Raw genomic sequence first — 214,829 nt, forward strand, 5'->3', positions numbered from 1 at the left:
GAACCTAAGTTGATTTATTGCACAACTATGATAAATCTATTTTTGTTTCTTATCTTTCCTACATCTGTTTTTTTAAAATTCAGTAGGTGTTAATGACCAGTAGAATTCAATACAATCTCTTTTGATGCAATCATGTTTACTCTATAATCCTTTTTATAATTTTTTTAACTATGGTATTTAGTTGGATTAAAAATATGAATACATATATTTATATTATTCACTTGTTTATTTTTTTCATTTGCTTTTTAAAGATACGTCTTTTTTCTTGTTTTCCTTTTTCAAATACAAGTTCTTCAAAGCACAGACTGTGAGTTCATTTTTCTTGATTACCCCTCCAAAATACCAAGCCCAACGATTCACACATGGGTGCTGAATTTAAGTATAGGAATGATTATGATAGTGGGTCTTAACCTTTTTCTTTCTGTGGCATGCTGTCAAATAGTAGAATTTTTGGTGACAGACTTGAGGGTATTAGAAACCTGAGAACTTGAAACAAGTCAACAATAATTACAGAATAATCATGACTATAGTTAATAATAATGTCTTTCAGTAACTGTGCCAGCATCCAGTTACTTTAGTGTTTGGGTATACTTGTCTACTGTCCTGAAGGTGTTCTGTTAAAAGTTCATCGAGCAAAATATTCTCATGTTCTCTTTTATTAGATTGATGTAAAGATATGCTTTTTATTTTGTACTGGTCACTAGCTATACCACTGCTAGACTGAGAAGGGCAGAATTCTTGGCATATAACAAGTCCGTCCAAACGTCTGCACTAAGAGACCGAATTAGTGTGGCTCTAGCAGCTTAAGGCCATGTCCCTAGAATGACCCCAACCCCCTTTAAATGCCTGCTTAAGAATCAGTTCAACACTGCCAGGAGAATTTACCGTTTGTTCCGGCCAGAACCTGGTGTTAGACAGACCCCTGAACTCCCTCTTAGAGCGGATACTTTAGAAAGTTTGCAATTAATTATAAATCCCCTTTTCTTCCCTTTGAGATGTAAATCTATCAACCCAAACTGTTTCCTCAAGGACTTGAGACCTATCTCTTTGAAATATAAGCGTTCAGGGAGATAACGCTCCCTGCTCCCTCACTCTCTGTCCCTGTGTCTGCATAAATAAGCAATTTCCTAAAACACAGCATCGTCATTGCTAAGTGAAGGAGGGCCTAACTTCAGTGGCTTCCTTGCCTCCACTTGCACCACCGCTTCCTGTGATGAAGATAGAAGTTTATTTCTCTTCTAGATAAGCTCCAATTAACAAACCCAGGTGTCCTGGGGCAGCGCCCTTCCCTAAGCAGCCCACCCAAAGGACGCCAGCCCTTTGTTCCAGGGAGGTTGAGTTCAGTTTACACTAGACCCTCTTCTCTATTGCAATATAGCGTTATTGAGCAAAATCTGTCCTCATTGTTTTAACTAAAGTCCAGCTTAGCCATTGACAATATTATGGTGCATTACCTGCTTACCTCAATATTGCCAGTGGCTGCAGAAATAAATTGTACATGTTGGTCACAGTTTGGTAGCATTTCTCCTCGAGGGAGAAAGCACGTGCCCGCGGCACGTTAGACCTGTGTTGGGAGACAATGTGCCAATCGTTCTTCCCTGTTTCTGCCTATCTTGTTTGCAGAGGCACTGACGGCCTTCTTCTTCTGACGGTCTTTTCTAAGCTGTTTGGGCAGTGAACAATTTTGGAAGATAAAGATAGTGTCTTCCTCTGGAGAAATGGGAGATTTGTTTATTGTCCAGTGTAATGAAGATGTTCCACTCAGGGCTTTGGCTCAGGCTTCCTGCCCGTTATAAAAGGCTCGGGCTTCCAAGCTGTGCTTGAGATTTCTGTCCTGTAATGTAATTGCTGTGTGTGTAGTGACTATCTGGCTCTCTCTGCACGATCTTATGGGAAGTGGGATCAGGGAGCCAGTGGCCCAGAGGTCACAGAAGAATCTAGATGATTCAACCTGGAAGTGTGGGCATTAATTCCAATGCCCAGGATGGACCAATGGGCACGGGGAGACAGGCAGGAGCTGCAGAAATAGATTTCCCTTTTCTCCTTCTCCCTCCGAAATAAGTTTCCCCTCCCTCCCATGAACTACTCTGGGTCATAAGTTGTCCTTGCAGCCCAGGGGTCGGGAACCTATGGCTTGCGAGCCAGATGTGGCTCTTTTGATGGCTGAATCTGGCTCGCAGACAAATTTTTAATTAAAAGAAATAACATTAAAAATATAAAACATTCTCATGTATTACAATCCATTCATTTCCTACCGCTCATGTTCACGGTTGCAGGTGGCTGGAGCCAATCACAGCTGTCCTCCGGGACGACACCAAATTTTGATTGGATAATGCATAACGTACACTGGTCGTTGTGAGGTCAGGAAGTAAATTTCCCTCCTTTTAATCAAGTAGTCAGCTAGCTAATTGCAGAAACCCTTTTGATGAAGAAGATGGCTAAAAGAAAAAAAGATGAGGGGTATTGTACTTTTCAGCAGGAATGGACAGAGGAATTCACCTTTGTGGAGAGAGCAGGTTCTGTAGTATGTCTAATATGCAATGATAAAATTGCATCCATGAAACAGTCAAATATAAAGCAGCACTTCAACACACGCCATACTACATTTACATCGAAATATCCAGCAGGGGACAGCAGGAAGAAAGCATGTCAAGAGCTACTGTGCAGAGTGCAAGCTAGTCAGCAGCAGCTCCGTGTTTGGACCCAACAAGGTGACTGGAATTCAGCTAGCTTTGCTGGTGCTTTAGCAATTATGAGAAACGGAAAGCCCTTCACAGATGGGGAGTATGCCAAAACATTCATGCTTGATGTTGCCAATGAACTTTTTGATGACTTTTCGGATAAAGACAAGATAAATGAATTAAAGACATGCCTCTGTCGGCAAGAACTGTTCACGATCGTACCATCATGATGACAAATCAAATTGAGGTAACACAAGTGAAGGACATAAATGCAGCACCATTCTTTTCTCTCGCTTTGGATGAGTCAACAGACGTAAGCCATTTATCCCAGTTCAGCATGATTGCAAGGTATGCTGTCGGTGACACACTACGTGAGGAAAGTCTTGTTGTTTTGCCTATGAAAGAGACAACAAGAGGGGAGGATTTATTCAAGTCTTTCACTGAGTTCGCTAAAGAAAAAAAATCTATCAATGGATAAACTTATTTCGGTGTGTACTGATGGTGCTCCATGCATGGTGGGGAAAACAGAGGATTCGTAGAGCTTCTTCATGAATATGAAAAGAGACTCATCCTAAGTTTTCACTGCATCCTACATTAGGAGGCACTTTGTGCTCAGATGTGTTGCGAGCAGCTTGGTGAGGTGATGTCGCTGGTCATTCGGGTGGTCAACTTTATTGTTCCCCAAGCTTTAAATGATTGCCAGTTTAAAACACTGCTGGATGAAGTTGGGAATAATTATCCTGGTCTGCTTCTGCACAGTAGTGTGCATTGGTTGTCAAGAGGGAAGGTGCTCAGCCGTTTCACGGCTTGTCTGAGTGAAATCCGGACTTTTCTTGAAATGAAAAACGTTGAGCATCCCAAGTTAGCTAACACTGAGTGGCTCCTGAAGTTCTATCTAGTGGACATAACTAAACATCTGAACCAGCTCAATGTGAAAATGCAAGGCGTTGGAAATACAATCTTATCCCTTCAACAAGCAGTGTTTGCATTTGAAAACAAGCTGGAACTCTTCATCGCTGACATTGAAACAGGTCATTTACTACATTTTTAAAAACTGGGAGAGTTTAAAGTTGCATGCACAGCAAGTGACCCTGCTCAACATCTTGATCTCCAGCAGCTAGTGGGCTTCACATCTAATCTCCTGCAGTCATTCAAAGCGCGCTTTGGAGAATTTCGTGAGCGCACTCATCTTTTTAAGTTCATCACCCACCGACACGAATGTGCAGTGGACAGCACCGACCTGAGTTACATTCCTGGTGTCTCCGTCAGAGATTCTGAGCTACAAGCTGCTGACCTGAAGGCCTGTAATTCTCGTCCCATGAGGAATTCTTGGAAATAAAGTTTCATTATCTCATTACAGATATTTTAAAAGAACTTATGGCCTAACCTGTGGGTGAATAAGTTCAAGTCACTGAATGAAGAATTGGAAAGACTTGCATGACAGCAAGCAGAGTTGGCGAACAAACACAAGTGGGGAGAAATAAAAAACTTCAACTCCCAGACCAGCTGATTGTCAAAACTTGGAACGTGCTTCCCATCACATACCACACACTGTAGCGTGTCAGTATTGCTGTACTGACAATGTTTGGCTCTACGTATGCATGTGAGCAGTCTTTCTCACATCTAAAGAACGTCAAGACCAACCTATGATCACATTTAATGGATAGAAGTCTCAACGCCTGCATGAAGCTTAACCTCACCACGTATCAACCAGACTACAAAGCCATCAGCAAAACCATGCAGCACCAGAAGTCGCATTAATGGTAAGAAGTACTTTATTCATCATTGGTTAGCAACAGCATTACAACGTTATTAAAAAGAATTCAGAGACTTATTGTTCTTTAAAAGTGTTGGTCTTACATAAAATGCACACATTTACTTGTATTTAGCCATATTGTATGGCTCTCCCGGAATGACATTTTAAAATATGTGGCGTTCATGGCTCTCTCAGCCAAAAAGGTTCCCGACCCCTGTTGCAGCCCATTGAGGGAAGTTTCTTCTTGGGGTATTCCTTCCTGCTACATCAGTCTAGAAACCCCGTTTCTCTCTTTTCCATTAAAAAAAAAAACGACGAGCTAACATTTCTTTTTTCTTTTTTTTTTTTTTCTGAAGCTGGAAATGGGAGGCAGACAGACTCCCGCATGCGCCTGACCAGGATCCACCTGGCATGCCCACCAGGGGGCGATGCTCCACCCATCTGGAGCGTAGCTCTGTTGCGACCAGAGCCACTCTAGCGCCTGGGGCAGAGGCCAAGGAGCCATCCCCAGCGCTTGGGCCATCTTTTGCTCCAATGGAGCCTTGGCTGCGGGAGGGGAAGAGAGAGACAGAGAGGAAGGAGAGGGGGAGGGGTGGAGAAGCAGATGGGCGCTTCTCCTGTGTGCCCTGGCCGGGAATCGAACCCGGGACTCCTGCACGCCAGGCCGACACTCCGCCACTGAGCCAACCGGCCAGGGCCGAGCTAACATTTCATGAGTATAGAAACGTGAATATTTGAGGCATTTTGGAGAGACTTGCATGGCAAAATTGCAGCTTTGTCACCTTACGAACTTATTTTCTCCCTCATCTTTAAGGAGCAACAAATTCCATCTTAATCTTCATGCAGAATGGTTCTGTCTACTTTTAGCTCCTCAGGGTCTTATTTTCTATGCCAAACACCCATTTGGACATTTCCCCCAAAAACAAATGTAATTCTCGTCCTATGAGGAATTCTTGGAAATAAAGTTTCATTATCTCATTACAGATATTTTAAAAGAACTTATGGCCTAACCTGTGGTGGCGCAGTGGATAAAACGTCAATCTGGGAACACTGAGGTCACTGGTTTGAAGCCCTGGGCTTGCCTGGTCAAGGCACATATGAGAGTTGATGCTGCCCTCTCCTCCACCCTTCTCTCTCTCTCTCTAAAAAAATGAATAAAATAAAAAATCAAATAAATACAGAACTTAAAAACATATATACCAATAACAGGGTAAAATTCCCCATCATATTAGAAAGCTGTTAACATTAGTTTCTTTTGTTTCAGTCTCTTATATACTGTATAACTAAGCTCATTCTGTGCATACATTTTTATCCTGATTTAAAAAAAAAAAATTAAAGGCTTCATTTATTCATTTTAGAGAGTGGAGAGAGAGAGAGAAAGAGAGAAGGGGGGAGAAGCAGGAAGCATCAACTCCCATATGTGCCTTGACCGGGCAAGCCGAGAATTTCAAACTGGCGATATCCCAATTTTTTAAAAAAATGATTAAATTCTGGCCCTGGCCGGTTGGCTCAGTGGTAGAGCATCGGCCTGGCATGCAGAAGTCCCGGGTTCGATTCCCGGCCAGGGCACACAGGAGAGGCGCCCATCTGCTTCTCCACCCCTCCCCCTCTCCTTCCTCTCTGTCTCTCTCTTCCCCTCCTGCAGCAAGGCTCCATTGGAGCAAAGATGACCCGGGCACTGGGGATGGCTCCTTGGCCTCTGCCCCAGGCGCTAGAGTGGCTCTGGTAGTGACAGAGCGAAGCCCCGGAGGGGCAGAGCGTCGCCCCCTGGTGGGCATGCCGGGTGGATCCCGGTCGGGCGCATGTGGGAGTCTGTCTGACTGTCTATCCCCGTTTCCAGATTCAGAAAAATACAAAAAAAAAAAAAAAAAAGATTAAATTCTATTCTGGGAAATTTCCAATGAGCTAACATTTATTCAAAAACCTAATTTTCAATGGTTTTATAATATTTTTCATATAGGCTAAGTCAATGTACTTAAAGTTTTCCCTATGGTTGGACAGTTTGGTTTTCTTACTTTTATTTTTATTGTCCTGAATTATGCCATGATAAATATTTTGGTGCATTAATATTGATCTGCATATTTATTTTTACATTGTAGCAGGTAACTACATAAATAAGAAATTAGTGAGTGAGAGGACAACATTTCAAGGTTCAAGATGCCTATTGCTAAATTGTTTCTAGTCAAGTTTCTTGAAGAGGAGATGATTTTCACAGATACATGATTTTCATAGATACTTCAGATTGCAAGGTCTATGGAAAAGATAATTAGAACTTGAACTATGGCCATCAGAATTGGGAGGGTGTGGATATAAGAGATGCAGGTGAAGTTAGGGATATTCCTAAAATAAAGTCAAAAGGAGTTAGTAACTGGATATTGGGAGGTAAGAAATAGTAAAGGACCCCAAAACAACTGTCTAGCTTTCCAACCTGCTTAAATGGGATAGGTTAGTTAGTATAGAAACAGAAGATCATAGAGCGTATAGAAGATACTTTGGTTTGTGATTTCTTTGTTTGGGCTGCCTGACATCTGGGGCTGGCTTTAGAATTTTTGTCAGAGGAAGGTCTTTGGGTGGCAATCTCTAGTTAGAAGAAATCTTGTCTTAAAGCTGACTTAGTTAGGAGACTCTTGTTTTGTTTTAATTTAGATTTCATGTGTATTCGGTTATATATATTGAGGGATGATAAAACATCAAAGTCAGCCCTAGGTAGCCACTGCTGGTGCCCATTCCTTCTTATTCTTTTATTCCCACTCCAATTTTCCTTGGGCGGTTTACCCCTCCCCACCCCCCCTTCCTGTAGTTTTTACTACCCGAAGTGCTGCTCTGTGGATCTGAGGATGCGCACATAATTCAAGTCGGCCAGTCAGAGCCAATGGGGCTGATGTCTGAGAGTTTCCAGAGGAACTGCTGAAAAATGTTTCTTCCACGTGACTGCAGAGAGGAAAGGATGTAGACTTGGAGGGATGGGCAGTTGTTTTGCTTGTTTGGCAATGGAGTCAACCCAAAGGAAAGCAGAAGTGAATTGACCTCACTAACCTGGTGCTGATGGCATCACTTGAGCGCTAAGATCCAGTGCGCTGATGCCAGTTCTAGGACGCATTTAAATTCTCTTTTTATCTTCAGCCTTTTTGAGTGAGTCTGTCACGTAAAACCAAGTAAGTCCTGGCTAATACAGTATTGGAGATCAGAAAAAGGCTCGAGTTTTCAGAAGTTTCTGCTATTTAAGATAAAACTAAAGGAAATCCTATCACAACTACACAAGTATTCCCTTTTATATTTAATGGCTGACAAAAATGTATGGAGTGTCTACTGTACTGTCAGGCACTGTGTTAGATTCGGGACACAAAACAGGTTAATTAAAGGGATGGTTGCAAAATTATTTTTATGGATAGCTTATTAAAATATCATTACAGTTCCTAAGTTGGCTGAACTAGCTAGCTTGAATTTAGTAGTGTGAATTTTGGCTTTTAGGTGTTTGTTTGTTTGTTGCAAGAGAGAGTGACAGGCCCTGGCCGGTTGGCTCGGTGGTGGAGCGTCGGCCTGGTGTGCGAGAGTCCCAGGTTCGATTCCTGGCCAGGGCACACAGGAGAGGCGCCCATCTGCTTCTCCACTCCTCCCCCTATCCTTCCTCTCTGTCTCTCTCTTCCCCTCCCACAGCCAAGGCTCCATTGGAGCAAAGTTGGCCTGGGTGCTGAGGATGGCTCTATGGCCTCTGCCTCAGGCGCTAGAATGGCTCTGGTTGCATCAGAGCGAGGCCCCAGATGGGCATGCCAGGTGGATCCCGGTCGGGCGCATGCGGGACTCTGTCTGACTGCCTCCCCCATTTCCAACTTCAGAAAAATACAAAATAAATAAATAAAGAGAGAGAGAGAGAGAGAGACAGGAAGGGAGAGAGATGAGATGCATCAATTTTATGTTGTGGCACCTTAGTCATTCATTGATTGCTTTCTCACATGTGCCTTGACTGAAGGGCTACAGCAGAGTGAGTGACCCTTTGCTCAAGCCAGTGACCTTGGGCTCAAGCCAGTGACCATGAGGTCATGCTATGATCCTACGCTCAAGCCAGTTACCCTGCGCTCAAGCTGGTGAGCCTGCACTCAAGCTGGCAACCTTGAAGTTTCGAACCTGGGTCCTCTACATCCCAGGCCAACACTCTACCCACTTCGCAACCCCCTGGTCAGTCTGGCTTTTAAGTTTTATGTATTTTGCCTTATGTTTCTTTGTAGACATGGAAGTACCTAAAATTAGTAGCCAGCAAATAATTTATTTGCTTTAATTTAAGAAATATTTCAAATGTCCAGAATAGAAAACTCCATACTGGGCACTAAAGTTTCATAATATAGATTAGCAAATGCCTACACCCATTGAGGCATAGAATTTGGGGGTCTTCTCCCTCATTTCCATTACTTTTGAATGGTACAGATGACGAAACCTCATTTAGCAATAAAAGCTTAATTAAGCTTTCTGATATGACATTAGTAATAGATTATATAAAATTGTTGAGGACGGTGGGATTCAAATAACTCAACAACTGGTTCTCTACCCTTTTTAAGTATAAAAAAAGATATACTGAAATGTAGTTTATTATTTTATGCATTTAATACTTAAATAAGAACAATAAAAGTATGCAAAACTAGATTCCAAGAATTTTAAAATATTAATAAAAAATATTAAATAATACCTGACAAAACCAAAAAAACTGTTATTTAAGTTATTTTTATATTGCTTCTTGATCGGCATCCTCACTTGCAATTTTTTTCACATATCGACGGAATGAACATTACTATGGGCACTTAGAATATGCTGTTGTGCAGATGAACTTTAAAAAAGAGTAAGGAGCCTGACCAGGTGGTGGCACAGTGGATAGAGCGTAGGACTGGGATGCGGAGGACCCAGGTTCGAGACTCCCAGGTTGCCAGCTTGAGCATGGGTTCATCTGGTGTGAGCAAAAAGCTCACCGGCTTGGACCCAAGGTTGCTGACTTGAGCAAGGGGTTACTCAGTCTGCTGAAGGCCCACGGTCAAGGCACATATGAGAAAGCAATCAATGAAGAACGAAGGTGTTGCAACGCGCAATGAAAAACTAATGATTGATGCTTCTCATCTCTCTCCGTTCCTGTCTGTCCCTATCTATCCCTCTCTCTGACTCTCGCTGTCTCTGTAAAAAAAAAAAAAGAGTAAGGAGTGTAAACTTGTGATGTCCACACTGTGCAGCTGCCCAGGTGCCAACCTTAGAGAGAACCCTGATTACAAGTACCATTTTAACAATTGCTTCACCAAACTCAACAAAAAATTACATGTTGGTTCTGCCGAACCGGTGTCAACTGTCTGAATCCCACCACTGGTTGTAGGAATAAGAACTAATCAGTTTTTTCTCCCTCTAATATTCATGAATTTTCATTTTTTAGCTACCTTTGTACCTCAGCTGTCTCTTTTGGTCTCGAGTTGTCAGTTGAGGATGTTTAATTAATAATGTTTTTGTTTCATACTTCACCCTTGGGTCATTAAAAATTGTAATGAAAATATGATAATGGAAAAAATATTTAAATCTGTTATTAATATGAATACTTAAATATGTATCATGGGATCCAGAACACATTGTATTGAAAAATCTAAATTCTTCACCATTCTACATCTCATAAAAATTACATGTAACTAGCAGTTAATGTAGCAGAAATATATAACAACAAAGTACTTCATCTTTTTCTAAGTTCACTGCTTAAATTTAGTAATCAACAACTTTATTTTTTCTCGCTAGGGGTGTTCAAGGAACTCACTAGTTGAGTTAGTAAATATATTCTTACTAAACAAACAAAAAAAATCCAGAAAAAACAAATATAGGCAACAAAGACCAGGGAACCCTGATCTTAGGGCTTCAGAGCCACAGCTCAGGCCTGAGTTTATTTTCTTTCCAACAGATGCCAGAAACCCAATCTGCAATTTTCTTCCCTTTCTGCTAAGATTCTTGTTATCTCTAGCCAGAGACAAGCTGTCGAGTGGGGCACATTCCACCCAATCTTGCCACTACCTGCTTATAATTATTGGCTGCTCCTGGAAATTAGAACAGGGGCCCTTTCCATTACAAGAGTATTATAGCTAATCACTCCGGGAATTGCAAAACTAATAAACTTGAGAATATCTGAAAGCTTGGAAATTTTATGAAGTTCTTACTCTTAGATAATAAGGTGAACTACAGTGGATTGGATTTCTATTTTCATCCTTTCTAGCAGAGTTCACCAAATCTGCTCATTTCTTTCGAGTCTGCTTTGCATGACATTCACGCAAATTCCTTCCTCTGAAATGGCCCTTTCTCTCTGCATGTAGTAGTCACAACCAAAACTGAAAAGGTATCCTTTTGTCTGAAATTGGGAACTTGCATCTTTGAGGAAGTAGAAACTGTGCAATGACCATTCCAAGGTATGGGTATCATGTAGAGATCATCACCTTTGAGCAGTCTTGAAAGGATGCTACTTTATTCTTGCTTTTTTTAAGATTTCCAAGGTTTAGTATTTCTCGAGGCAAACAAAACAGTGATTTTTAGACACGAAGGCTTCTTATTAGTATTTTATTAGTATTTCTTGTTGTAAACCTTGTGGCTATCACCCTGCACTTAAAACCTGTTAAAATATGGATTTCAAATTGTTTTTTGAAATCCATGGGCGTGTGTGTGTGTGTGTGTGTGTGTGTGTGTGTGCAGGTATTGGTTAACTTTGGCCATACAGGTACTATTTCCGTGAGAACGGAGCCACTTTAAAAACAGAGTAGCAGTGGAACTGACACAGCCAGGAACTCATGGCTCCCAGCACTTTTGTTACTGGTGCATTCTCCAGGATCACATTTAAGCCACTGCTACAATGCAAGAGGTATCAAGAGTTTATTGGTGTTCAAAATGGTAATTTTTAAAAATTCAGATAACATTGTATTTATTAATAAATCGTATCTGGAATGTCATTTTACGATCTAAATTCGTTCAGCGTTGAGGTCACCTACACAAATGAGGAAATGTAGTTAGGAAGTCAGATATGTTAACCCCACTCAATGTCAGGTGTAGTGAGCACTATGAAGCAGCAAGAAATACACACGGTCAGAAAAAAAAAAATAAGGTTGGCATCCTAGTGTTGATCCTCCCAGTTAGAAATGTAACCCTGGCCGGGCACCGGGGCCTGCGAGGCTGGCAGGCGCTTCCCCGGCGCGGACTCCCAGCCGCAGGGGGCGGGGGTCGCCGGGGCCCTGGCGGCTCCGTGGGGGCTTGGCTGCCCGCGCGCGCGCGGACTGGACGCGGTCACGGCGCCGGGGCCGCTCGTCATGGCTGCGGGTGGCGGGATAGAGGCTGGGGGCGCGGGGCCGGGGTCTCGCCGCGTTCTCACGGCCCCCGCTGGCAGAGGGAAAGGGGAGGGGAGCTGGACAAGCGCGCGCGCGGCGGGGCGGCGAGGGGCGGGGCCGCGCGAGGTCGCTGTGCGCTGCGCGGGGGCGCGCTGCGCGGGCCCGCGGGGCAGCGGGCGAGGCCGCGGCGGGGCGCGGACGCCGCAGGTGACGGGCTGGGAGCGGGCGCGCGGGCGGCGGGAGCGGAGGCGGCGGCGGGCCCCCGCTCGGCCGCGCGCACCGCCGGGGCGCTGCGGGCTGCACAGGCGATCGCGGCGGGCGCAGGGCGCGCGGCACCCACTTGACGGCCGGCGGCGCCCGCGGCCCCCATCATGTTCCGCGAGGCCGGGGTCTTCCTCCCGCCCGTGGGCTGAGGCAGCGGCGGCCAGAAGGAGCGACATGCACCTGCCGGGCGCGGCTTAGAGGACGCGGCAGGCGGCGAGTCCCGGCCGCCCGCCGGAGGGCTTTCTTCGGCCGGCCGCCGCCGCGGGCCCGCGCCGGAGCGGCGCGGTGGGCGCCCCGACATGGCGGCCCGGAGCGCCCCGAGTTGCCACCTGCGGCTCGAGTGGGTGTACGGCTACCGGGGCCACCAGTGCCGCAACAACCTCTACTACACGGCGGCCAAGGAGATCGTGTACTTCGTGGCGGGCGTCGGCGTGGTGTACAGCCCGCGGGAGCACCGGCAGAAGTTCTACCGCGGCCACAGCGACGACATCATCAGGTAGCCGGGCCGGGCGGGGGCGGGGGCGGTCGCTGTCACCGCCGCGGCCGTCCTCGGAGTTTGCACTTGCCCGACCTTCTGGGTGCGGTGACCCGGTCCTGCAGGTGCGTCGCCCCGGGGAGAGCCCCGCAAGTGTCTTGTCCCGAACCCACGCCTTTCCCGGTCTTCGTGTGCTCGAGTCTCCCTCGGGGCCGCGCGGTGACACCAAGTCCACGGGTCCACTGGGTATTCGGTTTTACGGATCTGTTATCCTTCGCCCACCATCAAATTTATGAAACTGCAAAAGAGTTATTTGTGTAACAATGTACCCCTTTCAATCCCTCCCGAGATTTCTCTATAAAGGAATGCTGAAAGCTCCAGGGGAACGAACTCCTTTACCCGACAAGGAACTGATTAAAACCAGGTACCGCAAAGTATAGGCTGGCCCTGGGGAGCGCGCCCAGGTGGCATCCTGGAGGGCATTCGCCTCTAGGCTATAATAATTAGTTCAGGTTTCACTGCCTGCCGTTCTCAGCAGATAGAAAAGAAACCCCGGCAACCTTCAGGGAATTGCTTTGGACTTGAAAAGTTGCACACACACCTCAAGGCAGTTTGAGGGTAGGTTTCTTTCAAAAGAAGCTGTTAAAAACAGTTCTGCCTTTTCTAATTCTCTTGTTTCCTTTTCTTTAAAGTACTGCTCAATACGTTTATTTTCGCATTTTTTTACTTAAATCTCCCCCCCCCTTTTTAGTTTTAATTCTACTTCGGGTGGTATCTTAAAGTCGGTCCTAGTGCTTGTTGACATTTCTTGCGTGAACGCTGTAATTGAAATGTAATTTGCAATCAGTGTCTCAGCAAAACTTTTGTGGCAAATAAAGTTACAAGCTGCAGAAATTATTCTAGGCCATTGATTACCACCTCAGGCACAGCATACTTGTCCTTGAAAGCAGCAGCATATACTTAAAATATTTTGAGAATGTGTTTGTGGGCTGCTTCTGGGTTTTTAACAGAAAATCTGATTGGATTTCTCCATTTTATTCTATATTTATGTTTCACAGGATTTAAATTGGGCATTTCAGATTCAGTCTCTGGAATTGGTGTCTTATAGGCAAGACATCTAAATTCCATAAATAACAAAGTTCTTTTCATTTTGTGTGTCTGTAACATCTCCGATCTTTAAGAGGAAAAAAGAGGCCTAGGACAAACACAAGCTAGGGTAAGATGGAGTCAAGATAAGCAGAACAAAAATTGAGGCTGTGGAATAGGGAATAGGGGTGTTTGTGGTTCATTTGTTTGTTTGCTGTTATTAACCCCGAAGTTGGACTTTACCTCAGTTCTCTTTTTCACTAGTCCTTTCCAGTTTCTTTTCTGTGTGTTAGGTCGCCCATAGTACAGAAGATGGTAGCTTTACCTAGCTGAAGCAGCACTCCTCCAGGAATTCAATCTATTAGGTTGAATTCAGTAGGTGGGGGAGATGTGAAGGATTTTGAGGTCATCTTAGGGTGTACTTCTGTTGTCCATACTCCTTGGGATTTGAGAGCAGTATGGTAGGAGGGCCTTTTAAATCTAGATATGGTTTATTTGATGGGTACTATGTTTTTGTTCCTTCAGCAGTAATTAAATGCTATGTCATATGCCACGCTGCTTGAATTTTTATAATTGTGTTTCAGTAAACTAAGGAAGGTAATACTTCTGCCTTCCTTTCATTTATTATGATATATATATATCATATATGCGCAACCTATACATTGTCTCAGAATATTTCAAAATGGCAGATTACTCTGATTTTTTCATAATTGGATACTTACTTATGATTTTATACAAAGGATTTATCCTTAAAACAATTTATAACTATAAAAAAAGTTTCCTGGAAAATTGCAATGGGATAGTAAAAGCTGAATCGTATAGCATCTTGAAATTAATGGCACGGATTTAATAAGATACTAAAACTGTAGCTTAGAAATCAGTCAAAGGACTCTAGAAATCTTACTTCGAACAATGACAGATCATTGTTGTTTGTGAAATAGATCAGGCAAGTGTTCAAACCTTTTCATTTTCTTTAAGTTCAGTGTATGAAATATAAGGATAGAGAGTACTTCAGTAATTTTTCAGTTATTTCACAGCAGACAATGAAATATTCATCAATGTGGTGCGTAGTGGGAAACAGCATTGTTGAAATGTTAGCCTTAGTAATAAAAAGTCATGGTGGTTTTTACCGTTTTATTTCCATATTTGCTTGAAACTTCAGTAAAACTTACTGGTCAAATATGACTTCGCCAGGGGTTCGCCTGAACGAGCAGGGCGTTTCCTTTAGGGTTTGAAAATGTAAATGCTGTATTACTTGTTAGGAACGAATCACAGCCAGTCTGTCCTTCGCTTACCAGTTCTTCTGTCCTCTTGCTACATCTAGTATTGCTAATGATGGCGCCAGCATTTTGTCCTTGTTGCTTGTCATTTTATTGCTTTTTACCATGTATGTCTCTACTTCCCTAGTAATTTATCCTTTAGTTGTATTTGTCAGTACAGATTTATATAGAATTTAGTTTCACTGTCAGAAATAATACAGGAATTTTTCTTGTTTTTACAAGGGGACCAAAAGTAGTTTTATAGTTTGTATAGGAAATAATACAATAATTAATAAATAATGCAAGAATAAACTCTGTGTTTTGCATACTCACAGCTGTAAACCTACTTTTTCCCCACCTATATTCTATTGTAAGTTATTATGATAAACTTCCCTAATTTTTCAGTGTTTATTATCGGCTTAAGACCAGGTTATAAAACATGCTAAACTACTACCAATTTTACATCTATAGCTTGGTCTATATTGCCAGTTGTTTTCCCCAAAAATGCAACAGCTTTTAAAGTTTATTTTTCTAGTTACTGCCATCAACACATTTCTGACAAGTTTGTTCTTGAAGTTGTGGATATTACTGATAGTTTTCAAATCACCAGTGGAGACCATTGACTGAATCTAGTTGGTCTCTTATGCTAGTGGACTTCCACATCGAACTACTTGAGCCTCTTCTTATGTATTATATAGGTATAGAATTGTAAGGGCTTTTTTTCTAGACATGGTGAAAATATCTCACAAGATAGTGATGAACTTAAATAGCATAATGTACCTGAGGTATGTCAAAAAGTCTACCTTATTATATAGTTGGTTGCAGGTTAGAATAATATTCATTGCTTCTAGAGGAGACTGTTTTACTTTAGACAAAATGAAAGGTGTAGTAGCTCTTTTCTTCAATTGTAGTAGATGGTATTCTTAAGAAAACTGTACATACTATATATATATACATGGTGCATAAATACATACTATATACACAAATTTATATACAAATATAAAATCCATAGCTATAAGTTCCATGCTAGTTAGGAGCTTCATGTTTGGTTCACAGCTGCATCTCTCGTGCTAAGAACAGTCCCTGGCAAATAATAGGCGCTCCTTAAATATTTGCTGAAAAAGTAAGTAAACCAAGAAATGCCTACTTCTACACTAAAAAGAGGTCTTAAGATGATGAGAATGACCAACTATGACAAATGATGATAAAAAATTTTAAAGATGGGAATAGAGAACTGACCACTGGATATGTGGAGGGCGTTGGTGACTTTGAGGAAGAGCGCCGTGTGGAATAGAGGGGAGCCACGACTGAAGGGAGACAAAGCTCAAGAGGGCACGCAGCTCTTGCTAATATTCTCTCTTAACCAGAGACCACAGCATATGATGCTGCCTCTCCCCAGAATGCTATACTTTCACTCATTTATTCTGATGACTATTTCTCTCTTTCTTTCTTTTCTTTTTTTTTTTTTTTTTTAATTTTTCTGAAGTTAGAAGCGGGGAGGCAGTTGCTGCATTGCAGCTGGAGCCATTCTAGCACCCGAGGCGGAGACCATGGAGCCATCTTCAGCGCTGGGGCCAACCCTGCTCCAATGGAGCCTTGGCTTTGGGAGGGGAAGAGAGAGAGAGACAGAGAGGAAGGAGAGGGGGAGGGGTGGAGAAGCAGATGGGCGCTTCTCCTGTGTGCCCTGACCAGGAATCAAACCCTGGATTTCCACACGCTGGGCCAACACTTTACCGCCGAGCCAACTGGCCAGGACCTCTCTCTCTATTTCTTTCCTCTTTTCTTTTTTTAGCAAGAGAGAGAAAGGTAGAGAGAGGGGCAGATAGGAACAGACAGACAGGAAGGGAGAGAGATAAGAAACATCAACTTATAGTTGCGTCACTTTAGTTGGTCATAGATTGCCTTCTCATATATGCCTTGACTGGAGGGCTCCAGTTTAGCCAGTGACCCCTTGCTCAAGCCTGTGACCTTGGGATCAAGCCAGCGACCCCAAGTTGGGCTTCAAGCCAGCGACCATGGGGTCATGTCTATGAACCCATGCCCAAGCCGGCAGCCCCGCATTCAAGCTGGTGAGCCCACGCTCAAGCCAGTGACCTCAGGGTTTCAAACCTGGTCTTCATTGTCCCAGGTTGACTCTCTATCCACTGCACCATCTGGCCAGGCATCTGTATTTCTTGAAGATCCAGATTAGGTATTCTGTTCAGTGGGAAACATCATTGTGAACTGTATATCCCATGTACATACCATATCACAGGTAAGCTAGTGCTAATCCCTAGTACAGATAGTATTCTAAGTGAATCTTTGCCTGACCAGTTGTATCTTTAAACTGTGAATACTTTAAGGCAGGGGCCCTTGCACAAAGCAGATGCTCACTTAGTATTTCTTTGATTAAGGAAAAGGCCTTGAAAGAACAGTAAGTTGTTAATAACTTCTAAGAATCTATTATTCCATACTTTTTCTTAATTAATATTCAAAATATTATTTTATTATCTGCATATTCAACATGAAACAAAATAATAAAGGGAAATAGTTATTATAATGCAAATTTAATAATTTCTTTCCCATAAGTAAATTATAAATACAATGTGTCCGTAAAGTCATGGTGCACTTTTGACCGGTCACAGGAAAGGCAACAAAACACAATAGAAATGTGAAATCTGCACCAAATTAAAGGAAACCTCTCCCAGTTTCATACCTATTCAGTGCAGTTCATGTGGGCTCATGCACAGATTTTTTAGGGCTCCTTAGGTAGCTATCCCGTATAGCCTCTACAGCAGCGGTTCTCAACCTGTGGGTCGTGACCGCTGCTCTACAGACTCGTGATGGCCTACCAGAACGGGGTTTCTCCACCAAACTGCCAGTTTCCTTCAACTGCTTATCCCACCCAGTAATGTTATTCCTATGTGGTGGCGCTTCGTTATAAACGCGCCGATATTCACGTTGCACTTTGGTCACGGATTCGAATTTAACAAGCCACAGAACACACAAGTTTTCTCTATACTGTCCACATCTCGACTGGCATAGCAGTGGGCCGCTCTGCTGTATACATGGTGTTACGTCATCATCTGTACATGCGCACATGCTGCCACATCATCCTACAGAAACTGGGAGGGTTTTCCTTTTATTTGGTGCAGATTTCACATTTCTACCATCTTTTGTTGCTCTCCGGTCAAAAGTGCACCATGGTCCTGGCTGGTTGGCTCAGCGGTAGAGCGTCGGCCTGGTGTGCGGGGGACCCGGGTTCGATTCTCGGCCAGGGCACATAGGAGAAGCGCCCATTTGCTTCTCCATCCCCCCTCCTTCCTCTCTGTCTCTCTCTTCCCCTCCCGCAGCCAAGGCTCCATTGGAGCAAAGATGGCCCGGGCACTGGGGATGGCTCCTTGGCCTCTGCCCCAGGCGCTAGAGTGGCTCTGGTCTCGGCAGAGCGATGCCCCGGAGGGGCAGAGCATCGCCCCCTGGTGGGCAGAGCGTCGCCCCTGGTGGGCGTGCTGGGTGGATCCCGGTTGGGCGCATGCAGGAGTCTGTCTGACTGTCTCTCCCCGTTTCCAGCTTCAGAAAAATACACACACACAAAAAAAGTGCACCATGACTTTATGGACACACTGTATACATTTAATGTACATTTATAATCATTTGAGCTATTCTAGATAATACCTACCTTTTCCTGAAAACATATCTTAATTTTATTCCTTAAACTATGCAGTATTTTAAAATCAAGTAACAACAAATATTGTTATATGTAGACACAAAGTGAAATCTTACAGAATAGAATCATTACATAGTCTAAAATTTAAGCTCACCTAATTCTAGTTACTTGAACACCGGGACATTTTTCTGAATCTGAATATATTCTAATACTTTCTGAAGTGCTGTTTTTACATATTACACAGTGCTTAAGGAAATTCTGGTAACAGGTTTGAGGGCAGGGTTTATACCCAGTTTCAGACTGCTTATGTGAAGAATCTAGGGGTGCACATTTTGGAATATAGATTACCAGTGTGCTTCCCAACAAGAATTATCTGGGGCACTTTTTTAAAAACAGATTTTTGCACACTGGCTCTTGAGGTTCCTGACGTAGTGAATCTGAGGAAATGCCTAGAATTGGCAAAAAGTTCCTTAAATGATTCTGATTGTCAGCCAGATTTGGGAAACAGTGACCATATATCTGGCAACAATGAGGAGATAAGTAGGTTCCCGCCAGACCTTAGGAAGGTGTTGCCCTGAACTCACAGAAAAACAGAAATGTTGATCCAGCATGGAAACATCACACATTCTGAATTGCTTTTCCAGCTGCAACTTTCACTTGTGTTGAATAAATAAAGTTTCTGTGCCATAAACAGAGCTGTTAAAAAAAAACAAAAACAGTTTTTACTAGATTATGGTGAGGCTTGGTTGATTTTCTTTTTTAAGAATACCACCTACCACAATTGAAGAAAAGAGCTACTACACTATACTATTTTGGAGGCCAGAGACAGACTCAATTGATCATAACACCACAAAATTTGTAGTTTTTTTCCTTGTGAGATAAGCAGCTCATAACGCTGAATTGGCAAACAAGAGGTGGTGATTGTAGGTGTTAGCTCAGATTTCACTGTAAAGGTTACCTGGTCTTCACCATCAGAGTGAGAATATATGATTTACTTCAATCCAGAGGCTGGGGAATATAGGGCTAAAGCAAAGAGATAGGTTGGATGTGAGGTGAGAATTCTGGATTGTATCATAGCCAACGTATGGATGGTTCAACTTCTTGATGGAGCCCTAGAAGAATAGAGATTATTGTCATTGGTACTAGAAACTTGGAACGTGTGGTAGACAGGGAAGCATCTAATTGAAATTAAAGGCCCAGAAATAAACTGATGGCAAGAGGAGGGTACATAGCCTGTTCCCCAAATGAGAACTGAGGTGCACAGTTGCCACAGGTCTCCCTGTCAGGGAAGTCCCACTGCCCTTCCTGTTCCCGGGAATCACGGACCTACTTTGCCTCCCAAAGAGGACGTTCATTCTTTGCCCCAATCCATTTGAATCTCTTTTCATCACTGTGAGAGCGCTTTCTTCCTTGGTCAGGAGATAGGGTACGATGCACGCTGCCTCTGGTGTGGAAGCTCACCTTGCATATTCGTTTCAGTCTGTGGAGTGTAATGACAATTGTCTCAGGCAATTACTCTTAAGAATTTTGAAGTTTTTACTTGGTATGATGCTCCTTGTGGTACTATTTAAGTCAGTCACATGATGATGATGTAACCAGATCTAACCACTTCAGTTTCCATATCTTTACAGGTACTAAGTTTGATCAGGGAGCGGGGCACAGGTAATTCCCAGCTGGGAGTGGAAAGTATGTAGATGGCCATTGCAAGTCTTGCCACATAGGCTGTAACTAAACTAACCAGAGAGGCCACAGATTGGCCGTTATCAGTTGGTCGCAGTGTGACTTTTCTACTTATTAGGTAACATGTGGACAATGTATTTAACAACATAAAATACTACACCCAAGTGGCACTGCTAACAAGAAAAGACATTTTACTTGCAACCTGGATGTCAGGGGCAGATGACATGTACTTGCAAATAGCAATTTTTGCAGCCATATAAAGACTGTAGGAGTCTGAGGTTGACATATTAGGCATATGAGAGGCTTGGTAATCCCCCTCTTAGAAGGTGGTTATTATTATATTTTAAAATTAGTATTGCGTATTTATTATAGAAAATTGAAAGGTATTGAAAAGTAGAACAATGTTTGCCCATAATCTTGCAATCTAGAGATAATACTATGGTGTTTTAGACTGTACAGAGCATTTTCATGCCCTAAAGATCTCCTGTGCTCTGCCTGTTTACTCTCCTCCCGACCACTGATGTTTTTACTGTCTCCATAGTTTTATCTTTTGCAGAATATGATATAGTTGGAATCATATGGTATGTAGTATTATCAGATGGACTTTTACTTAGTAATTTGCATTTAAGGTTCACTCATGTCTTTTCGTGGCTTGATAGCTCATTTTTTTTAGTGCTGAAAAGTATTCCATAGTCTGGATATACCGAGTGCATTTATCCATTCACCTACTGATAGACATCTTGGCTGCTTCCAAGTTTTGGCATTTATGAATGAGGCTGCTCTAGACACCCACATACAGGTTTTTGTGTGGACATAAGTTTACAATTCCTTTGGGTACATACCAGAGAACACAATTGCTGTATTATATGGTAAGAGTATGTTTAGTTTCATAAGAAACTGTCACATTGTCTTTCAAAATGTCTATACCATTTTGTGTTTCCTCCAGCAATGTATTGTATTTCTGTTGTTCTGTGTCCTTGTCAGCATTTATTGTTATCAGTGCTTCGGATTTTGGCCCTTCTAATAGGCATATAATAGATCTCATTGTTTTGATTTGTATTTCCCTGATGACATATTGATATGGAGCATCTTTTTATATGCTTATTTTCTATTTGTATATCTTCTTTGATGAGGTGTCTATTAAGGTCTAATTTTTTTTTTTTTTTTTTTTTGTATTTTTCTGAAGCTAGAAACGGGGAGAGACAGTCAGACAGACTCCCGTATGCGCCCGACCGGGATCCACCCGGCACGCCCACCAGGGCTCGACGCTCTGCCCACCAGGGGGCGATGCTCTGCCCCTCCGGGGCGTCGCTCTGCCGCGACCAGAGCCACTCTAGCACCTGGGGCCCGAGGCCAAGGAGCCATCCCCAGCGCCCAGGCCATCTTTGCTCCTTAGAGCCTTGGCTGCGGGAGGGGAAGAGAGAGACAGAGAGGAAGGAGAGGGGGAGGTGTGGAGAAGCAGATGGGCGCTTCTCCTGTGTGCCCTGGCCGGGAATTGAACTCGGGACTTCTGCACACCAGGCCGATGCTCTACCACTGAGCCAACTGGCCAGGGCCAAGGTCTAATTTTTTTTTTTTTTTTAATTTTTTTTTTTTAAATTTTTATTTATTTATTCATTTTACAGAGGAGAGGGAGGATAGAGAGAGAGAGAGAGGAGAGACAGAGAGAGAGAGAAGAGGGGGAGGAACTGGAAGCATCAACTCCCATATGTGCCTTGACCAGGCAAGCCCAGGGTTTTGAACCGGCGACCTCAGCATTTCCAGGTCGACGCTTTATCCACTGCGCCACCACAGGTCAGGCCAAGGTCTAATTTTTAATTGGGTTGTTTGTTCTCTTATTGTTGAGTTTTAAGAATTCTTTGTATATTTTGGATAACAGTCTTGTATCAGATGTATCTTTTGCAAATATTTTATCCCAGTCTGTGACTTGTCTTCTAAAGCTCTCAACATTGTCTTCACAGAGCAGAAGTTTGTATTTAAATGAAGTCCAGCTTATCAGTTCTTTCTTTCATGGATTGTGTATTTGGTGTTGTATCTAAAAAGGCATCATTAAACCCAAGGATATCTAGGTTTTTCCTAGGAATTTTATAGTTTTTATGTCTTACATTCAGGTTATGATTCATTTTGAGTTAATTTTTGTGAAAAGTATAAGGTTTGTGTCTAGATTCACTTTTTCGCATGTTTCTGTCCAGTTGTTCCAGCACTATTTGTTGGAGAGACTGCCTTTGCTCTGTTGTGTTGTCTTTGCTCTTTTGTCAAAGACCAGTTGATTATATGTATGGGAGTCTGTTTGCGGTTCTCTATTCTTTTTCATTGACTTATTTGTTCTTTTGCCAGGGCCATACTATCTTTATTACTATAGCTTTAGAGTATTTCTTGAAATTAGGTAGTATCAGTCCTCCAGCTGTGTGCTTCCTCTTTAATATTATGTTGGCTATTCTGGGTCTTTTGCTTCTATGTATAAACTTTAGAATCAGTTTATTGATATTCATAAAATAACTTGCTGGAAATTTTGATTTGGATTACATTGTTGGTTTGTAACCTTGAGAGTTCTCTCAGTAAAATTTGAACTGGCCCCCATACATTGAGGGAAAGGGGAGACTGAAGGGTCAGAACACTCTGGATTGGTATGTGGCAGTTTTAATAATCAACTGAATTTACCTACAAGTCTTGAATTGGTCCATCACAAGATGAGTAGACCTCTGCACCTGCCTGCCAGAATCTTAAGAATTTACATAGAGGCCTTATTGGGATTCAGTCATGTATACAATCCAGATGGTCTTAGTATATTACTCTTCCAAGGCTGTGTCCTTGATATGGCTCCTTGTATAGGAACAGTGGACAGGGGAGGGGATAAGAAGCCTCTGATTGCCTGGGTCCAGTTCTTAGGTCACCCAGTGGTTATGTTCTCTCAGTGACCTCTAACATGCATTGAATCTATAGGTCAAGGGAAAGAACTGACCTCTTTACAGTATTGAGTCTTGCTATCCATGAACATAGACTATCTCTTCATTTATTTAATTTTTCTATTTCATTCACCAGTTTTATAGTTTTCTTCATGTAGATTTTTAATCTTTTTTGTTAAATTTGTGCCTAAATATTTTGGGGTTTTGATGCCAATGTAAATAATACTGCATTTAAAATTTTGAATTCCACTTGGTCATTGTCAGTATATAGGAAAGCAATTAACTTTTGTATATTAATCTTGATTACTGCATCTTGCTATAATTGTTTATTAGTTCCGGAAGGTTTTTGCCGATTCTTTCAGATTTTCTGCATAGAGGATTGTGTTATCTGATCTGCCAACAAAGACAGTTTTATGTTTCCCTTCCAATCTGTATTTCTTCCTCTTGCCTTGTTTCTTTAGCAAGGATTTCAGTATGCTACTGGAAAGGAGTGTGAGAGGAAACGGTACTGCCTTGAACCTGCCCTGTGTGGGAAAGCTTAGAGTTTCTCATCATGAAATATGATATTAGCTGTAGGTTTTTTTGTAGATACTCTTTATCAGGTTGACAAAGGTCCACTGTATTCTTGGTTTCCTAAGAATTTTTTTTATCATGAATGGATGTTAAAATTTGGCAGCTGCTTCTTTTGCATGTGATTTTCTTTTTTAGTCTGTTGATGTGATGGATTATATTAATTAATTTTCAGATCACACCTGGGATAAATCCCACCTGATTGTGGTATATACTTCTTTTTATATTTTTTAAAATTCTACTTGCTAATATTTTGTTGAATATTTTTGCATCTCTGTTTATGAAAGTTATTGGTCTATAGTTGTCTTTTCTTGTAATGTTTTTGTCTGTTTTTCATATTAGGGTAATTTTGGCCTCATAATATGAACTAGGAAGCATTTCCTCTGCTTTTATCATCTGAAAGAGGTTGTAGAGGATTATCATTTATATAATTTCTTCCTTAAATGTTTGGTAAAATTAACCAGTGAACCCATCTGGGCCTGATGCTTTCTGTTTTGGAAGATGATGCATAGAAATTAAACTTATTTAATAGGTATAATGCTATGCATGTAATCTATGTCTTGTGTGAGTTTTGGTAGATTGTCTCAATCTACCAAATTTGGTAGATTTGGTCTGATACATGTAGTCTTAAGTAATTGAGGTTATAGTATATATAAAATTTTGGGTCCTGTGCTTTTTATTTAGTATTATAACACAAGTTTTCTCCAGTATTGTAGAAAAATCTCCATACATATTTTTAAAGCCTGCATGAGAGGCCATCCTGTGAGTGTACCGTAATTATTTAACTGTTTCTTAAATGTTGGACATTTAGATGGTTTTCAGGTTTTTACAGTTATAAAGAATGATGCAAGGGCAAAGCCATATGTAAGAATTTTTCTGTATTGAGGATTATTTCATTTAAGAAATTTAACATTAGTAGCTTCTTTAGGAATCCAGTTAATAAATATTGATTGAATACCTGCTGTGTGCAAGTCAGTCGTAGGGGTTTAGAGTATAGTAATATAAAAAAAAGAAGTTTCTGTCTTAGTGGAGTAAACAGTCTAGTTCAAGAGAGTGAGATAAAAAAAAAGCACAGTAGGCCCTGACCGGTTGGCTCAGTGGTAGAGCGTTGGCCTGGCGTGCGGAAGTCCCGCGTTCGATTCCCGGCTAGGGCACACAGGAGAGGCGCCCATCTGCTTCTCCACCCCTCCCCCTCTCCTTCCTCTCTGTCTCTCTCTTCCCCTCCCGCAGCCGAGGCTCCATTGGAGCAAAAGATGGCTCGGGCGCTGGGGATGGCTCCTTGGCCTCTGCCCCAGGTGCTAGAGTGACTCTGGTCACGACAGAGCGATGCCCCAGTTGGGCAGAGCATCGCCCCCTGGTGGGCGTGCCGGGTGGATCCTGGTCGGGCGCATGCGGGAGTCTGTCTGACTGCCTCCCCGTTTCCAGCTTCAGAAAAATACAAAAAAAAAAAAAAAAAAAAAAGGCACAGTAGTAATCTAGGATAGTGATAATTACTACAATAAAATTAGGTAATGGAATAAAATATGTTGTGGTGACTTGGGGTAGTTAGGAAAGGTTTCTCTAAGCAAGTTGCATTTAACCTGAAGCATGAATAGTTTGAATGAGGCAAGATTTGGAGACCATTGTAGACAAAGACTTTGAGAGCATGATTAGCTTGGCCTTTTCAGGAGACAGAAAGGCTTGTGTGGCTGGAGTGTCCTATACAAGAGGCAAAATAGGAAGAGTTGAGGTTTAAGAAGTAAATGAGGGCATATTTCATAGTTTGGATTTTATTCTCATTGTAATAGAAGGCTGTTGGAGCATTTTAACCTGGTAAATGATGTCCAATTTACGTTATTTTAACAGGTCACTTTGGCTATGTTAAGAAGGCCCTAAGAAGGAAGAAGGGTGGGTGGCGTGATTAGGGTTGTAGCAGAGAAGGTGGGGTGAGGATAGAACTCATAGGATAGGCTCATGGAATGTAGAGTGGGGAAAAAGTAGGTTTACCGTTGTGAGGACGCAAAACACAGAGTTTACTCTTGTGTTATTTTCCATATGAACAACTGTAAGCCTTTTGCCCCACCCTGTATGTAATAAATAAGGAAAAGAGAAGTGGTGAGAATAACATTAGGATTCTTGGTCTGAGCAACTGAGGGGATAGTGATGCCATTTACTAAGATAAGGAAGAGCTGATTGGGGGGTGAGTGAGGAGCAAAAAAATTCTAGTGTGTTAAATGTGCTTTGCCCATAATACATCCATTGCTCTATCCTAGAGATATAAATGTGGGGGTTATCAGTGTATATATGCATCTAAAATCATGGGATTTGATGTAGTCACCAAAGGAAGGGAATACAGCCAAGACAAAGCCATTAGACACCTTTACATTGAGTCCTCATTGAGGACTTGGGCATGGGAGCTTGGGTCTAGCAAAGTAGAGAGGAAGGGCTAGTAGATTATGGACTCAGGAAAGCCTAGAGAGGAAGGTCTCCTAAAAGGAAAGAGTGGTCATTTGTATCAAAAGTGTCGGAAAATAAGGTTCTATAGTTGACCATTAGATTTGACAGGGTTACACATAACCTTGAAAAGAACTGTTTCCGCAAAGAATGGGTGGAAGCCTAATTGGAATATTATTAAGAAAATATTAAGCTTGACCAGGCAGTGGTGCAGTGGATAGAGCATCAGACTGGGATGTGGAGGACCCAGGTTCGAGACCCTGAGGTAGCTGGCTTGAGCGCGGGCTCATCTGGTTTGAGCAAGGTTCACCAGCTTGGACCCAAGGTCGCTGGCTTGAGCAAGGGATTACTCACTCTGCTGTAACCCCATGGTTAAGGCACATATGAGAAAGCAATCAGTGAACAACTAAGGAGCCACAAAGAAGAATTGATGCTTCTCATCTCTCTCCCTTCCTGTCTGTCTGTCCCTATGTCCCTCTCTCTGACTCTGTCACCACAAAAAAAAAAATTAAGACAGCTCTTTTGAGGAATTTTGCTATGAATGGAGAGCAGAGAAAATAGGGTATTAGGGAGGGGGCAAAGGTAATGTTTTTATAAAATAGAAATTTTAGAATGTTATTGGGAGTGACTTTGTAATGAGGAAGCAGTAATTCTAGAACACATACCGGTAGTTCTAGGAATAAAGCCCTTGAAAGTCGGGGGAGTGGGGCCCAGAGCACAGGTAAAGAGTGAGGAGTAGAGACATTTCTTGCATTCTATAATAGCGAAGTCAGAGTCTGCTGGGACAGTTGCAGTTGGGTTCGTGAATTTGTTGGGGGCAAAGTGTCTACTCTGATTCCATCCGTGTTATTCATTGAGCACAAGGCAGGCTTTTCAGCCATGAAGCAGAGGTTGATGTTGGGGGCTGTGGTCATGAAGGAGTTTGGAGGTTGTGAAAAAGGTATGCAAAATTGATCAACTAATAGGATTGTGCGTACAGTGTAAAATACTCATTTGAGATTTGTAAGAATAAATTGATATACAGTGATGAACACAGTAATATATAGAAGAAATCTATGAAGATGCCTACCTTGAGGGAGACAGCTCCCTTCATGCTTGTTTAATGTGTTACTATTTTATAAGTTATGATAATTTAGAGATTAAATGCTTAAAATAACAGTATCTAATTATGGGATTTGATGACAGTGCTCTTAATTAATTTCTATTATTCAGGAATAGTAATAGGACAAAAAAACTTAATCTGTTATTTTCACGTATTTAAAATGATGGTGTCACAATATGGATGAGTAATCACCTTGTTAAATGTTTTAGAACAGGAGTACACTTTGAAATGGTTACTTCCCTCATCTTTCTCCCAAATCAATCCATAAATGTTTTCAGTGATATACTAGGCAATATGTGGAATAACATTTATTATATTAAGTTTTATTATATATTAATTATATATGAATATATTATAAGGTATATGTAGTTAACTTTGTGAATACTAGAGAAACACTCATGCTTTCCTTCTCATTAAGAAAACTAGAACTAAAAAAAAAAAAAAGAAAACTAGAACTCCCGGCCCTGGCCGGTTGGCTCAGTGGTAGAGCGTCAGCCCAGTGTGTAGGAGTCCCAGGTTCTATTCCTAGCCAGGGCACACAGGAGAAGCACCCATTTGCTTCTCCACCCTTCCCCTTCTCCTTTCTCTCTGTCTCTCTCTTCCCCTCCCGCAGCCAAGGCTTCATTGGAGCAAAGTTGGCCCCAGTGCTGAGGGTGGTTCCATGGCCTCTGCCTCAGGCACTAGAATGGCTCTGGTTACAACGAAGCAACGCCCCAGATGGGCAGAGCATCGCCCCCTAGTGGGCATGCCGGGTGGATCCTGGTTGGTCGGGTGCATGCGGGAGTCTGTCTGACTGCCTCCCAGCTTCTCACTTCAGAAAAACACACACAAAAAAAAAAAAAAAAAAAGGAAGGAAAGAAAACTGGAGCTCCCTCAACATGCACTTCAAACACTATCCCAAGCCCAGCTTTGTCCCTGGGCCCTCCATCTGCTCTAAGTGCAGGAAAGCATTCACCTGCCGGAATATCATGGCAAGACTCTAGGTTGATGCATTTTGTACTTAGCTGTACTGTGTGGTATTTTTCATTACTTTAGAGCACCAACATGAGACCTGTAATAAAATATGTAATGGGATGGAAAGCTGAGCTGGGGAGGAGTATCTACTGCTCCACAGCTATTAAGTCATAATGGATTAATAAGTGAGAAAGAATGAAAAGAGAACTGTGCTGTCAGAGGAGAGCTTTCAGGTTCTGCCCACCCATGCGCAGTACATTCAGCTCCTATCGCGTGTTACCCCTTCCACCTGTGAACGATATCCTGCCCTTTTTTATTTGCCCCAGAAATTCTTCCCTTCCCATATATCAATATTTTTTATTTTTTTTTATATTATATTTTAAATCATTTTTAATTTTTCAAATACAGTTGGCATACGCTATTATATTAGTTTTAGGTGTACACCCCAGTGATTAGACATTATATAACTTACTAAATGATCACCCTGATGAATTTCATACCCATCTGACACCATACATAGTTACTAGAATATTATTGACTATATTCCCAGGCTGTACTTCACATCCCCGTGACCATTCTGTTACTACCAATGTGTACTTCTTAGTCCCTTCACCTCTTCACCCATCCCCCGGAACTCCCCTTCCGTCTGGCGGCCATCAGAATATTCTGTGTCTATGAGTCTGTTTCTGTTCTGCTTGTTCCTTTATTTTGTTTATTTTTAGACTCAATTGTTGATAGAATTTATTACCATTTTATTCTTATTTCTTATCTTTTTTCCTCTCCTTTTTCAAGAAGACCCTTTAACATTTCTCATAATACTGGTTTAGTGGTAATGAATTCCTTTAGCTTTTTTTGGTCTGGGGAGCTCTTTATTTGTCCTTTAATTCTAAATTATAGCTTTGCTGGGTAGAGTAATCTTGGTTGCAGGTCGTTGCTTTTCATCACTGTAAGTACAATATTTCTTGCCACTCTCTTCTGGCCCACAGAGTTTCTGCTGAGAAATCAGCTGACAGTCTTATGGGAGCTCCCTTGTAGCTAACTAACTGCTTTTCTCTTGCAGCTTTTAAGATTCTCTCTTTGTCTTTAACTTTTTGCATTTTAATTACTTTGTGTCTTGGTCTGGGCCTCCTTAGTACATCTTGTTTGGAACTCTTTGTGCTGCCTTGTGTGTCCATATCTTTCAACAAGTTAGGGAAGTTTTCCGTCATTCTTTTTTTAAACAAGTTTTCAATTTCTTGCTCTCTTCTTCCAGCACCCACATGATGAGAATGTTGGTACGCTTGAAGTTTTCTGAGCACATTCCCCACTAGCCTCATATTTTTTATTCTTTCCTTCTCTTTGCTGTTCTGATTGGGTATTTTTTTATTTTCTTTATTTAATTTTTTTTTTCTGAAGTTGGAATCGGGGAGGCAGTCAGACAGACTCCCACATGCTCCTGACTGGAATCCACCTGGCATGTCCACCAGGGGGCGATTCTCTGCCCATCCAGGGCGCTGCTGTGCTGCAACCAGAGCCATTCTAGTGCCTGAGGCAGAGGCCACAGAGCCATCCTCAGTGCCCGGGCAAACTTTGCTCCAGTGGAGCCTTGGCTGTGGGAGGGGAAGAAAGAGACAGAGAAGAAGGAGAGGGGGAGGGGTGGAGAAGCAGATGGTTGCTTCTCCTGTGTGCCTTGGCCGGGAATTGAACCCGGGACTACTGCACGCCAGGCCGATGCTCTACCACTGAGCCAACCGGCCAGGGCCTGATTGGGTATTTTTTGCTTCCTTATATTCCAAATCACTGATTTGATTCTCAGCTTCATCTACACTACTGTTGATTCACTGTTAATTATTCATTTCAGTTAGTGTATCCTTCATTTGACTGCTCATTTCTGAAACGTTATACTGTTGAGGTTCTCACTAAGTTTTCCGAATATCCTTATCACCAGTGTTTTGAACTCTGTGTCTAGCAGACAGCTTATCTCCACTTTGTTTAGTTCTTTTTCTGGAACTTTATTGTGTTCTTTCATTTGGGACTGACTTCTTTGTCTTCTTATTTTGGCTCCCTCCCAGGTTTGTCTCTATGTGTCAGGGAGAGCTGCTCTGTCTTCCAGGCTTGGTCGAGTGGCCTAATGTAGCAGGTGTGCTTTAGGGTCCAGTGGCACAGCCTCTCCAGTCACCCACACTGGGCACTTGAGGTGTACCCCCTACTGCCTTTGGGCTGTGTACACCCTCCTCTTATAGTTGAGCCTCAATTGCTATTGGCACATCGCTGGGAAAATCTGAAGCATAAGCCAAGACAGGCCATTTGTATGGAAAAGCCACTGGAAACAGCTTTGGTGGGCCCCAAAGTTGGGTGGGGCAGGGCCTCAGGGAATCACTAGGGCAGGGCAGACAGTGTGCACCAGGTTGATGGGGTCTCGGATATGGTGCCCTGCTGGTTCTGTGGTGGGAGGGATCATCAAAGGAACCATGGCCTCTGCTGGCACTTCTGTCTGGGATAAAGCTACCCCCACCTCTTGAACTGATGCTGGTCAATTCAGTTCCTCCCTGTATGTCCTTGGTGCCTTTTGGGCTACTGACCCAGTCCTGGAGCTCAGAGCAAGTGAGTTCAAGTAAGTCTGTTTATGGGCCCTTTAAAGGGTACTGCCTGGGACTCCAACAGCCTCCATCTCCCTCTGCCTCAACCCCTGCTGGTTTTTACATCCAGAAGTTAAGGGGACTTCTCTTCCCGACACTGGAACCCTGGGCTGGGGCACCTGGTCTGGGGTTGAGACCCTTCGCTCTTCAGGGGGGACCTCCAGAGCCAGATATCTCTCCTGATCTTTATCTGCCCCCCCCCCGGGTGTGGAACCATCCTGCTGTGTCTCTGCCCTCCCACCCGCTCAGTGTGGCTGTTTCAGTTCCCTAGCTGGAGGACTTCTGTTCCGCTGGTTGTTTCTGAATGATGGTTGTTCTTTAGTTTAGTTGTAGTTTTGATGTGGTTGTGAGAGGAGGAGGTGAGTACCTTCCTTCTTTCCTTCCATCTTTCCTTCTTTCTTTCCCTCTTTCTTCCTTACTTCCTCCCTGCCTCCCTCCTTCCCTCCCTCTCTGCGGCCCCCTCTCTTTCCTTCTTTCTTCTCAATGCTACATATTTACGATTCTTCTGATGATTCCTGTGAGCATATAAAATATGCTCGAAAGATATTTTTTCAACAAATGATGATAAAAATAACTGAATATCCATATGGGGGAAAAATGAACCACAGTTGTACCTCAGCAAATGTAAAATTTCACTCAAATTGGGTTATACATCCTGAGTGTGAAAGCTAACACTGTAAAATTTCTAGAAAATGTCTAGGAAATAGGACATAAAAAGCAGGACTTGGCCCTGGCCGGTTGGCTCAGTGGTAGAGCGTCGGCCTGGCGTGCAGAAGTCCCAGGTTCGATTCCCGGCCAGGGCACACAGGAGAAGCGCCCATCTGCTTCTCCACCCCTCCCCTTCTCCTTTCTGTCTCTCTCTTCCCCTCCCGCAGCTGAGGCTCCATTGGAGCAAAGATGGCCTGGGCACTGGGGATGGCTCCTTGGCCTCTGCCCCAGGCACTGGAGTGGCTCTGGTCGCAACAGAGCGACGCCCCGGAGGGGCAGAGCATCGCCCCCTGGTGGGCGTGCCGGGTGGATCCCGATCCGGCGCATGCGGGAGTCTGTCTGACTGTCTCTCCTCGTTTCCAGCTTCAGAAAAATACAAAAAAAAAAAAAAAAAAAAAAAAAGCATGATTTATCAAAAGGAGAGTTATAAACTGAACCTAATTAAAATTAAAACTTTTCAGACTTCCAGTAACTGAAGACCTTGGCAAATATGCATTAAGTTACCTCCAAAATATCTTTCCCAAACAACACAAAATCCTACAACAGTGAAATTTCTCTGCAAAACCCTAGCCTCAGTTACTTAGACTCTAAGTCTTAGAGCATATCAAAACTGTAAAAGAACTGAAGTAAATAGAAAAACAAATTCCAATTACAGTTTCACAAGCTCTCTCCCCTCCACTGCTGAACTTTGCAGGTAGCAGTTGAACCTAAGAAACTGAAAACAGTATCTTGACTGGGTACTGTAAGGGTAAAGACAAAAATAACCATAGATAATGCTATGATCGGGTTAGTAAAATTGTTTCTCTCAGAACTAACAATTCTGAACTGTCTTTGTAGATACTAAAATTAAATTAAGTGAATAGTCTTTAGATTTTGAGAGTCCAATTTTTCACTCTTGGGGGGAGAAGTGACAAATAAGAAAAGGGAGAAGTCTTAAAGGAACTTGTTTTGGATTAGAATCATAGTATCAATACGAACTCAGTTTTTATACATATATACAGATAGATACAGAAAACAAGTGTGTGTGTATCCATGGGGTTAGTATCATGCATATATTTCTTACTCTGTTCTCAGAGACATCCTAGAAGCAATAACAGTTCAGTAACAATGAGTACTTCCCCTGCCCAGATCTTGTTCTCTAAACACCGTTCTTCCATAAAAGGACCTGGGATTTCCTGGAGAAGTTGTTATTTGTGAATTCCTTAGGATTTTCTAGACACAAGATCATGTCATCTATAAGTAGAGATGGTTTTACTTCTCTTCTTTTCTTTCTTTCCTTCCTTCCTCCTTCCTTCCTTCCTTCCTTCCTTCCTTCCTTCCTTCCTTCCTTCCTTCCTTCCTTCCCATCCTTCTTTCCTATTTTCTTTTCTTCCTCCCCTCCTTTCCCTTCTCTCCCCTCCCCTCCCCTCCTTCCATCCCTCCCTCCCTCCCTTCCTCCTTCCCTCCTTCCTTCTTTCCTTTCTTCCTTTTTTTCTTTCCTTTCCCCTTCCCCTTCCCCTTCCCCTTTCCTTTGTTAGCCTAATTGTTCCAGCTAGAAGACCTAGTCTGGGGAATGGAGATGGCAAGGGCTAGTAGCATCCTTGTCGTGGTCTTGTACTTAAAGGGAGAACTTCCAGGCTTTCATTATTAGATACGTTATAGCAGTGGGTTGTGTTAGAATGCAAAAGTTCTCTCTCTAAAACTCCTAGTTTGTTGTGTACTTTTATCATTAAAGGGGTTGGATTTTTGTCAAAAGCTTTTTCTACATCTGTTGAGACAAATGTGTGGGGTTTTGTTGTTCTTTATTCTACTAATACGATGTTTTGGTTGATTTTAATATGTTGAACCAGGCTTTCATTCCCACTTATCTTCCCTCTTGCTGCTCACCCAGTCTGCCCTGAATTGTTGGATACTACCCCAAGTTATCCAGATGCCCAAACCAGACTCAGGGCCACTGTACAGCACCTCCTTTCCCTTGCTCCCGGTGTCCAATCCGTTGATTCTCTTTTAATACCTTCTGTCTTTCCCCTATTTCAGTATATCACCCACCCTGGTGCCAGGAGTGATTTTTTTTTTCAAAGGTGAATCTAAATCTAATTGTAGAAAAATTTATCAAGGGGAAATTTATATTTATTTCCTGCCTTCTGCTGATGCATATAACCAATACCAACTGTTAGGTCTTTGTCTTGTTTTAAAGACTCCTAGATTATTTCCTATGACGATGACTTTTCTGTTTTTTAAACTGTGACTTATACTTCAATGTCAATGTTATTGTAGGAGTGGTACTAAATACTATTTTTGGACACTAAGATCTGGTCTAATTTTATCTAATAAAAGAGTAAAATGGGAAAGAGGGCTTAAAATAGAGGAACACCAAATGAAGAAATGGAACATTGTATGTTTGCTACTATTTGTTGCTGTGGTTCAGTCCGTGGTTGTGAGATTTATTTTTTTTGGGGGGTGGGGGTTTACACACTATTGTATTACAAGGATTAAAAGTCTGTCATGGGCCCTGGCCGGTTGGCTCAGCGGTAGAGCGTCGGCCTGGCGTGCGGGGGACCCGGATTCGATTCCCGGCCAGGGCACATAGGAGAGGCACCCATTTGCTTCTCCACCCCTCCCCCTCTCCTTCCTCTCTGTCTCTCTCTTCCCCTCCCACAGCGAGGCTCCATTGGAGCAAAGATGGCCCGGGCGCTGGGGATGGCTCCTTGGCCTCTGCCCCAGGCGCTAGAGTGGCTCTGGTCGTGGCAGAGCGACGCCCCGGATGGGCAGAGCATCGCCCCCTGGTGGGCAGAGCGTCGCCCCTGGTGGGCGTGCCGGGTGGATCCCAGTCGGGCGCATGCGGGAGTCTGTCTGACTGTCTCTCCCCGTTTCCAGCTTCAGAAAAATACAAAAAAAAAAAAAAAGAAGAAAACTCTGTCATGAACTGTTTATCACATACTATTGAAGCAATAACTCAGCATATATTTTTATAGGAGTTCTTTTATAAAATCCAAATTATTTTAAATGGATAAAGTCTAATTGTCATAGTGGCATATGTTATATATACCAAACACTATAAAAGCTCTATAAGCAATTTTAAGTCTATTATTTTTTTTGCAGCCTTGCATTGCATCCTGAGCGAATATTGGTAGCGACAGGACAAGTTGGAAAAGAGCCTTATATCTGTGTTTGGGATTCATACACTGTACAGACCATATCAATTCTGAAGGATGTTCACACACATGGTGTGGCTTGCTTAGCATTCGACTTAGATGGACAGGTATGTGATCATTTTTTTAAAACTTTTAAAATGTACTAAAAAAGATTATTATAAATCTATAAATATCAAATCAGAAAGCAATTGATGAAAAGTGTTCAAGGGTAGAGTTGAGGTGAGTGGTTGGTATATATATGAGAAAAATAAAACAATAAGAGGGTTTTTAAATTTTATTGAGAATTCTCAATTGAATTAATTACTACCATGAAAGCCAAAGGCATTCTGATTCAATGGAATATGACCTGTTTTAGAAAATTTTACATATAACTAACTCTTCCAGGTTATGTAAATTGATAAGACAGATGGAAGACATTTTAGGAAAATTAAATTTTGTTAAGTAGAGTTGTATACATTTTAATTTTTAATTATTTTAAAGATTTCTATTGAAATTACATTTTTATTGAAGATAATGAGGCAGTTCCTGTATGACCTATTTTTATAGAAAATCAAAGTTCAAAACAAAGGACATAATTATTTTTCTACTTACTTTACTAACCAGTTCCAAACTATTATTTACTTCTAGTCCATGATTTTTTGAAAATTAAGAAAAACAAAAGCTTTTTTTGTGGTCCTTTCATGGACATTGTTATACCTAAAAGATCTTTAAGAAGTGGTAAGAAGTAGGATTCTGCAGGTGTGTTTAATTCATAGTCTTTAAACATTTTTATGTTACAATTAGACTTTAAAAAGCATTTTAACTTTAAGAAAAATTTTAGTTATCTGCTTTTCAATTTATAAAACTAATTCATAGGTCTAGATTTAGCAGGAACAGATTACATTGTGTTCTCTTCCCTTGAAATAATAGCCAGTAGATGTTTTATTTATAACCGAGGAATAGCGCTTTCCAGTAGCAAAGCTACATATGTCTTTCTGAAAGGAGTCTGGTAAGAGATCTATGAACACTTACCTGGAACCTCTCATTTGGGGGAAAATGTGCTTCTAGGTGTATCAGTGATTGGCAATTAAAGAACCTTAATGTATGTGCCATTTTTGCTATTATTTTTCAAGTCCCTCATGTCCTCATATCAGATTTTATTTTTAAAGAAGAGAATAATACTCTTTACCTACTTTATAGGTGATTATATTTTACGAAACAAATCTACAAAAAAATTATTTTTAAAAATCATTTACTAAAGGTGTTATGAAATCCAAGATATTATAACTATGTGACTGTATACTTTAAATACAGGTGATTTCTTCTTAATTTTAAAATTGTATTTTCTAAATGTGTAATATATTGCATTGTTGAGAAAGTTCTCTTATATGTACCAGGAGAAATGATGTGCATAGCTTTTCTTAGTTGAAAGCCCTCATTTCACTTATTTTAAGCAACTCATCAGAAAAGTCTTAGATACATGTACTTATTATCACAGATTTTCATGAGAACATGTTACTTAAAAATTTAAGTTTATAAAAAACATAATAGCTAAAGTTAATTGAGTACATACTAAGTGTAAGGCATTATGCTAAGCCTACATGATCTCATTTAATCCTCACAACCCTATGAAATAGATACTATTATTATCTTATTTTACAGTTAAAGAAACTGAGACTTAGAAAGGTTAAGTAACTTGCCCCAGGTTACACAGCTAGTAAATGGAACCAGAGCGGAACCCAGGGCAGTCACACTCCAAACCTCATATTTTTGACTGAGGTGCTCGACTGCCTCCCAAACGTGGAACTTAGGAGGTGGCTATTTCTATTTCAAAAGGAATCGATCCATCTTACGTACAGTTGAAATGATTAGAAACGGCTAGCAACTGAAGATGGAAGGTTAAGAGAGTATCTCTGAAATTATGTTGATGAGAAAATGCTTTAGTGAGATATATTTTAGAACTATCTTTCCAATATCTTTAAACTATTTATGAGATACCAGCTAGGAAATACTGTGTAATTTTTACATTTTCTACTGTAATTGAAACTATAAATGACCAGTAAGGTTTATCCAGTGAATGAGTTTCCTTGTTGTTGGTAATGCTGAATGTTCTTTCCCCAGTGAGGTTCTGAATGGATTGACTATCAATGCTAACTACCACTGGAAGTCTGCCTTACTGAGAATAATTAAGGCCTAAAAAGGCTATGTATATACATTCACATAAAACAGGGACTAACATTTTATAGTAAATGGGGGAGGAGTAAGAGGAAGGAAAATTTGTTACTTAATGTCGAAAATATAACCATAATTTAAAATAATAAAAGCACATATCCCATATTTAACAAAATCTAAGTTATAGTTACAACTCTGCTAGTTTGTAGAATGAACCAAGAGTAACGTGTTCACATTTTTAACCTAATATGTCAATTATATGCTGGAACAAAATAAAAATGCTTTTGTTTACCTTTGACCTTTGGCACATGGTTATGAAGAGGGTCATTTTTACAAAAATATTAGAGGAGTTCAATGGTTTTGTTCCAAGAGCCTTTCAGTAATCTCTTGATATCTAGACATATCTCAAGTGCCTATTGCATTATTTTTTAATTTTCTTCTATTGCTGTTCCAGATCCTAACTTATAATGGCATTCTGTATGATTTGACCAATATTTGCTCATTAAGTTCTGCTTCGTTTGCAAATTAATGTTTTTTACTTTGGAACATTGTAACAGTTAGTTCTTATATAATAATGAACACTGAGATCACAAGGATCACCACACTAGAATCTTTTTAGTTTAATTGCCCATTATTTGAATATGTTTCACAATTACAGGAACACGTCAGCTACCTAGTTGTGGCTAACGGAATATTTTTCTTATTTGATTGTTTAGTGTGCTAGAACTTCTACTAAATAACTGCCAGTTATTTCGTAGGCACAAGTAAGATTTTGCTTGGGAACAGGATCAGGAAGGAATTCGGGGAGTTGGATAGAGACTTTTTAAATCTGGTTTTCTTTTTTCCTTTCTGACAGTTACTTCTTAGTTATTTTTAAAGGAGCCTTTCCTTCTGTCTGCTTCTTAAATGTCAGTGTTCTTGAGCAGTCTGCAAGCCTTCTTTTGTTTTCACTTTACTTATTCTCCGTAGGTGATTATCTCGCCCCCTGACTTCAACCCCCATTTCAGTTAAGGGTGACCCCAGCGTCTCTCTCCACTCAAGATACTCTCCTTGAGTGTCATGTGGCTCTGCGGTACTTGACACACTTAAAACTCCTCTCTTTATCCCAACTCTCTTAACAGAGGCAGATTAAGGTCGGTTGAGGCCCTGGACACAGAAGAAAATATTGGGCCCCTTACTTTAGAAAAACGTGTAAAGTTGGGGTTTTGCAGGGTCCTTCAGAAGTTGGGGCCCAGGGCACGTGCCTGTGTGCCCCCCGTTAAATCTGCCTCGGCCTATTAACATTTTTTTAGAAAGCTCTTTCTCCTGAAGCCTCTGGGCTGCCTCTCTGGCCTTGTCTCCTGCCACTTCCCAGCTCGCATTCTCCCCTCCGTCACGCTGACTCAGTGGCTCTTTCCTGAAAGCACCATGATATGTCTAATCTTGGTGTCCTCTGGCCAGGAATGCACTTTTTCTTACCTTTCTACCCTGCTGTGTCTTACTTTGCCTTGCAAGATATGGTTCAAGCACTGCTTTTACTGGAAAACTTTCTTTATTTGCTTCCTCACCTACATACGCTGGATTAAATGTGGGAACAAATGATAAAGTAAAAAATGATGAACAGCTAGGAGAGGAGGTGGTATCTGCTTGGTTATTTCTACCTTTTATTTTCTGTCGTTGCCTCTCTTACGCTTAGGAAGGTGGATGTTAGAGAACGTGCTCCCACGACTACTTGGTCACTGCCTGTACAGAGCCTCATATACACAGGCGCTCTGAGGCTCTGTGGAGACACGTGGAGTTCTAGAGCTGTGGCCATTTGTGGTTCACTGTGTGTATGATGAACTGAGCCAGAGCAAAGAGGCCACGGGAGAAAGGACAGAGCCCCTCCATTACTCACTTTACAGTTGTCTTGTGAAATTCTAATCTCTACACCAGTGTTTCGCAACCACCAGTGGGTCTATAACCTTCATACAACATCAGGGTGGTTAACTCCTGCGCCCACCGGCATGAAATTTCTGGCGGACCAGCACCAGTCAGCTGACTGGCGGTTGAAAACCACTGCTCTACACAATTCCTTGTAGCAAGAGGTAGGTAGCTTTGTTTTAGCTAGGCATTTGCTGGTGCCACCAGTTTCCAAATAGTAAAGGTTCTTAGGAGAAGTGGATCATGTCCTCTTGTCCCTTGGGGCTTTGTATTAGTGTGATTTGTGGAGGGGTTGCAAACCGCAGCTCCCAGGCCAGAACCTGCTTGCAGCCTGGTGTTTGTAAATGAAGTTTACTGGGGCACAGCCACGCCTGTTCTTTTACACGCTGCTCTCACACTGCCACGCAGAGCTGAGTAGTTAGTTGTCACTGAGCCCACCTGGCCCACAAAGCTAAACTGTTCACTGTCTGGCCTGTTACCGAAGGTTTACCATCTCCGGTTTAGAGCACAGATTCTGGTAGCTGGCGTGCCTGGATCTGAACGCCAGTCCATCTCTCACTAACTGCATGCCTCCGGACAGTGGTTGGCCTCGCTGTACCTTAGTTTCCTTGCCGATTCAGTGGAGATAATACAAGTACCTCACCGGATCAATGAGAATTAACATTTGTTTCAGCTATTGTGGAGTTTCCCAGTTGTTTATGGCAGAAGTTCATCTTCCTGCTGCTTAACCTCTCTGCCACTTTCCATCTCACTGTCTTCTTTTTGCAGCTCTGACTCTTCACCTTCCTCTAACTGCTTGTGGAACTCTTCTACTGAGTTATTAATTTCATTTATTACTTTTTAGTTTTTTAAATTAATTTTTCCATGGATTTGAGAGAGAGAAGCATCAACTTGCTGCTTCACTTAGTTGTTCCATTTAGTCGTGTGCTCATTGATTGCTTCTCTTCTCTGCCTTGTCCAGGCGTCAGACCTGGGACCTCTGGCCGGCGTGCCAGGTCAACACTGGGTCCACTGAGCCACCCATCCAGGACAATTTCATTTGTTTGTTCATGTATAGAACTTCTGCTTGGATACTTTTTATAGTCTGTGATTCTTTGCTCATATGAAGATATTTTGGTCTTAAACTTATTTTATATAATCAGATAATTCCAATGTCTTTTGTTTTGCAGGACAGATTTTACTTTTTGTCATGACTTTCTGATTCTCATGCAGGTCCCTTATTTCCTGTGGTTATTGGGAGGCGGTTGTTTGTTTAGTTTATATTTTGTTTTTATTGATTGGCTGCCTTTAGGAATTCTTTGAGGGGTGGAAGGTTTAGACCTCCACATAGGATTTCCATCTGCCTATGCAACATTGTTGAAGGTGCTTGAAGGTTCTACAATCCTTAGGCCCACTCTGAATGAACATCTACTTGAGGGATCCAGGACCGCTGTGGGCTGAGGCCTCACAGCCACATGAAGGCTGCTGTGGCTTCAAATTTTCCAGAGTGGTTTTTCTCCCCTTCGTGCACTGCCAGTCTTCTCTAAGAAGGATCGTCTGGTCTTTCGCCTTACTCCGAGGAGTTGAGTACTTTGGTTAGAGGTGTGCGGTTCAGATCTCACTGTGAGCATGCCCTAAACTTTATTGCCTGTTCCCGTTTAGCCAGCAGAACAAAAGCAGGTTTGCCACGATTTAGCTGATACTTTTCGAGGGAATTGGACGTAGGCCCTCTTACTATTCAAGATTCCCATAGGAAACTGCTTGGGTTTTTTTCTCAGATTTCTTAATTTTTGACAGCTCAGCAGTGTGTTTAAAAGATGTTTTTACATTTAATCTAGGTTTTTTAGTTTTTGACGGGAAAGATGTTTCAGGTTTTTTTGTTAATCCTACTGTTAAACATGGAAGTCGGTCTTCTGTTTCTTAATGTGAAGAAGTACACAGTGTACAGATATTAACAAGATGAACTATATCCAGCCTTTCTTTATGAAGTCTACAAAATATAACTGTGTAAGTTTGATGTTTATAATACCCATGAGTAGAATTTGCCATTTATAATTTGGTTCCTTTTTATTTGCCTGTTTTATTCCCTCTGGACTTCGTGGACATAATTTAGCGCTTGGTCTCAGTTGGACTCGATTCAAAAAATGCAGTTTGCGTTTGGGACTGGAAGAGGGGGAAAATGTTATCTATGGCTCCTGGCCACACAGACAGAGTAAGTATCCCCTGTGGGCTCTCTAACGGTGCTGGGGGAAGAGGCCAGAGGGCACCAGGGGGTTAAAGTTCAATTGTAATTAGAATGCATATGTTTTATAGACTCAATAGCGTTAACACAAGACTTTTAACCTGGTTACTTCAGCAAAGATGATGAATTTTATGTTATTAAAACCTCAATTTAAAAATTGAATGATTTATGTTTAGGGTCTATTTAGCTTGGTTTACCACTTATTTGTAACATATATTTCATAGTTTTGGTGAGAAAGATATTTTGTGTGTGAATTTAAAATTATGTATTAGAATTAAATTTTTTAGAGACCTAATACTTTTATTTTTGAAACTTGTTAAAAATATATTTATCCCATGTTGTTTAAAATTAATGTAAAGAATATGTTGTAGGTTTTTGATTAACTATTTTACTACTTTTTATAAACATACATCATAATTTTATTATAAACTCTTTAAAAATGCCTGAGTTGTTTTGTGTATAGTAAAATCCTAACCTAAACCAGTACAGGAAGTGTAGTCATTGAATCTATTTTGGGGGAATCTATAAAAGTTGCAAAAAAATATATGTGTGAATTTGTGTTTTGGAAAACAAACTTAATTTTTAGCAAATTCCCAAAGGGTCTTGTTACACACACACAAACGCAGTTTAGATTATTAAAGTGTTAAGTATATTTTATTGAACAGTCGTGTATATTGACTTAGAAGAAAGCATTTCACACATCGGCATTTTGGATTTAGTAAATGGACTGATTAGTATGGAAAATGATACTGTCATTGGAACTTCTATAAGTATTTGTATGGTTGGCATTTTAAAGTTGCCTCAGTATGTTTTCCATATAATCCGTATTATGATGAGTTGTTGAATATTAATGATGAGTATTTTGTGAGATGTGTTGTTCCTTCGTCATCTCTGAAGCACATCGCTTTGTGCATTTTTAGAGGTGGTGAGCATTTTGCACAGTTCTGCTGGTAGTTGGCAAAGAAACATGGTGAGGATTACCAGGGAGCAGAGTTCTTTTCAACTATGAAATTATTTTTTAACACTAGTTTTCATTTTATTTATCATTAAAGTACATGTTTCTAATGCATATTTTATTTCATCTGGATTTTCTTTCTTGTTTGCTTTTGTAACAAAAACGGTTTGTACGCATTTAGAATTTATGGAATCTTAGAAAAGAACAAAGCCTGGGCATCTCCAAACTTTAAGTTAATTTTGTTTAACCCGCAAACAATAAAGAAAGAAAAAACAATTTTTACTGGGAAATAAATGTTTGGATTCTTTATGTAAGTAGGTCTGCATGATGGAAGGCTATAGAAAAGTCCTCTGGCCCTGGCCGGTTGGCTCAGCGGTAGAGCGTCGGCCTAGCATGCGGAGGACCCAGGTTCGATTCTCGGCCAGGGCACACAGGAGAAGCGCCCATTTGCTTCTCCACCCCTCCGCCACGCCTTCCTCTCTGTCTCTCTCTTCCCCTCCCGCAGCCAAGGCTCCATTGGAGCAAAGATGGCCCGGCCGCTGGGGATGGCTCTGTGGCCTCTGCCTCAGGCGCTAGAATGGCTCTGGTCGCAACATGGCAACGCCCAGGATGGGCAGAGCATCGCCCCATGGTGGGCGTGCCAGGTGGATCCCGGTCGGGCGCATGCGGGAGTCTGTCTGACTGTCTCTCCCTGTTTCCAGCTTCAGAAAAATGCAAAAAAAAAAAAAAAAAAAGAAAAAAAAAAAGAAAAGTCCTCTGTTCCTAGCTATATGTGTTAAGTATACGTTCCACTCAGATTTTTCTGTTGTACAGTTTTGCAGTGTCCTGCCTGACGCCCTAGTTGCATCGACCCATTCTTATTATTTATGAACCTACTTTTTTAAAGTTAAAAATAAAGTTGTTAATTTTCATTTCATTAGTTGCTTCATAAGTTCATAGTTCATATTTCTTAGTTCATTATTTTGTTCCTTATCATTTATGAATTTATTTCTCATAAGATTTTGAAGTGTAGGATTCTGATTATTTGTTGAGGAATATTAATTTTTGAAAGGTAGGGTTTGGGGGATATTTGGTTATTTGGATAGCATTCTTAAATGATTCTGAAGATAAGTATTTTAACCATGAGCCCTATTTATTTACAGATATTTGATATTTCTTGGGATTTGTACCAGCCAAATAAACTTGTCAGCTGCGGTGTGAAACATATCAAGGTACTAGAAGGGGCTTGCTTTATAATCGTCATGTTTACATGTTCTTTGCCTCTGAGTTACCTCATACTATATGGTAGTTTTCGGATTTTGACAGTGCTTATTTTTAAATGTCAACATTTTTAATGTTTTTATGTTCAGTCTGACATATTTATTGTGTAGTTACAGGGGTGTGAGGAAGCTAAGGGAGGAACATAGGTATGAATAGAGAATTAATAAAACACTTTCCATAAGAAATTGATAGTCTAACGAAGAAGATTTTACTGTATTCATCTTGCTTCTTTGTGTTTCACTTAGAAAGTAAAACACGAGAACAGGAAACCAAGTAGACTGACTTGTCGTTTGCAAAGAGACTGTGTGGTAGAAGCATCTGGGTGGGTTTGGCCTTGCCACCTACCTGCTGTTTGACCTGAGGCGTCATTTAACCTCTTTGAGCTTTTTTTTTCACATCTTAAAACTGTGGCTGCTGTAACCACCCTCCCAGCAGTGATGATTCAATAAGGCAGTATGTGTGCCGCAGTGCCTGGCGCGTGGTCAGCTTTCTGAGAGCCGTATCTGTTCTTCTCTGTCTGCTCTCTTATTTGACCTTGGCCTTTGACAGCCACTGTGTACTTTGCATATGGAAGCTCTGAGTTTTGTATTATAATTGTAGTTCAGAGTTTGAAGCCCGGGGAGTCAGTGGTGATACTCTTACGTTTGTAATTACTTTTAAATCCTTGATGCAAATTGGAAATAGTTACTTTCCCCCAGTATATGACAGGCAGTGCCTGTAGCAGTTCATTCCTTGTAGGGAGGGTTTCGTGCACATTCTTTTGATGCTCTCACTTCCGTCCACATCTTCTCCAAAGCATCTTCAGCTGCTGCTGCAAATCTGGTTTTCATATTCTGGTACTGATTTGACAGTGGATAGTACTAAATCTTTATTTTTTCAGTAAAATTTAGTAGCAAAAGGCTCTGTGCTAGGTTTTAAAGTATGTGGTAATAGCACTATGAAGGTAGAAGAAATTTTTGTCTTGTTCATCTATTTTTTTTTTTTTTCTAAAGGTTGGGAACGAGGAGGCAGTCAGACAGACTCCCGCATGGGCCCGACCGGGATCCACCCGGCATGCCCACCAGGGGGCGATGCTCTGCCCATCTGGAGCATCACTCTGCCACCACCAGAGCCACTCTAGCGCCTGAGGCAGAGGCCACAGAGCCATCCTCAGTGCCCAGGCCAACTTTGCTCCAGTGGAGCCTTGGCTGTGGGGGGGGGGGGGAGACAGAGAGGAAGGAGAGGGGGAGGGGTGGAGAAGCAGATGGGCGCTTCTCCTGTGTGCCCTGGCCGGGAATCGAACCCGGGACTCCTGCATGCCAGGCCGACGCTCTACCACTGAGCCAACCGGCCAGGGCTTGTTCATCTTTTTTGATGAACAAGATGTTTGACACAGTACCTGATATATATTAAGTTCTTAATACATTGTTGGCCAATTAATAAATAAAGAGACCTTCCTGCTTTTTTATATTGTAAATCTGATATTTCCTTCCATTTTCAGGTTTTAAAAAACATCTCAATTAAACCAAAACTTTATTTTTTACTATGAGTGTATTTCTCTACCCTTGGTAGAGGCAGTGCTTACATGGCAGCTCTCTGCAGGCAAATACATGTGAGGAACTAAGTCCCAGAGATGATCTATTGAATAGATTGGCAGTGGCCAGTGCAGGAGCAAGTACCCACATGGAGCTACTTAAATTAAAGTAATTAGGCCCTGGCCGGTTGGCTCAGTGGTAGAGCGTCGGCCTGGTGTGCAGGAGTCCCGGGTTCAATTCCCGGCCAGGGCACACAGGAGAAGCGCCCATCTGCCTCTCCACCCCTCCCCCTCTCCTTCCTCTCTGTCTCTCTCTTCCCCTCCCGCAGCCAAGGCTCCATTGGAGCAAAGATGGCCTGGGCGCTGGGGATGGCTCCTTGGCCTCTGCCCCAGGCGCTAGAGTGGCTCTGGTCGCAACAGAACGACGCCCCAGAGGGGCAGAGCATCGCCCCCTGGTGGGCAGAGCGTCGCCCCCTGGTGGGCGTGCCAGGTGGATCCCGGTCAGGCGCATGCGGGAGTCTGTCTGACTGTCTCTCCCCGTTTCCAGCTTCAGAAAAAAAAAAAAAATTTAAAGTAATTAAAAGTAATTAATGTAATTTAACTGAGCCACGTAGCTCAGTTGGTTAGAATGTTGTCCCGATATACCAGAGTTGCAGGTTTGATCCTGGCCAGGGCACATACAAGAGACAATCAAGTAAGTGGAATGTACAGATCAGTGTCTCTCCCTCTCTCCCTTCCTCTCTCTTCCTCTCTTCCTCCCTCTCTCTCCCTCCCTCTCTCTCTGCCTCTCTCCCTCCCTCTCTCTCTGCCTCTCTCCCTCCCTCTCTCTCTTCCTCTCTCCCTCCCCCTCTCTCCCTCTCTCTCTCCCTGCCTCTCTCCCTCCCTCTCTCTCTTCCTCTCTCCCTCCCTCTCTTCCTTCTTCTCTCCCTACCTCCCTTCTTCTCTCCCTCTCTCTGTCCCTCCCTTTTTCCCTCCCTCTCTCCCTCCTTTCTCTCTGCTTCTCTCCCCCCTCTCTCCCTCCCTCTCTCCCTCTCTCCCTCTCTCTCCCTCCCCCTCTCCCTCCCCCTCTCTCCCTCCCTCTCTCCCTCCCCCTCTCCCTCCCCCTCTCCCTCCCCCTCTCTCTGCCTCTCTCCCTCCCTCTCTCTCTGCCTCTCTCCCTCCCTCTCTCCCTCCCTCTCTCCCTCTCTCTCTCTCCCCCTCTCCCTCCCTCTCTCTCTGCCTCTCTCCCTCTCTCTCTCCCTCTCTCTCCCTCCCCCTCCCTCCCTCTCTCTCTGCCTCTCTCCCTGCCTCTCTCCCTCCCTCTCTCTCTTCCTCTCTCCCTTCCTCTCTCCCTTCTTTTCTCTCTACCTCTGTCCCTTCTTCTCTCCCTCTCTCTGTCCCTCCCTTTTTCCCTTCCTCTTTCCCTCCGTTTTTCCCTCCCTCTCTCCCTCCCTCTCTCCCTCCCTCTCTCTCTCCCTCCTTTCCCTCCCTCTCTCCCTTCCTCTCTCCCTCTAGGATCAATAAGTAAGTTTTTTTAATTAAGTAAAATGTAATAGTCATTTCTTCAGTCATGCTGGCAGTGTGCTCAGAAGCCACATGTATCTCGTGATTAATACACACACACGTTTTCATCGTCACAGAGTTGCGTTGCACAGCACTGATCTGGATTCTAGAACAGTGGCTCTTAACTCTCGCTGATACCTGGGCTTCGCTCTCCAGAGGTTCTCTCTCAGTTTATCTCAGTGGGGAGCCAGGCAGACCACATTTTATAACTTCTCCCAGTGATTCTAAGATGGAGCCAAAATTGAGAATCATTTAATCTGAAAGAAGATAATAGATTGAAAGTGGAACTTGCTGAAAGGAGGAAAACCAGCTATCCTTATGCACAAAATTGTGGAACTTTCAAATTTAAAAATAATAAAGTTTCTTTGATTAAAACATCCATTAGTTATTTGAGTGGGTCAGCATCATAATTTTTAGTTCTTTGAGGCTTCATGTTTTAAACTAATATCTTTAGGTCTTGAAATAAGATCTTGAAGATCAGGTAAGATTTTTAAGTATGCAATACAGGTATTAACGAGCTATATTATTTTAAGTAGTAATTTACTTATTATACAGTTGAATTTACTCTCAAGTTCTAATTTCTTTATGGATAGCTGTTTAATATATATATCCCCGCCCTGCCCTGCCCCCCTCTTTTTTTAGTTCACTCTGCAAACTATTACAATTTACCTGAATCCACATAAAAGAACAAACACCCTGGTCATGAAGATTTATGTTTGATTTCCCAATGTTTTCCTAGAAATGAACCTGTCATTCCAAATGTGTATCTCTTAAGCTTTGCAAGTAAAGGAATTGCTCAACTTTGAAAATATCAGTGAAAGCAACATTCTCATCTTTGTCTTTTCCCCCATCCTTGCTGTCCCTATCGGAGATTGAACATTAGGTTTGGTCCTTTTTCCTATGGCTATATATTGTGTCTTACCTTCGTATGCAATGCTAACCCATTTCTAACGTTTCACCCTGTTTCATGTAGATTTCTCCCCCCAGAAACCTAAGGAAGCTAGCATATTTTGAGAGTAATATAATTCACCCCCACCCCCACCCTTATTCTTACAAATAAGGATTGAAACCAGTGACTTATCTGCTACAATGTCACTAGCTGTTGACAAGACTAGGGTGAGGAGGGGAACCTTGAATGCTAGGGTATCATCATGGAATTTCTTAGGTACTTTCTAGTCCGCTGCTGTAATATAGCATAGAGGTATTAGGAATGTTTTACTCTACTTCATAAGCATTCTTTTGTGATTTGATTATACTATGTTCCTTTTAGTTCTGGAGTTTATGTGGAAATGCTCTGACCCCGAAACGAGGGGTGTTTGGAAAGACGGGGGACCTCCAGACCATCCTGTGCCTGGCCTGTGCGAGGGACGAGTTAACGTACTCTGGTGCACTCAACGGGGACATCTATGTTTGGAAAGGAGTCAATCTGATACGGACAATACAAGGAGCCCATACTGTAAGTATGTTTAAATATTTCAAACAGTTTTAGATGTTAACTGCTTATCTTCTTGTCTTAGAGTAAAAGATTATATAACGTAACAGACTTTCTGATCATTTTGGTTACTTGGAAAATGCTACAGCTGAATCAATTTGTCTATTTTCAAGAGTTTGATGAGGAAACTTGCAATTAGACACATGAATATTTATTAAATTAGAATAATTAGTATCTTGTTCAGACCATTTCCTTGGTATAGTGTCTTTCTCAGAATAGGATTGAAAAAGCTTGTTAAATTCAACTGAAAAATATTCTTGATTAACCACATTAGAATAAAGCTAGTGCTCTTGTGGCTAATTTACCAGAGGGAAATTTGGGGAAAAATATAATTTTTTAAATTTAGTATAATTAGATCATTAAGTGAGTGGCAAAGGAATTTAATTTTTGTGCTTCATGAGATTGTCATATAAACAAATGATCAAATCAGGAAAAAAAACTTGTTGTTAAAACCTTGTGGTGTTGTCTGACCAGGCAGTGGCACAGTGGATAGAGCATCAGACTGGGATGCAGAGTACCTAGGTTCAAAACCCTGAGGTTGCAGGCTCATGGGCTCATCTGGCTTGAGCATGGGCTAACCAGCTTGAGTACAAGGTTGCTGGCTTGGGTGTGGGATCATAGATATGACCCCATGGTCTCTGACTTGAGCTCAGAGGTCGCTGGATTAAAACCCAAGGTCACTGGCTTGAGCAAGGGGTCAGTCGTCCTGTAGCCCCCCCCCCCCATCAAGGCACATACGAGAAGCAATCAATAAGCAACTAAGGTGCCACAACAAAGAATTGATGTTTCTCATCTTTGTCCTTTCCTGTCTGTCTGTCTCTCCCTCTGTCTCTCTGTATCTGCCGCACACACAGACAACAACAACAACAAAAACCTTGTACTGTTTTTTTTTTTGTATTTTTCTGAAATTGGAAACGAGGAGGCAGTCAGACAGACTCCCGCATGCGCCTGACCGGGATCCATCCGGCATGCCCACCAGGGGGCGATGCTCTGCCCATCTGGAGCATTGCTCTGTTGCAACCAGAGCCATTCTAGTGCCTGAAGCAGAGGCCATGGAGCCATCCTCAGTGACGGGGCCAACTTTGCTCCAATGGAGCCTTGGCTGCGGGAGGGGAAGAGAGAGACAGAGAGGAAGGAGAGGGGGAGGTGGAGAAGCAGATGGGCGCTTCTCCTGTGTGCCCTAGCCAGGAATCGAACCCGGGACTCCTGCATGCCAGGCCGACGCTCTACCACTGAGCCAACCGGCCAGTGCTTGTAGCGTATTTTGATTTGGACTTTTGAGCAGTTGGGTCTTTCACATAGTGAGGGGAGCTAGACTGGCCCTGGCCAGTTGGCTCAGCAGTAGAGTGTTGGCCTGGCGTTTGGAAGTCCCAGGTTTGATTCCCACCAGGGCACACAGGAGAAGTGCCCATCTGCTTCTCCACCCTTCCTCCCTCTTCTCGATCTCTCTCTTCCCCTCCTGCAGCCGAGGCTCCATTGGAGCAAAGTTGGCCCGGGCGCTGAGGATGGCTCTGTGGCCTCCGCCTCGGGCTAGAATGGCTCTGGCAGCAACAGAGCAATGCCCTAGATGGGCAGAGCATCACCCCCTGGTGGGCATGCCGGGTAGATCCCAGTCGGGCGCATGCAGAAGTCTCTGACTGCCTCCCCGCTTCTAACTTTGGAAAAATACCAAAAAAAAAAAATTGTGAAGGGAGCTAGAGAGCACAGAGCTACTACTGCCTTGTTAGCAGTAAAAGCTCAAGTAGAAAAGTAAATGAATATGTTAACATGAACCACTATGAAGTATATATTACATATTAAATATATTAAAGACTCATTTACACAGAACTTGCATTAAGCAAAATGCCTAAAGACCAGAATTACCAGGTTCTTTTCCATAAAGGTTATGGCAGCTCACAAGTTCACCATTAGTATGTGAAAACAGCCTTTCCTCCTCTCAGACTCATCAGCACAGGGTGTGTCTGCTATTGTAAACTTTTGCTTGTCTACCAGGTAAATAATAGTAACTTTTGTTTTAATTTTTTTCCCTTTTTGTGAAATTTCATATATTTATCAACTACTTGAATTTCCTTTTCTGTTAATTGGCTTTTCATATACTTTGCTCTTTTTTGTTGAATTTTCTTATTCATTTTTTAATAGGTATGTTAACCTCTTGACAGTCATATACTTTGTAGATGTTTCCCCAGTCAGTTTATTTTTGCTTATGATAGCTTTTCTTCTATGATAAATTTTAAATTTTCCTTTCTAGTTTGTGGATTTACCTGCCGTGCATAAAAAGGTCTCTTACAGCCCAGAGTTACATAAGTGTTCTTCTGACTCTCTTCTAACATAGTTATTTCCTATTTTACATTTAGAACTTTATGCCTACCTATAGTTCATTTCTTATATGCTATAAGGTTTGACTTTATTTTCCTTTATGTTATGCCCATATCATTAAATACCTCCGTGGTCATATACTGAGCTCCTGTATATACACAGACATATTTCTAGATTTTCCTTGGTGTTTGCTGATGTATTTGTTTATTCTTACCTCACATGAGAATCTTTTAAAGTGGGCTTCTTCCTTCATATAGCAGATTTTCTTTTTTAAAGTATGTGTTAAATTATTTCCTCTTCTAGGCAGGAATTTTCAGCATGAATGCTTGTGAAGAAGGCTTTGCTACTGGTGGCAGAGATGGCTGTGTTCGTCTTTGGGATTTAACTTTTAAACCAATTACTGTGATTGATCTCAGGGAAACCGACCAGGGATACAAAGGTAACAACAAAACAAATATCTATCTCATTACTAGGAGAAGTCTAACCAGACCAAGGTTTGTCTGTTTATTTCAGTAAACATAAGTGTATGTTTTGTAAATAGAAATGAGACTTACATTGGTCCCTTTACACTGTAAACATTCAATTGAAATTCTTCTACTGAAGAGAAATTTTACCTAAAGGTAGTCTGGGTTTACTGTTATAGCAGATTCTTTCAAATGTCTGATGACTATTATAATGGAACGTACAGAGAGACGGGTTAGATTACCTGGCAGCCTTGGCTCTTGAAAATATTTTACTATCAGAATGCTAAATGTAACTTCAGCAAATAGACTGTTGAAAATAAAGTGTGTACCTTTGTACACAGCACCTCTACATGTGTCACTTTGTATAGATAAGAAACCTGAGAGAAACACAAACTTTCCCAAGGTTATGAAAGGGATTGTGGTATATATAGAAAAAGTGGAAGTCTCTCTTAAAGATTTTATGAGCAGATTGAAGAAAGGAGAAATAGACACGTGAAAAGTCAGATTATTCTAAGAGAAAAGCAGTACAATTCTATAAAGGGAGTTTCTGAACACGTACTAGGTTTGGGCTGAGCGAAGTGGTCTGTCTATGACTGAAGTTGTCTAATAAGGAGGAAGAGTCTGCATCCTGACGGCCAGGTAGAAATTAGGTCTACAGAAAGAGAGAAGTATCAATCCACGTAGAAAACAGTACAAAGAATTGAAAAAGATGTGTGGATTATTGACTTGCAGGTTTCTTTTTATTAGAGCACGGCTCTTAAATACAATCCACTTTTGACTAGGTTTGTCTGTGAGGAGTGTTTGTTGGCGAGGTGACCACATTCTAGTCGGAACACAGGACAGTGAAATTTTTGAAATTGTGGTGCATGAAAGAAAGAAACCTTTCCTGATTATGCAAGGGCATTGTGAAGGTGAACTCTGGGCACTCGCCACCCACCCCACGAAACCTCTGGCCGTGACCGGAAGTGATGACCGTTCAGTCCGGTAAGTAGATTGTGAAATAATTGCATAGGCTGGATTTGTCCTTAGATCAGCATAAGAAAACTTAAAAAGTACTTAGATTTAAATTTTATCAACTTGTAGTATAACACATGAGCTTAATTAATGAACTGTTTGTATGGTTTGGTTTTTCCTATTGAAAACATAAATTGGCGTTTTTTCCATATCAAAATGTATCTCCACCTTTTTAACATCCTATAATATTCCACTGTGTAGATATACTGTAATTTATTCAACTAACTCATTATTAATGGGCACTTACGTTCCTCCGGTTTTGTGCTGTTATACTTTCAGTGAGTGTCCTTCTACCTATGTCTTCTTCTACATGTGCAAATATGAATATCTATATGATAAATTCCTAGCAGTGTTGAAAATATATGTACTTAAAATTTTGATCAATAATGCCTTGCACAGAGGCGACAATTTATATACCTATGAGCAATGCATGAGTGTGTTTTCCCACACTCTTGCCAACATTAATTATTACCCCCAGTGGTAAAAAGTGCCTTGGTGTGCTTTGAAAAATGAGCCTTTTTCTTGTATTGAGGGGTGTTGAGTATGGTTTCCTATGTTTAAAGAACACTCGTACCAGCAGCAGCAGCATTACCAGGGAACTTGCAGGCAGTGCAAATTCTCATGCTGTATCCAGGACCTACTATCAGAAATCCATCAGCTTGTGGTTTAACAAGCCTTCCAGATGGCTATGATGTGCACTAAAGTTTGAGATCCACTGGTCAGTGACACGAGTTGAGATATTTTTCCACCTTGTTGCCATCTTTTCTCCCCATTTCATCGTAATTACTTCCAGCCAGGTTCCTCCTAAGTACTATTCAGCTATATCCTACAAGCTTTGATATAAAACAAGTTCAGCTTACTTCAGAATATTAACTAATTTTTATAAGGGTTTGTCTTTGGTATTTCTTAATTTTCAAACAATGGGTATTTTCTTTTTTACCTTTTTGTTGTAGACTTAATATTAGAGTCTGAAACAGACTCTGAATTTGCATAGTCTTGATTTGAAGGACTGTACACATAATATACTCTAGCTAGATCTCCCCTTTGGTCATGGTAGACATCATTTACCTAAAATGAATGATAGGAAAAATTAATGTTATTACATGGTTTTAAAAATAAAAGAGCCTATCAACCCTTGTCACTTTAAGCATGAACAGTATTTCTGTTTTCGTAGATAAGAATTCCTTGCCACAAAGCATACAGTTAAAAATCTAGATGTATCGGCCTTGTCCTGGTGTCTCACTGGTCATAGTGTCTGTCCTCCTGGTGCACTGAGGTCATGGGATCAGTCCCTGGTCAGAGCACGTACAGGAGGCAGCCAATGAGTGCACAACTAAAATGGAACAATAAATGAAACAATGAGTCGATGCTTCTCTCTCTCTCTTTCTTCCTTCCCCCCACATCCCTCAAATCAATGGAAAAAAGATTTTTAAATCTAGATTTATCTTAAAATGAGTCTTAAAATGAGTCATTTTTAAGCATGCACTAGTTAACTATTCTTTTATTTTAATTAAATGTTACAGGATATGGAGCCTAGTAGACCATGCATTAATAGCAAGGTGTAATATGGAAGAACCAATTCGTTGTGCAGCTATCAATGTAGATGGAATCCATCTTGCCCTTGGAATGAAGGATGGCTCATTCACTGTACTTAGAGTAAGGTATGGAATTAGGGAAGGAACAGAAACAGATAGTAATTTTCTAAGTGAGACAGAATATATAATAATACTTATGGTCTTGCCCATCTCCTTTATTATTAATATATATTTCAGATATTAGTTTCACTAAATATAAAAACATATTTATAAAAATGGCTTTGTCAAAAAATTAAGTTAACTCAGTAACCTTGTTTGGGGGGTAAGAATGTGTAGTAGATTAATGGCTAACATTTGAACTGTGAATTTGGGTCCTGACTTTCATTCCATGGTAGTACTGATTTTTCAGTAATGATCCTCTGCCTCTGAAGGAGGAGGGCTGGGGGGACATTGAGGCTTCAAAAATGGTGAATAATTTTGTTTGCAGTTTTATGCTTTGAAAAAAATCCTACTTCCTCTGTTTTGGATCATTAGAAAAGTTTGAAAATTTGTTAAAGCAATTAATATCTAATGTTGAATTAGAGATACAATACATTCAATTGAATTTTATACACCTGTTAAAAATTTGCTACAGATCTACCTGTGTGTTTGCAAAGATAAATTTATGAACTCTTTCTTCTCTGGATTAGAGATTGGTAGGACCATCTGCCCACTTGCCCAGTCTAGAAACCATGACTGCATTTCTGCCTTTGCCCCACCCCCTTGTCTAGTTAACCACAGAGTTCTGGAGAATCTCCTTCCTAAACTGCTCTCACATTAATCTACTTTCTTGTATGCTCACAATTGTACTTTGGGGTAGGCTTCTGCTGTCTTCTGAATGGGTTGGTGAAATAGCATCTCAGCTGATCTCCCTACCTCCTGATTTACTGCCCTCAAAACCTTTTTCACTCTACAGCTATAGCGATGCCTTTTAAAACCCATTTGTTTTCATTCCTCCTCTTTCTGAAGTATGAGAAACACTTTGTGCTGTCCTTAGGGTGAAGTTCACAATCCTTAATTAACAGCCTGTAGTGCCCATCTCCAGCCTGTTTCTTTCTGCCTCAGTCTCTCTCTCCAATGCGTGTACACTCTTTTCCTTTTGTGGAACGTCGTATTCTCTTGTGCTTCTGAGTTTCTGTTGATGCTGACTCCTCTTTCTGGGACAAGTGTTTACAATAAGATATGCTGAGATTTTTCTCTTCAACTAATTTTTATTGTGATAAAATATAAATTTTACCATTTTAAGTGTAAAACTTAGTGGCATGTTGTTTTGCGATCAAGAATTTAGTACACATATAAAACACCTAAGAGTTCCTATCATATAGCTCATTGCATTAAAAATGGTCATTATTATTTTTTTTCAAGACTTACCCTTTTAGTTATTGTATGCTAAAACGGAACAGCGAGAAACAGATGTTTTGCCACACAATTAAGTAGCCAAATTAAGGAGTCTTTATTTTAAAGCCAGTGACCACACAGAGACCTACATCATTCAAATCACGCAGCCCTGAACACAGTTTGAAGTTAGCTTTTAAAGACAAAATCATACACTGATTAGGGAATGGGAGGAGGGAAGCCTAGCAGTAGAACAAAGCAATGAAACAAGCTCTCTTACAATGCTTATCTATAGGACTAATTCAGGGAGAAACATTCTGGGAACACCTGCAGCCTCGCAGAACTAGCCAAGGCCACAGCCTGGGAAACTAGCCTCAGGGCCAGGGGTAGGGAGTCTTTTAGAAAAAGTAAGTTCTGCTGAAAGTCTCTTTGTTTTTAGAGAAAGTAAGTTCTGCTAAAAATTATTTATGCTAAGAGCCTTTCTATTCTACATTTCAGTATACAGGAAACTGGCTGAATAAGTTCTTACCTCTCACAAATCATTGTTTTAGCAACTGGGTCCCAAATTGCTGACAGGATTATTGGAACAGTTATTATAACTGTTAAATGCCTTTGTAGTTTAACCACAAAATTCTAATTCACAAAATATTCTCAATCCTTTTCAATTTACCTGGTCACTATTTCTTCTTGTTTTGCTTGCATACAGTCTACTTATCATAAAGCATGGTTCTTATGTATAGCAGCACTAAAGCACCCTCACAGGAGAGGATGCGTTATGGTGGGAGGAACATAAAATAGATTAGACTCTAACACACTGATTCTTAAACCTGGGCACAGGGTGATATGTCAGGGCAAAGTCATGAAACTTCTTAGAGCATCTTTTCCTTATGATAAAAAATGTTAAAAATTTTATGTTAAAAGAAACACTAATATTGGCCCAGGCTGCATAGCTCAGGTGGTTAGAGCGTCATCCCAGTACACTAAAGTTGCAGGTTTGATTCCCAGTCAGGGCACATACGAGAGTCAACCAATGAGTGCATTTAAATAAGTGGAACAGCAGAGCGGTGTCTCTCTCTCTCTCTCCCTCTCTCTCTCTCCTCCTTCTCCCATCTTCTTCCCTCCTCCTTTCCTTTCTATAATCAGTAAATAAAATAAAGAAACACTAATATCATGGAGTCAAATTAAAAAATTGCATTTTTTTTTCAAATTAGAAGATACACACATGACTCTTTGACTTGTGGTGAGCTGCATTTTCAACATCAAATGCCTCAGAGGCATTCATTTATTCGCCTAAATATTATAGTTAGGGAGATGTCCCTGGTGGACTAGCTGTAAAAATGTTAATATTCCCATTTTAGACTCTACCAGTGGCTAGCCATTTGTCTGTTTGGGACAGTGTCATTATCGTGTTAGATCAAATTTAAAAGGATTGGGATCATTTCCCCTAATTCAGAGGTCCCCAAACTACAGCCTGCGGGCCACATGCGGCCCCCTGAGGCCATTTATCCGGCCCCCGCCGCACTTCCAGAAGGGGCACCTCTTTCAATGGTGGTCAGTGAGAGGAGCATAGTTCCCATTGAAATACTGATCAGTTTGTTGATTTAAATTTACTTGTTCTTTTTTTTTCTTTTCTTTTCTTTTTTCATTTTTCTGAAGCTGGAAACAGGGAGAGACAGTCAGACAGACTCCCGCATGCGCCCGACCGGGATCCACCTGGCATGCTCTGCCCACCAGGGGGCGATGCTCTGCCCATCCTGGGCATCGCCATGTTGTGACCAGAGCCACTCTAGCGCCTGAGGCAGAGGCCACAGAGCCATCCCCAGCGCCCAGGCCATCTTTGCTCCAATGGAGCCTTGGCTGCGGGAGGGGAAGAGAGAGACAGAGAGGAAAGTGCGGCGGAGGGGTGGAGAAGCAAATGTGCGCTTTGCCCATGTGGGCCGTTGCACCATTGTGGCCAGAGCCATTCTAGCACCTGAGGCGAAGGCTGTGGAGCCGTCCTCAGTGGCTGGGCCAACCTTCCTCCAATGGAGCCTTGGCTGCAGGAGGGGAAGAGAGAGACAGAGAGGAAGGAGAGGGGGAGGGGTGGAGAAGCAAATGGGCACTTCTCCTGTGTGCCCTGGCCGGGAATCAAACCCAGGACTTCTACATGCTAGGCCGATGCTCGACCACTGAGCCAACTGGCCAGGGCCTAAAATATTTTTTAACCTATTTATTTTTACCCCTGTTTCTTAGGAATAATAAGTTTCAAAAGTTGTTTGCTAGCTTTAAAAAAGTAATGCTATATATGTCTATTATTTTTTGACATCAAAGTTTTTTGTCCCTCTTCCCCCCAAAACACATATTCAAAGAAGTCCTATCTTAAAATTTCTACCTAAAATTTAATCCCTCTCTAGTTATGTCACATTTTTCTTTTCCCAGTAAACCTGCCTACTTTACTCTCTCAAAGACTGCCTAATTACTCTCTTTTCTTCCAGTTACGAACTTTCTACCTCCATTCTAATAGTTTCACCTTCATCTTTACATTGAAAAGCCCTCACTAATAGTCCCCTGTCACTAGCGCAGGGGACAGTTTTCAGTTGTCATCCACACTGATCCTCAGCAGTGTTTGAGCTCCTTAACCACTCGCTCCTTCTCAGAACATTCTCTTCCCTGGCTTTGGGCATTCATTCTCTTTTTTTTCTGCCTACTCTTCTGGCTCCATTTTCTTTGTAAACTAATTGTCTTCTTCCTCCCTAGGAAATATTGGAGTGCCTCAAAGCTCAGACCTAGGCTTTCTGCTGTCATTCACTCTGTGTTTGGTCCCTGGGTAATCTCATCCTTCCCCAGCTAAAGGGCTGATTTCCATCTCTTTATACGAGTAACAGCAGGGGAGAGCCCAAACTCCTTGGCAGTTTATCAGATCTGTCATACTTCCTCAATTTTACTTTCTAACCCCAGCAGTCGCTACCTTTCCCATGTGTTGTGTCCACGTTATATTATCTGCTGTGTGCCATAGACCTTCAGACTTCTGTGTCTTTGCTAGTGCTGTGTCCTCTTCCTGGAAAACCTCCTCTCCTCTCTCAGACTTGGCCGACTCCTCAGGTTTTATGCATAAGATATACCGAATATCACTCTTCCTTGTCCCTTCCTACCTCTAATCTAGCCTTTAGCCCTTTTTCAGTATTTCTAATAGAACTTCACATATGCCTTTTGAGTACAAACCACACCTTACCAGTTACAAAGCAGAACTGCCTTATCTCTGCCTCTCACAGAAGATGAGTCTACCTTTATATTCCATACGCCTAAAATGAAGTAAGTACTTAGTGTTACTGGAAGGAATTTGAGATTGATTGCTTTAAATTGTCCATTTAGAAACTTTACAAATTGTAAAATGTCCATTCAAACTTCTGCCTCTGAAATTATCTGCTTGGTGCATTTCATATTGGTAATGCAAAATGTATATGGAAAGAAGACTCTGGCATTAACTGGGACTAGGAATTCTCACTTCCTCCCGCCCACCCTCCCCGCTGCCTCTCTCCTCTCCACCTCCCACAAGTTCTGCAACTTTGGAAGTTCATTGGTGTCAAACTGTGTGTTTATTCCTTGGGGTTTTTTTTTGGGTTTTTTTTGTATTTTTCTGAAGTTGGAAACAGGGAGGCAGTCAGACAGACTCCTGCATGCACCCAACTGGGATCCACCCGGCATGCCCACCAGGGGGCGATGCTCTGCCCATCTGGGGCATCGCTCTGTTGCAACCAGAGCCATTCTAGCTCCTGAGGCAGAGGCCACAGAGCCATCCTCAGCGCCCGAGCCAACTTTGCTCCAGTGGAGCCTTGGCTGCAGGAGGGGAAGAGAGAGACAGAGAGGAAGGAGAAGGGGAGGGGTGGAGAAGCAGATGGGCGCTTCTCCTGTGTGCCCTGGCCAGAATCAAACCTGGGACTCCTGCACGCCAGGCCGACGCTCTACCACTGAGCCAACTGGCCAGGGCCTATGTTTATTCCTTTTTATGGCTGTTACCAATACCTAAATTATTTTCAAAACCCACTTGTAAGGCATCATTGAAAAAATATTTAACTTCACAAGTCAGCATGTGCCTAATTGGGAAGTAGTATATTTGCATTCTGTTTTAAAAAGTGAGAGAGGTTCAAATGAAAATGACTGGTGGTAGTTAAATGAAGATATTCAAACATGTTACTGAATAAATGCAAATCAATTTCTCCTTTTTTTATTTCCTCAATGTAATTTTGCATATTTGGCTCATTATAAATACTGGTGCTTATTTGAAAACCATGGTGTTAGTAATGAAGCAGTTTTTATGAACTCAATATTTACAAGGAACTTCATCATAAAAACTTGAGACTTTATTTCCTTATTGTATGGCTCCATAAGCTTCATCTGAATCTCTAAACTACTTGAAGTCATTTTGGAACTGAAATGTAGCATTTTTCTCTAGTTCCAGCATATCTTGTCATATTTTTCTGTTCAGCAAAATAATTATTCCTTAATTAATACAGCTAGTCTCATTTACATTTGTTTTATGGTTTATAAATACTTGATACAACCTCACTGTCATTGAGACACATTTGGAAACTGAACTAATTCTGTAGTGACTTCTTTCATGTGGTCTAATTTTTTTTTTTCTTTACAGAGATATGACGGAAGTAGTACATATTAAAGATAGGAAGGAGGCGATTCATGAGTTAAAGTACTCACCGGATGGAAGCTGCCTTGCTGTTGGATGCAACGACAGCTCAGTGGATATCTATGGAGTTGCTCAGCGTTATAAGAAAATGGGGGGATGTGTGGGCTCACTTAGTTTCATCACTCACATGGACTGGTCCTCCGACGGCAGATATTTACAGACAAACGATGGAAATGGTAAAAGACTTTTTTATAGGATGCCAGGTAAAAGTTTCTAATAAAGTATTTATAATTTGTGGATTTCTAGTGCCCATAAAATATTTCAGGATTTCACTAGAAGCAGAGTAAGTAACATTTGATTATAGGCAATCAGAAAAGATCTGAGCTAATATTTTGGGCATTGTGATCTTTCTTGTAAGGCTGCCTTATTATATTGAGTCCTTTTGGTTCTTAATTAAAACTTCCTTGTTTGGAGGACCTAAAACCTTCTTTATGTTGAATTCCATACTGTGTGAAGTCCCTGGTAAAGTCCTTGTGTGAGAAAGTAAAAAATGCCATTTTTAGGGGTGGGACTAATTAAACAATTCCTACGGATGTCTACCCATGAGTTGTTTGGGTTTTTGTGGTGACCTCAGATAAACTTTGCAAATATTAATAATCTGTAGCTAACAAATTAAATTTGAAAAAGTTTTCATCAAAGATTTAAGAAGAAAATAAAAGAGCAGGATATTCCTAATACTTTATTATGATGCTTAGTGAATTAGTTCTCCAGTCATGTCTTGATAAAAATAGAGACATAATTAAATGACTGCATCTCCTCAAGAGTGCCTTGCTGGCAGTCTGTGTGTAGTGAGATGGACTCAGTCCTGCAGTCCGGTTTCCTCAAGTCCATGCGTGCTCCCCTCTCGTCTCTCCTTCTCGGTCCTTCTCAAAACCTCTCTCAGCCATGCAGCTTCTGAAGTTTCTTTTCTGATACTTGAGTTGCCCCTTTCTTATAGCGTTTACTTTTTCTTCTAACTTACCCCGGGTGACTAATCTGTACCCTGATTTTAATAAGAGTTCAGTTTTATTCTTTCTTTGGTACCAGTCCACAGAGAAAGAATAAATAACTTACATTATTTCCATTTTATTTATATTTAAGTCTGAACGATGTTTTATATTTTTAAAATGACCAGATTCCCTCTGTTACATCCGTCTAAGACTCACTCTTGATATTTGTCTCAGTCACGTGATACATTTATCCATCCCACCCTAAAGGCCGGTCTGTGACAATATTTTCTGACATTAAAACAGTCCATGGCCCAAAAAAGGTTAGGGACCACTGCTTTATATGGTGAATCTGCTAAATTACATCATAATCAAATAAATCAGTGTAATTTTGGCTTTTTAAAAATTTTTTTTGCATTTAATTTTCTCCTCCCCTTATCAGATATACTGACCTATTCATGCATTCTCTTTTAACTGGAGTGGGAAGCTATTTAAAATTTGGAGGTTACCATGTTATCAGTACAATTTATGCTTCAGTAAAAGTCAAATGAAATAACATGAAGATGGCGTTTTATTTTTAGGAGGAAAAGAGGTGACAGATAAAGAAGAAATGAAAGGTGTTCACTGGGCATCGTGGACGTGCGTTTCAGGCCTTGAAGTGAATGGCATTTGGCCCAAGTATTCAGATGTCAGTGATATAAATTCAGTAGATGGAAACTATGTTGGCCAAGTGTTAGTTACAGCTGATGACTATGGAATTGTAAAATTATTTCGATATCCTTGTTTCAGAAAAGGTACTTTTTCTTTTCATAATACCATTTATAAAGCATATTTAAGGTCTTGCTAAAAATTAGTCTTGAGAAAGGTTAGAGGGTTTATATTTTTGAATATACATATGTTATTTGGTGAAGAGTTTCATGAAAATGAACAATTAGCTACTTATTTTGCTAATGAAATTATTATCATATGTTACATTTATTTTCAACATGAAATTTTTATTAGAAAATTATTTTTTAATTCATGTATTGGAGTGGACTAATACTTGACTGCTTTCTCTTTTTTTTTTTTCCTCCTTTGTATCTTTCTGAAGTTGGAAATGGGGAGGCAGTCAGACTCCCGCAGTCAGCGTCCACCTGGCATGCCCACCAGGGGGCGATGCTCTGCCCATCTGGGGTGTTGCTATGTTGAGACCAGAGCCATTCTAGCGCCTGAGACGGAGGCCATGGAGCCATCCTCAGTGCCTGGGCCAACCTTGCTCCAATGGAGCCTTGGCTGCAGGAGGGGAAGAGAGAGCCAGAAAGGAAGGAGAGGGGGAGGGGTGGAGAAGCAGACGGGCGCTTGTCTTATGTGCCCTGGCTGGGAATTGAACCCGGGACTCCTGCACGCCAGGCCAACGCTCTACCACTGAGCCAACCGGCCAGGGCCTTGACTACTTTCTTTTTAAAGAATCATTTTTCTCCCCACTTCCAGAATTGCTTCATATAGTCAGACTGTACAATGGTCGTTAGACTTTTATTTAGCTTGTTGAACATACATCTTTTAGGTGACGTTTTTCTTCTGTCTTTTCCTCAAGAATTCTGATGAAGTTGTAAGCTGTACAAGTTCAGGTCATAGTTTAGAATCTATTTATTTTTTGGTTAGTTTTCAAATGCAAGTGTGTTTTTGCTTAAATCCCTAGTATATGTTGTTTGACATTTATTTTCTATAACCGTGGAGTTAAGAAAAATAAGGGGTTATTTTCTTTTTTTTAACTTTTGAATATGTTAATTTATTCATTGATTGAGTCGTTAAAATCTTTTCTTTTCAATTACAGTTTGCATGTAATATTACTTTGTATTAGTTTCAGGTGTATAGCATTGTGGTTAGACAACTATATTTCAAGTACCCACCTGGCCTCACACATAGTTATTACAGTATTATCGATTATATTCCCTACGCTGTACTTTACATTCCTCTATTTTGTGATTACCAATTTGAATTTCTTAATCTCTCCACCTTTTTCACCCAACCCCGCAGCCCTCTTCCCTCTGGCAACCCTCAGTCTGGTCTCAGAGTCTATGAGTCTGTTCTTGTTCTGTTTGTTTATTATGCTCTTAATATTCCAGGGGTTATTTTTCTATACATTTTATGTATTGCCCTTTTTTTTTTTTTGGATCTCTTCTAAAATGGTGGTATTAATCATTCTGTTCATAGTCCTAGGGAATAAATGAAATGCTGTAGTAGTCATTTATTTCATGCCTTGTTCTATTTGAGTCAGCTTATAATAGGTCCATAAGTACTAAAATAATTGTATGGAGAGAGATTTAGTACCAGGGGAAATACCATAGTATTAAAACCAGTTAAAGAAAACAGTAATCAAACATTAAAATTAAATTTGAGCTTTCTGGAAACCGAAAATAAAGCACAGAGTAATTTTAACTTTAGCTATTATTATTATTATTTGAGCAAGAGGGAGAGAGGGGCAGACAACAGGAAGGGAGAGAGATGAGAAGCATCAACTCATGGTTGTGGTGTCTTGGTTGTTCCTTGATTGCTTTCTTATACGTGACTTGATCAGGGGGCTCCAGCCAAGCCAGTGATCCCTTGCTCAAGCCAGAAACCTTGGGCTTTAAACCAGTGACCTTTGTGCTCAAGCCAGTGACCACGGGGTCATGTCTGTGATCCCACACTCAAGCCAGAATAGCCCGTGCTCAAGCTGGTGAGGCCATGCTCAAGCTGCAAACCTTGGGGTTTAAAACCTGGGTCCACAGTGTCCCAGGCTGACGCTCCATTCACTGTGCCACCACCTGGTCAGGCAGCTTTTTTTTTTTTTTTTTAAGAATACTTGCTACTCAAGGAAAGCAAAATTTCTTCACAGATTTAATGTTCAAAGAGCTCTCTTGTAGTATGGGACTTTATATTAGGTACAGCGAGTTTATTTTAGAGTAGGGGTCTGGAAACTATGGCTCACAAGCCTGATGTGGCTCTTTTGATGGCTGCATCTGGCTTGCAGACAAATCTTTAGTAAAAAAAATAATGTTAAAAATAAAAAACATTCTCATGTATTACAATCTATTCATTTCCTACCGCTCATGTTTATGGTTGCGAGTGGTTGGAGCCAATCACAGCTGTCCTCCGGGACAACACCAAATTTTTATTGGATAATGCGTAACATACATGGGTCGTTGTGAGGTCAGGAAGTAAACTTCCCTCCTTTTAATCAAGTAGTCAGCTAGCGAATTGTAGAAACCCTTTTGATGAAGAAGATGGCTAAAAGAAAAAAAGATGAGTATCGTACTTTTCAGCAGGAACGGACAGAGGAATTCACCTTTGTGGAGAGAGCAGGTTCTGCAGTGTGTCTAATATGCAATGATAAAATTGCATCCATGAAACGGTCAAATATAAAGCCGCACTTCGACACACGCCATACTACATTTGCATCGAAATACCCAGCAGGGGACAGCAGGAAATAAGCATGTCAAGAGCTACTGTGCAGAGTGCAAGCTAGTCAGCAGCAACTCCATGTTTGGACCCAACAAGATGACTGGAATTCGGCTAGCTTTGCAGGTGATTTAGCAATTGTGAGAAATGGAAAGCCCTTCACAGATGGGGAGTATGCCAAAGCATTCATGATTGATGTTGCCAGTGAACTTTTTGACGACTTTTCTGATAAAGACAAGATAATCAAACGAATAAAAGACATGCCTCTGTCGGCAAGAACTGTTCACGATCGTACCATCATGATAGCAAATCAAATTGAGGCAACACAAGTGAAGGACATAAATGCAGCACCATTCTTTTCTCTCACTTTGGATGAGTCAACAGATGTAAGCCATTTATCTCAATTCATTGTGATTGCAAGGTATGCTGTTGGTGACACACTATATGAGGAAAGTCTTGCTGTTTTTCCTATGAAAGAGACAACAAGAGGGGAGGATTTATTCAAGTCTTTCACTGAGTTTGCTAAAGAAAAAAAATCTACCGATGGATAAACATCTCGGTGTATACTGATGGTGCTCCATGCATGGTGGGGAAAAACAGAGGATTCGTTGTGCTTCTTCATGAACATGAAAAGAAACCCATCCTAAGTTTTCACTGCATCCTACATTAGGAGGCACTTTGTGCTCAGATGTGTGGTAAGCAGCTTGGTGAGGTGATGTCGCTGGTCATTTTGGTGGTCAACTTTATTGTTGCCCGAGCTTTAAATGATCGCCAGTTTAAAACACTGCTGGATGAAGTTGGGAATAATTATCCTGGTCTGCTTCTGCACAGCAATGTGCGTTGGTTGTCAAGAGGGAAGGTGCTCAGCCATATCGCAGCTTGTCTGAGCAAAATCCAACTTTTCTTGAAATGAAAAACATTGAGCACCCTGAGTTAGCTAACACTGAGTGGCTTCTGAACTTCTACTATCTCGTGGACATGACTGAACATCTGAACCAGCTCAATGTGAAAATGCAAGGCATTGGAAATACAGTCTTATCCCTTCAACAAGCAGTGTTTGCATTTGAAAACAAGCTGGAACTCTTCATTGCTGACACTGAAACAAGTCGTTTACTACACTTTGAAAAACTGGGAGAGTTTAAAGATGCATGCACAGCAAGTGACCCTGCTCAACATCTTGATCTCCAGCAGCTAGCAGGCTTCACATCTAATCTCCTGCAGTCATTCAAAGCGCGCTTTGGAGAATTTCGTGAGCGCACTCGTCTTTTTAAGTTCATCACCCATCCACACGAGTGCGCAGTGGACAGCACTGACCTGAGTTACGTCCCCGGTGTCTCCGTCAGAGATTTTGAGCTACAAGCTGCTGACCTGAAGGCCTCAGACATGTGGGTGAATAAGTTCAAGTCACTGAATGAAGATTTGGAGAGACTTGCACGACAGCGAGCAGAGTTGGTGAGCAAACACAAGTGGGAAGAAATGAAAAAACTTCAACCCGTGGACCAGCTGTTTGTCAAAACTTGGAACGCGCTTCCCGTCACATACCACACACTGCAGCTTGTGAGTATTGCTGTACTGACAATGTTTGGCTCTACGTATGCATGTGAGCAGTCTTTCTCACATCTAAAGAATGTTAAGACCAACCTACGATCATGTTGAGTGGATGGAAGTCTCCGCCTGCATGAAGCTCAACCTCACCACGTATCAACCAGACTACAAAGCCATCAGCAAAACCATGCAGCACCTGAAGCCACATTAATGGTAAGAAGTACTTTATTCATCACTAGTTAGCAACAGCATAACAACGTTATTAAAAAGAATTCGGAGACTTACTGTACTTCAAAAGTGTTGGTCTTACATCAAATGCACACATTTACTTGTATTTAGTGTTAAACATATTGTGTGGCTCTCATGGAATGACATTTTAAAATATGTGGCGTTCATGGCTCTCTCAGCCAGAAAGGTTCCCGACCCCTGTTTTAGAGCACCCAGCACCTATAGTAGATTCAGGAATAACTTTCATCTGGTTATTGATGAAAGCTTTGGGCTAGTGTTGAAATGCAGTTTAGCCTGGTCCTGGCCGGCTGGCTCAGTGGTAGAGCGTCGGCCTAGTGTGTGAAAGTCTCGGTTTGATTCCTGGCCAGGGCACACAGGAGAAGCACCCATCTGCTTCTGCACCCTCCCCCTCTCCTTCCTCTCTGTCTCTCTCTTCCCCTCCCGCAGCCAAGGCTCCATTGGAGCAAAACAAAAGTTGGCCCTGGACGTTGAGGATGGCTCCATGGCCTCCGCCTCAGGTTGCAACAGAGCAACACCCTAGATGGCAGAGCATCGCCCCCTAGTGGGTATGCCGGGTGGATCTCGGTCGGGCTCATGCCAGAGTCCGTCTCTCTGCTTCCCTGCTTTTCACTTCACGAAAAAAAAAATGCTGTTTAGCCTGACCAGGAGGTGGCGCAGTGGATAGAACATCGGACTGGGATGTGGAGGACCCAGGTTCAAAACCCCACGGTTGCAGGCTTGAGCGTGGGCTCATCTGACTTAAGACAGGCTCACCCGCTTGAGCACAGGGTTGCTGGCTTAAACATGGGATCATAGACGTCATGACCTCACTGTCTCTGGCTTGAGCCCAAGGTCGCTGGCTTGAGCAAGGGGTCACTCGCTCTGCTGTTTACCCCTGGTCAAGGCACATATGAGAAGGCAACCAACAAAGAACTAAGATGCCACAACAAAGAATTGATGCTTCTCATCTCTCTCTGTTTTTGCCTGTCTCTATCTGTCCCTTTCTCTGTCTCTGTCAAAAAAAAAATGCAGTTTAATAAAAGGTGATTTGGGGAACAGTTTTATTCAAACAAGCAATCCACTGATGTCAAACTTAAGGGCTCAGTTTTTCCAGAAGCCTAAGCTGGTTGTTTCTGTTGTGCCTTTAAAGTGGTAAGTTCCAGAGACTGCCAGCTGTGCCTAAGAGGCGTGAGCTTCCAGGGCCCTGTGGAAGGGCAGAGACAAGTAATGCTGTGTGCTAATCAAGGCAAGCCGAGTCTAGCAGCAAGAGCCCCCTGTTTCTGGCTCGCACCACATAGGACATGGGAGGCACCAGGCACAGCAGATTTCATTGTGACTCAGGATGCTACTTGCCTAGTTTGAAGCTGTGGGATTCAGTAGGATAATCATGATGATCTTAATCTTAGACACTGCTTGTCACTGTTTCACATGCTGACCTCGATGCAAAGACAAAAATACTTTCATTTTCCTAGTTTTCTTAGGTGAATGAGTTTCACTGACACTTTTAATCTTTTGCAACGAGGAAGGCCGTTTTTTTATTGCACAGTAATTTCTTTTCATTTATAAAATGTGTAATAGTTTTCTGAATTGCCGTGGGAATATTTTACCAGAGTCTTGAAGAATTAGTCTTGGTCAATCACTGCTTCAATATATAAGTATGAACTGTTTCTTTTTATTCCTGTGTTAGAAATTCTTTTTATGGTAAGAGTTTTTATTTCTAGGCACTTGTGAATCAGCTTGAGATTATGGAGAGGTAATTAGGAATGCAGAAGACAGGCTGCCACTACTGCATATTTTTAAAGGAAGGGATTACTGGAGGCATTTTAAGATTCTCTGTTCAGTGAATTTACATACTTGTATAAAGTTAGCAGTATTACTAGAAAACCGTCCTTTGGATTAGTTATGAAGATGTGCATTATTTCATACATTAAGTTGCGCTACTGAAGTTCTTACCAGGGTCAGAAAGATATCTAGAAAGGAAGAATTAGAAGTTGTTTGTTTGTTTTTCACCTTTAAATGGTGGGCTTTATTTTTATTTATTTTTATCTCCATTTCTTCTTTTTTTTTAATTGAATTTATTACAGTGAGACTGGCTTTATTCCTAAGACTCTCTGGTGCCTAAGAGTACTGACAGGGCCCCATCAAAGGAAGTAGGAGCCAGAGTTCTCTTGACAAGAAATAGACATTCTCAGATGTGAGTGGTGGATGAAATCTTGCCTCATCAGACTTTGCTTGGTGAACAATCACAAGTTATTCATCTAGAAAGTTATTGACTTCTATTAAGCTACAAAAAAAATTATTCCAAAAACAGTAGCATTACTATTCAGCAGCAGTAAATTGTAATTTTAGATGTTTTGGTTAAATCTTTTATGTTTTGTTTAAGATGGCTAGCCCTAAATTCATGGCCAATGTGAAGGATTTTCCTCTAGGTTTTAAGTGAGGGGGCTTTATCATCCTAACATGTAAGCCTTCTATAACTGAATATAAAACTTTTAAAATGTCGTCAAAATGACACCAAAGATTATGTATCCAGTGCACTTTAACAGGATATGCATGTGTTGCCAAATATCAGGTTTATCTAAGCAGGATGCAGACAACATTGTGAACTTAGAACCACCGAAATGGTTTCTGTCACAGATTTTTAGAAAACTAACCTCAAAGTAACCCAGTTTCTTTTTTTTTTTTTTTTTTTTTTCCATTTTTCTGAAGCTGGAAACAGGGAGAGACAGTCAGACAGACTCCCGCATGCGCCCGACCGGGATCCACCCGGCACGCCCACCAGGGACGACGCTCTGCCCACCAGGGGGCGATGCTCTGCCCATCCTGGGCATCGCCATATTGCGACCAGAGCCACTCTAGCGCCTGAGGCAGTGGCCACAGAGCCATCCCCAGCGCCCGGGCCATCTTTGCTCCAATGGAGCCTTGGCTGCGGGAGGGGAAGAGAGAGACAGAGAGGAAAGCGCGGCGGAGGGGTGGAGAAGCAAATGGGCGCTTCTCCTGTGTGCCTTGGCCGGGAATCGAACCCGGGTCCTCCGCATGCTTGGCCGACGCTCTACCGCTGAGCCAACCGGCCAGGGCCCGTAACCCAGTTTCTTTACAGTTGACAGGGTCTGGTGCATGGTACCTTAACCAGATGATATAACCTCGCATCATTAGTGATAGAAGGTGCCCCTTGAAATGATGCATCCAGAAGAAAACATGACATCGCCCATGCCAAAAACACAGCGTCTGAATCTAACCATGAAGAAACATCAAAGGACATTACACGAAATGTGTAGAGGTTTAAAAATGAGTATAAAGGACAGTTGTTAGACAATTGGACATATTTTATTTTCATTGATATGATTATTACATTGACTGATTTTTGTATGCTGAATCAACCATTGTTTTCCTGGCAGAAATCCCATTTGGTCATGTTGTGTAATCCTTTTTAGATGCTGCTGCTGTATTATGTGTGCTAGTATTTTGTTGGTGACTGAAGTTTTAAAAGGATCCTGTGGCCTGCCTGACCAGGCAGTGGCGCAGTGGATAGAGCGTTGGACTGGGATGTGGAAGGACCCAGATTCGAGACCCCGAGGTCGCTAGCTTGAATGTGGGCTCATCTGGCTTGAGCAAAAGCTCACCAGCTTGGACCCAGGGTCGCTGGCTCCAGCAAGGGGTTACTCAGTCTGCTGAAGGCCCACGGTCAAGGCACATATGAGAAAGCAATCAATGAACAACTAAGAAGTCGCAACGCGCAACGAAAAAATAATGATTGATGCTTCTCATCTCTCTCCGTTCCTGTCTGTCCCTGTCTATCCCTCTCTCTGACTTTCTCTCTGTCTCTGTAAAAAAAAAAAAAAAAGGATCCTGTGGCCTCTGGAACAGAATCGTGGGGATGGAGTAGACTGGTTGAATGTTACTCAAGGCCAAAAGCCTGAAATCAAAACATTAAAATACTTAATATGAAATCAGTTGATCCCATCTGGCTACAGGCTTTTTCCAAAGCAGTGAGATCATGCCTCACAGCCCTGTGGTCCTGTTGAATTATATTGTGGATCATCAGGACAAAGATTTATATCCCTTGATATAGATTCAGTCATTTCTTTATCCAGCAAATTCTTATTTTAACCTTTTTTTCCTTTGATCATAATTAAGATAATGGAAAGAGGATATATTGGTTCAGGTAGATAAATTGGTTTTTGAAGTGGTATTTTTGTGTGTTGGCATTTGTTTATCAATTTAAAGGTTTATTTTTGTTATAGGAGCCAAGTTTAAAAAATATATTGGCCATTCAGCTCACGTAACTAATGTCAGATGGTCACATGATTATCAGTGGGTTATTTCTATTGGTGGAGCAGATCACTCTGTCTTTCAGTGGAAATTTATTCCTGAGAGAAAACTGAAAGATGCTCTTCACATAGCACCCCAAGGTGAGTAGTAGTACACACTGCTTAAACGATTTCTCTGTCAACTAACTTTTTAATAACCCTATAATAAATTTTACTATTGAAAATTAATTTAGCCTCATAAGTTAACGGTATAGTTTATTAGTAGAAATTTTTAATTAAAATATCAGGTCCATATGTTTAACGTTAGATGTCACAGAGAATGAAGTATGAAGTACTTTGGGTTGCATTTTGATCTATCAAATGATGAATGAAGAAACCGCTACATTAGCAGAACAAACGTTTCATGCATTCTATGAAAGACAGGTATCTAGGTTTCATATATGGTTCTTTTTGACAAAAATGATAATCATGGTATTGTCTAGCTATTTTGCATGTTAATTCTAGGTTATCTTCACTTATATTTGCACAGAGGTTGAAATTTGACATAGCAGTCATTGGGGAGCCAGTTGAGACTTACAGGAGCTGTGAGTTTGCAGTGACGAAGATCAGCTGTAGGGCAGTTTACTGACATCTGTGTCACTTGTCATTTCATTTGATTGTCTTACGCCTGTCTCCATGTCAGTTAGCACAGTCAGCTCTTAATCATTAATTTTACCACACTGCTTTGAAAACAGATCTTCTCTAAACAAATAATGTTTCATTTTTTTAAAATTACAGAAAGTCTGGCTGACTCGAATAGTGATGAATCAGATTCGGATCTGTCTGACGTCCCGGAACTGGACTCTGAAATTGAACAAGAGACACAGCTCACTTACCGTCGGCAGGTAATTTTTATTATCAGGCCATGTTTCCCTGAAAAAGTCTGGTTTCTTCTTCATCTTGCTCCCTGTTTTTTCCTCATCTATTAATATTATCTTTTGTGGTTTTTAATTTTCCAAGAACTATGTGGCCATTTGTGTTTCCTCGTTAAGAGTTAAAGTACGCTTTGGGAAATGTCCTTTAACAAGAAGTGCTTGAGGCCCTGGCTGGTTGGCTCAGCGGTAGAGCGTTGGCCTAGCGTGCGGAGGACCCGGGTTCGATTTCCGGCCAGGGCACATAGGAGAAGCGCCCATTTGCTTCTCCACCCCTCCGCCGCGCTTTCCTCTCTGTCTCTCTCTTCCCCTCCTGCAGCCAAGGCTCCATTGGAGCAAAGATGGCCCGGGCGCTGGGGATGGCTCTGTGGCCTCTGCCCCAGGCGCTAGAGTGGCTCTGGTCGCAACATGGCGACGCCCAGGATGGGCAGAGCATCACCCCATGGTGGGCGTGCGGGTGGATCCCGGTTGGGCGCATGCGGGAGTCTGTCTGACTGTCTCTCCCTGTTTCCAGCTTCAGAAAAATGAAAAAAAAAAGAAAAGAAAAAAAAAGAAGTGCTTGATATATTAAGTGTGCCCATATTGGATTTGCCTGTAGGCTCTTATCACACTACAATTATATTTATTCCCTTTAAAATATTTTTTAAGAAGGACAAAAATATCCTAGAACACTAAATATGTATTTGTCATTGTGATACATAGAAAATGTAAATTAGTTCTTTCCAAGAAAGTAAATTTCATAAAGTACCTTCCTATTTACAACATGTTAAAACCTGAGTGATCAGTAGTAACCACAGTATCTGAAAGTTACATTAGGAATCTATGAAAACCTCTGTTAATATATATTGTAAAAATATTTCTGCGTTATTTCAAGGTTTACAAAGAAGATCTACCTCAGCTTAAAGAACAGTACAAGGAGAGACGGAAAAGTGGGACTTCGAAAAGAAGAGAGCGGGCTCCCGGAAACAGTATTCGGTTACACTTTATTCACGGGTATAAAACAACGATTTTCCATTCCTGTGTTGAATTGTGGCTTACATTTATTAGCTGTGTGACTCTAAGCCAGTCGCATAACCTCAGTGCCTCTGTCCCCATCTGGACATGGAACAGTAGTGCCCACTCTGTAGTGCCCCTAGCGTTCTGAGGAGTACTAAGTAAACAGTTGTAGTGACTTAGACTGTCGTCTGCCACACAGTAGGCTCTATGTAAGTGTTTATTAAATTAACAATTAATTTGTCTTACAAAATTTTTATATGTATAGAAATGGATCTCTTGTCTTTAAACAAATGACTATATAAGAAATTATCATCTCCCGTAAATATGTTTAATTTGGAATGATACTGGGCATTCATTTGGCCTGAGTATTTTGGTCTTCATATTTTAATTTCAATAAAATACAGTTTCTAGATTCTTAGAACATTTGACAATACAGGTCTCACAATTCATCCTGAAACAACAGATTCACCAGTCTGATCTTTTTTCCTCCTTACCCAGTAATCATTTTCTTACCTGACTGATAATGCTTCCAAGCATTTCATAAAGGATTTATTTAGCAAAAATATTTTTTCTCCCATGTTAATAGGCAGTATTTCTATGCAGTTTTATTTTATGAATTGGTTTTCTTTAAAGTGCAAAGAAAGGTTGCTATAAATGAGATAGTAGTAACCATTTAAAAAAGATTTGGCTACTTTTTTCTGGATTAGTATATTTTTAAATCGTTATTTGAACTTATTTTTGAGGCCCTGGCCAGTTTCCCCAGTGTTGGCCTGGCATATGGACATTCGGGTTTGATTCCTAGTCAGAACACGCAGGAGAAGCACCCATCAACTTCTCTCTCCCTTCCTCTCCCCTTTTCTCTCTCTCTTCCCCTCCCACAGCCAGTGGCTCCATTGGTTTGAGCATGGCCCCAGGTGCTGAGGATGGCTTGGTTGGTCCTAGCATCAGCCTCAGGCACTGAAGATAGCTTGGTTATTTGAGCATCAGCCCCAGATGGGAGTTGCTGGGTGAATCCCAGTCCAGGAGCATGCGGGAATCTGTCTATATCCCCTCCTCTCATTAAAAAAAAAAAAAAGGAAAAAGAAAACATTTTTGGAAAATATATTGTATTCTCATTGTTTAACGATGTATATAAAAGGGTACACTTTGAAACCCTTCTTCCTGCCTCTGCCCCCTAGCCATCATTTCCCCTGTACCAAGGATAATCACTATTACTTAGTGCCAGAAATATTTATGCATATGCAGACAAATAAAAATACATTTTTTTCTATAACCTTTTACTTATGAAAAGCATATATTTGTATTTTATAGAATACAAATTTAGTACTGTCCTTATATGCAAATAGTAGTGTACTGTATACATTCATCTGTACCTTGATTTTTTTCATTTAATATTATAGCTATTTGCAATCAGAACAATTCATGAAAGTTTATGTGATCTGAGATTTTGTATTTTGTTTTATTGGCTTTGTATCTTGTAAAACTAGAAATTGAGTAACCCAAAAGGTACCACCTACTTCTCCACTATAGAGTCCATATTTGTCAGATAAAAGGCCAAAGTTCATATTATATATGTTTTCTATATTTAGCTATAGAGGTTATGACTGTCGAAGTAATCTGTTTTATACTCAAATTGGTGAAATTGTGTACCACGTGGCAGCAGTGGGTGTCATTTATAATCGACAACAGAACACACAGCGCTTTTACCTGGGGCACGATGATGAGATTCTCTGCCTGGCTCTTCATCCTTTGAAAGACTACGTGGCAACAGGCCAGGTAGGTCCTTTGACAGACTATGTTATTTTTTTTTTTTATTTTTTTTTTCTGAAGCTGGAAACAGGGAGAGACAGTCAGACAGACTCCCGCATGCGCCCGACCGGGATCCACCCGGCACGCCCACCAGGGGCGAAGCTCTGCCCACCAGGGGGCGATGCTCTGCCCATCCTGGGCGTCGCCATGTTGCGACCAGAGCCACTCCAGCGCCTGAGGCAGAGGCCACAGAGCCATCCCCAGCGCCCGGGCCATCTTTGCTCCAATGGAGCCTTGGCTGCGGGAGGGAAAGAGAGAGACAGAGAGGAAAGCGCGGCGGAGGGGTGGAGAGGCAAATGGGCACCTCTCCTGTGTGCCCTGGCCGGGAATCGAACCCGGGTCCTCCGCACGCTAGGCCGACGCTCTACCGCTGAGCCAACCAGCCAGGGCTGACAGACTATGTTATACAAAAGAATGGTGGCCTTAAGAACACATTAGACCAGCTGTATTTAATTGATACCTTCAGAGCATTTTACCCAAAAGCAGCAGAATATACATCCTTTTTAAGTGCACATGGGCTATTTTCTAGGATAGAACACATGGTAGGAAACAAAACAAGTCTTAATGAATTTAAGAAGATTGAAATCATGTCAAGGATCTTCTCGGACCATAATGGGGTGAAACTAAAAATCAGTCACAGGATAAAAACTGAAAAGCACACAAAGACATGAAAGCTAAATAACATATTACTAAAAACTGAATGGGTTAACAATGAGATCAAGGAATAAATCATTTGTTTCATGTTGAGACAAATGAAAATGAGAACACAACACCCAAAATCTATGAGACATAGCAAAAGCAATCCTAAGAGGGAAACTTATAATATCACATGCCAACTTTGAGAAACAAGAAAAATCTCAAATGAACAATCTGACCTTAAACTTAAAGAAACTTGGAAAAGAACAAGACACAAAGCCCAAGTGAGTAGAAAGAGGGAAATAATAGAAGAGCAGAAATAAACAAAATAGAGACTGAAAAAAAAAAAATACATAAGATCAGTGAACCCAACAGGTGTTTTTTTGAAAAAATAAACAAGATTGACAAACTTTCAACCAGACTCATCAAGAAAAAAAGAGGACCCACCCAAATAAATAAAATCAGAAATGAAAGAAGATATGTAACAAAAGACACCAACAAAATACAAAGCATTGTAAGAAAATATTACATACAGCTTTATGCTAACATATTGGACAATCTGTATGAAATGGGTAAATTCCTAGAAACATACAATCTTCCTAAATGAATCAGGAAGAATCAGAATCTGAATAGACATATAACAGCCAGTGAAATTGAAGCAAATAAATAAACTCCCAGCAAACAAAAATCCTGGGCTGGATGATGTCACAAATAAATTTTACCAAACATTCAAAAAAGAGTAACACTTATCCTTCTCAAATTATTCCAGAAAATTCAAGAGGAAGGAAGACTCACAAGCTCATTTATGAGGCCGGCATTATCTTAACTCCAAAACTAGATAAAGACTACAAAGAAAAAAAATTATAGACCAATATCCTTGGTGAACATAGATGCTGAAATCCTCAACAGAATATTAGCATACCAGATTCAGCAATACATTAAAAAGGTTATACACCATGATCACGTGGGATTTGTTCTGGAGATGCAGTATTGGTACAACATCCACAAATCAATAAATATAATACACCACATAAACAAAATGAAGGATAAAAATCACGTGACCACATCAATAGATCCAAAAAAAAGGCATTTGATAAAATTCAGCACCTATTTTTTTTTTTGTATTTTTCTGAAGCTGGAAACAGGGAGAGACAGTCAGACAGACTCCCGCATGCGCCCGACCGGGATCCACCAGGCACGCCCACCAGGGGCGATGCTCTGCCCCTTTGGGGCGTCGCTCTGCCGTGACCAGAGCCACTCTAGCGCCTGGGGCAGAGGCCAAGGAGCCATCCCCAGCGCCCGGGCCATCTTTGCTCCAATGGAGCCTCGCTGCGGGAGGGGAAGAGAGAGACAGAGAGGAAGGGGGGGGTGAAGAAGCAAATGAGCGCTTCTCCTATGTGCCCTGGCTGGGAATCGAACCCGGGTCCCCCACACGCCAGGCCGATGCTCTACCACTGAGCCAACCGGCCAGGGCCAGCACCTATTTTTGTTAAAAACTCTCAGCAAAGTGAGAATGGAGGAACATACCTCAACGTAATAAAAGGCATGTATGACAAACCCAAAGTCAGTATCATACTCATTGGACAAAAACTATTACTGTTGGCCCTGGCCGGTTGGCTCAGCGGTAGAGCGTGGGCCTGGCGTACAGGAGTGCCAGGTTTGATTCCCGGCCAGGGCACACAGGAGAAGCTCCCATCTGCTTCTCCACCCCTCCCCCTCTCCTTCCTCTCTGTCTCTCTCTTTCCCTCCCGCAGCCAAGACTCCATTGGAGCAAAGTTAGCCCGGGCGCTGAGGATAGCTCCATGGCCTATACTCAGGCGCTAGAATGGCTCTGGTTGCAATAGAGCAACGCCCCAGATGGGCAGAGCATCGCCCCCTGGTGGGTATGCCGGGTGGATCCCAGTCGGGCAGTCTGTCTGACTGCCTCCCCGTTTCCAGCTTCGGAAAAACACAAAAAAAACCCAAACAAACAAACAAAAAAAACTATTAGTGTTTCCCTTAAGATCAGGGACAAGACAGGGATACCTGCTCTCATCAGTCTTATTCAATATAATACTGGAATTCCTAGCCACAGCAATCAGATGAGAAGAAGAAATAAAAGATATCCAAAATGGAAAGATATAAACTATCATTATTTGCAGGTGACATGGTATTGTACAATATATAGAGAACCCTAAGGTTTACTGAATTCAGTAAAGTAACAGGATACAAAAAAAATATGTAGAAATCAGTTACATTTTTTTTTTTGTATTTTTCTGAAGTTGGAAACGGGTAGGCAGTCAGACAGACTCCCGCGTGCGCCCGACCGGAATCCACCCGGCATGCCCACCAGGGGGTGATGCTCTGCCCATTTGGGGCATTACTCTGTTGCAACCAGAGCCATTCTAGCACCTGAGGCAGAGGCCACAGAGCCATCCTCAGCACCTGGGCCAACTTTGCTCCAATGGAGCCTTGGCTGTGGGAGGGGAAGAGAGAGACAGAGAGGAAGAGAGGGGGAGGGGTGGAGAAGCAGATGGGCGCTTCTCCTGTGTGCCCTGGCTGGGAATCAAACCCGGGACTCCTGCACACCAGGCCGACGCTCTACCACTGAGCCAACTGGCCAGGGCCAACATTTTTTTTAATGTCAGAAGGGTTTGTTTATTTTTTATTTATTTTTGGTGTGTGTGACAGAGACAGAGAGAGGAATAGATAGAGACAGACAGGAAGGAAGAGAGATGAGAAGCATCAATTGTTTGTTGTGGCACCATAGTTGTTCATTGATTGCTTTCTCATATGTGCCTTGACTGAGCGGCTACAGCAGACCAAGTGACCCCTTGCTCAAGTCAGTGACCTTGGGCTCAAGCTAGTGAGCCTTGCTCAAACCAGATGAGCCCATCCTCAAGCTGGCGACCTCGGGGTTTCGAACCTGGGTCCTCCACATCCCAGTCCAATGCTCTATCCACTGTGCCACCGCCTGGTCAGGTTCATTTTTATACATCAATAACAATCTATCAGAAAGGGAAACCAAGAAAACAATACCATTCACAATTGCTTCAAAAAGAATAAAATACCTAGGAGTAAATTTAACCAAGGATGTGAAAGACCTGTACTTAGAAAATTATGACACTGAAGAAAGAAATTGAAGAAGATACAAACAAATGGAAGCATACTATGTTCATGAATAGGAAGAATTCATATCATTAAAATACAGATGGCCAGTAGACATGACAGGATGCTCAAGGTCACTAATGATCAGAGAATGCAAATTAAAATCACAATGAGATATCACCTTGCACCTGTCAGAATGGCTATCATCAGTAAATTAACAAACAAGTGCTGGTGAGTGTGGAGAAAAGCCAACCCTTGTGCACCACGTTGGTGGGAATGCAGACTGGTACAGCCATGGGAGAAAACAGTGTGGAGTTATCTCAGAAAAATTAGATATGGAGTTGCCTTTTGACCCAGAAATCCCATTTCTAGGAATATATCAGAAGAATCCTAAAACACTAATACAGAATAATTTAATCACCCCTATGTTCATTGCAGCATTATTTATAATATCCAGGATTTGGAAGCAGCCCAGGTGCCCATCAGTAAATGAGTGGATAAAAAGCTATGGTACATTTACATAGTGGAATGCTACCTGGCCATAAAAAAGGAGGGCAGTCTTACCTTTTGCAACAGTATGGATGGACCTGGAGATCATTATGCTGAATGAAATAAGTTAGACAGAGAAAGACAAGTACCATATGATTCCACTCATATGTGGACTCTAATGAACTAAGAAGCTAACTAGAAACAGACTCATACACAGAGAGCAGACTGACAGTTGTTGGGTGAGGGGATTCAGATAAGAAAGTAAAGGAATAGAGCAAAAAAGGACAAAAAAAACCCATCATAGACATGGACAACAGTGTGGTGATGACTGGGGAGGGGAGAGAGGGAGGGTAGAAGAGGAATAAATGGTGATGGATGAAGACTTGACTTGGGGTAGTGACACACAGTTCAGTGTGCAGAGAGATGTGTTGAAGGGTTGGGCACCTGCAACCTGTATAATTATACTAACCAGTGTGACCCCAATAAAGTCCAGTTTAAAAAATACAACTATGTTATAACAGACTGGATAGGTTAGATCTTCTTTCACTTTAAAGTTAGATAAGTACTCTTTTTTTAAAAAAATCTATCTTTTGTATTCTAGGAAATAAAGAATTCTTTAGAATGGAATTTTATTTTCATTTTACTATCCCAACTTTTTTCCTAGTTTTTCTTAGAGTTGTAATTAATATTATTTTAATTTCAATTTGGAATTAAAGAACTCTGGCTTCTTTCTGTGAGGACAAAATATTTTTTAAAATTTGTGAGTAAAAACTACAGAAAACAAAGACGCGAAATATGATTTCTTTGTTATCTAAAATGATAAATTATCTAACAAATGTTCTATGACAAACAGGATGGCTGTGCTTTTGTTTTACAACCATGGTAGAAACCTATTCAGGTTTGCCAAAGTACAAAGCAGAAATACTGAAATAAAAGACACTGAGAAGAGTCTTAACTGATACTTCTCTATCTGGGTATTCTTAGGTAAATTTATTAGAACTTAATGTCTAAATTCATTAGCATGCAATTCTAACTCTCCAAATTCCTTTTACCTCTTTGCATTTACTTCCTTGTAACCTATGCTCCTGCCTTCTGAGCTATTTAAAATTTGTCCAAATGCTTTCCTTCCTTTTGGAAAGTTCTTCCTCTTCACCTCCATTCAACCTGCAACATTGTCTAATTCTAAACTTAGGTTCGAAGTAACATACCTGAGAACTTGCCCTCCCCTCCCTTTTCCCCCCTCTCCTCTCCCCTGACTGACATGTGTGCTCTGATAATACACTATTACTACTTCATCCAGCACTGAGTGTGGTGTTTAAATTCAAGTTTCTCCACTAATAGCTGTGGGAAAATTACCTAACCTCTCTATGCCTCAGTTTCCACATCTTTTAAGATATGATACCATCGGTTTCTATCCATTGAGTTGTAAAATGTTAAATGAGTCAATCCTTGTAAAGTGTTTAGACCAGTTTCTAGTATATAAGTCAGTTCTCAGTAAATGTTAGTATTTATCATCATCATTGTCATCGTCATCATCTCCATCTCCAAATAAGATGTCAAGTAGGCAATTGAGCCTGACCAGGTGGTGGCGCAGTGTATGGAGAATCAGACTGGGAAGTGGAGGACCCAGGTTCAAAACTCTGAGAATACCAGCTTGAGCGTGGGCACATCTGGTTTAAGCAAGGCTCACCAACTTGAGTCCAAGGTCACTGGCTTGAGAAAGGGGTCACTCTGCTGTAGCCCCACGGTCAAGGCACATATGAGCAATCAGTGAACAACTAAGGTGCCGCCATGAAGAGTTGATGCTTCTCATTTCTCTCCCTTCCTGTCTGTCTGTCCCTCTCTCTTTCTCTCTCTGTCTCTCTGTCTCTCTCTCTCTCTCTCTCTCACACACACACACACACACACACGTAGGCAATGGAAAGTGTAAGTCTTGAATTCAGAAGAAAAGTTTAACAGCAGAGTTTAGGAGTCATTTGTTGATGTAACTATTGAAACTGGGAGTTTCGGGGCAAAAATATAGACTGAAAAGACCAGAGATTAAAGCCAGGAGTTTATAGTTAGGAACAATTGATGAACTTTTGAAGGAAACTCAGTAGAAGAGTCAGGAGACCGTAGAATCAGGAGAGTGTTTCTCTGAAGCCATCGAAAGTCTCAGACTTTGCAGAAGTTACGCAGAAAGAAAACTGTCACTGGTAGCATTTGGCTGAAGAACTTAGTGAAGTATTGGTTTATTGCAGTGTTGTTTCTATTGTCTTTATATTAAACCAATCTCAAAATTAACAAGAACTGGCCGTCATATTATTTCAGGATTTGCCTTTACAGGCAAAGCTTTAAAAATTTCTTTATCCTTATAGTCAAAGAAAATGATTTTTTGAGTCTAAAGGGATAATTAAGAATCGATAGTTTGGGTGCTGTTCTGTGCTCTGCGCTCACAGAAGGCAGTGACAGGAAAATGAAAATGCTCTGACATCAGGGAAGTGCCCCAGGCAGGAGTCAGTGAGACTGAAGGAAAGGTGGACGCTCCTCTTGGCTGCTGAGCACCTATGGGTCACGGCAGGAAAGTGAAGTGGTTGCTGATACCGAGAAGTCATGCTGAGAAATAATTTTGAAAACGGAAGATGATCCCGGTGACAGAAAAGAGGATTGGAATTTTACTGGACGAGGGTGCAGACCATCCGAATGTCTTTAGTGTCGAAACTGGCTGTTGGCTCTCTGACGATCAGACAGCCAACCATTCTCCAAACCACTGTGAAGGGACCAGGAAGAATCTTATGGTGAAGAATATTAAAAGATATAGGAAAGAGCTGGAGAAAGAAGGGAATCTTCTGGCAGATACAGATGAGAATGGAAAACCCCTCTATGTGGACTTTTGTCCCGGTCATCTACACGCTGCCCAGTGACTACAATGTGTTCGTGGAGTTCAGGAGAAGCCCTCCAGCATCTGGACCATGAAACCCTGTGGCAAAGCCCAGGGCAAGGATGTCGCATCTTTCTGATCAACAAGCTGTCGCAAGTCAAAATGTGGTCCTGGGACAGCGAAACCTCTTTTGTGTCTCAGTCTAAGGAATCCTACATAGTCTCTCTCTTTGTCAACAACTCATTACTAATTGGCGCTGGGGCCGAAGCGCCAGTGATGAGCAGCAGCAAGCACTGCCTCGGGTGCTGTGGCCACATCATCACAGGTGACGGACTGAGAGCCCTGGCCGGTGGCAGTTACCGCGTCCCCATCGCTCACCTCCAGCACCGCCAGCGAGGTCCTTGGGTATATAACCTGATGAGTGACACCCTCGACATTGTGGTCCCTAATGACGAAGTTCCAGACTGTAAATGAACAAGTTCTGGAGGAAGTCTTGGCAGTTTGGGAATTCTGTACAATGAAGAGCTGGTGTAGGATGACCGGGCTCACTGAGAGCTGAGAAGTCACTGAGGCCAGTCACTAGGGCCCAGAGGGGGGCCGAGGCACTTGGGGACAACTGTCCTCACCACCTAGACGTGACCACCAGGGAGGGCAAGACTCCAACCTGGACCCACCCCGCCCTGCACACAGGCACTCACTTAAGACCTGTTTAAAAAAAAAAAAGCACTGGCCAGTTGGCTCAGTGGTAGAGCGTCGGTCTGGCATGCAGGAGGCCCAGGTTCAATTCCTGGCCAGGGCACACAGGAGAAGTGCCCATCTGCTTCTCCACCCACTCCCCTTCCTCTCTGTCTCTCTCTTCCCTTCCCGCATCCAAGGCTCCATTGGAGCAAGGTTGGCCCGGGCGCTGAAGATGGCTCTGTGGCCTCTGCCTCAGGCACTAGAATGGCTCTGGTCGCAACAGAGCAATGCCCCAGATGGGCAGAGCATCGCCCCCTGGTGGGCATGCTGGGTGGATCCCAGTCGGGCGCATGCGGGAGTCTGTCTGACTGCCTACCCATTTCCAACTTCAGAAAAATAAAAAAAAATTTAAAAAAGGACCTGTTTTGAAATTTCCTTTTTCTAGAGCTTTTCCCTTTCCTAAGCCATGAAAATGAATAAAGGCTCTTCTTTGGGGGAAAATAAAGAATTGATAGTTTACCGGTGCTTAGGCAAACATCATAAACCAAGTTTAAAGGCAGGTGCCGGCGTGCTGTAGTAGATCTGCTTGTTCACGGCCTACAGTGGGTGCTCAGCCTCGTGACCTTCGCTGATGAAGTGGGGCTTTGGGACTCACATAGCTGTAGCACATTGCTGGAGGCACTGAGCCTGGCCTCTAGCCTCTCAACAAATGGAGGAAAAGCGTCACATATACAATCTGCTCTATAGTTTTCATTTGATAAATGTCAATAGCAAATACAAAAATGGCTATAAAATCTGTTTTATTCCCTTTTAAAAGGTCTGAAAAGAAATAATTTAATTTTACAAAATGATTTTTATAATTCTTTCTATTTTAGGTAGGTAGGGATCCCTCAATTCACGTATGGGACACAGAAACCGTGAAAGCATTGTCTGTATTAAAGGGCTGCCACCAGTATGGTGTCTGTGCCGTTGATTTCTCAGGTAAGGCTGGTTTTTATCTCAGTAAGAATGATCAAAATGCAGAGGCGATGTATATAGTATTTTATTCTGAATTAGTGTTGCCTAGACTGGTCAGATGTGCATATTCTTATCCTGACCAATAGGGACTATGTAAGTATGGGTTTTCTGGCTTTCTTATAATTCAATTAGTGAAAATTTTGATACCCATTAACATACATATGTTTATTAAAATAAAAATGTTTGTCTACATAACATCTAAAATCATCAATTACTACTGCTCGTACGCAGCCCCCACTTTGGCAGCGTCTGGTCTCGGGGACTCACAGCCACGGTGAAGTGCTTAGGGTGAGAGCTCGGGGAGGAAGAGGCGAGGGCCGCATGCTGCCTCCGTGACGTCCCTCATTCCCACGGAGTGACCGCTGCAAGCTGTCTCCTCTGAATTCAGATCGGGTCAGCTCTTTGCCATACATTTAAAAGTTTAACAATTACAGATAGATCCAAATACAGAGCAGATCTACAAGGAAAGCTAGGGTGTGGAACAGGAAACAGGGAACACCATTAATAGAGAACTTTATATTAAGAAACAGTAAATTTGTGCTTTCTGCTGCTCTGACTGAAGTGATAGTGAATTATTCATCGTAGAGAGTTTTGGAGGAAATGAGTATGTACACATTTAGGGATCTGCTAAAAGTCAAGAAACAGGAGAATGAATGGCAGACTAACTAGTGAACAAGGAAAATACCACTGGTAGCGATAAAGAACTGACTGGAGTTTTTAAAAGTATAGCAGACTGTGAAACATCATGGTTTGAGCCTCTATAGCTTGTAAATACATGCACATCTGTCAGCATGACTGACTGAGCTCAGTTGTTTGTCTCACTCGTTCATTACTTGTTGCTTGGTGATAATAAAAGAATTGTCCTTTACTAAAAACAGTCATACTAATGGCAATATGTGTTTGTAACCTGCATCTCTTTCATTTGATTAAATTTTTAAATCATTGTGAGGTTTTATATTACAGGAGAGTTCTGGTGGTGAATTTAATTGAAGTAAATCTTTTCTTTCTTTCTTCTTCCTTAGTTTTTCCATTCTTCCTCTTTTTTTAAAATTTCCTTTTCCCACTTTTCTAATCTTCCCCCTTTCCTCCATCTCAGCCTGGAGGGTAAGGTAAACGAAATCAGAGAGAATGTCAGCAGATATGTTTAGATGCATTGAGAAACAATTCTTTTCTCCTTAGAAAGTCTAGGGTTTTCTTCTAGCTGTATGTACACCTAATATTGAACATTTTATAAACTTAGATCTGGTGCTGTGGTTTTACAATTTGTACTGAACGGTTTTTACTTCCCGAATGTAATGGTCAGCGCGTCTCTCTGGTTATACTTCCGTAGCGGATGGGAAGCGCTTGGCTTCAGTCGGAATAGAGGACGGCCACGCAGTCGTGCTGTGGGACTGGAAGAAGGGAGAGAAACTTTCCGTAGCAAGGTAGGGGGCAAGTTAGTATCTCATTGCCAAATCCTGACATCCCTTTGGACTAAAAATTTTTAAAAATTAGGGACAGCTGTGAAATCAAGCAAACATGTAACCTCTTTCTGTTGCTGCCATCTTTATCATCATCAAATAAGTAATATAATCATGGTAAAAGGACGAAAGATTTCAGGATTCATTTGTAGGCGTAACCCTTGAGAACCTTTTTTAATGTAACAAAATAGCTATCATCTAAAATCTCCGTTTACAGGTAGGGTGCATTCTGCCGTTTGATAAGCAGTTATATAGCTATTGCAAAGCATGATGAAATGCTCACATTACATGTCTGAGCGAAAGAAGATACCTACATACACACATATTACAAAGGGCCTATAAGTTTTTTAATTTTTTCTGTTATACTTTTTATTTTCTAAATTTTCTACAATGAGCATGTTATTTTTATAATAAAAATATTTGCAATTTATTTGAAGTAGGAAATAGGCAAGTGTCAGACTTTTTCTTTTAACTTCCTATTCCTTAAAGTGAGGCACTAAAGCACTTTAAAAATAGATAAATGTGGCCCTGGCCAGTTGGCTCAGCGGTAGAGCGTCGGCCTGGCGTGCGGGAGACCCGGGTTCGATTCCCGGCCAGGGCACATAGGAAAAGCGCCCATTTGCTTCTCCACCCCCCCCTCCTTCCTCTCTGTCTCTCTCTACCCCTCCTGCAGCCAGGGCTCCTTTGGAGCAAGGATGGCCCGGGCGTTGGGGATGGCTCCTTGGCCTCTGCCCCAGGCGCTAAAATGGCTCTGGTCTCGGCAGAGCGATGCCCGGGAGGGGCAGAGCGTCACCCCCTGGTGGGCAGAGCTTCGCCCCTGGTGGGCGTGCCGGGTGGATCCCGGTCGGGCGCATGCGGGAGTCTGTCTGACTGTCTCTCCCCGTTTCCAGCTTCAGAAAAATACAAAAAAAAAAAAAATAGATAAATGCTTTGTTCAGAGTATATATACAGTGTCCAGATAAAAGAGAGTTTAAGAGAAGCTTTGTATTTAGAAAGGCTCAGTTAAACTATTAATATAACAAAGTATTTTAAAATTATCTTTCACTCATTCATGCCACAAATAACATTCCCTATGCATAGTATAGAGTAGGTACCATGAAAAGAAGTTCAGTTTTTAACTGTTCTTATCTCTTAAGATTCTGTTGGAAAGAGTTAATAGGAAATTAAAATGATAAAGAAACAAATGTACAAATGCATGATTACATAGCCCACACCTCACCTGAGAGACAGTGGACCAGCCTTTCCGTGGAAGCACGATGGGGTGTGGTGTAGGCAAAGATTAGTGTGGGAAAGGGTTCTCTGTGTTCTGACTGAATTTACTGGGGTGACACTGGTTAACAAAATTACACAGGGTTCAGTTGCATAATTCTACAAGGAGAGCTTTATCTTATGAATTAACACATTTTGGTATTTATTTCAGAGGAAGTAAAGATAAGATTTTTGTTGTAAAGATGAACCCATATGTGCCTGACAAATTAATTACCGCTGGAATTAAACACATGAAATTTTGGCGTAGAGCAGGTAAGGAAGCGCCTCTTTTTATTTCTTTGAAATGTAAGAAATTACTGCTTTTCAGACTGATTTAGCTAAGTGTGAGGTGATAGTGTAGACTGGGTCCCGGACAGAAAAGAGACGGTGGAAAACCAGGTGATATCTGAATGAGATCTGGAGTCCAGCTAATAAAAATGTGTCAAATATGTTCGTTTCTTAGTTCTGAAAATAGTCTGTAGGGATGTAAGACATCATTGGGGAAAGCTGAGTGAGGAGTACTATGAGATCACTGTGTTCTCTTTGCATCTTTTATGAAAATCTAAAACTATTCAAATTAAGGGTTAATTTTTTAAAAAGTGATGATGCACAGTTGCCTGGGCATATTTTAAACAAAAGATTTATTACATCATCATTTATTGGCTGCATTGATGTAGCATTCATATTTGCGAGAGGATTAACTGCCTGATGTGCAGACTCCTTTTTTCTGTTAAAGATATTTTCTAAAATTTCTTTATGTGCTATGAAATGATATTGAAGTGGAATGTTGACCTGTGGTGGCGCAGTGGATAAAGGGTCGACCTGGAAATGCTGAGGTTGCCGGTTCGAAACCCTGGGCTTGCCTGGTCAAGGCACATATGAGAGTTGATGCTTCTTGCTCCTCCCCCTTCTCTCTCACTGTCTCTCTCTCTCCTTTATAAAATGAATAAATAAAAATTTTTTTAAAAATTACATAAAAAAAAAGAAGTGGAATGTTTTATTACTTTAGTTATTTGTGACTGTAAATTAGTATCTCTGGAAGAACTTTACATTTCAAAATGAAAATGTCTCTTTTTCACATATATTAGTATACTTATAAATTTCAGCAATTTGACATCAAAGTCTCAGTAGTCTTAAACCTTTCAGATAAAATATGTTAATATAGGAAAAAATGAAATGTTTATTAGAAAATAATAGGCTTTGTGAAGACATTTTCCAAGTTCAAGTGACTTTCAAACTGTAAACCACATAGGACACAGAATCAGTTTTCAGACTTGAATATAATATTCATCACAAACTCATCAGATCATAGTGTGTATACATTCACAAAGTAGAGGGAAGTATTTTCACATTTGTAATTTTCATTCCTATACATTTAAACAAAACTTTTCATTTTAGTATCTTAGTCACTTGGAATTTTAATTACCAAGCAAGCAATGCTTATTATTTCTGTCTTGAAAAAAACCTATAACTTTTTGAAATAAGAGACTTAAAGTAAATAACATTAAAATGAAAAGAGTTACAATCGAGTAACTTTGATAAGACACAGAGTAGACCTGACACTGAGCCATGAAAGGATGAGAGATATGACTTCTTTTTTTTCCTGAAGCTGGAAACGGGGAGAGACAGACTCCCACATGCGCCCGACCGGGATAAGGCTGCGGGAGGGAAAGAGAGAGACAAAGAGGAAGGAGGGGGTGGGGGTAGAGAAGCAAATGGGCGCTTCTCCTGTGTGCCCTGGCCGGGAATCAAACCCAGGTCCCCCGCACGCCAGGCCAACGCTCTACCGCTGAGCCAACCGGCCAGGGCCGAGAGATATGACTTTGGTATGCATGTCAACCTTCCTCGCCTAGAGGTTCTGATCCACAGAGTCTAGCCAAGTGGGAAATAATTAGCCACTTGATTAGTCTGAGTAAATGCTGTCTAACCATTTGCATGTAAACTAAGTTAAAGACGATTTAAGCCTGAGGCTAAGAGAGAGATTCTTACCTCTGGAGAATTCCAAAGTATGAGTTGTCTCTCTCCTCTAAGGAATTTGCACTCGCTTCCATGGCTGATGGGGGCAGGAGCCATTGAGAGTTTTGTGGGTGCAGCAGTGGCATGACCTTGTTTATTTCGTGTATCAGAAAACCCAGCTAATGCTTATCTAAACCGGAGGGGCAAACTCTTTCTGTAAACAGCCAGAGAGCAAATATTTTGGACTTCCCAGGCCCAGGTCAAGAACATGACATTGGCACTCACAGAACAAGAGGGAGAATGCCTGTCCTGTAGTACCCGTTTACACCCCGTGGCCATTAACTGGAGACATTCTTTCCCAGATCACCCTGCTGGGGTGAAGGGGGCTAGCAGCTGTGGTGGGGGGCCATGGTCAGCTCCACTGTGCCCCAGGGACCGTGTCGATCCCAGTGCATCCTGCTCCCGGACAGACCTGCCTTCTCAGGCGGGCAGCCGGCCGAAGGCGAGGCAGCACCGGTGATTCCACTGTTAGGTGCCCACAGCTGCCTTAGCGGAATCCTCCACTCATAGATGGTGACCAGCTCAAGTCCTGGGCAGCTGTGGCTGGCAGCAGAGGTGAAGGAGACGGGCGCGGGGAGCAGAGGAGGGCACAGGTGTGGTCTGTGCCACGCCCCGTGCACAGCTGCTCCAGCGGGAACGTTCAGAAGTGGGGTGGCAGGGTTCGGCCCTCAGCCCCGGGCTTGCCCAGCCTGCTCTGGACGGTCATCTGTTCTAGTGGAGGCCAGAGTCTCGCGTGGGTGCTGGATCCCTTCCCCTCTCACTTGCTCGAGGACCTCACTCCGCCTCTTCTTCCTTCCTCCTCTCGTCCTCAGTCTTCTGCTGCACTTTCCCTTCAGCGCAGGTGTGGGGTTACTGCTCCGTGGAGAAACACAACCACGCAGAAACCCTTTCACCTCTGCCCTCCAGTCGTTCGTCAGTTTCTCTTAAGACATCTCCAAACGGTGGTCTGCCCTTCCAATTGGAAAATACACTCTTCTCCTTTCTCTTGAGAGAAGTCAGTATGGTTTGGGGTTTTCTTTACCATGCCACCTGCCTGCCCTGCCAAGCTCACTGTCCGCTCTGGCCGCCACGTAGGAAGGTGCCCGCTCTCCGTCATCTTCGTGCCGCCGCCCGGGCGGTGCTGCCTTTGTCCCGACTCGGCTGACCGACGGGCCGTCGGACTCTTTCTGTTTTTGCTGCTCTGCAGTTTACTGCAGTCCAGAAATCGGAAGGAGCTGTTATAAACGATGGGACGGGTCTGTCATTGCACACCTGTGTTTTTCCTCTCATGTAGAGCACAAGTTACATCCTGACAGTGGCCAGTGCTGCTGCCTCGGACTCCTCCGGCCCCATCTCCCTCTCCTGCCTCTCCTGCTCTCTCTGCTCCTCTGCACAGGCCTCCCCAGCTGTGCCGGGAAGACTCCTGCCACGTGCCTGTGTGGGGCCTTTGCACTTGCTGAGCCCTCTGCCGCCAGCACTCCTCCTGAGGGATGTGCTCTTGCTGGCTCTCAGGGTCGCTCAGATGCTCCTCTCACTGAGGCCTCTCTCAGCCCCCCGACTTGGAATGGGCCCTCCCATTGCTTGTCTCCTTTCCTGCTTATACTTCCTCTGGAGCTCCCGTCAGCCTATGACATGCTGTACACTCTGCTTGTCAGAATTATTGCCTGTCTCTCTCCAAGAAGTCCCGTGAAGGCAGGGAATTGTGCTGTCTGTTTCGTTCACAGCTGAACCCTAGTATAGGGGTAGGGGACCTATGGCTCGCGAGCCAGATGCGGCTCCTTTGATGGCTGCATCTGGCTTGCAGACAAATCTTTAATAAAAAAAAATAACGTTAAAAATATAAAACATTCTCATGTATTACAATCCATTCATTTCTTACCACTCATGTTCAGGGATGCAGGTGGTTGGAGCCAATCACAGCTGTCCTCCGGGACAACACCAAATTTTTATTGGATAATGCTTAACATACATGGGTCGTTGTGAGGTCAGGAAGTAAACTTTCCTCCTTTTAGTCAAGTAGTCAGCTAGGTAATCGCAGAAACCCTTTTGATGAAGAAGATGGCTAAAAGAAAAAAAGATGAGGAATATTGTACTTTTCAGCAGGAATGGACAGAGGAATTTGCCTTTGTGGAGAGAGCAGGTTCTGCAGTATGTCTAATATGCAATGATAAAATTGCATCGATGAAAGGGTCAAATATAAAGCGGTACTTCAACACACGCCATACTACATTTGCATCGAAATACCCAGCAGGGGAACAGCAGGAAGAAAGCATGTCAAGAGCTACTGTGCAGAGTGCAAGCTAGTCAGCAGCAACTCCGTGTTTGGACCCAACAAGGTGACTGGAATTCGGCTAGTTTTACTGGTGCTTTAGCAGTTGTGAGAAACAGAAAGTCCTTTACAGATGGGGAGTATGCCAAAACATTCATGCTTGATGTTGCCAATGAACTTTTTGACGACTTTTCTGATAAAGACAAGATAATCAAACGAATAAAAGACATGCCTCTGTCGGCAAGAACTGTTCACGATTGTATCATCATAACGGCAAATCAAATTGAGGCAACACAAATGAAGGACATAAATGCAGCACCATTCTTTTCTCTCACTTTGGATGAGTCAACAGACATAAGCCATTTATCCCAGTTCAGTGTGATTGCAAGGTATGCTGTCAGTGACACACTACGTGAGGAAAGTCTTGCTGTTTTGCCTTGAAAGAGACAACAAGAGGGGAGGATTTATTCAAGTCTTTCACCGAGTTCGCTAAAGAAAAAAATCTACCAATGGATAAACTTATATCAGTGTGTACTGATGGTGTTCCATGCATGGTGGGGAAAAACAGAGGATTCGTAGCGCTTCTACCTGAATATGAAAAGAGACCCATCCTAAGTTTTCACTGCATCCTACATCAGGAGGCACTCTGTGCTTAGACGTGTGGTGAGCAGCTTGGTGAGGTGATGTCGCTGGTCATTCAGGTGGTCAGCTTTATTGTTGCCCGAGCTTTAAATGATCGCTAGTTTAAAACACTGCTGCTGGATGAAGTTGGGAATAATTATCGTGGTCTGCTTCTGCACAGCAATGTGCATTGGTTGTCAAGAGAAGGTGCTCAGCCGTTTCGCAGCTTGTCTAAGCGAAATCCGAACTTCTATTGAAATGAAAAACGTCGAGCATCCTGAGTTAGCTAACACTGAGTGGCTTCTGAAGTTCTACTATCTCGTGGACATGACTGAACATCTGAACCAGCTCAATGTGAAAATGCAGGTGTTGGAAATACAGTCTTATCCCTTCAACAAGCAGTGTTTGCATTTGAAAACAAGCTGGAACTCTTCATCACCGACATTGAAACAGGTCATTTATTACACTTTGAAAAACTGGGAGAGTTTAAAGATGCACGCACAGCAAGTGACCCTGCTCAACATCTTGATCTCCAGCAGCTAGCGGCTTCACATCTAATCCCCTGCAGTCATTCAAAGTGCGCTTTGGAGAATTTCGTGAGCACACTCGTCTTTTTAAGCTCATCACCCATCCACACAAGTGTGCAGTGGACAGCGCCGACCTGAGTTACATCCCAGTGTCTTCTGTCAGAGATTTTGAGCTACAAGCTGCTGACCTGAAGGCCTCAGACATGTGGGTGAATAAGTTCAAGTCACTGAATGAGATTTGGAAAGATTTGCACTACAGCAAGCAGAGTTAGCGAGCAAACACAAGTGGGAAGAAATTAAAAAACTCTAACCTGTGGACCAGTTGATTGTCAAAACTTGGAATGCGCTTCCTGTCACAGACACACACTGCAGCGTGTGAGTATTGCTGTACTGATAATGTTTGGCTCTACGTATGCATGTGAGCAGTCTTTCTCACATCTAAGGAATATTAAGACCAACCTACGATCACGTTGAACAGATGGAAGTCTCAATGCCTGCATGAAGCTTAACCTCACCACGTATCAACCAGACTACAAAGCCATCGGCAAAACCATGCAGCACCAGAAGTCGCATTAATGGTAAGAAGTGCTTTATTCATCATTGGTTAGCAACAGCATAACAACGTTATTAAAAAGAATTCAGAGACTTATTGTACTTTAAAAGTGTTGGTCTTGCATAAAATGCACACATTTACTTGTATTTAGTGTTAAACATATTGTATGGCTCTCACGGAATTACATTTTAAAATATGAGGTGTTCATGGCTCTCTCAGCCAAAAGGGTTCACGACCCCTGCCCTACTACGTGGAGTAGTGCCTGTCATGTGTATTTCATGAATAAATGAATAACAAGTTCAACTGGAAGAACGGGCAAAAGACATCCGTAGGTAACGAATAGTCAACAAGAATAGGAAAAGAGAAATCTCATTAGTAATCAGAGAAGTGCCGATTAAAATCACAACCAAATTCAGTTGCCAGCCCTCCTAGTCTGGCAATGCAGGTGCTTCTGAAAGGTGGAGCAGAGCCCATTTCCCCAGTAAGGGGAGTGTAAGTTGATGTGTCGGCTTTGGAGGACAGTTTGGCAACAGATGATAGCTCTTGTCTCTATGCTGTTCCCTTCGCCCATGCCCTGCACTCTTCTGGGCATGCCCAGAGGGCCTTTGCACTCGAACAGAGAGACCCTTGCAGGAATGTGTAAAGCAGCACTGTTCTCAATAGCAGACACTTGGAAGCAACTTAAGTGCCTATTAATAAAAACTTGGACAGACTGTGTTATGTTCACATAATGGAATGCTATGTTGTTAGGAAAGTGCGTTTCCTAGAGATACAAATCAGTGTTTATAAAACTCCATAGCAGATGGTTGGTGAAAAAAGCAAATTGCAAAAGAATACATACAGAACAGTATTTACAGAAAATTTTAAAACAAGAGAAATAATGTGACATTGCCTAAGAATTCATAAATAAGCACAAAAAGCTGTGTGAAGGACTGCATGAGACTAATAACACATTGAGGATAGTGGGGGTCGGCCCCACAGAAAACTAATCAAAAGTGTTGAGGTCTACCTTAAAACTGCTCTAAAAGGTGCTGGCTTTTGCTGGTTCAGAAAGCCGCGCCCTGAAGGCAGCGTCAGCGTGGCTGCCTCCGCCAGGCGAGGGGCTGCCCGGCTGCTCACTGAGAACCTGTGTTTTCCTTGTTAGCTCTCCTCACTGTTACACGTCTTTCTATTCAGTAACTGTAGAAAAGACATTTTACAGCTTTATAATTTCAGATATTTGGAAAGTGGTACTTTTGTCCTTCTCTTGTGAACCAGGGGGAGGACTGATCGGAAGGAAAGGCTACGTGGGTGCGCTGGGGAAGGGCGACACGATGATGTGTGCTGTGTACGGGTGGACTGAAGAGATGGCTTTCTCCGGGACGTCCGCGGGGGACGTGTGCATCTGGAGGGACATCTTCCTCGTGAAGACAGTGAAAGCACACGATGGGCCCGTGTTCAGTATGCACGCATTGGAGAAAGTAAGTAACCCGAAGATGCTCCGTGTCGGACAGAATCTGACCATGAGGAGCATTTGCACAGTAAAGGACATTGGCACTCAGCTTAGCTGATCCACTCGGGAACGGTCTGTGGGCTGGCCTTCCTGACCTTGTTTTATTCCTCTTTCAAATTTCTGAACCCAGAGTGAAATAGGTCTGCTGTTAAAAAAAAAAGAAGTTGAACAGCACACTTACTATGTGTCAAAAATTGTTTAGGAGCTTTATATGTTATCACCATGTCCTCTGAGGTGGCTACGGATATTATCCTTTTTTAAAAAAAATTTTGAATTTATTGGGGTGACACTGGTTGAGAAGATTATGTAGGTTTCAGGGGTACCATTCCACATCACATCGTCCACTGCACGACGTGTCCACCACCCCAAGTCAAGTCCCTTCTCTCACCGTGTGCCCTCTCTTCCCCTCCTCCCCCTCCCCTGCCCCTCCCTCCATCATCCTCACTCTGCTGTCTGTGTCTGAGCTGCTTCCTCTCAGTTAACCCCTTCACCAGCACCCTTGCTCTCTAAAGGAGGGGGTATGAAGCTCTTGGAGCATGTCTGTAACCTGCTAGAGTAGTAGAGCTCCCTTCTGGTTCCAGACGGCAAACATGCTTTTAAACTCCTGTCCTAGAAGTAGGACGTTAGTGTCTCTGTAGATATTTTTGTAGCTTCCATATTGATGTGTAAAAACATCCAGTGGATTCTTAATACTATTTTCCATTCATTGCAGGCAGTAACTTTTGCCTGTAAATGTTCTTTCTTCTAGAATTTTTCAATACAAAGAAGCTTATTTTTAAAATATGTAGACCTATATTCACTTGAAATTTTTATTTGTATAGGGATTTGTTACTGGAGGAAAAGATGGTGTAGTGGCTCTTTGGGATGACTCCTTTGAAAGATGTCTCAAGACCTATGCTATAAAAAGAGCTGCTTTGGCCCCGGGATCTAAAGGTGATTTGAGATTTAATTTACTTTGTAGGAAAAAAGGAAAATGGCTCATTAGCACATGTGGTCACTGAGGTGGAGAGCATGGAATACACTTTCCCTCCTTTACTGGAAAGGAATCAGGGTTCATGGGAGAGGCACTCAGCTGAACAACAGAGTCACTGCTCTGTCCTTTCAAAACCCATTCTCTGGGATATACGTGGTGCATTATTAACCAGGAACAAGATTAGTAATGTTACTTTTTAACATTTTTAATTTTCCAAAGGAAATTGCCACTTACCACCAATCAGGAGTTTGTTTGCAAACTTGGTGTTTTGTTTCACTTGCAAATATTAGAGGGAAAAAAGCAGTTGTCAGAATGGTAGTAGATCTGGGATTATATAGAATCATACAATTGTAGTACTGTATATAGGTAGTACTTACTTTTTTTTAGATTTTATTTGTTATTGATTTTAGAAAGGGAGCGGGAGAGAAGAGTGGGAAGTATCTACTCATAGTAGTTGCTTCTTGTATGTACCTTGACCAGGCAAGCCCGGGGATTCAAACTGGCGACTTCAGCATTCCAGGTCAACACTTTATCCCAGGGGTCCCCAAACTACAGCCCGCGGCCACATGTGGCCCCCTGAGGCCATTTATCCAGCCCCCGCCACACTTCCAGAAGGGGCACCTCTTTCATTGGTGGTCAGTGAGAGGAGCATAGTTCCCATTGAAATATTGGTCAGTTTGTTGATTTAAATTTACTTGTTCTTTATTTTAAATATTGTATTTGTTCCCGTTTTTTTTTTTTTTTACTTTAAAATAAGATATGTGCAGTGTGCATAGGGATTTGTTCATAGTTTTTTTTATAGTCTGGCCCTCCAACAGTCTGAGGGACAGTGAACTGTCCCCTGTGTAAAAGGTTTGGGGACCCCTGCTTTATCTACTGCACCACCACAGGTCAGGCAGGCAGTACTTACTTTTGAGATTAGTAAATTGAATGGGGAAAATGCAGTGCTCTTATTAGAATACTTAATATAGGAGAAAGCAACCTTGTAATATGATTTTTATTATCAAAATAGCGTCAATGGCAATATATTTATATATATCCTTGTATTATAATAACTTCATACCTAGAAAAACATCTCCATGTAACATTTCAGGTCTTCTCTTGGAAGACAACCCATCTATACGTGCCATATCCTTAGGACATGGTCATATTTTAGTTGGCACAAAGAATGGTGAAATTCTAGAAGTGGATAAAAGTGGCCCAATAACACTTCTGGTCCAGGTAATTTCAAATGTTAAGATGCTTTTCTTGTCCTTTGTATACAGTTGGTTCAGTACATAACAGCCAAAGGTGATGGCATAGCGGTGAACAATGATGCCAAGTTCATTAGGGACATATTTGTTAATGCTGCTATGTACCAAAACACTTAGGCTTAATTATAGCTAAATGCATAATAGGTTCAGTAAATAAATGTGCATGTTATCATGTGGGTAATTTCCAATATTTTAAGTGATGTCTTAATGCAAAACAAACCAATGGAAAGAAAAACCAGTTGTAACCAATTTAACCCAGTCCATTTATTTCATATTTAATTTTATTTTGTTGAAGTATATTTCATGAACCTAAGGCCGAATCAGTTTATTTCATTCTTTCTCAGGTTTCTAACATAAAAATTAAAAATGAATGTATACTAAAATTTACTACTGAAAACATCAGTGAAAATACAGGGTGGGGCAGAAGTAGGTTTATAGTTCATATGGAAAACAATACATAATTAATATTACAAGAGTAAACTTTTTTGCATACTCACAACTGTAAACCTGCTTTGCCCCACCCTATATTTTAATAACAGAAGATCCAGAAAACATTCGGTGTGGTAGAAATGTAAAGGGAAGCAGCAGGGAATGCTCTATTAATTTTTCACATGTACATTTCAGTATGTATGTTTTTCTGAAAAGTAAGCCGATAGTGTAAAACACACCAGGTGGGGTAGGCTCTGTCCCAGCGACTTCAACCTTCTTCTCCCGGCACACATAAACTCATTACCGAAAGTCTGGGACACATCAAAAAAACGCTTTTTGCCAATCTGACAAAAAAGCATAATTCTGATTCATTCACATTGGACAGCTAACTGTTGTGTTGGCTGTCGTTGGTTTTTTATTTGAAAATCTAAGTGAAAGAGAGGTCAGTGCCCCTGACTAAATAGTCATGTATTGCGTGTTTTAAAAATTCTTGTGGCACACCAGTTGAGAATTGCATCTAACCTAATGGAAAATTGTCCTCATGTAACTCTGTTCAGTAAAACCAGTTTGTTGGGGGGAGCCGGGGGCGTGTCCTGGTTTCATCAGTCTCTGATGGGGTGTCCGTGTCAGGGAGTTAGGGAGAGGCAGGAGAGGGGTGGGTCTCAGTTCACACACTCTCACTGTTCTTAATGAATTTAGCTTTTTCTTGAGTAAATGTTTCTTCACTTGTTGTTCCTCCTTGGAACCATTTTCAGACCCTTTAAATGGTTTGTTTTTCTTCACCGTATTAACTGTGAGGAGGTCTGCGGAGCTCCTCGGTCAGTCATGCAGGATGTCCCCAACCTGTCATTTATCAACATGCAAGGCGGCTGGTTCCTGGTCTCCACACCAGGGAATGTTTTAGGATCTTAAGCTCATTTTAATAGCAGCTTGACTGCATTGTAGTTGTGGAGATAAAGTTGTTACAAAGGTGTTTTACAGTGTGTTCCATAGAAAAGTTTTAGTAGACTTATTCATTATTTATTATTCTGTCATTATCATGTATTATCAAAAGTTGTCTCTTTTTTTTCCTAAATACACATAGTTTTAGGTTGCATTGATCTTAACTGTTTTCTCTATAGGGACACATGGAAGGAGAGGTGTGGGGTTTGGCCACACATCCTTACCTGCCCATCTGTGCCACTGTGAGTGACGATAGAACCTTGCGGATCTGGGATCTCTCTCCTAGTCATTGCATGCTGGCCGTCCGGAAACTGAAAAAGGGTGAGAGGCTCTCAGATGTGAACACAGATTAAGTTGTCACAGTTTTATAACCCTCATAAATGTAAGAAAGCAAGTCCATATATTAAAAAAGGGAAATATTTATTCTGTGTCCACTTGCTCATGATGCTTTATAAACAAAATTAATTATACCCCGTCTTTACCTATGATTAACCTGAGCTAGTTTTCAAGTGGCTCATGTCGGAAGAAAGAATCCTTTGTTACCATGGATTATGTGTAATTCAGAATTTAAAATGCAGAAAGGCGGCCTTCACTTAAAAGGGGCAGCAGAGGTGGTGGGAGGAAGTTTTGGGAAGAAGCAGACCGAGCACATCTGTAGGAGACGGGGGCGGGTGCCTGTCAGGAGCAAGGCTGTTGTTAACTCTAACCCGGCTCCGGAGCACATCTGTAGGAGACGGGGGAGGGTGCCCATCAGGAGCAAGGCTGTTGTTAACTCTAACCCGGCCCCCGAGCACATCTGTAGGAGACGGGGGAGGGTGCCCGTCAGGAGCAAGGCTGTTGTTAACTCTAACCCGGCCCCCGAGCACATCTGTAGGAGACGGGGGAGGGTGCCCGTCAGGAGCAAGGCTGTTGTTAACTCTAACCCGGCCCCCGAGCACATCTGTAGGAGACAGGGGAGGGTGCCCGTCAGGAGCAAGGCTGTGAACTCTAACCCGGCCCCCGAGCACATCTGTAGGAGACAGGGGAGGGTGCCCGTCAGGAGCAAGGCTGTGAACTCTAACCCGGCCCCCGAGCACATCTGTAGGAGACAGGGGAGGGTGCCCGTCAGGAGCAAGGCTGTGAACTCTAACCCGGCTCCCGAGCACATCTGTAGGAGACAGGGGAAGGTGCCCGTCAGGAGCAAGGCTGTGAACTCTAACCCGGCCCCCGAGCACATCTGTAGGAGACGGGGAGGATGCCCGTCAGGAGCAAGGCTGTGAACTCTAACCCGGCTCCCGAGCACATCTGTAGGAGACAGGGGAGGGTGCCCATCAGGAGCAAGGCTGTGAACTCTAACCCGGCTCCGGAGCACATCTGTAGGAGACGGGGGAGGGTGCCCGTCAGGAGCAAGGCTGTGAACTCTAACCCGGCTCCCGAGCACATCTGTAGGAGACAGGGGAGGGTGCCCATCAGGAGCAAGGCTGTTGTTAACTCTAACCCGGCCCCCGAGCACATCTGTAGGAGACAGGGGAGGGTGCCCGTCAGGAGCAAGGCTGTGAACTCTAACCCGGCCCCCGAGCACATCTGTAGGAGACAGGGGAGGGTGCCCGTCAGGAGCAAGGCTGTGAACTCTAACCCGGCTCCCGAGCACATCTGTAGGAGACAGGGGAGGGTGCCCGTCAGGAGCAAGGCTGTTGTTAACTCTAACCCGGCCCCCGAGCACATCTGTAGGAGACAGGGGAGGGTGCCCGTCATGAGCAAGGCTGTGAACTCTAACCCGGCCCCCGAGCACATCTGTAGGAGACAGGGGAGGGTGCCCGTCAGGAGCAAGGCTGTGAACTCTAACCCGGCCCCCGAGCACATCTGTAGGAGACAGGGGAGGGTGCCCGTCAGGAGCAAGGCTGTGAACTCTAACCCGGCTCCCGAGCACATCTGTAGGAGACAGGGGAGGGTGCCCGTCAGGAGCAAGGCTGTGAACTCTAACCCGGCCCCCGAGCACATCTGTAGGAGACAGGGGAGGGTGCCCATCAGGAGCAAGGCTGTGAACTCTAACCCGGCTCCGGAGCACATCTGTAGGAGACGGGGGAGGGTGCCCGTCAGGAGCAAGGCTGTGAACTCTAACCCGGCTCCCGAGCACATCTGTAGGAGACAGGGGAGGGTGCCCATCAGGAGCAAGGCTGTTGTTAACTCTAACCCGGCTCCGGAGCACATCTGTAGGAGACGGGGGAGGGTGCCCGTCAGGAGCAAGGCTGTGAACTCTAACCCGGCTCCCGAACACATCTGTAGGAGACAGGGGAGGGTGCCCGTCAGGAGCAAGGCTGTTGTTAACTCTAACCCGGCCCCCGAGCACATCTGTAGGAGACAGGGGAGGGTGCCCGTCAGGAGCAAGGCTGTGAACTCTAACCCGGCCCCCGAGCACATCTGTAGGAGACAGGGGAGGGTGCCCGTCAGGAGCAAGGCTGTGAACTCTAACCCGGCCCCCGAGCACATCTGTAGGAGACAGGGGAGGGTGCCCGTCAGGAGCAAGGCTGTGAACTCTAACCCGGCTCCCGAGCACATCTGTAGGAGACAGGGGAGGGTGCCCGTCAGGAGCAAGGCTGTGAACTCTAACCCGGCCCCCGAGCACATCTGTAGGAGACGGGGAGGATGCCCGTCAGGAGCAAGGCTGTGAACTCTAACCCGGCCCCCGAGCACATCTGTAGGAGACAGGGGAGGGTGCCCATCAGGAGCAAGGCTGTGAACTCTAACCCGGCTCCGGAGCACATCTGTAGGAGACGGGGGAGGGTGCCCGTCAGGAGCAAGGCTGTGAACTCTAACCCGGCTCCCGAGCACATCTGTAGGAGACAGGGGAGGGTGCCCATCAGGAGCAAGGCTGTTGTTAACTCTAACCCGGCCCCCGAGCACATCTGTAGGAGACAGGGGAGGGTGCCCGTCAGGAGCAAGGCTGTGAACTCTAACCCGGCTCCCGAACACATCTGTAGGAGACAGGGGAGGGTGCCCATCAGGAGCAAGGCTGTTGTTAACTCTAACCCGGCCCCCGAGCACATCTGTAGGAGACAGGGGAGGGTGCCCGTCAGGAGCAAGGCTGTGAACTCTAACCCGGCCCCCGAGCACATCTGTAGGAGACAGGGGAGGGTGCCCGTCAGGAGCAAGGCTGTGAACTCTAACCCGGCTCCCGAACACATCTGTAGGAGACAGGGGAGGGTGCCCGTCAGGAGCAAGGCTGTAAACTCTAACCCGGCCCCCGAGCACATCTGTAGGAGACAGGAGAGGGTGCCCGTCAGGAGCAAGGCTGTGAACTCTAACCCGGCTCCCGAACACATCTGTAGGAGACAGGGGAGGGTGCCCGTCAGGAGCAAGGCTGTAAACTCTAACCCGGCCCCCGAGCACATCTGTAGGAGACAGGGGAGGGTGCCCGTCAGGAGCAAGGCTGTAAACTCTAACCCGGCTCCCGAGCACATCTGTAGGAGACAGGGGAGGGTGCCCGTCAGGAGCAAGGCTGTGAACTCTAACCCGGCTCCCGAACACATCTGTAGGAGACAGGGGAGGGTGCCCGTCAGGAGCAAGGCTGTAAACTCTAACCCGGCTCCTGAGCACATCTGTAGGAGACAGGGGAGGGTGCCCATCAGGAGCAAGGCTGTTGTTAACTCTAACCCGGCCCCCGAGCACATCTGTAGGAGACAGGGGAGGGTGCCCGTCAGGAGCAAGGCTGTAAACTCTAACCCGGCCCCCGAGCACATCTGTAGGAGACAGGGGAGGGTGCCCGTCAGGAGCAAGGCTGTGAACTCTAACCCGGCTCCCGAGCACATCTGTAGGAGACAGGGGAGGGTGCCCGTCAGGAGCAAGGCTGTTAACTCTAACCTGGCTCCAGATGTCCTCTGTCATCTTTCTATGATACTATCTGTTGTTTGACAGCTTGCAGGACATCTTTTTTAATAAATTTATTTTTTGTAGGGACTATTGCCTTTTTATTGATAGCAGGCTTTAATGTTTGTTTCAAAGAAAGCGTTTCCAATCATCTTTGTCTTTAGATTTGTGATTTATGGGAAGAAATTCTAATTATTATTATGTTTAATTTGGGTTGAGTTGTGTCGCCCCAAAAGATATGTGGAAGTCCTATCCCCCAGTGCCTGTATATGACCCAGCTGGAAGTAGTCTTTGCAGATGTAATCGAGGTAAGATAAGGTCTGGATTAGGACGGGCTCTCAGCTCAGTGACTGGTGCTATGAGCAGGCTGCATGAGCTGCAGGGCACAGGCATGCAGGGGAATGTGCTGCCATGAGAGGCGGAGACGGAGCCGTGAGGCACCTGTAAGCCAAGGAGCACAGGGATGGCTGGCAGCTGCCAGAGCTAGGAAGGGCCAAGAGAGGAGTCCGCCCTGGAGCTTTCAGGGGGAACGGCGCTGCCAACGCCTTGATTTTGGTTTTCTAGCCTCCGGAAGTGTGAGCTCTGTGGTAGGTTTGCACGGCAGCCCAGGAAACCAGGCGTGTTCACAGTACACTTTACAAGTCTTTGAACTGGTATGAGAATCATTCTCAAAGCTGTTTGTTTGACTTTTCTTTATAAAACCTGAGAGAAGTAAGAAAATTAAAAAATATACTTTATATAACCCATGTTGAATTAAACATTTTAATATAGTATATAACTCCAGATGTTTCAATATTAAAAGTATGAGGATATTTTTAAATTTGGAAATAATGGTATTATACCTTCACTACTGATAGTTTGGAACTTAAAATTTACGTAGAATTTTCCCTGACCCAATAACACGAGTGTTGTGCTTTTGATCCCCAAGTCAGGGCACGTACAAGAATCATGCAATGAATACATAAACAAGTGGAACAACAGATCAGTGTTTCTCTCCCTCTCTTCCTCTCTCTTTCCCTCTCTTTCCCTTCCTCTCTCTAAAATCAATATAATAGACTTTAAAAAACTAGCATAGAATTTGAAAACCAGTATTATATGTGGTGATGGACAGAGACTTGCCTTGGGGAGGTGAACACACAGTACAGCGTACAGATCATGTGTTGTAGAATTGTGCACCGGAAACCTGTATAGTTGTGTTAACTAGTGTTACCTGAATAAATTCAATTTTAGAAAGAACCCCTAAAAGGGCCCTGACTGGTTGGCTCAGCAGTAAAGTGTTGGCCCAGCTTGTGGAAGTCCTGGGTTCGATTCCTGGTCAGGGCACACAGGAGAAGCGCTCATCTGTTTCTCTACCCCTCCCTCCCTTTTTTTTCTCTCCTCCGCGTGCAGCCATGGCTCGAATGAGCAAGTTGGCACCAGGCGCTGAGGATGGCTCCATGGCCTCGCCTCAGGCACTAAAATAGTTTGCTTGCCAAGCAACTGAGTAGCGGCCCCAGATGAGCAGAACATCAGCCCCAGATGGGGGTTGCCGGGTGTGTCCCAGTCGGGGCAAATGCTGGAGTCTGTCTCTCTGCCTCCCTACCTCTCACTTGATTAAAAAAAAAACTCCAAAAAGAACAAAGAAAACCAGTATTGTGTGAAGATAATGAATGTATACATAGCCCCTCAAAAATTCCAGTTTTATCAGGAGGCCTAGGTGTAAGACTTAGCTCTTCAGTGCTCAGTGCACATGAGGCTTTATTTCATTACTCTTTTCTGCCTCCTTTTTATATTTGATGCCTGGGGATTTGTTTGTTTATTTGTTTAGTTGGTTGGTTTGGGTTTTTTTTGTTTGTTTGTTTGTTTTACTTTTTAATGAGCTCGGCTGTGCATTTGAAAGGATTCTTGCTATGTTAATCTTTGCTTAAACTCACCTTTGCACCTGCTCTATTCCGCACCAGCCAGCTGAATAGGGTTGAGTGAAATGTGCAGCTGGTGACTGGTCTCACTGCCATTCTGTTTCTCTGCCCACCACGGCCGCGGAACTCCTCCGAATACAGCAGGTGGTGCTCACGTCTGTGTGGTCATGTGACAGTTGCTGCGCAGACCACTGCAGCGAGGCTCCTGTCCCCGTGGGTCCACTGGACCTGCGCCAGTCTCTCGGTCAGCTCTCAGTCCTCGCTGAGTCACCTTGTGCTAGTTTTTGGCGTGATTGACTTTGTCTTCTTTTCTGACCTAGTTCCCTCACTTGGCTCTAGAAACCTGCATGTCAGAGGCCTCACCCCACCCTCTACCTTTTGGCTTCTTTCTTGTTCCCCTGGTGGTTCTGCCTCTTCTCCCTGCTCTCTACCTGCAGGAATGCCCCAGGGGTCTCACTGGCCTGCCTTTTCTCATAGGCACACTCACACTTTAGGTGACTAGACCAGTCACTGTCCAGTCCTAACACATAGACCATTCTAGTCATTGATCTGGGAATATTTAATAAAAAGAATGGTTAACTAGTAAAAGGTGGCTACCTACTGAGAATGCTGTAGAAACAGGCACAATGGACAGTGGACACTGGCCCTCGTTAGCTGAGGGGGAGTGACCAGAGGAGGAAGGGACTGGGGAGGGAGACCCAGCTTGGAAGGGTGCGGCTGCCCACGAACACCCCGTCTGTGTGAGCTCAAGAGCCTGCCTAAGGCTGCAGCTTTGGTGGACAGCGAGCATGGTCACTGGGGGAAGGAAAACTCGCGTGAAGGCCCAGGCCAGAGCCAAATGGCAGGAACACTGCTTGGAGAAAAACTTAACCCAGGCCCAAGGCTGTTGTCTGGGCAGAGCATCTTGCTGGAGCCCGCTAATCATGGCAGGAGCGTTAGGGCCATTACTGTGATGGTGGGGAAGCTTGCTAGAGGCCTCAGTAGGGGCTAACAGGAATGCGGCCAGGACCCCTGCATACCAGTGCCCTGGCTCTTCAGGTAAGATCGAACACTAGAAGAGGGAAGTACAGCCCCTTTCTCCTGCTGTGGACTTGTAGTGTCTCGCTAGCACCCTCGATTGGACAAACAGCATCATTCCACTGGCAAAAGAAAAAGTCCACAGGGCCCAAAGAATGGTAGATTTGGAACTGAGGCAATAAATTAATAACTGGCACAAACTATCTCTTCGTCTAATCGGCATCTGTATGCATCTTTTATACACACATTTGAAATTCAGTAGCATCACAGAAGTAACCTTAGCTGATGTTCTACCAAAACTTTCTACTGAATGAGATGGAGCTGCCCTGGGTACAAGGGAGGAGTCCTCACCCTCTCCTGAAAGAGAGAAGATAAGCAGTCCCGACAGTCAGTGTATCCATTGCTGAGTATGTTAATTACTCTCAAATTCAGTCCCAGTCTCTCTAAATATTGTTACCTTAAGACTAATTGGAAAGTTAACTTCCAACAAACTCATATAACTATTAAGGAAAAGAATGAGAGAGAAGTAACTGATTTATATGTACATGGAACAAGCATGTCTGTGTAGTCCCTGTTTCTCTAACTGGTTCTAGATTGTGGTGGTTATCTGTGACTTTCCTCTTTCATTGCTTCCTCTTGCTTCCGGGTTTTCTTTGCTCCTAGCCGGAACTTTGGTGGTTAGAGTTGTTTAGCTGGTGGGGTGAGCCAGACCTTCACTACTGAATGATATGGAATCTCAGTATCTCGCTGGGTTATTGTTCTTGTTGCTGTTGTTTTCCATTAGCTTTATCACTGGCCATGGGAGGCATCCTGGTGCATCCCCTGGGTTCCAGATATGGCCCCCTACGCCCTCATTGTGGAGCAGTAACTCAGCTTCCCCTTTGTAATCAGGGTCGGTGCTCCATTCAGAAGAGTAGCAGCCCCTTTCTTTGCCTGTTGGTTCAGTGGTATAAGTTGTCCAGCACAGCAGTCTCATCTTCCAGTTCAGTGGAAACATTGTGTCCCCTGGTGAAAGCATTTCTCCTTCTTTCAGGAGTTAAAACCAAATTAACAAAGCTGAGTTGCCAGGATGCAAAACAAAACTGTGCAGATTGGTTATTATATATCACTGTAGGGCCACGCCCCCTCGTGGTTCAGAGGCCCCTGTGTGCTGGGTGTGAGGAGGTGGCCCTATATGCAGCGAGCCGCATCCTGAGGACAGAGGCCCCGTCTTGGAGGGTGTTGTTCCCCAGGCAGTGCCGCACGTGAGTTTTCAGTAAGCTGGTACCTTGTTCTCGCAGCAGCCTCTCTGAGTTACGGAGGCATGTGGCAGGACCTGACTCCACGGATATGAGCCCGAGGCTGCCCGTTCTGTGCTGTGAGATGAGCCCCTTGATCAGAAGCATGGTGGCGGTGCCAGCGGAAGCAGATGGGCAGGGAGGGAAATCCAGTGAGCACACCTCTGGGTCCCTCCGTGATGGAAGAGGTCACGGAGCGTGCATCAGGCTGGTCCCCTGGGGAACGGTGCCATCCCAGAGATTCAGTGCGTCTCTCCTGGGAGCCGATTAGATACTCAGACGCAGTGGTAGCAAGGTCAGCCTTGGTAAGGAGAAGTCCCTGTTTTGAACCCAAGCACAGACTCCATTCTTGCCACCATGGGCCCGCCGAGAAAGTGCCAGCTCTCTGGGGAGAGAGGCTGCTTAATATCCACAGAGCATGTCATTTTGTCCATCTGAATGCTGAGTGCATCCGTGTAAATGTGTCCATCTGGTCGTTTCTTACTGTAAGAGTGGAAAACCGAAGTACTGCTGAAGGGCTGCCCACTGGGGGTTTACCTGACCCCAGCCTTCCAGGGTCGTCCTGTGTGCAGCTGTAACGCTCTCAGCTGGGGACGAACGGACTGTGTGGAAACATCTGTAATCTGGCTCACATTCTCTTCCTCCAGCTGGGCACAAGGAACACCTGTGAGCCGTGGGGACAGGTGGAGGGAGGAGGCATTGCAGCGGGAACTGTGGAGGGGTTCTGAGCCCAGTGCTTGTCCCTTCCAGACCTGTCCACGCTGCTCTCTTATGTACCGCTTCCACTTGCCTGCGTGCCGTTGTGCACGCGCAGTCTGTGGTGAGGTTGGTCAGGTAGCTCAGTTCATGGTAGGAAGCTCTGGACACATAGTCACCTGACCCCCGTGGCTAGGCATTTACTCTCTCACGGGACCTAGTTGCAAACCAGAAGCTGCGTCCCAGGAAGAAACCAGTCATTTGTGAAGGAGGGCGTGGCTTTTCTGTCAAATCCGGGAGCTCTGCGACATGGGTCTCCTCTGGTGGCTTCCCCGAGGCTCCCCACACACCCGTCTGCCCCAAGCGCTTTGAGAATTGTTGGACCTGCTCGGCCACACGGCCCGAGTGGAAAACCAGCCTGCCTCTTCTTGTTCCGGGCCCACCGGAAGCGGGAAGCCTTCAAGTCACCTGATAAGTGGGTAGGGGCAGCTCACTGGATGTGGTTTATGCTGCTTCCAGAAAGGCCTCCCAAGCATTTTGCTCCTTTGCTGGTGGTAGGTGATGGGCTGGGTGTGGTGTGCGGCCCCTGACTCACACTTTGGAGGACTGTCTTGACATACTCCAGATCATTGGATCCCCGGAACCTTCGGCCCGGGGGCAGGCCCCTGAGTTTTTGTACGGGTCATCTGCCACCTTCTTCAGTGACTTATGTCATACTGAAGCCTCTGAAGTGCTTGTCGCTTCCTGCTCCCCAGATCCATTCAACATAGCGTCCTCCATGTAGTGGACTGTGGGGTGTTCTGTGGAATGTCAAGACAATCAGGATGTCCATGGACTATTCTACGGCAAAGCACAGGAGAGCTGAAATAGCCCTGAGGCAAGGCTTTGAAGGTGTACACAGAGACAAGCCAGGTAAAAGCCGACTGCTTCCGGTGGTCCTCACAAACTGGCGTGGAGAAAAGGCGTCACCAAGGGCGATGGCCGCCTGCAGAACTGTGCAGGGCTGTGTTCACGTGTCCCAGTTCCGAGCTGGGCGAGCACGTCTGGAGGAGCAGCTTCAGTAGAGTCACTGCCTGAATCCACGTATCTGTGGTTCCACTCTCAGGTCCATCCGATTTTAGCACAGACCAGACTGGCACGCGTTGAAGATGACGTGACAGGTGTCCTCAGGCCTGCTGCTCCACGTCAGTGGTGGTGTCCCTGGCTTCGCGGCTCTCAGGCTTACAGCTGTGTCTGGTTCATTGTCTTGGTAGAGAGAGGGATTTCCATGGATTTCACTTAGTTCCTCCTGCCATAATGACCTCACCCCATGGGTCACAGGGCAGTGGAGGGCGCTACCAGTTGCCTAGTATATCTATTCAGATCAGCAGTTGGGTGGGGTCTGCTGTGCTTCAAACTGGGCTGGAGCTTCCTCCGCCGCCTGAGCCCGGGAGGCCCCCTCTGCTGGCATACAACAGCAGCACCGTGTGTTCTCGAGAGTTCCTGTCCCTTCAGAGCTGTGTCTCGTGGTTCCTGAAAGTGTGGGTATTTCCTTTTCTCAGTCCCAGTCATTCTAATAAGTGGCCACAGATGTTTGGAGAAAATTTACAGTACGTTCCTGTGGCCATGCTACAGGGTCCTTCCCTCACGGGGCCGCAGGCTGGGCCTCCCGGTCAGGGGCTGAGTGTGTGAACTGGCTTAGGTCTGAAACCTGGCTGGGAGTCTGGGATTCGGAATCTCCAGATTTAAGTCAGTTTTAGCCGCCTTGTTGGAGTTTTTTCCATTATATAGACCAAACACTAATCTAATCGAGTAGCCTGCTCACCATTTTCATTTCTGGAAGCACCGTGATAAATGAGTCCCCAGCAGACCACGCAGGCCCAAACTCTGTGATGAGCAGCCCGTCCCCGCTGCCTTTCTGCTGAGAAGAGCACACCGCGTGTCTGCTGGGCAGGCCATGCCTCTGGCCTCTGCATCTCCAGGACTCTCCCAGTTGGGTCGGGGAGCCCGTGTTAATGGTAACCTCCCCCACTGCTGACCCACTGAGAAGGACGGTCACAGGGCTTTCAGAGATGCAGGGGCTGCCCTTAGCGAACGTGCGTCTCAGTGTCTTCAGGAAGGGACTATTTCCTAGATTTTGGGGGGAGGTAGGTAGTGGGTGGGGTTGCAGGTTACATATGAAAAATCTGCTTTAACATTCTTACCACCCTAAGCCCTTGGAGTCCTGCCTCTGTCTCAGGTGTCAGCCCGTGGATGAAGTCCAGTGCACCCCGACTTTGTAAATGAAGTTCTGTTGACGCACGGCCCTGCCCGTTCGTTCACGTGTGGCCTAGGTCTGAGTAACTGTGACCGGAACCATGTGGCCCACAGAGCTGAAAGCGTTTGCTCTCTGGGCCTGTATGGAAAAGTCTTCCAGCCTCGCGCTAGAGCATGCTGCGCTTGGCCCCAAGCTGGGGACCAAGGGGCATGGAGGGATGGCAGCGCTGGACTCCGGGGGCTGAGGGTCCGGTGCCACGTGCCACGGTGCTGCCTCTGAGTCCGTCTCCTCATGGACAGGAGAGCATGCTGTGCTTGGCCCCGAGCTGGGGACCAAGGAGCACGGAGGGATGGCAGCGCTGGACTCCGGGGGCTGAGGGTCCAGTGCCACGTGCCACGGTGCTGCCTCCGAGTCCGTCTCCTCGTGGACAGGAGAGCGTGCTGCGCTTGGACCCGAGCTGGGGACCAAGGAGCACGGAGGGATGGCAGCGCTGGACTCCGGGGGCTGAGGGTCCAGTGCCACGTGCCACGGTGCTGCCTCCGAGTCCGTCTCCTCGTGGACAGGAGAGCGTGCTGCGCTTGGACCCGAGCTGGGGGCCGAGGGGCACGGAGGGATGGCGGCGATGGACTCCGGGGGCTGAGGGTCCGGTGCCACAGTGCTGCCTCCGAGTCCGTCTCCTCGAGGACAGGAGAGCGGGCTGTTTCCACCGGCCAGTGAGACTCAGAACCACACTACGTTCTGTTTACCTGAAGCCTAGGTACTCCTGTTGATCAGTGTCCCCATTAAATTTAACTTGCTAAATAAAATTTTTAAAAAAACACACATTTAAGCCCAGGGTTCTCAGTTTTGCCGGATTTCCGTCAGACATTCCCATTGCAAGTGTTTGCGTCCCCGCTCTTCCCAGTCAGGACCCTGACTTTCGCGTGAGAAACCCGGGGGGCTGCGGTCCTCACTTGTATCTTGCCCTGCCGGGACAGCTCAGCTGGTTAGAGCTTCGTCCCAACGTGCAGATGTTGCCAGTTCGATTCCTGCTCAGGGCACATACAGGAACAGATCGGTGTTCCTATTGTTGCACTCGCCGGGTAAAACAAACACTGGAGACGTTTGGAGAGTTTCAGACAAAGTTTTATGGCCAAGAGAAAAAGAAAACAAAGCAAAACAAAACAAACCTGCGCAGGGGTGAACTCAAGTGGTAGTCACAAGAGCCACACCAAGCGCCTACAGTCTAGGGGTTCTTATAGCATAGCAAGCAAGCAGTTCATACAGAAGCAAATTTGGCATTTAGCAATTGGCTTCCCCAAATTAAATTCTAGTCACGTGCCTTAGTAACCAGTCATACAGTTGAAAGCCCCAGCTGGAAATATCCCTATTTATCCCCTAGGATGTGGTTACATTTACTGTCTTAGGAGTTCTTGTGACTTCCTTATCTCAAGGACTCCTTAGCTCCTAACCATTCTGGGAGTCTAACGACTTCTCTATCTCAAGGACTCTTCAGCTCCTAGCCATCCTGGGAGTCTGGGCTCACCTGTTTACTGGACTAGTTCCTTTGAAGTTATTTCTAAAGCCTATTAATATATTTTATAGCTTTTATTCGAATGTCACATTTCCTCCTCTTCTTTGTCCTAGTTAAATCCTTAACTATAACGGAGATTCTTCAGCTGCACTAAGGCGTTGGTACGGCTGAGATAAAATTATTATTTTAACTGTTTTTATTCTTTCCTTAATAAAAGCAAATAACTTGTTAAGGATTACGGGTCCAATAGTGAGGGCCAATAACAGTACTAACAATGGTCCTGCTAGTGTAGTTATTAATGTAGTTAGCCAAGGTGACAGTTTGAATATAGAGGTGAACCAATCTAAATTGTCATTATTTTGCTGAATGTGCTCTGCTAACTGTTTTATTTTATTTATTTTATTCTGGATTTCATTGCTGTTATTAGTTAAATTAAAACAACACATTTCTTTTATTTTTTCACAACCCTGGTGGTGAAATAATAATAGATAATTAATAGCCGCCCGATTATCTAAAATAGCTTGATGTAATTGCTGCTGTTCATTATTAAAAAGAGTCAATGCTTGAGACGTTTCGTTGATGCTTTTAGCTAAGTTACAAGCTAAATGCTGGATTTGTCTATGATTGTAAGCACCCCATACTAGATTTCCTACAATACTTAAAATTATGGCATATCCTTCAGCTTCTGACAACAATCGTACTTCATCATGACATTCAGGTCCTACAGGGATGGAGGCAGCACGCCTACTGGGAAGAGTGGTATTATGCTCAAGAAGTAACAAATCATTCTTGTTAGGTAAGAAAGTAGCAATTCTAGATAAACAACAAGTGGTGTCAGTAAGATTAGGGGGAATATAATTATATGTCATAGAGTTACAGGTAAAGAACCATCCAGTAGGCAGGGTAATATAGCCATAAATGGAAGGGTATGAATCTGTAATGCATGGCTTGGCAACTGATAAGAAGCTTTTCCCCAGTTTGCTAAATCTAGATAAGTTACAGTCTTATTAGGGATACTGGAGAAGAAAGTTAAATTCCTTATGTCAGCTGCCGGTTTACATACCGGGCGTAGACATTTTCCTAGCATGAAATGAGTATGACTATCCTGTTCAAGGCAAAACGATGAGACATTTAGGTGCGTGCTAAAGCCACCCATAAATTCTCTGGATGATTCAGGGTTTCCTGGAAAGCAGGTACTGGTTTAATACTGGATAACATACAAAAGAAAACTGTTGCTACGATTCGGGTAAGAACCGCACTTTTAAGGGATTGTGGGGATCCGCTTTGACTCTCCATTTGGCTTCCTTCAAGCTCGGTTCTTGAGCTAACTTTACATGTGATAGATGAATCCAGTAAGGTTTTTCAGCTATTCTCACAGCTGTGGGCGTGCTGAACAGTACCTGGAATGGTCCTTGCCACCGAGCGTCAAGGTTCCCGCGACGGTGGTTAAGAATCCATACCCATTGTCCTGGCTCCGGTGGAGTTGGCAGTGGAAGTCCTTTGAGTTGGTCCTTCTGCTGGTCTCTAAGCGCCCGTACTTCTGCACGTATCAGTTGTAATGCCTGTAAGGACTTTAGAAAACTTTGATTAGAATCCTCAATTTCTTCCCTTGTTATTTGTGGAACCAAAGGAGTTGGTTGCCCATACATTAGCTCATAAGGAGTCCATTTTCCTGTATAAGGTGTATTTCGAACCCTATATAATGCAAAAGGGAGTAGCTCTACCCAATTTTTGCTAGTCTTCTTTCTTAATTTAATTATAGTTTCTTTAAGGGTCTTATTCATTCTCTCGACTTGCCCTGAACTTTGAGGCCGATAAATGCAATGTAATTTCTAATTGACCCCTAATCTTTTTGCCAATTCCTGTGATATTTTGGACACAAAAGCAGGTCCATTATCTGACCCTACAGCAATGGGAATGCCATATCGTGGAATGATTTCTCTTAAAAGTATTTTACATACTGTTGAAGCAGTTTCTCCTTTTGTAGGAAAAGCCTCAGTCCATCCAGTAAAGGTGTCTATTAGAACAAGCAAATATTTGTAGCCTAATTTCCCTGGAGTCATCTCGGTAAAGTCCACTTCCCATAGTTCTCCAGGAGCTTTTCCTCGGTGCCTGATGAGAGGAGGTAATTTCTTATTGACAGCATTTACTTTGGCGCAGGCCTGACACCTAGACACAACAGAGTGTATGACATCTCTGATTTTTGCTTTTTCATAATATTTTTTTACTAGATGTTCTAGTTTTTGTTGTCCTAAGTGGGAGCTGCTATGTATTTCTTGAATTATTTGTCTTAACACTCCTTGTGGTAGGTATATTCTGCTGTCTGGTAATTCTATTCATTCCTGTTTACTTTTCTTACCCCCTAGTTGCTTACCTTTCTCTTCTTCCTTTGGCTCATACCTTGGTTCTATTTGTAAAGTAGGGGGTGGGATGAGTAGCAGTTGGTTAGTGTGTTCCTCCTCTTCTGCTGCATTCCGTGCCGCTCGATCAGCAGAGTGGTTTCCTTTTACTATAGGGGAATCCCCCTTTTGATGTCCTTTGCAATGTATTATTGCCACCTTTTTAGGCAATCAAATGGCTTTTAATAGAGCTAAAATCTCATCCTTATTTTTAATTTCTTTTCCTGTAGTAGTTAGTAACCCACGCTCCCGGTAAATGGCGCCATGTACATGGGCCGTGGCAAAGGCATATCTACTGTCTGTATAGATGTTGGCACTTTTCCCTTCAGCAATTCTAAGGGCCTGTGTGAGTCCGATAAGCTCAGCCCATTGTGCAGATGTGCCTTTAGGCAGTGCCTTTTTCCATAACACAGAGTCTTGAGTGGTCACCGCAGTTCCAGCATACCTTTGCCCATCCCGAACATAGCTACTTCCATCTGTAAACAGAGTTAAATCTGCCTTCTCATAGGCCTGATCCCGTAGATCTGGTCTGGCTCCTGTAATGGTATCTAATATTTGTCTACAGTCATGGATCACCGATGGGTCTGGCAACGGGAGCAATGTAGCAGGATTTAAGGCCATTGTTTTCAAAAATTGTATTGCGGGGGGGGGTTCAGTAACTGTGCCTGGTACTGTGTTAGTCGGGCATTTGAGATCCACCTATCCGGTGGAGCCCGTAGCACTTGTTCTAAATAGTGCTCTCCAATGACCTGAATGTCTTGACCCAGAGTCAGTTTACTGGCCTCCTTAACAAGGATGGAGGTAGCAGCAAGTGCTCTCAAACAATTGGGCCATCCTGATGACACGGGATCTAGTCTTCTGGACAGATAGGCTATTGGTCTCTTCCAAGGTCCCAATTCTTGACAGAGGACCCCTAGAGCAATGCCCTTCTTCTCAGTCACAAATAGTTGAAAAGACTTAGACAAGTCTGGCAGGGTTAATGCCGGGGCTGCAACTAGGGCCTCCTTAAGTTTTTGAAAAGACTCTCGTGCCTCCTCTGTCCATACAAATTGTTCCTCTTTTCCCCGTGTTAACTCATGCAAAGGTTTGGCCAGCTCTGCAAATTCTAGTATCCAAAGTCTGCAATATCCCACGGCACCTAAAAATTCTCGTACTTGCCTCTTACTTACAGGCTCAGGAATCTGTAGTATAGTCTGAATTCTTTGGCTAGACAAGCTACGTTGTCCTCCCCTCAAGTCATACCCCAAGTAACTCACGGTTTGGGTGACAATTTGGGCCTTCTTAGCAGATACTCGATAGCCCGTCCGTTGCAGTTCTTGGAGTAGTTCCAATGTAGCTTCTTGGCAACTCTCCTGGTTTGGGGCTGCGATAAGATCGTCCACATACTGCAGCAGCACAATTGAAGAGTGGCCGGCTCGAAACTCCTGTAAGTCTTTGCACAAAGCCTCATTAAATATGGTTGGTGAATTCTTAAAACCCTGAGGGAGTCTGGTCCAAGTGTATTGGCCTGAAAGTCCATTCTCAGGATTATTCTACTCAAAGGCAAACATTTCCTGACTTTGCTTTGCTAATGGAATGCAAAAGAAGGCATCTTTCAAATCTAATACTGAATAGAAAACATGCGTTGGTGGCAATGAACTTAATAGGGTATAGGGGTTTGGCACAGTAGGATGTATGGTCTCTACCCGAGCATTCACTTCACGCAGGTCCTGCACTGGGCGATAGTCCTGAGTTCCAGGTTTTTGTACTGGCAGTAGAGGAGTGTTCCAGGCAGATTGGCATTCCCGGAGAATCCCGGCTTCTAATAAGCGCCTCAAGTGCTGTGCTATACCCTGTTTAGCCCGAGCAGGTACAGGATACTGTCTGATGCGTACTGGGCTGGCATCACTCCGCAACAGCACTACTACAGGCGGCTGATGTACTGCCAATCCCGGAGGATTATTCTCTGCCCAAACTCCAGGAACCTGTTGCTTTACTTCCTCGGGGATGCCCGTAAACCCGCTCTTACCTTCCGGGAGGGAGGCAATCAGGTATTCTTCTGATATTGGCACAGTCACTAATACCTTGCCTTCTGCATTCTCCTCCTGGTTGAAGGTTATTGTTGCTTGAAATTTTGGCAACAAATCTCGTCCCAACAGCGGGTAAGGGCAGTCTGGAATAATCAGGAATGAATGAGTAATAGTCCCTCGCGCCAGGTCTGTAATCCGAGCAGTGGCTCGAGGATATGAGACAGCTTTGCCAGTGACCCCTATTACCTTTGTGGATTCCTTTTGTAATGTCCCAAGTGGTCTCTTTAGGACGGAATAAGTGGCCCCCGTGTCAACTAGGAAGGTAGTTGGTTTCTCCTCAATTGACAGTGTGACCATAGGCTCCTGGGGGCCAACAGAAATGGAGCCTTGGCCCCGTCAATCTAATTGGAGCAAGACTTGTGAGCTTTGTTCCTGATTTACGGCCTGTAGCTTAGGGCAATCCTTCTTCCAATGACCTTTCTCTTTGCAATAAGCACACTGGTCTTTATCTAGTTGCTTCTGCGGGAAAGTTCCCTTCTTTCCCTTAAAGGGCTGCTGTTTCCCTTTTGGTCCTTTTGATTGCTGTGCCAAGAGTAGTTTTACAGCTGCTTTCCCTAACTCAGGGTCATCACGATTGACATAGACTTTTTGTGCTATTTTTTTTTTTTTTTTTTTTTTTTTTTTTTTTTTTTTTTACTTTTATTTATTCACTTTAGAGAGGAGAGAGAGAGAGAGAGAGAGGAGAGAGAGACAGGGGGGAGGAGCTGGAAGCATCAACTCCCACATGCTCCTTGACCAGGCAAGCCCAGGGTTTTGAACCGGCGACCTCAGCATTTCCAGGTCGACGCTTTATCCACTGCGCCACCACAGGTCAGGCTGTGCTATTTTTAATAATTTTTTTTTTCTTAAATTTTTTTATTTTCTGGAGCTTCTTTCTAATGTCTGGGGCTGCCTGAGTGACGAAGGTTATGTTTATTAGCCTGCGATTTTTCTTTGCCTCAGGATCAATAGGGGTATAAACCCGGTAGGCCTCCATTAGCCGCTCTAAATATGCAGCAGGGGACTCATTCTTTCCCTGAGTTACCTCACCTACCTTACTAAAGTTGGTTGGTTTCTTAGCAGCTGCCCTTATTCCCCTTAATAGAGCCTGGCGATATTGGGTAAGCGATTCCCTATCCCTGACATTGTTTGGATCCCAACTGGGGGGGCTCCTGGGGAACGTCCTCTCTAGTTCCCTTTCAGTGCCCCCCCCTTTTTTTTTTTTTTTTTTTTTTTTGCATTTTTCTGAAGCTGGAAACAGGGAGAGACAGTCAGACAGACTCCCGCATGCGCCCGACCGGGATCCACCCGGCACGCCCACCAGGGGGCAACGCTCTGCCCACCAGGGGGCGATGCTCTGCCCATCCTGGGCGTCGCCATGTTGCGACCCTCCTGGGTGTCGCCATGTTGCGACCAGAGCCACTCTAGCGCCTGGGGCAGAGGCCACAGAGCCATCTCCAGCGCCCGGGCCATCTTTGCTCCAATGGAGCCTTGGCTGCGGGAGGGGAAGAGAGAGACAGAGAGGAAGGCGCGGCGGAGGGGTGGAGAAGCAAATGGGCGCTTCTCCTATGTGCCCTGGCCGGGAATCGAACCCGGGTCCTCCGCACGCTAGGCCGACGCTCTACCGCTGAGCCAACCGGCCAGGACCTTTTCCCTAAATACTTTTTCAGCTTCTTGGCTGATGCGGATTCTTTCTTCCGTTGTGAACAGGGTGTGCAAAAGCTGCTGACAATCATCCCAAGTTGGTTGATGGGTCCTGAAAACAGTCTCAAGCAAAGAAATTAACCCCTGAGGTTTTTCTGAAAACGACGGGGTCTGATGTTTCCAATTATAAAGGTCACTAGTAGAAAAAGGAATATAAATCATTCGGGACGGTGCATGTGGTTCTTCGTCTAGTGGGGGCAGCACCTCCCTAAGAGGTAACATTGGGGCACCCCCAGCAAAGGAAGGTTGAGCATAAGGGGTCCCCCCCCCGGGTGTGGGGAGGACTCTGGACATTCTCGGGCACAGTTGAATCTGGCTCCCTGGGCTTCTGATGAGGAGGAGGATAATTTACAGGGTCTACTATATCCTCAGTAACATCAGAAAGGACCGGATACGATTTGGGAGGCTCTCTTTTAGGTGCAAGTGGAGCGGAGGGAGGGCGAGGCTTAATGTCCGCTGCGCTCACACAAATAGCTTTCTTAACCTTTTGATTTGCTTTTATGCACCTCTTAATGTACCCAGGTTTGTCTGTAGCTATATTTATCCAAACATCTATATACACATATTGGTCTGGGTGAGGCACCTGATATATAATGGCTCTTACTGCAAAAACTATGGGCAGATCAAAGGTTCCTTCAGATGGCCATCCAACCTTAAGAGATGGCCACTCCACTTGGCTTAAGGTCCGGAGAGTTTCTCGATCGGGTGGAGGTCCCTCATAACCCTGAGCTCTCTTCTGAAAATCAGAGAAGTTACTTAAAATGCAATCAAGAGGGGATTTAAGAGTAGATTCTTTTTTTTTTTTTTTTTTTTTTTTTTTCTTCATTTTTCTGAAGCTGGAAACAGGGAGAGACAGTCAGACAGACTCCCGCATGCGCCCGACCGGGATCCACCCGGCACGCCCACCAGGGGGCGACGCTCTGCCCACCAGGGGGCGATGCTCTGCCCATCCTGGGCGTCGCCATATTGCAACCAGAGCCACTCTAGCGCCTGGGGCAGAGGCCACAGAGCCATCCCCAGCGCCCGGGCCATCTTTTGCTCCAATGGAGCCTTGGCTGCGGGAGGGGAAGAGAGAGACAGAGAGGAAGGCGCGGCGGAGGGGTGGAGAAGCAAATGGGCGCTTCTCCTATGTGCCCTGGCCGGGAATCGAACCCGGGTCCTCCGCACGCTAGGCCGACGCTCTACCGCTGAGCCAACCGGCCAGGGCTAAGAGTAGATTCTTGCTGTCCCATCTCGCGGTACTTGTTCTTCTCAGCCAGGTATGCTTCTAGTCCTACAAAGACAACACACAGGATTCCCTACCCTATAAGCAGGGTGATCCAGATGGATGAGCGTTGATCACACTGTACTGGCAAACAAATTAACACCAAACACAACAGTGCAGCAAATCCCAGGAGGGCAATACACAAAATTTCCTACACAGTCAGTCAGGCTAAACAAACAACCAGACAGCAGCGCGGCACGGCGCGAGTGAGCTCACTACTTCAAAATGATCAATCGATTTCAGACAGAAACAGAAACCTCGGCCGGCAGCATCCTGCCCTTTGGCCCGAGTGTCTGGGTGGGTCTCTGACAGCGTCCTGTCTGCCACCACAGACTGCAAATGCTCCGGAGCCAGACAGATTACAGAAACAAGGGAATTTCACAACAAAATACTCACCAGCTCGAGCTGTTCCGCCTGTCCCCAGCCAAAATTCCCGGGCGAGCCCCCATAAAATGTTGCACTCGCCGGGTAAAACAAACACTGGAGACGTTTGGAGAGTTTCAGACAAAGTTTTATGGCCAAGAGAAAAAGAAAACAAAGCAAAACAAAACAAACCTGCGCAGGGGTGAACTCAAGTGGTAGTCACAAGAGCCACACCGAGCGCCTACAGTCTAGGGGTTCTTATAGCATAGCAAGCAAGCAGTTCATACAGAAGCAAATTTGGCATTTAGCAATTGGCTTCCCCAAATTAAATTCTAGTCACGTGCCTTAGTAACCAGTCATACAGTTGAAAGCCCCAACTGGAAATATCCCTATTTATCCCCTAGGATGTGGTTACATTTACTGTCTTAGGAGTTCTTGTGACTTCCTTATCTCAAGGACTCCTTAGCTCCTAACCATTCTGGGAGTCTAACGACTTCTCTATCTCAAGGACTCTTCAGCTCCTAGCCATCCTGGGAGTCTGGGCTCACCTGTTTACTGGACTAGTTCCTTTGAAGTTATTTCTAAAGCCTATTAATATATTTTATAGCTTTTATTCGAATGTCACACTATCTCTCTCTCTCTCTCTCTCTCTCTCGAAAATAAATAAATAAAAAATTTTAATGTAAATTTTCAACTGACATAGTTAAATTTTGTGTGTCACTTCTGGCAGTGTCAGCCCTGTCAGAGATGTTTTTAGATTTGCCTGGATTTTCTCTCTGCCCAGCCCGTGACTCGTGCTGAGGGGAAGGACGAGCCCACTGCTCCTTTCTGGGAAGGGTCCGTGCACGCGGCTGCACGGCGCAGCCTTTGCGGCCATCGCTGCTTTCGCGTTGGTCTCTTGCCCTTTCTGAGACGTGAGGCCGCACCATGTGCGTTCTGGGTCCCGACCTACAGAAAGCTCCAGCGGGGCCACATCCTTGAGCCTTCCGCGGACACGCTGCCTTCCGCCATGTGTGCTTGCGTCGACCTCACGGCCTCAGATGGGAACAGAGCGCCACTCTGGGCTTCAGCTTTCCTCCCTCACACGGCCTGTTGGTTCCCAGGGCACTGACTTCAGTAGAGACGGACCGTCGTCGCCCGAGGATACCGCTGGTCCGCCGCTACGCCCGTGCGCACCTCGCATTGCCAGCCTCCCGTTTCCGCCAGCAGCGGCTTAGCCCTGTGCGCCAGCCCAAAGGCGTGGCTAAACCAACGCCAGAAACCCTGTCTTTAATGGGCTGGCCCCTGTGACCGCGTCAGTTCCAGTTCTGTCCGTCAGGAGGAGAAACTGCGCGTCACTGACCAGAGAAAACTCAGTATGGAGTGCTGGCTACTGAAGGCTGGCTGACTGCTAACTGGGGTAGAGAGGACCCTCGAGGGGCACGGAGGAGCAGCTGCCACCTGCGTGTAGGGCTGGTGCCCAGCAGTCCAAGAGTGAGCTTGGAAGATGGTCCCTGCCCTTCGGGGGTGAGGGTGCTACGGGAACACGCAACCCGGGGTGGGAAAGTGAGGAAGACACGAGCCAGAGGGCCGGTCTGCTGTGGCCGCCGCGAAGCTCCCTGTCGGCACCCCGGAAAGTCCCTTCCTTCTGCTCTTGCCCTGTGGGGGCCCTGGAGCACCTTCTGCTGGCCAGAATCGAGTCAGCTGGCCAAGGACATGTCCGCAGGGCCCAGCTCCCGTGGTACAGAGCAGGAAAAGGGTGGATTTGGAGCTGAGAGGCAGTAAATTAATAACAAGCTCTATCTGGTTTCTTGGCTGTCCCTGCTGTCTGTGTGCTCCTCCCGCCCATATTTCTATTCCTAGCATCTTCTCCCCGGAGCGCCAGGGAAGTGTTCATGTTCAAAGTGGCTCTGTCTGTCTCACCGGAATGTTTCATAGGCATCCTTAACTGAACGGATACGAAACCGAACACCTGTACCCCGCCCAAGTGTTTCCCGTCTCGGCGAATGGTGTCACCATTCAAACAAATGTAGCTTTGACTTTTCTCTTTTACTCTTAGTCCATTCCCAGTTCATCCCAGTCCTGCCAGCTCTATCTCCAAAACCTTCCCGAAGCTGCCCGTTTCTCTCCGCCTCTGTTGCTGCCCCCCTGCTCCAGGTCGCCATCTCTTGACTCTTAAAGCTCAGAAATCATATCCTAGATTTCTCCATTATATGCTTGATGATTGACTGCTTGTTCTTTATTCATTCTATAACTTTCCGTCTGTAAGAGCCATACCCACCCCTCCCTTTTCCAGATGTTATGTGAGATACCGAAAGTCTCCGGTGTCCACCCCGCCCGCCCGTCTCTTGCTGTCAGGGTGCGCCCACGTTTGTGTGCTTGCCTGTGCAGCAGCAACCCTTACTTTAAAAAATTAACGATGGTGACATTGTTTCTTCATCTGTGGTTTTGAGACACGTACAGACTGATTTTGCTAGCTTCAACTAATAAGTGCCCTGTTTTTTAAAATTCGAAAGCATTTTTTTTTAATAGGGATGACTTTACATCTTAAACTTCTGATTTGTTGGATAGGAACTATAAAGGTAGCCACCCACCCACCAAAAAATTTCCACATATGTCATTGGTTTTTTTATGTGAGTTAAAAACTCGCACTCTTTTCCAACAACTTAATTTCCTGTAAGGTGAGCAGCAGTCCGTGCTTTGTTCCTTGCAGCGGGGGGAATGGTTTGTGTTCGCAACTGCTTAGAATCCACGCCACTGATTTCGGTAGAAAACTCTACTATCTGGATTCCTGGACTCTGTAGAGGGATTGTAGTAAATATAGGAATCCTCTTGTAAATGAAAGGTTCCTTAAACACATACTTTTTTTTTTTTTCAATAAAAGACGGTCACTCGACAGTCTCCCTCTCTTCCAGGCGGACGGTGCTGCTGTTTCTCCCCTGATGGGAAAGCCTTGGCTGTGGGTCTCAGCGACGGCAGCTTCTTAATGGCAAATGCAGACACTCTCGAGGACCTTGTATCTTTTCACCACAGAAAAGACATCATTTCAGACATTCGATTCTCACCAGGTAAGAGTCCACTGAAATCACGTTGGATTATTAACTTGGGTGTGGTGGTGCATAAATACATTGATGTGTATAACTTTTATGAATAATTAGTTTATCTCAGAATTTTCCCTTTTTGACTAGAAGAGGCAGCATGGTGCGAGGTAGAAGCCCTGTATTAGATCAGTGGCAAACCCTGTTAAAAAAACAAACAAACAAAAAAACAAAACAAAAAACCCTGTTAGTGACAGTTCTGCCACTGCCTGTCCTGTGACTTCGGTCCAGCTTCTTCTCTGAGCTTCAGTTTCTTATTTCTAACATGAAAGCATTGGGTGGACTATCTTCATTAGAATCTTGCTGCTTTTTTGTTTTTGTTTTGTGTTTTCTGATTTTGTGACAGAGACAGAGAGAGGGACAGACAGGGACAGACAGACAGGAAAGGAGATGAGAAGCATCAACTCTTTGTTGCAACACCTTAGTTGTTCATTGATTGCTTTCTCATATGTGCCTTGACTGTGGGGCTACAGCAGACGGAGTGACCCCTTGCTCAAGCCAGGGACCTTGAGCTCAAGCTGGGGAGCCTTGCTCAAACCAGATGGCCCTCGCTCAAGCTGGCGACCTCAGGGTTTCGAACCTGGGTCCTCCGTGTCCCAGTCTGATACCCTGTCCACTGCGCCACCGCCTGGTCAGGCTAATCTTGCTGCTTTTGAAATTACATTTTGTTTCATCAGTTTCTGTGTATTCATTATCTTTAACAAAACCTGATATAGTTTAGGAATTACTAATGTTAAGGCAAAATTTACCTATGTTGGTTTACTTCTATTCTAAACTTAAGGATTTTAATTTTTTTTGGTTAAATGCAAAGTACATCAAAATTACATTGAATATACTTCTTGACATTTGCTTTCCACCAAACTATAGACTTGACGACACTAAAAAACTTTCATCATGGTGAATTACAATATGCGTAAATATGTAGGTCACCTTCTGCCATTTGACACACACATCTTATAACTTACAAAACAACTGAATTCCTGCAAAAAATTATGAACAAATTGAACTCTAGTACAGTGTAAAAAATATCTCTCAATGTCAGAATCGTCAGGCAAAGGTGTTTCTGTTACAGGGTCTGGAAAGTACCTGGCCGTGGCATCTCACGACAGCTTCATAGACCTCTACAACGTGAGGAGCAGTAAGAGGGTGGGAGTGTGCAAAGGCGCCACAAGCTACGTAACCCACGTGGACTGGGACGTGAGAGGTACGCACCTCAGCAGCTTCCTAGTTCATTAAGTTGCATTTGATTTAGTATCTCTAATTTAGAGAAACAAAAAGTGATTCAACAGATGAGTTCAAAAGCATTGTGAAAAGAAGACATTATTCTCAAAATTAGTTTCTATTGCTTATTTCACATCTGAAGATGAATGCCAAGAGTTCAGGCTTTTCGCCTGACCAGGCGGTGGCGCAATGGATAGAGCGTCAGACTGGGATGCAGAAGAACCCAGGTTCAAGACCCCGAGGTCGCCAGCTTGAGCACAGGCTCATCTGGTTTGAGCAAAGCTGACCAGCTTGGACCCAAGGTCACTGGCTTGAGCAAGGAGTTACTCAGTCTGCTGAAGGCCCGTGGTCAAGGCACATATGAGAAAGCAATCAATGAACAACTAAGGTGTCACAACAAAAAACTGATGATTGATGCTTCTCATCTCTCTCCCTTCCTGTCTTTCCCTCTCTCTGACTCTTTCTCTGTCCCTGTAAAAAAAAAAAAGAAGAGTTCAGGCTTTTCAATATTTCTCCTAGTATAATTTAAATTATAGTACAGTAAGTGTAAATTCTTCAAATTGTTAAGTAATTTAAATATAAAAAAAAATAATCATTTGTCCCAGGTTTGCTCAGGAAAACTTGACATAAATAGTAATTGAAATTTTGGAAACTAGGTATGTTAGTGAGTCTGTTATTTGTTTGATATAAATAATTCCCTAAAAATAATAGTCATAACTATGTAACATCCAGGATTTAATGAATACCTTTCTTTGTATTTTAATGGAATGCATGGCATATGAGTGTTTAGTAAGTCTGCCTTAATGATAAACGTTTTTTTTTTTGTTGTTTTTTTTTCATTTTTCTGAAGCTAGAAACAGGGAGAGACAGTCAGACAGACTCCCGCATGCGCCCGACCGGGATCCACCCGGCACGCCCACCAGGGGCGACGCTCTGCCCACCAGGGGGCGATGCTCTGCCCATCCTGGGGGTCGCCATGTTGCGACCAGAGCCACTCTAGCACCTGGGGCAGAGGCCACAGAGCCATCCCCAGCGCCCGGGCCATCTTTGCTCCAATGGAGCCTTGGCTGTGGGAGGGGAAGAGAGAGACAGAGAGGGAAAGCGCGCGGCGGAGGGGTGGAGAAGCAAATGGGCGCTTCTCCTATGTGCCCTGGCCGGGAATCGAACCCGGGTCCTCCGCACGCTAGGCCGACGCTCTACCACTGAGCCAACCGGCCAGGGCCGATAAACATTTTAATACTACATTTTTAAGGATTTTTGTTTTTGAAATTCATCGCTGTAAATCTAGTGTTATAAAGTTTTTCCAAGTATAGTCGAACAGAATTAAAAAAGCCCCCAATTTAGTGTCTAGGGGTTTTTATATGCATAACAACAGAAATAGTTTATATATATATATATGCATATACAAACATTAAACCATTTATGAATTTAATTACTTAACTATATGGAAATTAATAAAATCAAATGCTCTTAATATATGTTGAGTGCAGAGGAAAATGGTTATGTTTAAGCTTAATTGTTCCCTTAAAAGTTAAACATAATATTAAATGGACACGTATTTGTATTTTATATGTGTATATAATCTTGTCTCATATGAAAACTCGATTCAAGTGCCAAACATCCTTCTAGAACAGTTGTATCAGGTTACGTGCCCAACATCAGGGTTTACACCCACGAAAAAAAATGGATTTGTTCAACCTTGTTTAATTTTTGACAGGGTTAGGTGAAAAATGACATGTCTTTTCAATTTACATTTCTAAATTATCATAGACTTCTCTAATTTTTATTAACTACTTGTGTTCTTTTAACCTATAAGGTTCTTATTTTTATATAGTAAAAGTTAATTTTATTAAACTGTTTTCTTTATAATTTCAAGTCCTCATGTTATGCTTGTCACGGTCTCTAGTTTAAAATTATGGAATGATCAGATTCTGTATGTGCACATATTTCTACCTTCTCTTTAAGGAAAGCTGCTACAGGCTAACACTGGTGCTAAGGAGCAGTTGTTCTTTGAAGCCCCCAGAGGGAAAAGGCAGACCGTCCCCAGTGCAGAGGTAGGAAGGGCAGTGCTTGTGATGTTGTTGCTGTGACTACACGTGGTTACCATGCTATTACCTGCTATCACTTAGTAACGCATGAAGCCTGCTCTCAGCCTGCTCTCAGTTTATTCAAATCATGGAGATATTTTTTTCTCAGTTTATTTATTGGGTCAGACTACTTAAATGGTTAAAGGAAGAGACTGTATTAAGAAAAGGAATAAATTGCTCCATTTACTTTCCTCAGAGGACAAGAAACATGCAATAGCAAATAGATACCATGACATCTAAGATGAGAGCACTGCACGTTGCCATGGAAGGCTCTTAATTCCGGGTCTTGAGGGAGAATGATGCGGAATTAAGAAAACAGACTCATTAAGATAAAAGGATGGAATCGGGAGGACTCTTCAATGCTGATGGCAATATCCGAGTGCCGCATAGCCCAGCTTGCTTTATTATATAGCCATATGCAAACAAGGAAGTCCTTGATACAAAGTTACACATCTGAGGCAAAAACAAGAACTATCCCAAGGCATAAACAGGAATCCCCCCACCATGCATAAGCGAAATCAACCAACATCTGAACAAAGAGTGAGAGGAAGGGCATGTAAATTGCTTCCAGCAACTTAAGGAGGCAAGTGAAGTGGGTGCAGATACTCAGCATCACAGCCAATATGGAGGTGGTGGGGGAGAACTTAGCCTTTGCTAAGCCTCGAATTTACAAAGGCTTTTTGCCATTTATGGTCCACAACAGCAGGTGGTCCAAACTTTTTGGAACCTGTATGTCTAAAATGCTTGTTGGCAAATTCTCATTTAAAGAAAAGGAAAAATATGTGTTTGGTTTTTTGTCTGGCAACATTAGCAAAAATTTTTGACATAACATGGCCAAGGAAGAAAATTAAATTTAACATGAAAGTGACTTAATAAAGAAGGAGCTGTAAATAAAGGTTCTTAATGTCCAATAATGATTAATTGGAAAACATGCTTATAATGTATTAGTAGCAATTTAGATGTGAAGAGTAAGAATAAGTTTTTTGATTATTCAAAGAGCAAAAAGAGGCTATTTCTTATCGCTGTATGCTCAACATGTAGAACACATGGTGGGTCTATAAGTACATCTTCAATAATGTGTTAACAATTTTCTGCAGAAACAAGAGGATTTGGGATGCTACGAAACCAAGACAACTAATAATTTTTAAATTTTTGTTTTACTTAATGACATAATTACAAACAATATTCAGATTTACTTGTTAACTTTTAGGTTTAGATATTACAAACTTAGAGCATTTTCGTTCCTTTTTAGGTAGAAAAGATTGGCTGGGCCTCATGGACAAGTGTGCTCGGTTTATGCTGTGAGGGAGTCTGGCCTGTGATCGGAGAAGTCTCGGATGTGACTGCCTCTTGCCTCACCAATGACAAATCAGTTCTAGCTACCGGGGATGATTTGGGATTTGTGAAGTTATTTAGATATCCTGCTAAAGTATGTGTTTTTCTTTAACTCTCCTAATGATTATAATTATAACTATGGTTAAAGTAATGTCCTTTCATAGCATTTTATACTTATGAAATGCTATTTATTTCATCACAATGAAATAAGAATATTATATAGGTGATAAAAGTTGTAATATGAAAGGTTCAGAATTAGTTCCCTATTCTTGACATCACACTTATGTCTGCATAGCCATTGTTCTTAATAGACAAATCCTACTCTATAGATATATACTGTTATTAGCTAGTACTACTTTTATGATCATTTAAGGTATGTAAAGTTTTTCACTGCTATAAGTAAATACTGTGGTAAATAATTTTTGCGCACATAGCGTTGTGGGTTTTTTAGCATAGAACTGCAGAAGGGGGACTGGTAAAGGAAATGGCAGAACATTTTTCTGCTTTTAATGCAGAATACCAGGTTGATTTCTAAAAAAGTTATGCCCAATATACTAGCAATGTGTGAAATTACTAATTGTATCCTCCCCTAACCAGATTAGGAATTGTTTTTTATTCTTGTGAATGTCAATATTTTCTCATGGTTTAATAAGTTGTATTTATAATGCTTAATTTATAATCAAATATTAAGAAAGAAACTCAATTCTAACTGGGAGTGTTCAAGTAATGAAATTTCTTAGACTTTTTAACTCTTTATCTTTAGGGAAAATTTGGAAAGTTTAAGAGGTACGTGGCTCATAGTACACATGTCACAAATGTTCGCTGGACTCACGATGACAGCATGTTGGTTACCGTAGGGGGTGCGGATATGTCTTTAATGGTTTGGACAAATGAGGCGGAGGGTTCCCGAGAAAGAAGGCCTTGTGACAGTGAAGAATCCGACACGGACTCGGAAGAAGACGGGGGTATGTTGTTTCATAATCTCTTATTTTAAGTGAAACATATAAAATTGTTACAACTGGTTTAAACCACAGAAGTTAAAACAAGTCATAATAATGTTTGAATAATGATGATTTTCGTCTGTTGAACACCCGAATTGGTTTTGTGACTGGAGAATTGCAGGCTGTCATATGTTGATGACTTAGATATTCTTTATCTACAAATGTAAGATAATTGGCCTTAAATAAGTACTGTTAGACATTTATAGTATCTAACCTGTTTTAAAGTAGTATTACCAGTACTGCCACCTTATTATAGAAAAATTAGAAAATGCATTTTACAGTGAATATAATAAACACAGCATCCATGATTTGACCACTCAGAGGTAACCTTTGTTACCATTTTGGGATCTGTTAATAAGGGTATACGTATTTATATACATAATATGCTTTTAACAAAAATGGTGTCACACTGAACTTATTTTTTGTAGCTTGCTAATTATCACTAGTAACACTTTGAAAACATTGTTACATCTCATTAAATATTCCTCTACATCATTTTTACTTGCCATATATTATTTTATAATTTGGCCATAATAGTTCATTTAACTTACTTTATATTGTTGAATATCCTTGCATCCCAATTATAAGCTTATACTTGGTCTCTGCAGTTATCACTAAATGAATAATTCTTATGTTTTAATGGTAGGCTATGACAGTGATGTTACAAGGGAGAATGAAATCAGTTACACCATCAGAGCCTTAGCAACAAATATTCGTCCAATGTTTGGAATCAAGCCTCATTTGCAACAAAAAGAACCCTCAATGGATGAGAGGTAACAGTCAAATTTAAAACTAGATGAGGAAAAAGATGTTATCAAAAATTGAATTTATTGTTTAACTGAATGAATTTTTGCAGAAACTAAGTAACAGTGGTATTCTTCTATTATACAACCCCCAGCACCTTTTAGAAAGCATGTTTCTCCTTAACTACTTTTTGGTGGTGAAACTTTTTTGAAAGTAGTTTAGGAATGATGCTATACATAAGGTCTGTGTAGTTAAAGGAGTCTTACTTGCTAACTTTTTTAATGTATGTGATGGGTTTGGGGGAGGTAATAAAAATTGAATCCAATATCAAGTACTTTTTAGGAGGCACATGAGCAGAGATATTAAATTTTGAAAAGGCCTTTTGAGCCATGTGCCTTTAATCAAGGATAAAAAAAATCATTATTTCAAAATTTTTTCAAAAAGGCAAGTTAAAGTATAGCTTGTCTCTCATGGGAATTATTGGTCTTTGTCTAGAATCAGCAGATCAAAAATAAGAATATGTAATAGTAATTTTATGAGAAGAAGGAACTTTTAAATAAAGTCTCTGAAGGAGGTGACAGATCAAGAGAGAAATTGCAAACCCCATGCTTTTCAAATCACCAGGGAAGAGAGGAAGCAATAAAGAGGTGTATGGTCATTGAATGGTAGGGCTTTCCGAAGCCAAGAGGTTTTGAGAATTGGTAAAGGAGAAACTATCCATGAACAGCAGCGAGGAACAAAGAAGGAGTGGAGGTGACAACAGTGACCTCTTCTGTAGAGAGCTGTGATGAGAACAAGTTTATTACAAGAACCAGAGACCCCAGGGAAGTTCCAGGTGGAATGCTGAGGTGGGGATGTTTCCACAGCAGCTGTCTGAGGTACCCCAGTTGCTGATGATATAGACCTCAAATGATAGCAGTGGGCGATGATGTTGTCATCAGGTATAAGAGGCAAAGTGTGAAGTTAGAGATAACGTTTCAAGAAAGCTGACAAAACTGTAATCTGAATGCTTGCACAGGAGTCAAGGCTGCAGTGAGCTGTAGGGGGCAGTGTTGTGCAATACCAAGGGCGTGCTTTTCAGATTCAGACAAATGGGTTAAAATATGTGTTCATTTTTATCACTTACCAGTTGTGTGATCTTGAAAACCTGTTCTTTCTCTCTGAGCCTGTTTCCTCAGAGGTAAAGTCATCATGATCATCTTTAATTTATGGACTATTTCAAGGTTTAAATGAAATAATATGTATAGAGTGTATGTAGATAGAGGTGTTTGCCGGGGATCCCTCCTGTGGAGTGAAATACCGAGTGACCCGAGGCCCCTGGTGATACTGACACACTTCCTGAAGTGAGAGATTCACAAAGTGATGAACATACCTATATATTTATTAAAGTAATACATCTAAACATGCAAATGTGGGTGTTACTAGTTAGAATCTTTGCAATAGTGGTTAATATTACTTACAGGAAATTATAAATCCCCAGTCATGAAAAATAAAAAGTGTTTCATAAGGGAGAAGAACTTGACATTTCCATCAGTCTTTTTCATTTATTATATTGACTTTTTTTTAATAGTTTTTCTATAGTTTTTTTTTATTTATTTATTCATTTTAGAGAGGAGAGGGAGAGACAGAGAGGAGAGACAGAGAGAGAGAAGGGGGGGAGGAGCTGGAAGCATCAAATCCCATATGTGCCTTGACCAGGCAAGCCCAGGGTTTCAAACCGGCGACCTCAGCATTTCCAGGTCGATGCTTTATCCACTGCGCCACCACAGGTCAGGCCTATTATATTGACTTTTAAAGAAAAATATCACATATCAGATAAATTTATGTCAGAAAGTGTGACGTAATTTTAATCTGTCAGCCATCTTTCAAGGTCAAGCGCTTCAGCTCTCCTTCTCGTGGCTGCAGGGACCCGCTGACCGGGTGGAACGCCCTGCTGCTCTCGAGGGTTGGCTGACACTGTCGTAGTGTAGTCCTTGCTGATAGCTTGCACTTTTTACAGCTCATCCTATAAAAATTATTTTTGAAATCGTTTTACATATTGTTTTCAAATTATAATTCAGCTCTAGGAATTTTTCTGAAAATGTCGAGGCAGAAGAAGTGAGTAATGTGATTCTTAGTTAGGAGTCTTCATTTGCATGAAATGAAAGAATCGGAGGGTATAAAAATGAAGAGATATTTCTTTTTACCAACTTTGTGTATATTTGTGAGGCAAAAAAATGGTCCGTATGAATAGTTGTTTTTGTATTTTAAATAGAATGTATTATTGTCATCAAATATGAACTAAAGCACTGTATAACCAGTTAAAACAAATGCTTGTCACACATCCACGTAAAGGGAAAATGTTCCTGGTGACAATTTGGTAACTGCTCTAGTTGGTTGATACTTTTGTGGGGTGTTTTTTCCTAGATGACTTTAATAATTTTGTTATTCTTTTTTAAAAAAAATTTCCAACCTGACCAGGCGGTGGCGCAGTGGATAGAACATCGGACTGGGATGCGGAGGACCCAGGTTCAAAACCCTGGGTCGCCGGTTTGAGCACGGGCTCATCTGGTTTGAGCAAGGCTCACCAGCTTGGACCCAAGGTTGCTGGTTTGAGCGAGGGGTTCCTCGCTCTGCTGTAGCCCCACGGTCAAGGCACATATGAGAAATCAATCAATGAACAACTAAGGTGCCGCAACTATGAATTGATGCTTCTCATCTCTCTCCCTTTCTGTCTGTCTGTCCCTATCTGTCCCTCTCTCTGTCTCTGTCACAAAAAGAATAAAAATTAAAAATAAATTTTCCATTGATTTGAGAAGTATCCACAGACAGAAAGAGAAGTACCCACTCATTGGTCCACTCAGTTGTCCATGTAGCTGTGCACTCGCTGGTTGCTTCTCACGCGTGCCCGGCCAGGGGCCAGCCCTGTGCTGACACGCCGGGACACTGATCTAGCCACTGAGCCACCCAGTCAGAGCCAAATAGTTTTGTTATTTTTTTCTATAAATATTTGTAAAACAAACCTCATGTATTTAAAGTAGATTACTGTCAATCAAATTTTTAGTACTTTTGAATAAAAATATTCAAAACAATGACATAAAATTAAGAACTTTTTTATTTCTTTAAAATCCTATAGTCATGTTGCCTTTATTCTGCTTACCAAACTGGTACGTTTTATTCATCATCAATTTTCATGTATGTTTTCTCTTTTTTTCATTTTGCTCCTTTGAAGGCAGGGGGTAGTAAGGTAAGTATTTTATTAAAGAAAATTCTCAAAAATTGACTCATTTTAGTCTTTTTAAGTTATATTTTTTTCCCTATAAAACATTGAACTACATTTGTCAGGAAAGAATCAAAAAATGAAATAGGCCGACTCCTACAAAAGAGTTGCATTTCTACAGATAGGCTGGTGTCTGGGTGGTTCATGAGGGTCTTTGTTACGATCGTTGGTTTTACAGATGACTTTGCTACACTCCTGTGTGCAAGACAATTTCAGTTTTTCCTTAAGTTCCATAAAAACAATCTTTTTTTTTTTCTGAAGCTGGAAACGGGGAGAGACAGTCAGACAGACTCCCGCATGCGCCCGATCGGGATCCACCCGGCACGCCCACCAGGGGGCGATGCTCTGCCCCTCCGGGGCGTCGCTCTGTTGCGACCAGAGCCACTCTAGCGCCTGGGGCAGAGGCCAAGGAGCCATCCCCAGCGCCCGGGCCATCTTTGCTCCAATGGAGCCTTGGCTGCGGGAGGGGAAGAGAGAGACAGAGAGGAAGGTGGAGAAGCAGATGGGCGCTTCTCCTGTGTGCCCTGGCCGGGAATCAAACCTGGGACTCCTGCACGCCAGGCCGACGCTCTACCACTGAGCCAACTGGCCAGGGCCAAAAACAATCTTTTAACCACACATTTTTATCAGTGGAAAAACTTTCAGTTTATAATCCTGCAGGTGTTATGTAATGCATGTTTAAAGTCTTCGATAATTTTAAAACATTAACATGGGGCAGTGAGGGTGTTTGTATGTTTGATGAAACCTTCGAGAAAGTGGGAATACTTCGAGGCATCCTGTCAGAGAGGTCGAGATTTCTTCAAACTGTGTCTGAAACAGAACAGTGGAAAATGCTAATTTAGAAGTTTAAAATAAAGAGTACCATTATGAAAATAAGGATGAAGAAAGTCAGTTTGAAACCAGATTGTATAGAAATTCAAAATCCTTAATTTGCTGGCAGCAGGAATTATGGGGTGTTTTTTTTGGGGGGTGATGTGTGCAAAGATGAGTCCTAGAGTGTGGTATAACTTCAGAAAAGTTTCCTGTACTCTTACATTATTTTAACAGAAATAAAACATTCAGATCTAGCTTCAGATCAAGAGTAGCTTATTCAGGGCCCTGGCTAGTTGGCTCAGTGGTAGAGCGTCAGCTTGGAGTGTGGAAGTCCCAGGTTTGATTCCCAGCCAGGGCACACAGGAGAAGCACCCATCTGCTTCTCCACCCCTCCCCCTCTTTTTCCTCTCTGTCTCTCTCTTCCCCTCCCGCAGCCAAGGCTCCATTGGAGCAAGGTTGGCCCAGGCACTGAGGATGGCTCCATGACCTCTGCCTCAGGCGCTAGCTAGAATGGCTCTAGTTGCAACGGAGCAATGTCCCAGATGGGCAGAGCATCGCCCCCTGGTGGGCATGCTGGGTGGATCCCGGTCAGGTGCATGCGGAAGTCTGTCTCTGCCTCCCGGCTTCTCACTTCAGAAAAATACAAAAATATATATATATATATTTTTAAAAGAGTAGCTTATTCAGGATTGATTTTTGCATTTTAAAAGGACAGGGACAGTTGACAGTGGCCTAGAAGGAAGCGCAGGATGGAGGAGAGTCAGGAGGCCGCTTTGCATAAAGAATAATTTATTGCTGTAGGAATGAATTAAAAAAATTATTGCTGTCTTGGGTGTGAACACCTTTTATGTAGAAGTGACCTCCCTGTGACAAGCAATGTTTAGGTGGCGTTTCGATGACCACTTGTCATCGGTGCTCTAAAGGGATGTTCTAGCTGTATAAAGAGGACTCCTGCCCTGGCCGGTTGGCTCAGCGGTAGAGCGTCGGCCTGGCGTGCGGGGGACCCGGGTTCGATTCCCGGCCAGGGCACATAGGAGAAGCGCCCATTTGCTTCTCCACCCCCCATCCCCTCCTTCCTCTCTGTCTCTCTCTTCCCCTCCCGCAGCCGAGGCTCCATTGGAGCGAAGATGGCCCGGGTGCTGGGGATGGCTCCTTGGCCTCTGCCCCAGGCGCTAGAGTGGCTCTGGTCGGGGCAAAGCGACGCCACGGAGGGGCAGAGCATCGCCCCCTGGTGGGCAGAGCGTCGCCCCTGGTGGGCGTGCTGGGTGGATCCCGGTCGGGCGCATGCGGGAGTCTGTCTGACTGTCTCTTCCCGTTTCCAGCTTCAGAAAAATACAAAATAATAATAATAATAATAATAATAATAAAAAGAGGACTCCTGGTCTCACTGGGAGGATGGATGAAGTGACTTCGGTCCTCCCTTCCAGTTCTGCTTGGGTTGTTATGTTATTAAGGGGAATGTTTAAGTTACCTCCTTTGCTAGCAAACCCCAGGTCCAGCGCGGGGCCTGAGCTCTGCCTGCCCTTTGGACTGAACTCTCGGGTCAGAAGAAGGGGAGCCGAGACTCTGTGAACAGTTTCCCTAATAGCAGCTCCCGTGCTAACAGAATTTTCAGTGGGATGTTAAGATTTTACTGCCCTTTCTCAAGAACCGAGATAAGCTTTCATATTTCGTTTGAAATTCAGATTGCCTTGTAGAAAAATAGACCAGCCAGTTGTAATGTTTATAACACAGAACCTGTTAAATTCTCATTTATTTTTCTTTTTCACCGTCTTTCTTATTTCCCTGCCGTTAATGGAGTAACCTAAGCCTTTTCTTATGTGCAGTAATAAACGAAAACAGTAGGCCTTTAATATATACAGTGTAGTTTATCTGCATTAAATTGGTAAAATATTTTATCACAGGAAGTCTCTTACTAGTGTTTTAAATTCAAGTCTGTGTTGTGCTCTTTTTCCTTTTTTATCTGCTGCTAAAAAGAGGTTCCAGGTAATCCACTTTCTTTGCTATGTTCTGTGAGGTCTGTTTCTGTATTTTTATCTTTTTCTATGTTTTCCATTAATGGGCTATGTTACTTGGGGTTCTTGACCACTCGTCACAGTTTTTCATGTTTTTCTCTTTTGAAATGAGTCGTATTACTGAGGTGAATAGCATCTTAGTTATTGGAGTCACACCACATAAGTAACTGCTCCTCTAAAACCTTATCCATGTATTAACTTGTATGCTTTTATAAGCTGCATAATTTTAAGCAATAATATAACTTATGTGAATTATCTTTGCAGAAATTAAAATATACTAAGCTGTTACCCCAAATTGTATAGATAAAAATTACCTGTTTCTTGAAGCTGTCAAATGATAACACTGAACAAAATGCAACAAAAGGACTTGGAGGCAAAGCCAAGGCTGCTTCCTTCTCCAAAGTGGTCCTCGCAGAAACAATTTTGGCTTAAATGTTATAAACCTGTTATATTTATTGATTATATACATTTTAGAAAGTATATGAAAAAGGTTTGAAACCAACATTTTTGGGATAATTTTGGAAGTTCCTCACGCAGGCTTGTAAGTGCATTTACTCGTGCCGCTGGTCATGCGTACACTGGCACGTGATCCTCATGTGAAAACACGCTTCTGTCATATTACGTGCTCAGGACACAGCATTTACTTTTTATGGCTACATGCCCTGAAAATCATTTTGAAAATACAAATGTATTGCCATGCCTTTATTTTTATGGACTTATTCATAAATGTTGAAATTGTTCACAGGAAAGTTAATTTGTATTATTTCCTGATTTAATTGTTAAAGATTGAATATTACCTTGAAATCTGGAGGGGGGGGGGTTGACACATGATTTAGGTCCAGTGTTCAGCTTATTAAACATTGAATAACGGTTATCTCCCTTAAAACTAAATGATGTGGAATTCTTTAAAATTTAAAAAAAGGGTTTTGGAGAAGAACCTCCCCGTGGAAGTTATTCAGAATGGGAACTCTGGACAGCTCCTGGGGTATTATGGAGGGTCCTGTCCAGTAGTGGACGCAGAGAAGAGGGAACTAGGTTTCTGAGAGCTATTCTGTGGGTCAAGTTGTAAATAGGTAGTAAGTAGTGAGGACAGGGGAAGAGAAGGGGTTGGAGGCAGTAGTGACAGTCACCCCCTTCCTAGAGTGTTGTGTGGGGTGAGTGCCTTGTAATCGTAAAGCGTCCTGCTTGACTGATGGTGATGCCATCACCGGGCCGGGACCTCAGAGAGGAGAAGCCCAGGGCACCGAGGAGCAGGTGGAGCACAGAGTTGGACTCAGACATGATTTTTGTTGCTGACAGTATAGAAAGTTCCTAGAAATATTTTCAAAATTCAGTTCAAGAAGAATCTCTGGAGTACCTGCCCGCCACGTGTAAACACTGTGGTAGATGTGTTAGAACAGCAGTCCAGGCTTTGTGGGTGGTGCACCCCACCAAGAAGCTCTTGAGCACGGAACAGTGACATTTGTATACGTTTATAAGCAGTGCGCGCTTATACTAGTACAGTACTTACCTTAGGAAACAGACACCAAAGAAATTAAAAGGAAAATGAATAAAGGCTCTAATATTTTTGTTCCACTGCCATGTTTTAGAAGATATCAAGATAAGAGGACACAGTCTAGGGAGCAACACAGATTGGGCTGGTTTTATAAAGGTGTGTTAGACATTCTCTGGGGGGGGGGCCGGCGCCCCTGACAGTGTCCCACCCCCACCCCCCACCCCCGTTTCAGGCCCCCTGTGAGCAGGGCCCCGCCCCAGCCGGAGAAACTGCAGACGAACAATGTTGGCAAGAAAAAGAGACCCATCGAGGTGAGCGACACCCACGCCCTAGTGCTAACTTATACTTTAGAGCAGTGGTCCCCAACCTTTTTTGGGCCATGGACCAGTTTAATGTCAGAAAATATTTTCACGGACCGGCCTTTAGGGTGGGACGGATAAATGTATCATGTGTCCAAGAGAAGCATCAAGAGTGAGTCTTAGACGGATGTAACAGAGGGAATTTGGTTATTTTTAAAAAATAAAACATCGTTCAGACTTAAATATAAATAAAATGGAAATAATGTAAGTTATTTATTCTTTCTCTGCGGACCAGTACCAAATGGCCCATGGACCAGTACTGGTCCGCAGCCCGGGGGTTGGAGACCACTGCTTTAAAGTGTATCCAGAGTTCATGTTGTTTCCTTTTTGTAAAATACACAAATTTTGTCGTTAGTTTTAATGAAAGTAAACATACTGAATCTTTATTGTTGGTTGTAAGAATAGATGGCTGAGCTGTCCGGCCTGAGCATGAGCTGGACATCCTGTTTCTCCCAGGCGTTGCATAATCCCAGTCTCAGCAGCAACGAGCGGACGGGCTACATCAGGCCCAACACACGGCGTTCAGGCCGTGGGCGGGGGAGTGCTGTTCTCCGCACCCCGCTCGGCCTCACGAGGCCATGGCAGTGGTGGGCGTGCAGGCCGTGGGCGGGGGAGTGCTGTTCTCCGCACCCCGCTCGGCCTCACGAGGCCATGGCAGTGGTGGGCGCAGGAGCAGGAGTCGTCAGGGGTGCTTCATTGGGTACCGATGTGCTGCTGGGATCCTGAAAAGCCTCACTTGGACATACTTTATCCTGGGTCATGTTTGCAGTTCAGGTGTTTGAACTAATGAACACACATGAGAAGATTCTTTCGGACAGAAGTATTTCAGTGTTGAGCGCATGAAGTATTAAGAACTGAAATTTCTTGGAATCAGATCGTCTTATGTTTCCCTTTTCGTTTTTTTAACTTTATGAAGGAAAGTAGAGAATGTGTGTTTTAGCTTTCCAACACAGGCTGCCTAGAAAGGAGCTTGTCCAGCATAATTTGGTGGCTGCCGTTGGTAAGCCGTCAAAAATTGCATCCTCCACTGTGCCTGAGGACCCCAGCACTGTGAACAGCAAAGAGCAGTAAATGTTTAGACGTGAGGAATTGTATAACGGCTTTGCCATCGTTCTAGGACCTTGTGTTGGAGCTTGTGTTTGGCTATCGAGGCAGAGACTGTAGGAATAATGTTCACTATCTAAACGACGGTGATGACATCATTTATCACACTGCATCCATCGGGGTTCTGCACAATGTCGCTACAGGTAGGAAGCCCTGGTTCTTTATCCCTACGTGCTTTTTTAACTTAAGATTTTTTATTTAGCATCTTAAAATTCTTTGTTAAAGCTCGTAATTGAAATACATGAGCCCAGAATGTAGAACTTTCTACTAATATTTCAAGTGACCGAATTTACAGTCTTGAACTCGAGTATGAGAGCAGAGAAGGTCTTCATGCTGCAGTGTGCTCACAGGTCTCTACCGGAAGGGAAGGATTACTGTATGTTGAAACCATCTGTAAATTTACTCTGTTTCCCCATAACCTTACATGAAGATGGGTGGCGTGAGAGGCTGTCTCTGATGGCGACTGAAGGCAGCCTGTGGGCTAAGCCGACGGCTGGGGGTGGGGCTGAGGGGCAGTGTTCTTACTGCGGCTTTGGGAAGCCGAGGCAGTGTGATTCCGGAAGGTAAGAAAATTGATGACCAATGATGTAATTAATATGACCAGTGATATTCAATACTTAATTTTGAATTTGGTTTTCTTATAAAAAATTGTAAACTTCATTAAGTCTGTCTGACAGGTGGATGTAAAAATAGAGATTATCTGGTTCAAACAGTTCTGGCTTTTTCTTCTAACTTCACTTTGAATAGGTAGAGTGCTCCACTCCTGGTCAGTGTTAATCATATTGTGATTTTTCTGTTTTGGTTTCCTGAGGAAAAGGATTCACCAAGATCACACAGAAATCACTGACAACTTTTCATATAATAATTTGGGTCATTTTTAAAAAAATGACACTTAGAAAGGAAATCTTTGAGTAAGGGCTCATGCGTCCTTCAGAGAGAATAGCAGAGAGGGAGAAGAGACGAGCTGGGAAGGGCTGGATGTGTAAACACACTTGCATGTGTGCACGGTCGTGCCCTGCCCAGTGAGGGCACAGTCTGACAAACGCTTCAGCAGATGGTTCTGTCCTTGTGCGAACATCACAGGGTGCACTCACGCACACCTCGATGGCAGAGCCCACCACACACCTGGGCCTGTGGGCTGGCCCACTGCTCCTGGGAAACCTGCACAGCATGCTCCTCTGCTGACCTCGGCAGGCACCGGAACACAGCGGCTGGGATTGTGGGTCTAAGCCAGTGGCTCTCACACTTTCAGAAGTCGTGGCACATTTAAAATCCTACAAATAATTGTAGGTGCACTATATACAAATATCTGAGAGATATGATGTAGTAATAAAGTAAAATATTAAAGAAAAATATATAAAGTCCAGGTGTGCTTTTATGGTAATTAAACAAAATAAATATGACAAAATTAAATTTATTCTGACATTAAGAAACATTTTTATGTTGCATTTTTTGAGTTATGCTTTTTAGAATTCATAAAAAGGGGTTAAAAATTTTAAAAATGACAAAAAAGTTATTTTTTATATATATAGACCATTCTTAGTAAGATTTAGTAAAGTCGGCAGGTCCTGGCACGGATGTGTTAAGCTTTTTCATTCTTGTGTTTATGAGAAACATGAGCCTGATGTGTCCTAGCGATTTCTTCAATGTTTGGGCATATATTTGAAAGGCAAACTCTCATTTCCTCATCAATACATTGAAGAATTCTTCTCTTTTTACTCTTGTGTTGGGTGCAGAAAACCCCCACCATACATATCATCTTAGCTTGACACCAAACAAAGGATAGAAGAAACTTGCCTCCAGTTTTTCCAGGGAACATAGGGGGTAGTTTAAACAATCCAGCACCACAGCTTAACAGCCTTTTGCAACCTAATCAGGCAAGTGAGGTGGAGGGTTGGGCAGACTGTCAGCTTACAGCCAATTCCCCACACCTCTGTCCCCCAAAATCTAAACTCCAAAAACCCTTTTGGTTTTTTGGTCCCCAACAGGCACATATTTCTCTGGAATGCCATAGGGCGCATCTGGAAATCTTCTAGGGCGCACCAGTGCACCCTGGCACACACTTTGAGAACCACTGCTCTAAGCATACAAAGGTTACAGTAAAACATACAGTATGAAAGATGTAAAATGGTGTGCCGTGGGCGGAGCTTGCAGGACCGGAAGTGGCTCTGGGCGAGCGGGTGGTGAGTGAGTGTAAGGACCAGGACATTACTGTGCACCACTGGAGACTTGATAAACACTGCACACATAGGCTACACTAAATTTATAAAACATGAGATTAAGTCAAGCACAAGAGAAAATTATACAATCAAGAGACACAGTAATCATGAACTGTTACTGTAATATGAGGCTGCTGCCGGTGTGACACAGCAGTTTTACAACAACCTTTTTTCTTTTAAGTAGAAAGAGTACCCTCTAAAAGAATAATAAAAAAGATAGTAGAGTAATTGCATAAACCAGTAACATAGTCATTTATTATTATTAGCAAGTATCAGGCACTGTGCATAATTGCATGGGCTACACTTTTATATGGCTGGCAGTGCCACAGACTGGTTCACACCACCATCAGCACAAATGTGTGTGTAATGCCTTGCACTGTGATGTTACAGTGTCAATGGATGATGATAATTTTTTTTAAAGATTTTATTTGATTTTAGAGAGAGGAGGGAGAACCATCAACTTATAGTGGTTGCTTTTCCTGTGTTTGTTCCTTGACCGGGCAAGCCCTGGGCTTCAAACCAGTGATCTCAGCATTCGGTTGAGCTTTAGCCACTGCGCCCCCACAGGTCGGCAGAGATGGGAAATATAAGCTCATTATAATCATGGGACCACTGTCTTATGTGTGGTCCGTCATTGACCAAAATGTTAATGAGGCATTGTCCTTTATTTTTATTTTTTATTTTTTATTCGTAGTTAGTCACGTATCTAATGACAGTGTAGAGAGAGAACAGAGGGGAGACTAGACACTTAACTGGCGTCTCACCAGTTTGGAGATAACGTTGTGTAGTTCATGGTCTGAAGTCATGACCTACCAGCTGACCTATGAATTTTGCTAATTCAACTGAACACCCACCCCCAGAAAATATGAAGCATGTTTCACCTTGAGAAGAAGTTTTAAAGTAATATTAGGTCTGCTCAATTGTTGTGTTTTGCTCTTTTGGAGGACCTTGGTTTTTTGATGACCCTCTATAACGTGGACCCTACCTACCATCCTGCCTCGTCCGCCACCTCCCGTCTTGTTCTCACGAGCCTGCCTTTGTTACCCCCGCGTGGCCGTAGTCTGTCTGCGAAGGTCCCTTCACTGTCACTAGATGAAACATCAGTTCTTGGGTCAGAACTCTTCAGTGCCCCACTGACTAGAGCACACACGTGAAAGTGAGCAGGGCGGCATTCCAACTCCTGCTTGCCTTTCCCCCACACCGCACTTTTCTACTTTATGACCCTGCTCCGCAGTCAGGTGAACCCTGTGTGCACACTCAGCACTTTCCAGCCTGTGTGTCTTTGCTTAAAGTATTCTTCTGCCTGGAATGCACTTCGTTGCCCACCTTCACTTCTACAGACTGTGCTGTGTCAGTCCTGGAGTGCCCTGTGCCCAAGATAAGAAGACGTGTCGCTGTGAACTCGCACAGCGTCGGCTCTGTAGCTCTGTGCACGCCCTGTCTTCAGCCTGTGTCCACTGGTGTGTGCCTCTCAGGGCTCCCTCCCTTTAAAGACTCCTGAGTCATTTCTCCAACCCTATGGTGATGTATACACATCAAGTGCTCAAAAGATGTGTTAAATAAGCAAGTAAACAATTTGAGCAGTTTACTGCTGTGGATAAGTGCATTTGGCTCTCATAAAGTTTTCCAATTTAATTCTCAAATTCTTTTCTTTTACAGGGACTCAGAGTTTTTATCAGGAACATAACGATGACATCCTGTGCCTCACTGTAAATCAGCACCCCAAATTCATCAACATAGTGGCAACTGGCCAAGTAGGTATGTTTGTATATTTTAAAAGAAACAATTTTAAGTAATTGTCTTGTTCAAATTAATTCAGTATCCTGGGGGTGGAGGGGAATTGAAATACGTTTGTGTTTGTTCAAAACGTCTGCACATAAAGCACACGCCCAGCTTTACCGTCCCATTTACTTCCGGGCACCTTCCTCTCACTGTGTATCTGTGTGTTCACATAGTTCAGATATAGAATAAGCTATTTTGCATGACTGGTGGTGGAGCAGTGGATAGAGCATTGACTTGGGACACTGAAGTCCCAGGTCTGAAACTCCTAGGTCTCTGGCGTGAGCACAGGCTCATCTGGCTTGAGTGGCTTGGGTGTGGGATCATTGACATGATTCCGTAGTCACTGGCTTGAGCCCAAAGGTTGCTGGCTTGAGCAAGGGGTCACTGGCTTGGCTGTAGCTCCCCAGTGAAGGCACGTATGAGAAGCAATCAATGAACAACTAAAGTGACGCAACTACGAGTTGATGCTTCTCATCTCTATCCCTTCCCTCTCTTGCTAAAAAAAAAAAAGAAAAGAAAAAGCTATTTCATGGTGGTTGAAATAGTTGGCTTTAGTCCTTTAGCAGAAATCATTGATCAGCAAAGAGGTAGTAGCACATAAAGCAGAAAGGAAGAATTTGAGGAGGGCAAAGTAAACAAGGGAGCCAAGAAATAACTAGACCGAGGGGCAGAGCCTCTGCTTCCACAGGGACAAGCTGGCGAGGGCGAGAAGCCAGGTCTGTTCCGTGCAGTGAATCCTTTCTGCCTTTTTCTTCTCTTGGAATTGATCTAATTTGCCATTTTGAAATCATCACCTGTACTGCTGTCTAGAACTCTATAGAACTATCAACTTGAATGAAGACCATAGCTCTACAGCAACATGCTGAGAGCAGGCGGCTCTGTTTCGGACCTGCCTCCCCGTCAGTGATCACTGTGAATACCTAGACTGTCAGTCAATGGCCACAACTCTGGGATAGGTTTAAACATGGTTGAAATCCTGGGGTGTGTTGGCTCTCAGTGGGCCTCCATTGCTAAAACAGCTTTCCAGGTGCCCTTTTCTGCTCAATAAGATAACTTAAGCTTTTAATATCTTCATTTTCATACAAATACTAAATTGATCAGCTAGGTGTGTATTTTCTGGGCTGCTCAGTCCTACAGCTGTGCCACAGAGACCCTTGTAGTCTCCCTTTCTGTAATGTTTTCTACTTTTTAAAGTAAGTAGACCAATATTTCACCTGTTATATACAAAATAGTCTAATCTTTAACTATAAATACGTAGGTCTAACCTCTTTTCCTGCTAAGCTTTTTGAAACTGAGTTTTATTTTTACCCTGCATGAGGAATGAGACCATGTTAGCACCATTTTGGTCACTAAAACACCTAGTTCGGCCTGTTGGCATACACTTATTATTGTTTTTTATTGCTCAGTTAATTTTTATTGAGTAGATTCATTTATTCAACAAATTTATTGAGCAACTACCATGTGCAAGGTATTGTTCTAGGTTCTGGGGATAGAAGCAACTTAACAAAAAAACCCCAATCTTTTTCATGGAGTTCCCATTCTGGGAATACAGTTAGTTCTAGACGGTGTGGCTCCTTCCCTTCCCCACTCGCCCTCATCAGCAGCTCTAATACAGCAGTGCTGTGGGTTTCTCTTTTGCTTAAGAAATGTGGTCACACATTAATCTCTTATGGAACCTGGCTCTTTTTCACTTCTTTACTTTTATTATTTTTTTAAAAATTAAGATATAGTTGCCACATAACACCGATTCAGTTTCAGGCGTACAACATAATGATTTGATACTTGTACTCTTCTGAAAGGCGACACTGTGGGGGATGTGGAGTGGCTAGTTACCTCCCCTCTCTCCTTCCAAGTCAGAGTCCGGCGGGAACCGGCAGCCGCTGCCTTGACCCACTCGCCCCGCCCACCGAACAGATAACAGCCTCTGTGCTCTGACTCACTGAGTGTAAGGCAGTCAGGAGCGGGCCAGAGACGGAGGGACTCACTGAGTGTAAGGCAGTCCGGAGCGGGCCAGAGACGGAGGGACTCACTGAGTGTAAGGCAGTCCGGAGCGGGCCAGAGACGCTCGGACTCACTGAGTGTAAGGCAGTCAGGAGCGGACCAGAGACGGAGGGACTCACTGAGTGTAAGGCAGTCAGGAGCGGACCAGAGACGGAGGGACTCACTGAGTGTAAGGCAGTCCGGAGCGGACCAGAGACGCTCGGACTCACTGAGTGTAAGGCAGTCAGGAGCGGACCAGAGACGGAGGGACCTTTTCTTTTCTTTCTGAGCCTAAAGAGACTCAGATCAGTAGTCCCTTTGCCTGCTCAGCTTGTTTAATACCCACAAAGCACAGGGCACTGTCTAAAATGTTTATGGTTCTCTTTGTTAAAAATCATTCTGGTGCCTGACCTGTGGTGGCACAGTGGGATAAAGCGTCAACCTGGAACACTGAGGTTGCCGGTTCGAAACCTTGGGCTTGCCTGGTCAAGGCACATATGGGAGTTGATGCTTCCTGCTCCTCCCCCTTATCTCTCTCTCTCTCTCTCTCTCTCTCACTCCTCTCTCTCTAAAAATCAATAAAAAAATTTTTTTTTAAATCATGCTGGTCATAGAAGAATTGAAGTATTTGCTTTAGTAGTATTTCACCCTATTACATTCAAACTTTTCTTTTTTTCTTGCCTGGAATCTTAGAATCCCAGGGCCACATATATTGTTTTACCCAGTCTATCATAGATGTCTGAATGTCCTCTATAATATCTCTGATGAAGGGTCCTCTGACGTATGCTTGAACCCCATCATCACTTCATTACGAAGGAAGTAGTGTCGCCCCTCCTTAGGAAGCTCTGTTACGAAGTACTTCTTCATGTAGAACAGAAATCTTTCTAATTGCAGCTCATTGGTCCTCATTCTTGAGGCACCGAGAACAAATAATCTCTTACTCCAGTGATGCTATCTCCAGTTATTTGGAGACAATGAATACATTCTCTGTGAGTCTAACCCAGTGCCTCCCTTTTAGAAGTCCCACTGTAGACATCCTCCAGCTACGCCTCCTAAGACCAAGAGTGTACGAGAGCAGGGGGACCGCTTTCCATGGACTGTGCTTTGGGTTCCTGAAAACCCAGAACTCTCTTTTCAAACTAGGTCCTAAACCTACTGTGGGCCGGCGTGAGCCTCTCCTCCGAGTCCATGCTCCCGAGTCCATGTAGATTGCACAACCGGTGTGAGCACGCTCGAGGGAGGGCCAAGGGCACGTGTGCACTGGGACGGGGGGGAGGGAGTGCTGGTGTGCGGGCTGGAGTACCCCCCGCAGCCTCCAGGGCTCCTGTGGCCGGGGGCAGAGCTGCGGTGGGAACAGACACGCAGGAGAGCTACGACTGTCTCACGCCGCCCCAAGTTCTAAGGAGTTCTAAGTTTGAACCAGGCCTTCAAAGTCATTATGGGGGGTACTTAAGAAGATAAAACTTTTCACTTAATAATTTTATCTTGGCCCTGGCCGGTTGGCTCAGTGGTAGAGCGTTGGCCTGGCGTGCGGAAGTCCTGGGTTCGGTTCCCGGCCAGGGCACGCAGGAGAAGCACCCATCTGCTTCTCCACCCCTCCCCCTCTCCTTCCTCTCTGTCTCTCTCTTCCCCTCCCACAGCCAGGGCTCCATTGGAGCAAAGTTGGCCGGGGCGCTGAGGATGGCTCCATGGCCTCTGCCTCAGGCGCTAGAATGGCTCCAGTTGCAATGAAGCGACGCCCCAGATGAGCAGAGCATCGCCCCTGGTTGGCATGCTGGGTGGATCCTGGTTGGGCGCATGTGGGAGTCTGTTTGACTGCCTCCCTGCTTCTAACTTCGGAAAAATACCAAAAATCACCAAAACATTTATCTTGAGCCTGACCTGTGGTGGCACAGTGGATAAAGCATCAACCTGGACCACTGAGGTCACCAATTTCAAACCCTGGGCTCTCCTGGTCAAGGCACATGTGGGAGTTCTTGCTCCTTCCCCCTTCTCTCTCTCTCTCTCTCCTCTATAAAATGAATTTTTAAAAATCTTAAAAAATAATTTTATCTTGATTGATAACTTGAAAATATTTAGGCCTGTGATGTGTAGATCTTTATTTATACTTTATCCCGGGCCCTCAGACACTCAGGGACAAACCCGGCTTCCAAAGCAAGCACCTGCGTTCGCAGCCGTCCCTCACGGGCGTAGTCTAAGTCCTCTCACCGTGTGGGGTTGTGAGAGGGGCTCAGCACCACAGTGGTATCTCCCGAGGGGTCTGCCCAGCAGTCGGCCAGTTTTCTCTTCTCTCCGGTTCCACGTCAGGACGCCGTGGGCCCATGTTGTCGATACGTCCCTGAAATCATCATTCCGTAGGGGCGTAATGCTCTGCCCGAGCAGTCATCTGTCCTGAAAAGATTTCTGAATTTTTATACGTTTCTTGCTTGCTGAAGACTGCTGCTTCTAAAATTTTGGTTAATAGGTATTTCCACCCCCAAAAAAACAAGCGTAGGCTTTCCTATTCTCTTTCTTGTCAAGGTTTTACTTATACAAAAAATATTTAGTTTGAAAAAATTAAGAAAGTGGTTAATGTATAGCCTGAATTAGGTTTTTTGTTTGTTTGTTTTTTAGTTCAATGGTCACCTTACCATCGTTTCTCTCAGAAGGTTTAGGTCTAAGCCTTCCTTTCAGGGAGAGATGCATTATACCCTTAAAGGGTCTGTTACCAGTTCATTCTGCAAACCAGAATGAGGGTCAGATCAGTTTCAGTGTTATCATTATATTTAAAGTTGTTAAATTTTTATGCAACCTATTAACTACAAAGAAAATAAACTATTGATCTAAAGTTTGAAAGGTCATAAATAATTTTAATAGGTATGTATAATTGAAATTATTGTCTTCACTTACAGTTGATTCTATTTCATTTAAATTTATTATGTGTATGACACTTTATTAAATTATTTTAAATTATTACTATTTTATAATTGCGTTTTTATAAATTATTTCAGTATTTATGTTATTTATGGATAATTATTTTTCTGCTCCTTTTCCACTCTAGGTGATGCGGCAGACATGTCAGGTAAGGAAAACTTAGCATTTCTGTTTTAGTTACAGTGTTTGGTAATGATAGTCCAAATTTTCATAGTGTAATGAGATATTTGAATGTATTTCTGATTTTTAAAAATAAAGAATACATCATTTTAATGTCATGGTTTTGAGCCCAATCCACAAAAATAATAATAATAATAATTAAAAATAATAATATAGTTTGGCTTATTTAGTGTGCCCCGCATTGGGTAAGCCCAATACATGTATGACCTATTTAGTCATCACAAGAATTATTCTTTTTTTTTTTTTTGTATTTTTCTGAATCTGGAAACGGGGAGGCAGTCAGACAGACTCCCGCATGCGCCCGACTGGGATCCACCCAGCATGCCCACCAGGGGGCAATGCTCTGCCCATTCGGGACGTTGCTGTGTTGCGACCAGAGCCACTCTAGCGCCTGAGGCAGAGGCCATGGAGCCATCCCCAGCACCCAGGCCATCTTTTTGCTCCAATGGAGCCTCGGCTGCGGGAGGGGAAGAGAGAGACAGAGAGGAAGGAGAGAGGGAGGGGTGGAGAAGCAGATAGGCACTTCTCCTGTGTGCCCTGGCCGGGAATTGAACCTGGAACTTCCGCACGTCAGGCCAACGCTCTACCACTGAGCCAACCGGCCAGGGCCAAGAATTCTTTATGGTAGGAATTAACTTGCCAATATCATGCAGCTGATAAAAGTGGAGATGGGTTGAAAACTTAATCTTAAATATGAATCAGTACATTTATTGCCTAAAAATAACATTTAAAAAATTTAGTTTTTGTATACTATCCCAATTATTAAACATATTAGAGCAATAGATTTTTAAGATTTAAGAATAACTCTTCAGCCCTGGCCGGTTGGCTCAGCGGTAGAGCGTCGGCCTAGCGTGTGGAGGACCCGGGTTCGATTCCCGGCCAGGGCACATAGGAGAAGCGCCCATTTGCTTCTCCACCCCTCCGCCGCGCTTTCCTCTCTGTCTCTCTCTTCCCCTCCCGCAGCCAAGGCTCCATTGGAGCCAAGATGGCCCGGGCGCTGGGCATGGCTCTGTGGCCTCTGCCTCAGGCGCTAGAGTGGCTCTGGTCGCAACATGGCGACGCCCAGGATGGGCAGAGCATCGCCCCCTGGGGGGCAGAGCACCGCCCCTGGTGGGCGTGCCGGGTGGATCCCGGTCGGGCGCATGCGGGAGTCTGTCTTACTGTCTCTCCCTGTTTCCAGCTTCAGAAAAATGAAAAAAAAAAAAAAATAAAAATAACTCTTCATTGATTTTGATTGTGGCCTTGTGAATTTAAAAAGCTATTATAGCCTGACCTGTGGTGTCACAGTGGATAAAGCGTCGACCTGGAAATACTGAGGTCGCCAGTTCGAAACCCTGGGCTTGCCTGGTCAAGGCACATATGGGAGTTGATGCTTCCAGCTCCTCCCCCCTTCTCTCTCTCTGTCTCTCTCTCCTCTCTCTCCCCGTCTCTCTCTCCTCTCTAAAAATGGATAAATAAAATTTAAAAAATTAAATAATAAAAGGATTAAAAAACACTATTATATAAGCAATGAGTGTTCATTGTTTTTAGCTGTATGATAACTAGGCTTTTCAACTCAACTTTGTTTACATAATGTAGTAAGCATTAGTAGTTTGATAAGAAAACATTTCCCAGTGATTTGTATCTATTTCCCTGCCTTCTCCTTTTTCGGCATAGAGCGTAATTTTGTGATTTGACTGTTGTTACAAATTTATTCAACACAGTGACAACGTTCTTGCTTTCTTGGTTACACAGGAGAACAGAGGTTGGCAGTCTGCAGCCCTTGGGCTGTTTTTATATAACTCAGGAACTAAGTACAGTTTTTACTAATTTAAATAGTTGGAAAAAATCAAAAGCAGTCTAGAGTTTCACAGGACATGGAAGTTGTGTGAAACGAAATTTCAGTATCCACAGATAAATTTTATCGGACACAGCCCCGCCCACTAAGTCACGTGCTGCTTGCGGCAGCTCTGCTCCAGCGGCAGCGCTGAGTGAGCAGAGACCGGAACTTTCCGGGGTGCAGTGCTGCACACAGGCGGCAGGGGGCAGTCACTACCTGAGGGTGTGAGTGCTGTGTGCACCGCAGTACCGCATTGTGTTTGCTTTTCAACCATGTGAAGGAAAGGAAAGTGGACTTGGAATGTCGTACTTTTAAGTCACAGTGAAGGGTGGATTATATTGTTATCAAATCAGATGGTAAAACATTGTATTTATTATGCAAGGATACTATAGCTGTGCTAAAAGAACATATGTCACGTTTTCTCATTCAACTTTATCAGGATAGTCTCAGCTCAAAGGAAAACAAAATTAGAAAAATTAGAAAATTCAAAACAGAATATCTCATCACAACAGAATTTCTTCACAAAAATAAAAAATAAGATGAGGCTACAACCAAAGTGAGTTTCTGAATGGCTCATTTGTTAGCCACTCAAGAGAAGCTGTTTACTGACCATAAGTTAATTAAGTCATGTTTGATTGGAGCAAACGTGTCCAGAGAAAATAGTTATTTTAGACTGTCAGCTGTTTAGCAAAAACCCTTGTTAAAGGAGTTGGAAATGCTAGGAACAAAATCAATAATCAATTAAAAGCAAGACAAATAGGAAAATGATTTTGAATGGTTTCTGTTGGCCCTTGATAGGTTGACAAATGTTTCCATTTGTTCATTTGAGGAATCAGTGCCAACTTTGAAGTGACTGAAGAGTTAGCCACTGTTAGTCTCCATTAACAATGAAGAAAGATAATATTTTCAAAGAAGTTAAGAAAACATTGCCTGACCTGTGGTGGCGCAGTGGATGAAGTGTCGACCTGGAAATGCTGAGGTCGCCGGTTCGAAACCCTGGGCTTGCCTGGTCAAGGCACATATGGGAGTTGATGCTTCCAGCTCCTCCCCCTTCTCTTTCTTTGTCTCTCCTCTCTCTCTCCCTCTCCTCTCTAAAATGAATAAATAAAAAATTTAAAAAAAAAAAAAAAAAAAAAAAGAAAACATTAATTCAGTACATAAGCAAAATCTGCTAAGAAGCATTGCAGCCCATGGTGGTAGAAAGTGTGTGTGTGGGGGAGCTGGAGCAGACAAAGGGAGGAGTGGCTTAGTTTACAAAGCTTGTGCAGTTTAAGGTATTTAAAGCCTGTGGTGGCTCTGGCCTGTTGGCTCAGCGGTAGAGCATCGGCCCAGCCCAGGGGTCCCCAAACTAGCGGCCCTCTGAGGCCATTTATCTGGCCCCCGCCACACTTCCGGAAGGGGCACCTCTTTCATTGGTGGTCAGTGAGAGGAGCACATTGACCATCTCATTAGCCAAAAGCAGGCCCATAGTTCCTATTGAAATACTGGTCAGTTTGTTGATTTAAATTTACTTGTTCTTTATTTTCAATATTGTATTTGTTCCCATTTTGGTTTTTTACTTTAAAATAAGATATGTGCAGTGTGCATAGGGATTTGTTCATAGTTTTTTTTATAGTCCGGCCCTCCAATGGTCTGAGGGACAGTGAACTGGCCCCCTGTGTAAAAAGTTTGGGGACCCCTGGCCTAGCCTGTGGAGGTCCAGAGTTTGATTCCTGGTCAGGGCACACAGGAGAAGCACCCATCTGCTTCTCCCCCCTCTCCCCTCTCTTTTCTATCTCTCTCTCTTCCCCTCCCGTAGCCAAGGCTCCATTGGAGCAAAGTTGGTCCGGGCGCTGAGGATGGCTCTGTGGCCTCTGCCTCAGGTGCTAGAATGGCTCCAGCCGCAACACAGCAATGTCCCAGATGGGCAGAGCGTCGCCCCCTGGCGGGCGTGCCGGGTGGATCCCGGTTGGGCGCATGCGGGAGTCTATCGGACTGTCTCTCCCCGTTTCTAGCTTCAGAAAAATGCAAAAAAAAAAAAAAAATTAGAGACAAAAATAACAGGACTGATGTTTCTGGAAAATCCATTGTCTAATCTCATGTAGGCAGATACAGTAAATGAATTACCCGGAGGTGCTTTATGTAAACATAAGAATGTTTTTATATTATAGAAGACATATGTAATATTCATCACTAGCAAAAAGGTAGAATAATCTATCCATATATATTTGGTTTAAATTTGAACCACCTACCATTCCTATTGGTATTAAGTTACAGTCCCATATCCTTTACTTTTACTGAGTGAGGAACACTCAAATTTTAGTCCAGTACTTAAAATATTGTCAGTTTTCCACACATAATTTTATGTTTATTTTCATGTATATAGTTTTGACTTTTTACATAAAGTTGCATAAATCTTACACCAACTGTAATTGAAAAAGTTTAAAGAATAATGAAAAAATTAAGTGGCAAAAATCTTTGAACAATTTCTATTTAATAATAGTAAAATTAAACCCCTGTTTAATAGTTTGTAACTACTTTCTTTGGGGAACTTCAGACTTCAGTTATTGTGGTATATAATATAAATTGTAGATGGTATATAATATAGTCTAAATTTATCAGAATATTTTCTTTAGAGACCAAAATCTTTTTCTGCACCAAATGGTGTTAAGGCAGCTTGTCTTACTTAACAGTTTTCTATTTTTGAAATACATTATTTGTAGCAGATTTATAATTTAAAGCAAATACGAGTTAGTATTTTGATTATTTTACTAAGCACGTATGTTCTGAGACTGAATTAGCTGCTGAATTCACTTCTCTGTTCTTTTGAGGGTGTAATTCATTTTAAAAGGACACTACAGAGCCCTGGCCGGTTGGCTCAGTGGTAGGGCGTCGGCCTGGCGTGCAGAAGTCCCGGGTTCGATTCCCGACCAGGGCACACAGGAGAAGCGCCCATCTGCTTCTCCACCCCTCCCCCTCTCCTTCCTCTCTGTCTCTCTCTTCCCCTCCCGCAGCGAGGCTCCATTGGAGCAAAGATGGCCCGGGCGATGGGGATGGCTCCTTGGCCTCTGCCCCAGGCGCTAGAGTGGCTCTGGTTGCGACAGAGTGACACCCCGGAGGGGCAGAGCATCGCCCCCTGGTGGGTGTGCTGGGTGGATCCCGGTCGGGCGCATGCGGGAGTCTGTCTGACTGTCTCTCCCCGTTTCCAGCTTCAGAAAAATACAAAAATAAATAAATAAATAAATAAATAAATAAATAAGGACACTACAGAGCTATGATTTTTAAACTTAGAAAATACAGAGACCTGGGGAAAATTTCTAAGCAGTAGAAACTGGCTCCACAAGATGAATAACAACAAATTTAATTTTTTTTTTTTTTTGTATTTTTCTGAAGCTGGAAACGGGGAGAGACAGTCAGACAGACTCCCGCATGCGCCAGACCGGGATCCACCTGGCACGCCCACCAGGGGCGATGCTCTGCCCTTCCAGGGCATCGCTCTGCTGTGACCAGAGCCATTCTAGCGCCTGGGGCAGAGGCCAAGCAGCCATCCCCAGCGCCCGGGCCATCTTTGCTCCAATGGAGCCTCAGCTGCAGGAGGGGAAGAGAGAGACAGAGGAAAGGGGGGGGGGGGGTGGAGAAGCAAATGGGTGCTTCTCCTATGTGCCCTGGCCGGGAATCAAACCCGGGTCCCCCACACACCAGGCCGACGCTCTACCGCTGAGCCAACCGGCCAGGGCCCAACAAATTTAAATTTTTTAAAAAGATCAGTTTTATATAAAGTGACCTGGACTTAGTTAGCATTTTAGCAGATCTTTGCACAGTGTACAGATTTCTTCAGAGATCTCTGTGGTCTCCTTCCTGACGCTCTCCTCAGACGGTGTTTGCTTTTCATCTCTCCTTAGGCAGCCTGAGTGCTGAGCATACCCGTATTTACCTGTGTAATATGTGTGCATTTCTCCACATAATTATATAAAGATTGAACGTGTTTCTAAAACATGCATTAATTTTGAGGCGTTGTTCTAGATGGCGGTTATCTAATTTGCTATCTAAATGCTGTTTTCTCAGAAGTACAACTTGGACTAGAGACTGAAGAAGTATTCTGTAGTTTTTTCCTTTCCTCCCTCCTCCCTCTTCTTTCTCTGTACCTAGAACTAGTGATGACCTTCTGCAGGAAGCACACCGTCTCTCTTGGGTACACATTTCTCCACGTGTCAGAGCTGCGTGTGGCTCCGCTTCAGCAATGGAGACATTTGTGAGAAGCGTGTGACCACTTTTGCATCTTGTCTCTCTTTAGCTACCGCTCCTTCTATCCACATCTGGGACGCGATGAACAAGCAGACCCTCTCCGTCCTGAGGTGCTCCCACTCCAAGGGCGTGTGCTCCGTGAGCTTCAGTGCCACCGGCAGGTTCTTGCTGTCCGTGGGGCTGGACCCCGAGCACACTGTCACCATCTGGAGATGGCAGGAAGGTAGGAGTCTTGTGTGCGTGTGATTTTTTAAAAGGAAGCATACTATGGTCATGTGAATTCCCTATTTAGTATAGTATTTGCCGTAACTTGGTGACGCCTTACACTATCCACAGTGCTCAGCTGGTGGCCCTGTGGGTCCGTCCCACTGTGAATACCCAGGGAAACGCCGAGCGCGCCAGACATTAACAGATGAGTCATTAATAGTAGAAGTGACTTGCCGTTCTTGCCTTCCAGTAAGAAACTATGTACATAAGTGTCTTGCTAATTATTATTTTATTGGTTATGGGATCTTCATCAAGAATGGAAGTGGGTCCTGGCCAGGCAGCTCAGTTGGGTAGAGCATCTTACTGAAATGCCAAGGTTATGGGTTTGATCCCCGGTCAGGGCACATACAAGAATCAGTTATTTAATGCCGAAGAAAAGGAACAGCAATCGATGTGTCTCTCTCTTCATTCCTCTAAAATCAATAGATTGAAAGAAAAAAAAAAGAATGGAATTGAAGTATATTGTAAGTGATAACGGAAGAAGAATCATGTAATATTACTTAGTATACTTCTGACAAAACTCAGATACATAGCTACTAGAAAAAGTGAAAGTTATAGAGCTATATAGAAAAAAATAAGACATGGTTTTCTAATCTAAAATGCCCCTCAATTCACAACAGCAGTCCTGTAGCTGACCAATTAAAAGGTTGCTGGATAGATGCTCATGGGACAGAAGAACAAACAACTTCCAATTTTAATAAGTCTTTATATACCAAAATTAAATGAAAATGTCCCTTCAGTCAGTGGGTTTTGACCTTTTTACACTTGGAGACTGGTGAAAATAGAATTATTTTGCAGACCACTAAGGCAGAAATCACCTGAGCTTAAGCGATTTCAGCTAAGATCATTGGGTCTGTAATCCTCATACATCGGGGTGGTTAACTCTTTCATGGACCAGCAGGAAATTTCTGGAGGACAAGAGGTTGAAAAGCACTGCCTTGAATGATAACGAAGCTCCCCGTAGAGACGTCAGTTGCAGAAGTATGTACAAAGGACCCCTCTCCACAAGTCACTGTGTGTCATCTGGTTGCTAGGTAGTCATACAAGGAACACACTCTCTTTTTTTATAAGCACTTGCTTTTTGAACTGTGTATTTTAACCGTTTGATCCTATAAAAATTAGTTCCTAAATCAACCTGTGCAATTTTGTTCTGTCTTTGTTATCAGGTGCCAAAATTGCCAGCAAAGCTGGTCACAGCCAACGCATTTTTGTGGCAGAATTCCGGCCGGATTCAGACTCCCAGTTTGTCTCGGTGGGAGTAAAACACGTGAAGTTCTGGACGCTGGCAGGGAGGGCCCTTCTGAGCAAGAAGGGGCTGCTGAGCCCCCTGGATGACGCCCGGATGCAGACCATGCTGGCTGTCGCCTTTGGGGCCGTAGGTCTCTCAGAATGCGTGTGGCGTGTGGTAGTGTACTCGGAACTACCTAAACTGGATTACTTGGCATTTTCTTGCCTTAGATAAGTCACACTAATGCAGTATATGTGGCACTGTAACCCACGAGTCATTCCATGTGTCCTGGCCGTGCATATATTTCATATTTCAATATCTGACACTTTCAGAAATCAGGGAGTGGGAAAAGGAAATTAACAAGGAAGGATTATAATGAAATACTTGAATCCCTGGGCTCTTGTCATTCTAGAAAGCTTTCGTTACTTTTGTATTTGTCACTCTAAATCTCCTAGGTCCTAAGAATTTGTCAGAATAAAAGATAAATCAAGAAATGTAATTTTCTTTTTTTCTTTTTAATGTTTGTTTTATTGATTTGAGAGAGAGGAAGAGGGAGAGAGAGACAAGGAACATCGACCTGTTCCTGGATGTGCCCTGACCGGGTATCGCACCGGCAACCTCTGTACTTCCGGATGATGCTCTACCCACTGAGCCATCTGACCAGGGCAAGAAATGTAGTGTTTAAAAGGTTGTACTTGGGTTTAAGATTCCTTTTGCTTTCTATCATCTAATCACATAGCTGGAAGTGTTCTTGGCCATTGTCTCATTCAGGGACAAGAGCACAACTCCTGGTCTTAATAGAAAGTGTGCAAGGCCCTGGCCGGGTGGGCCAGTGGATGAAGCATCGTCCTGGTGCTCCGAGGTCTCAGGCTCAGTCCCCAGCAGGGCACCTATGAGAAACTGCCAGTGAGGACACGACTAAATGGAAGTGGAACAAGTTGATGCTTCTCTCTCTCTCTCCCTCTCCTTTCCTCTTTCAGTCAGTGGAAAAACTTAAAAAAGAAAAAAGTATTCAAGAGACACTTTCTACCCTGCCCCCACCCCCCGGGACTGTTTACAGCCCACACCTCTCTCATCCCCGTCCTGCCAGCCGGCTCCCGGAAGCCTGGGTGCGTCAGAAACCTGGTTTCCTTCCCAGAGTGCTTATGTGGGTGTAAACTTGAAGGAAGAAAATGATCACTTTAGAACCTTTAACCCTTTGAGGAGTGAGTTTTTTCATGCTAGTTGACCCCTGGGAGTTTTTTTTTTTCAAACAATGAAATTAGTTACAGTTTTATTAACCTAAAATGTTTGTTTGATAATCAATTTATGGAAACAAGAAGAACATACATTTGCCTTTTTTTAATTTTGCCTCACACATTTTTAAAATAAAAATTTTTGTTAAAATCATCTTCTGGATGGTCAGGAGGCACGAGGACGTACGTACATGAACGTTTGTACTACTCAGAGGGTTAAGCACACTTACGTTTTTGAGAAAAAGATCATTGAAAATGTTGACCGTGCCATGTCAGACTTCGCTGGAATCTTTTGGGGATTCTTAATATAAGAACAGGAACTCCTGCCCGGAAGGAAACCCCACACATTCAGATGCCTCGGGTGTGTAACTTGCCCACATAGGTGAACTTTCTCCACATATAAAACTCCTTATGTCAATTGTCCATTCCCAGTAGAAAATTAAACTTGAAGATTAGAATGTGAGGCATACTTGAGTTTTATATTTGAAGGGACAGTGCAGTCAATGAGAAAGTTTCGTTACATCGCAGGGAGGGTCTTTTGTTCAGTTGAAGCACTTTGAAGCCCTGTGCTAGGCATTACGGAAACAGCAGGAGAGAGAGAAAGAAAACACTGCTGGTTCCACTTGGACTGTTGACATCCTGACTGCAGATAAGGCATGCATTAATGATGCTCCTAGATGACAAATAACTTATTCAAATATGAGCTGGAGAGCAAGTATAAACCCTGAAGAATTTGCAGTCACATTAAGTTGTAGAGAAGTTAAACATACAAACTGGTATTCTCAGTAAGAGTAAATTAAAGAAATATATCAGTTTGTTTCTGTGATCATTCATTCAGTTTTATTTTGCTCCTGGTTTCTTCTATGTTTTGGGTAAAAATAGCGCCCGACACAACATGTGACCTACGGTCCCCACGGAGGGGTCACCGTTCTCCAAGGGACCTAACGCATATGTGATAAACTTTGGGTACTTTATCAAGTTTATCATATTTTGGATTGATTGCAGAAGGGCATTAACTTTTGATATCTTGATTTTAAGAAATGGCAGGTGTTAACTGCGTTTTTAACTTCAATGAGTTAGTGAAATCTGAAAAACGACTTTGCTATAGGTAGTTTTACTTTATGTGACAAAAGCAAACCTAACAGAAAGTTATCTCACTTCCTAGTTTTATTATTTTCTCATTCTGTGACTGTGGCCTTTACATTACTCTCAGGCAGGGGCAGGGAAGCCACCCCAGGGGACAATATGAACGAGAAGTACAGCATTCTGTAGTCGGAAGAGACCTTAGAGGCCGAACTCCCTGGTTGGTCAGGAACAGGCAGATCGCAGAGAGGGTCAAGCCTTGCCCGAGGCTCTGCCAGCTAATAAGTGCTGGACCTGGCCAAGGGAAGCGCCCGGACAGAACCGAGCGTCGTGGTGCGGGTCAGACGGCGAGGCCGCCGTCCTCCCGCCGTGCCCCGTGCCTGTGTCCACGGTGAGCTAGGCGCACACTGACTAGAGAATTGCATCTGTTTGAACTCTATTGGAACTTTTGATGAGTTTATCTTCCCCGCTCCTTTTCAGAATAACTTGACGTTTACAGGTACCGTCAGTGGAGATGTCTGTGTGTGGAAAGATCACGTGTTGTGTAGGATGGTGGCCAGAGCGCACAACGGGCCCGTGTTTGCCATGTACACCACCCTGCGGGACGGACTGATCGTGACCGGCGGCAAGGAGAGGCCGTGAGTCCCCTTTATTCCCCGGCCGCCTGCGTGCGTGCGTGTGTGCGCATCGCGGTCTGCGCGGGGCTCGCCATTCGTCTGGCTGTGTCTAGGCTACGTGGACCCTCTCTGACTCTCCTCATAGATGCTGCCCCTCTCAGCGCCTACTCTGTGCCTCCTTGTAGGTTCCTGTTTCTGATCTCAGATAGCCTTGTAGATAAATAACAGCTGGGGTGGTGATTTTTCTGAGCTATGGATAGATAGTTATTCTGAAAGTTAAGAATTGATTTTCCTGCCTGATCAGGTGGTGGCGCAGTGGATAGAGGATTGGGCAGGTTCGAAACCCTGAGGTTGCCGGTTTGAGCGCGGGCTCATCCAGCTTGAGTGTGAGGTCATAGACATGATCCCATGGTCGCCAGCTTGAGCCCAAAGGTCGCTGGCTTGAAGCCCAAGGTGGTCTTCAAGGTGGCTTGAGCCCAAAGGTCGCTGGCTTGAAGCCCAAGGTGGTCTTCAAGGTGGCTTGAGCCCAAAGGTCGCTGGCTTGAAGCCCAAGGTGGTCTTCAAGGTGGCTTGAGCCCAAGGTCACTGGCTCGGCCAGAGTTCCCAGTCAAGGCACACATGAGAAAGCAATCAATGAGAAACTAACTTGCTGCAATGAATAATTGATGCTTCTCATCTCTCTCATTTTCTGTCTGTCCCTATATGTCCCTCTAAAAAAAAAAAAAATTCTTTTCCCAATCTGTATGCCTGCATACGTATTTGTGGAGTAATAGGCGACTCATGGTAAGCTCTGTCACTAAGCCCTGGATGATCCTGACTGCCAGGTTGAGTGCAGACAGGACCCTGAGGGCAGAGCGCCCGCGCCACTAGGAGAGGATGAGGGCGCTGGGACAAGCTCTGCCCGTGTGCTATGGCTTGAGGCCAGCTTGTTAGATAAAACTGCGCAACGCAAGATCACCAAAATCAAATCTGAGGAGAGGCCTTTTTCTGAGTGGTTTTCAGCTCTTCCAGTGGAAACTAGATACTTACCGTTCATTTCCTACCAGCATACTCATGCCCATGTTAAAATGTAACATACAATGTGACCGAGCAGTACGTACATACCTGTGCAGAATTGGAAGAGCCTGTGTATGTCCGTAAAGGAGACATGACAGCTTGTACCCCCCATACAGGGAGACTGACTGTACATGGCACACGCACACGTTTGCCTGGAGATGGGCCGTTCTTCTAGCAGATTGAGCAGTGCGCTTCGCAGGCTCACGACAGAAACCGTGAACGGGCTGTGTTTTGTCTTTTATGTGTTACTCTGACATTTAGGGTTCCCACAAGTCAGGAAGTCTTGCACACCCCTAATCATTAGTAACTTACAACCTGTTTCAATGGGATATTTTTTAATCTCAGGAATAGTTTTATAGCAAAGACGATAGGATGAACTTACCCAAATCCCAAAGGTAACACGGCACATTTCACTGATGCCTCTAAATCAGAACAAATGAAAACGCAACTGCCTGAATATTAAAAAAAAAAAGATATAATGTAAGCTTATTAGATAAATATATATTTCTTTCCTGTGGTTTTTTCTCTTTTTTTTTTCAGTAGGATATGTCAATAATAATGGTAGGAAAAAATGTGCTTCTGTTCTGACTCTTAAAGGTCTTTTTGCCGCTTGGCACCTGTAACCCCTTCCCCATCCTTGCGTTTCCATCGTCCTCTTGCCATTAAAAACCCCTGTGCCTTTCCGTCGTGAGGAGGTATTCTGAAAGGACACGTTCGGGTGGTGGGGAGGTCGGAGGTGAGGAGCTAAATAAAATTATGGTTGTGTCAGGAAATTAATTTTCATAAAATTTGCTTAAACTGAATGTTTGACTGAATACAGTGTATCTTTAAATTGCCATTAAAAGTTTAGAAGAATATATCAAATTACAAATATCAGGGCTTTTTTTATATCTTGCTTATGATTTAGTATTTGTTTTGATAAAAATTATTTGCAATAGCCAACAATATTTTTTTATTTTGGTTTGGGCTGTTCTTTACTTAGGTCTAAAGAAGGAGGCGCGGTCAAACTGTGGGATCAGGAACTGAGGCGATGCCGCGCGTTCCGGCTGGAGACGGGACAAGTCACAGACTGCGTCCGCTCCGTGTGCAGAGGCAAAGTAAGCTGCTCCGGGGCCGCCGGGGGGCCGCGGGGAGCAGGCGCGCGTCCCTGCGGCCTCTCCCCCTCGGCAGGTCGTGACGCTGTCGGTCTCGCTCCGCCTTTCCCCGCTGCCGCTGCGGTCGGCCCGCACAGCGCGGCGGGGAGGGGGCTGTCCTGTCCGCGGTCGGCCCGCGCAGCGCGGCGGGGAGGGGGCTGTCCTGTCCGCGGTCGGCCCGCGCAGCGCGGCGGGGAGGGTCCTGTCCTGTCCGCGGTCGGCCCGCGCAGCGCGGCGGGGAGGGTCCTGTCCTGTCCGCGGTCGGCCCGCGCAGCGCGGCGGGGAGGGGGCTGTCTGCCGCAGCTTCCAGATTCCCTTGAATCTGCTACCGTGTTTCCTCGAAAATAAGACAGTGTCTTATATTAATTTTTGCTCCTAAAGACGCGCTAGGTTTTATTTTCAGGGAATGTCTTATTTTTCCATGAACAAGAATTCAAGTTTATTGTTGAACAGAAAAATCAACATTTGTTAATATACTGTAGTCACGTCATCACAAACATCAGCATAACCAGCCAAACTCTGAATTCCATCAAGAATTTCATGTGACTCTATTTCCATGTACAACAATCTACCGTTCCCCCGAAAATAAGACAGTATCTTATATTAATTTTTACTCCTAAAAGCACACTAGGTCTTATTTTCAGAGGAGGCCTTATATTTCTAAGCTTGAAAAAAATTGCGCTAGGTCTTATTACCAGGGGATGTCTTATTTTCGGTGAAACAGGATAATTCAGCGAGGGTAGAGGGCTGGCCCGCCTCTCCTGGGCTCGTCCTCACTAGGTCAGGCGCTGTCTTGCTTTCTTAAACATACACAGTTCTATAGATAATTCTGACCAAGTACTTGAGAAAAGTTTATTATAGATCATCGACGTGTACTCGTCAGTCTGTATGTTACATATTAGTTAAGCTTTTTTTAATAGTTAAAATTTTTAGTTAAAATCTGGTACTTTCTATATCTCAATGCATGTACACCCCTTTGGAGATCTTCAGCCTAAAATATCATCAAAGTCAAAACTGGATGATTGGAGAAGCCAATAATGAGAAATTATCCTGAAGAAAACCTCTATTTTTAGCATGGGTTGACACGCAGCCCAGCCTGGTGCTTTTTTTTGTGTGTGTATTTTTCTGAAGGTGGAAACGGGGAGAGACAGACAGACTCCCGCATGCCCACCAGGGGCGACGCTCCAAGCCTAGTGCTCTTGCACTTGCGTCTCTAGTCAGAGAAAAATGTACGTGCTAATGATTGGCTTGTACATTTTTAGTTCAAAGCACTAAGTTCTCTGACCCAATTCTAATGAGGCCGGGTCCCCAAGCAATTCTGACACCAAGCAGGGGGTCTGAAAATTCAACTCAATTCTGACATTACCTGGAGAGAGCCTCGGGTCCCAGGAGACAGCCCCACCCCTTCAGCCGCCAGCCCCAAGTCTAGGTGGTTACCGTGCCTCCGCGCACCTGGTTACAGCCCGGAGGCCCGCCCCCCGCCCAGGTCTGCCTCGTTGCTGGAGCAGCGCACAGAACTAGGAGAAACACGATCCTCACTGGCTCACAGGCCTCTCTAGTCAAGGGGTGCTGGGCCGCACAGCCACAAGCAGCCCTGCCTAGGGGAAGGTGTGCGGGCCGCTGGGGCTCCCACACCTCCTCCCAGCATGCAGCCTCCCCGCGTCTCCACGTGCTGGCCACCCCCCTACCCGGGAGCTCTACAGCCCTGTCCCTGGGACTGGAGGCTTTGTCACGTCGTCAGGAGGAAATCCTTACCCACTGGTAATGGAGTCAACCTCCAGCCGCTCTCCTCTCCCGAGGTGGGTGTGGAGATGAACCGAGAGTTCTGACCCTCTGATATCAGGGTTGGTTCACCTGGCAACCCGTCCCCATCCTTAAGAGGAGTCTAAATGGCACCTCATTAACATAGTAAAAAACACCTGACATTCCTTAGTAGATTCCAAGGGTTTTTGGAGCTTTCTGCCAGAAATGGAAGACCAAATGTATATTTTAAATCACAGTAACACATAGGTCGGTAGGGTCATTCTCGTATTATCAAGGGCAACTGTAGTATTAAATCTATTGGTCCCACTTACGTTTCAGGGCAAGATACTAGTCGGGACAAGGAATGCTGAAATAATTGAAGTTGGAGAGAAAAATGCAGCCTGTAATATTTTAGTTAACGGTCATGTGGATGGACCCATATGGGGACTAGCAACACACCCTTCCAGAGATTTCTTCCTTTCTGCTGCCGAAGATGGGACAGTTAGACTCTGGGATATTGCTGATAAAGTAGGTACAAATTATTTTTAAAAGATAATTTCTCAGAATTACGTTGAGAATTTCAGGAAGAGATTGGTCTGCTTTTAAAGTAACTTACTGTAGTTGTGTTGGTTCCCATGCAGAAGATGTTAAACAAAGTGAACCTGGGACACGCTGCGCGGACTGTGTGTTACAGCCCTGAAGGGGACATGGTGGCTATTGGGATGAGAAATGGAGAATTTATTATTTTACTGGTGAGCTCTCTAAAAATATGGGGAAAGAAGAGAGACAGACGATGTGCAATCCATGATATCAGGTTGGTCAACACATGTAGTATTTCTAGTATACTCTTACACGACTGTTTGCATTTGAAAAAAGGTCCTCAGTGATCATAGCACTTTATCACATCATAAATTGTATGCTGAAATACAGCTGTTTGTGTCATTTACTTCTTGCTAAATTATGAATCCACCGGGCAGTGACCACAGTACCTTCTAATGGCCAGTACTCGGTGAATGTTGTATGAGTGTCGCCCTGCACATGTCCCGTGAGCTCCTCCTGCCAAGAATCTTTGTTCTGCCCTTCAAAAGTTGTCAGCCTGGAAAACTAGTTATAACCCTGAACATCTCACATCTCTTACTTCTCTTAATCTCAATTGAATATATAGTTCCTTCATTTAATACTCTGCTCCATTTAATAACTCAGACTGAATCTGAATTTTAAACTTTCCTCGAACCTTTACTTTTCATTACTTAAGCTTATTTTAATAGTGGCTACCATTTACTAAGTACTGCTATGTGATCAAGATAGATTGAATTCAGGTCTGTCAAAATCATCTGGTTTTCACGAGTAAAACCGTTACAAATGAAACCTTCCTAAGAACTCAGTACATTCCCTCAGCTTCCGTGTTCCTAAGGGACCTACCTCAGCAAGACTCATGGAGGTTTTCAAAAGACTGAATTGTGGAATACTGCCTCCCATGATCATTAGGCAAATAGTACTTTGTCTCTTTTTTTTTTTTTTGTATTTTTCTGAAGCTGGAAATGGGGAGAGACAGACTCCCGCATGCACCCGACCGGGATCCACCCGGCACGCCCACCAGGGGGTTATGCTCTGCCCCTCCGGGGCGTCGCTCTGCCGTGACCAGAGCCACTCTAGCGCCTGGGGCAGAGGCCAAGGAGCCATCCCCAGAGCCCGGGCCATCTTTGCTCCAATGGAGCCTTGGCTGTGGGAGGGGAAGAGAGAGACAGAGAGGAAGGAGGGGGAGGGGGTGGAGAAGCAAATGGGCGCTTCTCCTATGTGCCCTGGCCGGGAATCGAACCCGGGTCCCCCACACGCCAGGCCGACGCTCCACCGCTGAGCCAACCGGCTAGGGCGTACTTTGTCTTTTAAAATAACTTCCATCTTCATCTAACAACCTGCATGAATTATGCTGGTCTGTGTTCTTTGCTGTTAGGATTCTTAGGTTATGTAACTTAGTGGGGTTTTTTTTGTTGTTTTATACAGAGACAGAAGGATAGATAGGGACAGACAGGAACGGAGAGAGATGAGAAGCATCAATCATCAGTTTTTCATTGTGACATCTTAGTTGTTCATTGATTGCTTTCTCATATGTGCCTTGACCGTGGGGCTACAGCAGACTGAGTAACCTCTTGCTTGAGCCAGCGACCTTGGGTCCAAGCTGGTGAGCTTTGCTCAAACCAGATGAGCCCTTGCTCAAACTGGCGACCTCAGGGTCTCGAACCTGGGTCCTCCACATCCCAGTCTGATGTTCTATCCACTGCACCACCACCTGGTCAGGCTGTAACATAGTGGTTTTCAAAAAAGCATATACTTTTAAAGGAATTAGGAGATGAAAGTCCAGGGACAATTTAAAATTGAAACAAAATATAAAGCTTTTTGTTGTAACACAAATATAATCAGTACACATAATCACTTGATTCTATTAGATAAACCTGTTTGAGGCCGTTATCACACAGACTTGAGAACCAGAAAGAAAAAGTCACAAGTCTTAGTTGTTTATACTATTTCATGTCACCTAATGCATCTTTTACATGTTTTGTTACATATTCAGATTTAGTCCAGATTCCCGGTTTCTGGCAGTGGGTTCTAGTGAGAACTCAGTGGATTTTTATGACCTATCACTGGGTCCCACCCTTAACAGAACCAGCTACTGCAAAGACATTCCAAGCTTCGTCATTCAGATGGACTTCTCTGCAGATGGCCGCCACCTCCAGGTACACTCAAGTCCTAGACATGCAGGTCGGTCTGCCCCATCTTGCTAGTGAGTGCATGTTCACACTCCCGCGTTCCAGCTTCCGGACTCCTGCCTTTCCTCTTCCTGTCTGCATTCTTTACTCTCCTGTTCTGCAGTACTTTTCTCCTTTTTGAACAGGATTTTGTAGTTATCTTTCCATTCTTCATAATGTTATAAATGTAAATCGAGTACCACTTTGCCTACCGTACTGTGAACCTCAGGATTTTGCCTCTCACATCCTGGAATTCTTGTCTCGTTTTTGTATGCGCTTCAAGGTCTCCACTGGCTGCTATAAGCGGCATGTCTACGAAGTGCCTTCAGGAAGACGTCTTGTGGATCAGGCTGCCATGGACAGAATTACCTGGGCGACATGGACTAGGTACATTTCAGAGTCAGGAAAGCCTGATTGAGGGCTGTTAGGAAAGCCCTATTTCCACAGTGTCTTTCCACTGGGGAACAGTGAGTTTGAAGTCTCTGAACAGAGCCTGACTTCTTCCTAAGGGGACAGCGGTGTTCCCCCCCCAGTTATGACTTTAAAGATGCCCTGATATTTCCTTTAATATAGTAGATTTAATAAGAGACAATAAAAATATATCATATATTGGGCACTGTTGGGCAATTGTATTATTTCTCTACCTTAAAGGAATGCTATCTTGCAGCTGTTAGAAGTGAAACCTTGGAAATTTGTTCACATTTTCTGGCTGTATAACAGGGTATCCATGAGTATCCATCATATTCCTATAGAATAAGCATCACTTTTTATTTTATAAACCAGCTCTCATACAGTATTGTGTTGTTTTAAAAGGTTATTTAATGTATAAACTCTTGAAATTATAAAATTTCCTTACGGGGGGAGGGTTAACGTCCAGGTGAAACTCAGGACTCCAGATAACTTACCTTATCACAATTTCCCTTCTGTATTTAAAAAATATTAGGTAGAGATGAAAGACCAAGAAATTTTCAGTATGGTAAGTCTCTGTGCTTGCTATGGTGGGCTTTCTCTCATTCCTTCCCTCCAGTATTCTAGGGAGTGAAGTTACGGGAATCTGGTCTAGGCATGCCGAGAAAGCTGATGTCAACTGTGCCTGCGTGTCCCACTCAGGAATCAGCCTCGTCACAGGAGATGACTTCGGCATGGTTAAGCTATTTGACTTCCCATGCCCTGAAAAATTTGTAAGTGTTAAGTTTAGTATTTTATATAATTATACTCCCAGTTTAGGTGTCTCACCATTAGTACTTTATCCCATATAAGCTACAATGTGTCATCATCTCCTGCTTTGGAAATACCTTGTGTTCCTAAACTATCACTCTGAAATAATAGCTATTAGAAATTATACCTCCTGCCCTGAAGTAACACCATCTTTGCAAACTGTTCTAATAGAGCTGTGATTAGCCTTTTATCAAATGTTTCATCAATCTATAACCAAGTTTCAAATGCTTTTCCTCAGAGGCAAACTTTGAGTGGCTGAAAACCCGAATACCCACATCACTGGGTTTGTGTTAATATCCATTTTTAACCTGGAAAAAGCCCTTCATCACTGGCTGTGGCCCTGACTGAGCGCTCTCTCCACTCCCCTGATGGGAAATCATGGCTCCTGACAGCAACCTCTGACTTTGGTGTACATCACACACCACTCATGAGCTCGGTTTTTGTTTGTTTTTAGGCAAAGCACAAAAGGTTCTTGGGTCATTCACCCCATGTGACAAATATTCGATTTACCAGTGGTGATCGACATGTTGTTAGTGCTGGAGGTGATGACTGCAGGTGGGTCACTTTCTCAGCCCAAAGCCACGCTGTTTACTATTAAGAGATCCGCTATCACCTGAAACCTATGTACTATTATTATTTTTTATTTTTTTCCTTTGTATTTTTCCGAAGCTGGAAACAGGGAGGCAGGCAGTCAGACAGACTCCTGCATGCACCCGACCGGGATCCACCCGGCATGCCCACCAGGGGGCGATGCTCTGCCCATCTGGGGCGTCACTCTGCTGCAACCAGAGACATTCTAGCGCCTGAGGCAGAGGCCAAGGAGCCATCCTCAGTGCCCGGGCCAACTTTGCTCCAATGGAGCCTCGGCTGTGGGAGGAGAAGAGAGAGACAGAGAGGAAGGAGAGGGGGAGGGGTGGAGAAGCAGATGGGTGCTTCTCCTGTGTGCCCTGGCCAGGAATCGAACCCGGGACTCTTGCACGCCAGGCCGACGCTCTACCACTGAGCCAACTGGCCAGGGCCTATGTACTATTATTGATCAGTGTCACCCCCTTAAATTTCATTTCTAAATAATTAAAAGAGATTTGCAATTACTCTACAGCTTCAGTTAATCAGCATCATAAGGTAGCACAAGCAGGTGGCTCCTTGCAGTTACATGCCATGCAAATACACAATGAAAAGAATTAATGAGGAAAATTGTATACATGTATTATTTGAAAGCTCAATTGAAAAACTGTTCTGAAAGGTCTAAACATACCATAGACTCACTGCAGTTCTCTCTGGTTGCAGTTTACTCGTCTGGAAATGCGTACATATGCCTCACTGAGACATGGAGGCCGAGAAGACAGCAAATCAACAGCCCGAGATGCCAGATCACAGACGGGGAAAGCCAAGTGGTGCTAATTTAAGACTGTACCGGGTTACATGCTCAGAATCATCAAAGTAGAAGACTGATCAGTTCAAGTACTGATGATGTGCACTGGGTAACTGTCCACAGTCCATACACTGCCAGATCACCCCGTCTCAAGGAGGGACTGGATACACACTTGATCGTGAGCCCCCCATGTCGGGAGTCACACATTTGGCAGACCTGCTGGGAGGTTCGGGGCGTAGCACTCCTCAGAAAACAAACCGAAACCTTACCAACTCCACTTGGGCAATTTTCATCATCTTTTTAGCAAAACACTTTCCTTTTGTAATTTTATTTTTTCAAGATTCATTGTTCAAGGAGATGTTTTATCCTTCTGTTTCCATCAGAAAAGGGAACACACCATCACCCCAAAAGATGTTTTTAAAAGGCAAACATTTTCCCTAAGGAAACACACACACTACAGAATATACTACTTAGCCCTTTTTATAAAGGACATTTTTCTTCTGGCATTTATAAGTTCAGGGGCAAATGCAAGTTAATAGTATATAATGGCTACACTTTCATTTTTGAGCTGTCTTTATGTTCAGAAGTCATCTCTATATTTGAAAACTTAAAGTGATTATTGCCTCATCAATGAAAAAGTAGTATAATGAAGTCATTTTCAATTGTGTACAGTTTTTTAAGGTTTTAGATAGCAATAGTTATTTAACTGGAAAGAACAATGAATATTTAAAGATGTAGTCTAATAGAAACATTTAATGTATAAACTGAGTTAAATTCACATTTACAGTTATACAATTTAGTTAACTCCTGAAATAAAACTTTTACAGCCTTTTTTGTAACTGGGAAATTTGTTTAGTTAGCCGTTACGCCACTCCACAGGCCAGCTTCCAGAAGGAATGAGTCCCAGTTCATGTGGAAGACTCGTCTATTTCCTTTTTGGTGGATTGGGCCAAACTTAGATCTTTATTCTTAGTCACTTTAAACGCTGCCAAAGATCAGTACTTGCCATTCAAGAATTTGCTGTTTAGCTTATCTGTAGTTTCCCCTTAAGATTGGAAATTATGTAGACTGATAATTTAAAAATCTATTTTTCTAAATATGAAGAAGTTTAAGATGGTCCTATGAATCTTTATTTTAATCTTTGTAGCATAATAGACCCTTCAGGTTTCTGGAAATCTCTTCTATGTCCAACACCTTGTAAATACTAAAAACAGAAATGGCTGAATTGTGTCACAGGAAGCTGAAGGAGTGATTAAACCTGGTCGGTTCTAAAGCTTTGAGTAGCTGTGTCTGAAGGGCTGATTAAAGATATTTGAGACTTGAAACATAAAATGTTCTCTTACTATTAACATCAATATATTCTAAATAAAGCCAGATTTTAGAATACGCTAATTACAATACATTTCCATTCAGGTACATTATAAAGGGGAAGTCAGTAAATTGAAGGGAAAATATCCTTCAGAACTACCCCTCTCCCTCTGGTTTTGAGATTGTCGGCAGTCCAGTTAGTCAGCTTTCGGCTAGAGAGAAGTTCCATTTCCACTGCAGTGCAGGTGGAAACTTCTATCCTTAACTGTGAACTAGGGTCAGGCTGCTTCCACTGCATGTTGTGCTCCCAGACGGCCACCTGGATAAACCAGGCTTAACCCCTACTGTCAGTTTCACGATCAAAGGTCATGCTGAGTTTAAGGAGTCAGTCCAGACCGCCTGCCTTTTGCTTTCCCCAGCCATCAGAGCCATCAGACCAAGGGAAGGGGACTAACTGCAGGAGGCCGTGCAGGCTCTGCCCCATTCATCTTTCCGACGCAGGGTTCTTGTGTGGGGGGTCTGACCCACTCCTGAGCCGTCCCCCGAGACTCGTGGCACCCACAGTCCGCTCTGGACGTGCACAGGCCACAGCATGCTGCACTGCTGTCCCTCACTGCTGCCCGCTGGCCATACTCACGCTGACAGTGGTTGGTTTTCTTTTTCACTTACTGATTTTTAGAGAAAGAGAGACAAACATCGACTTGTTCTTCCACTTAATTCATGCCACCAATAGTTGAACCTTGTGCCCTGAACAGGGATCGAACCAGCAACCTCAGCATATGGGGACAACGCTCTAACCAACTAAGCCACTCGGCCATGGCCTGACAGCAGTCCACTTCAGACCAGTTATCCAACAAATGCTTTAGTCAACCTTAGTGTGCCCATAAACCATAGCAACTAAAAGATAAGATTATACTCTTACATGTGTTTCCAGGCAATGTCTATTAAGTAGCACAAAACAATTCGATTTTAGCATGGTATTTCCTTGTAAAATGGCTGAACTAAACCACGTAAGCCTTTGTTTCCCATTTATGTTCTTTATGGTGGAACTGTGACAGTGCAATTTTATACCACTTATAAATGACCATACTAAAAGTGTTAAAATTTCTTTAAGTCAAAACAAAGTTCTTCTGCAGTGATGTAAAGCATCTCAAGTAAGTAACTAACACGGGAATGAACAGATGCCTTAAATTCAGTGGAGTGCACTCAGAGAGAAGAACAGCCGCCTTTCACCAGCCCCCCCGGACGGCCTCGCGCTGTGCGCTTGTCTCTCCTCCAGCGTCTCAGTCTGTGCTCTGGGACCAGCGCAGCGCACACAATGGCTTACTAACTGCTTAATTCTTTCTCCTCCTAATGGACAAGCAATGGCCACAGACAAGACTGCTGGTTTGAGACTCTTAAACACTGTTACACATGCGGGGCTTTTTTTTTTCCCGGTTTTATTATCTCTTGGGTATGAGACTATGAACTTTTCTTTTTTTACCGTTAAATTTAATTTGGTCCTCAATATTTGAGTCTTTATTACCCCTTGTGCATTAATTTGCTTTTTTCTTTACTTTTTAAAAAACTGTACGAGTCTTTAAAACAGTGGTCCGTTTAATTCTAAAGTATTTAACACTTCTTGCCTTAACAATTTTAAAAACCACATACACAAAATTCTATTTTAATTCAGTAGTCCAAAAGTTTAGTCCTATTTTGCAATTTACCCAGCTGATCTCTGTAATTATATAGTCATTTAAAATACACTATTGAAATCTACATAATTTTTACATTTAAAAAACTATCTTCAGTAACTATTATCTGTGGAGTTATTTCTGAGAATGTTTTCAGAATGGGAGAATATTATGTATAGCTAGAATGCTGTGAGTTCAAAGTCTTCTCTAATACTATGTATATATAAGCTGTAAAAATTTTTGTATAATTTTGTGATAATGTAGTTCCCCCAAATATTTATTTTAAAAGCTCACATTAACAGTAAATGAAAGGGTTTTCAGGATGTGTTCTTGTTTCTTTCTGCCGCCGCCCGCTGTTTCCGCCCTGCCTCCCTCACCATTCCCCCAGCTGAAGTACTAGCTGTTTGGGAACTATTTACCCAAGGAGCACGCAACCCAAAAAGCCTGCGTTATCTTACTTTTTAAACTAAATCACTTAAAATTTTAAAATTAGGATGGACTATTTTAAACCACCTCAACACTTCTGGCCACTCTTATTTTTTGTTGAGTATGAACATTATACAATCCCTGGAAAAAGTGAAAGCAGCAATCCAACTTTCGGAATACGGATACTCCTCTCATTGTATCGTATTTTCTACACACACACACACACAGCAACACAGAGCCCCAAGCAGGAATATCAGCACTGGTATTACCACGTTGTACATGCTGATACTTGGAACAGCAGTGTACAAACACACCATGTGTTTTAAAAGAATTTTGTTTTTCCTTAAACTCTCCTCAGTCAAAACAAGGCAAGCAACAACAAAAACACCCAATGTGAAAACCGCTTAATAAACTTACAAACTTGAAAAATTAGATACTTCAGGTAGGCAGTAAACTTCATATTATGAAAGAAATATATTCCAAGTTTCAAAGATTTGACAAGTTCTATAGAATCTCTTCAGCAGTAGATGGAAACTTTCAAACTTCACAATCTTCTGCCAGTAGGACTGGGTGTTATTCACTAAATAAATAAAACCAAAAAAAAAGTTGTAATGAACGACTTTACATCCCTATACACCACTCACCTGAGCTAAGAAGCTGAGTGTCTTAAGTCAATGACTATTCGTTCTACAGATTGTGATGTAAGTATCAGATTTTAAAAGAAAAAGTACATAAGGTACATAAAGATAACGTTTTTAAATTTACAGGTCACACTCAAGTGTTTTAAACCTTTTACTGTCTAAGAAAATTAATACTAGATTTTTAGGCACTGTAACTCTTGAAGTGTATGTTCAGAAGTTATAAAAGAAATCATATCTGGAGATGATCTAGGCAAATAAGCAACTGCTGGATAAAACAAACCTGGTTTACATAGTATATTATTTTTCTAAAGAACCCTTGTAAAATTAAACAGAAAAATCAAAGTGATAGTTTACTCCAAATTTGTGTGCTTAGAAATTTAAGAAACTACATATTAGAAAAGTATTTGAAATGACTTTAGGAAAACTGTAATGTTTCTCCTTACCTGGTCTGAGGCCGAATCCATTTCAAGGCGTGCCGCGGCGGCACAGTGACGGTGGGGTGGTAGAACGTGCAGTCGGGCCTCGTGCACTGAGTGTTAAACCTGCAATGCTGGGGACAGAGCACAGTTCCCACATGAGCAGAGCTGACACAGGTTGACAATAACCAGCTCACCCGAACATCAATGGGGCAAGAGCTATGGTCTGTAACATTTGTTTTACTACTGAAACTTTGAAAAAATGAACCCTTCCCCGACACAACATCCTAGTCAAAGAAGAACAGCAAGTCAAATTTCAAAAAGAGTCTTAGCATACAATAAGCGACTTCTTTATCCATGTCATTATCACTGCACACCCTGCCTACATCCCTGACCTTCTTCACTGGGACTCATCTCTGCCCCACTGCAGCTGGGGGGGTGAAGGCCTTCTGTGTGGTCTTCAGGCTATTTCAGAGGAGATCGTTCATTCTGAGCGACCCAACAGCTGGGGACACATCAACCAACCTTTAGCATACAGGCAACTTAAACATCAGCGCAAGTCTGGGCGGTAGTGAATAGTACCAGTGGCTCTGGTCATCTCAGCTCTGCCATCGTGAGACAAAGAGAACAAAAACAAACCCCTCATGCCTGTGGCAGAGAGGAACGGAAACTGACTTGCAAAGGTGAGCTTGACTCTCCTGAGCGCTTAGGATACTAACATTCAGTAGCTCTGCACCACTTGGCGAAGGTGACAAGCAGGCTAAGTGACACTAGGAATAACTTAAAGATCACAAACGACCATCAAATTAACTCGAACAAAAAAGAAGTTCAAGGATGGGGCGGGCCGGGCTGACATCCCCTTTGCTAGTGATCTTCCAGTTCTCACACTAAGAAGTCACCATTATATTTATATTCATTTTGGGGAAAATGAAAGTTCTTACTTTTGGATGGTAGAAAGGACACTCCATTTTCTTACAGGCAGGGAAGTAACGGCACAGCTGACTACTAGAAGGTGGTGTTGGTGTTAAAACTGACAAAAATAAGGGCAGGCATTGATCAATTTATTTAGCAAAATAATTTTTCATGCATTCTGATTCTTTTATGAGAAGCATTTTAAAACTAAAATGCAATGATGACACACATACTCATTTGTCAAAATAAAATACTTAAGGCCCTGGCTGGTGAGCTCAGCTGGTTAAAGCGTCATCCTGTAACAGCAAGAATGCGGGTTCAATCCCCGGTCAGGGCACGAAGGGGATGTGACGCCTGAACACACAGGTAAGCGGAACGGCAAACGAGCGCTTTTCTCTCTCTCCCCCTTCTCTCTCTCAAAATCAGTCCATAATAATTAGAAAAACAATGAAGTACTTAAGAATACTATAATATGGTACACTTCCTCTCTGAACACTGGTTACATAACTGGTTCTGATACAATTTCAAAACATTTTTTTTAACTCAGTTTACAGTCACAAAATGTTATTAATCTTTTTTTTTTTATTTTTTTTACCCAAAGTTAGTAGTGCACAAAGTCACTAACCTGGTTTTGGAGGCAGTATTGGAAGTCTCCGACTAATATGAGTGAAGGGACAATCAGGCTTAGTACATTTTGTATCATATTTGCAGTTTGGATGGATAAACAAACATTTTTCAGCAAATTTACAGTTGGGGAAAGCTCTATAAAACAAAGAGAAGCACATGGTTCACAATCTTCTCAACGCATCAGTACTTCTTTGTAGAGGCTTCTTATGCTCATATTCCATCACTACTTGTTTTGAGAAACAACAAAGAAGTAACAAAGGAGGGAAACTCCAGTTTTAAAGTGGCCGTCTATCAAAATAGGACACAGCTGTCTACCCTACAGCCCGGGCGTAGCAGCACTCGGCTCAAGCCAAGCCGCGTGAACAGTAACAGGACGCACACCGCCACTTTATGAAGTAAACTAAGCGAGCACGGCATCTGTGCAAGGCACTGCGTTACCAAAGACAGACCCACCCTATGGTCTCCCTATTTACATGTCCACATTATTCTCACATTCAAATTTCCTGAAGTTTAAACATGGAGAGATTCCATCTATAAAACAAAACAAACATCTGAAGCCGTCTCTCACAGCTCACTCCACTGAACCACGTAGCTGGTAAGGAAAACATACAGCCAAGTCCAAACTGTTCTCACTGCCCATTACCCGTTTCCCTGTGTCTCAGACACCTGTGATATGCGTAGGGACACAATGCAGGTAACACTGGCAGTCACACTCAGCTCCTTACATGTGCAGAAGCCTGAATAAATCTCAGAATCCTGGCATCTCATACCTCTGAGGCACAAAGAAGCCCCCTCCCACCTCCTCAGCCCTCAACACACACAGAAAGTGTGCTGCTCGGGGCAGGCCAGGGCAGATGTCACCATTTAGTTACAAAAGGGGCTCCAGGAGAGGGGAGGGGAGGGGAGGGGAGGGGAGGGGAGGGAGGGGGAGGGGGGCAGGGAAGGAAAGCACAAGCCAGCTGGCTGCCCTGCCGACTCACTTGCAGGGGGACACGGGGTGGTGGTAGGCGCACTCGTCCCCGTTCTTGCAGGCCGGCCAGTACTTGCAGCGCTCCAGGAGCTTGTCCGGCTTCTGGGCCGCGCTCAGCTCGCTCAGCTCAGCTGCAAAGGCAGAAGAACAAAAAGCCTCTCATTAATTACGATCGATTCAGTACCCCGCACCTTTACTCAATTTTCCTCGAAATCCAGCCCTAAAACCTTATCTGCTGGGTCTACAGCCACAGGAAACAAACGAGTCCAAATAGTCTGATGCAGTATGAACAGAACCCTGCAAACAATCCCAGGAGCAGACCAGCATCCTCCTGGCAAAGTGCAGTGGCCAGAGACGCCGCCACTGCGGCCCCAGTCCCCAGACACTGTCCTCAAAGTGATTTCTGAGCTGAATCCAACATAAAAAGGAATGCCAAGTGGAGAGCGAGCGAGTGAACGCAAACTGGAAACACAAGTGGATCGAGAATGTGAGCCAATTCTCATTCAGGCAAGATTATCAGTGATCTGAACACAAAAGTGTTTCCACTCACTTTTCGAAGTCCAGGTGATAAACCTGCACTGTGTACAGAGTAAGGAAAAGATTTTTGCCCCAAATGGGTCACAGATGTCATTACCTACCAGGCCCAGCAGGTCACCTAACTGCACCTGGCAGACAGCCCGGTGTGGAGGGCAAACTGGGGACCTGGTGCGCGCCCCACCTGCTGGGCCCTGCCACCCCCCTCACCGGGGTCTGCCCAGCTATGAAGTTAATTACAATGTCACCGGGAAGTGGGACCATGTTGCCAGATGGTCTCCTGGTTCAGAAAGTCAAAAACCTTTCCAACATGACATCTAAATTTTAAATGCTGGCAACTAATTCAAATTTAAAATACAGAAAAAACAAAGTTACACCTGGCAGCGCCCCCTCCGGGGCATCAAGGGTACTCCTTGTTCCTGTCCCCATTCCCATTTATCGTTTATGAGAGCAGACAGCACGCACCTCCACCACTTCCTCTAGTCCTCTCCCCCGAGGCGAGGCGAAGGCCATCGAGCCTGGCTCTGTACCGTACCAGTGGGGGACCTGGACACTTCCGGCCAGTGTTATCTACCAGCTCTGAACTTCCGCTTCCTCGTTTACACTGAGACAATGTCTTCCTTAGAGCAGTGGTCCCCAACCCCCGGGCCGCGGACCGGTACCGGTCCGCAGAGAAAGAATAAATAACTTACATTATTTCCGTTTTATTTATATTAAAGTCTGAACGATGTTTTATTTTTAAAAAATGACCAGATTCTCTCTGTTACATCCCTCTAAGACTCACTCTTGACACTTGTCTCGCTCACGTGATACATTTATCCGTACCACCCTAAAGGCCGGTCCATGAAAATATTTTCTGACATTAAACTGGTCCGTGGCCCAAAAAATGTTGGGGACCACTGCCTTATAAGACAGTGGCTCTTCCTCTGACCACGTGCTGTCTTCATTTCAGGATAACAAGCCACTCAGTCCAGTCCTAAAGCCCAGCTAGGAGAATCCTCAGGGAGTTATTATGACTACGCCTGATGAGTCAATTTTCCATGCTACCTTCAGGAGCATTATTTAGCTACAGGATACCAAGTATTCTTTTTATCTCAAATAAAACCTGATAGGGCCTGAGGAGTTCTGCCAAGTTTAAATGGTGTTTGTACCAGTTCTATAGAGAAAATGTGTCTGCCTTACCTCCCTCCTAAAGAACATACTTCAGACTGGGGATCTCCCACCACAACCGGCCGGATGGAAAGAAGCTAAGAGAGTACGCAGCGCAGGCTGGCGGGAAAGTGGAGGGGCGTGGCCAGACACAAGCAACAGCAAAGCAGTTCAACACTTTATCAGGAAACCATCTTTCTGAGAAAGGTTAAGTAATATATACAAAGGCCCTGACTCTGGTTTTCCCTAACACTCATTTCATAATCTATTAAAACTTTTCCTGTTTACGTTTTAGGAGGCAAATTCACTTTTTACTGCAAGCCATAAAATCTGTACTGCCATGGAATGGCCAGTGGTGGCTTGAAATAGCTATGGCTGTTGGTGGCATCCTTGAAACACTGGACAAAAAGCCACCAACAGCAATAACAGTTTCAAACCCCCTGCTTGCAGGGGGGAGCCCCTTTGTGACCCTCACTCAGCCTCTCCGGCCTCACAGTGCTCACTCCAGAGCTTCACCCGAGCAGCAGTGAGATGCCGAGTCCCACACCAAAGCAAAAGCGAAGGAGGCCCACCCCCCCGACAGCTGCCCCCGGAACGGCCACGGTGCTGTACAACCTAGGCAAGAATTTTTACTAATACTTTAGTGTCACTGCTATGACATGCACACCAAAGTAATAAAAACCCAGAACTTCCTCTTATTTTAGACAAAATATACGAAGTCAAGATATCTGCACTGCCTGAGTACTGCAGTTCCTACCACTTTTGTTACCATTTAAAAACTCTTCTTCCTCTCAACAAAGTCGTTTTCATCTTCCTTCTCCAATCTAAACCGTAACTAGACTGTCTCAGTTCAAATAACAATATGCCTTCACTCACTCATGTCTCCCCCTAAGGGCTACTATATTTTTAACTACTAAAAAGGCATTTAATATATTTTCATATCTCTGCCTAAAAATACTGACTTTCTAAATACGAGGCTTAGACATTAATTTGAACATGTCTTTTCTAAACATGCAAGAAGTGATCAGATGAGAAACTCCACTCAGGGAATTTCACTGAGGTAAAGACAGCATCAAAATTCAAATTCATTTTTCTGTCAAGTCCATTACCAGAGAGACTATTGCCGGTACAGGGGAAAATAACAACTATAGCTTCTTTTTTTAAAAAGTATAAACAGAACCAAGAATGACGGTTTGCCCTCTGACACGCATAATTCAGAGCTCCTTCTGGCTTCCATGGCTCAGCACTATTTTAGCACTGGAGGAAGAGCCAACCTCACAACACACAGGATAAACAGTCTCAAATGTAACTGGTTGTTCTGACTGTAAAAAGAAAAAAGGCCACTACTGAATAATAAATCAAAGCAAGGCCTCCGACCAACATTCACTGCAAGCAGAGAACCACGTCCAAGCCTCCTTCCTCAGTGACGGCGCTGGCAAGGGGGGGGGGGGGGGTGAGCTCCCCACACACCGTGGGAGAAACTACCATCGGGGTCATCAAGCTGCCTGTTCATCAACTGCAACTGCTGAGGCTGGAGCAGCCCTCCGAGTCCCTTGTGTGAGGCTGCCGTTTGGTTTACAGGTTTCACTCCTTCAAAGCACATGTCCTCCTCTTGATCTGACATGTATCCTGGGGGGCTGGGAACACCATCCAGCGTCACTATAAACTTGGGACTTGCAGGTTTATCTGGTTGTACAAGATCTCTGCCAGATAGATAGAAAATACCATAGAATTAGGGAAACAAACACAAAACGCTGCGCCTCCTATGTGCTCCTCAGCAGAACTAGCACTCCTTTCCCTCGCTGGGTGGCATTAGTAACTAGGACGCTGCAGGACCTCTGGGCACAGCAGTGGTGTGCTCCCGCTGGCACGCGGGGCGAGGGCCAGCGCCTCCAGGCTGCACTAAGGACAGCTCTCCTCACCCTCACCCCCAGCATCCACCCGATGCTCACAGGGTCACAGGGTCACGTGGAGATAAACTGGCAAGTCAGCCTCTCTGCCCAGAACCGAGAGCCAGCAGTCTGCATTGACACTAACTTGATTATCTGTATGTCTGTTAGAACATTCAGTCGGTTTTCTAAGGGAAGAATCATCTCAACCAATAGGCCAGTCTCTCTGGAGATATTTCCTGATTCTGACCACCTGGCTTTTAAAATCTCATTTCCTGGATGCGCATAAAGAAAAGAATCTTATTAACAGCTATACCCTACACATTATTTTGTAGAATAACAGGGTGCTGAACAAGAAAGATGAACTGGAGTTTCTGAACTGGACTAGCTCCCTCTCCACGGGCTAACTACTGAGTCAATAAAAGCACTACACTGAGGGCCAGGACGGGGAGGGAAGCGGGCCTAGCGGCTACCTGCCCTCCTTAGCTAATCAACACACAGGAGCTACAAGAAAAAGAAACCATCTACCGTGTCTGCATAAGGTGTCCTGAAAGGGCCCGAAGGGCCTCTGCAGTCTTCATCCCCGACTCGCGGTCTGACGCCACTACTATGTCCTCAGACAGCTTTGGCTTCTTCAGAATAAATGATCTTGTGTCTGCATAGACCATGGATTCCATGTCATAGTAATCTGAGCCAAAAAAATTGGCCACAAATGTTTACTTTTGAATATACCTTCATTCCCAACATCAAAAACGTGAGAAGAATGTCAATCTTTTATGTATCTGTAGTTATTTTCAAAGGAAAATCAGAGTGGTTCTCACTTAGGAAAAGGGCTGCAGTTCTGTGCCGACATCTTTTCACAGACACATCACTCCCTCATCCAGCACCTAACCACGGGTCCTAATGAACACTCCTCGCCTACAGTACAGAAAGGCTCTTATGGAGGGATCCAATGGGATATATTAACAATATAATTTAAGTGCAACAGTATTTTCTAAAACATGGTGAAAACAGAGTAGTCCTAATGTTCTCTAGAATTATGATACAAAGATTGTTTTTAAATCTTTCTGAAATCTGTTTTGTTCATTTTGCACTGTACCACTTTGGAGAAATGAATTAATCCTGGTAAGATTTCAACTGTCATAATTTCTGCCTGGTTGTAAAGTCTACTTTGAGAGATAATTTTAAGATGAATAGACATTTTAAAAAAGACAGCAAGGAACACACTGATCTTCAGTGCAAATAACCACAGCTCACTCACATCATCTGCAACATGCTTCTTGGGCCCAACTACTTTATACACTTTATAAAATATACCAAGCCCTGAAGCCCGGAATGCAGATGGCTGCCCTATCAACTGACTCGAGTTAGTGAGTGCCACTTTTCTTAAAGTTAACAGGCAAATAACAGAAGCAAATTCATCTTTCACTTAAAAAACTAAACCCTTGCGAGCACCGTGCTGGGCACACAAAGAAGAACAGGAAAATAGATGGATACACAATTTTAAAACAGTCTGCCCCACACAGAGCCCTCCAAGGGGTGTAACAGGCACAGACGGAGCCCTCCGAGGGGTGTAACAAGCGCTGGGAGAATAAAGAGCTGGTGACAGAACGAGCAGGAGTAAACCAGGAGGGTGAGCTGCGGCCCAGAGCGCTGCAGGCAGAGGACACTGTGTGGAGTAAGGGGCGGCTTTCACAGGCACAGGAGCAGGAGACACGGGGGAGGTAGCGTGGCTAGAGGGCTGTGTGTGGCAGGCTGAGAAGGTGAGTGACAAGGCATAAGGGTTCCTGTGTCAATGAGTTTGAATTCTGGCCCAGAAGTCAGAGTAATCAAGAGAGGTCCTAATGGGTCACATGCTTAAATGGGTTTTCAGAAAAAGAGACAGTGTTAAGAATGGACTGGAGTCCAGATCTCGGCTATGAGGCTGCTGCCCAGGAGATGTACTGAGGCTCTGAGTTACCCGATTCTCAGCCCTTTCCCTATTCTAACCATCCCACCATCATCAGCACCAGACCTCACCGTGCAGCGCATTTCCAACCACCAGAGGGGGCACACCGCCCTCCCCTGCAGGGTGGCAGTGAGCAGGAGGAGGAGAAATGAAATGACGCAGGAGCAGGAGAGAGAGCCAGTTTAAAAGGAGGCAACGACACGGGGGCCAAGACATGGGAAGGAGCCGAGGGCCCTTGGGCAGAGGACTGGATAGAGACGTGGCCCACGTACACACGGGAACTCCGCGGCCACGAGAAAAGATGCCGTCTGCACCAGCATGGATGGATACTGAGAATCCCGTAAGTGACGGAGGTCAGATGGGAAAGTCAACCACCACAGGCTTTCACTCACGGAGGTGACACGACTGAAGCCAACAAACAAGCAAGACGGATGACAACTCAGAGACACAGGCAACAGTACGGTGGTCACCAGAGGGAAGGGAGGTGGGGGAGGGGTGGGGGAGGGTAAGGGGGCAAGGGGTCAGCTATATGGTGAAGGGGGAGACTTGACTTGGGGTGAACACAATGCAATACAGAGATGATTCTAGAACTGTACACCTGAAACTTGTACTACAATTTTATTATCCATTGTGGGCCCAATAAACGTAATAAAATTAATGAAAAAATAAAAGGAGGCAAAGATAAATCTCCATTTTAGATTGATTTAGTTGGAAGTTTTGTATCTCTCACATGTTTGGGAAGAAGCTGAAAATCGGATGTGACCAGTGGGGCGCGGAGACAAATAAGAGAAACAGAGCCGAAAGGGAAGGTAAGAACGTTTAATAAGCTGTACATATTCAGTGCTGTGTCTTCTCACTGAATCCACTCCCGTCATAGACGGCACTCGACTCAGTCCGAACCGACTCACGGAGCTCGGACAGTAGCAAAGGCCGAGTCCACAGTGAGCCCAGGGCTGCTGGCTCCTCCGCACCACCTGCACTCGTTCGAGGCAAAGCGGTTCTACTCTGCATCTTGGGAGAGAATACAGGAGACGACAGTAATGCTGAGCATAAGGCACAGGGGACAGGTAACACTTTAGAGGCAGCATAAGAGGCAAGGGGTTGATAAAGGAGAATGAAAAGGAGTCAGTAGAATAGACAGAAAAGTCCTGGGAGCCAAAGGATCAGAGACTGAAGAAAATGCAGAATTCAACTCTCACCAACTACAGAGCCCAGAAGAGTGTGCACTGAGGACAGCTGTACACCTCACAGCCACCGGCCACCGCTGCAGGATTGCCGTGAATAGCTGGGGTCAGGCAGAATCACACGGATGCAATACTGACATCTGGGTCAAGAACAGGCTGACCCCACGCTTTAGTTTCCTCCTGAAACCCCATGGAAATGTCAATAAAGAGTCAACTAAAAAAAAAAAATCTCACAAAGAAAATAATTGTGAAAAAAGATACAACTACATTTTGAAAGTGAACAACTAATTTAGAACTTTAAAAGCTGATTCCTAACCCATAATGAAGCAACCCAAGTGGACTCCAAGGCTGTCCACCCGAGGCAGAGGCACAGGCAGCACAGGGCCCGAGCCTCCCAGTACTGGGCGGCAGTGAAACGGACGTGTGCTCTGTGTCCATTTCAGACGTGGTTAGTTCTTTCTAAATTCTATTTTCTTAATTTCTAATCCTAAAACACCTATCCCCTACCTACATACCTGGAGCCTGACCAGGCGGTGGCGCAGTGGATAGAGCATCGGGCAGGGACACAGAGGACCCAGGTTCGAAACCCCAACGTCGCTGGCCTGAATGCAGGCTCATCCAGCTTGAGCCCAAGGTCGCTGGCTTGAGCAGGGGGTCGCTCGTTCTCCTGTAGCCCTCCCCCACCATCAAGACACATATGAGAAAGCAATCAATGAACAACTAAGGAGCCACAACAAAAAATTGACGCTTCTCAGCTCTCTCCATTCTGTCTGTCCCTATCTGTCCCTCTCTATGACTGTCAAAAAACAAAAATAAGCCTGACCAGGCGGTGGCGCAGTGGATAGAGCGTCGGACTGGGATGCTGAAGAACCAGGTTCAAGACCCTGAGGTCACCAGCTTGAGCGTGGGCTCATCTGGTTTGAGCAAAAGCTCACCAGCTTGGACCCAAGGTCGCTGGCTCAAGCAAGGGGTTACTTGGTCTGCTGAAGGCCCATGGTCAAGGCACATATGAGAAAGCAATCAATGAACAACTAAGGTGGTGCAATGAAAAACTAATGATTGATGCTTCTCATCTCTCTCCGTTCCTGTCTGTCCATGTCTATCTCTCTCTCTGTCTCTGTAATAAAAAAAAAAAAGTGATACGGTGATTAAGCCAAAACACTTTTCAGAAAAAAAAAAACAAAAATAAAAACAAACAAACAAAAAACAAAACCCAAAAAAAACCCCTGGAATTGGAGATCTGCTTTCTCATTGGCCATGGTTGGCAACATCCATGGATAAAGCATCATGGTCTCTGATAGAAAGGTGCTATATCAACTGAAAGCATACTATTAAAATTGCTAAAGCAGTCAGACTTCCTGATGAGCGCTGACCATCTCCCCCCGGAGAAGTAAAGCTTCGAGTCCTGAGAGCTCCCGCAGAGAGAGGGTCTCTGACAAGGGCTGCTGGCCGTGTCGAAAGAGGCCCCGCTGCAAACCAGGGAGGGGGCTGCTAAAGTGAACAAAGCCCCCACCCCAACTAGGAACCCAGGATGCCAACCAGAATTTTAAGTGCCCCCCCCCGTGACATCGGAGGAAAAATCCTTTCGGGAAAGACGGTGACCAAATTGGAAACAATGAGACCAGAAAATCTAAAACCATCTTTAATGTCCTCAGAGAAATAAAAGTACTGCATACATGAAACAAAACCAGTATGGCAAAGAAAACCATACTGGGGAGGGGTGCACAGATAAAAGGGCTCTCAGAAAAAAACAGGCAGGAGGTAAGCAAAGGACAGAGCCCTTCACAAGCCTCCTAGAACTATCTGATGACTCAAACCGGACTGGCGCCATGGATAAAATGAAAACTAAAGGAACAGATGTGTGAGAGCTGATGAAGAGACATAACATACACGGCCTCAGCTGCCAACCACTTGGAAAGAAAAGACCCTCATGCAGAAAGCAGGACAGAGCAGTGGGAGACGAGGGCACAAGCATGGAGGACAGCATACCACTTTACAGGGAGGAGGGCGGAGGCGAGCCAGGAGCGCAAGCGGGGCGACACAGCTGGCGATGACAGACAGCTCACCCACGGGGTAGGAGCTGGCGTCTGGGGAAGGTACCCGTCAGAGAAGACCAGCACATCTTTCTGGGACAACAGGCCATGGGAGGGTCAGAGAACACAGCTGGTGACTGGGGAGTCCTGGCCAAGGGGAAGCAAATTCAGTTAGGGGTCAACAAGCGGGGGGAAAGGGACCAGAGCTTCCAAAACAGAGGGCCCGTTGAAGGGAAATCGAAAGAAGGGGAGAAAGGACTTCTGGATTTATGACTGCGGGTATCCAATGGCTCCCACCATGTACTCAGCAGACATTATTAGGGATCACACATGCATCTGGCAAGGGCAATGGGAACAGAGATTAACAAAACTCTAGCCCCGGTCCTGAGGTGGCCCTGTGTGTGTGTGTGTGTGTGTGTGTGTGTGTGTGTGTGTGTGTCTGTGCGTCTGTGCATGCTGGTGGGGGGACAGACTTAAACAATGAAGAGACAGTGGCCCTAAGAACGACAAGCTCCCAGTGTGTCCCTGGCAATGGGATTCCAAAGCACAGTCAACCTGAGGACAAAGTTCAACGGGCTGACAAATGAGAGCAGCTCGGGGCAATGGCAAAGCTGGCAGGAGGAGAGCAGGGCAGGGACTCGAGTCATCCCCAGAGCAGGGCCCTGAGCAGCTAACGAACTCGAGTCCCAGGTGAAATGGCAACAAACAGAAAGCTTCTGAATGCGGTGAAAAATACAAGCACCATGTAATATAAAGAAAATGCAGATCTTGTCTTCCTGCCCCTAAAATATTTCACAGATCTAATATAGTATCTTAGAGCAGGATCTAAGAAACACAAGACACATTAAATGAAATGTAAGGAATGGAAACAGCAACTGAGAAATGCTAGATTACACTGAGAACGTAAGACTGTGACCGACCTGGACTGATCTGCAGAGTCTCCGCTATGACGGGGTCGATCTGCAGCCGCGGGAACAGCTGCCGCTGCGGAGTTCCTGGAACACACATTTAAAAAATTAACCAAGCTTAAACTACAATACTAACGTGTAATGTCCCAGAAATTATGCCCAAAATAATCTTTCTGGGTTCTTAAAAGTCCTAAAATTAGCAGGTGGTGCAGTCGACAGAGTGTCAGACTGGGACACAGAGGCCCCAGTTCAAAACCCAAGGTCGCTGGCTCGAGCAAGGGGTCACTCGGTCTGCTCTAGGCCCCGGTCAAGGCACATATGAGAAAGCAATCAATGAACAACTAAGGTGTCGCAATGAAGAATTGATGCTTCTTATCTCTCTCCCTTCCTGTCTGTCTGTCCCTATCTGTCCCTCTCTCTGACTCTGTCAAAAAATAAAAAATGTCTTAAAATTAAAGCTTAAGTAATACAACAAATAACACTTATAGACCAGAGGTCTGGGAGACAAAAACCTGTGAGTGTTAAAGCGACAACAGCAGGCACAGCTCGCTGTCCCCTCCGGAGGCTGTCCCCTGGGCTGGAGGAAAGCCTGGAGACGAAGGTGGAAGGGCGGGAGAGTCTGGGCCCCGCTGACACCACAGAGACCCTGACTGCCAACTGCAAGACCCACCCAAGTAGCATCTCCCTCCATCACCTGGGCTCACCACTAGGCCTCGCTCCACCCAGCCCTGGGACTGCAGAGCAAAGCCCTCGGGGTGTCTGGTCAGCGCGCTTCCAGAAGACCGACTAGGGGCTCGGCTGGACACTGAGGCCGCTGACAGGCACAACTCTCGGCTCTGCAGCCCAGTCCTACCGGAGAATGGAAAGAACCACTCGGATTCCCCAGAGGAAGATGCTCAGCTAGAAACAGACTCATACCTTCTTCAAAGTTACACTGAAAAAACAAAGCAAAGCCCTAAAATAAAAATGATTTTCTCCCTCTTCAATTTAAGGGTAAGCACTTAAAAAATTTTTTTTTCTTTATTGATTTTAGTGAGAGAGGAAGAGAGGGAGAAAGGGGAACGGGGAGGAGCAGAGGGAGAGGGAGAGAGAGACAGGAACATCGACCTACTCCTGTATGTGCCCAGACCAGAGATCGAACCAGCAACCTCTGCACTTCAAGATGATGCTCTACCAACCGAGCTATCTGGCCAGGGCTACAGTAAGCACTTTGAGGGATGAGAGAAGGTCCACATCTCTGAGCCTCCCCTGCCGAATGCTTAGCAAGAACCGGGTTCTCACTTGCACTGCAAACAGAAGCGTTATAGGCCAATGTACAAAGGGATGTGACGGAGAGGGTGCTGCCCACTGAAATACGAATCAGATGTTTGCATGCTTTTAGTACGTCCATCACTGGCGGTTTCAACAGCCTTTGTTCGCTCAGTGAGAACATGCCATTGCCATCTACCATTTCTATTAATGAGGGTTTTAAATTTTAAAAGCTAAACTCAATTCAGAATTTTATTTTTGAGAAATGTGGGAGAAGAGAGGGAGAGAGACGAAGGGAGAGAGACAGGGAAAGAGAATGAGAGGAAGGGATAGAGAGAGAAGCATCAGCTCATTGATCCACTTAGCTGTGCACCCATGGATTGCTTCTCATGAGCCTTGACCAGGACTCAAGCTAGCAACCTTGGCGCTCCAGGATGACACTCTAACCACGTGCGACTGGCCACGACTCCATTCCAAATGTAGCGTTTTCTCTTAAAATATTTTTATTACATCACTCTTTAGTAGTGTGCCAAAATAAAAGTAATTCCTTTCAAATTTATCCTAGTGAGAACACTGCAGACACAAGGAGCTGGCCTGAGAATACAGCAGATTCTGTCATTTAGTCAAGGCCAGTGCTCCTGTAGGGCAGCCTGAGAAACTGACCCGTATTCGGTTACAGCAACAATGTTCTCCCAATTCAAATGCAACAGATCTCTTCAACAGTGAGCATGAAAAAAATGATACATTATAAAGGCACAAGAAAGGGGGTTATTTTCTCACATTTCAAATTCTGCTTCTTGTTTTGCTGTTCAAAATATCATTTTAGAGAGATCCACTAAAGAGGATGGATTTCTGTTAAGTTCTAGACTTCTCGGTTAAATCACATCAAGTACAATTTTGTTACTAAAAGTCCATGAAAAATTCAAGCTCTTTGTGACTTGCTGCCACTGTATGAGAACTAGTCAAGTTACAGGGAAAGGCACAATGCCATGGGTGAGGATCTAGACAATATCACACACTAAGATTTACCTTTCTCAATGTTTCTAAGGAAGCCAATTATTTTTACATCAGTAGTCCTCGACTGTGATTCAAAATCTACTTCTTCTTCAAGATCTCTGAACTCTCTGTTGCATTCAGTTATTGATTTTAAATATTCATTCATTTTAACCTCCAAAGATGAAATTTTTGCTTCATTCTGTGACACTCTAACATTTAAATCAAAAAGATTTGCTTCCACTGTCAAAATTGCTGTTTTCATTCCTTTAATTTCATTGATATCAGTTGATATTTTCCTTAAAAGATGGGAAATATAGTCTAGCTCATTCAGTGAGCAAGAGGAACTCGTCACAGAACCTAAGTCAACTGGCTCAGGTGAGAAGAAAATCGGTAGAGATGGTGATGAAAACCTTGAAGACATTTTCATAAAATTCTCTTTCCTTCCTATTTTAAAAAATTTTCCTTCACAGCCCATTAAATTGTTTCATCAAAAGTAAAAGTACTGATTAAGGCTGCCCCTTTAAGAAGTATAAGAGAGAATAACATTTTAAACCTGTAACTAAAAAGACAGGGTTGTATCAATATATTTCTGGAATCACAACTCAAAAGTAAAGCCCTACTTACAGCTCCTCTCTAAACAATAAACCCTATTATGACATACAAGAGAACTCTGGTTTCTGATTGGCTGAAAACAAACATGTGACACACAAAGAATTTTCTATTATTTACCTCAGGACAAGAAGCACTGAAGGTCTGGGGCCTAAATTAAGCAATATGACATTAAGTACTTTATACCAAAATAGGATGTGAATTTAGTATACTTTAATCATGTCACCTATTAAACCAGTTTTTAAGCTTCAGATTATTTAACATTGTTTATCTAACATCTTCAGGTTCGTTTCCCCTTAAAAATGGAATAGGACAGTAGCTGGCATTTCCTTTGTAGGAAGAGGGCAGGGAGGGTAATTGGACCTATGATCATAGACAAATCTCTCCAAAAATACATGGTAATCATAGAATTCAACTGCACTGATATATGGTAGGAATTTAAAGATAGAAGGAATGAGAACTTGGCCTAGGTTTGATACTACACTATTATTAGATAAATGATTTTCTCCCATTTTCTTGACAGTTATTCTTTGAAACACAAAAATTTTAAACTCTGATCAAGTCCAATTGGTCTGTTTCTTAGGTCGTTTGTCTTCTGGTGCCACATCTAAGCAGCAGTGCCTGCCTAAACCAAGCTTTAGATTTATGTCTGTTTTGCTCTCCTACCTGCTCTGTAATTTTAGCTCTTATATTTAGGCCTTTGATCCATTTTGAGTTAATATACGGTCTACCGGAAAGTTCTGTCCGTTTTTGGAATAAAACAAAATACAAATTTTTCTTACCATCAATACACTTTATTAAATAATATAATTGTCATTATTATTAATGACTTGCCAGTGTGAGGGCAATTTGTATATCCCATTTTTGAAAAATGTTTTATCTTTTGATGCGAAAAATTGAACCAGTGATTGTTTGATATCTTCTTCATTTTTGAATTTTTTGCCCTTCAAAAAAAATTTTGTGGCCCTGGCCGGTTGGCTCAGCGGTAGAGCGTCGGCTTGGCGTGCAGGGGACCCGGGTTCGATTCCTGGTCAGGGCACATAGGAGAAGCGCCCATTTGCTTCTCCACCCCCACCCCCTCCTTCCTCTCTGTCTCTCTCTTCCACTCCCGCAGCCGAGGCTCCATTGGAGCAAAGATGGCCCGGGCGCTGGGGATGGCTCCTTGGCCTCTGCCCCAGGTGCTAGAGTGGCTCTGGTCGCGGCAGAGCGACGCCCCGGAGGGACAGAGCATCGCCCCCTGGTGGGCAGAGCGTCGCCCCTGGTGGGCGTGCCGGGTGGATCCCGGTCGGGCGCATGCGGAAGTCTGTCTGACTGACTCTCCCCGTTTCCAGCTTCAGAAAAATACAAAAAAAAAAAAAAAAAATTTTGTAAGGACAAAAACAAGTGATAGTGGGAGGGTGCTAAGTCCAGGGAATATGGTGGATGCGACAGAATTTCCCAGTCTAGTTCTGCAATTTTTTGACGAGTCCCCAAAGCAGCATGTGGCCTGGCATTATCATGATGCAGTATGGTGGGCGTGCCGGGTGGATCCCGGTCGGGCACATGCGGGAGTCTGTCTGACTGCCTACCCCCTGCTTCTCACTTCAGAAAAATATAAAAAATAAAAATTTTAAACATAAATTTTTGATATGCAGTAAAATCAGCATATCAGGAAAAATTTATAGTTTAAATATATACATTTGAAAAGAGAAAGCTAAATTTAAAAATTGGATCTATTAAAAGAGCAGAAACTAATGAAATAGAAAAGTGATACCAGAAGAGAATCAATAAAGCCAAAATTATTGTTAAGTCTTTGGAAAGCCTGGCAAAATAATCTTCTTATGACAGACCAATCCCAGACAAAAAGAGAAGAAACACAAACATTGTGAGGTTCTAGGGCAGGCTAGTAAAAACAGAGTCTGGAGAGATGAGAGAACACTACAAACCACTCATGCGAATACATGTGCCTATTTAAATTTTAAAAACCGGTCACAAAGCTGTAAAACAGTGAGTAAGCACACTGACTAATGGTTGTTTGCAGATTGTCACTTTGTGCTTGCAAAGGAATGAATCCAGTAATAGTAACAGTCCTCATCAGTAGAGCTACTGGATACCACTTCAGTTCTTTCACTTTAAAACAAAACAGTGACATAGAAAACCACACAAAACAAGTACTAGCTTAGTGAATTCTCAGCCGGCGACACTCCCCGGACAGCGTCCAGGTCAGAGACAGGACTATGCCGTGACCTCAGGGCCTCCACGGCCTCATCCTGGGAAGTCTCCTCCGAACATAATCACTGCCAGCCTTTATCAAGTTTCTGTGCTTTTATCACACAAGCAGGTGTTTCTAGACACCAGAGCTTAATTGTGTCCCCTTTATTTTGTTTATTAATCTAAAATTCTTGGGCTTTTTGACCTATACAGCTCTCAGAAACTGACTTTGCCTGTTGCACAGTCTTGGTGCAGTTCAACCAACAATACTTCTCTGGCCTCTCCTCCTCCTAGCTCACTGCTGGTTCAGAGACTTCAACTCAGGTACTTGATCACTCAGGTTCAAAGTCTCTGGCAAGTCTAATGTAGTATTTTTATTATTTCATCATCAAGAGGCACAAAACAGCTGTTTTTCACTTTTCAAAAATGTTTTAGTAGCCATTAATCAACAGTGCCTGAATTATTTATTTTTATGTATTGATTTGAGAGAGGAAGGGTGGGAGAAATATCGATTTGTTGTTCCACTTATTTATGCCTTTACTGGTTGATTCTTTGTGCGCCCCGACCGGGGATGGAACCTGCAACACGGTGTATTGGGGCAATGCATGACTGACTAACTGGGCTACCCGGCCAAGGCAGTGCCTAGATTCTTTAATGCACTGTAAGCTGAAAAAAAATTTAAAAAACAGAAGAAAAAGAAAGGAAGCCCAAAAACATCCCCTGTGATTGTATCATTTTGTTTTTACTAGCTAGGATGATTTTAAAAGATGCTTCTCTCATCTGTATCAAGAGCTGGCAAACATCTTATTTAGGTTATGACGGTTATATGGTCTGTTGCAACTATTCAATTCTGTGGTTCTAGTACAAAGCAGCCAGAGATAATACATAAACAAGCAAGGTATGGTTCCAATAAAACTTTATTTATAAGAGCATCTGCTAACTCCTATACACGTACCACTTTGTTACCCAGTAGCACCATTCTTTAAGAAAAGACAGCATAAATGCTCAATTATTTATCTTAGGTATCTATTATTTTCTGGAGGGTAACCAATTAAGGGTCCACTTTTAGAAAATATCACCATGGCCCTGGCTGGGTAGCTCAGTTGGAGGACTGCCCTGATACAGCAAGGTTGAAGGCTTGATCCCCAGTCAGGACACAGTTAAGAATCAACCAATAAATGCATAAACAGGTAGAACAAATCAATGCCTCTCTCTCTCTCCCCCTTCCTTCCTCTCTCTCTCAAATCAATTAGTAAAACTTAAAAAAGAAAGAGATGAAAAAACCCTGTTGGTCTTCGCAAACTGCCCCATTCACACGGTCTAGTCACTACCTACAGGCTACTTTGGGGTCTTCCCGTACTCAAGTTCTTCAATAACTGGAACTGCACATAATGCTCACATGGAAAACTGCACAATATAAAGATGTTTTTCAAAAGCAGAGAAGTAAATCTCAGATGAACCTGGGCCTATTTGAAGGACACAGCTGAAGAGGAATAAACATGTAACTCTAGTGTTTGAAAAGTGTAAGTTAGAAATAACATGACGAGCATATAGTCTTGGTGGGGGTCTTTAAATTCAGACGACTACAGAAGACAAAAAAGAACGAGAATCTTTCCTGATGGGAACAGAAGGAACAGTGGAGAGCAGTGAGTGAAGACTTGGGCAGACCCAGGGCTAGACAATACCGCTGCGAGAAGGCCAGGCTGAGGGGATCAGTCCTGAGCCATGCACTGGAGAGACATGGGGGGGGGGGGGGGTGATGCTATGAGGGCTCTCACAGAGAAGCCATGTAATAAGCACAGTAAGTCTCATTTTAGATGGAGAGTGTTTGTACAGCAGCTGGGGATGGGGGACTGGGAGGAAGGGAGCAGAAAGGTCAGCTGGAAGCTAACTGTAGTATGTCAGGCAAAGGAAACAGCCGGGCCATGAGGACAATAAAGCGTGTCTGACAGGTCACAGAGAGTGAACACAGAGAAAGGGGTGATTCAAAAACAGCATTTCAAATTAAAGAGAACAGGGATAGGAATTAACAGAAAGAAGGAAAGCTAGAATGTAGATATCTCTGTATCTTTAAATTTGTACTTTCTAAAGACGAGCAACATACTGACAATACTAAAGTGACAGTTCATAGAAATTCATGCACTGTTCTTTCTACTTTTGAGAACATTAAAAATGTCAATGATAAAAAGGGTTTTAAAAGTCTGAAAAATCTAAGTATAGATTTCTCTTGGTCCTTTTTTATTCTATTTTTAGGCTAGTGAGCACTTCTCCTACAACATTTCATAAACAATGAGAAATAATGCCTCCTGAAAACAGTGTAATAGATGGTGAAATAGTATTTAAATTATTACCTTGACTTTTTTCTATATTATCCCCTTTTGTTTCCTCTTCTTTAATGGGAGGACTTATTCTAGAGGTCCTGCTTTGCCCCTGGACCATTTCTGCCAGCAGTTCTTCTTGAGAAGTTCGAGTTCTAGGAGCCACTGGAAGCGTCTGTTTCTGTGAGACTTTTACATAGAAAACGAAAAGATGGAAATGGAAATGTAGAAATATATCAAACTAAATAGTCATATTAAACATAAGTGCTTCCACTTTAAAACATGAGGCATTTGAAACAGCTCATAGAAACCACTTCATTTTTTTCTTACAATATGCTCAAGTGATATAACCTGACTTAAATACCTGTTTGTATGCCAACAGCATCTATCCGTTTTAAACCACATACCATATATACACTAAAGCATATACATCTTCATTTTTAACCAAATGCAATTTAGATCCTTTCACGATCTCATAACAACTTCAAATTGTAATTTAGATAAACTATATAAAGAAATAATTTCAATGCTATTTCTCAAAGAAAAAAAAACTTGGGGGATCTTCAACTATTACAAAAGCAGGAAACTTCAGGGTCACAATGAGTAACATTCCCTAAATTCCTCATCATTTTAAACATGATTGTGTCAGACTAAAAATGGGTGTGTAAATAGAATTGTTAGGTCAAGTATAGGCCTTTGCCTGATAATTCTTATCCTATATGCCAGAAACCTGTTCAGTTTTACATTCGGAAGTTAAATCAGGGCTGAGGAAAAGCAGGGGGCAGATGACTACCAGGATCAAAAGCTGACAGCTCCCAGTTTACTTCACTTTAGAGAGGGTCACAGAAAGAGATGCAAAAACGAATGGGAAAGTAGAATAGTCATCAAATACAGAGTGTGTAGCAAAAATAAAACATATACCATATTTCCCCACATATAAAACACATCCTTTTTTGAACAATGTGGGGGCTAAAATCTGGGTGTGTCTTACACAGTGGTTGGAGGGTTTTTACTTGCATTTCCCACTTTTCCACGTGGATGCCGAGTTGTACAAAATTTTTTTTTTTTTTGTATTTTTCTTAAGTTGGAAACGGGGAGGCAGTCAGACAGACTCCCGCATGCACCCGACCGGGATTCACCCGGCATACCAACCAGGGGGCGTTGCTCTGTTGCAACCAGAGCCATTCTAGAGCCTGAGGCAGAAGCCATGAAGCAATCCTCAACGCCCGGGCAAACTCTGCTCCAATGGAGCCTTGGCTGCGGGAGCGGAAGAGAGAGACAGAGAGGAAGGGGGGGGGGGGGGTGGAGAAGCAGATGGGCGCTTCTCCTGGGTGCCCTGACCGGGAATCGAACCTGGGACTCCTGCACGCCAGGCCGACGCTCTGAGTTGTACGAATTTTATGATGAATAAAACTTAGCTCAATAACTTTATGTAATACCTTCTTTTCAAATTTCAGGCCCCAAAATTAAGGTGTGTCTTATACATGGGCACACCTTATACATGGGAAAATACAGTAATACTTCCTATTTATTATATATTTCACACACTGAAGAGAGGAAGTAAAAGATATTACAACTGCTAAAAGTACTAAATTCCACTGACAGTTTGGAAAATTTCTCAAACTGGTCCAATTTCCTTTTAAAACTATTCTTCTAAAAACAGATTCTTCTCTGAACCTCACCTTGGTCTTGACGTTGCGTAGGAATTTTCGTTTTACTACAGCTTGGGGAGCAGTATTTCTAGCTTACTCAGGTTACAGAAATCTTTTACTTAATGAAAACACGATCCATTTAAATTACCTGTAGAATAGTTAGTTGTTTTTGTTACAGATTCTTGAGCTTCAGATATAGCCTTCAAAATTAGATTCTTGTTAGCTTGTTTAGAAGGAGGAAGTGAGGGTCTAAAAAGGTAAGAATATTTTGATTATAGATTATTTCACATACTTCACATACTAGCCGTCCGTTATGTCTTTACTGCAGCTTTCTTTCAGGCTTTGAACAGACTAGTTGTAGTTTTTAGGAAATGCCAACTAGACTAAATTCTTTTAACTTTAAAAAATCATAAGTCTGATAAACTTTTCCACCCATTTTAGTTTTTAATATTCTCCAGTTTCTCTTCCATTCATGTTTTTTTCAAAAAACCAATGGAGAAGTTTTACATGCTGTAATTTTTTATTTTCATGCTATACTCTTCAAGAAGCCAGAAGACTCCACCCACCACGCAGGTGCAGACTAACGCGCAGCCACACGCAGGTACCTCCGCTCGGGCTTCGCCGGCACAGACACGCTGCTGGACAGGCTTCCCGCGCGGGACCCGCAGTCGTCATCCTCCTCCTCCTCTTCTCCGTCGTCACTAAACTTCTTCACTTTAACAACTGAACTTACCACAGGCAATTTCCTCTTCCGAAAGTTTTCTTCCTGCAATCAGATCAATTTATGCTTATCTAGTCTCAGAAAGTACTGAAGTTCTATCACTGAATTTTTTTTCTTTTTAAGAAAAAGCCAATCACATTAATAAAAAATATACATATTGGCCCTGGACGCTTGCCTTCAGTGGTAGAGCGTTGGCCCAGTGTGTGAAAGTCTCGGGTTCGATTCCAGCCAGGGCACACAGGAGAAGCAGGAGAAGCCACCATCTGCTTCTCCACCATTCCCCTTTCCTTTCTCTCTGATCCCCCCCCCCCCCCTTCCCCCGGGCAGCAGAGGCTCCACTGGAGCAAAGTTGGCCGGGGCCCTGAGAACAGTTCCATGGCCTCTGCCTCAGGCGCTACAATGGCTCTGGTTACAACAGAGCAATGCCCCAGATGGGCAGAGCATCGCCCCCTGGTGGGCGTGTCAGGTGGGTCCCAGTCAGGCACATGTGGGAGTCTGTCTCTCTGCCTCCCCGCTTCTCGCTTCAGGAGGAGGGAAAAAGTGTGTGTGTGTGTGTGTGTGTGTTAGTATCTCTAATAGTCAACCTTTGGTGAAAACAATAACTAGTGCTTTTCATTTATAAGCAACAACATGTAGCACTGTTGAGAAAACTAAAATAGTTACTCTCATCTTTAAGAGAACATTCTGTGAAAACTCTAAAGGTGACCTAAAACCCCACTAAAACAGTAAGGTAAAAGTATCTCACATGTTGGCATGCCAAGAAAATAAACATGGGTGAAATATGTGTAGAAATCAGTCATGGAGAGAAAAGTCTGATTGGTGTAAAATGGTGAGTAGCACAAAAATTAGTTTAAAATAAATTTGCAATTATGTATTTGGTTATTTCACATACTATCTAGTATAAAGAACTGTCCATTTTCAGCCCAGCAAGCTAAGACTGACAAATAGATACAAACCTCAATACTCATTTTTTCTGAGTTGTTTCTGAAGAAGGGACTATAAGCCTCCTCTAAGCTGTTCAGTACTACCGGTTCGCACAGACGTCCTGTTTCATATACCCGGCTGTTCTGTAAATCGAGTTGCTTGGCAGCATGAATACTGTTTTGCTGCTGTTGAAATTGCAACCTGTTTAAATGAACACCATTATCTGCAGTTCGACTTGCAGGTGGTCGATAAATTTCAATAGAAGGGCGAGAGGAACCGTAAGTAAGTGTCACTGTGGGTTTCTTCTGAGATAAGGGATTCTCCTGTACAAAATTCAGGTCTTCATCAATAAGATCATCTGGTTCTGGCTTAATATCAATCACATCTTCAGAGGGGGCCGGCTCCCTCAGGGGCTTCACAGCTGACATTAGTCGGGTTGCAGCTCCATCATCATAAGTCTGTCTATAAACACACACAAAACATATTACAATCGATTTAGAGGGTTATGTTCCAATCGGCAAATGTATACTTAAATTGTAATGAAAAGGTTTGCATACCCCCTTTATGTATTTCATTAAAATCTACTTTGAAATTGCATCCCCCTCATACTATTATTTGAGATAATCATAATTTGGTCTCATCCATTCTTTATTTTACTTAAAAAAATTGCTCATAATATCACTATTTCAAAATTTTCTGAAAATGGTAATTTAAAGATAGAAAAACGAATGTTAACATCACATACATCCCCATCTGCCCACTGAAGGTCACACAGGACACCCACCTGACATGAGAGGCTTTCTGCTCCTGGGAACTCGAGGCCACCCTGGAGTCTCTCTTCTCGGGCCGAGCGCTGGTGACAGGCAGGGGCGGCACTGCGGCCTCGTGCCTCCTCTCATCGCCCCGGCCGGAGCCGCTCCTGTGCGCAGGCACGCTACTATCAAAGATGTTCGTGTCGGAAGACTTTAGACTAGAGGGGTCTGGAAAGAAAAACACACGATCATTTTTAACTATTTTTATTACTTTGATACTTCCCCTAGCTCATCACCAATTTAAAAGCAATACATGTTCTTCCACATCATTTTTAACCCTCTGAGTAGTACGAATGTTCATATAACATCCTCATGCCTCCTGACCATCCAGAGTACGATCATACAAAAATTTTTATTTTAAAAATGTGTAAGGCAACATTAAAAAAAGTCAAATGTATGTTCTTCTTGTTTCCATAAATTGGTTATCAAAAAACATAATTTTAAGTTAATAAAACAGTAACAAACTAATTTTATTTTTAGGAAAAAAAACTCACTCCTGGGGATCAGCGAGCATTAAAAAAACTCACTACTCAAAGGGTTAATAGCTGAATATCATTCCATACATAGTAATGTAACTTATTCAATTTACTATTACTGGACTTTTAAGTAATTTTCAATTATAAAGTATTGCAACATCCTTAAGACTAAACTGCAAACGTCTATAATTACTTCCTTAGGATAAAATGCGTACTCCCCTCCCTTATATTATCTTTGAGCCTGGGCCAGATAGCTTGGTTGGTTATAATGTCATCCCCACAGGCAAAGGTTGCAGGTTCAATCCCCAGTCAGGCCTGACCAGGTGGTGGCACAGTGGATAGAGTGTCGAACTGGAATGCAGAGGACCCAGGTTCAAAACCCTGAGGTCGCCGGCTTGAGCACAGGCTCATCCGGCTCCAACATGGGCCCACCAGCTTGAGTGCAGGGTCTCTGGCTTGAGTGTGGAATCCTAGACATGATCCCATGGTCGCCAGCTTGAGCCCAAAGGTCGCTGGCTTGAACCCAAGGTCGCTGGCTAGAGCAAGAGGTCACGTGCTCTGCTGTATGTAGCCTCCGAGTCAAGGCACATATTAGAAAGCAATGAGCAACTAAGGAGCTGCAACAAAGAATTGATGCTTCCCATCTCCCTCCCTTCCTGTCTCTGTCTCAAAAAAAAAAAAAAATCCCCAGTCAGGGTACATACAAGAACAGATCAATGTTTCTTTCTCTAAAATCAGTAACTTTAAAAAGACATAAATATTCTTTGCATTATATAAATGTATTGCTCTTAAATTCATAAAAATACATGCTTCCTAAAAAAGTTTTCAAATTTATGGGCTTTTCCCATCAAAGCAGTTAAAATTGCTTTAAAAAGAAAAGTAATCATGTGCTATAGCAAATTCCAAGAAAAGCCCATTTTTATGAATCTTACCAGTTGTAACAGAGCGAAGTTTGTCTAATACACCATGAAGCCTAAAAGAAAAAAATATAAAGCTTGCTTTAATCAGGAAAGATTTTATTTCTACTATCACTCTAAAAATCTGATGATGTTATAGAATCAAACTTCAAACAAATATTGATAAATGGTATTTAATGGATAAATAGCAGTCAAGTTTCATTTCTTAAAAAAGGCTTTACATGAATGCTATAAGAGCTATCAAAAATCTTATCTTTTTCGACCCTGGCCGGTTGGCTCAGCGGTAGAGCGTCGGCCTGGCGTGCGGGGGACCCGGGTTCGATTGCCGGCCAGGGCACATAGAAGTGCCCATTTGCTTCTCCACTCCCCCCTCCTTTCTCTCTGTTTCTCTCTTCCCCTCCCGTAGCCGAGGCTCCATTGGAGCAAAGATGGCCCGGGCACTGGGGATGGCTCCTTGGCCTCTGCCCCAGTCGCTACAGTGGCTCTGGTATCGGCAGAGCGACACCCCTGAGGGGCAGAGCATCACCCCCTGGTGGGCAGAGTGTCGCCCCTGGTGGGTGTGCCAGGTGGATCCCGGTCGGGCGCATGCGGGAGTCTGTCTGACTGTCTCTCCCCGTTTCCAGCTTCAGAAAAATACAAAAAAAAAAAAAAATCTTATCTTTTTCATCACTATTTTCAACATCTAGACTCTGAAAAAACAAGGGCAAAAATTTTAAGACTGAACTGGGTAGCTCAGTTGGTTAGGGCATTGTCTGAATGGCAAGGTTGCAGGTTAGATCCCTGGTCAGGGCACATACAATAATCAACCAATGAATGCATAAGTGGAGTAACAAATCAATGCTTCTCTCTCTCTCTAAAAATCAATTAAAAAAAGAAAAGAGAAATATAATTTGACTACACTGTCTTACTAAAAAAAATGTTATTTTGGCCTGACCAGGTGATAGCATAGTGGATAGAGCGTTGACCTGGGATGCTGAGGACCCAGGTTTGAAACCCCAAGGTTGCCTGCTTGAGCACCAGCTCATTCAGCTTAAGCGTGGGATCACAGACATGAGCTCAAGGTCGCTGGCTTGAGCAAAGGGTCACTGGATCAGCTGGAGCCCCCCCCCCAATCAAGACACGTAAGAGAAAGCAATCAATGAACAACTTAGGTGCTGCATCTATGAGTTGATGCTTCTTATCTCTCCCTTTCTGTCTGTCTCTAAAAAACAAAACGAAATAAATGTTATTTCCTTTCATAAGGACTAAAGACGCAACAATAACTTAGCTAAATATGTATCATAAACATGTACTGTAGCTTACTATTACAATTGTTTAGGCACAGTTTAATTTTATCTACCAGCATAGTTTCTGAAAAAACTTAATTCTGAGGTAAAAAAACTTAATCTCAAAATACACTATTATTCCCTGACCTGTGGTGGCGCAGTGGATAAAGCGTCCACCTGGAATGCTGAGGTTGCCGGTTCGAAACCCCGGGCCTGCCCAGACAGGGCACAGATGAGAAACAACTACTGCTAGTTGAGGCTTCCCACCCCTCCTTCTCTCCCTCTCTCCTCTTTCTAAAATCGATGAAATCTTTTAAATATATATATATATTATATTTCACCAAAACTATTATTTACAAAAACCAATGCTGTAAACAAACACGGACCATAACCTTGCTTATAATGTAACCTATTTTATTTTCGTAGTTATGTATAAGGCAAATGTCTTACAATCCTTCCAAGAGGCCATACCTCCTGAAACACCATAAATAGCTCATTATGTTTCACCTAGAACCCAGCCCCACGCCGCCGTCACCTGGGACACAATTACTGCAGGCCTCCAAAGAACCAGATTTGTCTATTTGGGACTGGTGTCAATAAACATTTAACTCAGGAAAGCAAAGGGCCAAAAAGAGACACCATCACTTGCATGAGTACATGTTAAAGAACTGAATTTACAGCAAGATAAAAATTTAAAAAGTTGAATTAATTTGATCTTAAATTCAAATTCAGTCAGAAGTCTACTTATGTAAGAAATTTGTCTAACACATTCTATCAAGTTATCTGAGAAATAATCTACTAGGTCAATCTCCTATATTAAATTAGTGGGACTAAAACTAAAGTAATCCAAAGGTTGAACGTAAGTCAGGTCATAAAAATGTACATGAAACAAATACCTGGACTAATGAAGACTTTTAAATAAATAAAGAAACAAACTCACTCATGATAATGGTGACTACTTCCCTAGTCAAAACACCACGATCTCTTCTGGGGGGAAAGGTGGGGGCACATTCTGAGGATAAACTGGAACGAGTGTGTTAACAAGATGGAACGAGGCCACGCCTGTATTTACGAAATGTTTTAGGTTTCAAAAGATTTGAAGATTGATGACTGTACTTCATGTTCTTCAAAACTGTGATATGGTCCTGGCCGGTTGGCTGAGCGGTAGAGCGTCGGCCTGGCGTGTGGGGGACCCGGGTTCGATTCCCGGCCAGGGCACATAGGAGAGGCGCCCATTTGCTTTTCCACCCCCCCCTTCCTCTCTGTCTCTCTCTTCCCCTCCCGCAGCCAAGGCTCCATTGGAGCAAAGATAGCCCAGGCGCTGGGGATGGCTCCTTGGCCTCTGCCCCAGGCGCTGGAGTGGCTCTGGTCGAGGCAGAGCGACGCCCGAGAGGGGCAGAGCATCGCCCCTGGTGGGCGTGACAGGTGGATCCCGGTTGGGCACATGAGGGAGTCTGTCTGACTGTATAACGCCCATGTGGTTTGAAAAAGAACACTGAAAATTACATTCTTATATTGAACACAAAGTTGCTTATTTTAAAATTTCAAACTTCAAAAAGTTGGAAACTTTTAAAAAATGATTTGAAATTGTTTTCAAAATCCTTACCCCCTAAGAATTAACTCATTGGAGAAAGCAATTTAGGAAGTCAACCCAGTCCAAAAATAATCTGCAATTGGTTTAGGCTGGAGGAAAGGAATAATAAGATGTAGTTAACATACAGATAACATACTAAGGACTGGCTATGGGCCAGGCACAGCTGTGAGCACATGACATGTATCAGCTCACTGCACACAAGGATGAGTTGCCATTCCCATTTTACAAATGGGGAAACCAAGGCAGGAGGCAGACCCAGGATTCACCTTGGCAGTCTGGTTCAGAGGCTGTGCTCCCATTGCTCACAATCTGTCTGTCTTTCTTTCTTTTTTTTTTGAGTGAGAAGCAGGGAGGTGGAGAGACCCCCAGCAACCCAACTGGAGCCACTGCTCTGTTGCTCAGCCATAAAGCCATCCTCAGCGCCTGGGGTCAACTTGCTCATTCAAGCCATGGCTGCAGGAGGGGAAGGGATGGGGTAGAGAAGCAGATGGGTGCTTCTCCTGTGTGCCCTGACCGGGAATCAAACCCAGAACTTCCACATGCCAGGCCAACACTCCACTGCTGACCCATCCAGCCAGGACATAATCTGCTTTGCCACACTGAGCCTGACTCCTGTCAAGAACTTCTTTGCAGACAGAATACCTACTCTAGCTCGTGCTGAGTTTGGTCTAAGGGTAAATATTCAGAAACATACCATACGGTGAATCGAACTGTGTTGTTCCCTAGGAACAGGGACAGGTCCTCTGTCATTTGCTCCTGACTTTTCTTGTTGGCCACCATCACCATAATGTAATCAGGAAGTTCTTCATCTATTTAAAAGGAAAAGTATATAAAAACCTTTTTATGTTTTCCTCAAAATTCTCTCCTTAAAGTTGACGTGCTTGAAAATATAGATGTAGCTATAAGAATTAATATCTCAGCTCTACTGAAGTTATGTTGGACAAGAAAGTATAGCTCTTTTATTCTTCATTCTATATGTATTTCAATTACTACTAGAGGAATGGGAGTTGGAATAACTAATATTTATATAAAACTATTAATAGATTTTTCTGAATTACACCATCAAACTTCAGAGTGCATAAATTTCATCTTTTTAACAATGCTCATTAATTTCAGAGAAGCTTCCAGAAAGCACATGGACATTCCTCAAAAAAAACTGAGTTTTGTTTAGTTTAGTGTTTGTTTCAAAATGATACTCATTTCTCAAGAGAACACCTTTATTCTTGGTACTCAGGGTAACAACCTTGCAGCAACATCAAATAAAACCACCAAAAAGTCCTACATCATTTGAAAATTCAATCTTAAGATTAAATAATTTCAAGTCACTGTTTTATACTAACATTGTACCTTCCTACACAGTGATAATGAGGGGGTCTAATATCAACACAAATAAAAACCACCTTAGTAAAAAGGTAGAAAAGCAAAAAAATCATCCATCAGAAACTCTAATCCCTACCAAAAAAAAAATATTTAGATTTATCACCTTAAATACTCATATTTCTACGTAGGCAGAAAGGTTCACTTCAAAAGTACTATCAGAAATTTGTTTCAAGGAGAAATGTCAAAAAAAAAAAAAAAAACCAGTTCAAGCCTGACCAGACGATGGCGCAGTGAATAGAACGCCAGACTGGAACACGGAGGACCCAGGTTCATATCCTCGAGGTCGCCAGCTTCATCACCAGCTCATCTGGCTTGAGCATGGGATCACAGACATGACCCCAAGGTCGCTGGCTTGAGCAAGGGGTCAATCGCTTTGCTGTAGCCCCCAGGTTAAGGCACATATGAAAAAGCAAATCAATGAAAAACCAAAGTCTCACAACGAAGAATTGATGTTTCTCTCCTCTCCCCCTTCCTGCCTGTCTGTCCCTATCGTCCCTCTCTGTCCTGGTCTCTCGCACTTAAAAAAAAAAATTCAGCCTGACCTGTGGTGGCACAGTGGATAAAGCGTCGACCTGGAAATGCTGAGGTCGCCAGTTCGAAACCCTGGGCTTGCCTGGTCAAGGCACATATGGGAGTTGATGCTTCCAGCTCCTCCCCGCTGTCTCTCTCTCCTCTCTCTCTCTCTCTCCCTCTCCCTCTCTCCTTTCTAAAATGAATAAAATAAAAATTTAATAAAAAAAAAACCAAAAAGGTGTAATATATATATATATAAAAAAATTCAGTTCAAGAAAAACACAGCTGTATTGAGGAAGACCAATCACAAATGGAGAAAAATTGGATTATTTGACGAAAGCATACAATATAAGTGAGGAACCCTGACCAGGTAGCTCAGCTGGTCGGAGGATCATCCGGATCGACCAAGGTTGAGGCTGGTCCCCAGTCAGAGCACACGCAGGAATCAACCAATGAATGTATAAATAAGTATAACAAATTGATATTTCTCCCTTCCCTCTAAAATCAGTAAGGTTTTTTTAAAAATGCAAGGAGATACAAGGACAAGTAGCCACTTATTATTTTCTTTGGAGAGTATTAAAAGGCCCCCACTGCTTTTTGATGTTTAGTAAAAAACCTTGGTAGCTTACACATGCAAAGCGGACCTGCTACTGGTTGCCTCGGTGACCCAGTACCGGTCAACAAAGACACTGGAACGCTTTGGCAGTCTGACAGGTTCTCTCCCCCATATAAGTGACGAAAAAGAATAAGCAGTGCTGTAAGTGTATGTTTGCATTTTCTAAAATTGTATAGAAATAAGATCTGTGGCTGCCTGGGTAGGCACTGCCTCCGGGCAGGGAGAGGTGGAGGCACAGAGGAGCCCCAGCACTTTTGAGAGGGACGGGTATGTTAACTTGATTATGGTGTACACATGTTGAGACATACCAAATTGTATACTTGATACACAATTTAATGCATAGCAACTGTATCTCAACATAACTTTTACAAATTTATATTTTGTTGATACAAAATGGAAAATAATCTAAGGAAAAATTAATGTGTTCATAATCTTTATAGAATTCTAACAGATTTCTCAAGTTATTTGAAATCACATACTGACAAAACTAAAAATTTTGAACGTCTTATAAGCTCACCCCGCAAAAATGTGAATGAACTGTGATCAAAGTTATAACTGTGCTCCATTTCTTTTTATTTTAGAGATAAACCAATTTTAGTGTCCATCATTGTTATATAAAAGGGTAACAGATAATTTAAATTTGATTCACTTTCCATATTAGGATGAAAACCAATGTAAAGGACACATCTGGCTCTCGAGCTGGTGCTGTTCACTGGCAACACCTGCCATAAAATGAAGGTGTCCAGCGTCTCGTCCGCTCTAAGGGTTTGTTCCTCTGGCTCTGGACAAACCCCCGAGTCTTCCTGAGAAGTCAGTACTTACTCCTGGTGCTGCATCGAGCCACAAGGAAACCCATCAGGTGGCCAGGTAAGAGGCCCACTCCAGAAAACCCGTGTTCGGTGTGTCATTTGTGTCCTTCCATTCAGATTTAACATGGAGTGTGTCATTTGTGTCCTTCCATTCAGATTTGCTCATTTCCCTGGAGAAAATGTCACCATCACCCTCTTTTTTTGTCTAACCTCATCTTCTAGATAGTGATAGACTGGAACAAGGGCCTTCTTGCCAGCATTCTTTTTACTTCAGCCACGAAACTGGGAGTGAATGTCAATTCAACCTTCTGCCCTTGGGTGGGCTCCTCCTCCCCATCAAATATTGGTGGAATGCTATTAATGTTGAAAGTGACAGTGATCTTCTTGCCAGCAGCATTCCACACTAATTCGACCCTGTCCCATTCACTTCCAGACCTCCTGGGGAAAGACTTATGCTTCTGTATGCTCTTTCCTTCCTTGACTTCATCACTCAGGAAGTCAACAAAACCTTGTCACCTTTGGTGTGCAGCGAGCTGCAGCCACAGCCACAGGTGCAGGGCCCACACGCCGAAGAGGCTGGGCTACCGTGCAGACTCCGTGCACACTGAGGAGCAGGGGCACAGCAGCACAGGCTGCTGATGGCACAACCAGAAGTGAGGGGCACCCAGAAAGCAGAGGCGCATCACCAAGGCCCTGGCACGGGGGAACACCGAAAGAGCTCCACTTAAAAAGTCGGACAACACCTTTTCAATCCTAACGAAGACAGGGCTTGTTCACCTTTGTATCCTGCCCAAGGCCTTGAAAATAGTCTAATATTTATTTTTTTAATATATCTTTTTTATTTCCCTGGCCGAGAAGCTCACTTAATTAGAGCATTGTCCCGACATGCCAAGGTTGTGGGTTCCATCCCCATAAATAAGTGAAATAACAAATGCTTCTTTCTCTATCTCCAAAAATCAAGAAATACAAAATTAAAATCTATTTTTTATTTTTAAATTACAGTTGACATATAGTATATTAGTTTTGGATGTACAAACACATGATTTAGATCAGGGGTAGTCAACCTTTTTATACCTACCGCCCACTTTTGTATCTCTGTTAGTAGTAAATTTTTTTTTTTTTGTACTTTTCTGAAGCTGGAAACGGGGAGGCAGTCAGACTCCCGCATGCGCCTGACCGGGATCCACCCGGCATGCCCACCAGGGAGCGATGCTCTGCCCATCTGGGGCGTCGCTCTGTCGCAACCAGAGCCACTCTAGCGCCTGGGGCAGAGGCCAAGGAGCCATCTCCAGCGCCGGGGCTATCTTTTGCTCCAATGGAGCTTTGGCTGCGGGAGGGGAAGAGAGAGACAGAGAGGAAGGAGAGGGGGAGGGGTGGAGAAGCAGATGGGCACCTCTCCTGTGTGCCCTGGCCAGGAATTGAACCTGGGACTTCCACACGCCAGGCTGACGCTCTACCACTGAGCCAACCGGCCAGGGTCGTAAAATTTTCTAATCACCTACCGGTTCCACAGTAATGGTGATTTATAAAGAAGGGAAGTAACTTAACTTTATAAAATTTATAAAGCAGAGTTACAGCAAGTTAAAGCATATAATAATTACTTACCAAGTACTTTATGTCAGATTTTCGCTAAGCTTGGCAGAATAGATCTTTATAAAACAACTTACTATAGTTAAACCTATCTTTTTATTTCTACTTTGGTTGCTTTGCTACCACCCACCATGAAAGCTGGAACGCCCACTAGTGGGCGGTATGGACCAGGTTGACTACCACTGATTTAGATGTTTATAATTATATAACTTATGAGGTGATCACTCTGATAAATCTAGTACCCATATGACACTATATCATAGTTACTACAACTCTTGACTATATTCTCTATGCTGTACTTTACATCCCCATGACTATTCTGTCAAATATTTATTAAAGACTCGATTCAATAACCTTGAAGGTATCTTGGACTTTCTTTAGCACAAAGAAAAGGATTAGAAAGTCATCCTTTTCAAAGGACAAGGATGTATAAATAATTCGGTAGCTAATTGTAAATATAAATAATGCACACTTTTATTCCAAACAGATTCTAATGGTGACCCACGTTCACCCACTTCATCAATACTTATAAAAACATCAGCTTCTCTGATAGGCCACTGGGATAAAACCATGAAGTCTCTACCCTAAAAGAATCTTCCAGTCAGGAAGCAGAGACTGCCCTGGCCAGATAGCCGGAGCAGCCAAAGTTGTGGGTGCCGGCCAGGGCACATAGAAGAATCAACCAATGAATGCATAAATAAGCAGAATAACAACTGCTGTTTCTCCTGTTCTTCCTTTAACTTCAAAAAGAAAAGGCAGAGCTCAGTGGTAGAGCATCGGCCTGGCATGCAGGAGTCCCAGGTTCGATTCCCGGCCAGGGCACACAGGAAAAGCACCCATCTGCTTCTCCACCCCTCCCCCTCTCCTTCCTCTCTGTCTCTCTCTTCCCCTCCCGCAGCCAAGGCTCCACTGGAGCAAAGTTGGCCCGGGCGCTGAGGATGGCTCTGTGGCCTCTGCCTCAGGCGCTAGAATGGCTCTGGTCGCAACAGAGCATCGTCCCCTGGTGGGCATGCTGGGTGGATCCCGGTCGGGCGCATGCGGGAGTCTGACTGCCTCCTCGTTTCCAACTTCAGAAAAATACAGAACAAAGAAAAAAAAAGAGAAAGGCAGAGCCGAGTTGAGCAGCTGTGCTAGTACACTGTCCATGGAAACAAACCTCAGTGCTCCGCTGGGGCACTCAGAAGTGACTGCCACCCATTTACTAGCTCCCCGAGTCCTCACTGCGAACCTAACACACCAGAACCCATCAAGGCCCCCGAAGACAGAACTGCCACTCACATCTATGGAGCCCTCCCGAGACCTATCTGTTTACTTGTAAGAGGGTAACACTACCTGCCGTCCTACCCCAGCGTTATGTTTCAAACAAATGACCCGAATGAAACTGTTCTGAAAGCTATAAAATACATGCTATTTTTACTACAATTACATTTCATAATGAACTTTGCTAAACTTGTAATTTTTAACAGACTCAATATTATTGGTTTGAGACATTTCATAAATAAAAATCACCAAGAATTTAAATTCATTAACATATGTGTGCTTTCATATGCTAAAATTAAAGTTCTCAATGTACATTTTCTTTTTTCTTTTTCTTTTTTTTTAAATTTTATTTATTCATTTTTAGAGAGGAGAGAGACAGAGAGGGAGAGAGGAGAGAGGGACAGAGAGAGAAGGGGGGAGGAGCTGGAAGCATCAACTCCCATATGTGCCTTGACCAGGCAAGCCCAGGGTTTTGAACCGGCGGCCTCAGCATTTCCAGGTCGACGCTTTATCCACTGCACCACCACAGGTCTCAATGTACATTTTCTGTGGACTTCTTCACCCTAAACATGTCACTGGCACATAGCCGGTATCCATGAAGCGTTGAATAAAGAAAGAGCCCTGGCTGGTTGGCTCAGCGGTAGAGCGTCGGCCTGGCGTGCGGGGGACCCAGGTTCAATTCCCGGCCAGGGCACATAGGAGAAGCGCCCATTTGCTTCTCCACCCCTCCCCCCCTCCTTCCCCTCCTTCCTCTCTGTCTCTCTCTTCCCCTCCTGCAGCCAAGGCTTCATTGGAGCAAAGATGGCCCGGGCGCTGGGGATGGCTCCTTGGCCTCTGCCCCAGGCGCTAGAGTGGCTCTGGTCGCAGCAGAGCGACGCCCCAGAGGGGCAGAGCATCGCCCCTGGTGGGCGTGCCGGGTGGATCCCGGTCGGGCGCATGCGGGAGTCTGTCTGACTGTCTCTCCCCGTTTCCAGCTTCAGAAAGAAAAACATCAATCCTGATTCACCTTCCTCTTTAACCTCTGAGCCTCAGTTTTCTTATCTGTTCAAGTCCCAACAATAGACAGTTTATGAAAGGTGCCCAGCATAAGGTAAATCAGCAAACTCACACAGTCTGGTCTCAGGCCCCATTCACCCTTTGAAAAATTACTGGTGACCCCAGACAGGTTTCATTTATGTGAGTATATCTACTGATATTTATCACACTAGAAATTAAAACTACAAATTTTTAAAAGCATTTATTAAGTCATTAAAATAATACACCTATCAAATGTTAACAATATATCCATTTATATTAACAGATATTTTTATAAAAAATAATATTCTGCCCTGGCCAGGTGGCTCAATTGGTTAGAGCTTTGTCCCAAAGCACAGAGGTTGCTGGTTTGATCCCTGGTCAGGGCACATACAGGAACTGATCAATGTTCCTATTTCACTTTCTTTCTAAAATCAACTAAAACAAAAAAAAGAAATAAAAAAGAAAAATAACATTACAAAACAAAAAAGTTAAAATATGTTATGTTTTTATCAATCTCTTTAACACGTGGTTTGAAAGACAGCTGGATTCTAATTTCTGTTTCTGCATTTAACCTGTTGTGATACATGGTCCTAATTGAAGGTGAAGAAAATCTGACCTTACACATACATAGTTAGAAAAGCAAGTATAATAATAGCCTTTGCAGATAATGTGTATATTATTTTGTGATACTACAGCAAAACTCAACTAGTAGCGGTAGTTTAGCTTGGCTGTGAAGGTGCAGTGGACGAAGCGTCGACCTAGAATGCTGAGGTCACTGGTTTGGATCCCCAGGCGTGCCAGCTCAAGGCACTTAGGTACTGAAGCAACTGCTACTGCAAGTTGATGCTTCCGGCTCCTCCCCTCTCCCCCCTCCTCTCTCTAAAAATCAATAAATAAAATCTTTAAAAAAAAGTAGTAGCTTCTTAAAAGCTTAGCAGCAATATGGAAATTAATACTTTAGTGGTAAGCTTTTTGTACTGTTACATGAAAATCCACTGATCCACCCTTTACCTTGGGTCCTTTCTTTACCCTTGTATAACTAATTCTGTAACACCAAGCACTGATTATTTGAAAAAATGTTGGTTCACTAAGCTAAACAAACCATGTTGATACATTTCATTACACAACATAAAAAAATCATTAAAAAGGCATCTGTTAATATCACCACTGATTTCATCAGAAAGTCTTTGAAGTACTGGGAAGCTGTCAAGTTCACTGAAGCAGACACAAATTTTCCAAAGCTCTTCATTTTCATTTAAAACCTCAACTTTTGTCACTGGCAGCAAAGTCCATCAGTTCTTTTTCTCCGTTCACTTTCAAGAAAATGATTGCCAAACACCCAAGTATATGAAAGTGTGTCAGTCCTTAGAAGTTAAAAATGATGTTGCATGAAAAAACTGGCTAGTTCAGTCCTCAACTCAAACAATCACATAAATCCTTTTTAAGACAACCCATCATGCTTCAGTATACAGCAGAAGAACTTCATAAGCATTTCCTATTTCCTTACTCTGCATATAAAAAAATGTAACCAAGGGCCAGGACTTAAAACATATTGTAACTGCTTCATCAACTGCAGTAAGTGAAATGGGCTTTTTTTTTTTTTTTTTTTTTTTTTTTTTAATTGCATGTGGAGGTGTGGCAAAGGATGTGATGGTTTCTCCTGGAGTCTGGTGTGAAATCTTGATTTCCTGATTCAGGCTAAAAGAACCCGAAGTTTTACCCACCACTGCTTCTGCACAATCCAAATGCCAGCACCATGAAAATGGCAAGTGCCCCATCAGCATTAACATGAGACTAATTTTGCCTTCGGAAACCTGTGGAGTTTCCCACACACTGAGAAGCACTATCATAAATGATAGCTATTATTTTTATAGGAGGCACCAGCTTTGCAGCCAAACAGACAAGGACCTCAATCTTCCTCCGGTAAGCACTCAAACCCTGTTTCCTTGCTCATAAAATTGGGGATATTACCACTTACCTTCCAGCGTCCTCCCCGAGGATTACCATGACCAAACGCATATAGGGAGTTAGCACAGTGCCTGGCCCAGAGTAAACACTCAAATTATTGAAATCACAAAGGAATAAAATAAAAGGGGACAGATCACTGTTGAGAGGTAAAAAAGAAAGGAACAGGAAAACAAGAGATCTAAAAATAAAACTCACTGAACAGTGGCACAGACAAATACAAGAAAGCATCAAACAGCCCATAGGCAAAATAACTGCAAAATAAAGATCAAGAGAAAAGTAAGCAAAATAGGAAAAACCATAAAAATAAAACAGTGCCTCAACAGAGAAAGCTAAACAATTTCAAAACACAATAGAAGGGTGTGGGGAGGTTGCACACAGAACTTTCAATTAAAAAAAAAAAAGTAAGAGAAAGAAGTAACCAAGGAACATCACATCTAAAAGCAGAAAAGAGTCTCTACAAAAGCAAAAGTAAGATGGGGAAAATGCACTCACTAAAACTTAATTAGTTGCAACCTCTAAATTCCACTAGGCTAACAAAAGCAACACAACTTACCAACATAAGCTCCCAATTCTTGCAATTTCCCCTTAATGGCACTCTGAGGGTGAAAAAAGACAAACGTGCGTGAGAGAACCGCGGCCCCAGGAAAACAAAACCGACTCCGCAACGCAGAGGGGACTCGCCGAGAGGGTGCGCGCCCCTCCGGCCCCTGGGCCCGGGCGGGGAGGCCCCGCGCCCCTCCCCCGTGTCCCCGACCCCGACCCCCTCCCCCGTGTCCCCGACCCCGACCCCCTCCCCTTTCCCTGCGGCCCCTCCCGGGTCCCCTTGGCCCCCTCCGCAGTCCTTCTCCGACCCCCACCCGGTCGCCCCGGTCTCCTTCCCCGCCTCCCGGATCCCCTTCCCCATGTCCCCGACCCCTCCAGCCACCCGGGAGTGGCTCTCACTGGCCCCCTGCACCTCCTTCCGTTTCCCCGCGGCTACTTTTCCCGCCGCGGCCCCATCAGCCCGCCGGCGCCCAGGCCGGAGGAGACGCCCCTCGCCGGCGACCAGGCCGCAGCGTCCAGGCCGGGCCCACCGTTCCCGTTACTCCTGACAACCGCGCGCCCGCCGAAGCCCGGCTTCCCGTCCCCCGCCCGACGCGGGCCTCACCCGGATCTTGCGGCTGATCTCGGTGCCGATCTCCATGGCTCCGCGGTGGGCGGCGAGCTCAGCACTGCGTGGCGCTTCGTTTAACTGGAGCCCGGAACCCGGCTCTCAGTCCGCAGCACGGCGGCTACAGCCACCGCCGCTTCTGGCTGCGCGGTCTGTGTGACCCGCCCCCACCGTCCCGGAGCACCGGAGCAAGCCGAGTGGAGTGCGCAAGCGCAGGAGCATGCGCGCACCTGGGTCCACGGAGCCTGCGCTCTGGCGCCCTCTGTTGGCTGCGGGGAGACCAGCGGTTTGCTTACAGTCTCGGCTTCTGTTCCTTTCTAGGCACCTGTAGGGTTATTCCTTCTTCACTTTTCTCGCTTCCACTTATTTATTTTACTCTCCTTTGGGAAGTAAGGATGAGTTAAATGTGCAGCGGGAAGACCCCTGGCTTTGGTGTGAGATTCGACTTCGATCCAGCCTTCACTTACTGTTAGTATGATATTGGTTTAGATATTTAACTCTTTTTAATTTTTAACTCTTTTTCACTTACAGTTTACATACAACATTACTTTGTATTAATTTCGGGTGTTCAGTATAGTCATATACTTTAGAAAGTGGTCCCCCAATAGATAACAAACTTGAGTCCTGTTTTTCTACCGGTAAAGTAGAGACTGCCTCCTAGCGGTTGCATTATAATAATACTTGGAGGGAAAATTGAATATCCATTGCAAGGGAACCCATACATCACATGTAGTCCTTAGTTTGACTCTACAACCACCCTGGTTCTCCTGGATCTAGTTCTGACTTCTGTCGCCAAGTCCCATGGTTGACCTTTCCTCAAAACCTAATAATCCTCATCCTCCTGCCCCCCTGTCTCTCTCTTTCTGAACCCCCTTCTTAGGAGAACTCATTCTCAGGGCATCAACTCTTACCTCTATGCGAAAAGTATCTGAATTTTTCATTATCCCTGAGTTCTCACCTAAACCCCACTCCCAAATTCCAGATAACTACAGGCATTGGTATTTTCTTCAAACTTAGCACTCAAAACCAAAGTCTTCATCATCTTCCCCTTACCCGACTCAGATTAGTTTCTTTTCCTGACATACCTACTTCTGTCAATAGCAGCTTAGTTCTCCCCATTCCTGATCACAAAACCTTGGCATCAGAATATGTATGGAAAGAAAGTCTCCCTTCTCTCCCATATCCACTCATTCCTGAAATGGTGTTTGTTAGTTTTCCATTGCTGCCGAGCAAATGACCATACACTTAGCAACTTAAAATACAGGTTTATCATCTTGTGGTTTCCGTGGGTCAGGAATTATGAGCTCAGCCTGGCTGAGACCTCAGCTCACAAAAGGCTGAAGTGGAGGTATCAGGAAGGCTATGTTCTCATCTGAAGGCTTAACTGAGGGAGAAGCCACTTTCAAGTTCATTTAGGTTGTTAGAATCTCCTTGCAGCTTTGCACTGAGGGCCCCAGCTCTTTCCTGACTTCTGTCTGGAGGCCACCCTCAGATTATAAAGGTTTCCCACAGTTCCTTGCCATGGGCTCCTCCTCCAATAGCTGCTCACTTACTCAAGCCATCAAAAGAGTCTCTCCACTCAGGAAAGACCTGATCTTCCCTAAGGGCTCTTACTTAAGTCAGAACTACCCAGGGCCTGACCCCCAAATTCAGCTGATTTGGGGCTTGAATTAAATAGGCAAAATCCCTATCTTTGTCATATTCATTAGCTACAAACAAGTCACAGGTGCTGCTCACAGGTGTGAACAGCAGGGGCAGAAATCATGAGGCAACCTAGGGCCTGTCTGCCATGTGGTCCTTCATCTCATATATCTTTTTCTTCTGAATTCCTATAGCATCTATTGGAAGCTGGTACTATGACACCATATACTCTCTGTAATGTTTATTTTATTTGTGTGTGTGTGTGTGTGTGTGTGTGTGTGTGTGTCCTAACAAAATTATAAACTCCTTGTAGGTCTGTATTTCTCTTAAGTGTCTTTCAGGATGCCAGACACATAATAAGCACTTATTAAATATTGTGGGATAAAAGAAATTAGTGACTAAATTACAAAAGCATTCCTTGTGGATAAATTCAATGACCATGTCCTCATTCAATATTGACGAGAGGCTGTGGAGCAGAGTGACTGAGAGCAGGGACACTGGAGCCAGGCTGTCTGGGTTTGAATCCCAGCTCTGCTACTCCCTCTGAGACCTGGGGCATGTTGTTTATTCTCTCTGTGCCTCAGTTTCTTCATCTGGGACATAAGTGTGATACCAGTTTCTCCACCCTAAGGTTATGATGAGGATAAACTGTTAATATTTGGGAAGTATTTCAAACAGTGTTTGGCTCATAGCAGCACTGTTTGTTGATTAAAAATTAAATGCCTGCCCTGAGCCAGATACTGCGCTAGTAGCCAGAGCAGGAAAATGAGCAAGACTACATTCATGACACTCGCAATCCAAAAGACAGATACATTGTTTCTATTTGTTTATCCACCATTTCAGAACATTTTTCCATTCCAGGGTACAACATTCTTAGTCAATATTTAGATAGTATTGAAAGAATGTGTTAAAAGAATAGAGCCTGTTTGCATTAAAATGTACTGTATTTGAAAAAAGGAAACTTTTTTTTAAATGTACTCAAGAAAGAGTTAACTTTTGGAAGAACCCATGTAAAACTATTGGAAGAGACTTGCGGCTGCTTAAGAACTAGCACATTCAGATCTCAGGTGTCACGTGGCTGGATCGCAGAAGGGGCAACCACTCTAAACTGACAGTGCTGAATGGTCCCATGCTTAGCTGGAAGATGCTGCTTCACACACTGTATCATCAAAGGAAAGATGATCATGATGGTGCCCTGAGAGAGAAGCCATTAAAGGGGTTTTCTGCAGGAAAAGGACTAAGCTGAAACATGAGATTTGTTCTTCAACATGGAAGGGCTCTCCAGTTCAGGAGAAATGACATATTTTGCTCTAGGGGATTGAATGAACACTAGATTGCAATGAACCACAGTGCCGGCCAAGAGAACTCTGGGCTGTCTTTCAAAGATAGATGACTAAAAAGAGCAAAGTTTTCACAGTCTTGAGGTCTGAGTACTAATCCCAATTCCCCGGAGCCCTGACTCCTCTCACACTGCCCCTCCCCCCGGGCATCTCTAGCTTCCTGGCAGGGCAGCGTTTGAGCTGGATGTTGCATTTCCTTTGTAAATATGTGTTGGGGGTGGGGGTGGGGGGCAGAAGTGAGGGTCTGGGGAAGGTTCCTTCAACCAGGAATGCTTTTCTTTTACTTTCTTTGAGTGCTGGGTAAACTTAAAAAAAAAAATTTTTTTTTAATTTATTGATTTTAGAGAGAAAGAGGAAGGAGGTTGTGGAAGAGGGGAAATAAAACAATTTGTTGTTCCATTTATTTTTGCATTCATTGGTTGATCCTTTTTTTTTTTAGAGAGAGAGGAGACAGAGAGAGAGAGAAGGGGGGAGGAGCAGGAAGCATCAACTCCCATATGTGCCTTGATGAGGCAAGCCTGGGGATTTGAACTGGTGACCTCAGCGTTCCAGCTCGACGCTTTTACCCACTGCGCCACCACAGGTCAGGCCTCATTGGTTGATCCTTGTGTATGCCATCACTGTGGATTAAACCCACAACCTTGACATATCAGGATGACGCTGTAACCAACTGAGCTACCCAGCCAGGGCACTTAGTGAACTTTTATTTATCCTTCCAGCCCCACCAGGAGCTAGTCACAATGATAAACCAAGCATTACCACTCCACTTAGAATATATGCCCATTTGTATATTGAAAGCCTACTCTACCAGAGTTAGATATTTGCCTGTTTCTCCCATGGTGAGTCTTGGAGGACAAGGCTACCATCTTATTATCTTTCTCTTTGCACCACTTGTCTTCCAATGAACATGGAGTAAATCAGGGACCCCCAAACTACGGCCCGCGGGCTGCATGCGGCCCCCTGAGCCCATTTACCCAGCCCCCGCCGCACCTCCGGAAGGGGCACCTCTTTCATTGGTGGTCAGTGAGAGGAGTATATTGACCATCTCATTAGCCAAAAGCAGGCCCATAGTTCCCACTGAAATACTGGCCAGTTTGTTGATTTAAATTTACTTGTTCTTTATTTTAAATATTTTATTTGTTCCCATTTTGTTTTTTTACTTTAAAATAAGATATGTGCAGTGTGCATAGGGATTTGTTCATAGTTTTTTTTTGTAGTCTGGCCCTCCAACGGTCTGAGGGACAGTGAACTGGCCCCCTGTGTAAAAAGTTTGGGGACCCCTGGAGTAAATGGACAAGTTTTTCCAATAGCAGATAACAAACGGCATGTTTGCCCTTGAACAAAAAAACCCTAGGTGTTGGGAATTACAGGCATAGCAGTCCTTTATGCTTCTGAGGCTTATATACATTTCTCTTGTTTTCATGTCCATTTGAGAAAATCTAGTGCCAACACTAGGTGTCCAGGGGAATGTAGCCTCTAAATTCTTATTCTTTTGCAGATGAAAAATTGCTACATGGTGTTGAGTGTGGTGGGCAGAGCACACCATGAAGGTTCAGAGAGCAAAGACTGCACCTTTCCAGCTCTGGCTCACTACTCCCCCACCCCCAGACATAATTACCTCTATAGGGTGGGGCAGTCATTCCGTTGAGATTCGTGCCCAGGATGGGAATTTATATAGCGAGGTACAGTGGGTACTCACCAAGCTGTGAAAGTAGATTAATATCTTAACTCCTAAGAAACTACAGTGTGTCCGTAAAGTCATGGTGCACTTTTGACCGGTCACAGAAAAGCAACAAAAGACAATAGAAATGTGAAATCTGCACCAAATAAAAGGAAAACTCTCCCAGTTTCATACTTATTCAGTGCAGTTCGATGTGGGTGTAAGGTATTTTTCCCCGCCGAGAAGGAAGGAACGGGGCTCGGAGCCACAAAGTGTGGAATAATAAACAGCTTTATTGAGTACAGAGCGTGCATCCTGCCCGGCAAGATGGAGGCCGGGGAGTAAGATGGAGGCTAGGGAAGTTGCACGGATTAAACCGTGTGGGAGATATTTAAAGGGGTCCTTCTAGGGCAGCGGTTCTCAACCTGTGGGTCGCGACCCCGGCGGGGGTCGAACGACCAAAACACAGGGGTCGCCTAAAGCAATGAGAATACATTCCGAATCATAACTGTAGCAAAATTACAGTTGTGAAGTAGCCACCAAAATTATTTTTTGGTTTGGGGTCACCGCAACATGAGGAACTGTATTGCGGGGTCACAGCATTAGGAAGGTTGAGAACCACTGCTCTAGGAAGTCGAGCTAACATGAGGTGGTGAAATCCCACTGGCTGGTAGACGGTCGCTTTTTTCCAAACGGTTCCTGCGAGCCTCTTTTGGCGCGCTTGGTTGTAGGGCGGTCCTAGCCAAAGTTAGTGGGTCTGAGTTCCCCACGTGACCATCCCCCACTATCCACCGACCTTAGAGTGGGCTCACGCACAGACTTTTTAGGGCTCCTTAGGTAGCTAGCCCGTACAGCCTCTACAGACTCGTCACTGACTGATGGCCTACCAGAACGGGGTTTCTCCACCAAACTGCCGGTTTCCTTCAACTGCTTATCCCGCGAGCAATGATATTCCTATGTGGTACCGCTTCGTTATAAACGCGCCAATATTCACGTTGCACTTTGGTCACGGATTTGAATTTAGCGAGCCACAGAACACATTGAACTTTCCTCTGTACCGTCCACATCTCGACTGGCATGGCCGTGGGCTGCTCCGCTGTATACACGGTGTTGCGTCATCATCTGCGCATGCGTACATGCTGCCACATCATCCTACAGAAACTGGGAGGGTTTTCCTTTTATTTGGTGCAGATTTCACATTTCTATTGACTTTTTTTTTTTTTTTTTTTTTTTTTTTTTTTTTTACAGAGACAGAGTGAGTCAGAGAGAGGGATAGACAGGGACAGACAGACAGGAATGGAGAGAGATGAGAAGCATCAATCATTAGTTTTTCATTGCGCGTTGCACCACCTTAGTTGTTCATTGATTGCTTTCTCATATGTGCCTTGACCGCGGGCCTTCAGCAGACCGAGTAACCCCTTGCTGGAGCCAGCGACCTTGGGTTCAAGCTGGTGGGCTTTTCCTCAAACCAGATGAGCCCACACTCAAGCTGGCGACCTCTGGGTCTCAAACCCGGGTCCTCTGCATCCTAGTCCGACGCTCTATCCACTGCGCCACCACCTGGTCAGGCTTTATCGACTTTTGTTGCTTTCCTGTGACCGGACAAAAGTGCACCATGACTTTACGGACACACTGTATTAGTCAATGTACCACCAAAACCACAATTTATTTCCCTTTCTTAGAACATCTTTTTAGTTGGGAAGTTTCTTTTGTAAATTTCCATTTATTTTCATAAGAATGACCTTCATATGAGAAGTAATTATAATATGTTACTTTCCTGGTAACTAGAGGAGAAAAGATACAGACATGTAATTGCTTACTTATCTACAAAGTATCTCTAGGTGGGGATACATAGAATTATGGTAACATGGTAATGCTCGTTACCCCCAGGAGGAGAGCTGGGTATTTAGCAGGCAGGGTGGGAAAGAGACTTTCACTTACAAGCTTTTGTGTCTTTTTTGGGTTGATCCATATAAATTAGTTCACTTCCTTCCATTCAAACATAAACTAATAATAATTTTATGTGTAACACTTTGAAAGTGTTGTTCAAGTCGTTTCTCATGGGGATGTCACTGTCAAATGAACATGGTTGAGGGAAAACAGAGCTTAAGTACTTGGTCAGCAAATGACACTTTTGGACTATGAGGGAGGAAGTTCAACTCAGTTATTTAACATCCTTGGGTTTTACGATCATCTTCTATTTTTAAAATTCTTTCATTTTCTTCCCAATTCAATTAACAAGTTTTTATTTAGTATCTACTCTCTGCCCAGTAGTGTCCTAGGAATTCTAGGAGATATAAAACAAGACTTCATGAAATAGTTTTAAAGCTCTTGCCAAGTGTGGAGATCACTGTGGAATGGGTAGCCGGAAATGTTGTCTTGGAGGCCAAGAGCCTTGAATTGAGGCTTGCAGAGAACCAGAAGGCTGTGTGTGAGGAGTGGAAGGGGGCAGCAGGGCCTCCAGGCCAGGAGAAACAGCTGATGAGGCGGTGGTGGGGCCAGAAGAGGAATACAGAGGGTCTGAGAGGCTGAAGCCGGGTTAGAAGGGCCCTAAAGTTCAGGGCGGAAAGGCTGATTCAGCCATGGGGTCCCAAAGGAGAGGTAAACCTGGAATTAGCATGTTAATAAGAGAGAGCTGAGAACCAGAAGCTAGGAGACCACTCTTGTTGCAGTAATCCGGACAGAAAATGAGGAGGGTTTGGATTAGATTGGGGGGAGGGATGTTGAGGAAAGGAAATTCATGAGACATTCTGAAGAAGGAAATATCAGGTCTTAATGACCAGCTGGATGAGAAAGGGAGAAGAATCACACAGCATTTCAATTTTTCTAGCTTGGGGGACCAGAAAAAGGACCCATTTTTATGTCTCTTTACTTTCCTCCCACACAAACTCACCCTCTCACAGTGTCCTGTTGAAGGATCAATTACAAACAGAATTGATTTATTTTTTTCCATTAGTTAGAAACACATGTAAGCTCAGATGCCTTGAGCTCCGGGGCCCAGCCTGAATCTCGCCCGGGCTCTGTTCCTCCATTGCACTCACGCCTCTGTGAGGGCGCTCACCATTAAGCCTTGTTTGTACCGTGATGTGGGGTGTAGAGGTGTGTTTCCTACCCACTAGGACCAGAAGTCCTTTGTGTGCAGGGGCCATGAGTAACACATAGGAAGTAGTCAATAGGTGTCTTTTAATTGTTGAAGAAGAAAATGAGATTTTAAAAAAGATGTAACATAAAAAAGCTTTATAAAAAACAGTATTTTAGAAAATTTCTTAAGTTAAAATGTACATAAAGGCTTCTCCGCTTGTAAGGCCAGTAGCCACCACCGTCGTGGCCATTCACATGTAGGTTCCCATTGAATTCGGGCAGATGGTAAAGAAACAGTGGAGCCAAAGAATGGTGGGCCGTTCCTTTATTAAAGTCTCGCACCGGCCAACGAGCAAACACACAGGGAAAACACTTCCCTTTCATTCAGGGCTCCCAAAGCCCTGACACATTCTCCGGTTCCATGACCAGGAGAATCTTCTCCGGTTCCTCCTAGAGTCAAAGGCCCCACCAGTCTCTGGAGGGCTCCTGAAGCCCCTCTCCTCTGGTTCCCCATCTGCACACCCGCTCTCTCTCTGCCTTCTCTTTTCCTGCCAACATGGTTTCTTCTTCAGCACTCTGCATTCTCTCCGCTCTCACTCTGCAAACATGGCTTCTGTTGGTCAAATAAGTTTGTAAAATATGATTTTCATGTTTGCTCACTTATAGTTTGCATTGGGGGCTGGGCAGCACCGGGTATATGTGGTCTGTGAAATTGCAAATTACTTTCCTGCTTGGGAAGGGCCATTGTTTTTGCTAAAGTTTTCTGGAGAAGTTTTCATGCCAGAAAGTTTTGAAAGGAAAGAGCAGAAGGGTAAGAGAGACTCTGCCCCACCACTGAGAGGTGCAGTAGGATTTCTTTTTCCTTCCTGATCCCTTGCCTTCCCGGGGAAAAGAAGGTTTCTGCTTTTACCTCGGCTTTCTTGTGGCTTGCCTGTTTTGGTGAGACACCAGTAAACAGAAGGCACACCATCCTCCGGCTCTGTTTCTTTACCGTTTGCCTGAATTCAATAAGAACTTGCATGTGAGTGGCCATGATGGCGGCTGCCCTTGGCCTTACAGCTTCCTTCCTCCCTCTTCTCTCACTTTTTTTTTATTTTTCCGAAGTGAGAAGCAGGGAGGCAGACAGACTCCTGCATGCACCTGATGGGGATCCACCGGCACGCCCACCAGGGGGCGATGCTTGGCCCCCTGAGGTGTTGCTCCGCTACAGCCAAAGCCATTCTAGCAC

General features: G+C 43.6%; 2 protein-coding genes across 15 annotated transcripts; one reads left to right on the top strand and one right to left on the bottom strand.

The window, feature by feature from the left end:
• The first annotated feature begins 12,007 nt into the window (after positions 1–12,007).
• On the top strand, positions 12,008–165,495 carry EML5 (EMAP like 5). 10 transcript variants are annotated; one of them, XM_066276913.1, is made up of 43 exons: positions 12,008–12,519; positions 34,542–34,701; positions 40,740–40,838; positions 42,966–43,034; positions 47,409–47,594; positions 50,250–50,385; positions 51,193–51,394; positions 52,948–53,085; positions 58,961–59,217; positions 60,522–60,734; positions 69,378–69,545; positions 70,182–70,288; positions 71,190–71,308; positions 72,901–73,087; positions 81,746–81,851; positions 83,218–83,311; positions 84,768–84,868; positions 91,818–92,020; positions 92,874–92,985; positions 94,119–94,246; positions 95,829–95,970; positions 118,805–118,957; positions 120,060–120,191; positions 122,174–122,262; positions 123,548–123,724; positions 124,394–124,595; positions 125,278–125,404; positions 128,587–128,601; positions 133,190–133,268; positions 134,434–134,563; positions 138,299–138,397; positions 143,442–143,462; positions 149,587–149,760; positions 150,971–151,179; positions 153,831–153,988; positions 156,006–156,120; positions 158,239–158,427; positions 158,541–158,713; positions 160,472–160,634; positions 160,930–161,033; positions 161,674–161,827; positions 162,319–162,419; positions 163,152–165,495. In XM_066276913.1, exons 1-43 carry the CDS (start codon positions 12,323–12,325, stop codon positions 163,186–163,188), a joined length of 5,925 nt encoding a protein of 1,974 aa, XP_066133010.1. In that variant the 5' UTR covers positions 12,008–12,322; the 3' UTR covers positions 163,189–165,495. The 10 variants fall into 10 exon arrangements, 7 of the variants coding, with proteins under 7 accessions (XP_066133010.1, XP_066133013.1, XP_066133009.1 ...); XM_066276916.1 differs by lacking the exon at positions 128,587–128,601; XM_066276912.1 differs by lacking the exon at positions 163,152–165,495 and having other exon boundaries at positions 162,319–162,574.
• Positions 165,496–167,102: 1,607 nt separating this feature from the next.
• ZC3H14 (zinc finger CCCH-type containing 14) lies at positions 167,103–206,060 on the bottom strand. 5 transcript variants are annotated; one of them, XM_066276922.1, is made up of 17 exons: positions 205,877–206,060; positions 205,283–205,325; positions 196,271–196,385; positions 192,733–192,773; positions 191,297–191,492; positions 190,545–190,974; positions 189,473–189,633; positions 189,016–189,116; positions 187,249–187,404; positions 179,867–179,941; positions 174,310–174,436; positions 173,363–173,595; positions 170,220–170,340; positions 169,238–169,374; positions 168,642–168,730; positions 167,728–167,834; positions 167,103–167,223 (listed from the first exon to the last, which is right to left on the bottom strand). In XM_066276922.1, exons 1-17 carry the CDS (start codon positions 205,910–205,912, stop codon positions 167,217–167,219), a joined length of 2,175 nt encoding a protein of 724 aa, XP_066133019.1. In that variant the 5' UTR covers positions 205,913–206,060; the 3' UTR covers positions 167,103–167,216. The 5 variants fall into 5 exon arrangements, with proteins under 5 accessions (XP_066133019.1, XP_066133018.1, XP_066133017.1 ...); XM_066276921.1 differs by having other exon boundaries at positions 173,378–173,595; positions 174,310–174,469; XM_066276920.1 differs by having other exon boundaries at positions 174,310–174,469.
• Between the last annotated feature and the right edge of the window lie 8,769 nt (positions 206,061–214,829).

This window comes from Saccopteryx bilineata, chromosome 4 (assembly GCF_036850765.1).
Source record: "Saccopteryx bilineata isolate mSacBil1 chromosome 4, mSacBil1_pri_phased_curated, whole genome shotgun sequence".
NCBI lineage: Eukaryota > Metazoa > Chordata > Mammalia > Chiroptera > Emballonuridae > Saccopteryx > Saccopteryx bilineata.

Excerpts from the sequence above, each read along its gene's own strand:
- EML5 (XM_066276912.1), top strand. The coding sequence starts at position 12,323 with ATGGCGGCCCGGAGCGCCCCGAGTTGCCACCTGCGGCTCGAGTGGGTG. Across the intron at positions 95,971-118,804 it reads CGTCCGGAAACTGAAAAAGG|GCGGACGGTGCTGCTGTTTC; the intron begins GTGAGAGGCTCT and ends CCTCTCTTCCAG. Across the intron at positions 143,463-149,586 it reads TGATGCGGCAGACATGTCAG|CTACCGCTCCTTCTATCCAC; the intron begins GTAAGGAAAACT and ends GTCTCTCTTTAG.
- ZC3H14 (XM_066276920.1), bottom strand. The coding sequence starts at position 205,912 with ATGGAGATCGGCACCGAGATCAGCCGCAAGATCCGG. Across the intron at positions 174,470-179,866 it reads GACTCTGCAGATCAGTCCAG|ATTACTATGACATGGAATCC; the intron begins GTCGGTCACAGT and ends TTTTTGGCTCAG. Across the intron at positions 170,341-173,362 it reads CGATGGTAGTTTCTCCCACG|CTGAGCTGAGCGAGCTGAGC; the intron begins GTGTGTGGGGAG and ends CTGCCTTTGCAG.